The following is a 288,358-nucleotide window of genomic DNA, read 5'->3' as shown; positions in this document are numbered from 1 at the left end:
AGTTCAGTGGTAAAGACATTACGTTTACATACAGTAAATATTCTAGCTCAGCATTAAGAATGCTGAATCTCAGAAACTTTTGATTCTAGTTTAGATTACACATTTCCATAGCACCATCTAATATTATTAAACAAAGTGTTTGTGGAAAGGCCTTACATACAGAAACTATGGTTAATGTCGCCCTCTGCTGAGCAAAAGCAAAATTGCACAATGTTCCTCTGTGAAGTCCTTTATATTACAGTATGACCAACTAAATAATCTTCTATGCCAACAAATATTTGCTTTCATTGGAATGGATAACTGTGTGTGTGTGTGTGTATGCGTGTGTGTGTGTGTGTGTGTGTGTGTGTGTGTGTGTGTGTGTATCCCAGAATATTCTGTTTTTTATACAGAGTGATTTTTGACATCACAACGCAGCACACAATGCCACAAACTAATCACAACACTGCATCTCAGCTCTAACATTTTTTCACTTTTTTTTAAGAATCCTCTGCTTCTGAATGGAAATGACTGTGTCTGACATTGTTTATAATATATATTTATTATATATAATGTAATTCAGAAGTTTCTTAATTATAAATTTCTAATATTATAATTTTATAATATAATTATATATTACACTATAATCTAATCCAATGATTTTATCTATAGGCTGTGGTTGATGAAAGAGCCAGTGCAGAGTAAATACTTTTCTCTACCAGTAGAAATACATTGTGGTGACATTTCTTGTTACTAGCACACCAATACACATGAAGCCAAGAGTCGTTGTGTTGTTCGTTGTGGCAGCCAGCCTGTGGGAAAAACAGAATAGTCATGTGTTGGGTTGCGCTGTAAAGTCTCTCATCACTGCTGGAATATCCAGCTTGGTCTGACCTGCTACCAGCTGCCAAAACACAGACCAAGCTGTTGATCTTTGCCAGCTGGTAAGTCATTTTCCAGCTTCCTTATTACTAGATGAAATTGATTAATAAATGTCTGAGATTTTCTAATTATCTTGCTGTTTTGTACTGTTTTTGTGAAATATCTTGTATCATCAGTAGCAGTAATTCAGAAACTGTTTCCTTTCTACAAGCTGGCAAAAATGGTCTACCAGCTTGACCAGCTCAGCATGTGTTGAACCCTGAAAAGGCTGGGGGGTAGTAGTTTGTACCCAAGCAATGGGTTTGGGCCACTGATCTGATGTATGGCACATTACCAGCCCATACCCTTTCGGTACATGCTCAGGGGCCACTGTTTAGGGCCCTCCCTATGAGACAGACTTGGGGTACTCATACGCTTATCAGAAGCTGGATGGTGTGGCTGGGGCCTGACAATACTGGTGGAACTGAATGTAATGTTTCAGATGGTAGGTGATCATCAGGATGACTGGCCACTGGCCACTACCTAAGCTCCTGGAGCTATAAGGTGGCTATGCTGTGAACATGAATTACATGGCCTTAACTCCTGGATCTTTGAGTTCAGCTGAGCATTGTCTGCCACCAAGTCCTTTGTTAATCTAGAGAGAAACTCAGACTGCCTCCTGAGTGGCAGACCAGATTCAGCTCTAAGCCAGGATTTAAACCTGCCAGAGATTTTAGCATGTATCAGCACTGACATTACCATGCAGTCAACCCCAGCATGTTTAAGACGGTTAATGCCAAGGCAGTAAGAACATGGCTAATGCCCATCATTATATAAAAGCAATGGAGCAATCAAACTCAATTGTTTAAAAGCAGATGTTTATCTGGAGGGAATACCCATGATCCTTAAAACCAACATCTGCCAATTAGCAGGAATTCCAGCTAAGAATAGCAGACTTAGCAGTAGCCACTTAACTAGCAGAACCCCCAGAATGTGGACCACGTTAAGGAGAAAAACACAAAGGATCATCTTGGCAGGAAAAATAATCACTATTGTCCAGCTCACTACACAGGAAAACGCTCAGCTCACCTCTGACCATGCAAGGTGAATGAGGTATAACGACTTACTTACAAAAGAAGCAACTGAGTGAAATTAGACAGTAAATAGTATCCTTGTAGCACAGGCAAGGTCACATAACTCCCTAGAGCATGTTAGAATTAAATGTCCAAAATACAAACAACAGAGTGTGCAGAACTGACTCAAGGCTAATGAACACACCAATGTAGAATGTAAATAAGAGGGGGCTATTCACAGCTTTGTAGGGCAGGACATGTGCAGCTCCAACAACAGCCACAATATATTAAGCGGAGAGCTCAATATCGTGTTTGTGTAGTCTCGCATGCAGGCAGAGGGGAAAAGGGGCTGATTGTTGTATGACAGCAGTATTTATAATGACTACTCTCATTAATAGTAATAGTAATATCACTTTGTGACCTTGTTGGAGTATCTTAGCACACATGCACATTATTCAGGTGTTATACACAATCCCTGGCATTTAGGAGAGGTGAAGTACAACCAGCATTTCTCACCTCAATGGAGTCTTTATCAAGCGTCATTCAGCATTCATGCACAGATGCTCCAAACTGCCAAGAGATATAATAACACAAAGAAGCAATTTTCTAAAGACTTTTAAAGTTTTATTTTCATCAACAGTGCTTTGGGTTTGGTCTTCATTAACATTTTACAGGCCCTCTGTCAATTTGTTTTAATACACTGATCTAATGCAGAAATGCTGCCCCCACTGGAGCTCAGAGAAAAGTTCTAGGTGCCTTAATGATGAAGCTGAATTCATACGGAATAACTGAAGGTTTTATGTAATTACTTTTTTCTTGGCAGGTGGCTAAAATTTCCGAATCTGAAAAAAGCCACACTGTCCAATTAAAAAAGTGTGTAATGTGCAGGGTATTTTGGAATAGTATTTTGGAACAGATTTCATATAATCCTTGACAACTACTCATAGATTCTGTCTTTTGAACATGGGAGCCAAGCTCTGTCACTTGAATTACCACAGTGGCAACATTCACAGAAAGTGTGTGGGTGGCATGTCAATGAATATGTGATGTGAATAGTGTAAACCACCCCTTATCCCCATCATTCAGATGCCAACAATAACAAATACATATCTTGTATTTCTATAACTGCATAAATGCACTCTGTCTAGAAAATATTGACAGATATTTTACTATTTATGTATTCTATTTGTGTATATATATATATATATATATATATATATATATATATATATATATATATATATATATATATATATATATATATACATATATATATATGTACCTGAGGCAAACTGGCTAATAATGTGTTCACAGATCTCAGGGGAAATTACAATTTTACTCTGATATATGTGAGTGAGGATGGAGGCCTCTTAATCATTCATGGAAGAAACTCACTGGTTATATTTGGGTCTTGATGATCATGGAGAGGAGATGAAATCCTGGAGGGCTTTCTTCATTATGCATTGGTAGAGGAGCAGCATGTGCTCCTATTCTTAGAAAAGCTGCTTAATGGAAGTGTCTATTCACAATGCTTTGCTTATTCTGTGTTATGGGAGCCCAAATGTGTCTTGGTGTAACCTGCTTTTCTCTGATTATCATATGCAAGGTTTTTGTTTTCGTTATGCAACTATTACCCTGAAAAGGGAAAGTTGGTCTAGTATCTGTGGACAAGGACCACTCCAACCCAGATCCTATACAACCTCAGCACAGCTTCTGTGTTATGTAAAGCCTTGGCCAAAGTTGTGTTTATATGCCTGCTGTGGCAGTTGGCCACTGACTAAATCACCTAAGTACTCCACTGGAAAAAAAGAAAAAGAAAAGAAAGCTACAGGTTTACACTGTTTTCTTCTACCCTCTAGTGGTTGATCTCTATTGCCCTTGACAGTCAGACATTTTCTGAGAAGATATGTGGAACATTAAGTCTCTGGAGAGCTATTGAGCTTCTTCACTTTATCTGGGTTGAAGGCACTACTATACATGTGCCAGACTGAGAATGATTGTTCAGTCTACAATAACTTTTGTTATCATATTATTATACTGTATGCCTTTGTCAGTCTTTGTTCTATTGTGGAATACATTAACATTTACATTTACATTCTTATCCAGAGGGACTTACAAAACATGCAAACAGTTGAAGGCACACTGACACAATGAACCTAGTACCTCTGTAAGGATTCATAACCTGAAAGAGAGTCAGACTCTAGTTTGTACAAGTGCAAGTGTTGACTAGGTGGTAATAATGTCAATACATTAAAAACAAGAATTAAACCACTAAAGAGCCAGGACACCTAAGCAGCCCAATCTTGCATTAAGCATGCTTAGACCTTAAACGTACATGCCAGGCTCTGAGACGTTGAAGACTTGAGTTGGTACGAAAGTAGTTTTGAACAAGGATGCAGAGCCCTTCGACACCTGTATTCACCACTAAGAATTCTCCCAAGGGGCACTAAAAGATGGTAGCTAAGAACTTCTTCTTAAAACATACCCAGACTACCAGTCTCTGGTGGTACTGTTTTACTTAATAGGTGAGGAAACTGCCCTTACAAATCCACAACCAGGATACCTTTTTAAAGCCCAATGCCATTGGAATACCCCTACAGTAAATTTTCACATATATAGGGCCTACATTTTTCATTCCTTCATCTTCAGTAACTGCTTTATCCTGGTCAGGGTTATGTGAATCCCTATTCCAGGAACACTGGGCGTGAGGCAGGACAGCCTGGATGGGATGCTATTCCAACTCAGGACACCATGCATGCTCATTTTCACCACAGGGCAATTTAACATAGCCAATCCACTTACTTGCATGTTTCTGGGAGGTGAGAGGAAAATGGAGGACCTGCTGTACATGAGGTAAACATGCGAAACTCCATACAGACAGTAACCCAGGGACTGTGGATCTCTGAGGCAGCAACTCTACCCCCCTGTACCACCATGCCGCCCTTTGGACCTGCTGTTAGCTCTAAAAACCTTTGTTAATTACTCTTGGAAAAAAAATATATTCATTGTGAATATAGGTCCTAGAATACAAAGAATTTGATTTGTGCTGCAACAGAAAGCCAGTGGAGTGACCTCTGTGAGAGAAATTTGGGAGGTTATGATCCAACTCTGAAGTCTAGATATAACTAGTGTGTGTATAAGAAGTTGAGCAGATTCTGTATTCTGATGTTATGGAGAAGAAATTTACAGGATCCTTGTGCTCAATGGACTGTGACTGTGGTGACAGGGGGATGATACGTATAGCGGTTTTATCGGTTTTGTCAAAGTTGAGTTTCATAGTACTGACCCCTGAGGGACTCCAGTAGTAATGCTGTAAGGTGACGAAACTAAACCTTTCCAAGCTATGTGGTGGGTATAATGAGAATCATTTCACTCAGAGCACAGATCCTATCAATGGAAATGAGAATCTGGTGAATGATCAGTGTAATGACAACAGACTGCTCAAGAAGGATGAAAACAGAGTTCTCTCTGGCATTGTCTAAAGCCTCAGTGACTGTAAGGGACGGCCATTTCCGTAGAATGCATGGCCTTGTAACCAGACTGTTTGGCATCCGGGAGGGCATTTAGTGGAAGTTACGAAGATAGCTGTAGAAGCACTGCACATTCCAGGTCTGGGAAGGAATAGAAGGAGGGAAACAGGTCTAGCATTAGTAGGTTCAAATGTGAGTGAGATAAGCAGAGGTGTGACTTGACCAGACTTGAATATGGTAGAAACTGAATCATATATATTCTAATCACAGTGGTCACATATGGTGTGAGGTTGCTGGAGCTTGTCTGGAGAATGTGTATCTGAATAATTGGAATTAAATTCTCTTGATACTAATATCACACACATGCATGCTTGTTCATCTACTTTTAACTCACCTGTGAATAAAAATCCAGGGCTCATGCTTCATCAGCCTAATTCCTTCAAATGGGCAGGAAACAGGAACTAGCTATTAGTCATATACGGCTGCATGGAGGGTTTATTCTTTTTTTTTTTCAAATCTAGTTGTGTGATTTTTTTAAGCATTGCTTCAGAGCCTTAACACAGTAGTTACCATGGGATTTGCTGATGTCAGTGGGTAGAACCAGTTGATGTAGAGTTGCTTAAATTAGTCTCTAGTGATATCCACCTTTCTCTCTCTCTCTCTTTCTGTATGTGTCCACCACCTCACATATGCTAAATAATTATCTAATGTTTTTATTAGTTTATTTATTTTAATAAAGTAAATACACATAGTGTAGTGTACATGTATGGTTACTTATTTGTACAAATGGATACAAAGGACATTTGCTTAGTCTTACTGCAGTCTTAAGCAATATTAGGCAATAGGATGAATAAATGACCTTTCTTTTTTTTTTTTTTTTTGGAAGGTAACAAACCACTGCATAAAAAGAATTGGAGAAAAAAATGGGAGTTAAAGGAAATGAAACACCTTTTGGCTACAAAGGAAAAGAAAGCTGTATATTTTAGAAGACTCCCTGTAATGTCAGAGGTTTAGAGTCCAAACCTAGCTAGTGATGTTATGAGCAGCAACACAAGAAAATGTGAGTTATATTTTCAATATGAATTTACAACAGATACAACAGTTTTGGCTCTTTATTATGATTTGTGTTAATATGAATGTTGTGTGTATATCTTTAAAAAAAGTACTATTTATTCCTGTTTATATTTGTTATTGTTAGAGGTGGGGATATTAGAGGTTTTGCTTCTTTATCACTGCCATTATTCCTGTTCTATTTCCTTTTACTGTCTATACTGTAATGCTTAAAACATTACTTCTCAAAAATAAAACTCATTCTCATTCTTAAATAAGAATTTCCAGAGCACACAAAAATTGACTGACCATCTACAGGCTGCAGTTACTGCAGTTTCCTAAAGCTTTGGCTTAAAATATACCAAGTGTTACAGCATCTCTGTTTTTCCTAAATATATATTAGGGAACTCTACTGATGAAGTTCACCAAACTCACCCAATTTTTCATCACTGAGTAGACACCTGCAGCAAACACTTGATCTGAGATGATCTCTTTGCCATCTCTCTTTTTAGTTTTCAATGGATTGTTCTTTCTATTTACTAATATTGAAACAAAGCTGAGCACTCAGTTATTCTTAATAAATGCTTTGTAGGAGGATGCCAGACAATGGTCACTTGAACAAGGAATCCAAATAGGAAATTAACACTTCAGATGTTAACTATGGCTGGCACACAATGCCTACTAGATCTGGTCATTAGCAACCTAGTGCACATTGGTTACCAACAGACAGAAAGCATAGGCTAAGCTATAATGTAATCATGTCTGTGCCTCTGATTACGGTATTACATATTTGCCAAATGTGATCATGTTGAATGTTTAATTATTAATAATTATTTATCTTTTTAACCTGCAAAATATATCCCAAGACACATTTGTTAGTGGCTGACTTTGGTGTCTGCTCTGCATTTGATCAACCTCACATCCTTCATGCAGTGGCTTAGTTCAATAAAGCTAAAAACCCCTCTGCTGATTCTCTTTTGGTCTACATCAAGGGCCTTTAAGCTGCAGAGACCCAATCAGACAAAAACAGACCTGTTTGTGTTTGGCTGATGCGAAAGCTGTAATTATTATAATAACTTGCTCCCTGGGTACTTTTTTTTTTACATCTATAAAAAGAAGACCAGTAAGAGGTGTGAGGTCCTCTGCGAAAATTAGATCATTATCTCCATATGGTGAGAATGAATTGCCTGTTGAAACTCTTAACAGTGTAATGAGCAATTTTCTAATTCTGGGAACATGAAAGTTATCTCCATTCAGTTGAACTGAAACTTTAATTTAGGGCAAATCAAATATGACACTGCTTTCAAATAAGTATAAATCACAGTAACAGTTATTGCTGTGTTTGGGAGTGCTTTCTCTGAGGGCAAATCACACTATATCTTGCTGGCAAAAAAAAAAAAAACTGGTTCAAACTACATCAGTCTGAAGTTATTTGTTGAGGTGCAAAAGCATTTGCATGGAATGCAGTTGGATTTGCAGAAAGTAAACACACCTCACTTTTAATAGTAATGTAAATTTATCTAAATCTGGTGCCAAGTTTTTCCAAATTCAATCAAAGGTTCAAATAGAGTTGTATGTTACTAGAAACATCCATTGAAAAATTTTAAATAGAATCACATCTGTTCAACCACACACAATTAACACATCAGCAGACATACCAAAGCCACAAAGAGCTTTTAATATTACTTAATTCCATTTATTTGTGTCATTCTAAAATAAATTGTCTTAACTGAAGGTGTTTCGGCACTAAAGGTGTGCCTATTGAAAGAACAGTCAACGATGCTGTGCTGGTCATTCACTCACATTTATGCCATTGTTTCATTAGATATTCCACTTTTTTTGCACTGTCTCAGATCAGAAGGCCCTCCAGCGGGTGGTGAAAACTGCCCAATACATCACTGGTGTCCAGCTACCTTCCATCAAAGACAATCATCACAAACGCTGCTTACGGAGGGTGAGAAGTATAATCAAAGACACCTCTCACCCCAACCATGGTTTGTTTACTCCTCTACCATCTGGAAAACGCTACAGGAGTCTTCTCTGTCACACTAGCAGCCTCAGGAACAGTTTCTTCCCATCAGCTGTAAGCCTTCTGAATTCTGAACTTGGGTGCTGAAGAGTACACCCCCATTCTGACCCATGTTTAAAAAAAAACAACAAAAAAAAACTGTACTGTACGATACTGTCTCTTGTCATATGCACTACCATGGTAACTTGCCTTTACACATCATTCTGAACTTGCCTCCTTGCACATTACTAATTACACTACATTGTACACTTGTCTGTACAATGCACTTCTATATTTGCACTGAGCTGGTCTCTACTTTCTCTAACAGCTATATATACACCTCATTTCTCTATACAATGCACCTTCTATATTTGTACGCCTTGTCATTTGCACTGAGCTGGTCTCTACTTTCTCTACCTCATACCATGCATATGCATGTATGTATGTATGTGTGTATATATACATACATATATATATATATATATATAGACAAATTGCTATTTGCACTTTTGGTTAGATGCTAACTGCATTTCATTGGCTCTGTACTTGTACTCTGCTCAATAACAATATAGTTGAATCTAATCTAATCTAAAATGCTTTTATAACCACCGAATATCAGGCTGAATATCTAAAACTCAGTGACACAAGCCATGGCTTAAAGGAGCAGAAACCTTTAGAAAGAATCTGTTTCCTTTTCAATCAGCCATGTGGCATTTCATTTCAGACACAGCAGGTGCACAAATCAAGGGCAATTCAGAATGAAAAGACTACTGTTTTTGTTCTAGCTGCCTTTGCCACATATGTATAAAGACATATAAAAAGATATAGTTAATTTAAGTTATATATAAAATTATACAGACCTTTTTATGGTACTATATAGTGCTGATCTTGTGCTTTGGTATGCCTGGCTGCAATTTCCTACCTATTGATCTCATACAGCTGTAGTTATATTGAGGGGAGGTCATTATTTTGCTGAAAGCTGAAATGATTTAACAATTAGTAACTTCCCCAAAGATAACATGATTATTCAGAATCTATTTATTGTGCTCAGCAGTCATTATTCCCTTAATTCACACACCCAGGCATCAGGACAATTCACAAAAGCTCATATTTGGACTTTCTGCTTCTGGTTGTCATGCTTTAAGTGAACGGAAATGTCTTCTGCTTGGCCTTTCTATAAATGATGGCTTCTAGCCCTCCACTGTATGCAGTCTATCACTCCATCTCTCCATTTCTCTCTCTAAAATACACATGAAGACAGAATCTATTAACCATGTCCTTCAGTGAGCTCAATTTTACATGACCTTGCCAAACATACAGCATTAATAAAATGAAAAAATCCCTCGAATTCATTAAACATCTTACTTTGAGATATAACAAATGGATTTGAAGGATGTGTGGAACAGCTTCAAAGGAGAGGAAGCCGAAGGACACTGAATGAATGCACTTAGACAATAGCGTCCCTTATTTAGAATAATAGCTATTAAGTGACATTTGAGGGGCTTTACTAACAAACTCTCTGCACAATAAAATGAGTGTAGGGTCTTTTACCCAGTGGACAATTTTAGAATGTAGTGTTTGTTGTGTTTTTGTTCATTACATTTTTCATCCCATTCATGTGAACTCTGTATAGTATTAAACATTGTAAGTTGTCGCTTTGTCATTTTTTTTCTATTCACAAGGACTTTCCTCAGTGAGCCAGGAGAAGTCATTGGCAGTATTAGGAGCCCAATGAGGGAGGGAAAGGACAGGAGGGATGGCCTGATCTTCATGAAAAAGTCCAAATCAAGAAGAAATCTTCATGATTTAGCATTCTTATTATCACTCCAAAAGATTAGAGTATTATTATACTCTTAGGGCATCCATTAGGGCATCCATTAGGGCATCCATTAGGGCATCCATTAGGGCATCCATTAGGGCAGTCGTGGCCTAATGGATAGAGATTCGGATTTGCAACCCGAAGGTGAACCTGAAGGTTGTGGGTTCGAGTCTTGGGTCTAGCAGGGATTGTAGGTGGGGGGAGTGAATGACCAGCGCTCTCTCCCACCTTCAATACCACGACTGAGGTGAGACCCTTGAGCAAGGCACCGAACCCCCAACTGCTCCCTGGGCGCCGCAGCAAAAAAAAAGGCTGCCCACTGCTCCGGGTGTGTGTTCACTACTGTGTGTGTGTTCACTACTGTGTGTGTGCACTTGGATGGGTTAAATGCAGAGCACAAATTCCTAGTATGGGTCACCATACTTGGCCACAAGTCACTTCACTTCACTTCACTCTTGCCAGATGCTCCATTGGTTTACTCTGACCACTGTAAAGTGACGTTTTGTCATTTTGCTTCATTGTCTGTCATTTTGCTTCATTTCTTGGACAAACAAATGACGGGGGCTTTAGTATGCAGAATTCAGCTGGTTTCCTGTTATGCAAAAGCATCCTCCTCTGAGGTATAATGTACTGTTCCCAAAAATCAGACATAAACCATGTCTTACTTACATACTGTCAGAGGATATAATTGACTGATGTGTCAGGTTTGGCCACCAAATCGTATACATCATATTCATAGGAATTAAGGACATTTTTGTTTTTACTACACAATGAAGAAATGCCATGATAATATGATTTTGGCTGATAATCATCATATAAACAATTAAAGTAGCCACTTTAGCTGCCTTTTCAGTCATTCCTATAAGCATAAAAGTCTCATGCACCGTATGATAAACATTCGTTGACACTGATGTAATTAAATAATTAAATTCAACTTCTTTCTACCTTTTAGACTGTAAAACAATTTTTGCAAAAGGAGAACATGACCCAAATAATTAGATAAATGAATCAAATTAACATTGTCATATCCGTGTCATCTACAAGAAGTTTGAGCAAGGGTGGCTGATAATTACTGTTAAACAACAAAACATAATTACAAATAGTTCATAGATCAACAGGTATTACCCTAGAGTGCTACAGGTATTACCCTAGAATGGTTTAATGGTTGATTGATTGATTGATTGATTATTAGAAATATAAAGTCAACATAAACAGGTAAGTAAGTAATTAAGGAATTAAGTACTGTGAGGGGAACTAAGTATTTGACCACTTGTTTTTGCATATATTCACTTCATATTTATACACCATGTCTTTTGACTTTGTACTTATAAATATAAATATTACATTACAAACTGTATTCATAATCATAAAGATATGTTTAAAAACTGAACTGAACAAAAAAAAAAGTGTTCTGCAAATTGCACTTAATTAAATGTTGCCATTAGTTGGGAAGATTCCATGCAAAAGTAGCAATTGTGGTGAATGTGAATTAGGTTCCTAAGTTCTCAGGACAACACTATAAAAAAACACTCGAATGGAAAAAGGTACAGAGCCATAGCAAAGACCTTAAATATCACCTGTCAGTACAATTGGTTTGATAATATGTAGGTGGAAAGTTCATGCAACCACAACTAATCATCCCCAGTCAGGTGTGCCATGCGAGATTTCACAACGTGCTCTCAGACTAATGATAAGGGAGGTAAGAGAAAAGCCAGCAGTCACTCGAACATTGCAGGGCAACCTGAAAGCAGCAGGAACAACAGTTACACGGAGAATAAGCAACGAACTGCACCCCAATCATTGCCATTTCTACACACCATGCACAAACCTTTATACAAATCAGACTCCTTTTGGAAAGAAAAGACAAAACAAAAGCAGAACTATTTGGCAATAATTCAGCTTGTCAGGTCTGGAGAAAGAAGGGTTGCCTGTATGATCCCTAAAAACACCATACACACACTGAAGCACAGTGCAGGCAGCATTATGATATGGGGCTGCTTCTCTACAAATGGCACTAGGGCATTACATGTCATCAAAGGAAACATGAATGGAGTGAAGTACCAGCATATTTTAGAGGAGACTTTGATCTCATCAGTCAAAAACTGAACCTGGGGAGAAGCCAGACATTTCAACAACCCCAAACATACAGCCAAATTAGCACAACTGATTTCTAAAAAATGAAGGTGAAGGCTTGCATGGGTGTGACACGTGCACAGGTGAAGGTGCACTGATAGGAATACAGTGAATTATCTCAATGTTTATTGGCACTTCGCTTGTCCCGCCTGGATGCACGGCTTCTCTGTATGATTATTGGGAGATCTCTCCAAGGGGCGGAACGTCATAACCAACTGCCAATCATTGAAACAGTAATGAACATGACTGACATCTCTTAAACAAACATATCTGTGTCAGTCTGACAGAGGGCTCGGAGCTGCAGTAGTGGTCATTAGTCTAATTCATAACATTTTTTAACTTGTATAGCTTGTTATTTTATCTTTGTAATTGGTAGCTTTTGCAAATAAATTTGTTTGATTATTTGCAATTCTTTTTTTGCTGTTTGTTTATTTATAGGTCTAGCCAGTTGTCCCTACCTTTTTCAGTGAAATTTAGCTAGCTAGTTAGCAGCCTAGCTGCTTTTTAGAGCAACATGGCATACACTAATAATTTTGTTGACCTGATTTTGGAAAAGCCTTTTTATGCTCTTACTTATGAGGCGAGACTGAACATTAAACAGGATGCCAGACCAACAGAAGAAACAGAAAAAATAGAACACACACACAGATATATATAGATATATAATTCTATAACAGACACCTGTGTTTCCCCTATTTAAAAACCACCAGCCACCACTGGTCAGATAGACAGATCAGCAGACCAACCAACTGTGGGAGGATGTAAAAGAGAAGCCCAGTTGAACAATTCACGCTAAAGAACTTTTTGTTTTCTTGAGGATGTAGTTTTGAAGGTCCCTCTCCCATCTGACCTTCTTCCTGGCAGATATTCAAGGGTAGTTAATCATGAGACCACTTCAATACTATTCAATATCCTCCAACCGATGATAGAATCAGTTTTTAAGGTCATGTTGTGCTTTATTACATGGCGTAATTTAGGCTCTGGTATGTGCCAGTTAGGTTTTATGTATGTTTTAGTGAGCTTATTCAGGCTGACTAAAATTGTGGCACACATACATGTATGTATGTATGTATGTATGTATGTATGTATGTATGTACAAGATCATTGTATTCAGAGGTCATAAGGCCTTGCATTTTATAATTACCCAAACTAGTTCCACTGCAGTACTTCAGTTTAAAAAGATGCACCATTAGGATAGCAGTGAATTTTGAATGAACAAGAAGTGCCATGAAAGATAAAAATGGAACACAGGCAGTGGAAATACGCCAAACAAATATAACCACATTTATTTAGAAAGTATAAAATATCACACTGTAAAGGCCACTTTGCAAGGGTAGATTAACAACCTCAAATTTTTACACAAAACTGAATAGCTCCCTCTCAGTCTATTATCTACTCTGTAGCAAACAGAAATGTCACTGTCCCACTTGACCACAGAGTCTGCAAACATTTAAGCTATGTATCTGATGCCAGGAGTTTTGACGGTTCCTGACTGATTCACTCTAGTCCATCCTTCAGAGGTTGCAGGTATTCCAGGTGGTTCTCATTCATTTCAAAACCAGTGTACAGGCACAGCTTGACATCAAATTAAACAGGCACTGGATGCCCTAAAACTTGGAGACGCTAACTGAAAGAAAGATCAAAAAAAAAAAAAAAAAAAAAAAAAAAAGAAATTTGCAGTTCACATTCTATACATTGGCACCAATCAGGCCTGTGGAGCTTTTCCTTGCAGAGAAAAAGGCTCATACCCAAGACCCCGGCACTACAGGCAATTCTGGCTCACCTTGATCTTAGCAGGCTCCCTCTTTCTGATTCTATGTCAGCGAACATTAGTTCTTATTCGTTCTATACACAACCATTGACATTGTGTCAGATTGAGGTAGAACCGTTGTACCAAAATCTTAGCTTGAAGTTTATACCTATGAAGTAACAGTCACATCAACTGACTCCAGTGGAGCGGATGAAAAATAAACAGAAGCAAAATTCACATTCATCCCACATGTTTTATGTACAACTACAATGGAGATCACTGACACATTGGAATATCTGAAGTGTTCCCTAGAAATGCATTACTCCTGCTTTTCCCATCCCTTTCTGAAGTAATGTTTTCCTTTATTCACAGATACCAATATGCTGCCTCTACACATCAAGCCACCAGTCCTCTGTCTCACCAGGCATATCTGGGAGACAAAGTGTAATACACCCGAAAGGATTCAAAGCCGACAAACCCAAGTTAGATGAGGACGCACTGCCACACCAGTGACACGCTGATGCATGTGTATGTGAGGGCCATGTCAGTCTAGGTGCTAGGCTTGGCCATAGCTATGCTCTGTGTGTCCCCTGAAGGCTGAAATGAAGCAGGGGGCTTGCGCTGGGGTGCGCTCGAGTGCACTGGCATGAGATAATATGAGTGCCTGCTGTTTAGGCTCTGATTACCCAAAGCCCAGTCTCTGTGGACTAGGACAAGGTGCCAGAGCCCATATTGCTCATCCCCCTGGGGGCTTTGTGGTTGATGATGCTCTCTGTGGATTTCAGTAGTCTCTCCAGGCATGGGGCACTGATCTTTCCTGGAGGCGGATGACTAGGCACAGAGTCCATGTTAAGTTCAGGGGTGTCTATAGTGGAGGAAACTGAGTTGTCCTGTGTCACGTCCTCGTCCCTGCGTGCTGTTAGCAAGTTCCGGACTGTGCGCTGGCCCTGCTCAGCAGTGGGTGAGCAGATGGGAGATGTGTGGAGCCATTTCAGATTGGTGGCAGAGTAAGGTGCTGGGAGGATGAGGTTACTGACCCGTATGGCCTTAGCAGCCACAGGAGAAGCACCAGCAGTGCCAGAGTTGAAGAGACCAGCAGAAATGGGGACTGGAGCCGAGGACAACTGTGACAGAGACAGATAGAGAGAGAGACAGAGAAGGGGAAGATGACAGGGATTTTACTTCTCTATTTCAAATATATAGACTGTGCTCTGGAATTATTGCCACCCTTCATAAAAATGAGAGAGAGAGAGAGAGAGAGAGAGAGTGTGTGTGTGTGCATGCAATTTTTCAACATTGTTTCAAAATTATCTGCACCATTATAAATAATATTGTGTCACGAGAGAATAACTGGCAAATATCCAGCTGTTACATAACATTTTGTTATGGTTCACACTGTACTTGTTATTAAAACTGCTTATGTATTTTTATATCCATTACCTCATTTGTGCAGGTCAACAACCATTTGCCTCTGTGCTGTATGTTCTTTGATTTTTCCAATGGTAATAAATTACAAAGGCATTTTATATGCATGCAACCTCATATTTACACCCTGGGAACACAGAACTAGTTAAAGGCAACAACAGTGTTCCTGGGGAACAACAATTTGTTCACATTTATTTTAAAAATATTCCTTAAAGAGTGTCAGTATTTTTGACAATTGATTTTCGGTTGGAACAAAGATGATTAGTTTCTCCTATTGTTTGAGTGGAAATTTGAATTATTGTATATAAAGTAAAGTATAAAGTATATAAGTATACAATATTTTTATAAATATTACTGGCGGGTACGGTGGATGAGGATACACATGGGAACATGGGAACACACACCTGCACTAGAGACACTGCCTTGTCTTGTCACACTGTATGTTGATGTTCCCAAACTTGTGTTTCTTTCTGAAGAATTACTGAGACTGGAGTATTTTCTACATATAGTATTTTATTGACTCAGTCAGGCCCTATAATATTACAGAAGTTGTGCTGACTTAAAAATCATTGCCCCAACATTTAAGTCAATATATTTAATATTAGAAAATAAATACACTATATCTTTGGTAAAACCAAGCTGTGCTATAAATGAAGTTAGGCATAGACTCAACATATAAATCTGATACTCAACAATTTATAAGGTTGAGAGTCTAACAGCCAGAATTAGAAGTGGCTCCAGGAAATGTGTATACACTCTAAATAATGATACTGACGCTTGGTAAATAAACCATAAATTCTTCATATAAATTATGGTTTGTTACATTTATTTCAAATAGACAGTTCAACAAAATTGAAAGTGAAATCTGGATTTATCTGGATACATTTTCAAATCCTATTTGCACAATTTTGCATCCACTTAATCAGAGTCAAGTCAACTATAATATTTAGGCGCAACACCAAAAAAAAACAAAAAAAAACCTTCTATCATATTTTTTTGCTCGGCCGATCAGGCATTGTGAAATTGATCATGGAGATAAACATGTTAATTGGGTAACTAGCATTTTATTCCACTCCTACCTGCTGACACAAACTGAAAGCAGCTAGCAAATACACACAACTTCAACCCTACAAAATAAAAAATACTAATTCAAAAAGAGTGGACAATACGTAGACCCAAGCTACCAATTCCCTTTGGTGTTTTTGAGGGAAAATGAAAAGTAGTAGTTCTTGAGTTGGTGTGGTAGTACAGTGTTTTCCTTACAATCAGGAGATCAGGGTTTGAATCATGACAGTGTCTTTGTATTCCATTAGCCTTGTACGTTAAACTGGTTCAATATAATTTACCTTTCAAAGGCTGAAGCACAATATTACCACATAATCTAGTAGTGTTAGTCTGACAATAGCACAATTTAGCTGGGATTTCATTAAAAGATCTGTTCAAATTTTTGCCTCAATTTTTAAAATGGAGCCAACGTTTTTTTTTTTTTTTTTTTTTTTTTTGAGTGTAGAGTTTTTATGTAGAGTGTCGGGTGTAGCTGTTCACTGGGACCTTTTCTTCTCTAAATTACCTCTGTTCTTAGGGAACATGAGAAATATGTGTACTTTACAACTGTAGAAAGAGGTTTTAATCCCTGCCTGCCTGACCTGTTCCTCCCTAGGTCAGTGATTAAAGAATAATGGGTATTTTAGGCTGTCTTTTCTGTCTACCTTAGCCATGTTCGTGACTGGCCTGTCTTGGTGAGGAACGCTGGTATGAAATTACCTTTGGTTTCAAATGTGCATTAGTGTGGCACCCACTCTCTTAAATCACTAAATGCACACAGTTTACACATGGCACCCTCCTAGTCCAACATATCAATGCACATATGCATGTTCTGCCAAGAGTTCTGTTTCAAAACATACAGTACATGTGAGAGCCTCAATAGCAAAACACATTACCTTGGGTTTTTTCAGCAGTGCGGTCTCTTGTGTCAGCTCCACAGCAGTGGTTTGGTGGCTGGGTTTTACGTTAGGGAACCAGGTCTTCAACATTTCCTCCATTTTCAGGATGATGTCAATATACCGTCCACTGCACGACACAGGATGATTGAAATTTAGAAAGGACAACCCACATGTAACTAGAATTAAGAATGTGGCATGAGTTCTGACCACAGGCATGTTCTGAGGCAGCACAGCACGCTATCTGAGTAAGTGTGAAAGTCTGGTTTCTCTTGCTGAACTTAACTGGTAGCACTGGATGCAAAAGCATGTCTTGCTACAAATACAGCTCACACATGTTTATGCTTACACGTGGCACAGTGCACAATGTTTCTCTCGCTTCTAAAAATAGGTGCGTAAGCCTACAGCGAAACACTGGCAGCCACGCTGCATACAAAGAGGAACAGTTGCCCTGAGGAAAAATGACGCAGACTTGAATATCCTCCCACACACAAGCTACTGTTCATTGACTTCTAACAGGATTCAGCAGATGTTTAATGTAGATTAATGTAAATCATAGGACCAGATTCTACCTGTCCTAGCCCTATTAAATTTACATGATGCATTATCCAATATGACCCTTGCCAGGAAAGTTAATTTGATCATCTTGCCAGCATTGAGGCCTTGCTCTGAGTGGCTGCCAGCTGGCAAAATTGTTCAACCCAAGGGAGGGGCTCACAACGGCTTCTCTTTGCCACCCCATGCTGTGTGTGCCCACAGGGAGGTGGCCTCTCTTCCGTTTAGTCTCTCTCTCCAGCAGCTGCTGGGTCAACTGGGGCCATGTTGGCTCAATTCTCAACAGGGGGAGAGCTTTAAAATCACTCGCTATTCATTTCAAGTGACAGCCATGTCCCAATATTGTATTGGGCCGGTTGCATGCAACATGGACTGAAGCTTGCAAATTCTTAACAATTCAAGTGAAATCTGTATTTGTATGAAAAGTTACAAAGGTCAAGGTTAGCTTCGGGGTGGGTTGCGTTTATACGTTACCTTACCTTACGTTACCTTACGTATCTTCTTTGCACTTCCGTTGTGTAAAACTAAGTTAAATCCAACCACATCACCCTTTCTTAATCAAATTCATCAGAATTTTTCATGAGAGCAGGATCACTGTAGTATAACTGGATTTAACCCCGACTACACTCTCATACTAGATATTCTAAGAACTACAACGCAATTCAAGAAGAATAGGCTTTTTACAGTGCAGCACAATGCAACAAAGAAAAGAGCCAGGCTTTGTGCCAAATCCTGTTCTCAGAATTGAGAATGATGTGTCCATTTCCCACTCTGACTCATGCTAGGATGGCAAGTCATATAAAGCGACAAAAGACTTTCCACCTCCCAACAGCTACATTGCAGAACATTACATGGTCTCGCCACACGACAGCTAATCGATTGGTTGTAAGGTTATTTCCAGAATGGACCTCATAGTGACTGGTCTAACGGGGCTGAATGGCTCTCCCGTTGTGGTCATACAGCCTGAGTCACAGCTCTCCCTTTCTCAGTGTCACTTATAGAGTCCAGAGCACAAGAAGGCCTGCTGGGACACACCTACAACACCAACAGGAGCCTCCTAGTGCCTCAACACTGAGTGCAGTACTCAAAGTCCTGTGGCTTTTTCTGCACAGCACTCACAAATATTGCTAAAGTGCAGGGCAAGCAAACAAACAAACAAACAGATAAACAAACAAACTAACTTTAAACCTGAAGTGGGTGTGGTCTATACTTTTTTTTTCCCAGAACATTGAAGAAACACTGAAGAAACACTGAAAAGTACTGCTAGAAGAAGTCATCATTTTTCATTCATAAAATATAACAACAAATAGTAATTTGCAGAACATAAATTTATTCGACTCCTAAACTTGGACAGTTCCTCAGCTACATCACATTATTGTTGCTTCCCATGGGATCTAGTCTCAAGCTTTCTGGTAAACCTTCTAATGAAAAAATACAGCACCTGCTATTCTTATCTGTGTTTGTATTCATTTAGGACACATTATCTGTTCAATCCGAATCATGTTAATTTAATAATAATAATAATTTGTATTTGGTTACATCTCTAATATATAGACACTTGCGACACACATGGGTGAAACCCATCAAAGAGTATATGATGACTATAGGACAAGGAGGAAAGCTCTTACCCCATGCAAGGATTCTGAAGGACCCCCATTATTCTCTGGATCCGATCCATGGCTACACTCTCCTGGAAAGTGCTGAGCCCTGTGAAAGGAAACCACTTTATTTTTTTTGTTTTTAACACTAGTTCTAGAGCCTTGTCTCTGACAGGCTGGGCTGTGCCTGTGCAGCAGATGGGTTCTTGTGAAGTGAGTGGGAGGGCAGACTCTGTGTCTCTGTGGCCAGGAAGTCTGGGGTCACGCGGAGCTCCGGCTTTGACGGAGATCCCAGTACGACTGCTCGTGAATGCTCGTCTGGCTCACAGCCTGTCTACATGCCCACCAAACCATGCGGAGCTAAAACCTAGCCAACAAAATGTAACATTCAGCATCTACTGGGCTTAATACCATGTGGTAGTGTGCGTGTGTCTGACTTGTTGACGTTTCAGCAGTCCTCTAACCACTGCTTTTCACAAGCAAAAATGCTGAAGCCAATGTAATTTCACAGCTAATATGCAAACACACACAGTCCAGTTGAGTGTTTTATTCCACCTAGTGAGCATTAGAGAGAAAAACAATGATATACAGACAGGTGACAAATTAAAGGAAAGAATGGTGGTTCTCTTATGCTGTTGGGAGTGGCCTCTTTCAGCAGATCGTACGAGGGCTCACTGAATGGATTAACGAATATGAGAATTACATAAATCTTATGCTACGGCCTTCACAGTCATCAGATCTCAATCCAACAAAAAAAAAAAAAAACACCTATGGGAGCAACATTCTAAACAGAGCTCTCCATCACCACAATCAACACACCAATCAATATCTTTTGAAAGAACGGTGTTCAACAATCCAGTATAGTTTCAGGAACTTTTGAATTGGAGCTTAGCAAGGCTACACACCTTACTAAGACACTTTTGTTGGTTTTTCCTTTAACCTGTCACTTGCCTATACCTCTGAAATCTTCACTGCATCTTTAACATGTGAATTTTTTTTAGGAATTTCCAGATCAAAATATTTTATCACATACCATTGACCAATTGCATTAAGACAGCCCATAAAAGGCTTCATAGGCTTGCATCAAACAGTGTTCCGTGCACACATTACCCTAGCCATCTCAGTAACACAGATCATGCCTTGGAAATGTGCCCTAGCCTGCTGTTCTGAAGAAATTCACTGATCAACCTAATGGTCATGCTTTCAATAAAATCCACAAATCAGCTTTAAAGAGGCTCCTAAAGAGCAGATGCTCTCTGCAGAATTTGACACTTTCCCTACTACCAACACACCTGATCCACTAATTATAAATAATCATACATTAGCCGGTCTTCTAGACATCATTGGACAGTCAGGAGCTGTGTTAATTCCCTACTCCCCATATACTGCATTATTTTGGGTGTCATTTTTGGACTGTTGATGCATAAAAATCTTTTTATTTGAGGACACTGGACTGGCTAACCTCATATATAAATGCAAGCAAAATTAGTGTTTAACAACCACTAACCCTGACAGACAGCTGCTACCCAGCTAACAGAAAAGTTTATCGGAAAGTTATGGAAAGATTACTGCTAACGTTTTGACAACGAAAATTGTTGTCATTCATTGTAGGAGCATTTATAAACTTTAAGTAAAAAAATATTTTCAGGACACTGAAGTACACGTGACATTGAATGTTCGTAGAACCAAAAGGCTCCTAGAATTGTAAGAGTCAGAAACCTTTCTACCAACCTAAAATTGTTAGCTGGATAATAGAAATAATAGGTAAATAATATGCACATTTATTGCATGAAATCACATTTACCACTGTTTTCATGGTTTCAGTTTATCATGACATCTTGTGTCAATGTATAATACTTTTATTGATGTTCCACTTGTGTATACATTTGTATAATACATATATGTCATGTGTTTGTGAATTTGTACATCTATTAATTTGGTTCACTGTCTCCCTTTCTGATGCCCTATATAGTGCTCTATACAGAACAGTCTATATAGTAATTAACGAATAAGTGAGTGAGCGTGCACTTTCAGATAGAGCTTGGTAATTTTCATCAGTCAACATCAAATAACTTTTTGATTTCATAAAAAGAGGCCCTTGACTGACAATCATATAAAACACTTGAATAATTTGTATAGACAGGATCCTGAGAACCTCACAAACATTCTTTCCAATTCACTGACTACATCTTGTTTTGAAAAGGTTAGACAAATACAACAGGCTAGGCAAAAAGGCAAAGACAAGACAATAATCCAAGGCACAAACCAGAGAAGCACATCCAGAAAAATAAGGGCCAAGAAGAGCTATAGGAAACCAGGGTGCAAATGCTGGAGGTAAATATGGAAGTATGGGCTCCAGGTGAGAATTCACATGAACCAGAAGTGAGGCAGTATTTTGGCTACGGTGACCTCTGGTACTGTGGCATGGAATCGAATGAGACTGTCGTAAGGAAAAGTAGGGAAAGCCCTGGGTAGGGTTGTGTGAGCCCAGGACTGCAGCTGAAAACCCTCGCTAGAGAACAACGTAAGAAGAATTTTTAGAGAAAGCTGCTACTCACGTTCTCTGTATCTGCCAGAACGAAGGCCATTCAGGATTGAGGAGAGTGGGTGAATATAGCACTGCAACTCCACACACTGTCAAACAAAAACCATCATTCAACATCTTTTTGTAACACTAGTCATTATCTGATAGAGAATAACTCCACTGTTGTAAGTGTCCTGAGGACATGTTTTCAAAACAGTTTTTGTTTCTGAAGGGAATGCATTTTCAGTGTGCAACAGTGTGTATTTATTTTTTAAATCCAAATTTCTCTAAAAATCCATTTTTTTTATAATTAAATATGAAATTCATGTAGATTTTTTGCACCTCATATTTCGGACCCTGTATATATATATGTGTATACACACATTATATATATATATATATATATATATATATATATATATATATATATATATATATATATATATATATATATATATATATATATATACACACACATACACACACACACACACACACTATATATATATATATATATATATATATATATATATATATATATATATATATACACACACACACACACACACATATACAGGGTCAACAACAAGCTTACAAAGGCAGAACAAAATGAATTATTGACCTTTCACCATAGCACTATACAGCAGTACTGGTGTTTTATGGCATCCTATAAATGAAATAAGTACTGTTGACTCACAAAACTCAGACAGTTTCTTCAGCTTCTTCAACTAGACAGAAGGGAGAAGGCCTTCTTGAAATAGTTTCATAATGCTTATTTCTAACATTTGTTCTGCTTGGGTGTGAATCTAGATCATGTGGGTGATAAGGGCCCTTCTCTGTAAAACTGGCACTTTCCTTGCACTGAATATGCCTGAAAGTCAACATGCCTCACCTTGCATGCAAACAGCTTGTCCTTCTCTGTTGGGCTGGCTGTGAGCTGCTTTTCTTTTTGCTCTGGCACTGGCAGGCACCGCGCTCTCTTCTGCGCCTGTCTGCTTTTGCCTTTAGGGCTTCCCGGGGTGCAGCTGTGGCTAGACATGTCTTCCTGTCCCGATGGTGAAGGCTCCCTGTCTCCAGTGCTGAAAGAGCTGGTTGGGCTGGAGGGGGGGCTGCTCCTGCAGCTCCTGTCCTCCTTACCCTTCACTGAGATGTCACTGCTTTTCCTGCAGGTTTGAGGGCCACAGCTGTTCTGAGCTGCAGGAGCGGTGGGCAGTGTGTCCAGTTCTCGATCACATTCAGTCTCCAGCTCACTGTCATTGTCCTCGTCATCATCACTGGCCAGCCAGTCAATGGAATAGTCTGAATCTGATGACATCCTCGGCCGCTTCATTACTGGCCTGTGGAAAGGAGAAGAGGCCTAGTGTAAGTATAACAGAAAGACAATTAATACAATGAAAAACCTTGTATGAGGACATGTACAGGTAGAATATGGAGAATGAAACTCTAGTTCTTACAGTCTTTACCATTCTAATTCTTTTTTTTTCTGATTGTTTAAAATATAGTCAACTATCAGAAACAATCAGGGAGATTAACAGCCATGCAAGCATTTACAGTGAAAGATGCAAGGCTAAGCATGTGTGTAAGGCACAGACCAGTCAGTCATCCGGTCTCCACACTGCAGACAAGCAGTGTCCATATAGAAGACTTACTGCTGCTTCCCAAACACAGAAATCCACCACATGTCCCATTCCATTAAATAATTAAACAACATGCGGTCTGTGACTGACCCTTACCTGGTAATCTGACTATACATTGGGTATTTAAGGTGGTGTACTAATCGAACAAGAACTATGTTCAATCTACATGCAGGTATAGGTATATAGCCCGTTTTGGGTGTATAAATAATTTCTTATGGATAGATGTACTCATATTTGTAGATTACCACATTTACAGATTAAAAATAACTGGGATGTATTTTCTCCTCATTATAAAACCTTCATGGATGGAGCCTCTTGACTAACCAGGTGGCTGAAAACATGCACCAAGAGCCTCAACTGCTCATTCAGTAAGACTAGATCACAGCAGCCATGACAGCCACCATGAGATGGAAACAATAGTCCCTTGACGACAGCCATTTTAATGGAGCTGCAACGCTGACATTTATTACATGAAATATGGGTAGCAGAGTCCCACTTAGGAACAGAATTTTAAAAGCATTTGGAGCTGATGAGCACAAAAGCTGGTTTTGTAACAGGACAGAAAATAAATCAAGACAGACTTTTTTTTTTCAGTTTGATGCATTCAGCATTCACAGCATTATTATGCTTTTCACTAATGAGAATGCTGTAGAAGACATAATAATTAACTGGGGGATTTACTTGGAATTTTAAATGTCATTATTCCTGGTTATGCAACATAGGACAGAGAGTAAGCATGAAGTGTGCTATTCCCTATGTCAGCAGGGAAAAGCTTTTTCATAGTAATTCACACGAGGGTTTCACCATCAGACCACTTATCTAGTAGGTAGCAATGAGGACACAGGAGGAAGCTGTTCACTCTCTATAGGCAGCTTATTTATACAAACAGCTGAAACATTTGTTTCATAAAGAAAAACAGCTTTTTTTTGACTTCCTATGTCTAAAAGATGCATAAATAATAAGACAAAAACAGGACATATTAATCCAGATTCTGCACTTTCCTTCAAAAACAGTGAATAAAAAAGAGACTGCAGAAAACATGTTTTAGTTTCTTTATACATTTTATTTTAAAACTGGAAACATAACCTAGGAATCATGCACAATACTCCAATACTCTCTCCAACTTCTTGCTCTATAGTATTAGAATTGGGTCATGTGCAACTTTTATCTTATCACTTGGATATGTCTAGCCTTTCTTTTTTTTTTTTTTTTTTTAAACTGATTATGACTAGATCAGTGAGCACATGCTGTCGAATAATAAAGTGCACATTATGTAACCGAGCGCCAGAGACACAGCAGTAAAACGCCTCTGAAAGGAGATGAATTACTAATGGCTCCATTTCCATCTAGTGAATTTTGTTCAACTTTCAAACGTTTCAAAGCAGGAAAGTGGCGCACCACAGCCTAGAACCCCACAAAGCCCAGCCTTGGCAGTGCTATTACCAACAACCAGGACAAATAAATCCTTTCCAACATCACCTCAACATAACGGCATCGAAAACACTCGGGGAAAGTTCAGATTATAAACCTCAGATTACATCCAGCACAGCTATACTATTAAACAGTAGCCGCATGCTATACTATTAAACAGTAGCCTGTGTCAGAATAGTGCTCCACTAGTTTCATAGTGTTTAGTAAAGCCTGCGATGTAGGACGTGGCCACGGCAGTCAAAGATCATCCAAGGTGATGAAACGTGTTTAAAGCAAAGACAATTAAACGAAACCGCGAGAAGTATCCAGCATCAATAGCTTATTACCTGTAGGATTAAAGAGGGTGGGGCACTGGAGACAACACCTCACCTTAACGCAGCCTCGGCTCACTAACTCCCCAGACAGCATGTGATTCCAGGCTGCGTGTCAATCCCACATTACAGAAACATGTGTAGAAAATGCATCTGGGTTTGTTTTTAGTCTAGAGTTCCGCATTCCTTACAAGCCCAGAGTAAATATGTGCTCATATTCGAGCTTTCAGAAAGAAAAAGAAAGGCGCCATGTTTTGGTCTACAGAGTTATCAGAAGGGGCTGTGTAAGCTGGAAGACACTTCACATCTGTAAAACGCATGCAGGAGTGTGAACAACAATCAGCGCCAGGTTCACTGCATAGCTCCAGGCAACTCCTCTAAACTCCTCTCTTCACATCTCTTCACTTACAGCATTGTGTACATTCATGCGCTAAATATCTGCTTTCCAGAGTCACTGCAAATGTCAAAGGAGGTTTGTTTTATTATTATGAACGCTGTCGTACCTTTTTGAGGATATCAGGGAATGGTGCGCTTTCCTTTGTTTCAGAGGTAAATCCAGGACACGGCGAGCAGCGAGTCGCTGAGCTTCGTGCTTTTCCGTGATGCGGAGCTGCGACTGAGAGGCCCGTGTTACTGCTCCCCAGGCAACGTGTCTGCGGGGGCGGGCACAAACACGCCGGGCTCTCCCATTCGCGTCTCCACAGCCCGAGCTGACCAATAAGGTTCGTGTGTAGAGGCGGCCGTGGGCGATAGGCGAGTCGAGCTTCCATATGCAAATGACATGGAAATACAGAAAGCACGTGGACACGCGGATCAGTTTCACTCCAGCAACAGCCGGACGGACTGTCAACTCGGCGGCTCTGTTTTTGCTCCCAGTGGCAAACTTATTCACGCCTCATTAGATCAGTGAGGCTGATGCGAATGGCCTCTGAGAGAGAGCAGCTATCCGATCGCCATATTCAAACACAGCATAATCCGTCCATTCAACGACATCCACAACAAAATAGAAGGTTTACAAATGCATTAGTGTTCGCTATGAAAACAGTACACTGTGTCCTAGAGCACTGTTTCACGGGAATTACATTCTGATGCGTGTAGATTTGTTCGTTTCCAAGCCGCAAATAAACAGTCTATTACAAACTGACCGCAAATATTTACATGAAGAACCACAGCAAGACTTTCCCCGGTGATGTGTTTTGGCCACGCCCTCCACTTCCGCCTCCCCTTACCTGCACGTGCGATGCTGCTCGTAAACCGGACGAATTAACGTTAATGATTTTAGCAGTGAAGGAATGAATGAAACAGGATGAACGTGACGCACCACAGTGTGTGACTTTTTTTTTTTTTTTTTTTTTTGCGCTTTGGGTTAAACACGTGACGTATTACGCAGTCAGAGCGTAAACACTGCAGTGTGTGGGGGTGGACCGCCCCAAACCAGATCAAACCACACTTCTCCTAAGGCACACACATCTAGTTCCTAACATTATTTAACCTGCACTAGTGCCAGCCTCGGGAGTGAAAGCTGTCTGACAGTACTGCATACAGTCTACCTCCTGATGTCATCTAACGATTATTTCATGGTCCTTCACTGCTGGAAATGGCCTTTTCAATGTATAAGGTACATTTATGGCAACTTAACAGCTTGCATACTGATTATTATACCCATATAATCATACCCACATGATCAGTTAACCATTTTTATGGAAAAAAAAACAGCACACAGTGAAAACATACACCCAGTGGCCTTGTTATGAGGTACACCTACTACAGAGGTTTTATTTATAGCTTCACTCTTCCCTGTAGAGCTATTCTCAACCCAGCAGTAATGTGTTGTTTTTTAGAACCCTAGCAATACTACTGCACTCGATGCACTTGTACCAGTGGGGCACACACGACCATGCCAGTGCTGTGTATGTGTCAGGGCTGTGCTGAGAATGATGGTCGGTGGTGGTTTTACACTGGTCCATTTTCACTGATGAGTGGGGTACAGAGGTACTAACTAACTATATACACATATAAAAACTGAAAGTGAGTGAGAGAGTATATATTAGTTTTATATACTGGATGATATCTGATAAAATGGCTATAAATAGAAGAGTTTTCTCACCTAAATTAACATTAATGCTAGTAATGCTTAAGTAATGCTATTCAGTAATCTTCATGGTGCAGTGACTCGCATACTGAGACACAGAGACTCTATATATTGGAAATGTTTCACCCTGATTTTAGCAGCTGGACCTGTTTCTGAGATGTCACATTGACAAGTATCTCACTCATCAGATCCTCCAACAACCAGACCTCTGACAAAGAAAAAAACATGTGTGGGCATTTCAAGGTTGATTGCTGTTGTGTCAGAATAGACCAGTTTGAGTAAACTATGGCTATGACAAAATAATGTGACTGGTGACTCACATACACGTGCACATTCTCACTCTCTGTACCTCTCCCTCTCTCTCTCTCTCTCTCTCTCTCTGTCTCTGCTGTCCACAGAGGAGTTCTCTGAGGACAGACCAGGTGAAGCTTCAGGGCCTGGAGGCATGAGTCACAGTGTTTTTTCGTAGAAAAATCTGAACATGTGGGAGAGAGAGAGAGAGAGCAACCCATCCTCTCTCTCCTCTCCTCACAGAGAATGAAGGACAAAATGTTTCTTCCACTCACCCTCCCACATACTTTATCCACCATCATACACTGATGAAATACTGGAACATGAAAGATGTGAAGTTAAAAAGAAACCATTAGGCAGTGTAATCCCTTGAAGTCATGGGTTATCATTAGTTTTAATACATTAGTCAGAAAGTACTACCCATTATTCTGTATCTATAATGAGACTAATAGGAAAGGTATGTAGTTAAAAGGGTCTGGTCCAACTTATTAGCCCTTGTAGTTACAAAACTAACTGTGGACTGACTTTTAATGTAGCTGTTAATGCACAGGTCCTCTACTAACTGTTAACTGTTTAGTTTATTGCTAATCTGACAGCAAGCAACCATTAGCCTGCTTCACTGACTTCCATTATCACTTCACTGTTTTGTCTGTGTCTGTCAGTGCAGTGGACAGTAGCATAGAGTTTGGGATATGCTTTGTGAGTCTCCAAAGCACTGTGCAGTCTTACATTACATCGTTTAAAAAAAGTGAGAAAATGCATCCCTACTGGATTGTGTCTGCTGGGTGTTACTTTCCACTTGACAAGAAGAGAACAATAGGGACATTAAAACTTTTACAACTGATTGGATCACCCTCATAACCATACCCAGCCAAACCAGACTATTTCTTTTTTTTTTCCCCCTTGTAGTATTTGCAGAAAACAATTACAGTGCAATTATTACTTTTTTATAGATAATATTAAATATTATCAATAGTATATATTATAGATAATATGTAATATTTAATAATAATATTTTATATTTAATCTATAGTATATGTAGTTTAAATAGTATATACTACGTTTCTTGTGGAAAGTTACAGAGACAAAATAGATCATGGTGTATTTGAGATTATAGCGAAGCTCTGTGTATTTAATTATAGATTTACATGATGGTTTTTACTCAAGCCTTACTGCGACAAGCAGTTCAGAGAATTGAACTTTATTAACCTTAACACCCACCCACTCTGCCTTGGTCCTCAGTTAGGCTTGATCTGCGTTTCACTCAAATACACCACTACCTTTTCTCTTAATAAATCCAAAACTTTCACCTCAGCTGTGACTCTTTCACAAACCAGGGGTTAGAGCATGTGACATTTTCCAGCTCTCCACCTCCTCCACCTTCCTGACGCACATACACACACTCATGGTGTTACTGATCCTTGGGTCAGGTCTGAGTCAGAGATAGGAATTGGCTCTGTGATTTGCAGGTGCTGCTGGACAGGCTGTGTAATTCAGAGCCTAATAGGGATGGAGAGAAGGCTTGCAGCTGTGCTTTCCTTCTCATTTTCATTCACAGAGAACACTTTGGACATAGACACTGTAGAGGTCCAGAACATGAGGGGCTGTCCTTTCTAAGTATGCGAGTGTGATAGAGATTGTGCATTGATGCCAGGTTTGAACCCCTATAAAAGGTACAATTGCTCTTAAATATTCAGTATGTCACATAAAGGAATTCACTTTGCCATATTGGAAACAACTTAAAATAGTATTGTAATAACAGAGACGCACATACATTGACATTTCCGACTAAGTTTATTGAATAACTATACAAGACACAGGTGAAGAACACAACATAAATGACAGTATATACATTATACAGTATATACAGTATATACAGTATAATTGAGACACATTTAACAGTACATACATATCTGTGCAACACGCTTTTTAAACGGCCATATTATGATTTTAGTAAGTCCAGGTTTGCTGTGTGAGGCATACTGACAATTGTTAAAGTTCAGTGCCTTTGCCAGAAGGGAGCTTCTGAAATGAGTGATGGGTGGGATCTGCAACAATCCTGGTGGTCTGACACACTGGCGTTGCTTGGCAAATAAAGTAAAAATTGCAGCCAATGCCTTTCTCAGCTCACTTGATAATGATACATATACTGCAGTTGTTGTTTTTTTTTTTTTTGGACTGTGCAGCGAAGCTAAACTAAACTAAAATTTTGAAGATGTCTCTGGAGAAATGTATTAGAATAGGTTGTGCAATACTAATTTCCTTGAGCTGATGCAAGATACAGTATATGGGTGCTTCTATGCTTTCCTTTGATAGAAGTGTTGTTTTTATCCCAGGTGAGTGCTGAAAAAGCTAGTCCCCGAGAATTTGCAGGATTCCACAGAAGTGGAAAAGCAAAATGTCTTTCCTAATAGAGCTTTGAATTAGGAAAGCTGAAAAAGGTTGGAAGTACAGATGTGAGTACTTTAAAACCATGTGTTTAAAACCCTCCTCATTAGTTCAGTTGACACAGTGACAATGCCCCCATCTGCTCTAAGCCATGTTTTTTGTGAGGAGGAGTGTATATGTTTGTGTACCCATAGGAGGGTGAACACACATAAATCACACCCAAATAGCTGAGAATAATACAAATAATCAGCACTGAGATAACACATTAAGCAGACACACACATAGAGAGAGAGAGAGAGAGAGAGAGAAGGTGGCATCTGTATTTTACAATTATGACAATTAATCTCGTCCTTGTGGTGTCTTTTATATATGGCTGAAAAAGTCACACCTGAATAGTTGAGCACAGCATTACAAACAAACAGCTCTTACATAACTTACTCTTACATATTTTCCACATCGTACACAGAAAGACAAAGACAGACGAGGGTCACTGCTCTGTGCGGTTTTAACAAATAAGCTTCTCAAAGTGGTTTCATTTTGTGTAGGAGAAAAAGTGCTGTAGAAGCATAGGTCTTTAACACAATTGCACATTCTGCTGTGCTTTATGTCACTGTTGAGAAGCAGACTGATAAATTGAGACATTGTGCTGAGAGGCATGGGGAGGTGTGTGTTTATTGATTACGTAACCAGGTATGTTATGCGTGCATAAAAGGTTTTTAAATATTCAGCTCTGGCGCCCAACTCCACCACTCACACACCCACATTATAAACTCTTACTGAATTACCACTGCAGCCTGAGACAGTAAAATGGCTGACCATAGCTAGATGTCAAGCTGGTGTTTGAAGATCAGATGGTCAGATTGCTTCTCCTTAGAGCATGAAAGCCAGATGAAGCCCTTCCATTATGCAGGTTTTGATGCTCACTCAGCTCTTTTAGGGGATCAGTCTTTGCTGCTGATGAGCTGGCTGCATATGGAGTGTATTTATTGAGTACCAGCCATGTCTACCTTTTAGCTGAACTTTTGCAAGTACTTAGCTGGAAAAAAAGACCTGTGATATCAGTGGGCAGCCAGTGGCAGTAATGAATGTGTTTGTGTATGCGTGGTAATGTGTGTGAAAGGTTATGCAGTCTCACTAGAAATGAAACCCAACAGGCCTCCAGGAAGCTTGCACTGAGACTTAAATGGGCTGGGCGTTTTTTTTTTGTTGTTTTTTTTTTCCCTCTACTCGCCCACGTTCACTTCTTTTCCTGTACCCCTAAGAGAGAGAGAGAGAGAGAGAGAGAGAGAGAGAGAGTGCATGTCCTGTAGACCTTCTGAGTGAAGATTTCTATTAGTTACATGTGAATTGTGAAAGCTTGTTTTTCCATAGACAGTTCACATGGAGGAATGGCGCCAAAAGTTTGGCAGCGAACCACAATTCACTCTTTAATGACTGTGTGTGTGTATGTGTGTGTGTGTATGTGTGTGTCTGACTGGCTGCCAACACAACTCAAGCAGCAGTGGGATATCTCTCACTGTCCGGAGCTGAATGCTCCATGTGACTAGGGCATATTTTAACTGGATTATATAAGTGCACCAGCCCCACCTGTACTCCACTCATGAGGAGAGCTCCATATGATCCAAAGCAATCTGAACTCTCTCTTCCACCCTTCAGTCTCCCATTACCTAAACATTCTAGATTTAATTCTACATGTAAATTCATCCGCATTGAGGTATCATCTCTGTCTCTTAAGGTAATTGTGTTTTGGTTTCACCCATAACTAATCATTTGCTTTCTGTAGCATGGAAGATTTAATATTTAACCTTAATGAGGGCCAATCATGGCGTGATTTGTCTGCCTGACAGAGACAATCACATTGACTTACTAATCAACTTTTAACAAACTTCTCAAACTAAAAAAAGAAAATTGCTAAACATTAAAAATATAACATCTACAGTCAGGTTTTTTTAGCCTTCAATCAGAAGTATCTTAATAAGAGACCTTGAGTGAAAATTATAACATCTAACAGAGCCTCAGGTAATTAGCGCATTTTGTGCCTGACTGCACTTTGACTCCTGCTGTCTCAGTGGTGAAAAGCTGAATTAGTTAGAATCAGCGTGCCACACAGGGATCAGCTGCCACCCCACAATGCATCATCTAATTCAATCACAGTGACACCATCCCCAGCGGACTGGACCATTAGCCATTGCAGTGAAATGACATTAGTAACTGGTGCCTGCTGTCGTTGTAGGAGAAGATAAGGAATACTGGTATTAATGGTCTATGACAAACCATCCAACACTTCCTGGGCTAAATCATGCAAGGCAGATGTGTCAGTCCTCATGCAAAATCTCATTATCTCTTAGCACAAAAAGGACAGGCTCATGTTTTTTTGGCTGATATCAGGTGAAAGATTGAAAGAAAAACATCTTGTTTAATCAGCTGTATATTTGTCAGTCATGCTATAATCACTGTTGACCTGTGCAGCATGGATTGTACCATGTGTTTGTGAGAGAAAAGCAAAACAAGTGGCCACCTGTCGACCCAAAGGACTGATAGAAAGCAGCCAGCATCTCTTCTTACTTAAGGAGCATTCCCGATGTACTACAGATCAGGCATTTAAAGTGCACTCTGTATGCGATTATTTGATTTGATGGCAGAGTGAAAGACAAGAAAGTCACACAGACCTCTCTAGAATGTGTTTAAAAATGATTGATGAGCTACTAAAACCTGTCATGTCTGTTGGTAGTACAGGCCCTAGATGGACTGCCATCTCCAATAAATACAAGTTGTTGTTTTTTTTTTTTTTTTTTTTTTTTTTAAATAATTTACTCCTTTTCTTAGTAAGACCATTACATTCATACACTTATATAACATTGTAGCCCACATTAGGGCTACAAGTATTCAGTTTGGATCTGGCCCTGTTCTTCAGAAGTTAAACAGCACCTGGCCCAGTTCCAGCACTGGGTTCTGCAGAATAGCCTTGAGAGTCTGGGCTGCCTGGCCAACCAGCAGGCTTCTAGGATACATAACATTCCAAATGCTAAAGAAAAGTGCAGGCACTTCTATAAGCAGTACAGAACTTTAACCCTAATGGTGCCCTAAGGACTCTTCACACCTCAGACATTCTTAATTTATATGCAGCTCACATTGAGGCCATGAATATTCACATCATTCTGCATGCAAATGTAGCGTGAAGATACCTGGGTACAAACACTTGTCTAACCTCTGGCTATTTTTGTGATTCCTGTGGTGCTGATTAGATAAGGAGGAGAGGAAGGAGATACAGGTGGTAGTGCTATGTGAGCCTGCCCTGTATGTGGACGGAACGTGAAGGATCTGAGGGCCTCTGTTTCTCCTGCTAATTTGGACTGATGCTACTATATACACAGCTGGCCCTGCAGGGTTATGAGCTTATCTCTCTCTGTGTCACCCCGCTCTCTCTCTCTCTGTTTCCTGTCTAGCACACTCCTTCCTCTTCCTCACCATATAATTATTATTATTCCTTTCTTATCTTTCCTCCTGTAACTAACATGACTGCTAGCATACATGCAAATATATACACATGCAAACACTCAAATGTCTGACCATATGACTGTAATGAGAGCAAGTTGTGCTTTTGCAGCTAGGAATATGTTCAGTCTTATAATGTTCACCATATGTACATTACAAACTACAGTGCTGATCTTGGTTTTATCAATCTTGGAATTAGGTCACATAGGCCAATCAGCCATAACATTAAAACCACCTGCCTAATATTGTGTAGGTCCCCCTTGTGGCACCAAAACAGTTCTGATCCGTCAAGGCATGGACTCCACAAGACCTCTGAAGGTGTGCTGGCACCAAGATGTTAGCAGAAGATCCTTTAACTCCTGTAAGTTGCGAGGTGGGGCCTGCATGGATCAGACTTGTTTGTCCAGCACATCCCACAGATGCTTGGATAGATTGGATTGAGATCTGGGGAATTTGGAGGCCAAGTCAACATCTTGAACTCTTTGTCATGTTCCTCAATCCATTCTTGAACAATTTTTGCAGTGTGGCAGGGCGCATTAGACTGCTGAAAGAGGCCACTGCTGGGGTGTGCCTGAAGGGGTGTACTTGGTCTTAGGTAGGCGGTACATGTCAAAGTAACATCCACATGAATGCCAGGACCCAAGGCTTCCCAGCAGAAACTCCACTGCCTCCACCGGCTTGCCTTCTTAGTGCAGCCATAGTGTGTCCTGGTGCCATCACTTCCCGAGGTAAGTGATCCACACACACCCGGCCGTCCACATGATGTAAAAGAAAATGTGATTCATCAGACCAGGCCAGCTTCTTCCATTGCTCTATGGTCCAGTTCTGATGCTCACATGCCCATTGTAGGTGCTTTCGGCAGTGGACAGGGGTCAGCATGGGCACTCACCAGTCTGCGGCTACACAGCCCCATACACAGCAAGCTGCGATTCACTGTGTGTTGTGACACCTTTCTATGCATCACAGGGCATTGTAATACACTCAGAGGAAAGTGCTATCTGCCCTCTGATGCATACATGAGCTTACATAGGCCCACGATTGGCTAGTGTCGCTGTTACAAACAGTGAAGAGAAAGTAACGCCATCCTTCCCCTAAGGAAGTATGGCTAATTTTGCTAGTCAGGATTTGAATTTGCGATCCACAAATGATAGTTTCACAATAGGGTGAACGCTTTTCTGTTGTGCCACTTGGGAGCCCTTTTTGACATTAAGTCAATATTTTCATTCAAGTATTATTTATCTGTACTTTTCCAAAATTGCACATTCTCTTCCATTAGTTGCAGCAATTTGTACTTTGAAATGACTATTGATCTTCTTATGGCATTTTACAAAGTAATACAACATAAGAAATAGACTGAATTAATGCACTGAATACTAAACCCTAAAATAAAACAGTTGTTAAAAATCTGTCCTGGCTGAAAGAGAGAAACTTTTGTTGCTGGTTTTCAGACCCTGTGATATGCAACCGTCTGTCCTTGGCTTCTTTGGATTGGTCACCACTGTTTTGGGAAAAACACAGAAACGCTTCCACAAATCAACTTCATGTTTATATGTGAGGACAGACGCTGGGACACAAGCTGTGAGACGGTTTTATCTGTGGAAATTTCCAGATCCTATTTAAACACCAGAAGAACCTTGGGTATTTATTTATGTTTACAACAACCCCTGCTCATGAACTTACCAGGTCGAGCTCAAATGTGTTTGTGAGGATAATCATACGAGTGGGGCATAATGAGGCAGAGAGCACTGGAGGCTTTGGCTCACTGGTGTTTGAGCCTGGGTGTACAGGGTGGAAATGGAAAAAAAAAGTTTAATTAAGCAGCACTGAATAGTCTGAATATACTTACGTTATCTATATATGTCTACACCTTTCCCTTTCATTTGTATTAAATTGCTCCTAATCTGTACTTGAAATACAGTATACTGAAGTCATGTTAAGTACGCTTGCATAAGTTTTTTGACACTAATTTTATAATTAATAATTATAAATATAATTTTTTAACACTCCATTTGTAAATCAAAACCTTGTCATGGTGAAAGGGCTTGTGTACTTTGGTGAACCTCAGGGCTGTGTCACCAAGAGCTCCCAGTAGGGTCACTGTTTGTGAACAGATCTGAGGGTAGAGTAAGACAAGAAGCGATCCTAATGACCCTCCATGGAAGGTACCCTGGAGCCAGACCAGTCAGGACAAGGCTGAAATGGTGATGTAGAGATATCTTGTAGGCTCACCACCAAGATGAAAGGTGGGGGTAAGGTGCCATGCCAGTCAGGTGGCAGGGATGTGATGGGAAAATCTTAGACAGACTACACACTTGGAATGGAAACAAATATTCTTTCCCACTATTACATAAAAGATTACAATTCCAGCATAAATCAAGATCAGTTTAGCACAAACTGTAGTCTTTTTCAAATTAAAATATTAGCACATACCATTTGTGTTCAAACATATAGCTATTAAATAGCCCATATTAGTTTGTTATTATAGGTTGTTGTTATTTAAGTAAGCCCAAATGCAGTGTTACACATTGTCAACGAAATGAACATATTCCTTGTTTAAAAATGTCCATGTTTACCTGTGTGTTTCAACCTCAGTACAAACAGTTGCCATGTAGCTTTCCAAACCTACTATTTTATATTATTTGAACTACCTATGTCACAAGAACAGAATTAACTGAGCCCTGCTTTCAAGTGACTTAACACTGCCACTTAGCTACCCACAGACTGAAAGCTTAATTTACTTGAGGTAAGTGCACTAAACTACAAATTGCTTCAGTCTTCGGTCTTATGTCACAGTTTTATATCTGGTGCCTTAGTTATGTTTGTTATATATGTCTAATTGTGTTAGGATTTCCAGAAAAGGTAATGGCTGGGTTGCATTTAGATGGACTGCAAATTTGTGCAGCCTTAGTATGGCCATATGTGCAGAGAGGGTGAAGTGTTTACACAAAGTATGAGAGAAACTCTGTACTGTTTGAGCCTATGAGTTTCACAGAAATCTCATGTTCTTTCCTGCTTTCAAGTAGAACAGCTTGTTCTTAGTGAAGTCTGAATCATTTTGAGGCATGGCACATGACTGACACTCTCATCTCTCTCTCTCCCCTTCTTCTTCAACTACTAAAATAGAACAATGTAAAATGAGTATTTTTAAATTCAGTGGTAGGACATGCTACCAGAAAAAGCACACATTAAAGCTGGCAGTGAAAAAGAGATTATTCTAATAATTAATCAGAAATTAAAACAAATATACAAATTTTAAAGTTATTAATAATTTGAGTGCACTCTGCATTAAAAATATTTTTTGAAAAATCTTTTTAAAAAATGTGCAGATAGCTAAAGTTATAGATGATGCTGGAATAAGGGAGGCACAGGTTAGGTCAGGAGGTTGTCAAAATGCAAAGTCAAATAGCTGCAAAGTGTACCTGAAGTTGGCTTAATTTGCCATTTTGTCTCACTCTCTAGTAAATGGTGGGACTGGCCACTTTAAATTTATGAAGAGGCCTTCTCTCAGGCAGGGTCACTGGGTTCAGGCTGCCAAAGACCTGAGCACAAGAGTGTATCCTGGAGCTAACAGATCCAAGCTAGACGTGTGTGTGTGTGTGTGTGTGTGTGTGTGTGTGTGTTTCTGTGTCTGTGTGTCTGTATAGTGAATTCCTACAAGGATATAATGTTTCCATTTAAGTATTTTGAGCAGAACTGTATATGTGTGGCTTGCTTTGTAGCCAACCATGACAGAGTGCCAGAGTCCCTTCATAGAAGTCAACACTGTGTGTAGGAAATTCATCTGGGCATAGAATTTGTTTCAGGACCAATGAAATATTGCCATACTTCACATTTCTTGGTACATATTATTTGTTATCTGAAAAGGATAAATAGTAAGAAATTTAATCTTGTTTTTTGCATATCACACTTATTATATAAGAACTAATGGTTATACTAGTATTTCTTTTTTTTTTTTCCTCAGTCATTCTTTTAGTGGAATTCAGGAAGTTGAGTACTTTAGAAAAGTGTGTGCTGATAGTACTTCCCATAGCAGCTATTACATTTTAAGAACTAGATACAACTGCAGTGTAATGAAGGGAAAGAACTTGCGATATCCCTGCTTGTCATCTAAAGAAATGTACTGCAAAGAGGAGCTCATTTAAGTGGTCTAACTTTATGGCTTTTTTCTGCGTATTTTGGAAGGTTTGTGTGGATTCTGAGATAACGACATTACAATAGTAATTACTTTAGTATGAATGTACAAAGTGTCTGATCCACTGTATTTGCACAGTTATAATAACTATCTATTCACTCTTCCCATTCCTTCTTTTTTCTCCCTGTCTCTGCTCCTGCTCGAAGCTGGGCCTGTGAGTCTGCCGCATTATGTGAATGTGATTTTACAGCTGTGCGGTTTTATGCTTGTGCTCAGTAACAAAGCTTCTGAAAGCACTCTGCGTGTACAGTGGATATAAAAAGTCTACACAACTCTGTTAAAATGGCAGGTTTTTGTTTTATAAAAAAAATGAATCCAAGATAAATCATGTCAGAACATTTTCCACCCTCAATATGAAATTACAACATATAAAAATTAAGTGAAAAACAATCAGAAACATTTTAGGGAGAAATAGGAAAAAATAAAAAACTTACAATAACCTAGTTGCATAAGTGTGCACACCCATAAATTAAGACTGCTGAAGGTTTTGCACTAAAATCGACTGGTATTTGTAGCTATTCATGTTTCCCTCCACCTTGATAAAAGCCCCAGTTCTGGCTGAAGAAAAGCAGCCCTAAAGCCTGATGCTGACGCCACCATGCTTCACCATGGGTACAGTGTTCTTTTGGTGATGTGCCTTTTATTGCACCAAACATACCTCTTGGAATTATAGAATTACTTTTCCCTTTTGGAATTGGTCTCATCAGACCATAACACATTTTTCCACATGGCTTGGGGCCACTCTGCCTCATAACCCAGACATGACAAGAATACGAGGGATTGTTGTCACATGCAGAGAGTAATCAGTACTTGTCAGATATTTATGCAGCTCCTTTAATGTTGCTGTTGGTCTCTTGGCAGCCTCCCTGTTAAGTTTTTTCTTGTCCTTTTATAAATTTTGGAGGGACATCCTGTTCTTGGTAATGTCACTGTGGTGCTTCATTTTCTCCACTTGTTCATGATGGCCTCTATAGTGTTCGGTGGTACATCTAATGTTTTGGAAATTCTTTTATACCCCTCTCCTGATCGATACCTTTCACCAAGTGAGATACCATTCATGCTTTGTAAGCTCTTTGTGGACCATGGCTTCAGAAGTCGGATGAAACCAAGAAGATGTGAAGAAAATCCTACAGAAACAGATGATCTTTATTTGGGGTTAGGCAGAATAATTTCATTGATGACAGCTGTATGATAATTACTTTTGAAGATGATATTGAATGTGATTGATTCAATCTGAACACAACCACATCCCTAGTTATAAAAGGGTGTGCACACTGATGCAACCAGAATATTGTAACTTTTTTTATTTTTCCTAATTTTCCCTAAAATGTTTCTGAATGTTTTTCAATTTATATACACTGTAATTTCATATTGAGGGTGGAAAAAGACATGATTTTTTTGTATCACAAAAACCCGCCATTTTAACAGCTGTGTGTAGACTTTTTATATTCGCTGTATATACATACAGTATTCTGTCTAAATCATGACCATTTAATGTTCATGTTTTCTAAATGTCTGCCAAAGCTGCCTACACTGATTCCATGCAAGCTTTAATGTATTCCAGGTAAGCACTTCATAATTGTTCTTTCTTTCTTTCTTTCTTTCTTTCTTTTCTTCATGTATTTTCATACTTTTCTTAATTTAGTTGATCTAAATACTGCATTTTGTAAGAGCAAATGATCACCAACTGACCAGAGTCGGTTACTTGGCCATTCTAAATGTCTAAAGTCTTTTTTTTTTGTCCCATATTAAGTTTGACCTCTTGATTATGTCCACAATATTCATATTTTCTACCTCTTTAAAGGGACATATTAAAATCTTTTACCCTGGCACAAATGTAGACATCCCATTAACTTCAGCAAAGATATCTTTTAAACATCTGGTGAATGTCTTTGTACTCACAGAGCAACATTTCCTCCAAAAAACAGACTTATGTGTTACATAATCTTACAAAACTCTGTGAAACCTCTAGGACAAATTTAATCTTAAAAAAACAGACTTCATTCCTTTGTGTATTGCTCTTCTGGTGGCATGTAGTGGCTTCTGTTTTAAGTTGATTGTAGGAGTTTTTGGTCTAGCAGGGTCACTGAGTTTACACTAGTGTCTACAGCCACGTATGAGGAAGTCCCAAAGCCGAAGACATCATGTTTCTCTGTAAAGAATTCCCTAAATGCCTTTAGGGGGGTCGGGTTCGGAGGTCAATGAATTCATGACAAAAGCACACGTGTGTGTGTGTGCAGGTGGAGGGAGTATTTCAGGGAGTACCTCTGCACAAACAGCAAAACAGTAAAAAGACAATTTTCCTGACCAAAAGACAATCTCACCTGACAGCAAGTACTCAGATGCTGGAAAGCCGCAAGAAGTACTTGCTCTTATATAATATTGGTTGGTGAAGTTTTATAGAGAAAACACTAAAATGGTGTGGTGCTCACTGTAATTCTGTAACACTTAAAACAGTCTTGTTTTGCTGTATCAAGTCAGTGAAGAATATATGAGTTTCATCAAACTATGCCATCAGAAAAAAAGAAAAGCATCCACTGACTATAATTATAAGGTAAAGTGAATTACTCGCTTTTCTGTAAGACTTATGCACTCAAGTTGAACCAAATAATACTTATGAATAAATCTAAAAAAAAAAAGTGACATATGCTATGGTTCCTCCTATCATTAACTAAACTAGACAGACTGCAGGAAAAAGACGAGTTGAGGCAAAAATTCTTACTTAAATGCTTATTATTTGTATTTGCTATGAAATTAGGACCAAATCTATGAAATGATTCAAATATCACAGAGTTAAATTGAAAATGCTACATGATCTCTTTTGGGCCAATGGTCACAATACAAGGTTCAAGCTCTGACATGTGCAAGAAAATTTTGTTTCCTCTCTTTATTCCTCTGTTAAGAGGAACTTCTCTTTAATCTTCCTACTTGTAGTTACATTCAGGAAGGTAATGTTGCAAATTATTTTTAATTATTTGACTATCAGCAATAATAATGTTATTGGTATTTTAGTGTCGGTTTACTTGCTCTGAAACGAGGGAGATTAAGAGAAAATGTTCCATGTGTTAGATTATGCTTTTGGTTTACATAAGTTCACATCACCTCTCTTTCCCCTCTTTATATCAGTCTTGTTTAGTCTCTGTAATTAAGAACATTCCCATACTAGAGATTGTGCAGTTCTTAGCCAAGAGCTCTCAGTCCTGCTGGCAGGTCCAGTGTGATAAAGAGATTTGTCTTAGGTTCAGGTACTCCACTCTGGCTTCATCCTAACAAGCTTTAAAATATTTTTGAGGTGCTTAACATCTTTTCTGCGTGCCAAAGATAATTCTAACAAGTCCGTTTAATATCTATTTTAACTCCAACTGACTGAATTGACCTAACCTTTTTACATTTTTCTGTAAGATGTAACAAGAAACATTTAAAATGTAGCTGTGTCCCTGACCCCAAAAACCATCTCCTTTGAGAGAGTATTCACCACCATGTCAGCCTTCTGGGTAATGGCTCACAGATAAACCTGTTATTACTTAGGATCTAAGGCAACGGGGAGGTCGAAGTTTTCACAGTCCACTAGCACTCTCAGTCTGTGTGGGTGTGCTAGTCAGATGGTGATAAAGTCAGCCATGCACTTCCTCTGCCTCTTCACTTCCTTTCCTGTCATTACAGCCCTCTTATGGAAATAGTGAAGAGTCTACAACTGGAAAGTGACGTGCTTGTAGTTTAAAGATTCGTTCACTAACAAATGATTTACTACCACAACCTGTAGGGTCACAGGATCCTTCACAGCACAGTTACATTTGATTTGAACCAGATTAATTGGTGAGCAGCGTTTCTGAGTGCTGCCTCAAGCCCTTCCCCCAACATGAAGAGAGATCAGACATCACGAGCCCAGACCTCACACGTTCTCCCACACATCACATTGCAGCATGGCTGCATTTAAACAACAGGCTCTGATGGTTTTTAATAACTTGAACTTTTTTTTTAATTCTAAGCTGTTTTTAGGCTGTTTCTTCCAGTGATTCATTTACACATTTGTACTGAATCATTTACCACAGCAACAATCCACAGCAAGAAGCTGCTAAACCCAGTACTGATTTTTAGTTAAATGATTTATACAGTTAAATACTGTACAACTATGTAACACAACTGCACATACAGAGCAAAGAGACATACTTTCAGGGGTTTAGGAGGTGGGGATTCATGTCATTCTTTCATGGGTGCCAATAATGTGGGAGCAGTGTCAATCAATTTATGTGTTATTATGTAATACCTAGTGTCAATATAAAATTATATGAACAGGCCTTCAATAAATCTGTTTGTCTTTAGGGCTTAATTTAGTGACAATTGAGTGGCCAGACAGTGTTTTCAGTATTATTTATCTGTCAGAATTGGTATTGACATCAAATTATTTAATTAGTTTCTAGTCAAGATACATGACACAGTAAAGCAGAATTAATTTACAGAATTTACAGAATTAATTAATCCCATTTTACAATTTTGAAATTTTCCTATAAAGCAGTTTGAAATTACATAAACATTATTATACATTTTTCATCAAATTATAGTACCAGAGCTCAGATTTGATGCAAGCCTCTTCTTTGAGTATTGCTTGGATACAGTTGTTTTAACATGAATAACAAAAACATCTCCCAATTTTTCACAAGAAATTACTACTGACATGGGAATCAGCAATGAGCCACCCTCACTGCTCACTTTATTAGGAACACCTGTACACCTGCACATTCATGCTGTTCTCAGCAGAACAATACAAAAAAAACATACAGATACAGGTCAAGAGCTTCAGTTAATGTTCACATCAAACAGTGTGATCTCTGTGACATTTCACACAACAGTCTCTAGAGTTTACACAGAATGGTGCAAAAAAAAAACAACCCCAAAAACAGTGAGTGAGCAACAGTTCTTTGGAAACACCTTGTTGAAAAGAGAGTTCAGAGGAAAATGGCAAGAATGGTTTGAGCTGCCAGGAAGGATATCATAACTCAATGGTTAAAGCATTAAAGCATAAAGGATCTCAGCAGGCATTAAAACATCAAACCTTGAGGTGTATGGGCTACAAGTGCAGAAAACCACATCAGGTTCGACTCCTGTCAGCCAAGAACAGGAATCTAAGGCTATCATGGGCACGAACTCATCAAAACTGGACAGTTGTGTGGTTAAAGTCACAGAGATCACACTTTTCCCCCATTCTGATATTGGATGTGAATATTAACTGAAGTTCTTGACCTGTACCTGCCTGAATTTTTGCATTGCGCTGCTGCCACATGATTGGCTAATTAGATAAGTGCATGAATGTACAGGTGTTCCTAATAAAGTGGACAGTAAGTGTATGTGGGCCTGGGAAAAGAGCTTATGATGTGGAAAGAAAAGAGTCCTTAAAAATCCTTAGGCTTTAGCGCATATAGAGTGACTATATTTTAAGTCCGCATGTGACCTTCTCTGACTCAGTGTCTTCTGTCTTTAGACCAGACTTTTGAAGCTGCATGGTGCCGAAATGCCCTGATGATCAAAGCTTCTCATTACATTGGAACCCCCGTGTGTTTGTGTTGTCTCTGGCAGGCTTGGCTTTTACTCATCCTCCCACATAGTATTCTCATATGCTCTGTTTTCCTCTAGTCTGAGACATTGCAGACAAGGATGAGGAGCGGTCATGGAGTGCATACACTACCCCACCCACCCTGCTTCCAGCCCAGACTGAAAAAAACTCAGCGGCCCAGGAACACCACAGGTGACGCTCTGTTTAACTGACAGGCACTAAGCAAACATCTCAGAAGAACATCTCAGTGCCAACCCAGTACCCCGTTTTGGAATTTTCTGTCTTTCTTCAGAAATACTCACAAAATCATATATTGACTTTAAAAAAAAGCTGGATGATAAAAGTGTTAATTCTTCTCTCCCTGTGTTACTGCTCCAGTTACTCTCTCTCTCGTGTGCTTTTGAGGCTAAGCCTTGGCACGATCTATGACAAATGCAGTGACAGACGGAGAGAGAGAGAGAGAGAGAGAGAGAGCGAGAGAAAGAAACAGAGCCACAAATAGACCCGTCCCCCTGCCCACAGGAGAGCTACAGCTCCACTTCTGCACACACTCGCCTCTCATTTTGCATGTGCCCTGGGGCCAATAGAAGTTAGTGGAGAACCGCTGGGAAATTAAATTTGAAATTATTCGATTATCACACACAACAGAGCCCAAGGAAGAGACACATCCATAACACATTTTTTTAATAAACTGATTTCACTTAGAAATTTCCCTTTTCTAATACTGTCAATACTGTACTGCTTGACTGATCATTAATTTCATGTTCATTATGAAAAGTAAATATATTATGTATAAAATATTAGTATAAACCCCCACAAAATATTTCTGTTTTTATGTACTTGTTTTGTAACTAACAGGGTATCTAACAGGGCAATATAAAATGTTAGAGGTGCAAAAAAAAAGAAAAGATATCATGTGTTACTAATAGCTAAAATCCTGGCAGTGATAAGGAGGAGATGGAAGAATTCCTTCACTCCTCCTCATGTAGGACACAGACAGCATTGGGATTAAGGTATCTACCATCTGAGCCTTAGACTGATCCAGGATCAGCACATCAGCACATCTTCCAGGCTCCTCTATAAACGTGAAATAGAAAAGCTAATTTTAAATCCCCATAATGATATTTAGCTTGTTAGGCTCTTCCAGTTCAGCTGTGATTGCTGGCAGAAAAAAGCTCATAATAATTTTCTACTGATGATCAGAAGGAGCCCTGAGTGGTAAAGTCTTCAGTCATCTTGACTTACCATTCCTTACCATTCAGAGTGGCCTGACATTCACAGACATAATTTTGTCCTCCAAATTCACATTGCATTAGTTCTGTGCATAACACAGACAGGCTAACTTGCCAGTGTGTCACATTATATTGATGGACGAGAGTGTTTTTTTCTGCCTGACTCTTTGTTTCTGTTCTTGCTCTGATATTTTGGCAGGCAGGTTGTGTTCTTGTGGACAGGCAACCTCTTCCTAGACAACACAGCTACCCTGTCCTTGGGTTGGCTTCATGTTCACACACACACACATAAACAGCGTCGCTTCAGAGGTCCATGTGACCAGGCGAGCCAGGCAAGTTAACGTCTGGCTCCTATAAAGGCCGTCTTCTTCAGTCGAGAGGATAAGATCAGCCGAGGGTCGTGTCTCAGGTTTCCATGAAAGGATTAAAAAGTAAACAACTGAGAATTTGAGCCAATCCCTCTTTAAGGAGATACACGTTTCACCGAAAGCACGGTGTATACCTCTCTGAGGCCCTCGATAATGATACTATGGGAACAAAGTTGACTTCATTCATATGTAATGTGTCTGTGATTGTTCAGTCTTTCATGGACATGAGAGCAGGTTTTGTCCATAAGTTGTATATAAATATCCTCACATTTTTACAAAATAACATTTTAGCTAAAAACACTGCATCTGCTGTAATTTTCAGACAGGAATTTGATTGTGTTACCCTATAAGTGTTTGATAGGCAGATATGCTGATTACTGACTTGGCCTACAACTTGGCCTTAGGGTGGGAAACTGTCAGGGCAATCCAGAGGGAAAGGAGCAATATTCAGCAGCAAGTGCAAGCAGGTTCAAACCTGCCTTGCTGTGCATTATTAAAAGCCTCTACATCACCTGCACAATTACCAGAAATATAACACACTCACAAGGAGGGAAGAAAATGTGTACGCCTGTGCAAATGTATCATATAAGACATAAACTCCAGGTAATACAAAAACACAGTGTACACAATCTAAGAAAGCACCGAATTATAGACAAGATATAAGATATAAGACAATATACTAATAACATATTATAGATAAACATTTAATGCATTAACAGACTTATGCAAATCAAAGGATTCATACATTCACTTTCAGTAACTGCTTTATCCTGGTCAGGGTTGTGGCGGAGCTGGAGCCTATCCCAGGAATGCTGGGTGTAAGGTGGAAAAACACCATGGATGGAACACAAGTCCATCACAGAACACCATGCACACACATTCTCACCTGGGGACAAGAGTAGCCTAACCGGAGAACCTGAAAGAACCCTGTGCGGGCACTGTGAGAACATGCAAAATTCTGCACAAGGAGTAACCAGAGCTGAGGACTGAACCAGGAACCCTGAAACTAAGAGGTAACAACAGTCTATTAACTGTCTATAAGCAGTGGTTTACGATGACACTGCATGCTCTGTATCTCCCATAATGTCCTCTTCGCATCTTTGCTCTGAAAAAAGAGCTGGTATGATGAGCTTGTCCCTGTGGACATCTAAAATTACCATTTGGATCAGATGGAAGATTTACCTTGACTGTATCCTTAATTCTGAATATCTGTTGTCCCAACAACCCAACAACTCTCTCGCAGATTTCCCTCTATTTAGGGAAAAGAGAAGAGGGAATGAATTGCCTGTAACATGATATCATGAGATGAACAGTAAGAATATGTATTGTATCATTATATTTAGCTAGATTATACCATGTAAAGCCTACAGGGAGGTGCAAGTTTTATATTGGCTCTTTAATATCTTAAACTTCTCCTTTCCTCAAATATCTGGTGTTTCAAATTGAGAGGATTTCTTTCTGTGAGCCCGACTCTCTCTATCAAACACAGGGTTTTTACAACATACCCACACTGACAGATATATAATCACACACAAAGAAACTCTCTCTCTCCTTCCCTCATACATGAACAAAAATGGAAACACTTACAAAGGCCACATACAGCCATTTTGTGTAACTATTATGCCTTTCATTTCTCTCCTGGCAATTGAAAATGCAGCCTTAATGCTTTCGAGAGAACTTCACTAACAGCTTTAATCTCAGTGTGCAAGTTGTTCATCAGGAGCTCCACAGTCTACGCATTATTAATTAGCTGTTCTGTGAGATGATTAGTGATACTATGGCTTGTGCCTTTCCATTAATGCATCAGATAAAGAATGTACAACAATACTAATACTACTACTACTACTACTACTAATAATAATAATAATAATATGGTTTACACAAACTATACACACTTGTAAATATAGATACACTAAATGTGCTTATATTATAGTCAATTTTTATTTTATTTTGTATATTAAATTGTTTTTTTATTAATTTATTTTAGAGCTAAAATTAATGACGTATTGATGTATTAATATTTTGCAGTATTATTTGCAGTATTATTATGAGTAAACTCTGTTCTCTTCTGACTATCTATACTCTTATAACTCTTATAATCATCTGAGAGTCCATATGAAGACAGAAAAATTATCACATGGGTGAGAGTATCATAAAACAAAGCTAGTATTAGAGTTAGAGCAAGTGAGATTTATATAAAATGTTATCAGCTCTGCTAGGCAAACTGCTATCTTAAGCTCAGGCTTTGAATTTAAATCAGCATGCATTTCTACTGCACACTGCATAACAAGTGACTAAGACCGATTACACTGCTTATAATTTAACTTGAGGCTTGTGTCATCATAATTTGGTTTTCAAATGAAGACACAGATATGGAAAGATGTGAGTCCTTGAAAGTGAGCAGTGATGGGCATAACCACTGAACCTGAAGTGCCATTACACACAGTGAACATTCAAGAGTTAAAGACATACAGAGAAAAGTAAGAAAATGGGTTTGCTCCACAATAAGAGTAAACAATTAGAATAATGGTAGAGCTTGTTTGCTATAAATGAGTTTAAAACTGGCAAGTAATTATTACTTGGGTAATAATAAATACTTGGGTTAAACCAATCACTTCTATTGGTATAATATTCCCACAAATCAAATCTTTCTACACTGATGCTCTTGATGTCATTCTTCCAGTCTTGGCCATGTCTGTAAAAGAAAGCTACACAATAGCATGTTGTATTGTGTATATATGGGTATGTCAGTTAAACCTAAACAGAAAAGAAAGTAAAAGCTAAAGCAGAGTGGGGTGGGTGTGGGGTGGGGGTCATTAGATGACAGTGTTTAAGAATGTCTGAGTAAAAATGAGATTCATAGAAGTCTTGAGTCATCTGAAAACCCCGAAAACAATTTCACTTTGTACTTCACACACATTCCTCTAATAACTACTAAATTCTGCTATTGAGAATAGAGGCACTACATGAAACATGAGAATTGAAATCTGCTATGATGATACTATGGTGTTTTTATTTTACCAGTGAATACACTATTTTAAAAAAATCAAAATCTTCATCTATACAAAGCCATCTAATATTTGCTACTGAACTCACATGTCAGTAAAGACTGTATACATAGTGCCTTCTGACCTGTCCTGTAAAGTTTACTTCAGGTCAGCTTAAACACACAAGCACATACACACACCCCACTGGCACCATCTACACGACTTTTAATCCAGAATAGTACACAGGTACAACCAAGGCATGTTTATGTGTCTCACTAAAGTGGAGTAAATGCAGAGAGATGCACAAAGCCCTTGTGAAATATGCAGGAGGCTCAGTACATGGGAGATGCCAGAAGAATGAAGATAGCTGTAGGAGTGTAAAAAGGGGGAAAAAAATTGATTCCTATGTGACATAAATCAGCCTCCACACACACCCCTTCCACTCAGACTGCGAGGCTCTCTACAATATGACTTCCCGCCAACATTTCGGAAAAAAAAAAAAAAAAAAGCTTGTGACCTCAGCTGCCTTTGCATTCTTCCCCTAAGAACTATGGAGAGAGAGACGATGGGGGAGACTATTGTATATACACAGTATGTTGCCTGTAAGCAGAAATAAATGAGAATAGTTGCTGTGTAGTGCACTCTTTGTAAATGTACTCACTCATAAGCCTTTCTGTATGCAAAATTTATCTTACCAGATATGAAAACTGTGAATGGTGTTTTCTGATTTTAATCCATGCTGCATATGGATGCTATAATGCTATGTTTATACAGTGAAGACAGAGCCATTTCTCTGGACAGAAGCAATAAGAAAATTAATTTATGTAGAATGTAGTACTTTTTGAATGCATGTGGTTATCTCTTAAGCAAATGTATGGGTGGTGATATGCTGCCTACAGGGAAACTTTACATCATATACTAAAAAATGTGCAAGTACTCGCCCACATTTTCAGTCACGTGCCAGTTTAGTACTTAAAGAAACAGCACTTCCAAATCTATACCAGGAAGGCTGTATGAGGTGGAGCCAAGTGCATAGTCTCACATATTGGTACACTCAAATGCTCATGCCTGTGGTTAGGAATATAGGCAGCTAAGGACTATAGAAAAATAGAAAGTTTGACCCAAATGAAATTCAGAGTTCTGCTAGTGGAGAAAATGGAGTGACTTGCAATTTGCTTTACAACTTTCTTTTAAAATCCCCAATCCCCTAGACAGAATCCTATCTTTAAATAAGGTTAAATAGTCTAAACAGCTAGAGTGGAGGCCTTACAAGTCCTACCATGAATTATAAATACCCCAGTTGTTAATAATTCTTATCCATGAATAGTTGTATACACAATGCATTCCCATGAAGTTCTACATGCACATAAGCTCTAAGTATCCATGGATCCAGAAAAATTAAAACAATAATAAAGCAGTCCTTGTGGGAGAAGATCCACCACACCAGCATTTATCCCTATCATGTCTCCTGCCCCAAGGTCAAGGACTGCTGCCTCTGCCACTTTTAGCTTTCACTGTTCTGGGAAAGTGAAGGCATGTTGAGATATAGTAGAATTTAAAACAGGAAAAACAACATCTAAACTTGCAAAAACAGCTAGAATGTTGATTATGTAACTTCTAGACATGAACTGCCACCTACAACAAGAGAAATACCTGACTGGGAATTCAGGCAATTTAGCGTATATTAACTTCTGCGTCATGTTCCACTTGTTCTTTGAAATTCTTAGTAAATAATAAAAGCATCCAAGAAAGTGTTTAAACTTGTAAAACAACACTGGATACAAAGTGCCTGAGTATTACCACGGCTTGCTTGAAGCATTTATCGACAACTGTTACATAACCAAATCACAGTCCAACTATTGCTCAACAACAACGTTCGGAATTACTGTACATCAACATTAACTGATGTATCCTTCCACTGAGATCATGTGTATGATGTTTATTTACCTTTTTCTCTAAGAGAGTTTAAAAATGTTAATCCCTTTGTTATTTCAGTCTCATATCTCTTCTGCATAGCTGCATATTCCCTACAGAAAAGATCTGACTCCACGGAGAGAACATCCTGAGGATATTGGCTACAGAAGAAAGGACTTTTAAGGCTCTTGTCAAAACATTTGACAATAAAATGCAAAGAACGCAAACACTTAGACACATTGGGTAAGGTTGGGGTTGTTAAGGTTGGGGAATTTACTATGTCTTGTGACCATATGGAATTCATTTAAACATATCTTTAATTTGGCTAGTAGCTTTATCCTGTCCAAGGAGCTAAAATAACTCTGTTGGCACGCTGCTTTCTGAGTGATGTTTTTGTTACATTCAGGGTTGATCCAAGGTCAGGTTTCCCATAATGCATTCTTGATAGTGTTGCTGGTTCCAGATCTGTATGCATGACTCTCAATCTAATTTTTTAAAAAAGAGACACTGCAGAAATGTCAGATCAGCTCACATCTCTGCAAGGTTTATTACTCCTATGCAACTGCATAGACAAAATTACTCCTATCTAGCTCTTGTTGTAGGTATCGACCAAAATCCCTGAGGAACAATATCAATATATCAACTACGAAACAATACAGTAAACTTATAATGTGACTAATCATTTTGCACGAAGGAACAAATTAGATATTTTGTAATTACAACCTTGACAGGCCACTGTGTACACTGTGAATGTTAAAGTTGTATCATATAAAGATAAAATTTCTCACACAAATATCATTACACACCTGGCAACACTGGATTAGCCTCCATTTCCAAGGTCCATTGTTTAAACAGGTGGAGCCAAGAGCTATGTGTTTTAATGAAAGCAGTGTGTTCATCCTGGGAAACTCAACAAGCTGCAATATAATACTAATACCTTGATGATGTACTAGATCCAATGAAAAATAAAGTGTGAATTGCGCAACACTTTTTGCACTCGTGGTTCGCATCCTGCTCTACGGATGATAAGAGAAGAAGCCATCAGTCTCCATGAGGCTTGAAATCTTCTAAATGGACAATGTACCAAGTGAGAACACTGTTTCACCACTAACACAAACAAGGAGCAAAACATTTAGGATGAACATTTTGGATTTCGAAAGTAGTGGTGTCCTTGTGAAGGAGGCTGTCCTTGTGAAGTTCAGTGAGGTTAGATGTACATGATGTGCATATACATGATGTCCATAATGTGTGATTTGAGACATATTTCTCAATTTCTTTTAGTAGTATTAACCAGTTTGTATATTTTAATAGTGTTTCCATGATTGTGGTGCTATTTAACCCTTTAAAAATCATTTTTATAGTGAATATAAGAAAACTGTGGGGTTACCCATTCAGAAATGTGTTAATCCATCAGAGACAACCATTTTTACAAGGTTTCTTTTCTGATAATGCTGTTACATTTTGCTGTCAAATGTACAAAGTAAAAGGGTTGAGCTTTTAGCATAGAATTAGTATAAACGTGTTCTCTCTTTTTTTTAATTACTAACTTATTTTCATGTGTAATTTTGGTGACAGGTTGTATTTTCAAAGCTATCTCGTCAGTCAGTATAACAATATCAGTGAAAATAAAGAACAAATTATGAGAGAATGCACTTTTCTTCTGCCGCTGATTTTTCAGGGGAAATTCGGACTTTGCTACTTCCTGTTGAACATGTGACCTGTGGAATATTCCAAACATTTCATAGGGGTGAATGTGTTCAGCTAAACGTGTTGAATGACAGTTGTGGGACTGAAATGTGCCTATAATGGATAAAAAGGATGTTTCAAGCATAAGATGTCACACATTCATGCAAAAAAATAATGTTTTTTTATTAAATATTTTGATAATTAGTTGTAGTAGGATGGGAGAGGCAAAAATTCTGTTTTCTAAGTGTTGCAGTGTAGAAGGACACTTTGCCAATGCTTAATATGGCTTTTACTTTTGTTTTGGATAAATAATTGTAAATGTAATATCAGTGGGACGGATAACGCACCCCAGTCGTAGAATCACCCCATCATACATCTTATCTTCCTTGAAACCACAGACTGTATATAAGATACCGTATAGAAGACACGGTCTATAGGTGAAACACCGAGAGCGCCCCCTCACAGGAAACCGGTTTAGTCCTGTACAGCACTTTAAAATGTAGCGCGGTCACGTGGCGCGGCGCCTTCACAAACCAACCTACTGCTGTTCTGCCTCAAATTCCTTTACATAACGTTTCTAATCAGAGCTGTGGCGGAAAGCCAGCACAGCGCACCCTCAGTTAACCTCTGTGTGTGAAGCGACAGCTCTGCTTCTCTGTCTTATCCCTGAATTAAAAGCGACAGGAGACTCGCTCTCCTCTACTCTCCACCGGCTTTGTTTGAGCAAGCAGCCTGGCACTGGAACTCGGATCCTCTCCAGTATCTACAGACTCTATGGCTGAATGAATCATGTGGACCTGTGATCAAAACATGCCGTGCTATAAACAGCCATTCACTTATTTTTGTAAGGTGAAACAGCACACCAAATCCTCGAATGCCACTCTGGTAGCCTACATACTGCCTAGTGTGCAACTGTACTGCGATCAGGTTGCTTTAAACGAGAATCAGCTTCACATCTCTGCATTTCTGTAAGCTCAAGTAGTGTGGAGTGTTTCAGGGCAAAATAATGAGACTGCTACAAATAGTGAACGCACCATGGCAGAGCACATCCAAGTTTAGGAAGTTACATAAACAGGCCCACATTAAGGACAAAGTGAGCTAAGCCAGGCAGTCCTCATAAATCATAATAAAAAATGAAATAAGAAAAAATAATCTACGGGTATAAGCTTGAAATTTTATTCGAGATACTGTTTAGTATGTTTTGAGTAGAGGAAATGTAGTATTTGGAACATTCTCAACATTGTGGATTATATTAGGCCTATTTAAAGGAGTCGACTCTTCACTGCATGCTTCAAGTGAAAAAATAAGACACTTTTGTTTAAAAAAAAGTTTTAATTGAATTATATTAAATACAGATTTGTAGAAAAAAATTGTAGAAAATTCACACCATTTTTGAATGACTTGGATACCTCAGTAATAAAAATTCAAATAAAAACAAAAATGAAAAATAATAAGTAATTTGAACACAATGCCCCCTTTTCAACCTCAAAATAATAATAATAACAATAATAATAATAATGATAATAATAATAATAATAATAATAATAAATAGATCACTTTGCTATGATTTGTCAGGTCTCAGAAGACACCTCGTCTTCCCATCCCCATCCTTGGTTCTCAGGAAAAGATAAGGACTTTCTGCAGTGCCCTCCTGCTGTGCAGTTTTTCCCCAGGCGGAGTGTCAGGTATCATCCCTGCACTCCGCTCAGCAACTAGCCGAACTGCAGGCCTCTTCTCTCTGAAAGTCTGCAGGCCTGTGTGTGTTACATTCCTGCAGAAATCCAACCTCACTTCCTGCAGTCTGCCTCCGTGGGTTACTACTGCCTGCAGCACAGCGTCCGTCACACGGCAGCAGTTCTCTAGACACAGTCGCTGCAGTCGCCTGCAGCTGCACAGCACGTTGATCACGTCTCCATCTGTGATGTGTCCACAACCGGAAAGGGTTAGGGACAGCAAGTTTGGACACCTTAAGAGTGGGACAGAGGACAGTCATATTAGAAAGAAAGTGAGAATAGAAACATGGATGGGTGTAAAACAATGCACATTTCTTCTATGAGAAATGAGTATAGCTCTTATTCCCATCACATGTCAAATGTAGTGTCATGATAGTGATAGTGGCACTGGTATGAACATCATTGTTGTGGTTTTAAAACATTTTATTACACACCTACATTATAAATCCACCTTGTATGTGTACGGTAGCTCATTTTGTCCATGTACATTTTTAAATATTTGTCCGCCAGTATTCATTAATAACATTGTTACCTGGATATTTTTGATTGTTGGACTGTTCCTCAACACAGCAGTGACACAGAAGTGTTTAAAAACCCAAACTACACTACTTCACCTGATACACTCCTAACAGTGCCACATCCACTATAATGCTACTTACTACTTTGTCATTGTCACTGCTATACCTAGAACAGTGCCTCACCCAAATAATATATAGTCAGTGCACCTATATGGGTGGTGTTTCTGATAATGTGGCCAGCTCCATGTATTTGTAGCAATATAGCAAATATAACAGGGTGGCACAATGATGCAGCAGGGAGCATTGGCGCTTCATGGCTTCATGGTCTTTGGTTTAATCCTGATCCTGGATTACTATCTGTGCAAATTTTTGCATATTCGCCCCAGAGTTTCCTCCCAACTCCCAAAAACATGCCCATAGGTGGATTCGCTATGCTAAGTAGCCCCTAGGTGTGAATGTGTGTGCATTGTGCCTGCAATGGTGACCTATACTGCAGCTCTTACCCAGTGTCTCTGAGATAGCTTCAAGATTAACTGCAACCCTGTCCAGGATACAACTGTTACTGAAGATGAATAAATGAATGAATTAATATTATATAACAGAATATAATGCATATTATGGAGTTGAAGAATTATTGTATGAAAAAAGAGCAGCCTCCAGAGGAGCTTTGGCATAGATTCAGAATCTTTGATCATGATTTGTGGTTGTATAGGAATAGCTTTTTTGGTGTAAGACAACATTCACTTGATTGAATGCACACTGAAGCACTTAGTTCGTCAATGAAGGCATCAAAGTGGCAGATCTAAGCTACACAACTTCAATAGGACGGTGAATCACACTGTTAGTAAGATGTGAAATCCAGTCCAATTTCTCTGATGATAGAAACTAACTCGACAGTAACCTTTGTGGTTCACCAGAGATTTTTATATAAACAAAAAGCCCAACAAAAACTCAGACTGCTAGAAAATGTCCACAGAGCTTGTTTATAAAATTAGTGTGTTGTTTATCTAATGCTGTGTAACTTTTGTAAGCACTCAGTACTGGACTCAAGAAGTCTTAACGTCTTCCTGCCATATGGCTCCTCCTAGTGCATTCTCTTACTATAGTGGGAATGAAAGTGCTGCAGCCTGCTGATGGAATTGCACAGGGTTTGTGAGCACACACACAACTGATGTCTGGCTACAGTCACAGAGCTGGGATGTCATTCACGTGTACTGATGTGGATTACATAAAGGCTTACATAATCTTACCACTTATCCACATGTGAGGCCGACACATTTCAATAGTATCAGAGCATTATGGTCCTGTCCCAATAACCCTGGACAAGGGGCAGAGCACTTGAATCACATGCCACTCCTTTTCTTTCTTTCTCTTTCTTTCTTTCTTTCTTTCTTTCTGTCTCTGTCTGTCTGTCTGTCTGTCTGTCTTTCCTTCCTATACTGGAGCAAACTGAAAAAAGATCTGTTAGAGAGGAAGGAGGAATACAACTGAGAAGACTCCAGTTGCCATTCAAGTTGATTTCAGTCATTCTTCAGCAGAATACATGCTGATTTTATATGAATGAGAAACAAAGAAACTATATGTGTCTCCTTATTTCCCAGTTACATGCCCTCCTTTTCCATGGCACCGCCTTCCTTTTGTTCAGAAAAAAGGCGCAGGCATTTTTCCCATGGATCAGCCTGAATATCAGTATTTCACACCTCCTTCTTTCCCTCAATCTCATTTGCTTGCTCTCTATGTCTCTCTCTCTCTCGCTCTCTCAGTCACGCACACACACACACACACACAGACACACACCTATCTGATTTTCTGCTGAATTGTGAAAGAGGCTTCATTTCCAGGAACAGGCATGACTAATATTTTCCAAAGCGTAGATTCCTCTGTTCACATGGGGTTTTAGGAAAAACATGTTGTGTGACTGTATATATACTGAATGCGGTTCCAGGCTTACTGTAAACATAATGTTACAGCAACTAGGTAATGCCATAATAATGCACAGATTTACTAGAGAACTACCGTATGCTGACATATCATCATGGGTTTCACAGTCGTTTCTAATGTGCCACTAAACATGTTGCCATGGCCTCTGGGATAGTAACATACACAAGACATACACAAGCTGTTTAGATCCAGGCCATCATAATGACCAGTTCAGGCCAAGAGTATCACAACACAGAAATATGCAACAGATGACTGCAGTCAGACACTGCTATTCATTTTACTCTCTTATCAAATAGCCTGTTTAGAGGCATGTCATTATTCATTAGATACAGCAGGAAATATCACCCTTTTTTGTGACATCTACAATTCACTTATTTTGATTTAAAGGTCCACATTGTGCAACTAATAGTTGTAAATCAATAAATCAGGTCAAGCCACACTGTTAAACACAGAGGACTGTCTATGAGTGTAAACTGATTTGTCACACTGCAGTAAAGTCACCCTGTATTTCTCTATTGTACCCTCTTACAAGAAGAATGTTTCTTCAAGTGTTCATGGATAGTTAGATGGTTGTCTTAGACAGTTTGTAAGGTTCTCTTGATTTAACCCTTTTTCTAAGAGATGTGAGATAAGCGACATATAGCAATGAGCTGAAGTGAAAAGAACCTAGGGATTCTTATGAGGAATAAAGCTGGATTAATCTGTGAACTTAAACATAGGTAAGACTTCCCTGGTCCCCCACCAGAACAATCAAAGTTTTACAGATTTTTCCTTATAAAAGATCTTGTTATGATACTGACAGTCTGTGTGTGTCAGAGAGAGACATGTGCATTAAACAACAGCAACAAAGGGTTAATTGTAAGCTCCACCTGCCGGTGTAAATCTTGTGAGGAGAGCAGATGAGGAAAGACTAGACACTTCAGATCTTCTCTCTAATTATACTTGCTTCTTCCTTCAAGAGTCACCCCAGTTTTTGTTTGGCCAGCTTTCAGATAAAGAAAGACCTCCCCATCTCTCTGTGAAAATGCTGTTTGCCAAAATATCTTCTCTACAAATCACAAACTGCACAGTGGGAGGTTTTACAAGTCTCTGCAGCTTCAACACAGATATAAAGCCTCATAGCATGGCAAACAGCTTTAGCGTATCTAGTCATTATAGGCTGCTTGGGATAGCATGTGCAGCCCTCTCATTAAAAACTTTAGCCAGTAATTCCTCTCTGCAAAACACTTGCTTCTCAGACCTTGTGTCATTTATAACAGTGAGAGTCAGCATCCAGGTATTTTCATGTTCCTTTCAGTACACTGGACATCAGGATGTTTCTGATTAGATTGTGGGAGTGAAAAAAACATCTTTTCTACAGAACTGTTTCTACAGTTTTATTCATATTAAAAATCATTTTGTCTTCTTCTGCTTCAAAAGGCACCCTTTAGAAATGCAAACAGACACTTAAATGACTTACACATGCTGTTCACATTCAGATGTCTACATGAATGATTGTTGACTGCAATTATGAAATATTTTTTCCATGCCTACAGGCACAGTTAGTTGTTTGCCATTGCGCTTGTTTAAGACAGAAAAAGTGGCAGTCATTTGCATCTCTTGCTAGAAAACCCTCCTGGGAAAAAATAATTGCAGTATGTTATGGATCTTTTTTTTTCAGCTAGGAGGTGCAAGAATCAATCCCATGGTTTTCATTCTTACAAATTGAGCTATTATATATTCAGAAGGACAAATTCACTTTCACAAATTCACAAGTTCACTTAGAATATTCTTTGTTTAAACAGAATTTGAAAACTTAAAAGCATAGGAAGCAACACTGATCATCACTGCTACTGCCATTTTTGGCTCCTCCCCGTCTGCAAGATCAAAAACGTAACATGGACAATACTGGGATGGCTCTTAAACAAAACAAAAGCACTCACATGTGGCAGACACGCTCCAGGAAATGGCTGACCAAGCTCGCATGCTTGCTGCAAAGGTCCCTCTGGAACATCGTCTTCTTATAGTCTTCAATATTACACACTTTGACCCTGCTGGAATGCCAGTATATATTTAGGTACCTCAAAAAGGGGCCAAGGATGAAGTTGTTCCTCGTAAGTTCGCTAGGAGAGAAAAAGTTGAGCAGAGACCAGAGCTGAGGGTCCAGGAAGACTACACGGAGACGCTTGCAGGTCAGAGACAGGTTCTGCCGACTGTCTTTATCCAAGAATGAAAAAAGATGAAGCAGGCACTCCTGATTAAGATTTGTGAGATGCATTGCAAAGAGAGTGAAAGCATCAAACAGGCCTTTGTATGCTGGGCTGAGATCTAGTCTGTTGATACACACAGAGGAACAGCAGTTGCTGGGGATGCAGTCTGCTCTGCAAGGCCTGGATACATGATTCCTTTGCAGGCAGGCTCTTCTTCACACAGTAGCCGTGCACATATAAGGTCGTGAAGAATGGAAGTTATTTTGAGAGGACAACAGCAGGCTAAGTCAAAAATGGAAATGTGTAAAGTATGCACACACACACACACACACACACACACACACACACACACACACACAGAGTACTAGTCCATCTGTTGGGGCAGATGTTTGGACAGCAGTGGCTTGTGTTTATCATTCACAGCTGAAGGGAAAATCAAGGCAGGACTTTCACATTCACTCACTCAGGCTGTGGGTGGAAGTGAGAATTTGGTTTGAAAGATTCCCAGAGTTCGATACCAAGCTTGGTTTCACTTCCTGATATATGTTGATCTACACATCCATCTTCAAAAACATCACAAAAAGAACATGTGCTAGTGGCCAAACCTGAACATTGTGACCCAATTTTGCATTTATTTCCTGAGCACTGCACATGAAGTACATCAGATAGGAAAGTGTTCAGGGAATATCAATGGTGGAAACAAAACACTCAAAGGAACAACTAGAGAGCTTTTTGTTTGAAAAAAGAAAAAAAAAACATCTGCAGACAAGCATCTCTGACCTCTCAGGCTGGTATCTGGTATCTGGTATCATTAGGTACGCTGGTACGTGCCACTGGTGACATGACGAAGTGATGCCCTGCAGAAGTGAAATTACAGCTTGTTCCCTGTGACTCATTCGCACTGACTCATAACGTGCTGGCAACAAATGAAGCAGCAGTACAGGGCAACGTGAGCTTACCAGCAGCTGTGACCTGAGCTCCTGGGCAAGGGTGGTGGTTTGAGAGAGAGAGGAAAGCCTGTTATGACAGAGAGGACATTTGGAGGAGGCAGCTGCTCAATTTGTGTACTTAATGAGGATATTATTCCAGCCTTAGACTGGCACCTGTGCATGTGCAGGGGAGGGTCAAACAAGACTCAGTGAGCAGCTGTTCTTCCTCAGAACACAGGAGGCCCTGTTCCTTTGGCTCGGCAGAACTGCTGCCTCGCCTGCCAGTAGATAGAGAAGGCTCTGTATGTGCGCTGCCCTCACAGGCCGGGTACGTGGGCGAAAAGCGTTTGATATGGGGAAAAACTAAAGAAAAACAAGCAGGAAAAAAGAGAAAGCCTTGCAAGAGCACTTGCTAGCACAGTGGCTTTGAGTGGTTTACATCATCAAAGCTGGCCACCATTTAGATTTTACATTGATATTTAAATTAGTTCTGCGTTCAGGAAAAAAAAACAAAAAAACAAACCTGCTCTCTGATAAACAGGCATGAAACACTTGTGAAAGCACACTAAACAAATGCTGCTGCCTCACCCACATTTTCAATCATGAAGTACTTTGAGTCTGTAATTACACATCCCCCCTTACGACTGCACTTAAAATGTGCAATTTATCTTCTCTCAGAACAGATAATGTAAAACTACAAAACCATGTGACCAACAAGACTGCTGTAAAAGTGTAACTTGCTGGAAAAGTGTTTACTGATGCATCATTTTAAGCAGTGTTACAGCAGAAATTACGGTGCATGCCAAAATTAAATAAATCATTCCCATCATGAAAAAATGAACATTTGAAATGGGTGCTTTTCATGAGTAGGAAACAATTGGAGAAAACAAAGTACTCCATTCTCTTACCTATCACAAGATTCACATGAGACTGTGAAAGACTTCAACTTCACTCCAGTGTCATACTGAAGATCTGAGATTATTGTTGCACTTCAATGCAATGTTTTTAAAAACACTGACTACATTTTTATAACTCACATCTCTTTAGTGCTTCTATAAACATTCACATAAAATCATGAGTGCTCAAATGTCATGATGGTAGAATCAAGGTTTATAGCAAGAGGTATGACTACTCCCAGTAAAACAGTATAAATAATCAAAATGTAATGGACCCAACATTTCCCCTTTCTTCAAATGTCCTTTTCACATTTATGAGGTGATACTGTTTGTAAAAGTAAACTACCTGTGCAATACAAAGGGGAAAAGGAAACATCAAATTATGATTGTTCAAGTTTCAAGTTAGAAATGCCTCAAACCCAACAAACAGCAGTAAGAAAATACTCAAATTTAGTTCATTTACATAAAAACCTTTATATGAAACCGAAGTCATCTAATGTTAAAACAAGAGGTGGCCAAAATCTGATATACACATTATTAAACAATTACAACACTTTCTGTCATTTCATCTGATCCAGTTTCTGCAACACTGTCCACCAGTACACAAGATGGCCTTTGGACAAAAACAATGAAAGGCAACATTAGGAATGTTTTCTTAATATAATGAACACAGCAGCATTTAGTTTTTACTGAGGTGTGATGGTGGTGCTACGGGTGAAATAATAACTGAAGCTCAGCGTGGAACTGTGTGCAGGAAAGGTGGACTATCATTCTGAAGGCTTCATGGTACAGTAAGGCTGATTAAAGCTTCGGCTTGGTCACGGAGCCCATGTTGTCCTGCTCTGTCCGCTCTGTGTAGAAGAGAATGTAGGCCTTGGCTTTGGCTACTGTCTCCTCACTGACTACAGTCACAGTGCTGTCATTAAAGTGATACCAGCAGCCCTCATGAAGACCATACGCTGTGTAATGACCTGATCCCACCCTGGCAGAGACAGACCAACAGAAAAAGGTAAGTAACACAATGGTGTAGTCTTTCCTGTTTTGCATTTCATAAGTCAAAATAAACAGTAATAAAGAAAGAAAAAGACTCGTATACAAATGTACAAGTTAATGTGAGAACTGCAAAAAATCCTACATGGACAATTATTCATATCTTAAGTAATGTGACAACGGGAAAACTCCTGTGCTGCATCCAAAACTATGCATTATTGCCTATACGGTACACTATTATCTTGGTCCAGCATTTTGTAATTGTTTCTGAAAACATAGTGGAGAATATCCAGTGCACTGTTAATCCCACAATGCACTGCAAAAAGTGGTGTATTAACAATGTACCCCTGTAGATACTAACAATGCTTTGTGTGGTTCGGTTTTATTCACCTTCACTGAAAAAGTCTGTGAGATTGCAACATCTCTCCAAATGTCAAATATATGGAGCAGGCCATTTTTAATCACATATGTTTGGGTTTATAGTTAGCTCAATTCAAACCCGTGTAAAGTCCTGTATGAAAACATTACACAATTACGAATACTGTTTCCAATATGAGTGTATTAGGTAGTCTTTCTAATTTTCCAATGTAGGAAATGGCAAGTAGAGAATTTGAACTTGGAGTCATTCATTAATTAGATATCTTTCTAAAGAGATGGCATGTCAAGCAGCAATAGATAACCCCACAAAAGAAGAATGTGACTAAATTTTGCTGCCAGGTTTCTTTAGTTAATGGAATTGCTTTAATGTCAAATTTTTATATAGCAATTTTATGCATATAACAACCTCCTACTTAGAGCTTTCTCTATTTTTATCCTATTTAATTATGTTTGTGGACATGCACAGATGTAAGAAAAACACAATATATTAGATTAGCAGCGTACATGCACTATATATCCCAATTACTGGACTAAAATCCAAATGTCCATTGACTTTAATCCAACAGATGATGAGGTAGTTTGCTGTTTATACGAACACCTGAATAATGTGTATTATTAGCCTGCATGTAAATACACCCAGTGAGAAACAAACTGTGAGGAAGGCCTAATGGTGTAATATCACCACCTATAGGTGAGATTAGAGACAATACTGTAAAAAGCTTGTCTTGTGGCAGAGACGCAACTAAAGGAAAGCATATGAAATACTGATATATTTTTAACTTATTAAGGGATGAAAACCCAAACTTGGACACAAACATAGACATTCACTTACCCAGATCCATGGTGCACCACTACTGCAGCAAGGTCATACAGGCAACTCTCAGTGAGACTGGTTTCAGACTGAAAATACAAACACACATTGAAGTGAACACCACTGCACATTTAAGAGCTTAGACCTAAGTGATTAAAGGCAGACTACATGTCCTGCACTCACCTCCAGTAAATAGCAGTTCATGTCAAGGCCTCGCAATGGGAATTCCACATAGGTATCAACTTTATTTCTTAGAAAAGCTGTCCAGTGAAACCTCTTTAGATGCAAACACAAAACCTGCAATAGAGAGAGAGAGTAAGCCACACCATCAAAGCATAAGCACTAAAATACTAAAATATTAAAATATTATTGGGAAAATACATCCTACCTTAGGCAGTTTCTGGATCCAGAATTTCTTCGTGGACTTTTGTCGTTTTTTACACTTATGGCACATGTAGAGCTCCGTTTCATCGAGTTCCTCCAGGTCAGTGAAACTAGAAAGGCAGTCTAGATAGGAAAAAAAAAAATAACAGAGCACTTCAGCTACTTCACAAGTAACTGTTCCTCAGAAGTGTATTATGCTCTCAAAAAGAAGTACACTACAGTGCTGGAGGAGAGAAAGAAGAACAGTGTGAGAAGGGCATACAATGTCAGACATTATGCAACAATTAGTTCTGACCACACAGTCCAAATGGGTGAAACGGGTTTGAGCCTTACTGTTGTATCTGATAATGGCATATTTTTTCATCTGAATCGTTCCACTAACCACGGGTTAGTAAATAATACCAAAAGTTCTGTTACAAATTGTTAACGATAGTTTAACATGTAAAATCTTTTTTTAAAATGATATCAAACTTGTCATTTTAAACTTGTCACTTAGCAATGAAATTTAAAGTCAAGAAATAAGACTTGATTTCATTTCTAACTTCGGAGGTCTACTAAAAACAGGAAGCGAGGCAATATCTCAGCAAAGGCTTGATGTTTTGCTTTTAAATTTAGTATATGTCCTTGGGAGCAAGTGCAGATGGTCCCAATGGCTTCTGGTCTTCCTCTGTTGCTGAGGGGTGGGGACAGAAAGTGCTTGGCCCCCTTAATTGCTGCTTGCAGCTATATATTATTATTGTTACTTTGTTGCATAGCAACAAGCCACCTGTGGTGGAACTGCTTTTCTGTTGCAGAAGAAAAGGTCAATATTAAACATAGATATTTGAAACAGTGTTCATCATTTCTTTGCTTCACTTTTTTCCTGTTGTATAAAACAGGACACACAGGAGGACATTCAAAATTGTGTTATTGGGAATAACATCACAGCAGTAATGTTACTTAATGGAACCCAAAAACATTAGGCTCCATCATCCATAGTGTAAAAAAGACATCAGTCACAAAAAATGAACAGTATGAAGACAGATTCTCTTTTTAATAACCCCTCTGCAATTTTTAATACCTCATAATTCTGCTGAATGCCTTAATATGATTATGTACATGCAAGACTGAGTACACAAAGCCAAGAACAGAATAGCACAGAACAGCTACTTACCACTCAACGTGCAGGTTGGCCCTGGTTCCTGGTCCTTTGTCCTTTTTACTCTAAACTGGCTGGGAATGTCCAAGGAAAGGTCTGAAAGAGATAAATGTTACTCACCAAGAGCATTTAAAACTACAGATGGGAAATCCCGGAGGAAAATCTCACCTAAAAATGGGTCAAATTTCTTTGACTCTGTGCCACATATCAAGCAGTTTACTTCATTGTGAAGGACGCCACCAAATACAGCAGTGACCATAGTGGGAGTCCCATTACTGAAACAGAAGGGAATGAAATGCGATCATGTACATCATTATCTTTAACCAAATGTATGTACTATACACTAAACGCTACTCATCCCTGTTCTTAATAAGTATTACACTAGAACCCAGTATAAATTCAAACCAGTGGGGACACTTTCCCAGAACAGGCATTGTGTAAGGCATGTCTAGCCCAAATCCTTCATCCTCTTGACTGTAACAGGATTACACTGCCATATTGCTTCACACAAATCAATGACCACGCCATAACAGTGCCACTCTGGCAATACAATCACCAAACCCATTGATACCACTGCTGAGCATGCTTCATTTGTTCAGTGTATCTAACACAAGACTGATAATCTCATCACGACAGGATGGCTCCACTTCCAGCAGTGGGATTTGCCAGAACAGCAGTGGGCCTGTGTGTGTGCGCGTGTGTGGGCCAGAGTGCGCCGTCTGTGCAGTGTTAGCATTACTGTTATTATTTAGGAACAAACTGATTGACTATAATTACTGCTAGAATGTCAGAGCTTGAGATGAGTCTGCATTTTTTAATACTTGATATATTTGCAAATTTGAATACCAAATTATACGCACAAGATTTGGGTGCCTAGCAAGTGCGCCATCTGCAAGCAGGTGTGTGGCTGTCTGCAGGTTATCAGCGTTTGCTCTCACTGAGAACCAACTGCAAATCTAAAATGTATTTAGCAGTTTTGTAAAAACTTTGCATGTCAATTTAAGACCAAGTCATAGGGCCACTTTTATCAGCCCATAATAGATATCCGACTCACTGCTAACATGTCAATGTGCAGCGTAAATAATTTGTAGGTCAAATATTATTTTGTGTCAAATATTTGACATTTTGTGTCAAATTTTATTTAGATAATATAATCTGAGATTATGCACTATTATTCATTTCTTGAAAATTTTCCAAAATCAGTATGGATGGCTAGTTTGTATTAGGCACTATAAAGGTTAAAAAAAAAACAAAAAACACCAAGATAGTAGTGGTGCTGCTGCTGGTGGTGTGCAGTGTGTATAGGTCTTACATGCTGCAATTGCTTCCTGAGTTAAGGTTGTCTGGGAGCAGGCTCGACCCAGGCAAGCCGTTCTTACTGCCCTGCAGCTCTCTGTGGAGGTGATCCAGTAGGTAACGCAAGAACTCATGGGCATCCTGCTGCTGATAGCCCCTGCAGAAATCATAAAGCACAGCACAGAGAGCATAGTTGGGACTAGCTTCCAGTATATCACAAGACACAACTCCATAAAAATGACTTCCCTCCTATCTCAGTGAATCATAAATAGCTGGCCACATATATAAAATGATCACATCGTAGCACATTTTTAGTTATCTATCTTTTTTGGGGTGTTAAAACTAGCTAATAGAGTGCTAGTTTTGTTTTAGAATAAACATTTAAAGCTGGCTATCTTGCTAATATTGCTCTGGGATCTTTGATTCACTTTACTTTTCAAAATAAATCTGAGCTTCAGTTTGCTCTCTACCAATTTCCTGTTTCACGCCTCATGAAACTAACTGACAAACACGAGCAAGAGTAAATTATTAAACTAGCATAGCATGATATATTTTATTTCATATTTCCTTATCACGCTATACCAACACGATTTACTGTCACATCCCTGTTTGGGACCAAATTCAAATTTACTTCAACTAAGTCAGAATGTTAACTTAAATTTACTTGAATGACTAAAACCATTCAGAGTATTTCTTCACTGACTGAAATGAGCCTAAAGTAAGTCACTGACTCCTCTTTTATACATACATTAAAGCACCTTCATATTGAACGTAACTTACTGTCTTTGTCAGATATAACAGGTGGATATCTCTGATTACATTTAAGATTACAACAAGGTAAGAAGAGACAGCTTTTGTTTCTCAGTCCTCAGAAGGCAAAACCACAGAAGCAGCACAGCCAAAAAGGAGTCTGAGAAATGCTATTGCACTATAGCGTAACTCCTACAGTCACAGAGGCAGACAAAGGAGCCTAAAGTAGTGCAGGTCATGTACTTGGACAAGAGTCACATTACCTGAAACTTGGCATTATTTTCCAGATGACATAGAACAGAGCATCTGGACTAAAGGCAGTCTGACTTCCCTGCCAAAGGGAACAAAGGGTTTTCCTGAGCTCCTCTACCAGGGACCTAAAACACACAGGAAAACATTTATGGCGGTTTAGCATATAGTCACTGCATCCTGAGTCTCACACAGTCATAATCCCAAGAAGGCTCTACATTTTTTTCAACTTTAAAAAAAAAAAACAAAAAAAAAAAAAACATCTATGAAAGCAGGTTGTCTCCTTACTGAAACCTTACTAAAATATCCAAAATGTTAACATTTACCATTTTATTGTTTAATGATTACACAAAAATAAACAAGTAGACTAGACAAGATCCTGTTCTGCAATGTTGTCTGAGTAAGGCACAGTTCTGGTGTGAAATTAAAAAAGGTCCAGCATGCACCACTTGCAAAAGAAATTAAAGTAATATTCACTAGCAAATTAATATACTATTTTCATTTTAAGACTAACACCAGCTTTCAAGAAATAATTGCTCTTCATGGTTTATACAGACAACAGAAGAGGAGACCCATTCCCCCACTCCCCAGCTATTGAAGAGGACCTTACACACTGCTGTCCCCCTGGCTTCGGGTGTGGTACATTCTCCTTCCTGCAGTTTTTCCACTCCGCAGCGCCACTGCCGGCAAGTCTTTAAAATAGCAACTAAACTCAGGAATGTTACTGGAAGGAAAAAAAAACACAAAAAAAACCTTTGTTTCAAACATTAGCAGACAAAGCCTTTCAGCAGACTAAGAAAAATAATTTAAACAGGAACACAAATATTTAAAGCTCTAACAGCATTTATACACAAGCTTGTTTATGTATTCTGTTAATACAAGGGATTTATTTGTCTTTCCCTTAGAAGTTCACAACTTTGCTTAAACAAACCTTAACCTACAACAAAAATTTTTAGAATTGGTCCTTGAGTGTTACTAGTCTTGGTAGTTTTGAAAGATTTTCTTTGATTTATCTGTACAGATGTATGCGGCTTTATATTGTTCATGCTGCTGAATTACATAGTAGTGTTAAATTTATTGTCTGGCTGAGTTGGGTTTATTTTCATTGTTAGCAGGTATCTAGCACATTTGTCAGTTGTGTAGAGAAAAGTAGGGATTAGCACAAATTAAGGGTGGACGTACCCTTAAAGGCCGCTGGTGTGCTTCACACAAAAGAACTAAATAACAAAACCTCTGCCAAACAAACCGTTGTCAGTTTACTCAAGAACTCTGTGTCTCTCTCTAGGACACTCTGCACCACCAGTGAGCACAGAATATTTGGAAAAAGTTGGAGCTGAGCAGACAATCATAACCTCCAAGTGTAGACAGGCTGATTTTGCTACAGAAAACTGTCTTTTTAAACATTACTTTTAAACATTACAATGGATTTTGCAACAATAGCCATGCTGTTAAGACTTGCAGAGTGTATGAGGCTCATTTCGGCCTGCATTTTTTAAGCAGGCATGGCAGCCCAGTCAAACTGAATGGATAAACAAACAAACAAAAAAAAAAAAAACAGCAGCAGTAAATAAAGCATAAACATTTTAGGTTATGGTGTTGTTACATTGACACCAGACACCATGTGTCTGGAAGCTCAAACACACCACAGCGTTTAAACTAAAACCACTGTGTCTGCTCACTCAAACATCTTTTTGTGCCAAACATCCTTTTTCGTTTGAAGTAAAAGCTTTTAGGAGAGTTTTCCATCAATTAGAAATGGAAATTACTTATAATATATTCTTAAAGCAAACTATACCAGAAACACATTTTTTAAACTCTGCCACTGGAATATCTTTCACGTTCGTAATAATGATATGAGCTTAATGACTCATGTGTCTTATAGAACTGGTTGTGGTTTAACAGTCAGCTGGTCTGAGCAGTCAGCCGAGTGTTCTTGGCATCCATTAGTGCCAGCTGACTGGACAGAGTCCCTGCTTTCCTTCTACACAGTTCCACAAAGGCCTGGGCTGCATTCCAGCTCCAGTGAGCCAGGCTATGCTAAATCCTGCATCACCACAGATTCCAGAGAAGCCCATACCCAAGAGACTGGAGGATGGCGTTCATGAAGCACGTGTTGCCCAGGTTCCGGAGGCCAGTGGCACTCCGAGCTGGAGGGCCTTCCTGAAATGAGACAGGTATAAAAACGTTTTATGGCTAGGTCTGTTTACACTGTGTTTACACATCAGAACAAAGCAACTAATGATTAACAAATACCCTAAAAAAAAAAAAAAAAAAAAAAACTAATTTTTTTGCAGCTTACACTTACCCCATCTGCTGACAGCCTGAGGTCAGGGGAGGAACTCCCTGAGAGTTTTCTTTTCCTCTGTCTGTCAGAATTCATCACAGAGCTGAAACAGAGAAAATATGTCTGTGTTACACATTTATAAGCAGGCCCAATTTTCACAAACAACTTCAATATACAGTCCATTTACATCAATGCATCGTCTGCAAGATATATATCTATCAGCTCTTATAGAAACTGTAATTATACTATACCATTGAATCAGTCATTGTGCTTTTGTTTTGTGAATTATCTCAATTAACAGGGGAAGAGTTTTCAGAGAAATCTTATCGTTTGCTACCGATAAGCTTTTATCCTGCTATGTAATCATGATGTGTTCATGCAGTGTGTCTGCAGCGAGTACACCCAGTACTTACTTTTCCAAACTCTGAAGATGCTCCCTCACCCTCTGCACCTGGCCCAGTTTGGTGTCGTTCACCACAAAGTCATCACAGCGGTAACTGAAATCATTACACAATTATGAGGATATAAGCTATTTAAATAATAAGTGATATGTCTGCTTTAATATTTGTACAGCGCTCAGCTTTTAATGTTCAATTTGCGAACTGGACTTGAGATTATATATTGATATTTATATATTTTTGTAGAGCTGCTTTGTGACAATGTCCAGTGTTAAAAGCGCTATACTAATAAAATAAAACTGAATTGAATTATACATACCAGAATGTACTATAACTGCTGCAGTCCATGCACACAGAATGTTGTTGAAACTTCTCTGTTTTCTTCTGTCCAGTTGGTGAACAATGAACCTCCTCAAAATGCTTCTTAGCATGGCCATTGACATACCTTATGTACAGATACACATAAATGAACATGCCATGCACTACACTATCAACATTTAGTGAACCTTGAATACTTTCAATGCTCATCATAAGTGGAAAGTCACCACAGAGGCTGAATGAGTGAGTGAAAGCAAGCAGTTACCTTCCACAATGCACATTCAAACAGGTGAGGCAAACCCAAGGACTTTTATTTGACCGGCAAACTAGCCAAAAGGAAGAGAAACACAAGAAGTCATTAAAATTGTTCAACCCGAATTGTGAAAATAATCGTGATTTTTTAAATTCTGAGCAAAAATACTCCGGATTATCACTTATGCATTGTCATGCAGGCCCGCACAGAAACCCTGTCCTTTTACAGAGTTGTGTTTAAATGCTTTCCTGTCCTTTTTTTTTCTTTTTCAAGCCTTGTATGAAAGAAAATAACTTGTTTTTCATGTCTACAGGAAACCGCTGAGTGTTAGTAGTAAGTGCAATCACAAAACAAACAATAAAACAAACAAACAAACAAAAACAAACAAACAAAAAAACACAGTAACTGACTCAAGGCAACTTAAAACAAAACAAAAAAAACAACAAAAAAACCCCAAACAAAAACATACAAAAAAAAAAAAAAAAAAAAAAAGGTAACTGACTCAAGGCAACTTAAAACAAACAAAAAAACTAAAAACTTAAAAAATAAAAAAATAAAACACACACACACACACACACACACACACACACACACACACACACACCAATCACCCGCGGATCCTTCGAGAAGAGATCTTGTACCTTAAACACGTGGACCGGGTGTGTGCAGGACAGCACGCTTCTCAGCAGAATTTTAAACCAAATGCACCTCCATCACATTATTTAACCATTTTATTAAGTTAAAATACATACACAAATAATTTTACATACTCCTATTTAAAACTAATTATAGTAATAATCATTTACTAGTTAGGTTGACCAGCCTGGTGAATACTTTGGCTAGGTTAGCTTGGGAAAGTGTTTGCTAGCTAGCTTGGAGCATCTGCATCTTTTAACCTTAGCTCTTTAATGGAGGGTGTGATGATCAGGAGAGCTGAGCTGTTACTGAGCACCGCATTACTCACCACTGCAGCACCATGAAGAAGGTGAGCCGTGAGGGAAGCGGGAGGGATCCACCGCCACACACACCGTGGAGCTGAGATGAGGACACTCCATGACAAGAAGAGCTAGCTAGGAGACCAAGAAAATAAGAACTGAAGCTTTTCTGCTAGATATTGCACCCCCAGATTTAGATAAAGCTAGCTTGTCGAGTCAGGACAGATAATGAATCAACTCAGCAGAGAAAATGCCGTTAGCTGGCGGGGTGAGTGGACTAGCCAGCGCGCTAGCTCACAGCATAAAGGTCCGAACACAAGCTCAGCCCAACCGCTGCTAAATACACTAAACACACCAAATTACACTAAATCGGATTTAATTAAGCTAACTTGCTTGCCCGGACTGTTTGTTTCTTTTGTCACTGCAACCACCATAATAAAAGATAGACTGACCCACAGAAAGCGGTATCGAGCCGACGGGGAAGAGGCGCCATCTAATGACGTCACGGGTTCAGCAGGGTCGCAGAGTCCACAAGCGGGACAAATATGGTGCTTTAATGATACCGTATAAAACCGCCAAATGCTTTCCTATCGTTAGACTACACATAAACACAATGTTGGCTATTAAATGAATGATGAGTCTCCGCAAACCAGTGCTGGCGGAGAATAAGCTCTATGGAGCTTTTAAATGATTGAACCCGTCCCTTAATAAACCTATGCAGTGTGTCGAAACGCTTGAAACGCTGGTGACCCCTGCTGGTGATTGACTCTAAATGCTTCACTCTGGCGACCCCTGCTGGTGATTGACTCTAAATGCTTCACTCTGGCGACCCCTGCTGGTGGTTGACTCTAAATGCTTCACTCTGGCGACCCCTGCTGGTGGTTGACTCTAAATGCTTTGTGGAAAACAAAGATTCTAATGCTACTCTTACATATTTGAATTCATACGTAGTTGATATTCAGATATAAACAGACCCAAATGTTTCTAAAATGTGTTTAAATTGTTCCCCAAGCATCTGCAATCCGCTCCGAGAATGTCCTCCACGTTTCTTAAAGGTGCTTTTAGTTTTTGGTCCAGGCCCCTCGAGGCCCCACTCTGGCTCGCTCAGAAAATGAAATAAAAGTCTTTTTCGTTTGAAGTACACTGAAATAATATATTGCACTTAATTTGAGTCAGCATACTGGTGTGAAAACTGACAGTGCAGCGGTTTTACCACAGTGCACTTTTTTAAGAACAGGACCAAAAAATCTAATTTGAACATCTCTGCTAATGTTAAACACATGACAGGCTAGTGTTAGTGAGTCATAAAATATAAGAGCTTATAATGTCCAAATATGCAAATGCAGCCCATGCATACTGTTGCTTGATCTCTGGTGTTGCAAATCGCAGTTTCATATTAATCTGGAATTCTTGATGAGGAAAAAGTAAGGACATTTTTTCAAAGGCTACATCAAACAATTGACTATTCAGTATAAATAGTATGGGTTTCAGCATAAGTTATCAGTGACTATGCTTCTTTCTATTACAAAATGATGTTTTCCTCATTATAATTCTGTAATTATGTATAATTATGAAAGTGTAGAATGAACAAAGACATGCCCTTTTTTTTTGCCTGATTTTCCAAAGTGGCTGTAGTGAAAGTCAGTGAGGCCTCATTTTTCTGAACTTAAATTGGGATCAGAATTTGGAATTGTTTTTTTTTATTAAAATGTTTACCATCAACACCTTTTACAAAGCAAAGTTTAAGTCATTACCATGAGAAAACATTGTTTGCTTTTGTAATGTAGTTCAGTGCCAAAAATGAACAATATAAAATTTACACACCATCAAAATGACAACATTAATAATTGTACTCTCTTAATTCTTCAGCAAAAGTATATGCAGCTATCCTGAAACTCACTTTACATTATAAACACATTTCCAGCCTGACCAAATATTCAGCAGTGACTACCTACACTGTTAGAAAAAAAAAAGTTAACCTCAGAACCTAGTTCTATGGCCTGTCCATCTGGGGGCACCATTAAAGTTTATAAGTAGTAGTAATTCTACAATAATGTGGAAACCACTTTAGGAAGCTAAGAAACTAACCAAAGACCCCTTGATGAAGCCTTTTTCTAAAAATGTCTTGTTCTGATGTCCAAGATTTGATATGGAGTTATGAGAGGTATTAATGCTGCCGCTGGGTGTTTCTTTGTGGTCCATTACGCCGTGTCAGTAATATGAAGGGGTATTTCAGGTCCAGAAGTGTTTGGGTCTTCTTTCACTTTTAGTTCCTTTGCTTTGGTTTTTTTGCTTTTGCTAGGCCTATGGGGGGAAAAATTACATATTTGGTTATATCTATATAGGGAATAGAAATTAGAAAAGAAAACTTTTAAAAAAAAACAACACTAACTTCTTCTTCAACGCCAGAACAAGCACAATTATGAGAATGATGGCTCCAATAACACCTAAAACAGCTCCCAAAATGATGCCTGTGCACACCAAAAACAACATTATAATAACACTGGAAATGAGCAGCCCAATCAGAAGTTGGGCTCTTTCAAGATTTAAAAAAAAGAGGGTGTGGTGGGGGTTGTTCACCAATTGGTGTGTCTGATTCCACGTCACCATCATTATCGCCATTTTCATTTTTATCTATTCAAAGCAGACACACATAAATGGATTTAGGCATGCCGTTCACTGTTTACATAAACAAACAAAACTAAAATAAGTTTAATAAATACGCACCTAATATTCCAAAACATGTGGCATTGCAACGCTCTAATTCCAAGAAACGGTTTCCATTGCCCACACAGCCAGTCCAGTAGAATGTCACACACTTTCCATGAGCAGCATCATAGTAATATCGTAGATAATGACCAAAACAGTCACCTGGAGCTTTTGGCAAGTGGCAAGCTTTAGTTCCTGGGGAAAAAAGAAGGGGAAATACATTAGATATTAGATATTATACATATTATAATTTCCACTAGGTGGTTCATGTCAGATCCTGACAAATTAATTTCTACCATGATGCAGAAAGACAAAGGAATAGCAGTGGAATAAAAAAACCAAAACATCCACTTGGCAGCTGCTGTGTATTACAATGGATAAAGCTAAAAGAAACTCACGGTCTGTAGGATACAGTTTTTCGGCATTGGTGGAGCAGTTTCTCATGCAGTAAAACTCATAATTGAAGCGGTTCTGATTCCCACCCGCTCCCTGGTAGCGGAACGGATAGCACTTATCTTCAGTCTTGTCGTAGTACAAGTAGACTTGGATGTCTTTATCAGATTCTGTGCCTTCATCTTTTGGCATGCTACAGAAATCTATAGTTTGAAAAAAGAGCTTTGATGGATTGTGTCATTGCATCATGTCAGCAAGTCCCATCGAAAAAAAGCATTTGCAGTCAGCCCACACCTAGTTTTTATGGTGGCTATAAACTAACTAGGCTACAAGGAACATGGAATTCTGGTTTTGGTCATGGCAGCAGTAACAAAGATTGTGTTATAGTTGTGACTCACAAGCGACATATATTCAGTTAGTATTTATGTTGATCTTAAATAGTAATTCAGGTGTTTTATGTGTTTAGATAATCTGGCCCACACACTGTAAAGGATTATCTATGTGGCAGAATCTTGTATCAGAATGAACAGTCATACTTTAGGCGGGAATGCAACATTGTAAATTGTTCAGATAATAACCTTTGCTTTCATTGCTGATCCATCTGATATATTTTAATCTCCCTATACTTTTAAAATCAGTCTTTTTTTTTCCAGTAAATGGTATTCGAAGGCCAATTTTACTGAGGAAAAATTCTAGTGATAATATTGGTTGTTAAATAAGTAAGTAAATACATAAATACATATATATACACACACACACATACATCTGATATTTTCTTTTCATGTCTAATTGCCTCCCCCCACACAAGCGAATTGTCTCTGAATAATAAATAATTGGATAGAAACTGAAATTGAATAGAAAATAGATCCGAATAATGTAATAATACACAAAGTGCAAAATGAAAATACACTTTTAGGACAAAACTTTTCACAAGAACACACTCATAGTACAAAAGATTCAATGCAAACAAAGAGAAATGGTTTAGAGTATGTTCCGGACAATGGGTCAAGAATTTACCTGGTGTTGCGGCCTGTCCCTCAATACAATAAAATACAGCAAAAATGAGCAAAAACATGCTGTAGTTCCTCATGGTGGTGTGTTCTCTGTTGATGAAGCTGAAGTAAATGAGGGCTCATAAACTGCAGTTGAAGAGCAGAGAACATGCTGAACTTTGTACTTTTTCATGATAATAAAGCAGTCAGACAGTTGACAAAAGGGAAAATGGTTTATTCAGTTTCAACAAATGCATGCTGGAAAAAATAGAACTCTGAACCAGAGATGTCTCACTGTAAATTGTTTCTTTTTTTTAAAAAAAAAAAAAAATCAGAATAAAGACTTTCTTTCTAGCATATGCTTTTGAATTTTCATTATCATGACAGATTTTATCACGTAATACATGCTATTGCTTGACATAGTGGGTTTGTTAATGATTTGTTCAACTCCTCCCTGTCCCTACACCTGCCCATCTGGATGTTAACATTGAAGCCTTTGTCTTCGAAAACATGTCCAAGACATTTCCCATTTTTTATTTCACAAGCTATGTTCCATTTTCTTTATGATATTCTATATCGCAGTGGTTTTCAAAGTGTGGTACGGGCACCCCCAGGGGTTCATGAAGTATAACCGTGGTCTATGATGCAAATAAATAGATTGTTGCAAATAATCATAGATTATTGGACCTAATGTGTTTTGTCAGTGGAAAGTTCTTGAAAAAAATGTTCTATGGGATCAGTAAATAGCCAGAATAGTATTTTATGAATTCAGATAATGAGAATAATATTTGAATATTATGAGTTGGATTATGTTCATAAAATAAATCTGTGCTGATGGGGTCCATGGAATTGATTTTACAAGGGTCTCTGTGTGCTATGGTATTCAATAATATGGTCAATAATAGGAATAAAAATACTTACTTTGTTTTGAAACAAAACAAAGGAAGCAAACAAAGCTTTCTACATGCAGCCTATATTGCCTGAATGTGCACTTATAATTTGGATTATATAGTTGCAGCCTCACTGCTTCAGGGTCCCCAGTTTGATCCTGAGGTTACTGAAATGAATGAATGAATGAATATGCATAATATGGATGTAACCCAAATGGCAGCCATCATGTACACAAAAATGGTACTAAACTGTGCCTTTCCTTGTTGCTGATGTGGTACCCTTATCTTTTGTACCTATAAAATATAGCTTTCTCATAAAAACATGGATATAATGTACCTTAAAAATGTAAGGTACATAATTGTATGTTTTTGAGTCATCCTAATTATTTTTATCACTCTCTAACTCGTGCTCATTTTCAGTAACTGCTTTATCCTGGTTAGGGTGGTCATGGTGGATTCAGAGTCTATCCTGGATAGGATGGCAGTCCATAGCAGCACACCATATGCACACACATTCACACACTATTGGCATGTTTTTGGGAAGTAGGACGAAACCAGGGAACCTAGAGGAAACTCATGTGGACACAAGAAGAGCATGCACAGAAACCCCACAGAGACACAGATAGTCACCTAAGTCAGGATCGAATCCAGGACCCTGGTTCTTTCATGCATTTTCTTTCTTTCTTTCTTTCTATCTATCTATCTATCTATCTATCTATCTATCTATCTAATGTTACAGTGAGGGAAAGCACAACCCACTATTGTCAAAGCTATTATTAATATTGTACACATTGCCTCATTTTTGAATAGTTTTGTACATAGTTTTGTAAAAATAAATAAATAAATAAATCTGGACTGAGGGAGTCCAGGGAATTTTAGTTTTACAGTTAAAAAGATGCCTGAGTGCAAAGAGTTTGAGAACCCCTGCGCTTGAGGACAAGAAAAGGTAGTTTCATAGTTTTTCCTGAGAGTGTAATGTCCTGCTCTTTGTCGCCCCCTGCTGGCTGCGGCAGTCGCGCGCTCCAAACTTCCACTTGTCCTTCTCTACAGCACTGATGATTTTCTCCTGAGGGGACTCGACACGACGTAACTGGGTCCTGAGGTAAACTCTGAGGTAAAGATTTCGCCTAATTCGCTTTTCTGACATAATGCTTTGTTTTGCCTCAGTGTTGTTTGTCTGTCTGAACCTAATTAGTTGTGTATGAAGTCACACGCGCTCCTAAAAGCCGGCTGAAGTAACGCGGTGTGTTCCGACATGGCGGTGACGTCATGGTGAGACAGAATGCAGCAGCGTGCTTATAAAAGGCGCCTCTGGACACCTTTGTTATGAGTCCTCTCATGAGGCAACAAACAGAGGCGAGGGGGAGCAGATTTACTTCGTTATATGGGCATCATGTCATTTCCTCTGCTAATAATGATCCTAATAGCCTTTCCACTGTCCTCCAGTGGTAAGATTTTTAACAAATATTTTGCAAGGTTGAGATTTTCAGATATTCTGCATTGCATGCTTTTATACTGCTTGACTGTTTTGAATGATGTTCTGCAGATTTTAACCTAGGCTATATTCTGCTTTTTGACTGACATTGTCCACTTGTGCATGCATTTGTTTCAAACTACATTCTGTGCAAAAACACACAGTGAAGTGTTGTTGTGGATCTTGGAATGTGCTGGTGTAGAAGCAGTAACCATGGAAACAAGGATACAGCATGAAGTTGAGACTTTTGCATGAGGAAACTGCATGATTATGTGTAAACTATAATCAATTTCCTGGTTACACAAGTGCACTTTTTGACCTTATAGTATACAGTTAAAGTAGGGATTAATTTATAACTGCACTATCCAGTGTCACCCAGATGAGGATGGGTTCTCTTTTGAGTCTGGTTCCTCTCAAGGTTTCTTCCTCATATGGTCTCAGTCTGCAGCTTAATGAATGAAAAGGTTTGTGGTTTAAAGTGGTGGAGTTTTTTTTTAGCACACTATACTGTTAGGATCGTTGGTTGGGAAACTTATATTAGAAATATAATTGGAATGATAACAATTAAGAACATTGTTCAGCATAGCACTCAGAAAAACTCTCCCGGACTCAGTGATCATTGTTGTCTAGTGGAAGTGACTAGTGTCTTTCAAACCTTTTTTCCCTCACAGGCTTATAAGTATTATCTGAGGCAATTTTATATGCATTCAAACTTTATTGCTCTGATGTGGATACTTTGATTCACTTTTAACTTTATTACTAGCTATATTATTCCAGCATTATGCCTGCATTATGACTGTCATTGGTTTAGGTTTCTCAGTAGACATGCCTAAGTGTGGATCTCAGCCCTTACATTAACATTCTCCATCAATCTCCATGGTTATCTCAGTGAACTCAACTGGGTGTCAGAGTCTCAGCCGGAGAGCAGGATTGAGTGAAACATTTGGCACTAATCAGGCATTCATGCTGCGACCAGAGACACTGGTGTGGCACTGGAATGCATTCTTTTCACTGACTTAGGGGTCTCTGTATGCATCACCCAAGTAGATCAGGGACATGGACTCAGAAATAATGCCCCTTTTATTGAGTGTCATAATTCTTTCCCAGACTTCATTTCAGATTGTTTTTGGGTTCAGAATGTTTTATTGACCGTTTCTCTAACTCTCTCTCTCTCTCTCTCTCTCTCTCTCTCTCTCTTTTAGGTGGAAAATGGACATATGATGGTAAGTGAAATAGTACAGTATATCCAATGTGGACACATAGTGTTTTGGTTATGCCATTTCTGAGCCTGACACAAGTCTTGCACAGGCTGCCTTAAAAGCACCATTCTATGTAGTGCCTTTTTTACTGTTTGGCTTTTGCTAATCCCTCATTTATTAAGTAAATTCGGCAAAACCACCTTCAGGCGGTTCATGTGCTCCTAAATAAAATTACTTACCATTTCTTAAGCATGTTAAAAGCTCATTTGAGTAGTTAGCCTAGTTGAAGACAATTTTATTAACACTCTATACTGAGCTGTGAGATTGAGCTGCTATAATTGTTTTTTTTTTTTCTTTAATTGCATAACTGGTCTTTTTATAGTTTTAAATGAATATGTGCTGCCTTATTGCAATAAGGTCTGTCTGAGCACTGAAGGTGTGTCTAACCCTAACCCTAACCCAAGGTGTGTCCATATATGGGTATGTGGGTGTGGTGTTGGAGTCCATGTATGGAAATGACAGTGGCTTTTAGTGGTGTAAGTGCCTTAAACACCATAAATGAGATTGTGGGCATGTCTTTCAATGGGAGTCTTCGCAAGTCATAGATATTCATATGTAAGATCATCCTTTATTCGTCCCCCAATGGGGGAAAAAACCTAAACATGTTTCCGCCCGGTTTCGAACCGGGGACCTTTCGCGTGTTAGGCGAACGTGATAACCACTACACTACGGAAACCCTGTAGAGATACCCACATATATTTCCACAGCTAGCTAAAAGGAGATGCTCTTTACTTCTAAGGCCAGCAGGTTAAATAACATTAACACACCTGACAAAATTAGTGAGAGGATTTTAGCTGACATAGCTAACATGAGCTAACCATGACAGGATTTAGCCAACTAGCATTATCATCTGATAGAATTTTACATCATATTCATAAATGTCACTATTTTTCACAGCTAGCCAGACAGTTAAATGAGCTAAATTGGTAAGGGTTTATTCATAAATAAAATTCTTAATTTTCACTGCTAACGCTAACCACATAGTTAACATAAGCTACCATAACAGAATAGCTGAGAGCAGAGAATTGTATAACACAGCTGCACTGAAATGTTGCTTTTACAGTACTGGAACAAACCATTCCTAAAACTATCCCCTAATGGGCTATGCCATGATAGGATAGTCTGAGACTTGGCTTAAACACATATGAAGGGGATTTTCTCCTTTCTTATCAAGCTAAGCTTGGTTGAGTTGTCCTTCAGACCACTGGCTCTCAGGACCTGCTGAGTCCAGATGAGTAAAAAAAAAAAAAAAAAAAACTCTTCTCTTTCAAGCTCTGGGGATGAATACCATTTGACCTCTCAGAGACAACGTCCATAGGAAACTCACTAGTAGTTTGTGGCTTTATATATCTGAACTGCTCGTGACTGTAAGGTTGCATCATGTTATGTCATCTGACTTTTAGCTACAGCTCAAAATGCTAAGGCTTTAGTAAGAGCATTGTTGATTTTGCTATGTTGTCATAATTTGCGTCCTTTCAGATGTTTACTTCATTTAGTGTGTTGTATTGCTTCTAGGGATCTCAGAATTCATGCGTTCATGGTGCCATGCCATTATGGGTTAACCACAAGCACTTTGTGTGATTACAGTGCTCTAACTAGCCCAAATTAAATTGGCAAATGAAATGGATAGTGAGCAATTATGCCCAAAATAAAATATGTTGCCTTTAATAGTCCCGGTTGCCTGCCTTTAAGAGAACTTGTGTCAAGGATAATGATGTCAGCTGGGAGCTAATTATGTGTCTTTTGTTCTTATATCTGCATAGGCTTTATTTTCATGTTTTTACTATTTTGCAGCATATTTTGTTAGGAAATTACCAACTGAAACATTTACTGTATGTAGTTGGATTTAATACTTACTGTTGATCATGGCTCCACCACGGAAGCTGTGCTGTCCTAGGCTTTGGAGGGTTTAGTAGTCCATTGACATGCAGAATAAATCTGAAATGTGTCTATTTGATACAAATGATCATCATCTAGACCTGTGCAACTCATCAGATAAGGTAATATTTCTCCTGTTATGTAAATGTTTGCTCAGATGTCGCATACATTAGCTGCACAAAAACATAAAAGAAAAAAGACTGACTATGTGTGTATGCAATATTGAATATTACATCACAGCTTTTTACAGCTTTTTACATTATGTGGGTTTGTGTGTATGTGTGTTTTTCCTTGAGGGGACTTAAATGGTTTGTCCATATGCACCGCAAGCCTGGTTGATAATTACAAAATACATTTTATCATTATATATGTTGGTTGCAAAGGAAAAAAGAACACAAGTTATAAAATGTTATTTGAATGTCAAGCTACTGTTTTCCCCTGCCGGTGTTATGCTGTTATGTAATGTTATGTAATTTATCCAAAATCGTCTAATTTTTTATTAATGATGCTTGAGAAGAAAGAGATGGTAGTGACACCACCATTGGCACACTGTGGACAGCTATTCCTTTGTCACACTGACCTGACTGAGTCACAGTTTTCATGATGGTGAAAGATAAAACTGAATATCCTTTTTATTACTGTTTCATTATGTCTGTTTGCACATTTGTTTTTTCAGTTATTTATTAGCATTGCAATATAGTTGGCAGCTTATGGGCTTATGGTCTATTACATACACCAAAACCTTTTTGGTTTTGTGGTTAGGCATTTGTGGAGATGACCTCTTCTGGCAGAGAAAACAGTTTGTCATATGTTACCATGTTATGTTGTCATATCTCATTTTAGTAAACATCTTGGAAAAAACCAACAAATCATGGTTATATATATATATATATATATCATGGTTAATCCAAGACTGTGTATTTATTTTAGTGGCTTTATAACAAAAGACTTGATTTATAGAAAAGCAATTCCTAGAGCTTCTGTTCAAAATTCAAACAAAACCTTTTCAATTTGCAGGCTACATGTCTGCTCAGTTTTGAGTCAGTCTTGTGTACACAAGAGCATTTCAGAATCTTGATCTTAGTAGCCTGGGCATGTCTTTGTGGGCATCTTGTGAACTTTACACAAGCAACACATGCTTGTTTCAGACAAAAAAATGAATCTAAAATTTACAGCAGCAATGTATAATGCATTATGGCAAAAGATGTGCATAATTCTAGCTTACTGCTATTGGTTTTAGGGCCTGTTGGAGAACACCACTGGTCCAGGAATTACCCATACTGTGGAGGGGCATTCCAGTCTCCCATAAACTTCCAGCCTGAGCTGCTGAGATTTGATCCAGACCTGCAGCCCATTCAGCTGCAGGACTACAACCTGTCTAGCAAAGAGCAGCTCACCCTTAGCAACAATGGACACTCTGGTACGTGAGATCTCTGTTAAGCACTTAAGTTTTTAAGTGAATATTTATAGTAACATGTTGGTTAAACTTTAAGAAATGGGTTTAAATACTGTGGGATTAGAAAATCTAAGTAAGAAATTATTTTATTGGAAAAAAATCTATATATATGTTGTAGCATATAGCGCATGATTACAGTAATGTGTATAGGCCTATAACATACAATATATTTGACTTACAGCTGATATTAACAATCTAATCTAATTTCAAATGTAAGACAAATCTAGGCTTATTGTAACTTAGTGTTATAGTAACTGCTTTACCAAACAAGAGCACTTGCCTTTAATAAAGCAGTCATTTAGAGTCCCATTAAAATCTATGTGTGATCAAGTCCATAAATACAAAGATTTGATGGATCAACTGATAATTAGTTATTCATATTTAATTGCCAACAGTGGGTAAACTGTAAACGCTTCAGAAGCCTTTGACTGGCACTGTATGCTCAATTCATTATAACTTTCCAAGCTAACGCTTTCTCACTTTCATAATAAATGCATACACAGATAAGCGAAATGATGAACTGCTGTTAAACTAGTGAAGACGTGTCCATCAGCCACAATGCGGAAGATAGTCTTTCTTCTCAAGCCACGTTTCTAGTCCAGCATGGAGAAAATGACAACATGATTTTTTTTTTGTACGTCAAGCACAGCAATTTTCTGTAATCACCCTCTTATTATGATAACTGTCCATGTGTGCAAAAGCAACAATCAGCTCATATTTTAGGTAAGTAAAGTATGGAGTGCTCTTAGTCATGACTCACACAGTAGCTAATCTGTTAAACAGCAAAGCGTGTGCCATCTCTTAAATGCGTCAATCTCATTTTCAGGTGTATATCAAGTTTAAAGCATAATAATAGCCCTGGTAACCCTAGTTAAGAAAATAAATAGTACCACATAAGCAACAGGATCCTATTTTTATTCTCTATTGCATGCTTTGTGTGAGCATTTACTTTGCAAGTTGTTACTTTTGTGCATTCTCTTTGAACTTGGACATTTTCTAATCAGGCATCATATATGCCTATACAATTTTAACACACGCTCACAGACCTGCAGTCAATACCTTTCTGGTATTCAAGCTGTGACTATTAAAACTTTCTTTAACAGCTTAGAATAGACAGGTGTTTGTGGTGTGAATGAGGGATGCTGATCTCATAGCATCCTTGTGGTTTCAGTGGTGCTTGTGTTATGGCAGAGCGGAGACACATTGAGCTTTTGGCTATTAATGAGACAGACTGGATTTATATCTTTCTCTACCTTTAACCCATGATAGTGTATTGCTTTTGAGCTCTTTATTTTATGCATTGCCACATACCTATAATGACATCATTGCATATAACAGAAACACCTGAGTCAGGTGTGAAGTGTGTGTTTGTGTTTAATAACCACAGTGCAGCTGTCTCTGCCATCCCGGATGCACCTCTCTGGTCTGCCACATCGCTACTCAGCAGCTCAGCTTCACTTCCACTGGGGCTCCTCCAACACGCCGACCGGCTCTGAGCACACCATCAACGGCAAGCAGTTTGCTGCAGAGGTGAGACACTAATCGGTTTCTTTCTGTCTCATGGCATACACCCATTAGTAGAGGCAGAAAGAGCTTATGGCTCATTCTTACTTTATAATTCACAGCGCATTTGGTGTCTGGTCTTGCAGCTTGGATTTCATCACAACCCTTGCTTATATTTCACCCAACAGAATATGTAACATTCTGATTTTAGGCTTGGAGACATTTGCAATTTAGGGCTGAGAAAGCAGGTACATGCATGTCTTTACCTCTGAAAGAGTATAATGATACAAGGCACCACTGCTGTCTTATAAAATAGGTTAATTACAATGTTTATAATATTTGAGAATGCATTGGAGATAGCTTAGGATTAGGATGAGGAAGCTAATATTAGTGTTTGGAACAGCACCTGCACATTTAGTTGATTTAGTTGTTTTCGGTATGAATGAGAGTGTCCACGTCATCTTCAAGTACATCTTGAAGCAGGACCAGTGATGTCTGTCTTCTCAGGGAAAAGCATAGGCATCCAGTAATTTATGGTGGCTTTTTTACTGGATATGTTTGCCTCTGGCTAGTTCACCAAAAAGTTTCTCAGGGTGGTTCATGGAGAAACTCTGCTTTGAGCAGAGAGAATCGCTTTCAAATTAGCAACTTGCTAAATTAGTGGAATTCCCCACAGCCAGTCTATAAATACCAGAATATGGTTTAAAGTTTGCATTTTAGAAAACTGCCTTCAACAACACAATGCATGGTAAAAAAACAAAAAACAAAACCAGAAGTCTATTATTGCACCAATTGCTTATTGTTTCAAATGGTGTTTCATCAGGATTCATTCGTCTGTTCTCAGCTCTCTGTGGTACACTCTTAGAAAAAATGATTTTTCTTTAACAGTTCACTTGGCAATTAAGGCTTCTTAGCCTCCACAAAGGGTTCTACCTGGAACTCATTCTGACAGGGAAACACTCCTAGAATTGTAGGGATCTACATCGACATTTTTTAATGTTTAATTCTAAGAGTGTGCACAAATGAAAATTCCCAAATGTTTTTCTGCCAGTGACAGCATAGCACCCAACTTCAGATCAGTTATCACTAACACATCGGCATGCTGCAGATCACACGCACATTAAAACAGAGAAACCTTTCACAAGCAATGCAGTGCCACTAAATATACCATTGTGTTAGGCAGTATGAAGTGAACCAGGAAAAGATGACTTTGTTCAACATTTTCCTCTCTGGTTTTCTCAGATGCATTTGGTTCATTTCAATTCTGCCAAGTATCCCAACATCTCCGTAGCAGTGGACAAGTCTGATGGTCTTGCTGTGCTGGGCATTTTTATTGAGGTGAGCTGATATTTCAAGAACAATAGTTTAATGTAAAAGTGTAAAAGTGCTGCTTTTTAATGTTTTTTTTTTGTTTGTTTTTTTTTTTTTTAATAAAGGTGGGAGAGTTCAATCCTGCTTTCGACCAGTTCCTCAAATATGTCAACGGCATTAAATATAAAGGTTGATTTTTTTTTTCTTTTAAAAAGAGTTGCAGTAATAAGAGTTCATTAATGATATGATATATTATACCTAACTTCAGGCTGAAGCTTACATTTGTTCTGCATTTGTTCTTATTACATGTTACAGGTCAGAAAGTGCAGGTGGCAGGCTTTAACATCCGGGAGCTGCTTCCTGCTCGTCTGGATGAGTATTACCGTTACGATGGCTCTCTTACCACTCCCCCCTGCTACCCCAGCGTGCTCTGGACAGTGTTCAGGAATCCAGTCAGCATGTCTCTCAGACAGGTACAACTGCATAAACCAGACATACCCATACTCAACTATGCCTAAATGCAGAGGTTTTTAAACTTTTCCTACTTAATGCTATAATAACACAGCAGATGGAATTAAAAGAATAGGGCTAAGTTTCCCAGAAACATTGAAACAGAAGGATAATCTTTAAATGATTGTGAGCATCCCAAGGAATGCTTTGTCTTCCAATTAAGATGATTTACTAACTCAGGCTTTAAACAGAAAGCTCTTTATAGAATTATAGAAAGTTAATTATGAGATATTAATTTTCAGCTATAAAACCATTACACCCATCTCTGATTAATGCTATGTTTCTGTTCTTGCCGTGTGTTTTTACAGTACCTGGCTTTAGCCACCTCTCTGTTCTCTTCTCAAGCTCAAGAATCAGCCCCAATGCCTCTGTTTGGGAACTACCGTAAAACCCAGCTAATGGACAACAGAGTGGTTCTGGTCTCCTTCCAGCAGGGTGAGTACTGCATGGGATACTTACTGTGGGGAAACATAGGGTAAATTCACATACTCAGTGGCTGTATGATCAGTTGCTTGGTTTGTTATGGGGATGTGGCATAAAAATGAGCTGTTGAAATGGCCTTGGCTTGTGCAAAGGGCCCTCTTCTTACACTCTCTGCTTATTTGATACTATAAATCCTGCTGGCTGCATTCTTTCTTGTACTCTTTGTTAACATGCTTGTTCCCCAGTGGATTGAACTACTCTGCTTTGTGCTTCAAATTAGATGCTTCCATGAACATAAACCTGTCATTCAAACTCTGGTTTGAACCATGAGAACACTGTAAGTGCTGTATGCTGGGATGAGAGTATACATAGTAGTCTAGAGAAGACGCTTTATTATGAAAAGATAAAATCACTTCACAGCTACTGCATTCTTGGTGTCTTTCCCTGCAAATGGAGATATGATTTATAGGCATATCCCATTTTCACCCGGTGCTTGTGGTTCTTTCTGCATGGTGCACTCGCTTTCTTCTGAAGCTGAATTTTGTGATTATGTGAAAAGATGTTCAGTCTGCAGTACTACTGCTTTCCCAACCTGACATACATGGCTTGAAGAGAGCCTTTACAGCTGGTAATATGCTTGAACTTCTTTAAACCTGTGTGTGGTACAGGCTGGGGGCTGCATGGTGCCACTTCAGTGGCATCTCCCATGCAGAGGACGCTGGTCATCCAACAGCTGCTGAATGGAGACCTAGCAGATCTTGCAGATGGAGGACTGCACCATCTTTTGCCAAAGCTCCAAAGAAAGCCTTGGGCTGTTAAAAACTGGAGGAACAATCCAAAGCAACAGCGCTTGGGCCAAGCCACTGAGAAACATCAGAAGAACAAGGATCTTGACACCACTGGAAACAATCCATCGGTCTGGAAGAACACCCATGCAAGCTCCTATATGGGGATGTTTGGTATAAATGATGATGCCTTGTGTTTTGTATCCCTGGAAAAAAATGTGTCTGTTCGGCTCAGGAGACATCATGCAGATGCTCAGATGAGCCAAGCTCTGAGAAAAGCCGTGTTTCCAGAGCTGAACCTGAAGAGCTACTTAAACTGCAGATCTGATTTGGATCTGCAAACAATCAGACACCTTCTTCGTTCCAGACCCACTGATGAGGCAAATGAGCTGGATCAGGCCCTGACAAAAGTCAGTCAGGGGCATAAGCAGAGGTCCATGACACAGTACCAGGGCTCAGCACTGACCAAGCTAACAGGGCAGACCCAAGCTGCTGTCCTGAAGAATAGCCACAACATGGTGCCCACTAATCACAGACTGCAGCCTATGGAGTGGGAGGATTAAAACCCCACTGAGGCCATAAACACAGGCTGCAGAGTACATTATAATAGTCATCAAAGACCTTCTATCACGCAAGCCCTGAATATTGAACATTGAAACAAATTTTGTTTCAACTAGGAAGTAAGTGCAGACCACATAAAAAGATTTAAGGCAAAACATCAACAGTGTATATAAAATTCATACAATATGACTCTTTCCTGGCAAGAAGATATTTTTATATTTTATTGGGTTAGGTTCTGTTTTATTTGTGTCACAATAATTACATAGTAAAGCAATTACAGTCATTCAAAGTGGAATACAGTAGCAGAAGATGAAAAATAATGGTGCTTGGCTACATAAACATTCCTGTGTTTTATGTAAGTGTGTCAGGCGGCTTTTGATGTGTGTTTAGACCAAAGAGAAAGCACAAAGGAAGGAAGCCACCTTTTGTGGATTGCAAAACAATTTTGAATGGAGCATCTCGATCATGATGTGTAGAAGAAAATACAATAAAGCACTTTAACTGCACAAGTGTTGCTTTTCATTACATTTTCACTTCTCATGCTTTTTTTTAAATTTTTGCTTTACAAGATGGTGTCAGTATTTTCACATATGATGTACATGAGGTGCTGTGAGTGGTACATTAAGTCTTACATAATTAAAATGATTCTACATTGTAACCTGTTTTTTCTGCAACAAAACAGTGTAACTTCAGCATGCTCCTCTTTCATTCTTAAGGTGTTTTTCTTCTTTTTGTCTCACTAAGGTGACTTTACTTGGAGCTGGGGTATGTGATATGTTTTAACGTCAGAAATTGTTATATGTCTTCTCTCTCACCTCACTGACATCCTCATTTCTAATGACATGCAAAACCTATTGCACTGTGTGTATGAATGAGGTATGAGGCAACTGAGTGATACATGGCAAACTGTCCTTCTGATAATTTAACATTGATCATACTTCCAAGGCATTACGCATACAACCAAAATCATATTTTACTTTGGTTAAGTGTGTATATATATATATTACCATAGTGGCTTTAGGGTTTTGCATGGTTCACTCACATTTCAATGTTTACAAGTCATCAAAACATTTGCTTGTAACAAGTGGTGTTTATCTGGAATATGTGGCTGGCTCTGAAGGCATTACCATGACATTAATCATCACTAAATAACATTTTTTAGTTTATTCTAAGATTAAATTATAAATGGTTTGATGATTCTACAAACAATACACTTACCACAGTGAGGTCAGTAGCATAAGTTGCTAATCAACAAACGCTTTTTAAATCCATACAGTGATGTAAAAGTACATGCTGTTAATTATTTAATTATCTGAATAAATCTAATGTTTAGTGTGTTTCTTAAATTATTTTATACACATAAGGTTGATCCAAAACAAGATTCCACTGGGCCATGTCAAAGTAACCACATTGCCTTTTTTTTTTTTTTTTTGGTTCTTCAGAGCAACCCATGCAGAGGGAATATGTAGTGGTATAAGAAAACATTTATGCATAGAACATAATAAACTTTATTTATAGGTATGAACCTCATTTCAGTGCTGTCAATACATTAAGTGAACTTACACTGGTTTGCATAAATACTAAACCCCCTTGTGAATACTTATGCAAAGTTCCCTTGAATTTTTCCACATGTTGTAGAGTTACAAATTGGAACTGAATGGACTTAACTGGGATTAATTGGGAACAGTTGCCATCCGAAATCACATAATTAGTTTACTGGAATCCAAGTGTGTGCAGTTAAAGTGTCATGCGATCTCAATATAAATACACCTGTTCCTGGAAGGCCCCAGAGTTTGTTTGAGAACACAGGTCTGGGACAATGTTATGGAAAAGTATCAGGATTTAGTTATTTATAAAATCATCTCACGCACCACTGTTAAATCCGTTATTTAAAGAAATGAAAAGAATATGGCACAACTGCAATTCTGCCTAGAAAGTCAAAAGTCAGTGACTGGGTAAGGAGGGCATTAGTCAGAGACACAACCAAGAGGCCAAGAGTAACTAAGAGCTGGAGAGATCCATAGCTCAGATGGGAGGAGTTGTTCACAGGACAACCTTGGCCCGGACACTCCTCAGACCTGAGCTTTATGGGTGGTCAGCCATATGAAATCCCAATTGGAATTTGCCAAAAAACATGTTGGCCACTTATTAAACATGCATAAAAATGTTCTCTGAATTGATGATATGAAAATGTACATATTGCACATATTTATTCAAATTCCTACTTCACTTTCTATCAATTCGTTTATAATTTCTGCAGTTATCTCAGGGCTGGAAGACCTGTAGTGCATTTTGATTCCCCTTGTTGCTGTGATGGGTGATGCTGGCTAATCTTAAGCATCTGTAACATAACATGAACAATTTTTAAAAGTTAGTTTGTACTAATTTGTAATTTGTCAACTGTAAATATAAAGAAAAAAATGTATAACAAAATGTAAAAAGCTTATGGGTGAAATTTCTTTCTAAGACAAATGTAAACTGTTCAAAGGTAATGCCCATGTATACATTTATTTCTGAATCAAAATGAATTTAATCAGCATATTATAAAATATATTGTACAGACCGATATTTAGGCTAGTAATATATTGTCATACTTTCAGTAAGTTTCTTGTAGCTGTCTGTTTACATTGCCCGCTTGGTTTGAGAAGTATTTTTCTTTCAATTTTCGAATATTTTCTATGCCTTTCTTAATTTTATGTGTACAGTTCCTTTTAAGCTCCTCTGAAGTGTTTATATTTGTTTTCCACCACTGTCCTGTTGCAAGATTTTGGGGTCAGCTAAACCTTTTGTGATATGGTCCTGTTTTCATACAGAAGTGTTAGTCTCTAGTCTATAGTGCATTGAGACCTCTATAGCATCTAATTATTACTGATATGTGCCAAGTACATTTTGTAATTTGTTTATTCAGTCATCTTCATTTATCGTGGTGTGGAACACACCCTGGATGGGACACCAGTCTTTCATAGGGTATCATGCACACGCATTCACACCTAGATGCATTTTGGAGTTACCAATCCACTTACTGGCATGTTTTTGAGAGGTGGAAGGAAACTGGAGAACCTGGAGGAAATCTATATGGACAGTAGTTTTTCAGTTCATGGCCATGTAAATGCACACCATGTAACTTTTTGAAAATGTTAGTTCCATAATTTCAAGAGCTGAAAGAGTTTCTTTTCTGACCTCCCATGTAGACTACATTCGTGAAATCGTTTGCATGGCCTGGAAAATACTTGTCATTATTTTCCTTCTTTGGGCCTCATTTGATCTTGCATGATATATTACTCCAGTGTATAATTAAGAGCTAACTGTTCTGTCTGTTCTGTAGGCTTTAAAATAGACACACCTGTGAGAAGAACTAAACTATATTCCTATGCAAAACATTCCAAAAATTGCAATCAGAACTAAAAAAAAAAAAAAAAAAATGAAAGAAACAAAAAACATCCTTTGACTGTCCAAAAAATTGTATTTCATTCACTTCTATGAAATTTGAATATTGGTTACCTTAATCAAGCAAGCATAGCAATGATTGTCAGACACCACTGTTTCATTGAATATTTAATTGTCCAAAATATATTTTATTATATTTTTATATACAGTATAGGGTGATTGAACAATACATGAAGATTTTAAACATATACTACTAACTGGTAATAACATAAAGGTGATGAATTTGTGCATGCAAAATATCTCTAATATGTTTACTAAGCTATGTGTCAGGTGATCAAACCACTCTGTTCTAAATTACCATTCATTATTCGGATACTTTTATCCAAATTCACTTACAAGTGAGGCAGAATAAAATCTGTGACTAGCAACCTCTGTATATATTCCATAAAACACCTTTAAATGCATTATTCTGTAACCATTAATCATTGCTTCACACTTAAACACATCTCACTCACATGTCATAGTGTGTCTCACAACCATGTATCCTCATACACTCACACTCAGTACTCTTACAGGTGCTCTGATCTCTTTACTGGTGGCTTCTGGGTTGGGCATTCTGCTCATCATCACACTCATTTGGTGCTTTTTAAAGACAAGGTAAAGTAAAAACATTTTTAGTATATAGCTTATTGTGAAGTGACTAACTTATGACTTAAACCAAAGTCTGCCATGTTATGCAAGTGCCAAAATCCGTAAGTTTCACTATAATACAGTCAGACATTATTGAGACAGGGCCAGAAATATCAGTGACTCATGAAAAGTTATGTAAAGTTGTTCACTTTTATGTGGACAAAACCGTAAACACTGTTGTTATTGAAACACTAGCAGCATGTATATAATACATAAACATCTAGAATTATTCTATTTGTTCTTAATACAAAGATGATGAGGAAATAAAGCATCATGATTTTCTAGCATCAGAAAAGCTGTAACAGTAAAATGATATCAACCAAACACACCCCAAATATGAGTATGGGGTTAATATGAAGGATATTTTGTTATGGAACAAAAATTAACCTTCTGTCTAAAACTCCAGATTTAATAGAAAAGGGACAAAATGGATGGAAAGTGTAAACCTTTTTGACCAAAGTGCAATATTTAAACAAGAACAAAATCAAATTTTCATCTTTAACCCTGTTCTTACCTAATAACCTTAACAACCTAAAATATTTTATGTCTTTTACTTGAAAAGATGATTTGAATGATATCCACAGGCCTCCCCTGCTGAATCACTGAAAATAATGAAAACAAAAAAGTACTGACTAATTAAAAAATACTAATTGAAAATAATTTCAATTAATATTATTTTTGTAATAAACTGACTAGAAGGCATGAATTAGAGATCACTCACAAATTATGGCCTTAACAAGTGGAGTACACAGCAATGTCAATTTTATGCATGAAAATGTGTCTTCAGGTCAAAGGCTGACCAAGAGAACATAAAAGTTGATGGATGCAAGCCACTGGAAGGAAAAGAGAAGAGCACAGGCATGTAACTCAGTCTTTCCTACCCCACATCTGAAGACCTGGGCAATGAAGTATCTTCCAAAATAAACCTTTGAAAAGTATATCTCTGGGAAGAACACCATAAATCTTTTATATTTGTGTTTCTGACCTTGACTTAAGGGTTTGGGGCTGGGTGGTTGCATTCGAATATATATAGATGACTCTGCCTAAGCGTGCATGGATTGCTCTCACTAGGTCAAGTTTTCTTCTAGCCACATTCCAGCATGGACTTCTCCCTTTGATTCATTTTTGAATAAAGCTGCCAAAACCCAAAAAAATTCTGAGTGGGGAGACAATGGGAAACGTTTCACGCAATATAGCATATATATATATATATATATATATATATATATATATATATATATATATATAACTATAGGGTTAAAGGAGTTTTTCTTCTCATTTCCTGCATTTGCTCTCCACAGCAGTCACACACATAGACAGGAGTGCTTTCCCAGCAGACAATGCAGGCCAAGTGCAGATGTAAATGGTCTCAGGTTGGTTTATCCTTCATCGCTGTATGGTTCCCCCAGACTATGACATTTGTGTCTCCCCATCCATCCAGACGTAGGTAGTGGAAAAGCACAGCCACAGTCCGAGTACATTATGGTTCACTGTTAATCTGAGGTGGCATGAGATGGGAAGCTAGGTCGGTTCCACCCTGTGTTTAGTATTGTGCAGCTCCGTCGATTAGAATGATGAAAGGGCACTATGCTTCATGCAAATAGAGCACAATTCATTCCCACTGAATGTAACACAGAAATGCCTCATTGTTTCTTAGGCTGCACGTGGTTTCACCTTTGACCGCACTATCCCCAACCAATCACAAGACAAACTCCCATGCACTCCCATTGATCTTTCAAGTAGATGGCACTTCCAGTGCACTAAGTGAAAGCTGGTCATGACTTCCACGGAAAAGAAGCAATACAGACAACTGTGAAAAAAAGATGCTGCTGGAAGTATTACTTAAATTAATCCTGTAGTTTAAATGTTTAATTGCATTTTAGTGTTGATATTCTGAGTACTACACTAAATTCATCACACTTCACATGGTTTATATTATCATACTGGTCAAAATGAAGTATTTCACAGTATGTTATATACATAATGTAGCACTGACATGTTTGCCTCATGTTGGATTTGATGCAGATACCATCTGTGTTAACCCACTTCTCAAAATTCAATATGCATTCCCTTCATTTAAATCCTTCAATTCCAGAGATTAAGTCATGCATTCCCTGAAAGTTTGTACAATATCAAAGTTATGGAATTGACAGAAAGTATGTGTATTTTTGTGTGTGTAAATAATTTTACCAGCATTATAAATACATTGTTAAGAGTGCACTAAAATTGTTTCCATAATGGCTGCATTTGTTCTGCACTGTATGATGTTTAGGTCAAATATATGGTCGAACTGTTGTTATACTTTTTTCAATGAACATTTCAGGCCACTTTTGTTTGAAGAAAACTGGCATAGTGAAAAACTAGGGCAGCATACTTGGTTTATTTTTTCAAGCTACACAAATTTACAGCACTCAACTAGCAGGTTACAGTAGGCCTTGTTACAAAACCAGGAAATAGATTTTAACACAGGGTATAGCACACATTAAAGTTCTATTCAAAGCTGCATTTCAACTCATAAATTAATCTGTGAATAAGAGATGATGAGAATCTGATTTATAAAGACATGACACTGCAAAACAGTCCTTATATGGTATAAGACATTACCTGCTACCCAGTGGCAAATTTAAAGGAGATAAACAACTACAAAAATATCAGTCATGCATGTCACAGAACATATATAAGATGAGTTTAGAGCAGGACATCATGTCAGATTCTTAGACCCCAGCATGAGCGTCATAACACACTGATGTCACACTGTCTGTTAACTTCCATGTTGTTATGAATCACTGAACATGGGTTAGACTAATGAAAAGCTGTCCTGCTCTCAAGGACATCACTGGTGGCAGTCTGCCAACTTAAAGTATACTGTTGTGTTTGATATAATGTACTTCTGATGTCCTTGACTTTTAAAGGGTTGAAGTTGTTGAGCTGGTAATAGGGCAACCGCCATTCTATCACCTGTTTTATGTAGAAACTGAGAGGGTAAGTAACTTATACCAACTACAGGAACTGCCAAAATGAAAATGATGACAAAGAAATGTAAATGTTTGAAACATGAGTAAAATTTGTCATAATCCTTTCTAAAATTATAGTGATCTTCTCAGACCCACAAGGTTTACAAAGGTTTACAAAGTAGCAGAAGTATATATAATTTAAAATAACCTCCTCTGGGAAACCAAAATGATGCAATGTCCAAGATTACTGTGCCAGATGTGTGTGGTATTTTATAATAATAATAATAATAATAATACATATTGGGGGCACAGTGGCTTAGTGGTTAGCACGTTTGCCTTGTACTCCGGTTTCCTCCCACAGTCCAAAGGCATGCGTTGTAGGCTGATTGGCAAATTGTCCTGAGTGGGTGGGCAATTGTACCCTGTGATGGATTGGCACTGTGTCCAGGGTGTCCCCTGCTTGTGCCCCAAGTCCCCTAGGATAGGCTACAGGCTTGGTGTGACCCTGTGTAGGATAAGCAGTTCAGAAAATGGATGGATGGATGGATAATTCATATTTATCATAAATACTGGATATACTCAGTACAATGAAACACTGATACCTTAAAATGTTGTCATGTGTGGTAATTAGCAAATGTGCACAATAATTTCAATGTTTATATGATGTACATATGATCAATAGTTCTGAAAGTCCAAAAGGTTATGTAGTTTCCATCACAATATAATTTTCCAGAGAAAAGTCCATTAATAGTGGTTTGGGCTGAAACATGGTAAATTGGGGTTTGCAAAAGATACTTTTATGTTTAAGCCCTTGCAACACTGCCAAGAGTGCTCAGTGTCAGACATCCCCTCTACAGCCTATGGAAGTATTCTGACCCTTTTAATGCAAACTCCCAAATGGCTTCCTACTGATTATACAGAGCACTACATAGGGTGTAGATGGCATTATTTTAGATCCTATTAGATGACTTCAGGCTTAAAAATGATGATTTCACTGATTTCACGTTTTATGAACACAGAAAACTGTATGATTACTAAATCTAGCTCATGTAGTTGCTTTTGTGAGTCTTTGAATTAATTTTAAAAAAATTTAAATGTGTGCATTGTCTAAAGAAAAGTGACACGATTTGAAGAAGCATGTTACAAGCTTAGGTGAAATTCATAACTAGTATATCTATGTGTCTGTGAAGTTTCATTAAACGAGAGAACGTTACTTGGCTTTTACAGTTCACTGTCCCTTGCGTTTATTTTGAAACGCTCAGGCGCGGTTTGATGACGTCATCGCAGCTAGACGGTGCCTCAGTTCCTCGGTTTTTCATTGTTGTCAATGTTTAAACAAGCAAAACAAAACAAACAAACAAAAAAAACAACAACAACAAAAAAAAACGAACCTTAGAGTTCGTCACTTCGGAATGGAGTATCAGTGTCCCGTAGCCACATAATAACCTAAACCGCGCGTGTCTTACTACATTGTGCGCGAGAAAACAAAACGTGAAAAGGGCCTCTCCAGGCTTCCGTACCTTTCTAACAGCTAATCAGTGACTCATTGATCATGGTTTAGAGTCTCAAGTCTCTCAATGCTGCTATAGTAATAAAATTCTCAGGTGTTTTTGAAGAACCGATTTAACCCGTTTCTAATTATCACGATTAGTAAATCCGGTTTTTTCTTGGATTTGTTAAGTTTCGCACGGGATCTGTTCAGTGCTTTGAACCAGTTTGTTTTTAATCATGTTTCACCGGCCGGTGCTTAAAAACAGACGGACTCTTCTGGAGCGGGCAGAAAAATTCATTTCTGATGTGTACTTCACCGACTGCAATCTCAGGGGAAGGTGTGCTGAACTGTTATGTCTGGTTTTGGTTTGTTTTGGCTGCTGTGCTGTAACATTCAGCATGTTTCTGAATGACAGCAGTCTGTGGTCACATACAATGTCACATTTATGGATTATAAAATATATAAAATGAACATATACTTTTCAAATAAATAAGATAAAATAAGTTCTCTAGAGATTTTTTTGTAATAAATTCACAACAATGTTATTAATGATCCTCTTTGAGGGACTCTGCCTTTCTGATAACTCCTGTGAGTTTATACATTTACAGCAGTCACACCAGTAAAACTTTCTTACTTTCCTTTCAGACTTTATGGAGAAACCTGTCCGCTTGAGTCTCTCTCAGTGTTTCAGACTGCAAAACGTATCCCATACTCAGAGGCAGTTCAGCAAAACTTTGAGCCTTGCAAAGTTGGTGATGCATTTGGACCCACGTAAGGTTGCCCTGAACTTAAGTTTTTTTATGTGGCACCAAAATGAGAGAACCTTTAAAATGGTACTCATTATTATGGCAGGTGGTGGACTTGCTGGTTCAAAGTTGTCCTAAAAATTCCAGATGAATGGAAAGGGAAGGAGGTTCATCTGAGATGGGAGAGTGATGGAGAGGGAATGGTATGGCGAGACCAAGAACCAGTCCAGGTATAAGATTTTGGAATAACCATGACTAGCAATAGGAGTAGTCGTTACTCTGTCTAATTTTTTTTTTTTCCCAACATACAACTTTTGTTAGGGTTTGACCAAAGAAGGTGAAAAGACGAGTTACATCCTGACTGAGTGCCTGAAACAGAATGAACCCCACAGGTTAGTTATAATCCTATTCCCAGATTCTTTAATGAGGATTTTGGAGAGAGCAGACTGTTGAACGGCCAGCCTGCAACACCACCCTCCCTAGCCCCACCCATTTGTCTCACCTTGCATCTACCAGCCTAGATCACTAATGTCAGGCCTGATATCATGTTTTTTTTCCCCTCTTGCCCTCATCAGTCTGATTTTTCATGAATGTGTTACAGCATGACCCTGTATGTGGAATTAGCGTGTAATGGATTGTTTGGGGCTGGACAGGGTTCCATGATAGCTGCCCCTGACCCGAACAGGAAGTACACTCTTCATAAGGCTGAGCTTGTTGTTTTTAATCAAGATGTGCAGGAGCTTCTCACTGACTTTGAGATGCTTGTGGACATTGTTAAGGTAATTTATTGTTCAAATGTCATGTCATATTGACTGGATAACAATTCAAATATTTTAATTGAATTTAAAAAAAGCATTTGGCTTATATTCTTCCTCCTTTTTTTACTTCAACTCAGGTGCTAGGTGAAGGACACCAGCGTGGATATCAGGCTTTGTTTACAGCGAATGAGATGGTAAATCTGTGTGACCCAGCCAATCCCAGCTCTTTCTCTTCAGCCCGTAACCTGGCTCAAAAGTTCTTCAACCAGAGGAATGGACAAAGCCAACACATTGTGCATGCTATGGGCCACTGTCACATTGACACAGGTTTTAAACTTTACTTCATCATACCTTAATAAGTGGTGATTCTGGGTAGAGAAGAGGACTGCAGTTCACATTTGATGCTGCTGATGTTTTCTTTTCCCAGCCTGGCTGTGGCCATATGAAGAGACCATCAGAAAATGTGCACGCAGCTGGGTCACAGCAGTCCGCTTAATGGAGAAGAACCCACAGTTTATCTTTACTTGCTCCCAGGTAATTAAATATCTCCTCTGCTTCACAACTTATTACATAACATACTGTGTATATAGCACATCTAAATATGCAGTATACATACTCTTAGTAAAAAATTTCTTAATTATTCTTTGTATAAACTCCCCTTATACAAAAATACTTATATCCACCAATAGCAGCTCCTTACTGTACAAAGTCAGGAGATTGCACACATGGACAAAATTAATTAGCATCAGATCAGACCCAAGAGGCCCAGCACCAAAGACAATCCAGTTTTATGGTAAATTATATTTGTCCACATGTGTAACCTACTGACATTGTACTATAAGGCACTGCTGTTGGCAGATGTATCAGTTTTTTTTGTCAGTGGAGCTAGACTTTCTAAAGGGGTTCTGTTTTGAACATTTCTGTAAGAGAAATCCTCTGCTGTAGAGTTCTTTAAGGTTCCCTCAGAGGGACGGACTAAAGCTGAAGAACCCATTAGTCTGTGTTTTTTCATTCAGGCACAGCAGTTTCTGTGGGTGAAGAACTGGTATCCAGGCCTGTTCTCCCAGATCCAGCACTTTGTGCAGAAAGGACAGTTTATTCCAGTTGGAGGCACATGGGTGGAGATGGTGATCTTTTAACTTTATTCAGTTTGGAAAGCACAAAAGTGTTAATAAAATGCCAAAAAAATGCTAAACATGTCCTGCAAAAAAGAAAAAAAAAGCAACAACACGGATGTTTGGAAAGGAAATGGGATTCTTCTGAGGTAGAAGTGATAAGACTTCTACAGCTAAATTTAGCAGCATTCAAACTTATCCTTTGTTAAGAAAAACAATAAAACATGACAGGGTATGCTGTTGGCAGAAAATGATAAACAAAGAGGCGCCACAATGGTAAGCACATTTACTGTTTGTTGTGCATAAAAGTCCCTGTGTAAGTTAGTATAGAACTGATAACGCATTAGAACGAGTGCATTAATATAAACCTGTGATTTGCATTATGGTTGGCACAACTGTCAGAGCCACTGTGCTACAGAAAATTAGTCAGCGTCATCTGACAAATTAGGTTCAAGAATTCAACAGAGCTGTGGTATAATGGTTTTTCTCAAAATAAGAGACTGATGTTGCTTAAAATAGAACATGATGCAGTGTTTTTTTAATCAGGATGGCAATTTGCCTTCTGGAGAGTCTATGGTCAGGCAGTTTTTAGAAGGACAGAACTTCTTTAAAGCAGAACTTGGACAATACTGCAAAGAGGTAAGTTTAGAACAACAAATTGTGAAGCCGCTTTTTTCATTATAAGAGAATATTAGTTGCCATTTTATATCATGGCATCATGGCTTTGTCTTACAGACACTTTCATGTTGAATCCCTACTGCTATCTGTTTGAAAACTCTGAGGGAGCTATCTTCATCTCTCTGTATTTTTATTACCCCACAGTTCTGGTTACCTGATACATTTGGCTACTCTGCACAGCTGCCTCAGATAATGCAAGGCTGTGGTATCTCCCGCTTTCTCACTCAGAAGTTAAGCTGGAATCTTATCAACACGTTTCCAGTAAGAATCGGAAGTGTTCATACACTAGATGGCCAAACGTTTTTTGGACACCTGAACTTCACACCCCTATGTGTTTTTTTTTTTTTTTAACAGCCCATTCCAGATTTATTCCCTTCTTTGCTGTTATAATAACCTCCACTCTTCTGGGAAGGCTTTCCACTAGATTTTAGTACATGGCTGTGGGGATTTGCACATTCAGTCACAAGAGCATTAGTAGGCCGAGGAGCAGTCGGCATTCCAGTTCCTTCCAATGGTGTTCAGTGGGGTTGAGGTCAGGGTTCTGTACAGGCCACTTGAGTTCTTCCACTCCAACCTTGGCAAACCGTGTCTTCATGGACCTCAGTTTGCGCACAGGGGTGTTGTCATGCTGGAACAGGTTTGAGCCTTTTAGTTCCAGTGAAGGAAATTTGTAATGCTACAGCATACAAAGACATCCTGTACAGTTGTGTGCTTCCAACTTTGTGGCAACAGTTTGGGAAAAGCTCACATATGGTTGTGATGGTCAGCTGTCCACAAATCTATGACCATATAGTGTATTTTAGCAGTTATGTTACCTGTAAACAATGGCACAATTAACTTCACTTTTGATCATAATGCTGATAAATAATTAAACTCCCTTTCTATCAGCACAGCACTTTCTTTTGGGAGGGCATTGATGGATCCCAAGTGTTAACGCACTTCCCTCCTGGGAACTCCTATGAGATGAAGGGTAAAGTTGAGGATGTGAGTGAACGCTTACCATAAAACCATTGATACTATAAAGCAACTCCCTCTTGTGGTCAGTGTGATTTATTTTTCTCACTGTATTCCACAGCTAATCAACACCATCAGGAACAACAAAGACAAGGGGCGGGCAAATCACAGTGCAGTGCTGTTTGGTTTTGGCGATGGAGGTGGAGGACCTACCCAGGTCATGCTGGACCGCTTACAGCGTGTACAGGATACAGATAGTCTACCCAGGTCACTTTGTGCTCCATGAGTTTGAGTGAAAAACAAGACATCCTGTTTCGTCTAGCCTAGTCATAACAGAATGACAAAACTGACATGATTCATATAACACTATAACATATTAATATAACACTGAGCACTGCAAGTCTTGCTCTGATTAAAAATAAAATAGCTGAATGTTTGATTCATCAGGGTTCAAATGTCCAGTCCAGATCGTCTCTTCGCTGAACTACAGGCTGACTCTGGGCTCCTGTGTACCTGGTCTGGTGAGCTCTTCCTTGAGCTGCACAATGGCACTTATACTACTCAGGCAAAGGTATGTGGCTGTCTATCAGAAGAACACTAATGATCATTTTACTTCCCAGGCAGATGCTTGCTCTGTTCCTCAAGACCTAATCTGACCACAGTGCATGTTTGTCCCACAGATAAAGCTGGGGAATCGTCAATGTGAGGCCCTACTGCATGATATTGAGGTGGCCAGCTGCCTGGCACTGTGTAAAAGCTCAGGTTTCTCATACCCATCAAAAGAGCTTCAAAAATTATGGAGGTAAAGCCTTGACAGAAGAGTTTGAGTGACCTGGACTCATTCAGTTACTGGACTTATTGTCTTCTGATTTGCTTGTAGGCTTCTCCTGCTCAACCAATTTCATGATGTCATTCCTGGCAGTTGCATTGAGATGGTGGTAGAAGATGCATTACAATATTATGATGGTAAACTTCGACCCTTGTATAAGCTACTGTATAATCTATTATTGTACACTATTATTTTCTATAAATGGTATGCCCATTTTAACACTGCTAAAAAGATCAATGTGACTATTGGTTAATTTGTTAATGCAACCAAAATCAGCAAAGTGTTTTTTTTTTTTCTTCCCAAGAAATTCAAAAGACTGGCTCCAGACTCCTGCTTTCTGCCTGCGATGCGCTAAGATCTAGTCCCCATCTTGGAGCAGGTTCCGGGACAGCAGTTCTCAATACACTCTCTTGGGAGCGCACTGAAGTCATAGAACTGCCAGAAGAGGGCACTCAGAGAAAGCTAGGTACTCAAACCCGTGGTGTTTTCAACTTCTTTAGGGTGTTTTCACCTGTTTTAAGTAATGTTCAGGCATTTGATTTAGCCAACCTTTGTCACGTTCTTCTTCTTCTTTACTGACTTTTACCTTTCTTCCTGCTGTGCTAATGGTTTAAAGCGGTCACCATAACATGTGCCAGGCTTCTGTCACACATGAGTCCTTTAAACAAAAGACATCTTTTTTTTACACTATAATAATCACTATAGACCCAAATTGTCCATTCACTTAGAATGACAGGAGGCAGGGCTGAATAATGAAGCTTATCTGCTCTGCACCGCTTTTCCCCAGTCTTGGTGAAAGCCCCCAGTGTGGGAGTAGCTCCAGTCATAGAGTCTGCTGAGCCTGCATCTGTAGTCACTGTAACAGTGCAGGTAATGTGCTCTGTAATACATTTTTCATTACAGAAATTTGTTTACACCTACACACCATTGTTTTGATGCATGGCTCTCTCAATTACAGCCTGATGGTACTGTCAGAATGGAGAATAGTCTTTTGAAGGCTGTCTTGGACAAAATGGGTCGTTTGGTGTCCTTGCTTCATATGCAGACAAACAGGTGAGGCCAAACCAAGTAGACTCTCTCTGATAGGAGCAACTGTATAGAAATAATTTTCTACCAAAAAAAAAAAAAAAAAAGATTTTAAAGCATTGACGTATTATGTACATCATAGAGAGGCCATTTCCGAGGGCTGTTTTGGAAATCAGTTTGTGGTTTTTGATGACATTCCTTTATACTGGGATGCATGGGATGTGATGGACTACCATCTTCAGACCAGGTAATTTTAAGCACATATCATCCCATCAGATCTTATTAGTAGTGAAAGATCTAACAGAGTTGTTAACACATTTGCACAGTCTGCTGTGTGCCCTGTAATGTGTAGGTCACACACATTCTGTTTGCAGGAAGCCTGTAGTGGATGTGGCACGGCCTGCAAAAGTGCTGAGCTCTGGAGGGCTGCGAGGAAGTGTGACCTTCTCCCTGTGCATCAGCGGGAGGAGCAGCATCATACAGGAAGTCATACTGGATGCCAACTGTCCTTACATCAAGTTCAGCACAGAGGTGAAGAGAGCAGAACTCTTCATAATTATTTATTGCAAATCTTTCCATCCATCACGCCCATGCTTAGTGGTGAGAAATGTTTTTCAGGTGGATTGGGCAGAGGCACATAAGTTCCTCAAGGTGGAGTTTCCTGTGCAGGTTCGCAGTTCGAATGCCACCTATGAGATTCAGTTTGGTCACCTGCAGAGACCTACACACAGAAACACATCCTGGGACTGGGCTCGCTTTGAGGTGCTGAGTACACAATTGTTGTTATAATGTGTAACAGCCATTAAGCACATAGATAATATTTTCAAAACTGTTAACATATTCCATACATGATTTTTCTTTCATTCATACCTCTAGGTGTGGGGCCATAAATGGGCTGATCTCTCAGAACATGGCTTTGGCGTGGCTCTTCTGAATGACTGCAAATATGGCCACTCTGTTCACCAGAATATCATGACCTTATCATTGTAAGTTTGCTCACTTTATGAGGCTTATGTCTTGTTAAGAAACTCATTTAAATCTCCTCTTTCCCCTCAGACTGCGAGCACCGAAAGCACCTGATGCCAATGCAGATATGGGGCATCATCAGTTCACATACGCAATCATGCCACACGAAGGTGGGCCCATACAAATTCACTAATCAATATTAAAAATGAATCTCCAACCACAGTCATAACCCTCATGACACTCTGGCATTTCAGGCTCTTTTCAGGATGCATCAGTCATCCAACATGCCTACAACCTCAACTTTCCGCTTCGTCTGATTCCTGACGTCAACATCGTCAATCCTTGGAGGGCGTTCAGCATTAGCTCAGCAGCTGTCATCCTGGAAGTTATCAAACAGGTAGCCAGGCGTGTTTGTCTGAATCGTTTCCCTCCTGTTCTATCAGTGCTGAGTCTACTATCCTTTTCCGCAGGCTGAGGGAAGGAAGAATGTCCTTGTTGTCCGTCTGTATGAGTCTTACGGAAGCAGTGTCGCTGCAGTTCTGTCTACCTCCCTCCCAGTGCGAGAGGCTTGGCAGTAAGTTTGTGTACATGGGTATAATTCCAGCATCGTATTCACAAAAAAAATCTTGAAATCTAAAAGCTGCTATTAACTATTGCAATCTGTATGTCCAAGAGGCATTCACATAATATTTTAGCACTAAACGCCAGTCATAAATAAATAACTACCTAGGCATAAACAATTGTTTGAAAGATTTTATGGCAAACTTTTAAAAATGTACACTATATTACCAAAAGTATTCGGTCACCTACCTTGACTCACATATGAACTTAAGTGCCATCCCATTCCTAACCCATAGGGTTCAATATGATGTTGGTCCACCTTTTGCAGCTATTACAGCTTCAACTCTTCTGGGAAGGCTGTCCACAAGGTTGAGGAGTGTGTTTATAGGAATTTTTGACCATTCTTCCAAAAGCGCATTGGTGAGGTCAGGCACTGATGTTGGTCGAGAAGGCCTGGCTCTCAGTCTCCGCTCTAATTCATCCCAAAGGTGTTCTATCAGGTTCAGGTCAGGACTCTGTGCAGGCCAGTCAAGTTCATCCACACCAGACTCTGTCATCCATGTCTTTATGGACCTTGCTTTGTGCACTCGTGCACAGTCATGTTGGAAGAGGAAGGGGCCCGCTCCAAACTGTTCTCCTGGCAACCTCCAAACCCAGACTCGTCCATCAGATTGCCAGATGGAAAAGCGTGATTCATCACTCCAGAGAACGCGTCTCCACTGCTCTAGAGTCCAGTGGCGGCGTACTTTACACCACTGCATCCGACGCTTTGCATTGCACTTGGTGATGTGTGGCTTGGATGCAGCTGCTCGGCCATGGAAACCCATTCCATGAAGCTCTCTGCGTACTGTACTTGGGCTAATCTGAAGGTCACATGAAGTTTGGAGCTCTGTAGCAACTGACTGTGAAGAAAGTCGACGACCTCTTTGCACTATGCGCTTCAGCATCCGCTGACCCCTCTCCGTCAGTTTACGTGGCCTACCACTTCGTGGCTGAGTTGCTGTTGTTCCCAAACTCTTCCATTTTGTTATGATAAAGCTGACAGTTGACTGTGGAATATTTAGGAGCGAGGAAATTTCACGACTGGATTTGTTGCACAGGTGGCATCCTATGACAGTTCCACGCTGGAATTCACTGAGCTCCTGAGAGCGGCCCATTCTTTCACAAATGTTTGTAAAAACAGTCTGCATGCCTAAGTGCTTGATTTTATACACCTGTGGCCAGGCCATTTGGATGGGTGACCGAATACTTTTGGTAATATAGTGTATCATCTCAATCTCAAGGATTTTGCAGTGATTTGGATGCACTTGCCTCATTTACTAAAATAAGAGTAAGGTTCCAACTCTACTACAAGTACATCTGTGATTTTCAAATCCTTTTACACAACAAAAGGAAATGCCCTCTGTAGAATATGCATTGTTTAACAATTTATTTTTTCTCCCTTACCAGCTACAAAGCTGTATTACTCTAGAACAGGGGTTATCAAACATCTTACAGTAAGGGACCCCTTTAACTTTAAAAACAACAACAAAAAACATTATTTAAATGATATTTTAGCTATTTATTGGAGCCTTTTCACCCATCGAACCCATTTTTATTAAAAGTATCATTAGATTTCAGTTAACATTTTTATAGGCATAACAACTTTGATAATGGTAGGTTATGATTTCCCCGACTGTAGTAAATGATTTTTAAGGAAGCAAGGGACCCCCTGGATATACTTCGCAGACCCCTGGTTTTTCCGAACCCCACTTTAAGAACCCTGGGTCTAGAGTAGTCTGTTAATTAAGTATGTTGTTTAATCAGTACTGTTTAATAATTTCAAGTAAATACTCCTGTCTTCTAATTTACCATGTGCCAGGTTTAGAGTTAGCCACACAAGCATTATGATTTTTGCATTAGTGATATGTTGTTTTTAATGTGGCAACATAAAATTGCATTCTTGTCTTAAGAATTTAGTCCTTAGAAGATCTTATTAGCAATTTCTTATATAGGTTGTAATGACAAAATATGGCCCCCTGGTTTTTATTTTACTGCAACTAAAAGTTTTCTCCTCTTTTTAACCAGTTGTGACCTGCTGGAGCGGCCTGGGTGTCCTGCTGCAGTCACCGACAATGAGATTTCCCTCACTTTTAAACCGTTTCAGATCATCTCACTCCTGTTGCATCTACACTGAGCTAAACCCATCAGCACATAAGCCTTGATATTTACATATTTCATGCAAATAACTTTTTTTAATTTTATGATTTTCTTGTAATTTCTTGAAAGTTTATGTAACTTAGTAATAAAGTCATCTTTTTGAGTTATTGATATTTTGTGGTTGTTTTTAGCATCAGTTGTCAGGTTCACAAAAATACACTGCAAGTCAAAAGATTTTATATACAGTCATGTGAAAAAATTAGGACACCCCATTATTCAGTTCTTTTTTAAGAAATGTCAACATGTCAATTTCTGATCTTGTTTTAATTTGTACCTGTAGATAGAACTGATGTAAACATGTACACAACAAAAAATCACATCACTTTGTTTTCACTTATTAAACAAAAGAAATCAACAAAAATGAGTATTTCAACTGAGGAAAAAGTTAGGACACCCTATACCCTAATAGCTACTGTTTCTCCCTTTGGCTGAAGTAACATCAATGAGGTGTTTCTTGTAGCCATCTACCAGTTTCTGAGATCGACTGGAAGAAAGTTTCCCCCACTCCTCAATGCAGAATTCTTTCAGCTATGTGATGTTTGAGGCGTTTCTTGCATGCACAGTCCGTTTCAAATCACCCCACAGGATCTCAGTAGGATTTAGATCTGGGCTTTGACTTGGCCATTCCAGAACTCTGCATTTTTTACTTTTCAGCCAGTCCTTGGTGGATTTACTGGTATGTTTTCGGTCATTGTCATGTTGCAAGGTCCAGATTATAAAAAAAAATACACAAACACTTCTCAGCTCACATATACCTATTTCTTTCTTCAATCTAGAAAAATTAAGAATGAATTAAAAATGTTAACACAGGGTCTTCAGTGTATCACACCATCATGGAACAATCATTAACAATAACAGTCATGCCAGACAGAGGACAGAAACTTATATATAATATATTTATTTTTCAGATAAATGTGTTACAAATATAAAATGGTGATTATTCCAAGCAATAGCTGATGTGAACCAGATGTGCATGGCTAGATTTGCTTATTAACTGCCCCTCTACAGCTTAGTATTTACATACATACAGACAGTTGCCTCTTGATCCAGCAGTCATGAAATTATTATTTTTTTTTTTTACAAACTGCCCTTAAGCAGTTCTACTGCTCTTCCTGCGAGGTCTGCTGGTGGCCTTAGATTTAGTGTTAGCTTTCCGTACACTTGGGCTTCCTGTACTCTTAGCTCTGGTTTGCCTTAGACCTGAAAAGAACCAGTGATTTAATTACAAATAGTGGTGTGACCAAGCTAAAACGTATGACAAATAAAATGGTGGCAGTCACCTGTTGCGCTACTCTTTCTGCGTGTATTTGGTCTTCTGCTGTCATCAGCTGCTTCTGCTTCTAGTCCACTCTTGCTGGCTTTCTGCCGTCTGGTGCCACTCTGTTTCTTAGGCTCATCCTTCTCCCTTTTTCCAGCCCCTGGTTCCTTCTTTACAAGCTTTTCCTGTGAAATGCTTTTAGTTTGCTTTTCTGTTTCACCTTCATTAGATACAGTGTATATGTGCACTATTATTACTATTTCAGTTGATAAACATGGCTGGATCTCACCTTCTTTGTATCTGTATAGTCATCTTTCTTTATTTTTCTCTTTGCCTTGGGAGATTTGGAAGCTAAAATCCAACAGCCTTAATTATAGCAATGATTTGTCATGAACTACATCAATTTATGAATAAGCAAGCTTATTCATTAAATTACAGCTTAAACATCTTAAATTACCTTTAGGGGCCATTGGACCAGGAGCACCCTGAAAAGCATGCAAACAAAAAAAATATATTTATGAGATCTATTTAGCTGTTCAGCTGTGTTTATTTTATGAGCATTTTTGATTTCCTTACTTTAAACCACATAGTTCTTCCATTGTGGTCTCTTACTGAATTCATCCCATCAACGCTGTAACACTGCAGCCAGGAAACAAATTCTGTGTAATCTCCCTTCCCTGGGTCATATCCTTTTCCACCTAAATAATTTAAAAATAAACTGGCAGTAATTCCCAGATATCATTATCGATTTAGCATAGTTTCTATGTTAACAAGCCCTTTGTCCTTGCATAGAGAAGAAATATGCCATTTTTATCTGTATGTATAGCCACTGTCCCAAAGACCCCAATCTTTTCTTGGACTGAGGTTTAATATGAATTTTAAGAAAGCTTCCTATATGTGAGGCGGTCTCTGTGGTTCAATTTGATTTTTTTCTGCCAATAATATATTTTGATACCTCCAATTTAAGAAAACATAAATATATTATACCAAAGCAACCTGTGAATGTTTATATTGAGGTTAGTCTATGTCTAATGCCTTGTTAGTGAAGTATGCTTTTCTCTCAATTTGACCAAGCTTTTGAAAAATGACATTTCCTAGTGAAACTGACATATGCTTAATCAATTGAGTTTGTGATAAGATACTGACTGTCCAAATGTCTGTAATGCAACTGCACTGTCACATCATCATCAAAACAGAGAAGAGCAGGAGACAAAGTTTTAAAAATGCTTAAATGACCTAATAAAAAGACAGTAATAACAAGGAATTTAATCAAATGTACACAACAGAACAGACTAAATTAATCAGTGATCATTTCCCCAGCGATGTTAGCGTTATCAGTCACGTAAATAGAGAATGATGAGACGAGTTGTCTTTTACCACAGGTGATGAGACAGAGACGTGGATGATGCTGATCATCAAAGTGATCCTTCATTTCCCATTGTAAACATATTATTCTTTAAAATTAGGCAGTAATGTTTTTCCATAAATCTGTTGTAAATGTAGAGGTAGGTGGGGCACCCTTCAGTGGACTTGGAATGAAATCTTAAAGTACTACTTTCCCCCTTTTCCCTTTTTGAGTGGGTAAATAGACTTTATCAAACTGTATTTTTGTCTCAAATTTATTCTTATGTATGTATAGCACTTTAGGCAATTATTGTTGTTTTAAATGGACTTTATAAATAAAACTTACTTAATTACTAAGATTCTAAAATTTGACTTTGAGGTGTAAAAGTTTGTCCATGTGAATGGTTTTACCAGACTGCCACACATACTGTATACTTAATTATACAACATTCATAGATGGAATTTTTACCCAGATTAATCACTTCAAGTGGTACCGTGTGACAGAGAGAGAGGAGGTCTGGATTCTCAGTTTTCTCATCCACATCTGTTTTCTGGACATGAAAAAGAACAAAGCTATTATTGTAACTTGATGTATGACTGATTCATAACCAAGACCTTTATCAGCATCACCTCTGCCGCCTCTGTGCTGGGCTCCTCTTTAACGTTCATTGTTTCTTCATGTTTTAGTTTGAGTCCCTCTAACACAGCTCTCGCCTTCACAAAGGGAGGGATCTTTAATCTGAAATGACAGGCAAAAATGACACTGTGTTCTCTTCAACAGATTGCATGTCATCATATTCTGGTGAGTCAAGGGAAAAAAGAGGACAATGCAGGCATGCAATATTCAAGCTCAGCATCTAAGCTCTGAAAAACATCAAAGCTTTTTCTACTGGAAGAAATTCAGTATTTGGGGTACAGATTTCAGTGCATTTTTGGATCTTTACTAGGTAGCAAAATCAGAAATAACCTGTACAGAATCTCTGCTCGGAGGTAGTTGCCAATCCCGTTGAAGTATTTCTGATTTAAGAGAGCCTCACAGACTGGCCTGTCGAATGCCTTGTCTGACAAATTGGACAGAACATTCTCCCTGAAAAATAAAGAAAAAGAATACACTAGAGGCAAAGATAGTCTCAAACTTTATCACTTTGTTTATGGGTTTATTTTTAAAGACCCATGAAATGGTTTGAGGGCTGTGATTTGATTCTGTATGTTGACGTATTTCCTTTTGAAACTTTTTTTTCAACTATGGATGATTTCTGAATGCTGCCAGGCTTGTTGTCGAGCTTAACCCACGCCTGTCGACTTCAATGAAGACAGTATCCTAGATGATGAGAGGCGATGTGTTTTTGGAGTTATCAGACCTGTCTGAATGGTGATAATACTGTACGATATTATTTACTCTGATAGAAACATTGAATCACACCATCAATCAGTCTGAGGTAGAAAGACATTCTGGCATTGAAAAGGGGTGGGACTTATACGTCCTAGAGCGCATTTAATTGGATGAAAACAAGACTAGTACAGAATGAGTCACCGAAAAAATGTTAACTGTTTTCCCAGAAGTGACATAGTATAAAATTAAACTGAGAATATCTACAAAACTTTTTTGTATTTTTTTCCCCCCTTAGATTTACTGTCATATTGTTGTTCATAACACTTTCACCCAGATTTGTGGGACACTTTATTAGTTACCAGTAGATTAAGTGAGCAGCCCGCACCTGAAGCTCTTATACTCAGACATGACACAGGGGCCTCGGTCTTTTTGCCAGCTTCCATTAGGCTGCCAGCTGCCAAACCTGCGCGTATCGACGAAGCTCAGCACTCTCTGAGGAACCTCTTTGGTGTAAAAGCGCAGATGGGCATGTTTAGGGAGTTCTGCTAACGTAGTGAAGCGGAAATAACCTGACATCCCGAACCGGAAGACCACATCCATAGGCGCGTGGTTCAGTTCTGGTTTGCCTTTACTCCGTGTGTCAGGTTTGACTGGAGTGAGTGTGAGCCGCACTTCTTTTCCTCTGGATGTGGCGCTGATTCGGTACGCATCGCTGGCAAACGGCACCTCGGCTTCTTTACTCACCTCAGACTTCTCCACAGCGCCGGAGAAAATCAGCCCAGCACATGCTGTGTTCACAAACACACTGGCCAGGTGCAGCTCAGGGCCCTCGGGCATGGCGCTGTGGACGCTGTGCAGATAAACTGGATGCTAGTAGCGTACTCAGAAGAGGCCAAGAAACTCCAAAGAAACGGCAGGTGGAGTTTGGCTTTAAGGGCAGTTCCTTAACTCGTAATATAATGGTATAAAAAGATTCAAGATTCGATCCAAGTTGTTGCACAATGGTACAGTTTCTGTAATAGCTGTAGTCGGTATGAAGGAGCAGAAAGTTTTGTTTAGTGGCACGCTACTGTACTTTACTCACGCTGTTGTCCAAAACACCGCCATGTTTACAGAGCGGAAACTGTGGATTGATGGGAGGTGTAGTTCTTGCGCTCGACTCCACAGGCTCGTGTATCAGCAGTCAGACTCTGCCTGAGGCGATTGTTCCACAAGGCTGAGCTGGGGAAGCTAACGTGAAGTTACTCTCAGTTTAGTTCATCTGAAGTTGATCATTTTCCTCTAACATCACGCCGCGAAGTGATTTATTCCTCTTCTCCCATAGCGGTTTGCAAAGCATTACAATTTTTTTATTTATTATGAAACATCATGCTTTTTAACCATGTATAGTTAAATCTAATGTTAGTTCCTGGTATATCACTTACGTTATAGAAACTGTAAACAGTCATCCCATCAAGAGATCCTCTCTCTCTCTCTCTATCTGTTTCAAAATGTGGTTTGTCATGTCACTGAGGAATCACAAACCACATGCCCTTAATACCTCATGGGGGAAAAATTGAAATGAGAATTCAACAGCGCTGTGGTATTATACTATTTAATACATCATAGCTGTATGCGCTCATTAAGTATTCAAGACGGACTGAAGTTGTCCTGTTGACACACCATCCATCCATCCATCCATCTATCTTCAGTACCACTTATCCTACACAGGGTCACGGGGAGCCTGGAGCCTATCGGGGCACAAAGCGGGGGACACCCTAGACGGGGTGCCAACCCATCGGAGGGCACAATCGCGCACACATTCTCTCTCACACACACACACACACACACACACACACACACACACACACACTATGGACAATTTAGAGACAGTCAGCCTCCAGTCAGCCTCCAATGCATGTCTTTGCAGTTGGGCAGGAGACTGGAGTATTCAGAGGAAATCCCCAAAGCACAGGGAGAACATGCACACTCCGCACACACAGGTCAGAGGCAGGAATCGAACCCCTGGAGGTGCAAGGCAACCGTGCTAACCACTAAGCCACCATGCCCCCCTGTTGTCACACCACAATATTTGCAAAGCATGGTGAATCTACAGAAGTCAGCATAAAAAGAACTGTCATGGGCAATGCGTTATTGTCAAATTATTTATTTCATGAACATTCATCTAAAAATACAGAAGATTTTCAAGTTAAAAAAAAACAAAAAACTAATCAACATGACTGGGAAAAAAAAAAACAGTGGACCAAGCAATATATTATTTATATATTGGACCAAGCAAACTTATTATTTAAGTTCTTAGTCCAAGGACCGGTCTGTGCATAGCTCTGTACTGTACTGATATGCCTTATAATTAGTCTGTCACTAATCACTATCACTGTGGACCAACTAATGGAAATCGTTCTTAATTTGTTTTACGTTTAGTCCAAAAACCGATTTGAAACTGCTGCTGCACATTATAATAGAGAATTACACCACCATGTTCTCTGCTTCACATAATGATCCCATTAATTCCACTGGAATTGTAAGCCCAACCGTGTGACTTCCAACAGGCCAGTGTGTGAATGGTGACCAGAAAGTAACAAAGCTACTTACAGTTCAGAGAGATTCTGTAAGTGTATATGACACTCATATTTAGAATGAATTAACAAAAACATAATACAAGATGGATTCACTGCAGTGCATTCATCATAGCTTGTGCTTGTTTAAGTTCTAGAAAGCAGAGGGGGAAAAAAATGTACATTAATTTACACTTTACATATGAATGTTGTACTTAAAAATTGAAAACTGCAAATTTATTGGTTGCATACTTTTAATCATACCTGTTAAGAGCACTCTGAACTTGTCTGCAGTGACTGAAACGACAGTGGTCTCAGTGGAACCAGACTCTGGGTCCTGAGCCTGAAGCTTCAGCTGTACTGTGGGCTCATTCACCTCCTTCAGTTCGCTGGAGCTCAGTGTGTAGTCCACCCTCCAATTCACTGTTTCCAGACGCCCCACTGAATACACACAGTGATGCACTCTGCTTAGTTGTGGTATGTATGGTACTGAATATACCATATTCGGGATGCGCTCAGCAATACTACATAATTAGAAGCTCATATAAAGTCTGTTCCATGCCTTTTCATACTCACAGCGTAGACTGCTCTCCTTTAGCTTCTCCTGCAGAGCTGTGTGTTTGTCTTCATAAGATTTACACAGTCCTGTTGTGTGCTCTGAAAAGACATAGGTGCTATCACTGCCTGCGTAACTGCTATGCGAAGGTGTGTGCAAAAAATATCATGCCCAATGACTAAACACACTGGTAATGTAGGTGTATTAGAGGATCACATTGCATATCATCAGTTTTTGTGTAGTAAATGTTCCAGATCATTCTCACCTTTAGGCAAGCCCAGCTGCTGAAGTTCACTGGATAGAGATTCACTATCAACATCATGCTTTGCTGCACTGGAAAGGATAAAACTCAGTACGGCGACACTGGCTTTAATATCTCCACTCTCTGGAACAAATACACTGATCATTACGATTGTAGGTCACCACCGCTTGCAACAAATAAATGAGAACTGTTGGTGAGAGTAGGATACACAGAAAAGCCTTTTGACCTTTTCTGATAATAAACCAACTTCTTTGGTAATAAGTATTTTTGATACTGTTAAACTTTTAGTTTTAAAACAATATACATACAATTGAATGTATAATACTTATACGTTTTTATTAATACTTAAAAATGTCTTTAAATATGTAAAACAGGCTTAAATACTGTCATTTCTGCATTTAGTGGAAAACAATTGGGAAGTTCAATTCAGTTCTTTGGATAGTACTAATAATAGATATTGTCACACAGCAGCTTTACAAAAATCCTGATGTAGATTTATATTTTGATCCTTAATGAGCAAGTCACAGGTGACAGCAGCCAAAAAAAGCTCCATGAGACGACAAGAGGAAGAAACCTTGAGAGGAACCACACTCAAAAGGGAACCTATTCAAACAGTACTATTTCTGTTTAAGCATAAGTTGCATGTGAGCATGTAGACAGTCAGCTGAACTATAAATAAAGAGGGGTTTTTTTTGCTCATTTTACAGTTTTGCTAGAGTCACTGAAATGTTCTGGTAGCAGACCAAAACAATAAAATATTACAAAGCTTACTCAGAATTTAGCTTTACATTTGTTTTGTGAGTGAAGCCTTTTTGTGTGATTTTTTTGTAATAAGTGCTTATATTTTGTACGGTATGGTGATATTGTTTTGGGGCGCTGTATGGAAAATTGTATGAAGGGCTGTGACAAAAACATCACTGTGCAGTTCAAACCCAACTAAGCAAAACCAAGAACAGCTGTAAGTTATGGCTTATTTGGGTACAGGATGTCAGTAAGGTCTTTGACCCACATTTAACATTGAAATAAATAAGGCTTTAACTCACCAAATTTTGCATCAGAGGTTAGTTTTGCCACCTTGTCATACTGAAAAGATAAGCTAGTATTAATGATGTCTCCAGATCTACTCGGGCATACATTATAGCAGCACCATAAATGTGCTGAAACTTACATCAATGCCTTCATCGAGGATGTCTTTTATGACTTGCACACACAGAAGTTTCATCTTGACGCTTGACTGTGGTGTAAATAACAAGAAAAAGCACATCAGTGTTCCTTTGCTTTACTAATACACTGGCGTTACTGAGATCACGTGATACAGTATGTCTGTATTTTGTTATAAATGAAAGCTGTTACTCAACTATTCGTGCTAAAGTGCTGATTTCTGCTAAGACCCAGTCCGGGCAGTCCAAATCACCACAAAATCGGAACCGCTGGAAAAAAAATGAATGAACAGATTTTTAAAAATGACAGCATAATAACCGGTTAGCACTGCTAAATTAGCCAGCTAGCTAACACAATATTTAACCCTGACAAACAATGGCTACAAGAAAAGTTTGCTTTTATTTGTTATTGGTTTTCAAATACAGCATTAACTGGTAGTTGCGAGCTAGAATAAATCTTTTATAAAGCAAAAATAACGTTATAGCACCATATTATCTTGCAGTCCGCTGCGTAGGCGCTCTTCTTCGTCTGTTAGCCCCGGCTCGTAGCCACCATGTTCCCTACACCGCCCCCTAAAGGCTGAACCAGGAAGTGCGCTCAACCCATTCACACAGCCAGTGTACTTACAGTTTATTATGATTATGATTAAAATTTTTTAAATTTATTTAGATATCTTACTTTTTTCCTTCTAACGGGATCCCAGTGAACACGCTCATACCGGCTACATTTTTGAAAATCCAGAATAATTTGAAAATTATCATCGATTACTACAGACAGACTTGATTTAGCAGGAACGGCTAGTCCACAAAGTGAGCTTAAAAAAAAAAAAAAAAAAATCCAGGCTTGTTTGAGAAAGCCTCATTTAAACTAGGCAGGCAGGTGACAACAGGCTCACACCAGGTGCGACCTGTCCCTGCTGATTCAAACCTAGCTGTAGTAATCGTATAATGTAGGACATAATATAATATAATATAATATAATATAATATAATATAATATAATATAAGCAGACCCAATAACTGAGTGAAATGTCAGTGACAGATCTAATCCCATCTACCAAAAACTTGACAAATTGCCTCTGTGTGTGTGTGTGTGTGTGTGTGTGTCTGTGTGTGCGCGCGCGCGCGCACCAAGTTTCATAACCGATCCGGTTCAATTAAGCGTGTGTTGACAGAGCAAAACCCTGTTCTTCGCGATCTTTGACGGATATTTTGCTAACTGCTAAAGTCAGATAAATAGCTTTTACTTGGAGACTTGAATCAGCAGGAACGAGGAGTCACACTGGCGTATCTGGCTGATTTAGGAGAGGTTTTTTTGGACTGGATACAGTAGACATACACTCTGGGATGGGGATTGGAGAGTGCATTTGCTTTGTGCACTGAGTGTGAGTTTGGGAAGAGAAGAGTGATCGACAGCGCGTTCTCCATTACAGAGGCACCTGAGTGATACAGAAATGAAATTCCTCTGCAAGTCGCTTCTTTTTGGCTCGTGCTTTCTGTCCGTTTTTTGTTCATGGGCAATTCCCAGATTAATGCTGCGACAAGGTATGTTTATTAATCAATAAACCATCACCAGCTTCATCTAGTAAGTGCAGCTTAAACGCTCTTCTTCGACTAGACAAGCACATGATTTGCGTTATTTTGTTTGTTTGTAACAGATAATTCAAGTCAGCCGCTAATCTATAGTAAAAATGTGAGCCATACTGTCTTCTGCCTTCAACATGGATCTGAGAACTTGCTCTTGGGGCAACTAAACTCTGTGCTGGAGCTGAACGATGGTGGTGTAGTAGAGGTAATTATTTATAAAGATGTTGGGCAGTTCAGGGCAGTCAAACCCAGGCTTTTGTTACCAATACACCTGTTATAAGAGCCACAACTGATAGTATTAACTCACATTTATCAGCTGAGTTTATGAAATCAAACCTAAATACAGAAATTTGTGCTGCAAGTCTATCATTCCATCAGGAGCACATCAATAAATTCATTTTTTCTTCATTAATCATTGTGCAAGGAATTGGCAAGGGATTGTGTGTTGTGTGTGTTGAGTGAATTGATAACATATTTGTACAGATTCTGTATTATTAAGGTAAGGACTGAAAGTTTCATTATAAAAGTGATACAATAGAAATGATGTTATGTTAGAAAAATGATTTTACATTTTTGTTGTAGAACTTCACCCTGACAGATAACGGAGATGACTTTTGCGATGGGGTATGTATGCCGATCATGTTCCAGTAACATTTAGGAACCATCATAGAAATGATGTACTTGCTGTAATGTAAAAAAAGTCCAAATTTGAGCTGGGTTTTGTTGAGTCTTTTTGATTTATTTTAGTATTATATGTGTCTTCTTTGGTTACTGTTTGAGTATAATTATAAATAAATAAGTATAAATAAGTGCCAGACACCATAATTACAATTTTACAGGCTTGTGTGGGTTTATTTAACAGGTCTGGCTTGGAAATGTGTAAACCAAAAGTTTATTACATGGTCTAATGAGCCAGTGTTTGGTTCCAATTAAGTGCATATTTCCCCTATATTTCAGAGCTCTTGTGAAATCGTCATAACAGTAATCGAAGAATTCCAGGATTGGCTTTTTATCTGTGGGACAAATGGAAGACAACCAACGTGCTGGAAGCTGGTAGGTTGAATATATAACATCCATCAGCATTTTCTTTGTGCTGTTGAAATGGTATGTGCAATGCAGCTGGAATCAGCTGATCCTCACTGATCCGATTAGCTGTTCTTTTTCTGTCTCATAGGATCCCAGAAAAAACAATCGCTCCCTTGTGGTTGTGGAAAGTATTGATGGCAGTGGCATCTCACCTTACAAATACTCACAAAACTCTCTGTCACTTGTAGTAGGTATGCGACATGCGTTGCTACTTAGATATACTGTAGAGGCTGTATAAAAAGTATTCTATGTAGAATGGCTAAAGTATTAAAGTAGATAAACAGTTAAATACTAGGTATGCACAATTAATTATGGCATATGTTCATTAATTATGAACTTAATTAAAATCTAAAGCATGCAAGTATCATTTCCTCACATAGATTGGGTGCTATGACAAAAATATCATAATCACAATACCTGACGACATTTTTACAATTTTACAATGCACAATATGTATTATGAAATATTAGGTTTACTAAAAAACTGCAAGCAAAACAGTAGTGTTACATTTTAAAAAGCGTGTGAAAAGTATTAGCTTTTTTTTCCCCTCGCCCCCAGATGGAGACCTTTATGCTGCAGCGCCACTTTACTTGGATGGAACATCACTACATTTCCGAAGGCAAGCTGGCAGCCAAAACAAATTATGGATGTATGATCCATGGATTACAGGTAGATCAAAGAAATTGCACACATACCCCTGAATACACATAAATACTATATATTAAATGTGAAAATCGATGGTGACTCCATTGGTATTGCACAAAATATGCTACATTTTACCACTTAATGGATGTTTTTGCATAAGTTTTTATAAATCACTGCTCTATTTAATTAAAACCAAATATTTGTGATAGCAAGGTTTATATATACAATTTACTCTAAATCGGTTTGCTATAATAGTCATTTCTCTCTTGGCCTATTCCCTTCCAGAACCAACATTTATATCAGCTTTTGTGGCCAGCAGACCTGAAGACCCATTGAATGAGAAAATTTATGTTCTCTTTCGAGAGAAAAACTCAGACAGCAGTCCAGAAGCTGACCCCTGGATCTCTAGGGTGGCCAGAGTATGCAAGGTGCAGTATTATATACAGTATATGTACAGTATACCATATATTACCATTTACTGTGAAGCACACTTAAATAGGAGGGACACAACACAGATAATATGCCAAGTTACATAGTGTCAGTAGACAAAGAAACATGCCCTAAAGTATTATGTGTTTTTTTCCCATGACATGTCGTGAGCTCTACTGTCAGAATCCTCATTTTATAAGCATTTTCCAGGAAAATGAAAGTTTTCCCTTGAAACTGTACTGGGGAGAAAGCACTGATGCTATGTTATTTTATAATACCGTTAGATGATACTTTCAGGATGTTTAGATTGAGCTTGGTTTGTAATATAAGAACACTGAACTTTTTTTTTTTTGCAGCTGTAGCAAGCTGATTCTTTTCTTTTATATTATTATTATTATTCCTGGCATCTCATTGCAGATTGACAAAGGAGGGCCTAAGAGATTTTTCCAAAACATTTGGACATCTTTTCTGAAGGCACGCCTTGTGTGTGCGATTCCTGGAGAGTCGCTATATTTTAATCGTCTGCAAGACATCTTTGTGCTACACTCTGATAACTGGAAGGAATCTCTTGTCTATGCTCTTTTCTCAAGCAGCTGGTAAACATCCTCCTCTGTCACTGTATAGCTTATCCAGCAGATATTCTGCTCTGTCTGTGTACAGCTTTGTCAATAAACATCCTCCTCTATTAGTGGAGAGGAACAACATGTACAGCATGTATTAACACACCTATTTGTTAACCCATGGCACAGGAATGCCACGGCTGTTTGCATATACTCCTTAGCTGAGCTTGATGACATTTTTGAGAAGTCCAGCTTCAAAGGATACAATGAAGATATTCCCAACCCAAGGCCAGGAACCGTAAGAATTTGCTTATCTTATTACCTCTCTTTTTATTTGAGGCTATACTCAGTTAAGTTTATACTGTTATCTGTCCATTGCAAATGGAGATAATCAAGGGAACAAAATCAAGCAAGCTCATGGAAATTTCATGTATCATTTGGTTTAGCATGGTACCTATTAACATGTGCTTTTAAATCATTTGACTAGGAATGTTTAATTATATCCCAAATCATGCCCAAAACACACTATTTCCATGTGTATGGTGCAGTCTGTGTGTCACGATCTAGGGTTTCCAGCTGTGTCATTTTGTTGCCACTTTGTCCTACCCTATGAGTAGCTGTGTTAAGTATATTTAATAATGGTAATTATGACTGGTGTTGTTATTAGTATTTATACCAGTCCTCGAATCTAAATCAGAGTGGTCCAATTAAAATATTCCACCAAGTTTGTTTTTGTTCCAACAATTTCCTCAATCTCTTTATCTTTTGATCTTGCAGGATCTCTAAAAGCATCTCTCAACAATGTCTATTATATTAGCATCAATGGTCAGGATGTACTGAGGAAGCCCCCCAACCCCCAAATACAGACACGCCTTGCTGTGGAATTTGTAATTTCTTACATACTTACCTTAGCTTAACTTCACAAGCCAGTACATCACTAAAACCCACATAGTTGCAGCTACAAATGTTTGTGCACTGCGTAAATATTTTAAAGAATGATGCATTTTTGTTCCCTCAACAAAAATGAAATTTTCATGTTTGCGAAGAACGTTCTGCCTAGTATTTCTAAAGATTTTTAGGTTGCCGCCCATTTCTATAGTTTGCTTTCCAGGGCATCCAAAACAACGTAGGAGAAATCCAGGGGCTGTATATCATATTTCTCAGTTTTTGGAGGGATTTCATAACTAATTTTGACTGTCTTTTGTATTTTCCAGTGTGTGGGGGACAGTAGGTCTCTGCCCACCCCTACTATCCGTATTGTTAGAAACCATCCAGAGATGACTGACTGGGTCCATCCCATACAGAAACATGCTCCTTTCTACATCAGCAATAACAATTACACCAAAATTGCAGTGGATAGGGTGCAGGCCTCAGATGAAAAAATGTACAATGTGTTGCTGCTTGCCACAGGTATGCACTAATATTTTTATTTTCAATTATTTTGGGTTTACCCAATGTTGCCATGCTTCAAAATTATGTTCAACTTTCTGCAACTTGAGCTCTATAGTTTAGCTCATGTAACAAAGGACTCACTGAGGCTGAGTAAGAGTCCATTTGCAAGAGGTTTATTAACAGGAGTGGCAGGGTCAAACCAATAAAGGTTGGTGCCAGAAAGACACCAAAACACAATCCAAATCGTAATCAGTGAACAGGGCAAGGTCACAATACCAGAAGTCAGAGGCAGCATTCAGAACAAAAGGGCAAGGCAAAGGCAGAGATGAGATAAACATGGCAGTGAGAACCATCCAGTGTAACAGAATGATCATCCAATAAAGGCTCAGCACTTGTGCAATTGATGGGGCAAACTGTAAGGCTTCATAATGTTGGTTTGGGTCCATGTGCTTTCCACATGCTTTCCATGTGCTTTTTGATTATACTGTATAAATATTTTGTAAAGTCATATTGTGTTTATTCTTCGTTGTTTACTGGACTGCTGTCTTTCCTGTAGACTGTTGTCTGACTCATGTGCTATGATGCATTATTTAGTGAGGCATTAAGGGCCACATGTACATGAATAAAACATTTTTGGTACAGATTTCAGGCTTCTTCACAAGCCTAACAACTTCACCAAATTTGATCTCAACATCAATCACATGATACATGTTTTTTTTTTTAAAAAAAAAAAAAAAAAAAAAAAAAAAAAGCATTCGCCCTATTGTTGGGAGATCTCGAGTTCAGATGTCTGGGAGCCATTGGAGCAAAATTGGCCATGCTCTCTAGGTGGGGAGGGAGGCCATGCTCTCTTTATCATGTTGATCAGAGTAACACTAGCCAATCATAGGTGTCTGTGATCTCATGTAGCGCTTTCCTCTGAGTGTGTGCTGCCCTATGCTGCAGCATGACGCTAGTTGTTTGATTGCAAATTTTAATCACGAGTAATCAGGGAAGGTATCAGTTGTTGTTAATACACTAGTTGTCCTGATTATTTGTTTTCCATGCCTTAAAAGACATGCAAAATAGGCTAGCATTTTAGTAACAAGCTTGTAAGAGCTGTGTAAATACAATTATCTGTATAACTTTAGTGGTTCAAAGGAAAATCTAATTTGCACACATTCTTTGGAGCTCTGAGGCTTCCGTCATTACCGGGTAAAGGAGTTCTGGGTTGAATGACTGTTGCAACAGTTTTCAGCTTTGTAATCTACTTCAGACAGGTTTGTCAGACAACTGTGTGTAATGACTTCTGCATGCAGTTTACATGATGCCAGTTAATGGTTATAAACCATTAACTCTTAGTGTCACAGCAAAAGTGAAATTTGGACACCAGAAATGTCTTGGATGGTTAACTGCATTTCAGATTGTCTCCTCTTTAGTCATCAAATGCTTCTGTATTTGTGTGTAAACTGCAGACACTGGAACGATCCATAAGATATTGGAGCATGATTCCAAAGCCTTTATAATTTCTGAGACAAGTCTTTGCAGTGGCGCTGCTCCTGTTCTGTCTATGAAACTACACTCTGAAAAGGTATAGCCTGATTCTGCTTTAAATTTTGGTTTGATCTTGGAATTGTTGCTCTCTAGAATACTTGAAATACTCTTAATCTATGTATCTTTATGAATGCAGTCTCTGTATAGTACATGTTAAATCACACAATGTTTTCTCTCTTTCTGTTGACACTTTACTTGCTCAGAGAAAGTTGTTTGTTGGATATCCTGGGCAAATGTCTGTCTTAGATCTGCAGGCGTGCCAGGACTATAATACATCCTGTGAAGACTGTGTTCTTGCCAGGGACCCATACTGTGCTTGGACTGAAAATGGATGCACCTCACAAATTAAGTATGTTTTCTAAACCTTTTCATGAACTTTGCATATTTGATAGCCTGTCAAATTAAAACAGTGTCCTCAAAAAATGTAAACAAGCTAAATAAGCCTATGAGCCAAAGAGTATTGTATTGTAATTTAATTGCAGAGGGGGGATTCAAAATATTGCCACTGGTGAGCCACACATATGTTCCATAAATTCAGGTAAGATTTTGCATTAATTCCCTATTGACATTATTTTTCCCAGTGTGGCTCTTGTTTCAGTTACGTGGTGCTAAAATCATTAAAATAACATTTTTCCTATCCAGCTCTAAAAAGACTCAAGCGAGATGTACCATCTTCAGTTTCAACCCCTCCAATAGTGCACACTGTGCCCAAGGGTTTCCCTTTCTACCTTTCCTGCCCAATTGACTCCCATCATGCCACCTACAGCTGGGAGCACAGAGGTGAAAGTGAACCATGCCAGAGGACTCAGTCTGACTGCCTCTATCTAATAAAATCTGTCAGTGCACATGATTATGGAATGTACAGCTGTGTGTCAAGGGAGCGTAACTACAGCAAAATGGTTAAAGTATATCAACTGAATGGTCCCTCTGAGCCACGGACCCTAAACAGAGCCTTCAAACTCACAGCTGAGAAAGAATGGCTGTTGGCTGTATTCACTGCACTTCTTTTCAGAGAACACTAATCTGTCTAAAGAGCAGTATATCTGCTTCTGTCCTTAAGCTTCTTTCCCTCTTGGTCTTAGTCAGTAATGCAATAATATCAAAGGTTGCCAGGGAAAGCAAGTGCGTGTGCATGAAGTGCACGTAAAAAGAAACTAGACAAAAGTGTAGGTCAGTGGATGTGATGGGAGAGGGTGATACCACTCCCAAGAATTTCCTTCCATTACTGCTGGGTCTTCATCCTGTATAAAGTCTAGCCACTGAGCCATGTTCAAATACAGTTAGGTCTGGAAGTATTTGGACAATGACAGAGTTTTTGTGATTTTGCCTTTATACACCACCACAATGGATATGAAATAAAACAATCAAAATGTGATCGAAGTGTAGACTTTCAGCTTTATTTTAAGAGGTTCCACAAAAATATGGCATTTACCATTTAGGAATTACAGCCATTTTAGTAGCAAAGTACTTCCATTTTCAGGGGCTTAAAGGTATTTGGACAATTGACTGACAAGAAGTTAATTGACCAGATGCGGTCCATTCCCTTGTTACTTCAAGACAAATGAAGCAGATAAAAGCTCTGGAGTTGATATCAGGTATTGAGTTGGCATTTGGCAGCTGTTCGACTGGAGCTACCAATATGAAGTCCAAGGAGATCTCAATGCAAGTGAAAGAGGCCATCATTAGGCTGAAAAAACAACATAAATCTATAAGAGAGATAGCAAAAACCTTAGGTGTGGCCCAATCAACAGTTGGGTACATTCTTGAAAAGAAAGAAAGCACTGGTGAGCTCAACAACATCGAAAGGCCTGGAAGACCATGGAAGACAACTAAAGTGGATGATCGTAGGATCCTTTCCTTGGTGAAGAAAAACCCCTTCACAACATCAACAGAAGTCAAGAATACTCTGGAAAAGGTAGGCGTATCATTGTCAAAATCTACAATCAAGAGACGCCCTCATGAATGTAAATACCGATGGTTTACAACAAGGTGCAAACCTTGGTAACATTCAAGAACAGGAAAGCCAGATTAGACTTTGCCAGAAACACCTAAAAAAGCCCCCTATGTTCTGGAATAAGATTCTTTGGACTGATGAAACCAAGATTAACTTGTACCAGAATGATGGGAAGAGAAAAGTATGGCGAAAGAAAGAAACAGCTCATGATCCAAAGTATACCACATCATGTCAAACATAGTGGAGGAAGTGTTTTGGCATGGGCATGTATGGCTGCCAATGGAATGGGCTCACTGGTGTTTATTGATGTGACTGCTGACGGAAGTAGCAAGATGAATTCTGAGGTGTATAGGGCTATACTCTCTGCTCACATTCAGCCAAATGCTACAAAACTGATAGTACGCCACTTCACAGTGCAGGTGGATAATGACCCTAAACATACTGTGAAAGCAACTCAAGACTTTTTGAAGGCAAAAAAATGGAATATTCTTCAATGGCCAAGTCACCTGATCTCAACCCAATAGAGCATGCTTTTCACTTACCAAAGACAAGACTGAAGGCAGAAAGACCCACAAACAAGCAGCAACTGAAGGCTGTGAAGGCCTCGCAAAGCATCTCCAGGGTGGAAACTCAGAGCTTGAGGTTTAAGAACATGGGCTCTAGACTTCAGGCAGTCATTGACTGCAAATGATTTTCATCCAAGTATTAAAATTATGGTTATATTTACAATTATGTCACTTTGTCCAAATACCTTTGAGCCCCTGAAAATGGAGGTACTTTGTTGAAAATGGCTGTAATTCCTAAATGGTAAATGCCATATTTTTGTGGAACCTCTGGACCTAACTGTATAAGCAATGAAATGGCTCATAATTAGGTGTGGTCTAAAGTAATTTAACAGGGAGGTTAGAGCACAGTGAGATCATTTAGTCAGTGAGATCATGTAAAAGTGAGGCTCCCTCAAACATTTAATGAAGAGAGGATAATAATTATAAACCAGGGATTTACACCGATCAGCCATAACATTATGACCACCTGCCTAATATTGTGTTGGTCCCCCTTTTGCTGCCAAAACAGCCCTGACCCGTCAAGGCATGGACTCCACTAGATCCCTGAAGGTACTTGTGTTGTGTTGTGGTATCTGGCACAAAGACATTAACAGCAGATCCTTTAAGTCCTGTAAGTTGCGAGGTGGGGCCTCCATGGATCGGACTTGATGGCCAGCACACCCCACAGATGTTCGATTGGATTGAGATCTGGGGAATTTGGAGGCCAAGTCAACACCTTGAACTCTTTGTCATGTTCCTCGAACCATTCCTGAACAATTTTTACAGTGTGGCAGGGCGCATTATCCTGCCGAAAGAGGTCACTTCCATTAGGGAATACCGTTAGCATGAAGGGGTGAACCTGGTCTGCAACAATGTTTAGGTAGGTGGTATGCATCAAAATAGCATCCACATAAATGCCAGGACCCAAGGTTTCCCAGCAGAATGTTGCCCAGAGAATCACACTGCCTCCGCCAGCTAGCGTTTTTCCCATAGTGCGTGCTGGTGCCATCTCTTCCCCAGGTAAACGATGCACATGCACCTGGCCTTCCACATGATGTAAAAGAAAATGTGATTTATCGGACCAGGCCACCTTCTTACATTGCTCCGTGGTCCAGGTCTGATGCTCACCTGTCCATTGTAGGCACTTTTGGCAGTGGACAGAGGTCAGCACGGGCACTCTGAGAGGTCTGTGGCTACACAGCCCTGTGTGTTCCATGCACAGGGCCATGCACTGTGTGTTCTGACACCTTTCTATCATAGCCAGCTTTAACTTTTCAGCAATTTGTGCTACAATAGCTCTTCTGTGGGACCAGACGGACTAGCCTTCACCCTCCTCACGCATCAGTGTGCCTTGGGCGCCCATGACCCTGTCGCTAGTTCACCGGTTGTCCTTCCTTGGACCACTTTTGGTAGGTACTAACCGCTGTATACCGGGAACACCCCACAAGGCCTGCCGTTTTAAAGATGCTCTGACCCAGTCATCTAGCCATCACAATTTGGCCGTTGTCAAAGTCTCTCTAATCCCTACGCTTGCCAATTTTTCCTGTTTCCAACACATCAACTTCGAGAACCGACTGGTATTGAGATAATCAATATTATTCACTTCACCTGTCAGTGGTCATAATGTTATGGCTGATCGGTGTATAATTTCTGTCATGTTGGAACAGATATAAAGCTTTCTGCATTTAAACAGCCAACTTTAGACAAGACATACAGAGAAACCACAACACTAAGGCTCATGTACTTTATTCTTAGACCATGCCATATGTGCTGGGTTTTGTAGGTGTTTAATGTCTCATACTAAACACTTATGCTTTGCAATAAACAGAAATAAGAAGGACATGCACTTCATATGCACCTTTGACCCCAGTAGGATTTTTGGATCCCATAACGCTGGAATGCACTTTTATTTTGTCCCTTGGAGTTTTTCTTCTCCTGGACAATTTTCATTTCCTTGACTTCCCTTTGGGCCCAAGTCTATTACAGACTCATGGACTCATGCTTATCTTTCCCTTAGCCCTGCTGAAGGCACCCCTGAGTGCCTCTAATACATATGTTGCATTCTTGCTTGGTGCAATGTTTTAGCACATCATCAGGTTTGTAATAGTACACTGCATCTTTTTGAATTTCCCTGTGTGGATATGACACCAGCATTAAAATCCAGTGATTATGGTAATAAAGAACACAGTGTAGCAGAGGGGGTGGGGGTTAAACAACAAAGACGTCTGGAGATACATTACCTTCTGCTTGTGATAAGAAGTAGAACGTTAGATGTATGTAATGTGATGTGATTTGGGCTGTAACTGATAAGAGATAATGTGCAGGCATTATGAACACTCTGTTAACTTGCTGTTTTTTTTAATTTATTATTTTTTTAAATGGGCCAAATTGCAAAGGACTGCATGACTTATCTTTGACTGGAAAGGGAGTATAAAGGATAGGATCTGGTGGCTAGAATAGAATTATACAATCTGTATAGCCCCACTGCTAGTAAACCCTATCCTTTATGCCCAATTACCATTCTGGCCTGGCAACAGAGCCCCTGAGTCTATGCCCGGATGGGTGACACCTACTTCCTTTCCAGATAAAGATGTAAAAAAGGGCTGTACATATTAACAGTAATCAACTGGGGACTGAATGATGCTTGTGAGTTTCGGTTTGTCAGTTTATAAGACAGAAGTTGCATTTATTTATTTATTTATTTTACAAAAGTCATTTATTATAACTATCACAAGTAAATTTAATATATTATTATATATTTTAATATATTATATATTTTAGAACAAGCGTTGCCTATTAAAGATATACTCTGAAACTTGTGTCCTCGTCACTGAAAGAATGAAAGACTGAATTATTTTTATGCCTGAGGTGTATGGGATCATAGTGACTGTGGGCTGTTTTTATTTTTTTAAACGTGTGCTATTAAATTATGGAAAAACATGTGGTTAAGCTATTATTTATTGATGGAGGACTGGAACAGCAGGTGGTGATACAGGATACATGACAAAAAAAAAACAAAAAACCTTTGTCTTGTTTCCAGAATATTTGTCCTATTACTGTAGCCACAATGGTGTGTACTCTACTCTACACCCTAGTTCTTGTTCTGACCACAGGATATCTTCCTGTGAAAAATGTATTTTACTTGCTCTAGGGTGATACCCTGGGCTAGAAAAATATTTTATTGCAGTGATTCAGACATGTGGAGCCTATTTTTCCAGATATGTCATTGTTAAACTGATCAGTGCTCCAAGCAACTGTGGAAACAGTTTACTTAGTGATGTCAAATGAGCAAACACATCATGGAAATGGAAAGAGACACCATAGTAATGGCCAAAGGTCTTTTTACATTCACACAGGACTACATGTTTGCTAATGGGGAAATACTGTACTGTATTTATAATGAGGAACAAGTTGTTGGATTTAAAAGATACAGGCATGGTACCAGACCAGTGTAAATTTGGTTTACAGGGAGTTTGAAGTTTGCCGGCCTTATGTGCACAGAGCATCTTAGTTGAGACAGTATAAACCTGATTAAGGTCATGTCAGGATCTCCTGAGTAATCCGGTAATCTAAGTCCTGAATAGAAAGCCAAATAAGATATTTCCTTAACCTTGTCTAATAGCTGCTGAACACTGATTGGCCGATGGCGGCCATGTTTTTCAAGATTCACAACTGTCCTCATAGACACTGATGGGACCTTGGACAAAGACACTTCGTGCGTGTTTTCAAGTCGATTGGCCCATTGGTTCCATATTTAACGCCAGTTTCATGTTGTGTCCTGTTACAGCACCACCACGTGGCCAAGTTCCGCCATTTTGTGCTTGTGACCTGAGATTGAGCCCATACATAAGTGTGACAAGTTTGGTGAAAATATCTCATTCCATTCAAGAGTTATATCCCTTTATCTTGAAAGCGGAAGTCTCGCCTGGCTCGAACCGGAAACCTGTTTTACATTTCCGGTGTCCGGCGTTTATAGTCAAATTAGCGTATGTTCCTAGCTGATGATGTGACGTTAAACTTGTGAAAATGGCTAAAATAAATAAATAAATAGCATATGGCTCCATAGGGCTGACACTTTTTTTTATAGCTGAAATGAAATCATATACGTTTTGGGATTCCAGTGATATAAGACACTGAGTCTGGGAGAAACGGTTCAAATGTTACGGCCATTTTTATATATATATATATATATATATATATATATATATTTTTTTTTTTTTTTGGATAACTGTAGCGCCACCATGTGGCTGTAGACTGGACTGATGGAGTACTACCATCCCTCAAAGTTTCTTGTCTCTAGGCTTTACGGGTTTGTGCACTTTGTGCTTGAACTCCTAAAAAGACTCAACGTGCTGTCACTTCCGGCCACTGCGTCAGAGCTAAGAGCTGGGCGGTTTGGTGGATGAGTCTGTGAGGTGAAAAACAAGAAACCAGTCAATCGCCTACGTTAATACTCCTTTCTTTATAGCACTGAGACTCCTCAAATATTCACAATGGTTGAGTAATGCAGTAATGTATACATTTTATTTGCATGTGTTAGGTTGTGGGACAGGGCAGTCAGGGCTCTGTGCATTGGTTCATGGTGGGAGTGGGATGGGGTGGGGATGGAGTTCCTGCCAAGTGGCCTAGGATTTATTAATTTGTCCCTGCCTGCACTTAAGCTATTTTGAATAAATAACCTCGATTACATGGCTTATTCCTGTATATAATTGCAAAAGTACATACCCATAGCCAGGTACCAGCATATAGTCCCATCATATACACGTTTGTGAAAAAGATCAGTGATTTGGTGCAGACTTTTCCTAGAAACATGTCTCAGTGCTGCCCTCTGCTGGACAAACTGTTTCCTGTGTAACACACAAATAATGTTTTAATAAGCATGCGCGCTGCTGCTACTCCCCACAGTTTGATCACAGTTTATTGACGAAGTTTAAAGTTGCCCTTCAGACGTTTGTTGGATATTTACCCGCTTAGTGGTTTATTTTATTGTGTATGCAGCTAATTGTGAGTATTATTTTATGTTCTTTACATAAGTGAGTTAAGGTAAAGGTTTTAACTGATGTCCAGTACATGTTCATAGGCGATTGTTCTGATTGGTGTAGTCAGTATTTTATGATCTGCTGCATGATCCTGCTAAAGATGTTAGCTCGTGCCTCAGGCTGCTGGTGAGTGTGTGGAGTCTGTGCACATGCACTCATGATATCACGTGAAACCTGCGTGACTATAGCATTTAGTAGTACCTAATTGTATGCCACTGCTGTACTGATTATAATGTATTGTATTTGTTCAGTCACAGAATCACAACTAATTTATAAACAACTCTGGATTTCAAACGGGCGTTTCTGGGAAGTCGAAACATCCGGAGCTTTGCACAGGAAAAAAGGGGAAATCTGCACTATTTCTAGGTCCCTATTTAAATGTAGGAAGTTTGTGATATTGACCATGTTAACTGCTGTTTACAAAAAGTCACATTTTCCTTATGTCTAATCTCTTCTATTGAAGCATGTGTTCAGACAACACTCTGATGGATTTGATCTAAAATGCATCATAATGTTTTGCACAAACTTCTGGAGTCCATGCCAGCTCGAGTACACAGTCATTAAAGCAAAAAGAGCACATATCAACTACTAAGAAACTCTGATATACATAAATACTTCAAAGATTCTAGTTCTCACTCAAGTTCTCGTCAATACTATAATTTGTAATAAAAAAAAAGTTGCATTAAATTAGAAAAGAATTTAAAATAGGAGCATTTTCACTAGTGCACTCAGACTTTTTGACCCCACTGTATAGTTGTGTGTATATACATTCACAGAGCACTTTATTAGGAACACTGTACTAATACTGGATAGGGCCTCCCCTTGCTCTCAGAACAGCCTCAGTTCTTCCTGGCATGGATTCCACAAGATGACCATGATGCAGAGACCATGCTCAGGAAACAAAACAAACAGGAACTAGAGCTGCATGGCCACAGCAGATACTAAGTGACATGGACCAACAACAAAAGCTGGACAATAAGACAGACACACTCCAGTACTTAAACAGTGATACTGATTAGGTGAAACAGGATACCGATGTGGGTGATCAGTGAAGCATGTGATTTTAGCATGTGATGTGCAGGGGCTGATGGGTAGTGTAGTTCTGTACTGTATTCAACGCTACCATTATATAGAGACTATATAATGGTGTTTAAGGATTTGTAGAAAATGTGAATTTTTTTTAACAAATGTATATTAAGATTGTAAGTTGAAAAAAAAAATACAATAAATTGAAAAAATAACTGGGATATTATTTCTGTGGGACAAGAACAGGTAGCTGCAATGGGACAGGATAGTTTTTGTTGTTTGTTTTGGGGAGAGGAAATGACGTGAGGATTATCCACTATTCGATTTCATGGAGAAGCAGGGAGATGACCTTTAAAAATAATTTAAAGTACATAATTAGGTCTTAAGGACCACTGATGTACCTGTAAATCTTTACTCTAAAAGCTAATTAAAGGTACACCATATGCACCTTCCTGGTTAAAAGACAGACCAGGCAACAAGGCATTATATATCACAAGAAGGGGTTTTATTTTACTAATTTATGTGCTATTGATTGCACTCATCAGTGATGCATGTACTGTACATGCGTAGTCTAAACTCTATAGATGTTGACATCGTGCCCTTTGACACAAGGTCTTTCCTAGAAGTCTAAGACCTTGATTGTCATTTATAGTTATTTTGCTCATAAATCTTCAAAAGATTCTGAGTAAAAAAACAAACAAACATCATGCATCAGGTGTCATTTTTATGCAATGGTGCAGGAGCACAGGTACTGTAATACATTATGAATCTTTGTAAAATCTAACGTGCTCAGTGTGTAGTCTGTTTCGGATACCTTTTGAATCACTCCTCTGTCATCTATTTCCGTATAATAAAAACAAAAAAAGAACTTCTTGTTGTGTTGTTCCAAAAATAAGTCACACCGTATGAAGTAGACATTAATTTAGATTTGAGTAGCTTTTTCCAGGGATCGCAAGTTTAAATTATAGAATGGAATCCATTCTCATGATAACCATACATGTGACGCAGTTTGGTGTCATATTTTCAGTGATACCAGGAATAATATTTGTTGAAGTGTCTTTCCACTGTAAATATCATAGTGTGGCCTGTATATTAGGTTTCCACCCTCTATACACAGTAGTGCTGAAAGAGCACAATACCCTGTCCTATGTCTAGTTTTTATGAAATTTCTTTTCGTGAAAAGAAAGACCTCTAAGCATCACTTGACAGTGAGGGGCTTTGTTTTCACAGTGCCAAATACTGCCCCAATATGGCGGATCTAGCTCAGTCATTGACGTGTCTTATAAGCAGCAATCAGTAGTGAATGCGGCATTTAGGTATTTATATCTGTGATTTTAGCAATCAATAAAAGTACTGATTCAAACTAACGAGCAGTACAGGTTGATGTCTAGCAATTTAGATGTAAACCACCATCAAGAAATAATTTACAAGAACCAAATTTACTTAAGACATGTAAAAAACTTTTCATGGTAAAGAAAACAGGAGTCTTATATTCAGTGTATGCATTTTTTTCATAGAGTATATGAGACATAACCTACTTTCTGGAGGTCTCTGGAGGATTAACATTAATTATATCATTAGACAGACCCAGGCACCTTATCCTCAAGGAGTCGCACAGTATGGTATGAAGGCTGGTCTTCTATGGTGGACATAGTCCTAGCACCAATTCCTTATTTTCCTTGTCTGAGGAACACTGAGGGGTTCCAGGTTCTGACTACACACATTGACTAGCATTTTACTGGTTTATTGAATGTGCATTTTATAAAAGTTGTACAGTATCTTATAAGCTTCAAAAATGTGTCCACATATTGTGCAGTCATTTCTTTATATCCTTTCCCTTCAGGAGACATGGTATGGCAAGTGTTTGTGTATCTAGTGGAGAGACCCCTGAGTAAATGTCTGAGAGGCACATACACACAACCTTGAAAAAGTTAATAACCACGGTAACAGTGAGATTAATCTAAAATTGCTTTGTTGTATACCTTGATGATTTCTTGATATTCTCATTATCCTTCGACCAACAGCTGAAGGATTTTTCCAAGGTTCTCTTTCATCTGTTAGATGCACAGTTCTCATTGAAGTTGGAAAAATAGCTGCAGTCTGGTTCCAGATGTGCTCTCACAGAACCACTTTACTGCTTAAATGAGGAAAATGAATTTATTACCTTACCATCACACGCATATGTGGTTTTTGAACTTCCCATTCCAGATTTAGTTTCCCCTTTGCTATTATAATTACCTTCACTCTTCTGGGAAGGCTTTCCACTCGATTTTGGAGCATGGCTATGGGGATTTGCCCATTCAGCCACAAGAGCATTAGTGAGGTCAGGCACTGATATTGGGCAAGGAGGCCTGGGACACAGTCAACATTCCAGTTCATCCCAATGGTGTCCAGTTGGATTTAAGTACAGGCCACTCGTTCTTCCACACCAACCTTGGCAAACCATGTCTTGGACTTTGCTTTTTGCACAGAGGCATTGTCATACTAGAACAGGTTTAGGCCTCTTAGTTCCAGTGAAGGGCAATCTTAATGCCACAGAATACAAAGACATCCTATTCAACTGTGTGCTTCCAACTTTGTTGCAACAGTTTGGGGAAGTCCAACATATGGGTGTGATGGTCAAGTATCCACAAACTTTTGGCCATATATTGTATCTACATATGTTGCATGTATCTATGTTGGGTAAATATTTGCCCGGTTCATGAAGCCACGGCTCAAGTACCAGCTCAGAAATTCAGAGAATTGCTTCATATTTTACAGCCCTAAAACATATTTTGCCACACAGAGGTGTCCAGTTTATCACTGATCACTTAGAGACTGTTGTGGCACAGTTCCAAACACTAGCTACAGCCTGCCACCCCCGGTTGATTCAAACCCCAGTTGAGCACAATGTGAGAGACCAGCATCTGGCTCTAATGTCCACTGCATTGAACATATTGCCACATGACGATACAGGTAACATACCTGCATTTCGGTTATATGGTAGAGATCTCAATATGCCCTTGTATCTGTTGATCATGCTTCAGGCCAAATATGCGCCAGATTCAGTGGACAACTACAAATTTGAGATCACCTCTTCCGTCAGACATGCCTATGATCACGTACAGCATTCTCTGAGCCATGCTGTACAAAAGAGAAACTGCAGCTGAGGCCACTGAGGTCACTACCAGGCTTCTGGTAACCTTGTGCGTCTGACAGCTCACCCAAGGACGAGTGCCACGGCAGGGTTTGTGTCAAAGTCATATAGAGTTGTGGAGGTGCTATCTGAGATGAACTGCAGACTGAGTAGGGTCTCTGATGGTGCTTTTGCTGGCAACCTCCTTGCCTTCTTCACTTGGGATGAGGGTGCGTTAGGTATGCATGAAACTCTTTGCAGACTGGTGAGTAAAGAACTCGAGGCCCCATATGATGGACAGGGTGCAGGGATAGAGTATGCCTTATCTCATCTGCTTATCTTAATGACTCACAAACACGCCAGGTTATCAAACACCACAAGTGTCAGGGTTGACGACAGCCACCCACCTAGTGCCCCCATTGTGTATTGAAGTCCCACCCTGACACTTCACACTGTAATCTTAGACCTAGATGTGCACCAAGCATTAAGACTGATTGGTCACTCAGGAAATATTTTCACCTTTACATTACATTCAAACTAGAGGTCCACACACAAATTAGTGTCAGGTTTAGGCATTTTCAGTGCTATTTCTAACGGAAATGTTTTTGAATATATACTAGTTAAAAAAGTGTTATGTCACATAACACAAATGATATGTGTTCTTTCATAGATGGGAAGTAAATCTTCTGTTTGATGTTACCCATAGTTTTAATTGCATGAGCTTAAGTGTTTTATTTATTTGAACCTCAACATCCTCTGCTTATTCTAAAATGTAAGGCCTGTGTAAGCACTTATAAATTTAGCTATTTTTTTTTTTTAATTACTTTGTACTATTTGTTTTGTACTGTCTTACTCTCACCAAAGTAGTATTTCGGATGGCTATTTTAATACTCTAATGCTGAGGAAGAACATTTAGCTTTTAAACAACAAACAATGTAAACAACAAACTACATTTTACTTTGTTTTTGTATATTATAGGCTACATTAAAAGCTATACATTTGTAAATCTTCAATAATATGGGGTGTCCCAAAAGTCTCCATACATAGGGGAAATTTAAACACACTTAGCAAAATGTCTTCCAAAAATTTTCATACTCAGTTTATTACATATATACATATATAATGTAATATATACATACCCATTTTTTTTTCAGATAGCCTTTAAGAATGTCTTTAAAAAAGAAAAAACGTATTGAAATCATTCTCATGGCTGGATCAGGAAGCTGTTGCAAGGTTGTGATGGACTTTAACAGGAAACATGGAAAGCAGAACAGGAAACATGGCAAGCACAACACTGTTGCCAAACTTATTAACAAATTCAAAAAGACATGAGACAGTGTTGCGGACTAACCAAGAAGTGGACGTCCACGAAGATCCACTGACGAAGGCACAACCGACGTGGAACTAGCATACACAGACCCCCTATGTATGGAGACTTTCAGGACAGCCTGTAGACACTGCTGTACTGAAGGACATCCTTGCACATGCGCACACTAGACGCGAGGTGGCAGCGCGCGTAAAGTAATGAGACGCTGCACGAGCTCGAGCTTTCTGAAGCAACAGGGTGTGTTGTGAAGTCGGCGGGGTTTCTGTCTCTTATTAAAGCAGGACTGCACATAGTGACCTACACATTAACATGTTTGCAAGGGTCTACTTTTATTTCTATTTTAATCTTCTGTTTTCATTTCAAGGGAATGAGTGTATTTTGAAAATGCAGCCTGTAGACTGAATCAGTAATAGGTGTTTATACACTGATTACCATTTAACTCATGTCAGGTTCCAAAGAAATGTAAGAAAATGCATTATTGCAACGTGTAAATCCATGTCCTGTTAGGCCAGCTGGTTGTTCTGGTTAAAGTGTGGATACTGGTATTGTGTTGGCTGTAGACTAGCTACCCGTACAAGTACTAACAAAGTCTGGACCTTCAGTAGGTTTATGATATGAAAAAAGTAAACCTAAAATATTAATGCAGTGGTGCATTGGTGCATGCAACAAAATGCACTGGGTGTGGCGCAGAAAAGTAGAAATCCAATTAATGAATCAAAAGTCAAAAATGACTGAACTGGAGACCCACTCATCATTTCTAATAGTGGTTTATCTAAATAAAAATCATTCTGCGACTCCTAAAACACAACGTTCAATCTTAAAAGATCTTAAAAAGCTCAAACTCTGCGTTTCACGAAACAATCATTTCAATGTACTTGAATCATTATCAGTTTGATGATACAGTTCAATGCTGTTACTAGATTAGGCTGTTGATTAATATCCATTAAGTGTATCATGGCGTGGATATAGTATCTAGCTCTAATAATATAATGATATAATTGTATATAGCCTAAATGTAGAAAGTAGAAAAAGATGTTGCGGATGTTGCTTTCGCATTTTATTAGTCTAAAATAAAAGAGCAATGTGATGTTTTTTTAGGCGTAAACTAATCACTTATATCTAAATCGAAATATTGTGCGTGGCGCAGCAAGTCCCATAGCTTTAATGTATAGAAAGGGAGAGGCTGCGCGTGCACGAGCCTTCCCTTTGCTCTGTGGAGGCGGGAGCGCGCACTGGCTTCTGCTCCCACTCGAGCGCATGCAGAGAACTACCTCCGGATTGCTAAGCATCACAGTGAGACGAAAATGTCTCATCTGCTGTCCATCAACAAATATTGCTTCGTTTTCCAGAGTAACATAGGAGTATTAATTATGTTTTGGAATAATTCTCCTTACCACCTCTAGATAAATCGCATCATATTTCATCGAGTGTTGTTTTGATTTATTTCCGTCCGAGGAGTCGGAGTACTCGCGCACAGGTAAGACAGTTTAAAGACTTCCTGCTAAGATGGGATTAAATTCAAAATCGTGAAACCAAATGCAATATAAAGTTGCATTTGGAAGTATTGTTTTTTTTTTGGCACAAAACTAGTCCGCATATCAGTGCTGCCCGGACTCCATCGTGCTGAAATTAGTTAAATGATGTGATATATCTTGTCAAGTACTAGTACGACTCATATTTCACGTTTATTCGCAAAAAAAGAGATGCAAGTAAAGGTTCTGCAAGATTTTCAGCACCACGGATAGCGTGAATGCAGAGCGCGCGCGCTTTCTCCCTTTTGCGCGCACTGTGAAACGCGCGCGGGCTCCACCTGCACACACCTTTGCTGTGTTTTTTTTTTTTTTTTTTTTTAAGCCTTTACATGGTATATAGTATAAGATCTTATGACAGAAATATCTCCTAGTATTTTATTTATATTACACATAATATTGAAGTAAGTGGTTTTGCTTACTTTTTCAAAAGTGCATTTACTCAAATGATTCTAGCCAGTGAGTTTGTGCTTAGACACAGTTATGAAGAGTATACTCATCCGCTTCTTTGTAAATGTGTTCAATGCAGGAGTGGAAAATGGCGACCAGATACTTGGTGCTCCTTGCCTTGGGGACTGCAGTGATTACCCTTGCAGTGACTGTGCAGTGCTGTCCTAAGCAGTGTACTTGCTCCGACAAAAACCCCCATCACTTTGTGGACTGTGCTTACAAAGAACTTCAGATGGTACCTGGGGGCTTGCCATCCAATGTGACCACTCTTAGCCTTTCAGCAAACAAAATCAAAGAGTTGAAATCCCAAAATTTTGTGAATGTGACCCAGGTTACATCTCTTTGGCTGGCCCACAATGAAATTGTCACCATTGAGAGAAACACGCTGGCACCAATGTACCAGTTAAGGAATCTGGACCTAAGCAATAATAAAATCGTAAATTTCCCATGGGAGGACCTTGCTAATCTCACTGCTCTGCAGCTGCTGAAAATGAACAACAATGAGATGGTCAGTTTGCCTAAGGACGTTTTCGCCAACTTGAAAGATCTGCGTTCAGTTCGCATCAACAATAACAAGTTTACTACCATTGCAGAAGGAACTTTTGATGCTCTTATCTTCATGTCGCACCTACAGATTTACAACAATCCTTTCACCTGTTCTTGCAAACTGGAGTGGATGAGGGATTGGATCATTAAGTCTAAAATTTCCATTCCTGAGCAGAACAACATCATATGTGCGGCGCCCGTCCATTTAAAAGGTTTACAGGTCACTCAAATGCCAAAACTGGTATGTCAGGCTCCAACTGTAACCATAACCTATCAGCCCAACATTGAAAACACAGAAATTCATGAGGGGTACAGGGTCATCTTAAACTGTGAAACTAAAGGGAGCCCCAAACCTGATGTTGAGTGGGAAGTATTTGCAGGAAACCAGCTATTAAAATTCCCATTGCCCTCAGTTGTTGAAAATAGTGAGGTCCCTATTAACGGTGCACCCTCTAATACAAGATTCCTCATTTTTCAAAATGGAACTCTAATCATTCCTCGTATGAGCAAAAAAGAAGATGGAAACTATAGCTGTTCTGCTACTAATAGCATGGGCACAGCTGAAAACACAGTGAAACTTGCAATGGCTGTTACTAAAAAAGAAACCATCAACTCTGTGCTGGACACAAAAGAACGTATAGGTCCAACTGACAATAAGCCTGGCCCAAAGAACCCCAAAAACAATGTATGGCCCATACATGAGAAGCCCAAAATTCTTCCAACTGGAGCATCATCCATTAATATTAAACCTGAACAGGTTCATCCTGATACTTTACCATCTACCAGTAAGTGTGGAATAAGTGATGGTACACAGTATATATCCAATCATGCATTTAACCTGAGCTTGGATGACCTTAAACAGTATACCTTTGACTTTGGGGTGATTGCTTTGGAGGTGTCAGAAACTGAGGCTAAAGTCCAGCTTAATCCTCTACAGATGGCAAATGCCAAATCAAACCTTCACCTCAACCAACCCCAAGACCTGGAAACTGTGAATAAGGAACCGTTCACTCTTTACCAGACACCATCCAAAAAATCTCCCATGGACATGCTGTATGTTTGTGTGAGCACTGGCAACGGACATTCAGTTGTTCAGTGGTCCAAGATCGAGGACGGTGTCAATACATATCGTTTCCAAGGTTTACGGCCAGGCACTAATTACACTCTGTGCCTCACCTATGGAGGCCAGGACTGCCAGGTCCAAGTTGTCTTTACGACAAGGAAGAAAATCCCATCATTGCTTATCATAGTGGTGGTCAGCATTTTCTTGCTGGCTCTAGCCACAGTGCCCTTGCTAGGAGCCACCTGCTGTCACTTGTTGTACAAGTATCAAGGGAAGACCTACAAACTGATTATGAAGACGCAGAATGCAGATCAGATGGAGAAGCACATAGCAACAGATTTTGATCTGAGAGCCTCTTTTGTGGGATCGGAGAAAAACTTCAACGCGAGTGAGCTTGGTGAGGGAGACGCTGAAGCTGATGTGGAGGAAGGAGAAGGGGAAGGTGAGGAAGTCGAGGGCAGTGTGGTGACTGAGTCCATTCCTGAGTCGCAATCCAAAACTCAGGAGGAGTTTGAAGTGGGGTCTGAGTATAGTGACAGGTTACCTTTAGGGGCTGAGGCAGTGAATATATCTGAGGAAATAAATGGCAATTATAAAGACCCGCGCTAAAACCAACAGTGTGAAAAATATTTACCTTTCGAACGCATTCCAAACCAGGTAAATACCGATGAGCACATCACCTTGCTATTGTAATACTCTGCAGAAGGTGCATTAATTGTATTTTACCTCAGTTATTTAGCAGTAAATGTATATATTTCATATTGGTTCTTGGGTTTTTATAAATAGCCTATCTCTATGAACAAAAGGAATTTATTCCAACACACCTCACACTGAGTTGTACATTCAGCTCAACGTTAAAACCATCACCTGGAAAGTCTTAGCATCCCTGCATACATGTAAGAGAGTGTGGAATTCATAGTAACAATCAGTCACTAATAAATGTCCTTTAACTGAGGGCTTTGGTAAACGTAATGCTGCGTTCACACTGCGCGCCTGGAGAGTACAACATGTTCATCAGTGATCGTGCACAGATTGTTACTTCTGAAAGGGAATCCTTTCACTTCATGGCATGTGCGGAAAAAAGTAGGCTAAAAAAACCCAGGTCACCTTCAAGTGACTTCAAGTTTTGTGTAATGTGTGACTTCAGATCTCCTTTAAGGAGCGGGTGCTTAAGAAGATCCTCTCGCCTTTTTGGATTGATTGAACGTCTCCTTTCTCTAGTTTAAGGTAACTTGTTCGTGGCATGTCACACAAGAAGTATTTCCGAGTGTGTTTTATTAGAGTATATAGGACGGTAGATATTCTCAGTGTCGATATGTGGTGTAAAGTGTAAAGATGTCCTCTTTTTTTATATCTCAACCGTCACATTTCACCATCAGCCTGTACGCACGTCCCGCTTAGTGCTTTGTGTCGAGCTGTCCAACTGATGTTGTGAACCATCTTTTCACAGATTTTGATATGATTTTATGTACGTGAACTTAATAAAAATACTTATGAATACCTTTGGTTTAGTTCTTGCAGTGGTAAAAATGCTTTCTGTCTAATTTTAAATGTATTCTGTTATTGCATATCAGACTATGCGCACTGGGTATTTTATATATTTGATATGATAAGCAGAAGGCTACATGGTTTAGAAATGGTTTAGGAAAACAATTTATTTGACAGAATAAATATGACACATGATCACATAGAGAAAATATTACCGCACATCATGGTTGTTGTTAACAAAAATCAAAGAATGGAGAAAAAAATCCAAACAACTTGCGAAAGGAATTTTTTTTTAATATGCGTAAAGATTCAGAGTAAGAATTTAAAGGTGTTCTTCGGGACATAACGCGGACATTCGCTCTGTTCTCCTCTCTCTCCACGCGTAAAATGCGCACGAAAGTCTATTTTCTGGAGCGGCTTAGACGTGCCACAGTTTCTTTAAGCGTTAATTAAATCGCTGTATATTTTGTGAGGGATCTTAGTGTCGTTTTGGTGCTAAGAAACCTTTGGAAGAACAAAGAAACGAAGTCCAAGTGGTCGCAGGTTGCAGTGCGCAAACTGTGGCTCGGATCCGCGACGCGCCAGCTGCTGTGATTGTCATAGCACCAGATCTATCCACATCACATCTGCTCAATTAAAAAGAAAAAGAAAAACAGTCGCAATTTGTTTGTAATTAAAAAAAGAACAAGAAGGAAAAAAAAAACTCAAAGTAAAGCCTGCGTTATATTTCGTGTGCCTTAAGTTAGAGCAGAAATGTAATCATAATGTTAGAATATTTGAGTTTATCAATATTGTTTATTTATTTAAAATAGCAATGTCTTTCAGGAATAATTACACATTACATTGGGAATGAATTTTTTTCATCTTTACAGCATTCTTCTATGCCTCAATGCGGTATGGTTTCCTTTGTTTAACACAGACACCGCCACAGAATTGCTTTTATTACTGCTTTTATTTAGTTATATATTTATTTATTTTCACAAAATCGTTTAAATCACAGCAAAATCCGCTTATTATTTTTCTTCAAAACTGACATGAGACATTTTCTTAAACTAAATGACTGTAAACTTATTAACTAAAAAAATAGATTATACTATATGTATTAAAATTGTATTAAAAGGTAGTATTTTCAAACAAATTAATCTTTAATCTCTCCTCAAAGGTGGCAAGGACAGTAATGAATGCACAGGAAACATAGCATGGAAATGAAAAAAAAAACCACTCAGAAAGAAATACATAACATATCATCATACATAAATAGCCAGTATAACCGTGCACAAGTATTCATGTGGGAGTTCAGTGCCAATGTAAATTTTCTGATAATCCTGCACTAGAAACCACCAAATGAAAAAAAACAAACATTTAATCACAAAAGAAAGAGTGAATCCATCCAGTCAAAAAAGGAAACAGTCTATACTTCTTCCTGAGGCACTATAAGGTATAAGGGCATTTATTCAAGACAAAGTTCATTTCTACACAGACACTAACAGTACTATTATTATTATAATCTGTCCAATAACTAATATAATTTAATAAAGGCAGAGAGAGAATGTGTTGTCTCTTAGTCTGTGTTATCAGTCTCAGTCCTCAGATGCAGGTCTCTCTCCCTCTTTGCTGGCTGCTGTGGTGCCTCCCTCCTTTTTGCTGCCTTCTTTGGAGCTCCGTTTGAGGGTCCCGTTCAGGACACTCTCTGAGCTCTGTCGCTGAAAGTGCTTCCTGGACCCCACCAAGGATGGATTATTCACTAGTGTGTAGAGCAGATGCCAGTGTCCACGTGCTTGCTTAGCATCGGGCACCTTGTTCTGTTTCTTGTCCTGTGAAACCAGTTGAATTCCTGCAACAAAACAGCCAGTTTTGCATGTCATATATGTGCATATGCAGATGTGGTGCAAAAAGGAGTTAAAAGCAATCCTAAGGCTATTCTGTTTATGAAAAAAAAAAAACATTAATGTGCATAAATATTACATGACATCATTCCATTTTTTTTCCCTCTGATGTTTCACAAAGGTGTTTACACAAAAAAAAGCATGCGCTAGGGAATTTTGGTTAACAGTACTTCAAATATTAATATAGACTACATAGTGAACGAGGATCATCAGCATACTGCTGCATCTGAAGGCAGCTATAATGGAATCTTTTGAGCGCAGTTGGGCCATATTGAGCCTGCCATTACCATGCTAAAAACGCAAGCCCTCTGGGTTGCATAAATATGAAACAGTCAATTAGAATGGTCCATCTGTGTAATCCGCCAACCTAATGCTAATCTCTACTACACAATAGAACCTTGTTCAACAGGAGTTATGGGAATTTTGACTGTATCTAAATACAAAGACATCCCATAAATGTTTCCAATTTGGGATGCTAAAGCAATTTGTAGATGTCTAGGAATTCAAAGAGAGGCATAGAGATTAATCAGAGCTGTGTTTTTCAGAGATGGTGCACTCACCATCTGCTTTCACTGACAATTTGTTAACTTCTTTGGAAGCGAACAGCTGTGATCATACTCTGTGACTTTGACTTCCATACAGGGGAAAACGGCAAGGATATTTCTACCTTGCCTGATGCAAACAGTATAAAGAGGGAGGAAAAAGAATAAACGAAAGTCCTGTTCATCTGGATGAGGCCCTGTTCAGTAGAGGTCGGATGTTTGCTTGGCCTATGACAGGTCTGATTGAGAGCAACAGTGAGGCCAGAGAGACTCATTGCACATTATGACCCAATTTATACTCACAAATTTAATCAGGATAGATATGCTCGCCTGCTGCGTGCAAGACAGTGTGATGAATCAATTATGTTTTAAACAAAGCTGGCCAACCGCCTGGAAATACAGCCTGGATGGCCCAGGAGAAATCAAATGCACAGACACACTGCTTCACTTGTGCACAGGGCTAAAATTTAACCACCATGGATCAATTCACCACTGTCTAACAGCAGAGAAACAGTGGATTTTTTCATAAAACCCATTGGATTTAAAAAAAAAAAAAAAAAAAAAGCTGATGTGATCAGATTTTTACCTGTGTACTGAATTTCATCACTGCACAGTAAACAACAAAACTGATTCAGAAGCATTCCATAGTGTCTGTGTTAATAATTCATTACTTTTTTTTTGTCGATGATAATAAGCACAAGTTAATTTAGTCGCATAGAGCCATGTTGGATGTACTGCATTATGCAAGGAGCACATAGAAATTGTATCACTGGTATCACCAACCTTCCTCCGCATTACGTGCTGCATCTCCAGTGCCTTTGTCCTGGCTTGGAGACCGTAACAGCAGCCCACAGAAGGCCTTCATGACTGGGTGGGACTGACTGACCTCAATCTTTAAATAATGAGCATAGCAGCGATACCCTGCAGAGCAACAGAACAGGGCATGAGCTGAACTGGGGAAAATGCAATCTACAAACTATCATACACTATTGTGTCTAGTGGCAATTCTGTCTGCCCTGTCGATATGTCTGCTCCCCAACTGTGCAGAGCATTCATTTCAAGTAAGACTTACAGATTACATAGCAATCACTGTCTGGGGAAGATTGAGCTGTCATACAGTTTTACAGCCTATATATTTAAGGAGCCTATCAGTATGCTGCCGTTTTTGCAGAAGAATTATACACCGTATATACAGCACAGTGACAAATTAAAGGAAAAACCAACATACAGAGTCATAGTAAGGTGTTGAGCCACCACAAGCATAACAGCCACGGATTTTTCATTTAATTTGTCAGTGGTCTGGATGTGTCACTCTTATATGACCAAAAACAGGCAAAAGAAAATAAGGCACTTAAATTAAGTCAAGCTGGTCTTTAGCTGAGCCAGGCTACTAATGCAATCTGATGTACCTGTGTCAAAAGCTTCCACACTGCGGTTGAGGAGGCTGATGTCCATGCGGCCCAGATGAACAATGTTAAAAAGAGCTGTGATGACCAACCTCCAAATTCCCAACAATGCACCAACCAGTACATTGACTGGAAAGAGCAGGTAGGTCAGAAGGAACAGACCCCCCCTACAGACACCAGCAAAGACATTTACTTTTTAAGGTAAACAGAACTGACCTGCTCCCAATATAGGGTGTCTGCAAATAGTGTCCAATCAAATGTAATACTTCTGATGACTTTTACAAAGTCAGTTTTGTTTAAAAAAAAAGACAAAAAAACGAATTACACTTAATTTTATCCCATATATAGAAAAATGTCGAAATAAATAGTATGTACAATTATTATGCAGCAACAAAAATACAAAATTACAACATATTCCCCAAAGTGTGTTTAAAAAGTATATCTGTGGCAGAATATGGAGTGATTCATATGCTCGTTCAACAGCTGGTAGCTAAAAGCGTTGGTTTAATGCACGTTCCTGCCTCATGCAAATAACCTATATTACCCAAAACAAATTCAATTTTATATAAAAACACATAAAATGACACCAGGTTAAGAATGTTCTTAGCTTAAAATCTAAGACAATGTACATTCGAATTTAAAGACAAGTTAACACTTATTAAGATACTTATTAATTGTGTTTTCAGATAAATTTTAGAGAAAATATAATAGTTCAATAGTTATGAAAAGACCATACTTCTAACTGAAAGCTACATTACTTCATGCTGGTCATGGAAAGCCCTACCTGTTAGTTAGGTCTTGTGTTCCAGCTTCCTTTTTAATGAAGAAGAATCTGGATGTAAGGTGCTGGATAAGCACAGTCAATGACAACGTCAACCAGAAGGGCCTGGAAATGGAGACACAGCACATAACAGAGGATTTGTTTTAAGCAGCACTTCTTTAAGTGCTGGAGTTTATGGATTAGGATTTGAGAATGTGTAGTGCACTTGGGGATAGTGCCATGACCCTGGACACAGTGAGGAGGCAGAAGAGACTAACAGCTCAAGGTCACTGACCTGTAACATGATGATGTATTATAATCATCCTCATTGGCAGTGATGTCAAACTGTACTTACCACATTCTGCCAATGATGTGGAAGACCACAAGATTCTTTCCATATAAGATGGGAATGATGACGAGGAAGACAGCGAATAGAAAGCAAATGAAGAACACCAGAGTCTGGATGACCATACCTTAATGAGAACAGACACAGAGAGTTACTCTGTTGTACTTGACTCTAAAAAATACATCCACATTATTTGGTAGATGTAATAAAAAGTGGTTACTTTAGAGGATGAAACTGAAATTCAGGCTTAAAGCCCAGTTCCAGGCTTACTTTTCTCAATCTAGTAAACACATATCTTTCAAACTATCTCTACAATAGTTACTGAATAATTCATAGTAAATGCAGAAAATTATGCTCTAAGATAAATAATAAATGATAAGTTGGGGCTCAAAGAGTTAACATGAAATTTTGGAAAAAAATTATTTTATTAATACAAAACCGTTCAAATGCTTACAAAAAATATCTAGAGTTAAATTTACCCAGACAAATAAATGCAGCTTGGTAGCTGGTGTAGCCCATCCAGCACACCAGGGCAGGACGTGACGGCCTTATGCTCCTCTGGCAGTTATACACATTGTAGATATCTCCTCGGTACAGCCCCCTCAGATTGGACCTGAATTCACGAATATGTAATTTTGGGAGTTAAAAGAGTCCTAATGTATGAGGAGTATAATGAGGATGTGTGAAGCAATTTGAATGAAAATTGCAGTGACAATTAAAACAGACTCAATTTGAGAACCCATTATTTTCAGCTTGTAGTTTGTAAATTAGGGTCAAACAAAGCCTGCTCCCATTGGCAGTAATTGTTAACACTGAGAATACAATACCTTCCACTATTAGTTTCATTTTTTCCTTTCTCTCTCTCTCTCTCTCCCTCTCTCCCTCCCTCTATCTCTCTCTCTCTGTGTGTGTGTGTGTATGTGTGTGTGTGAGAGAGAGAGAGAGAGAGATAGAGAGTGAGGGAGGGAGGGAGGGACATATAGAAAGACATACAAAATGCATTTCTGTGAAAGGTTAAACATTATGTGCATTTTAGCCTTACCTGTGCAGGACCATGGACCTCATAAACATGACCAAATTAACCAAGCAGGTCAGGGTTACTGCTGAGACATAGCACACTGAAAGAACAAAAAACACACACATAGACCACACTCTCAGCACTTTTCACCACTGGCTGATTAGCAAGTAAGCTCTGCTATGGTCCATCAGTCTGCTCTGCTGACTCCATCACTATTCTCCAATCGTAATTTGTGTATGTGGGCTCATGCATGTTTTTGTGCACATAGTATAGATTTACACAGGTGTGTATAAGGAGGAGAGTAACAGTGGATCTATACGCTCAGCAATGGATCCATTACAGGCCTCTGGGCAATATTTCTTGTAGTTGGCAGGAAGCTTAATATAATTAGATTGCAGGCAGCTTCCTTTACTGAGCACAGAAGCCTCAGAGTCTATGAGAGTGTATCCTGAATGACTTCTCAGTTACACTGTGGAGTTAACATACTCAACAATACCAAATATCAGAAATGAAAAGGAATTAAAGCAGCAGCGAGGAACTGGTGAAAATGTATGCGACAGCTCTGATTTTACGAACGTTCTGCATGCAAAACCAGTCTGCTAAATGTTGTTTATTTCATGAAAAATTCTGAATGATTCTGAACTCACCCTCAACACACCACATGTAGTATGCTACTATCTTAACCACCTCTTTCCGATCATCTGACAGAATAATGTTAAAGCCAGCCAGGAGAAATGCAATGTCTTCGTTCACTCCTTTTCGGACAATCTGGAGAGTGGGCACGACTCCAATGACCAGCAAGAGGGCCATCTGATAGAACATGGGCAAACAGCATATAATTAGGCACATAGTAATCCTGCAGTAAACAATTTGAATGTCTTTATTAGGGAGTTACAAAGATACACACCTGATAAAGAGCAATAGATGCCACAACCAGAGAGATGGCTAACTTCAGAGGGAACCTAAAAACTGAAAAAAAAAAAAAAATCACAAAATTATAACAAAGCAGACATTACCATCTAACACTAGCATACCAAGTGGTAGTTACCCTCTTTAGGCGTGTATATGTAAGACTTGAGTGCGTAAGTGATTCTTTCAGTCAGCTTGGGTTTAGAGCTGCTTGAACTGAAAAAGAAGAAACACAAATAAGGATATTCATGCAATTATTTTGTTGAGAATTATCACATCCATCCCTTTTCTAGCAGTTACATAAAGCATATTAGGCTCCTAGTATATATATTTAATATAGTGTTTAACAGGATTTATGCAGAACAGGAAACTTCTGCTCAACTGACTGAATGGCTCTCTCTCGCTTTTTTTTTTGTAAGTTCCCACTCATCAAATCAGACTGCTTTTTTTTTTTTTTACTGTGGTTATGTTCACAGTGACAAACCTTTGTCAATGGCTTTTTTCCCACTCAGATCCAATCTTTCTGAATTAACACATTACATTTGTGCTTGTAAGTGACCAATACTGATCATTATTGCAAACAGACCTGCCATGAAATGCACATTTTCGTTATGTATAAGGCTACATTCAGATGGCATGACTGCTGATTTACACTTTTCTGCTCATTCTTTTGTATTTATTAGGGTGTTTATATTATTTTATTAATACGGCTTTAACACTGTTAATCTTCATGCTCAAAAGAACTCTGCTTCATCTGAAATGAACTGACACAATCCTAAAATTATGACATTAAGTTATGTTGTTGTATAATTTGATTTCACATTTTGTCCCAAGCTGATTAACAGAACAGCTGATTTACTGTAGAGAAGCTGTGCTCTGGACAAAAATAAATTGTTGTTTTGGTAGCTATCACTCCACTGAAAGATGTGGGGGTGGAAGAGAGGAGCCAACAGTTATATGTGCAATGAAGTGTAAAAAAACACACACATGAATCATGATACAGATATGAAAATGACTCCAATTTGATTCACATAGATCAGATAAATCGATTTTTGCATTCACACAGCTCTGACAAAAAATAAGATCTAGGTCGCATCAGCCAAAAAATAAGTTTCGAGCACTTTCAAATTGCATTGTGAATGTAATCATTATTTGATTAGCTACTGTATCTCAGCAAAGATGGTCAATTTGGATTCATTTTATAAAAAACATCTGAACAATCCTCAGTAAGTCAGGTTCCTTACTTTTATTTACATACTATTTGTGATATATAGACACAAGTTGGTTAACAGAAAATATTACACAACCCACACCATCTAACCTGGCTTGAGATGGTTTCTTCTTTTTGAGGATGTTCTTTACATAGTCTGTGTAGTAGCTGCTCTTTAGGTCCTGTGAGACAAAATTAAAGTAAATGGAAACTAATTTAACATGACATTTGTTAACAAGGTGCCGATTGTAATCCAAATTTATCTAATCAAAAAAGTCATGAGTTCTAATTTAAAAGGTGATCAAGAGAAGATCCTTGCCCTTCCTACCCCACACATTTTTACAGAGTATAGCCAAATAAGAGCACCATTGTTCCATCTCTGTGGGAAAATAACACAATGCCTGTGTAATCTATTCTGCCACAGACCTGAACCCAATCCCAGAAAGCTGCTTATTATGATTAGGCAGTGGAATGACATTCTGGTGATTACACACAGGTTTACACTTTGCATTGTGTTTGATAATTAAGCTTTATTATTATTTTTGATTTAAAAACTTCTCACGTGTGCATGGGCAGCGAAAACAGGAAGCCACAGATCTTACACATTTACTTGTTCCAGAGAGCTCAAATGCCACCATGACAAATTCTAGGCCTCAAATATGCATAACAAGTTTATTAATCCCACAAAAACATTCAGTCTAGTCCCAGCCCATTTACACATCAGTGGCACTGCACACACTCACCTCAAAGGGATCGCTTTTCTCTGTTCCTTTAAAGCCCTTGAACAGGAGAAGAGGATACTGGAAACTGAGAAATGCCAAACAGGCAATCTCTGGCAGGCTGCTCAACAGGGAATGGTACTTGTATATCTGCAGAGGACAAGTAGAAGTAATAACTTCAACAAATGTCCTACTTTTATATACCTTGGGCTAAGAATAGTTTGAGCTTCTCAAATGCATTATCATTTGTATTAATCAAATTGCTTATTGCAAATCTTGCTTATTGCATGTCTTACTTAATCTAGCTCTTCAAAAACAATAAAACTGACAAGGACAACATGCCTATTTACATGATCATCCCTTTAGATATTGTTTACAGCTTTTACTTTATTTTTACCTCTTTGATTATCTTTGACTTTCAGAAGATACCATTCACTCTGACAGAAACTACAGTGATTATCTCTGGCAAATGCACTGTGGCTGACTTGAGGGGAGAACAAATAATTTTATGTCTTGAACATTCATTAAGAAGGCAAAAAACAATAGAGGTAAGAGTAAAGAAATGATAGCCTGTCTGGTACACTACAAGAAGGAGATCTGAATCTGACATTATTCAGATTCACCAAAAACAAGCGTTGGAAAAGATATCTGACCCCAAGTCCCACCATAATGTACTTTTAGCTAACCTGAGATTCAGTAGATTCTGTCAGATGAACATAATTTGGTAAAGATTACAATAGCAATCCAACCATTAATGATGCCAATACAAACTGAGAACACCAACCTGTGGTGTTTTTGGGCAGTCAACTTTATGCCAGATGAGGATGCCAAAATGTGTCCATGACAAAAGGCTGCCCAGCACATAGCCGACCGTGATGTGGAGCGTGCCACAGGCCAGCAAGGGGTAGTACAAAGCAGGGTAGTAGAACAGAGCAAGGATCAGCCAATACTCTGGGAAAATCAATAATAAATAACGACAAATGAATAACATTATTCACAAAAATGGTGGTAGATTTGTCATCTTTAATGCAAGTTACACTATTAGTAACATAGATAATAAACCCTGGAATATGTTCAGAAACATAACTATGAGCTTCAGTGCAATAGTTCAAACAGTCAGGTAAGGAGCTATTATTCATCCTCCTGTGTGAATAGAGCCTGTTTTTGGATAGGGGCCATTTTGTGAGTAAGTAAAGTTCATTTGATAGTTCCAGTGCAGGAATGACTCACTTTGCCTTTGGTTCATCTCATCTTTACCAGTTACATTTCCCAACTACCTTGGTGGTCTCAAATATTAACAGAAAGTTCATCCAACTGTGACTGTTTCCAATCTCATAAACATTACATTGTATTAATGTCAAAATATGAAGAAAGCTGACAGCTATTTTGTTCAGCATAGAAGAATCCCCATACCTTTGTTTTGAGGGTCCTTGGTAAAGGGCAGTGGGTTTGGGGATAGAATCACTCCAACAAGCCTACAGAAAAGGACCCCAAACACAGCCACAGACAAGGCTTTGTGCTGTGTATGGTCTAAAAAATTCACAGGGCTTGTAAAAGAAAAGAAATATTGAGTCATACATACAATAATAAAGAAATGAACCAATAGTTCAGTTGGACTTAAATAACAGTTTGCTTATTTAAGTTCAGTGTAAAGTAAGCATGATGTAGAAGAAGCTCATTGCTTTAACATTGGCTATGATTGAAGATGTCGAGGTGAAAATCACGCTTGGCTCACCTGAGTAAGGCTGGAACTCCTTTTAGACTACCTACAACTTTCTGCTGCCTTGCCAACACCACCAGGATCAGCATGACCACCAACTTCACACATAGATAGAAGAGGAAAACCTTGAGCAATCTACACCACCAAAATAACCCATAACCCACCTTTTGAACCCAGTGTTCTATTGCTTCCCAGTTCAAACTAAAATAACAGACCCTCATCAGAGGGAAAGGAAACAGACTCTTCTTCAAAATAAGGTCATGCTGTGATGTGGCCCTGTCCTCCATTAATCGAGTTCAATGAACAGAGGACTGGGATCAGTGACCTGCTATGACCTATCGCAGCTTTAGGACTATCCAGGGCCTCAAAAGCAGAAGCTGGGGGTTGGCCTGACCCTACCACATGGGCAATCACATTTACAAACATCAAATATGCTAGAATGATGGCTGTGACCTGGAGTCAGTGGGAAGCCCAGGAGCTATGCATTAGAAGTGATAACCACTTCTAATGTTTCCTATTAGATTTTACATGATTTGCCCACCCACACAACAACATGCTAAATATTTGCTAAACTTGGAAACCAAAATGTGTTATTTTAATTGTTGTCCTATAATCAGGATCCATTTACATGTTTATTTTATAGAAGAAAGACATCAGACACAAGCATGAAGATGGTATATTTAAATAACATTATAGGTGTGTGAATGTGAAGGATCAGAGAGTTTATCTCAGAGAAGACTCACGGATATGGCTGTGATGCATATGTGGTAGAGACTTTCATCAGCTTTTGAGTCACATGGTGGGATAACTCTGGAAATTTCACAAAAACAGAGTATTTATCATAAGCTGTTGTGGTCCAAGCTGCTTACGCAGAACACTGGAGAGTAAACCTCCCTTTTCTCATAGAAGTCTTAAACTTTAACTGCTCGGCCATTTTAAGCCTGAACTATGCAATTGTGCTTTATACACAAGGCAATCGAGGTTAAACTATATCTTACATTTCCAAATTGTTGGGATGAACAAAGAATGAATTAAACCAAAACAAAGACAAAAGCAGCTATGTGCAAATACTCAGACTATTTATATGATGAATTATATTGTGAATGTTCAAGATGCAACTAATGTACAACAGTATTATTAAATACACCACCAATATTTGGAGTCTCCTACTGGGAATGCAAATCAAACAGAATATTCCATTAAGTGGTAACAGGAAGTTAGGTGATAGGTCTGATACTGAAATGCAAATTGCAGTGGCAGAATGTTATTAGTATGAATTACATTTTCCAACAGGATTCATTGTATACTGCTGTAACTGAGAGTACAATTCAGACAGTAATAATGAAGTAGGTCAAATAGGAAAAGATACTGTTTTCTATTAAACTAGTCCTTCTCCATTATGATTCATATAAACTTACAACATTCATTAAGTGTTTATATGTACATGTTCAGTTTGAAACCTTGTATGTATTAATAAAATGTACAAGATTTTTTTTTTACAGAAAATTTACAAAAAAATTACCGAAAAAACACTGGTATGTAGATGAAAAGGAACTACTTACTCTGCAGGAGGCTTGGTGGGTACTGCATTATCATACAAATCTGGATAATCATAGTAGTCTTCCTTTGCAAGTTCTGCACTCATTATCCTGGTTTAAGGACCAAAACAGATCTATCAGTGTATCAAAGAAATCCAGGAATTCAGGCAGAGTGGACTTCTCTTCTCTCTTCCCTCTTCCCGTGGGACACACAACACTTTTCTCCTGTTCACTTACGTTGTGCAAGGAAAAAAAAAAAGCTCCTTTCAAAGTTTGGTATTGTGAAGTCCTGTGTTCCCTGTGGTCTCTCCCTCCTTCACTTTATATATCTCACTCACTCTGCTCAGGTGCTCCAATCCTGCTGTAGCAGAGACTTGTGAAAAATAGTGTAAGCAGGCCTCCGTTTTCAGATTTAGCTTACCACCACACTGGACGAGTGGAGAGAAGCAACCAAAGATAAAGCAAGAAGAGAAATAACAAAGATATGAAAATAAAGAGAACAACAATGCAAATAAGGGGCAGCCAGTCTATCCTGCCACCTGTGGCTTACTGAGATTAGGTGACCTTCCAGGGGCGGGCTGCTGTCTGAGCAGCCAGCATGAAGAGTATCAGAAACACAGGAATTTTATAAATCACTGAGCTGTAGGTGTGTGGGATGGCTATGGCTGAGGAGGTGTGGTACATTCATTCATTTCCATTTTCCATTGAGATAACTGGGAAATACATATGAGTGGGGCTATCTTGCTGTGAAGATTCCTAATGATGAGTCAAAAGAAAGTAATGAAAGGCAATAGTGCTACTGTCCACGCATAGCCACTTACTACATACACATGGTGGATGTGGTAATTTGGTCTTCACTGTGTTAACTCTTTACTCTTTCTGTTCTAGTTTTGCTATCTATAGTATTGCCCTGAATGCCCGTAACCCTTTTGATGAATGACACAAGCATAAATATTTTGGTACTTTAAAAAGTACTACTGAACTCACAAACAGGATTTTTGGATTAGCTTCTCCTGTTGGGTTGCTGATTATGATGATCTAGATTGCTATATGGAACAAATTTGTTAACACAGAGCAAAGGTCACTTTTTCCTGCTTTCTTAGGTCGCTTGCTTAGTACTTCAGTAAAAAAAACCCTGAACCTGGGAGCATTGTGCACGAACGCAGTCTGTGTTCTCACAAAACAAGCTCAAGTGTTAATTATTAATTAAAGGATGACCTGGTACCTGCAAACTTTTAGCTGAAACTAAGAAACTAAGAAACTAAGTTAGCTGCCTATATTAATTAATTAATGTTAGTAGTAAATAAAATAAAATAGTTTTGATTGTTTTTGTATGTTTTGACAGGTCTGGCTAGTCTTAAATTATTTGCTGAGAATATAACAAAGCAAAGTGAAACCTAGATTACTAACAATCGACTAGTTATGTATCTGTTAGGGATTGAAGGATGACATGGGGATGTTCCAGATGTCATATTCACAAAATCCTGAAATTTTTGTTGAATATGAAGGTATGAAGATGTTCCTAGGCCATGCCACTTGTTTCTTTGACATTAAAAAAGAAACAATTTATTATTCCACACAAATTATTATACATTCAGTGGTAAATACACACATATGATCTAAGATTACACTACAGTAGTAATGATAGCATTACATGAAAGAAAATGATTTCTATACAGGTACATGGTTTGTCACAAACAGTGAAACTATCAGCTATTTGATCTGATCAACTATTAATTCTAAAATAAATTATTACAAGCTGTTAATATCAATCATTTAACAGCATTTGACCTTGCACCAGAAGTGTCTTCTCCACCAAGTGTGCTAGGTATCAGGCTTTTAGCTTTGAGATTATATAACTTTAGATACACATAACTTTATATAACTTTATATAGATTTCATGCAACTCATTACATCTGAAATTAGAAATGCCTCTTCTGCCCCAGCATCAGCACAGAGGCAGAGCCATGTGAATAGACTGAAAACAGGATGAGGGGTAATTGTTACTTCTCCCTCACACATAGCACTTCATCTCCAATTACACACATTTAATTAGCATAATTGAATAATGCCAAGATTCTGTCTAAATTCTATATTGTGCATTTGACAGTAAACAACAGTGTTGTTCCACAGAGTTGGAAATACAACAAAGCTCTGTAGCCGGTCTCCCTCCCTCTCTGTTCTCTTCTAGCTGTCGCTGTGTATGTGTTGGCATCACTGAGGTTTTGTAATCTGAGTCACAGTGTCAAGGTTGGTTTGCTGCTCTCATTATGCAGGGATTACAGTCAAAGAGAGTTAAAGAAAATTTCAAAACCATCACTAAAACTCCTGAGGGGAACTAAAAACCTCACAAATCAGTTTCATCCTTCTGTGAGAAAAAAAGGCTGGACAAACAGAGGCTGCTGAACAAAGAATGCTTTGAAGACTTACATCACCAAGGTGGTGGTGGAATTGGGCCAGAGACTTTGTTTGGTCCAGGCTGAGAAATAGCTGGTGCTTGGTTGTGGTCTGGGAAGTGAACAGAAAATGTCTTTCATAAATCAGAACACAAAAAGAGGTATACTGTTCCTCAGGTCCAGTGAAAACATTATTGCTATTCTATAGCACTAGAAACAGAAAAATTCCAACAGGTATTAATTATAAAATGACACACTGTTTATTTTTCTGTGAGCAAATAATTTAAAAATGCTATGTTTGGTGATAAATATAACCATCACTGTATCTTAAATCACTCAAGCCACTGAGTACCAAAAAATAAATTTCACTATTAAACCATTTTTAGTGCGTCACTGTCCATCAGTGTGGCTTTTAAGGCTGTGTGCAGCTTTCATGTGGCCTCCTCTGGCACGGTTAACTAGAAAAGGGGGTCTGTGTAAGGCCAAAACCCACTGAATGACCAAATTTAATTAAAGACACAGCAGCAAGGACTTGGAACAAGATGGATGTTCTCTTCAGTGATTTCATATCCACCATCATCACTCATGGTCTCTTGGGAGCACTAACATCAACCAGTTAAAGGAAAAGTAGTCTTGATGGTGCTAACCTGGCTATGCCAATAATAGATTGAGATATGTAATACTGGGGGAGAAAAACAGCCATTAGCCACTCACAGAGCATGTGACAACTTAATCTCCTGTCCTCAGCAGCCTTATGACAATAAGGACACCCATAATAGACAACTGCTCTTGATATTTAGACTGTATGAATAAAGGCTATTATAAGCTATGCATATTTAATGACAATTATAAGCTATCTATATTTAATGACATGTCACTCGCTCCATAAGTGATGCTCAAGTCTTATATAGGAACAGCTGATTTCTTAAATATAGGAATAAAATTTGCCTTTTTTTTTAGCAAGCATTTATATAAACCCAAGATGTGACCATCTGTTGCTGGCACTTTCTGAAGAGCATAACACCCCAGCATGTATTACGAATTTCAGCAGGCCAACATCATACCGTCCCTTAAGACCCATCATCCAGGGTTGCCAGGTCAGAGGAACTGGGCTACATTTAATCCCTTTCCTCGAGGTGATTTTTTTTATCTGCAGATTAGGGATTGGCTGTTTTGCATACGTTATCTTAGTTATATCTGATGTTTTTTTCAAGTAGTTTTTATGCAAACGGTAAATGCATAATTGCATATGTAAATGCTATAATAATAACCTTGACATTCAGCCAGAATACCATTAGTGAAGTGAAGCATTCAAATTCATCCTAAAGGTGTTCAGTGGGATTGAGGTCAGGTTTCTGTCTAGGCCATTCAAGTTCTTCCACACTTGACTTGGCAAACCATGTCTTTACCCACCTTGTTTTGTGCACAGGGGCATTGTCATGCTGAAAGAAGTTTGGACTAGGCCCCATAATATCAGCGAAGGGAAATCTTAATGTTACAGCATACGAAGATATCTTGTACAATTCTCTGCTTCCAACATTGTGGCAACAGTTTGGGAAGATCCACATATGGCTGTGATGGTCAGGTGTCCACATTTTTGCCATATAGTGTATGTGGCAGTGGTTACAGGTAAATTAGGGAATTAGCATGTGAAGTCATGTAGTGGAAATAAGGTATTGTAACTATGGTAAAAGGGGCAGCACGTTGGAGCAGTGGCTAGTGGCATCCAGTCGGGGGTCTATTCCCAACTTATATCAAGTTTTCCTGGAATAGGCTCTGGATCCACCACTACTCTGAACAGGATAAAACAGTTACTTAAGATGAATGAATGAATGATGAATGCATAGGAAATACAAGTTGTTTTTACCAAAGGCAATTATGATTTTGCAGAATATAAGTCAGAATTTGGGAAGGTTGAAGTCTGCTCTTTGTAATTGGACTGGTTATATTCACCACTGGTTAGTTTTGAATGACTTTTTTTTCCCTGTAAAGCTGCTTTGTGACAATGTCCATTGTTAAAAGGGCTATATAAATAAAACTGAACTGAATTGAATTAAACAGTTATGCAGATCTGGCAACCCCATTAGCTCTGCTCATATTGGGCAGTGTTGAGGCTTCATTTAGCCGAGTGTGAAATCACACCTAGTAAATTCAGTAATGAAATGCCTCCTTCTCAGAGGCTTATCCATCACATTATGTACTGTAATTTACACACTCATTTGATTGCATATGGTGGATGTACAGCATGATATTGTGATAGTGGCCCAAAACTGCTTTAACAGCTGGTACACTGTTTACCCCCTTGATATTTTTACCTCGTTGCTAATACAGTTAAGGTTATGGATGCATCACACAGTGTATCACAGGAACTTAATTCCACTGGTTTGGAAAACAAATGTTAATATAAGTAAGAGAAAATTTTCATCCTTTTTGAAATGTTTTGGAAAATATCTCCAATCTGGCAACCCTGCTTGAGGAGAATCACAATGTCGCTCTCATGCTGAATGTGCAGATCTCAAGTAAATATATCCATAAATAATGACAGACTAATGAGTCATTATAATGACTCTCATCGTATCTCTCACAGCATCCCAGAGGAGTGGCGTAAATAGCATATCTGTATGTTTTCCACGCTTCTTGTCACTTATGTCCATGTCATGAACTAGTAAAATTTTGGACGCATGGGCTTTTTATTATTATTTTTAAATCTTGGCATTGCGTATTATCTTATTTATTAATAAGATGTACAGAAACCCATTGCAGTGCATGCTCTTACCTTCCAGGAGATCCTGATTCTCATTTACATTGCTCCCACATGCAGAAAAAGTTCATGGCAAAACAAAACTGAAGATAAAACTTGCCTGTAGGTTTAACTAAGTTTTGCCATGCAGCTTAAAATTATCCTGTGCAGAGGAAAAAGAAGTGCTGCAGTGCATACAAGCTTATGGGAATTTGTCCCTGATTTTGCAGTGTCCAGACCTGAAGAAGGTTTTTTAAAACAGGAAGGAATTGCATAGGTAGCCATAGAGCATATCTTGGCCAAATATGTGTGTTCATATCTTAATATTAACAAGATTATTTTATTTTATAACATGAGAGAAATGTTGTTTCTCTTTATCACACTATAAGCACGGCCATGAAGACACATGGCACTGATTAGAGCAGTGTTTTACAGTGCCTTTAATTATCACAGGCAGCCAACGGCCTTACATTATCTATTTACTTTCAAGTGAAGGGATATGGTGTTTGACCTGTATCTCCAGCAACAGAACAAAACTTTGATGGTAACATAAATACTAGGTGACCAAAAGACAAAGCCCTGAGTGAAAATAACATTGTAAGGGGATTAGTAATGCTAAGGAACCGTATTAAGATTGAAGAGAAGAAGCTGGAGTTTGTTTTTGAGATAGTGAATGTCCAGTTTAATCAGCTGGGGCAGTACAGGCTTATGCTGACAGTGGAGAATCCACTTATGGCAGGATCTGGCTCTGGAGTCCAGCTCAGAGTGAAGGATGAAGAGATCATTCAGGCAAACTCAGTTTCCACTGATACTGTTGAGCAGGCTTGTTTGGAAGAAGTCTATGCTTTTTCGAGCAACAAGTTTGTCTTCACACTGCCCGAAGGTAGGACACATTACCTCATTTTTGGTTCACTGTTGCAGGACAGTCACCATCTGCATGAGATCAAGTCAGTTTTTCCTGGGTAGCATGGTGGTGCACCATGACCCTGAACAGGTTAAACTGCTCAGTGAAAATCAGTGAATGGATGATGATTTTTTCCCTTTGTTAGGCTTTTGCAAGAATGACAGAAACCATGATGTTCGACTAAAAGTGGAGGCCATTCGTGTGACAGACTCAGAGGTGAAAGCTGGTGAGGGGTTCTTCGCAATTTATCCCAGAACCAATGCCCCACAGATTAACCTCTATGCAGAACCAGGGGAGGAACTCTATCAGTACAGTGGCATCATGGCACTGCTCCGTGTGCAGAATGATTACCTGGCCATGCATTGTGGGCGCTTGCTCTACTCAGTGGCTCTACATGAGGCCAAGCCCATTAGTCTGCATGAAAATAACTCTTCTTGCTTACCTTTAGTAAAGAAGGAGAAACTGTATAATAGAGATCATGTTCCATGGCCTTGCTCTGCCCATGTGGACAGTCTGGTATCTCTTGAACAGCAGCGTGGAACATTAGATTTACAGAAATCCCAAGACACTGAGTACACATTACCCAGCCTGTGGCTTCAAGTGGTAGGAAATTTTATTTTTTCATTAGGATGCCATTTTGAATGGCTATAATCCTACTGCTTTTATGTTCCTTTAAACACATACATGCTTGTATTTTCTTTCTGTAGCCCATTTTGAATACAGAGCCTGATGCTAAAATAGACAGCTCCAGAGAGAGGCTTCCATCCTCTCCAAGGAGTGCTACAGACACGGCGCAGCTCAAGACCAAGACTGAGCCTGATTTGAGTGGCCTGGCCTTATTTCCCCATGAACACACCCCATCACAAAGTCCTGAGCCCTTCCCATATATTTACGTAAGTAAAGCTATCATACTTATTTGTCATTTATTTGTCTGTTGCCTTTTTGTTTCTAAGATGAGTAAGATTAAGAAAAGGTCATTTTCTTGTGTCACTGAATGATGAATGTATCTGACCCTTTTCTGACCTGATAGGTTGCACTGAAGCCCCACATCAGATTCACCCCAGTTAGCCCCAAAATTATGTCCTGACACCTCGAAAACTCCCAGGTCACATGCTTAATTTCTGAGGTTGTGGTTTTAAGACTTATTCTATTAGTAAGCAGCAATTGTAATCAGTGAGCCTTGCTGTACTCAATTACGATGTAATTGGATTGGTGTGTGCTCCTGAAATTCTCTGTGCTGTGTTCAACAGAGAAGGCGGACATGCTTATCACTGGTGACAATTATGTTGTCACTGAACTGAAGCACCGTCTGTGCCTTTCAGGATAACTACCACCAGTCTGGACCATCTGCTTCTGAGCATGCACACAACCCAAGCACATGGGAAGGCCAGACATACATCAAAGTGTTAATGGTTTTTATATGCTTATTTGTTACTGCAACAGTGGAAAAATGCTGGCTTGATTGCATGCTAAAATATTAAGGGCAAAGGTGTTCAAACTCACTTTAATCATTGCTAAACCTTTATTTTATGTACTTCATGTTCAGCTGGAGACCAAATACAGAGCTAATGAATGCTTTTTGCTGCCTTAAGCCACTGGATTTAAGTCACGTAAAGTTTGATTATTACCCGACTTCCCAGTACTCACATTGAAAACTGCTTGTATAGATGTACATTAGGCTTTCAGCCTTAACATCCATGGTTGATTACATTTTTCATATTGCCCAGAGGCTATCAAAAAAGGAAAACTATGTTGTGTCATTGGTGGCAATTTAAAAGTGACAAAGCAGTGCTGAAAAGAGGCCTCAAGTGCATGAAGGTTCAGTAAGAGAGGATTGTGGAACCAGACTGCCCGTGACAAGTACAAATATATTTGATGGTTAGTAAACCAGGAACATTCATCATAAAGACACACACACACACACACACACACACACAGACATGATAGTCTGTCTTCTCGCTTGTCACATTTGCCAGTAGCTGACAGCTGCTTTAATATAGAGAGGAGAAACGGCACCGTCTGCACATTGCTCCAGTTGATTTCCTGGAATTCTTAACTAATCGAGGGATCAGACACCCATCATATGTTTGCACAGTGAATTTTATTGCCGTATAAAAAGAAAATTTAAAAACATGACCCTAGAATATGAAAACATTACCAATTTGTAAACTGGACAAGCACAACAGATGAAGGCCTAATCTAAAGATGTAATTTACTGTATATGTAAAGGATTGCAGTGTTTTTGGTCATGTGACTGAGTTTGTGTATGTCCTTAGTTAAGAATTTTAAAGTAAGGGACAAGTGATTGATGGTTTTAGGTGCTTGTTCATTAATGAAATAGGTGCAGGTACTTCTGGGTATCTTAGTAACACATAGGTAATGGGAAATTCAGTACAGTTACATGAGAATAGAGCCTGCGTCTTGATTGAACTGTTTTGGTTATCCTATTAGTAGAGAGGAAGACAGGGAAAATGACAGAATAATTTGAATACACAGTGCCTTACATAAATATTTAGGCGCCTTGAACTTGTCCACATTTTGTAGTGTAGTTGGAGAAATGGGAAACTCTAAACTCTAATCACTACAACTAATTATGTGACTTCTGATGGCACCAGAACTTATTTAGGGGATTTTACAGCAGCAGGGGGGTGAATACTTATACAATCATATCTTTTAAATCTTTTATTTGTAAATAGTTTTGCAATTTATATGAGTTCCCACATTTTTCTGTATTCTGGGTTATTTTGTGTAGATTCATGGCATATTATCTTAATTACATCAATTTCTGGTCCAATATAAAATACGGAAAGGTCAAGGGGGTGAATACTTATGCAGAGCACTGTAGATATGTAGTACAAACTGAGAAAGAAAGAATGGATGTGTGATTAGAGTATAGAATTACACAAAACATTGGATGCTTCTTTTTTTGTCTCTGAAGGAGCTTCATTTGGCAGTGAAATGTAAAATGTTGCTGCAAGTGATTTCTGAGGAGAGAAAAAATAAGTATACTGTCTGTTGTTCATGTTCAGTATAGATATTTTGAATTGATTATATCTACATTTGAGCTGTAGATGGAAACTGCTCAATCATTTGCATGTAAAGTACAGATGGAATAACGCACAGAGCTATCAGGTCGCTTTTGTTCAGACTGAATATAAGCAAACAGGAATATAACTAAACAGCACTGAAACACAGTGAGACTGAAGCTCCATATTGAAAGTAAAGAACATTGAGATTGACTATGCCTTTAATTACTGTTTGTTCCTGACTGCTTTGTTAGCACCCTGCTCGGCTCCTCCGCCTCTGCCTGGAGCGCATTAGTGAGCCGTGTGTGCCACATCACACCAACTGCACTGCCAAGGCTTATCAGCAGTAATCATCACAACATGGTGATACTGTGACAGGAACAAGCCTGCTTTAATGAAATACTGTGGCACCCAGCAAAGATCACCACTCACTACAACTAGTGCAGTAATATACAGAATCCTTATTAACTGCAGATGTCCTATTTTTTTAATTCTATTATATGTTTTTCAGTACATGGAGGATTTCTTCTTTAGCATATCTGTGTGTTCTCTGAGAGCCTTTTGAGTCTTTTGAGAGTCTTTTTTTCTTTTCCTAACCCCTTTAGAAATATTCATAATTCTTAATAAATCCTCATGAGAAATCTTCATGATATCCTTGATATCTTAACTATATCCTTGGGAGTCTCTCGCCAAAGCATTTCCCTCCCGCATCTTTCCCTTTCTAGGGCATAGTGGTGGTTTGGTGTTGTAAGGTGTTGCTCCCTCGTGTGTGTCCATCTCTGTCCTGCTGTGTTTTCATGGTCAGGACTGACCTCAGCATCTGTTCTTCTCTTCATGCTATGCCACACACTATATAGCCATTTTAATAAGGCCTGTGCAGCTTTTCATTATGAGCTATACTCAGTGGCTGAGGATAAACAAGCTGTAAAAATGTACTCTTGCAAATTAGTGCTGTAATTAATAGCTGAATTTTATTGTGGTCTAGGGACTGTTTGGGCTAAAGGCTGAGCAGAGGCCTAATTGTGTGCATGGGCTGCTGTCACGGGACAGATCTTTACATTAGTGATATATGATGTTTTTCAGTGTGCGTGTGTGTGTGTGAGTGTGTGCATGGTCAGTGGAAGATCAACCTAGCGTATTTTTAGTTTTTGTGGTTTGTCTCATTAACTACACCTGTTTATCGAAGACATTAAAAACGTCATTTCTCTTCTTGGATTCAGTGAGTCTGATTTTAGTTTGGACTAATATTTCTTTATTGTATTTGATCATTATTTAAAGTTATCTGCAGGGAATAATGCACAAAAGAAAAAAAATCACCAAGTCTCAAGTTGGATTTCTTATGTATTAAAACAGTTAATATATGCCTACACGTTTATTTGTTGAAATCATGTAAAGTGTATACTGTATATACGTGCTGTTACGCAGAGAAATTCTGATGCCTAAATGCAGAATTATGCATGAATATTGAGAAAAGAATTCAGATTGTGGATTTTATCTTGCTGTTTCATTCATGGTGCTTTGAATGATACTTGTATAATGCAATGTGGCATTTAAGAATGTGCTGAATTTATAAGGCGTGTGAGGTAAAATGGAATATTTCACTTTATTTAGCAGGCTGTAGACATACACCGGTAGCATATGTTCCTTTCTTCAGATATAACTTTATTTGTAAAGGAGGTGTGTGTGTGTGTGTGTGTGTGTGTGTGTGTGTGTGTGTGTGTGCGCGTGTGTTCTCACAGTGATAGGATAGTTCAAATGTCCTCGTGCAACTGCTGAAAATGAAAAGAGGCAAAAATATGACATGGTTACAGATGTTAAGGTTTGTGTTTGGTTTAGATGTAAGCATAGCATTCATTCACTACAGAAATCATCTTCTCCATAGAAAGTCCTCACAAAAAACTTTGGAGAACAAAGAGAACAAAATGAAGAGAATACCATAGTTACCACCTGTCTTTGTCTCTGAAAGTACTATTGGTGGTGGTGTTTGTACTATTTAGGTATCTGATCAAATAACACACGTAGAGCATTTTTAAGCTTTACATTTGAAGGTTGCAGTTGCTAAGGACTGTACAGACAGGACACTCTTTATCACATTGTGTTCCTGTGTACATTTGGCTGAGTCATGTTTATTCTGCATATATAATTGTTCAGTGTCCTCATGAGACAATTGCTGTTTTAAAGGCCCTAAAAAGATTATTTATTCATTTTCCCTTGATGTTCCTCCTCGCTGTGGACTGTGAGAGCAGTTATTGCAGGTATTGATATGAAGCATGAAATTGCTATCTGGAGCAATTTCAGCAGGCTTACACTAGACTCATCCACTTTGCCCTTATCTTCTATTTTTATTTGATTAAAGAAGGCTGACAGATCCAAGTTGTGGAATTTCATTGACTGACCAGGCAGCAGAGATGAGACATGTGAGAGTGTAATAACCTTAATTCTAATATGTGATCAAGTTCTTTCAAACTGAATAGAGACTCATATCTATATTAGATCTCCACTACACGTCATAAAACTGTGTTATCTCTTAGTAGATGTTGTGCAAGTATTGGAGTTATCTATTACAGTAATCTATGTTAAAATGTTAAAGGAACACGACACCTTTTATCTACTTAGCATTTTAGGTGCCAAGCACTTCAATCCAGTAATTAGTTCTTACGTTCTTACATAATTAAGCAAAAAGCACATAAAAGGTGCACATGCAGGTGAAATTATAATGGTAAGAGATCCTGTTAATTATGATCTCTATCATATTTTTTAGTTTCAGCACATCATGGTATCAGCTATTCCAAATGGACCACATGAATGGAAATGTTATTCATTCAGAGCCCCTTTAGAGAACCTAACACTTCTGCTTTCATCCTCACAAATGGAGCATTTACCGGCTGTGTAAGTGGTCTCGGGCCAATGCTTTGAAGGCACACTGATGGTCAGTGTGATGTTTGTGGAAGTCAACCATGTACAAATGATCAGGAAAGCCCTGATGTTTTATCAAGGGAGCCCCACTGTGTGAGAGGAGCCTCCCAACAAGTCAGGTCCCTACAGAGATCACCGTGATGCTCTATTCACACACACACACACACACACACACACAGAAGCATAAAAGCCAAGCCTGTCACACTGGATTGTAAATGGCTGCTATTATTAAAGAAAGTGTGTGATAATTCAATAGGCAGGAACATTATGTGAATTGAGTAATCTTGCACTATTATGGCGGACATGTGGACAACTGCCTTGTATTATTCTTTCTCTTCTAAATCATGGGATCATGCAAAATATGCCTGGCAGCACATCCAGAATAGGTAGGGAGTGGATTTGTAGGAAATATAAGTAGTTTGTAAAAAAAAATTTCTCTTGGTTATCAGAGCATTTTTACCCCATTTTTCACCAATTTGGTCAATTCCCACTCACCAGCTAGCTCTCCCCTATCACATGACATCTACAAACCAGGGATGGTGAAGGCTAGCACATGCTTCCTCCAAGACGTGTGAAGACGTGTCTTCTCTTGGCCACGTGAAGGCATCTTTTCAAACTGCGGCTCAGGCTATGTCAAATGGCAGCTGCACACACTTGGAGGAAAGTGCTAACTGCACTCTTCCGCATACGTAAGCTCACAGATGCCCCTGATTGGTTAGTGTCTCTCTGATTGACAGAGGAGAGATTAATGCTATCCCTCCCTTGCCGAGAGCATGGTCAATTACTGTATGTTCCCGTAGATGGCTGTCACTTGTTGGCATTTGAACTTACAATCTGTTGCGCTATTTGGTTGCTCCACTCAAGAGCCCAGCATACAATGATTTAAAAATACCTCAACCAAGCTGGTACTATACTAATACTACACAGACATTTTTGTGATCTCCAAGCTTAGAGTAAATCATCTGCTATGACTAATTTTGCTAAGACAGCTTGGCTGATAAATGTTTAAATGCTGATTAATGAACGCCTAGATAGTAGTATGGTAGTATGTAGACTTTGCTACTTCACTTATTTAAGGATATGTGCAGGTGCAGTTGTTAATAGAAGTAGACCTATGGCAGCGGTTGTATGAGATCTGTAATAAATCACCTAAGATTAAATGATGATCTCACTCCCCTTGACTCTGACTGATACACAGTAATCTCTGAGTCATCCGACTTCCAGGATATGAGCTCCCAGGAGGAGTATGCTGGACAGATGTACTCATGGATGCTTGGGTTTGATGGGGGTAGACTAACAATGAAATGACTTAATGCAGCATATCCTGTGAATTCATGCAGTCACTGGATACTCTTGTTAAGGGCACCTCAAGTGCTTGCTAATATTAAAGTATGGAAATCACACAAGATACTCTCAAGTCTTCATGTGATATCAGACATATGATAAATTGTATATGGCTAGTTTAATGTATAATGGAGTATTGAATAGGACAACCAGTTATAAGCCACCTTCTATTAACAACACATTCAATGCAACACTCCAGGGCAGTTTGCCAAGCTCCGCACCTCCTCCCCTCTCCATAGGGATGCTGGGAATACCACACCTTTATGAGCTGCTCTTGTGACATGTCTCAGAACCTTCATTATTAAGGTAACAGATTGTAATTTGCATGTGCATAACCTTAAGGTGTGTGTGTGTGCGTGTGTTGGTGGGTAGGTGTACATATTTTTATATCTTAGTGGGGGCCAAATGTCCCCTAAAATATGTGACAGGTTTGACATTGTGGGGACATTTGGTTTAGTTAATTTAAATACATTAAAACAGCCAAAAAGGTTTTATTTTGGTTACTGAGGTTAGGGTCCTCACAAGGATAATAAGATACATGTGTGTGTGTGTGTGTGTGTGTGTGTGTGTGTGTGTGTGTGTGTGTGTGTGTGAGTGATGAGTAGGGAGGATGACACTTAATGCTAATCCCTCAGCAGACTCTTCAGCTGAGAGAAAATCAGCACTCTCATTTTGCTAATGATGAGAGTGGGCCGATGATTGCCTTTGAGCATTTGAATGGTCTGTCCTAATGGAGAAAAGGTCACCTGTGTTTTGTTTGTGAGTTAGATGCTGCCTCATCTGCTATTTTTGCTCTCACACTGAATGCTACCACGTAATGATTTGTTTGATTGGTATTAACTATATCTTCTCTCAATCTTGCTGAGAATCAAGATTGATCTAATGAAAACTTCCAGGTAGATCGCTGTTAGAGAGAGGGATACAACCTTGTTAAGCCAATCAAACACGCAATTTCCTCAGAGACAAGGTGTGTAGTTACAGTCCCTGCAGTACTCATTTGTGGAGCAGTGAAAGGTTGCTCCTTTCCACAAGTCTCTTATTTACTCAAATAGCATGTTCCATGCTGTGCCATTAATGTATTTGCCTCAGAATACTGTCCGGTACCATGTGCTTAGGCGCAGCACTGTCATTTTTATTGAGACTTATTTATTTTTAACTAAATCGCAGCCTTTATACTGAGAAACAACCCAATGAGTCAGTAGTGCTTTGCCACCAAGAGTCTATGAATATGAATCTTGCTATTCTAGTTTTCTGATGTATCTCTGATTGTGGCTGTGTGTAATTTGTATCTTATCTAATTCTGGGGATAGAAATGTTCCCTTCCTTTAAAAGCCCTATTTCACAAACCCACTCTATCTCCCTGTGAGAAATCCGCTCAGCTCCATGTGGTGACATTTCAAATTTGACACTTAGCACAGAGATTTTAACAAACGAGCATCGTTAGTTTTAGTTTTCAAAGGAGAAGCCCTGAGCGGTGGCTGATAAAGGGGAGGATTTTCAATCCTGCTGGGAGATTTTTTCATCTGGAGACATGAGGCACAGAGCTTTACTCTGCCTTTCTTTTATTTCATCTCTCACATTTTGCTGCCCTTGGCTATATGCATGAGTTTTCAAAAGCACTGCAGAGTGTGTGTAACATTATCGTGTTTTGTTTTATCCGATGATTGTGTGTCTAAGTTGAGATTTTTTTTTACCTCTTTCTTTAGTCAGTCTGAGTTTTGTTGTTTGTTTTATCACCACAGGTCCTGCTGACTGATTTGTTATTATCAAAGAACAGTTTAGCATGAAGTGAGCAAAATGGGTGTGTGCTACATGTTGAGGTGGCACTTCATACTGTTCACACCCAGTTCTGATTCTCTGAATGAATGTATCTGACAATACCACTTAAATATGTTTAATATTATTTCCTCTTTATTTGAATTCAATCAGTGGCAAATGTAATTTAACGTAACATTCATTTACTTTTTTTAATCAAGATATTTGTTTAGCTTTTGTTCTTATGAATTTCTGTGTTAAATGATAGTGTTCCATCTTCAAAGATGTGTTTCAAATCAAGAAATGTTTCCTCTGGTTGTATTTTTCATTAAAGTTATTACAACTCTGCCAAGGTGGAGCTGTTTTTTAGTGTATGGGTGCAAAATGAAATCATATAGGCCTCCCAACCCTCATGGAATCTAGGTGAAATTTTAAATACAAAGTATGACAATACAAAATCATGGCTCTCATGAGAGAGAAAAAAAACACTGATAGAAGAAAAGCTGCTAATTTCTCAGCAAATATTTTAAACAAAATGAAGAGTAGTGACCTGTGTAGCTCCTCACTAAACATTTGAGCATGCATTCACTGGCCACTTTAATAGAAACACCTGTACACCTGCTCATTCATGCAATAATCCAATCAGCCAAACATGTGCCAGCAGCGCAATGCATAAATACAGATGCAGAACTTCAGTTAATGTTCACATTAAACATCAGAATGGGGAAAATGTAATCTCAGTGACTTTGACCATGGCATGGGAGCGTAAAATGGAGCAGGATGCACTATGTACTCAGTAAATGCCAAAAATCGTGACTGAAAATTTTGTTTAACAGTATTTTACTGTTTTCTGAGCAAAACTAGGGGAGTGTCCTCTTTGTCGATGTTGGTTGGTCATGACCATATGCCTTAAAGCGCAGTAAGTATTATAGTTTGTTAGTTTCTTTACAATTGCTTGTTACCAACTAGTTAGCAACCAAACTCACATGGTAATTATTGTTTAAGCATTAATAGGAAAGGAGAATGTTTTACCAGCTATATCTATCTGTTCTCCATCATTCTTTCTCCCTTCCTCCCTGTCTATCTTTTTCTCTCTTTGTGTGTCTCTCTCTTCCTCTGACCCTAAGCTGCATTTATGTCACAGCCAAAATTAGAAACAAGGATGATTTCTTGGAACGGATTAATAAATAAAATAATTTTTTTCAAAAAAAGGTGCTTGTTAATATAACTATTTGTGGAAACACTAAAGAGATGTGGCTAACTATGATATCTAATAGAGAGACAAAACCTCCATCACACCTGTTCTTTTGATACCCTTACACTGAACTGAACTGTAGTTAAATACTAACACAATTGCTCTAAGTTGTATGCAGTTTGTATAATATAATTAAAGCACTACAGATATATTATCCAGTTAAATACCAATTAGCAATTATGTAGGCAATCAACAATCATTTTGTTAGAAAAAAATGGTAAGATGACTAGGATTAGCCATTTGATCATTTACAGAGATTAAGAAGAGCATAAATAGTATGTGCAATTAAGGTAAATTAAGTTTGTCTAGTGTGCATTGCTGCAGCATCTTACTGTAGCGTCAGTGATTTGGCATAAAGCCTAATAATCAGAGGTCTTATTACTTGGCCTGCAGCTGGAATAAAAATTAGCTGAATGACATTAAAAGATTCAGGATATTTATTGATTGAGCAGGAGCTTTGATTTAATTCTGAGAGCAATTGATATTTATTTGGGAAGAAATGTTTTTCCATCCAAAAACTCTTACAAAAAAGATACAAAAAAGATGTTTTAAAATGGCAACAAATCAAAACTCCATTAATATTCCACTAGTGCCTTTCACTACTACAAAGCTAGAATGACTGCGTAGTTAGTGTTGTGTTTACACTCTGACATTTCCCATGCTTTTTGACTGTGGGTGTCTTTCATCTGGTCATCTTACTTAGTCTTCTGCTATGCACTGTCCATATCTCTCCCCTGGCTCATTTTTGGTGACCCTTTAGTCAGCCCATCCTTCATTTCCACTTCTCCCCCAACAAATACCCCTCCTCCACCTCCTGCCCCACTCACTGATGTCTGTACCAGCTTATAACATTTCTTCCACCAACACTGAATTATTGACAAGTCTGGAGTCTCAAGAGATTGAGCATGCGGAAGGCAGTTTTATCTGGGAAATATGAACATGACTTTTATATTACACTTAATGGCCACTTTATTAGGAACACTGTACTAATACTGGGTAGGACCCCCGCTTGTCTTGTGACATGTTCATTATCATGCTGGAAGTAGCCATTATAATGGGAAAATCGTGGACATACTATATAGGCATGCACATGGTCAGCAACAATTCTCAGATTTGCTTATTAAGGGGCCAAATGTGTGCCAAGAAAACATTTCCCACATCATTATACCACTACCACCACCAGCCTGATGACACAAGATAGGTTGGGTCTAGGATTCATTCTGTTGATGCCAAATTGAGAAACAGAAATTGAGATTCATCAGATGTTTGAGATTCATAAAATGTCAGGTGATGTTTTTTCCAATCTTCAGCTGTCCAGTTTCGGTGAGCCTGTGATGCCTGTTGTTGGCTAACAGGAGTGGTCGTCTGCTGTTGTAACCCATCCGCCCCAAGCTTCGACATGTTGTGCATTCTGAGATGCTTTTCTGATCAGTGCTGTTGTAAAGAATGGTTATTTGAGTTATTGTAACCTTCCATAGCCTCTGATCTCTCTCATCAACAAGCTGTTTCCTCCCACAGAACTGCTGCTGATTGGATTATCTTTCCACACCATTCTCTGTAAACTCTCTGTTTTGCAAGAAAATCCCAGGAGATCAGTGGTTTCTGAAATACTCAAACCAGCCCATCTGGCACCAACCAAGTCTCTGAGATTAAATTTTTCTCCCTTTTTTCCATTTTTGTAAATATTTGATGTTTGATATCTGATGTGAACTCTTGACCTGTATCTGCATGTTATCATAGATATCATTGTGCTGCTGCCACATGATAATTGCATGAGCATGCAGGGGTACAGGCATCACTATTGAAGTGGCTGGTGAGTGTATATACATACAGGAAGAAGGTATGTATATAATATAGTGGGTGGTATTTTAGTGCATGTAACAAACATTAAGCAGACTTCAGGATATTTGTTTGTACAAAGTATATTTACAGGATTTATTAAAAGTCACTCATGAAATGAATTAATAATGAAGTAATTTTTCCATTTTTAACCTGATGCTGATATCAGAACTGTAGATATCAGAGATATCTGAGGCCTTTCAGCCAATATCCAAATATAGATTCAGTACAGAAACATCAGAAGTGCAATGGCAATGAGCTGTAGGAGAAGTAGTGTCCTATTTTCATATAGATAGGGCTTAAGTATGGTGGTGATTTATGTACAAATATGAATTCACTGGTTTTAAAATACATCTTGTGATGCATCTTGGATACATCATCAGTGATGTTTTCTGGAGTCATCAGGTGTTTTGGGTCTTTTGTACATCAGACACCCTCGCCCAGGTGACCAAGCCTGGGGTGATCAGGCCGTGTCCAAATAGCTTATTTTCTACCCCCCTCATCCTTCAGCCTTGACACCATGCCTAATGCTACTCAAAACATGCAGACCTCCCAAGGCTGTCGTGAGCCCCACTGACACCATTAAAGCATGCTCAGTGCCACTGGTTCTGTATGAATTTCTCATTACGCTGAACACCACACAGACATGTCTGCCTAACACAATCAGAGCCAAACTGGCCTCCCCAGTGAATGAGGTTGTAGCAAGCCCCACTGGCACAGTTAATGCATGATCAGCGCTCTGGTTCCATGTGGAACCTGTTACATTCCTCCTGTTACACCTAATACCACTCAGACAAGAGTGAGTCCATCCATAAGGAAAATATAAAACAGTAGATTTGTCTTAAAGTGATCATATTTTTCAAACACATGTTGGATAACATTGAAAGAATCCTTTATCCCATTGAAAACTTTGCCAAACTGCCTTTGTCAGCCAGTTTTCTTTTCTCCCCCTTAAGAATAAGAAGCTTATTTTATAAGACGATAACAAATTGAAGCTCTGAGAAAATCCTTCATTCGAACAAACCACAGCTTTGTTGAGAAAGCCGACAGTCTGTGGGAGAATGCTTATTAGGCTGCACATGTGAAGGGACCTTGAGTCGTAGATAGATGCAGCCTCATTGTTTTCTGGTGATTATTTTTCACGCCTTTCATTTCAGTTGAATAGAAACAGCACTCACCCCTGTGCTTTGAATGGTAAAGAGTATCTCAAGGTTGCTACTGAGGTAGTGTTGCACAAGATTGACTTCCAGAAGCTCCCAACTGCTACTGTGAAAAGCCATTTCTGTTACAGCTGCACAGCTGTTGTATGATTACCTGTTGCTTAGGAACCACAGTGACTTCATGAGTTGGTTTCCATTTTAACCAAGGTTATTACAGAGAATCAACATGTTCATTGTTATGTGTTTGTTATGTGTGATTTAATATACCAAATGTCTAATGCATTCAAATCATTTTTTTTTTTAAATATTGAGATAAGTGCAGTTTGCCCCTCATGTCATCCAGTGCTCATGTTCTTAGGGACATTCCAACAGTGTTTAATCCATTTGTTGAAAGCTGAGTAGAGATTTAGTGCATAGTTTGTGTTAAGATTGCTTTGTAAATGTGCATACTTTAAGGCACTTAATTAGCCTATCCCTGTTTGCTTTAAAATATTTTTGAGGTCAGATTGCTAAACATCTCACTGCTACTTCTCGCTATTCTGAAAAGTACCCCTACTTCAGAGATAAGTATGCTACGTGTAAAACACAAAGTGTGTGCTGTTTAGGAAAATAATTAATAATGAAGTGGTATGATGTGTATTAACACCCCAAATTTGATTATTTTCCAAAAACAGTATGGCAGTTTGCTAATGATTGCAATTTTATTTTATTAATGAACAACATATCATACTTTTTATCCATTTATAGCTACATTTAATTTGTAACTTACTGACTGTTACAAAGCACTGACACTAAAGACTCCTTCCATAAATGCTAAATAAATGTCTCCTTACAGAAACCATTACCGTATTACTGACATTTTAAATAGCCTAGTTTATTGTTAGCCTTAAAGTTTACAAGTCTCTGTGTTACTATAGAAATTATAACATAATAGGACAAGCATATTTATAATAACCTGTCATACAGCCAGCACTACTGTCAGAGCCATGTCAGAATTTCTGACCAGTCACATTTGATCATTTCAGATGAGCATGTGTGTATGAGCATCAGTGAGCATGTGTGTATGGTTATAGGAAAATATTATATTATTTTTTTTCCTATAACCATACACACATGCTCACTGAATGCAACTTTGAATATGTCTTTTGAGCATGCTTATCTGCATTTGTCTACTAAACCGTTATTGTGTGTTTTTTTTGTGTGTTTTTTTTTTTTTTTGGGGGCCAGGTGACAGAGTCTCCCCTGAGGAAAGAAAGTGCCTTTCTGTCCCCACTCTGTCCCCCTCATGTGTCCCAGCAAGGGCACGAGATCATCAGCGTCACTCTGCATGGTGCCACCAGTCTTCCTCTGCTGATAGATGGAGGAGTTCCACTGCCATTTGCTATTGTGTGAGTAACTGTTACATCTCTGCTAGTGGTAGACCTGGTACAAAAGACAAATTGGGTTCATTCTGAAGATTATAAAGAAATCTTAAAACCAGTTGGGTGTAAGATTCATAATGGTTGTGGTTAGAAAGCCTTCCTGTTAGAAAAATGCTAGAACATTATATAATGTGGGTTTTTTCTTAACCTTTTTCTGTGTGCTGATTAACCCGATGGATGTAAAAGGCAAGTCATTGGACATTGAAGCAGAATTAAAGGCTGCATCCCAAACTGCATAGTGCACACTAAATGGTATGCCTTAATGGTAATGATGCCACTGGTGTACTGACATACTATTTAGTATAGTAGTATACTTTTTGAGCCTACATTAGATTGTCCCAAAGTGTGACTGTGTGTGACTGTGTATGCACATGGTGCCCTGGAATGACCTGGTGTCCCATGCAGGCTAGGCGAAAAAGTAAAACCTGAGTAACAAGCTAGAGACCTAACATGAATTGGCTCTGCTGGCTATATGTGCTCTGTTCTAATGTACTGGTCATCGGTTCACCAATGCCACCATGTAACTGTGCTCCTTCTACAAATCAAAGCACAGAGCCACAATGTTAGCTAGATAGCTTTTTCCCTTTCCTACCTTTTCTATTTTTTTAAAAAAAAAAATCTGATAGACATCAGCATTTAATATTATAGTGAAAAAACTCAAAGCAGTTTTTCATATTCAACAATAAATAATAAGGTATTTCCACTTAGATCTTAGTTCAGCTGTCTTCTTAAATATCATCAACGATACTGAAGATAAATTATTATGATATCCATTTACTTTGCAGGAACCACTTCGTGGTAAGTCTAACAGTCTGTAAGCTGAGAGTGACCACTACCTCACCATTTCCTGTGTTTTTGCTAATGAGTTTTGCTCTGCTGGAGATGCCATCTGCTTAAGCCTCAGTAGAGCTGCATGTATGGAATTATTAATAAGCTGGATATAAATAAGCTTGCACACACACCACAATACATTAACACATGCATATCTTTACTACTTAATGAACATTTCTTTCCTTGCTTTTATTGATTGTTTGATTGGCACATCATCTACACCCCCACAAAGTTTAATTTTTTTTTTTTTTTGGGTCATGAATGTTATACATCATGAATATTGAATGATTTTGTATATATATATATATATATATATATATATATATATATATATATATATATATATATATATATATATATATATATATTATATAACACACACACACATATATTATATGTGTGTATATATATATCTGTAGTATAGTAGTATAGCATTGTAGAGTCTGATGGCTGATGGCATGAAAGAGTCCCCCCAGGTGTTTTGAAGCACGTGGTTGGATGAATCTGTCACTGAATATGCTCCTGACCCTCTTCAGCTCAGCATAGAGAGGATGAGAAAGATTGTCCATGATAGTTTTCAGCTCACCTCTCATCCTCTTCTCAGTCACTGTCCACCTCACTGTCCAGTTCCATCCCCACCACAGAGCTGGCCTTCCTCACCAGCTTGTTCAGTTTGTTGTCACCACATGTCCCTATGCCACCTCCCCAGCACACCACAGCAAAAAAGATAACACTGGCCACCATAGACTGGTAAAACATCCATAGAAGCCTAGTGCACACATTAAAGGATCTGAGCCTCCTCAGAAAGAACATCCTGCTCTGTCCTTTCCTATGGAGGATCTCTGTGTTGTCTGACCAGTCCAGTTTGTTGCTGAGTTGCACCCCTAGGAACTTGTAGGTGTCCATTATCTCCACTCCCTCCCCCTTTATGGCAACAGTGGTGGGGGGCCTCTTGCTGCACCGGAAGTCCACCACCAGCTCCTTGGTTTTCTTGATGTTGAACTGAAGGTGGTTGTTGTTGTATCCTATTAAGCTTTCAATAAGGTCTCTGTACTCCTCCTCCTTATCATCTTTGATGCAATCAACAATGGAGGAGTGATCTGAGAACTTCTGTAGGTGGCATGTTCCCAAATCGAAGCAGAAGTCAGAGGTGTAGAGGGTGAACAAGAACAAGTGACAGTACGGTTCCCTGGGGTGCACCAGTGTTGCTAGTCACCATGTCTGAAAAGCAGCCTTGCAGCCTGGCGTACAGTGGCCTGTCAGTGAGGTAGTCTGTAATCCAGGCTATGAGGGCTTGGTCCTGGTCCTGGTCCACCCGCATCACTTTTCAGTTTTAACTTTTTAATAAACTTGCAAAGTTATCACAAATCTTGTTTTTAGTTTGTCATTATGGGGTGTGGAGTGTAGATTGATGTGAGAAAATAATTTAAAAAAATGAAGGGGTCTGAATGTATTATGTATATTATATATATATATATATATATATATATATATATATATATATATATATATATATATATATATATATATATATACGTAAGTATTTGGAAAGTGACACAATTTTCCTAATTTTGCCTCTGTACACCACCACAGTGGATTTGAAATGAAGCAATCATGATGTGATTAAAGTGTAGACTTTCAGATTTAATTCAAGGGGCTTAACAAAAATATTGCATTAACTGTTTAGAAATTACAGCCGTTTTTTTTTTTTTTACATAGGACCATCATTTTCACAGGCTCAAAAGTACAATTGACACAATTGACTGATAAGCAGTTTCATGCAGTTTCAAGAAGGTGTGGCCTGTTTCTTCATTATTTCATGACAAATTAAGGATATAAATAGTCTGGAGTTGATTCCAAGCATTGAATTTGCATTTGGTAGTTGTTAATGGGAACTCTCCATATGCAGTCCAAGTAAGTGTCAATGCAAGTGAAGGAGGCCATCAATAGGCTGGAAAAACAAAACAGAACTATCAGATAGATAGCAGAAACTTTAAAAGTGGCCAAATCAACAATTTGGTACATTCTTAAAGAGAAGAAATGCACTGGTGAACTCAGCAACACCAAAAGGCCTGGAAGACCACAGAAGACAACTAAAGTGGAGGAGTGCAGAATTCTTTCCTTGTTGAAGAAAAACCCCCTTGCAACATTTAGCCAAGTCAGGAACACTCTGGTAGATGTGGGTATATCATTGTCAAAGTCTACAATCGAGAGACACCTTCTTGAACGTAAATGCAGTGATGGGAAGAGAAGAGTAAGGAGAAGGAAAGGAAAGGCTCATGTTCCAAAGCATGCCACATCGTCTGTCAAGCATGTGGAGGAAGTGTTATGGCATGGGCATGTATGGCTGCCAATGGAACTGGGTCACTGGTGTTTATTGATGATGTGACTGTTGATAGAAGCTGTTGTTCTTCTTTTTTCAGCTGCTCCCATGAGGAGTTACCACAGCGGATCATTGGTCCGCATATTTGATTTGACAGTTTGTTTTTTACACTGGATGCCCTTCCTGACGCAACCCTCCCCAAATTTGTCTGAGTTTGGGATCGGTACTGGGAGTGCACTGACTGCTGATAGAAGTAGCAGGGTGAATTCTGAAATGTATAGAGCTATACTTTCTGCTCAGATTCAGTAAAATACTGAAAAACTGATAGGATGGAGCTTCATAGTACAGATGGATAATGACCCAAAACATAGTGTGGAAGCAACCCAAGGGCTTCTTAAGGCAAAGAAATTAAATGTTCTTAAATGTCCAATGACCTCAACCCAAATGAGCATGCTTTTAACTTACTGAAGACAATACTGAAGGCATAAGACCCACAAACAAGCAGCAACTGAAGGCAGCTGCCATAAAGGCCTGGCAAAACAACTCAAGGGAGGAAACTCAGCATTTGGTAATGTCCATAGGCAGTCATTGACTGCAAAGGATTTGCATCCAAGTATTAAAAATTATCCTAGTATTTATGATTGTTAGTTTGTCCAATTAGTTTTGAGCCTGTGAAAATTCTCCATGCAAAAAAAATGGCTGTAATTCCTAAACGGTTAATGCAATATTTTTGCAAAACCCCTTGAATTAAACCTGAAAGTCAACACTTCAATCACATCTTTACTGCTTCATTTCAATCATTCATTGTGGTGGTGTACAGAGGCAAAATTAGGAAAGTTGTGTCACTGTTCAAATACTTATGGACCTGACTGTATATACAGTATATACTATAAGTACTGTGTGTGTGTGTGTGTGTGTGTGTGTGAAAAATTCTCCCTGTATGTTTTTTAAAAAGTGTCAGGTTTTTAGTGAACAGAATGTCAAGGCTGCATAGGTTCAGTCTTGTATGATTCTGCTTTATTATTCTGTCACATCTTCACCCCCTGGACTCAACCTCAATACAGACCTGGAGCAATCTGTGTAATGGTGCTTTTAGTGTCTTGTGTGAGAAAAGGTTCATGCTACATTTGGCAATTTCTACAAAGCCAGCTAGGCGTATGATTTCTGGAAAGAAATTCTGGAAGAATGCATTAGCTTCCTGGTGCGCCTGTGTGTATGCCTTTGTATATACAGTACATGCATGTATGTGTGTGCGTGTAAGTGTACTTCTTACTTGTTGCTACACTTATTGTGTGTTTGCTACTACTAAACATACTAATTTTGTTTGGTACTTCTAAAAAATTTTTTGTCTTATGGGCTACAACCATCTTTACCATGTTTGTTGATTTCTAATGCAAATTATTCTCTATAACATTATCATTCATATGAATTATTGAAAAATAATGAACATTTATTTTATGTTATCAGGGAACAGTATATAACCCCTAATAACCCCTAATTATCATAGAGCTCTATGATAACATATGTGTGTCAAACTACTACCCCCCAAAACAAAACAAAACAAAACAAAACAAAAACAACAAAAAACAGCCGCATTACCAATTTTCACATGGCTTCCTGTGAATACAAGCTTGTACCAGCTAATAGTCTGTAATGATTACAAAGCTGCCTTAAAAAATTATTTAAGCTGAGGTGTTTTAGGTGATCATTAGTAATTACTAGCTTTAACAGTCATGTTTCATTACAAACATACAGTACCGCATTTAGGTGGTAAACATGATGTCTAATCTCAAATAGTTACAAATAATAGTACAACTCCCATGATCCTCAGCCTGTGACCTCACCACATGACCTCAAGCTGCTATCACCTGATTACTAATGACATTCACCTGCTTACAATCACAGTACTCCCTTTAAATAATCTGGACTCTCAGCATTACTTTGTGAAGTCTTGCCCAAGCATTGCATTGTCTATTTGTCTTTTTGTCTATTTGTCTATCAGTCTATCACCTATCCATTTGTCTGCTTCTTGTTTCTGAGTATTGCTTAGCCCTTTGATTTGTCTGCTACATTGGTTAAAGACAGTGAAAGACAGAAAACCTGCATTTGTGTCCAATCTGTCTACTTCGTGACAACTTGCTGCTAAATTTTGTTGTAGGTGACCAATTTTTTGATTGGTACATAACAGTTTGTATTCATGACATATAGTACATTGTTTATTGTCAGTAATCTATTTGTGTCTTTCAGTAATAGGTTTAATATATTTAGGTTATTAATTGTGCTATCTATTTTTTAATTTACTAATGTTCCATGTATATGGAATACACCACTTATTACAAAACTGATATGCTTATTGGCAGGTCCAGGTTTATTAATGAAAATGGTGAAGCAGACAAATCAAAGGGACAAAGATAAAGTCGAGAGTTAAAGTCATAAACTTGTATCATAAAAGTATTTGCACACAGAAAAGACAACAAAGCAATCATATGTACTACAGTTAACCATCAGCCAAAATTTCTTAATCATGACATGTTCTTAATTATTTACTAGAGTGCTATAAAAAATAAAATAAATTTTTTGCTTGCATAATTTCCATAATATTACAACAAAGAGCTGTTCTGAATCCATCATATTAAATTGCATGCCATTACATAGAGAAATGCACACTTGATGTTTTGGTGGAAGAATCAATCCTCTCAATGCTTCTCCTTTTTTCTTGGTGAAATGGAATGAAGAATTGGAAAAAAAATAAACCTCTTGTGGTCTTGCTGCAGGCTTTTCCCACTGAGAGTGAGCTACTGTGCTAATGTTTCACTACCTTTTGATCTGTTAGCCAAATAATGAGTCCCTTATAAATAATACATTCTAATCGTTCAGTGTGACCTTGCAGGGAAATGCAAGCCACAAACAGACATCAGCTATAATGTACACCAATGTAAATTGGATTGTAGGCTCTCTTCCCTTCCCTTGGAAGAAGGGAAGAGTCTATAATCAGAATTCACAGCTCCAGTGCTGAAGGGTCAGAGTCCAGCACAGACTGGTGATTTCTTGCTCTAACACACATACTAAACCCAGTAATTAACTGGTCAGTTGAACAAGGAGGCTTTGAACCTGGAAATCACTAATCAGTGCTGGACTCCTGTTCTCCAGGACTGGAGATGTGCATCCCTGGTCTACACCCATCACTAATTATCACTGTCCAGACTATTGGTCCTGCTGAAAGCCTCCTGAGTTAATAGTGGACTCAATCAATCCTTGATTGCACCAGCTAGCCAGTTCAGATGAGCTTTAATCAGCAAAGGTCTGACACGCAGTGTGTCCGAGTGCTAAGATGACCACCATCAGAGAGGTTAGCTTCAGAGAAAGAGCTTCAAATGGAATGGAAGAGTGTATTTTTTCCAAGCCACATTGTCATAAATTTTTCATCTGCAGCTGGCTTTGAGGCAGACAGAAGAGGGGGCAGCCCAGGCAAGGGGCAAATCGAAGGCTTCAAACCAACCTGGGCTTTCAGTGCGAGGGGGAGGGTTGCTGTACAAAAAGAAAGAAAACATTGTGATTATTTACTGAAGAAGAACAAAGACTGTCTCATGCTGTATCTTTGTTCAAATGTTATGAACCAACTTCAGTTTATATGTGTCAATCAAAGATCGTTGGAGCCTTGTCTTTAGCTTGGTATTTATGATACTACATTTAGGGTACTGTACACCATTTTTTAAACATATACATTATATTAGAACAATTGTCCTTCAGATGTCCAGTAGCTTTTTAGTTACAGCCCTTATGGTACACTGTTTTATAGTAGTGTTGACCTTAGATACCTATTTGAAAAGCTGAAACACAGAAGCCAAAAAAAAAAAAAAAAACAGTCCACTGGGTGTTCAGTAATGGTTCTCTTGTAGTTTGTGATAACTCTTAAGGGTATCTGTTAAGTTAATGATAAATGTTTGATTATTACCTGACCTTACTAGATAATAAGTAAAGTTTTTCTTCTGTTCAAATTTGATGATTAATGGCGTTGATGTTTAAGGTTTTAAACAATTCTTAATTGTTAATCATAGTTAACTTTGGCTCTTTGGCGAGAAGTGGCTTAGGTGTAATCCTAATTTCCTTAATTTTGTCAAATGTCTTTGAGATACAGCTTCGGTCATAGAGACAAAGGCTTACATTACTGCCTTTTTTTAGTCTGTGGATCTTCTCCAATTGCCTGCATGATTAATGAGAGATTTCATGGAATTGTTGCATCCTCTGGGTACTGCTTCTGTACAGAAGCTAATGTGATCTGACTGCCCTGGCCTTATTATTACTGGCAACTGTGCAAGTTTCTTATTAGGTTATGTTTTTAAATCATATTTTAAAATACTGTCGTATGTTGCCACCAATTGTTTTTTTTTATTTGAAGATTCTTATTGTGAATAATGGTTCACTCAGTTGTATCTAATAGTTTTTCATGACACTGATGGTTGCAAGTCTTTAATGTTGTGCTTTTACTGATGCTCCAGTGTTTTACAATATGTATTATGACTTAAATCAAAGATTTATGCCCCATCTTCTAAACTGATATGACTCATGCATTCTGCACAAAGACAAGACTCCATTGAGTTTTAATAACGTTATCAAAACTCTTTCCTTGTAGTGGAACAAACTGGAGCATGAAAAGTGAACCTCTGTTGATTGCATAACAAAAGCTGCTTGTTATTGTGGCTCTGGGTCAGAATTAGGATTGTTATGCCTTCTGATTCCAGTCATAATAGTTTTTTTGTTTTTGCCTCCACCATTTTAAATGATAGCAAAAAGCTCCAGTCAGTAGATAATGTCTCCTGAGAGATAAAAGGCTTTTGTTGTGTTTTTGTGTGCAGTACATGAAAGAATGTTTCCCTAATGAACCATTACCCTCTTTTCCACTGTCTTTCACACATGTCTATGACTGTCTCTTGTCTAACAAATATCATGCTCATTAGATTCTTCTGCTGTCTCTCAGATTGCCTGTTTCCTAATCCTGCATTTTGCACTCAGCTCATACTCGGTGCAGATCTGGGGTTCAGATGAGAGAAGAAGGGGGGTGGTGTTGGATTGGCAAAGCTCTCTATGCATTGAGCTGCCAGATTACCAGTAAAAGATCCCCCAAGATGTGTACAACCCCAAGAAAGGTCAAAGGGGATGTGGCGTGTTTTGCTCCTTTGTCTGGTGGCCTTTTTAAGATTCATAATAGTTACACCTAAAAATATGATATTTTATAGCAGACACAGCACATTTGTGATTTTGCTCCCAACTGTCAATCTATAGCACTTAATCTATAACACTTTCACTATATATATATATATATATATATATATATATATATATATATATACACAAATGTTTATAACTCATAAAAATTTGTTATAAAATTACCACTCTCTATGAGCCATGTCATTAAGCTACATTTATTAATAATTTTGCAAACTGGTTCATGGGACTTTGATATACATCCTTCTTTTTATATTAAGTAGTCCCACAATTTATACATAAAACTATGCAAAATTTGCACTTTCATGAAAATTTCACAAAACAACATTTTATAAGCTGTTATATGTAAGTCTGAATATTGTGTCACTCAAATCCAGTTGTTGAAATCAATGTTTATCAATTATTGCATATTAAAATATTTATTTATAAATATTTTATTTATAAATTTAAAAAAGAAAATTCTACTACAGAAATTCCTCTGTTGATGTATACGCTAAGCAGGTTATGGTTAATTCTAATGTGAGTAAGAGGGGGGAAAGCATATTAGGTTATACCTGGGCTCAAACTGTTTAAAGATTTGTGTGTGGAAGAAAAGCATTTAAATGATATTTGAGTATACAGTATGCATGCTAAAATTTGTTTTGGGTGCATTATATATTTTATCGTTTGTTTATTTGGTGTGGTTAAATACCAATGGTATAGAGAATGCAAGAATAGTAGTCCAATAGATTGTATTTTGTGGTTACAGTTGTAAGGGGATTAAAAACTAGAAACATACTAGTAAAACATGTTCTACAATACCTTTGCAATGTATTATTAAAGAGTAAAATTTACCACAATCAGCTAAATGTTTAAGTCGGATACTGTTTGTGTGTATTTATATGAACACTTTCAGGAGTACTATAGAGGATGGGACTGGTAGGTGGAGGAGCCAGGCAGTAACACACTGTGCTCTGGAATCCACTCACAACCCCTGCTGGGAGGAGAACCTATCAGTGGAGCTTGTGCATGTTGAAGGCCACAGGGAGGGTAAGCTGTTTCGTAGCTAATGCAAATAAGTAAAATCGTCAGTAATGTTCTGTGGGCTGGGAGCAGTCAGTAAATTATACAGGCCATAGCCAGACATCCTGGTGGATTTGACATTTCTGCAGAAATGTACAACTGACTTGACCCTTATTCGTGTTCTTTCTTCTTCTGGCTGTACTCCAGTACCGCACATTTCAAGTAAACCATTAGTTCATAGTTTTAAAAAAGTGATATAAAAACTGCTTTGCATTATATCTTTGGTTCTGTCTAAAATGGCATACTTGTATACTGCATACCATTCCTTATTGAGTATTTTAACAATTATTGTGATGCAAAATGTGTTAATTTGTAGTGGTTCAACTTAAAATAGTGCAAAGATATGGTTGGGTAATGCCCTTAGACAGGAACCTTTCAACCTAACGTTCAATGTAAATAAAATAATGGTATAAATAGCTGATTTTCTCTTCTGTATCAACCACTAAGTTGTCAACTGTAAGAATAATGTAGCATATTTCTAATAAATTCCAAAAATTGTTTTATATGTACAATAAAAATTAATTTAAAAAATACAAACAAATTAATTATATTAAAAAAATTAAACACAATGAAACGTCTTGGCGTTTATAATGACTACAGATGAACTGGATGAGATTCAGCTGGATGTTTTTCAAACTGGTCTTCAGTGGACAAACACTGTCCATATCATTATTCACAATATGTTTTAATTTTTTCCACAGTGGACAAAAGAAAGAAAAAAATTATTATTATTTCCAAGCTATGGTTGCACATGACAGCTCTGTACTGAATGTTAATTGAGCAAGTATTGTTCTCTCCACTGTGAGCTTAGAAAGACTGACAGAGGAAGGGAGATTGAGAAAGAAAGTGTGTGACAGGAAAATCTATTTGTGTGAAATTGGTTTGTCTTGATCTGCAAGTCCGCACTGTGAATGGGCTCCTGTGTTGATGATAATTGCAGTGCGTGGGTCTGATTATTCCAGCCTCATGGTTTCTGCCTGTTAAGTGACAGAATAATTACCCACTGGGCTTAATGGCTCTCACAAAATGAGTGGAGGGAATGATTGCTCTGGATTTGCTCTTGATGTGTCAGGAATGCTGATCGAATCAGGAGACAATGGTGCTAAAGCATCTCAAACATGTGCAACCTTCCAAGTATCTGCTCATGCTCCCTTTTCAGCTTTATGTGTTTCCTCCAGGCTAAGAAGTAAACTCATTGGCTGAAGGTAAAGTCAAGGGGCTGGCCTTGTGTCCTTCACAAGCTGTATAAAGATGTGTTGCTGAGCAGCCTAGAAACACATTGCTAAACATGACTGGATCCAGGCGTTGGCTGTTGACTCGTAGGGACGAAAGTCACAGAAATCCTTCTAGTGCTAGGGCATACCTTATATCTTGTTAGTCAGAGCAATCTGGGCCATGAGCGACTTACAAAATTTCATTCAAATTATTCTTCTTACAAGTTTGCATGTTGCAGTTTAGATAAAATTCCTCAATTTGTTTTCTCACTCAGCACCCTTTGAACAGTTTGGACTGAGCCTGTGGCCGAATGAAGAACATCAGAAGGAGTCAGTGAGAGCAGTTAATAGTAACAATCATAGATGTCTCATGTCCAGTTCTCTTTGGTTGGTTGTTACCTTTGGTGCAGCCTAAGTACTAAAACAAGCAGAGCAAATAATAGAATATTATTTCTAGTCAGTTTTCACCAAGTCAAAGACTGCCTAAGCTGATCAGTTAGACCCAGTTATTGAAATGTTTGAAACCATTGAGTAACTTAAGACATTCTTCACTGTGCAAGCAAACTACAGCAAAGACAGTAAAACATATTTTCTGTCATGTAACTTTTGTTTTATTTTTCATATAAAATTAGCATTCATTCATCTACAGTAAATGCTTTATCCTAGTCAGGGTTACAGTGGATCCAAAGTCTATCCTGGGAACACTGGGTGCAAAGCAGACTGGTTCCTGGATGGAATGCCAGTCTGTAACAGGGGACTACACACACACACACACACACACACACATTCACTTTTTGGAGATGAGTTGAAACACAGCCATGGAGAACGTGCAGAGAAACTCCACACAAACAGTAACCCAAATTCAGGGTCAAACTGCATATCCTGGAGCTGTGAGGTGGCAACTCTATGCATTGCACCACTGTGCTACCCTTTAAAGTATTGGTGTTTGTAAAATTAGTGCAATGTTGAATGTTGGCATGGAATGAGGATTATGAATTTGGAAATTGGACCATCTCGGATCGCAAAACCCTGCAGTGGATAGTGAGGACAGCTGAGAAGATCATTGCAGTTTCTCTTCCCTCCATCATAGGCATTTACACCACACGCTGCATCGCCACCAGCATTGTGGATGACGACACACACCCCTTGCATAAACTCTTCACCCTCCTGCTGTCTGGCAAAAGGTACTGAAGCACGCTAGACTGTGTAACAGTTTCTTCCCCCAAGCCATGAGACTCCTCAATACTCAGAGACTGGACTGACACCAACCCACACACACACACACACACACACACAACCAACTGAACACCACTCCCTTTGCAATTTTTGCACATTTCTTTCTTAAATTGCTGCTAAAACACCGTACTGTGTTGACTAAAACTGCATTTTAGTATTATATTATTATATCTTTTTGCACAAACTGTTACATATGGCACTCTGTCCACTTTATCCACACTGGAACTGTGTACTAGTCGGCATTGCACTGTCCTTTACTGTGCCTATTGTCCTATTTTAGGAAAGTTGTACTTGCGCTGTTTGCACATTTGCACTCATGCACTTAATGTAGTCCTGTGTAGGTCTTCGTAGTCTTTAGTTAGTTCTGTGTAGTCTCATGAAGTTTTGTGTTGTTTTATGTAGCACCAACGTTGTTTTGTTTCACTGTGTACTGTACCAGCTGTATATGATTGAAATGACAATACAAACCACTTGACTTGAATAGTTATTATGAATAGTGCTTAGTGATTATGACTAGTGAGCTAATGGTTTATCCAACCAGTCACAAGTGAATATCCACATGTTTGCATCTCCTGTGAGGATTATATAAATGTGGCAGTACATTCTTATTAAAATAATCAAGACCTTTTAACAATTATATTTAACAATCCTTGATTTGTAGATGCATGTTTTTTTTTAACTTTCTTTTATAGAGCTCAGATCCAGGTATCTTCTATTTCAGGTGCATGATTGAAGTAAATGGCTCTGGCTGTATGACCATTTAAACCATTCAAATGAAATGTTCATATAATTTCTACAAACTCTTTAAAAAAATGCAGACAAACTTAAAATAATTGGGGGGGGGGGGGGGGGGGGGATTAAATAGGTTAACCTTCCCATGTTGATAATTTCTGTATTCTAATTATGAGTCTCTTTGCTGTGTCTTACTGGCTTGCAGATGTTGTTATAAATATAGCAGATGGTCCATCAAAAGAGCTTCTGGCCCATTTCCGGATGCCTTCATCTCATCTTGAGCCTTTTCAACACTACCACCTGGAGCTGGTACAGGTAAGTACAGGTAAGCATGTATAATAGTTATAACTGTGAAAATCTCTTACACTAACCTCTACACATCTACACTGTACCTTAGATGATTACATCTGCCCCCTACCCAAAACTTCTAAAAATTCAGTGCAGGATGTCTGGTTTCCTCCCACTTCCCAAAAACATTTCAGTAGGCGGACTGGCTACTTTAAATTGCCCCTAGTTATGAATGAGTGTGTGAATATGTGTGTGTGTGTGTGTGTGTGTGTGAATATGTGTGTGTGTGTGTGTGGTGCCTTGTAATGGACTGACATCCCATTCAGGATGTATTCCGGCCTCACGCCCAGTGTTCCTGGAGTAGGCTTTGGCTCCACCATAACCTCATTCAGGATAAAGCAGTTACTGAAAATTAATTATGGCCAGGATTGGCTGTATAATGCTGCATGATTAGTCTGAGTCCGTAAAAATTGCCCACTCTTGTATAGCCCCATAAGCTTGATCAGATCCTGCTTACAGTCAGCATTAACAGAGCATTCTGTGATACAGTTCACCCTCCCTATTCCTGACATCAGTTTTAGGTCTTAAGTCACTATGGTTAGACAGGTCTAATATATCATTAGTTTAAGGGGGCCTACAGGCTGCTGGAGTCAGTGTGTTCATCATTGGCACAGAGGGGCTTTGTCAGGGAGATTGAGCAAGAGGAGCTGCCTCAGGGGCAATCCATCAAACAGGACTTGTGCAGGGTTTATAGAAGGAAATGAATAAACTATGCTCTCTAGAACCCTCTGAGGTTGGTTACTACAGGGGCAGTAGTTTAATGGCATCTTGAACAGTGGTGAGCTGTAAGAAAACAAATGTAATTTTTATATATACTGTAGGAGCATCTTTGAAACAAAGATCAAGTGGGGTTGTATAGATAGAGCTTGCCTGTCTTTATGCTTTCAAACTGATTCTTTGACCTATACTATTAATTAGATTTTCAGAAGGCAATAGACAAGGTTTCTAAGTTGTAAAAGGTTTTCTTCCACACCATAGCAAAACATGACAGAGGTTCCCTGGTATGCTTTTTGAGATTGTAATCTGTGACCCTAAGCAGCCTGTGACTGAGTTTAGCGTCTCTTTTTGTTAGTGATAAATACTCAGTCCCTTCTCCAGACCATTCCAGCATCAGCTGACTCAGTATCGGCTCTCAGCAGATTGACAGTAAACATGCAGATGATATTAAGGCTTTACTGTGACTCACTGTGACTTACTGGTATAGCAGATGGCTGCTTTTGGCTGGAGGACATTTTAAGAGCAAAGTATGGATCTACTATATAAACAAGAGAGAGAGAATAAGAGTGAGGGGTATTTCTGTTTTTCTTCTTCTCCCTGTTATGTCCTTTAGCTGTCAGTCACTAGCCAAAGCCCACAGACCAGAGTAGATGTGAGTTTACACATGACTGGGCTTCTCTACTCCAATCTGCACAGCTTCCCTGCACCAGGGCTAGCAGACTCCGCAACATAAATTATTCATCAATCACTCTGTGGCCATAGCGCCGTCGGCACTGTAATTTCACTCTCTGCTCTGAATTATAATGGTCATAATTAGCTATGGCAATTTCATATTTTTCTTTTACTCGGAAGAACAATTTTTCTCTTGTACCTTAGCAGCAAGGTAATTGGAGGATTAAAAACGATTACAATGATTGCAGTTACATTTGTCAATAGGGATTATACAAGAGACATTGATGAAATGATTGCAGACTGACTGTAACTAGTTATTCATCAAACCCCTAACAAGCAGCATGCCCTGTTCTGATGAAGCCATACTCAGGGGTCATTGGGACCCTAGCTGGCTCTACTTTATGGCCCCCATAAAAATTGATCAGTTCAGTGTTGTGTTATTGAAGCACACTCTGGAGAACACAGATCTGTAATCAAACATGTTGCATAGCCTTGTGAAACCTCGCTCCATCACCCTGCAATTGCAATAACCACACAGACAGATGGCCACATTTAAACACCACCTATTACTATTATAAAGGGTGGTAATATTTAGAGACTTTATTTATTTACTTACTCCCTGTGGATGCAATGGCTATAACTAGTGTAGTATTTAATCTGAAATTTATATGTAATCTTATTTCTGTCTGGTCCCAGGGTCTTCCTGAATAGAACTATATAAACATATTTGCTTCAAACATCCATATGTTTGGTTTGATTGTGCCTAACATTAATCTTGCTCTTTGTGTGTGTGTGTGTGTATATATGTGTGTGTGTGCACTTCAGCCCCACAGGGCAGTACCCTCAGGAGTGCGCGTCTATGTTACCATGGTGCGGAAACTCAGCCTCCTCCCCAGACTCCCTTGCTTCTCCTTCACTGGCTTTGAGGTTTGCACTTCCTGCTTCCAGCCACATCATGTCTGTCTCCTCTACACAATAGCTTAGATTAGAAACACTTTTATGATCACATGAAGCGCTTTGGCATGCTTAGGCTGCATACTACGTTGCCAGCTAATGGTGCTTTTTGGCACTGTGCGTGTACTGTAAATGGATTGCACTTTGTCAGAGCATCAATGCACCATGAACCCTGCGTTTACAAGAATTATAAATAAATTACCTGTTTAATCTATTTGTATATCAGGAGTGTTTTTCACTGATTGGATACCTGGTCTCATTTTCTGTCTGGTAGTCTTTCGTTATTGCAATAAAAGAGCTAATGTAATATATGCCGTCTTGCAGTTTCCCATTTACTTGGGTAAGTCATTGATCTGCTGCACACCAGGAAGTATTGAATGTCAGATGAGCCTAAATTTTACCTTTTTTCTATCGCTGTCTGCCCCTTTGTCTCTCTGTCTCTAAAAATCTGCTTCCTTTTTAGTTCCACAGTCAGTTTCTCTTCCAAGCTCTTTATTTCTTTTTTTTCTCTGTCACTCTAATTTCTCTGTCAGTCACTCTGACTCTATTTGTCACTCACAAATACCGTGTTTTTTCTGCCCTTTTCATTAACAGGTGCTGTTGCAGTCCATTGACAGTCCGTTGAAAGATCCAGTGGGACCCTTATTAGCTGTTGCCAGTATTGTTGCTGATTATGATTCATACAGGTATACACCCTCTCTCTGACGAGCTTTAACTAAATCCATCACAAATAATATATATTTTAGGTGAATGTGCTGTTCTGCAAGAGCTTATAGCTCAGAGCGGCATTAAAACATCATATCATACTTCAGGCTAATGCACTTAAGGTCCATGACATCACTTAACAGAGAAAATGTATAATGATCCATGGCTGCAGACACTTAAATGAGCTGCCTGAAAGCTTGGAGGTAGCAGTGGGAGGGGTCTATGAGCCAAGTGAAGAGCATTTTCTCTGAGGGCTTAGAACTGGACTTCATTTATGCTATAAGTGTGTACTTGTGGCACAGATAGTGGACTAGAACATAGAGATTTTGGAGGATTTTGATCTCCATTGCTCTTTGCAAATCTATTTACCATCATGAGGTATTGACTGGAGTAATAATTGAAGTCAGTGTGCATTGTCTGTTTATTTCATTGTTTTCCCACTGTGAGTTGACTCACATTCTTTCATGCAGAATAATGGTCAGATTTATTATATGTTAAAATAGATTCAGTAGCTGTCATTAAATTAATGCTATTTTTATGAAAACTACTACTTGCTCCCCTTTACATTTTAATTAGCCATCTTGCATTTGTCAAAGATATATGGATCCAGTGTAATTTTTTACTGTATGATTAACCAGAACAAATTGCAACCTACATGAAGGCAAGAAAATACACTTGATAGATTGTAGGAAATCCATTCTGTTCTTGTCTTTTATGCTTAGACTAAAAAAAAGACTGATTTGATTGAAACAGGTCCAGTCCAGTGTAAGAGTGTGGAGGAGATGTGGATTATGCTGCTACTGTATTTTTGTGTGTATGCATTTACACATGTGAGAATGTGTGTTTGTATATGTGTGCACATATGTGTGCATGTGAATCAAGGATGGGCGGAAATACACTATATGGCCAAAAGTTTGCAGATACCTGACTATCACATTCATATTTGCTTTTTGAACTTCCCATTTCAGATTTAGTCTCCCTTTGCTATTGTAATAACCTCCACTCTTCTGGGAAGGCTTTCCACTAGATTTTGGAGCGTGGCTGTGGGGATTTGTGTTCATTCAGCCACTAGAGCATTAGTGAGGTCAGGCACTGATGTCAGGTGAGAAGGCCTGGGGCACATTCAGCATTCCAACTCATCCCAAAGGTGTTCAGTGGGGTTGAGGTAAAGGCTCTGTACAGGCCACTGGAGTTCCTCCACACCAACCTTGGCAAACCATGTCTTCATGGAGCTCGGTTTGTGCACAGGGGGATTGTCATGCTGGAACAGGTTTGGGCCTCTTAATTCCAGTGAAGGTAAAATTGTAATGCTACAGCATACAGAGACATTCTATATAATTGTGTGCTTCCAACTTTGTGGCAACAGTTTGGAGAAGACCCAGATATGAGAGTGATGGTCAGCTGTCCACAAACTTTTGGCCATATAGTGTAGCTCAAAATGTATTTTGAAACATAATACAAATTACAACAAATATAGTTGTATGAAAATCAACTCCAATACAGAAATATACAGAACTATATTATGTAACAGGGAAATGAGATCAGTAGTAACAATGTTCTGGTAGATAATGGCTAAGGCTACATACTTTCCAGAAACCACACTGAGTGGATTTTAATAGTTGATGGAAGACTAATTATTGTAGTGCAGGTTAGCTGCATAGCATATTAATTGATTTTATCAAATACCGGCATTTTATCAAATGTGGTCTTATTGCCTATAGATGCCTATAGACAAAGTGCCAGTTGTTTACATTGGCCTACTCTTTGTCATTTTGTTCAAGCTAACATCATTTGTAAATCCCAAATAATAATTACCTAAATGCCCTTTTCACGCCATATTGTGTTTGCAGAGTACTGTTCTGATATTCCACTCCAGACTGCTGTTCTGTCATTGGCATCTACCATATAAGTCCACTTTGTTTTCTTTGTCTCTCAGTTTTCCACAAATCCCAAAGATATAACCTAAAGTGGAAAACAGAAAAATGAGTCTTGAGATTTTTCAGCATTTGGTGATCATTTGCCAAATGCTTTTGATTTTTTTCACACCACATCAGTGAATTAGACTCATGAAAGAATTTACATACTGTTTCTTTCTAAAAGTAAGTATTTTGTGTTTCATATACATGTTCTGGAAATGCTGCTTGTGTATAGCTGCTTGTAGCAGTATAGCTGCTTGTGTGTGTTTGTGCATGCAAACTGGAAATGCTGCTTGTGTATAGCTGCTTGTAGCAGTATAGCTGCTTGTGTGTGTTTGTGCATGCATAGGATTATGCAGGTAGACACTGCACCCTTCAGATGTCTTTCACTATCCTTTCAGCAGGTCCTGACACACACTGTGCTGCTAATAATAGTGAGGCTTGCCAAGCTGCACTTTTGGAAGCGTGAATTCATGTTTTATTTATTTTTCTGATTCATTCCCAAATGGGTTTCCTGTGCCAGTGTTGTAACTGTAATCTCAGAATGACTTCTTGGCTGTCACCTTCACGTTTTCATTTTCTGGCTGTGTGCTGTGGAATAGGTGTGTGTGTGTGTGTGTATGTGTGTCTGTGTGTGCATGCGCTCACCATCTCATCATTCAGCCACTCTCTAGAACACAGATCTGTTCTTATGGTGAGTGTGTCTCTGTCAGTCACAGTCAAATATAAAACAGGATCAGTTCTTTTCTCCTTCCTATTCTTTCTCTCTATACAGTACCTGTCTCCTGTTTGCAGTTTATCTGTCCATCTCAGCCTTTCTGTGTGTGTATGTGATTATAGAGAGACTATGCTGCTGCATGTGCCCAGGGCAGCATGCGTCGGTGTGATGTCTGTTCCATTCCCACAGCCTCCTGAATCTGTCTTCACTCTTCCGGTGCTCACAGCTCAGGGCCAGCCTCAGGTCAGACACATTTCTGATTCACTCATGCGTCAGCTTTTTCACACTTTTCTTCATTTTGCCTTGCATTTACTTAAAGTTATACATTGCATATTTTATCTGGCTGAATGTGAGGCTAGTAAAGTGAATTTACTGTATATTGAGGTACACTATACATTGCTTAACTATCTGTGTTTCTGTAATAGAAATATGATTATGCAGCTAGGCGAACAAACATAGTGAACAAAGTTTAACTTAACTCTTATTCTCATTTTCAGAACAGTCTATAAAACAATTGATTGATTAAGGAATATTATCAAAACCGGCACACAGCATCATGCGCAATGTGGTGTTATTAGAGACCTGACATCCATTACACAAAAAAAGAAATTGAATATTATTATTGTGTTTATTTCATTTTATAGCAGTTATTGTCAGTAGCAGTATTTCAGCTTAGCTATACTCTCTTGCTCTCTTTTTTACGTTGCATTTTGTATTATTTTCTATACTCCTCTGTCAGTGCCCTGCTTACAAAAACATACACTCATGCACACACAGAGAACATTCTGACTGGCCTTGCTAGGTGACATGTCATCTCCTACTCTCTCACTTGAGGCTAATGTGAATCCCACAGACACAGAGCCATCATCACTGATCTATCTGCTGAACTGCTTTTTTTCAGCCACTGATTTTTATGTGTTCTGTGCATTTTGTGCACTCATTTGATCTTTCATGTTAACATGTTCAGATATTCAGCACAATAAAGAACACAGTGCAACAGTGTCCTTGCTGTGGGTTACATGTAAACATCCCTATGTATTGCATAAGTAGCAATGACCACCACCTGCCCTGGAATGTGTGTTCTGGCATGTTAGTGTGTGCATGAGTGTGTGTGGAGACAACAGGAATGGCCTGGCATGCTGGTCCTGTACCATCTGTGCCCAGGATGTGCTGTGGCATGTCTCCATGTGCAGGACGTTCTATAGCCAGTCATATAGTAGTCACATAGTATGAGCTGCAAAATAAAGAAAATTCTGTTTTTTTAAAAACACTTTTTAACTATATGAGACTATAATGTCTGACATTAACAGACTAAATTAATGTTTGTATGTAAATATACAATGTACTTATATTTGGCTATGATTAATGTACATACTCTTATCTAAACCCTTTATGAACGTTTTGCCCTTCACAAAACACAATTAAATCTAGTTTTGCTGTTCAAAAATTTGTGTCAATTTCACATGAAGCACTTTTCTTACATCAGAGCTTGCTTTTTACTGCTGCATTTTATTTTAATTTTTAAGTGAAAAATCCTTAAAATCTGTATTCGTTTGCATGATTAGTATGTCAGTGTGCTGTGTAATTGCCCCATGCGATTAAGCTGAAGAGAGAATCGATGCTGACTGGAAAAGTCACTGTCACTATTGACCTTCGTGTGAGCTCTGGGTTGCCAGTGTTAGTGACATTTCGGCAGCGGAGCTCTCAGGGGAGAGGCACTCATCTGTAGCAGCCCATCTTTCACTCCTGATGTCTGCCGACTTCAGCTGCACACACTTGGCATGCAAAACTCAGGATAACTATTTAGTATTCACAGACCTACACAGGATACATTCAGACAGCAAGTAAAGTGTGCTTCAGAAATTATTAGTCCTTATTATTTTATTTTATTTTAGTTTATTGATGTAACAGGATTTTAAACAGGTGTAGTTAAAGTAGTAGAGTCATTAATTCAGAGTCATTGTGGAGTTTATTATGAGAGTCATAACTGCCAACATCTGTCTCTCTCCAGCTTGGCTTGACCACTGTCCCCCCACACTTTGAACTTAGGACCCCATGCCCTCCACCTCTTAACCAGTTCTTTGCTGTGCACCATTTCCTCCAGTATTTCTCTCTCGCACCATACATAGGCCAGCCTCAGGGTGCTGTGCCAAGCAGCAGGCCAAAGCCCAGTGCCCGCAGGGAATAGGCCATCTGCTAGCCATGCCAGCCCTGCTGGTCTCCCCACCCATGCAGAGCCAGGCAGGCGCCATACACACTCACACCTCATCTCTGAACAACAGCATTACCCTCAGGGCCCAACAAGTACTATGCCAGCTAGCCAAGTCCAGAGCCGCTCTACTCACAGAGCCAGCGATACAGACTGTAATTTAGACATAGAAACAGACTTGGAATCCTTTCTTGTTTTTCCTGCTAGTCACATTGTACTGCATTGTCCTGGCAGACTGGCAGTCACATGGCTTCCTGATCAATTGCTCCTATTTTCCTAGCTCTTAGTCATGATCATTTGTTATTCATTTCAATCCATGTTTGATATATATTCTTTGCATACTGATAACCATACATACTGAAAAAACTCATATATTTAGCTTTTCTTCCTTCATATTTTGCTAAGCACTTATGTCACAATCAAGACTGCTGTTTAAATAATACCTCAGGTTTATGTAGTCCATAGCTCAATGCTATAAAGACCAAAATTAGCAATATTTGTTCTGACTGTGTGCAGGACTCCATTAGGAAACTTAAAATAACTTTCAAAAATAAACGTAATCTACTAAGCCTGTAACTGAGATTTGGATTCATATGATTAAATGATACAAAAACAAATTGTGACTTTATTCTTTCAAACACAAGACATACAAACAGTGTTAAAAAGGTAATTTTATGGAGCATGATATACATAGGTTGCTGAGGATATCACTCCCAAATGACCTTTAATTACTGTTTCTGGTAAATCAATATGTCCTGTGGGAAATGTGCAGATTTCACAGCCAGGATCACCTGAGGAGCAGCCAGTGTGGAACCACTGCTTCCTGTTCCTGGGTCGGGACTGTGCCACTGCCTTCACTCCGGGAGCAGCTTTGGTACTTGAGTACTATCCTAAAGCTACAGGTACAGACTACACTCTGTTATTAAGACCAATGGGATGTGTTCTGTAATACTACTGACATTTAGTGAGAGAAACAATACTACCTCTGTCCTTATATCTCTAATATTCCTTATGGAAAGAAATTACCAGCTGCAAAAATAATTAAATGTTATTGTGAAGCTGCAGTGGGTCAGTTTGGATGTCTTCTCATCTACAGTTTATTACAAAATGTAAATACACTTAGGGCAAAACAAGGAAGACAAACAAATGTCATTTATACCAAGAAAACATTCAGTGTGTTAGGTTTCACAGATGTTGCTTCATTAATACAACAAAGATTAAACAAGATGAACAAATAGTGCATGTTAACATCAGGTAAAAAGTTTGCACATTTTGTCAATGTGATATGAATGTGTGGTGGAATGGGAAAACCCTATACATGGTGAAATTTTAACATTTTCTACCATATATGGTCCTGAGCCTTAATATCTTTCTCTTTTGCCTGTATCACAGCCAGAAGTAGTTATAACACTTTAGGCCAGTTAGTACCAAAAGTGAATAGGGAGAAAACTGCATTAAAAAAATTCCATTCTTATTGCTGTGCATGATCATTGCAGACATTCTGACAGTCTGTATCTGATGTTCATTTCACTACAGCATGTAGCTATCCAGCAACCTGAAAGCCTGACATGGAAATCACACAAGGTTTTCAAAGACAGCTTTAGACAGACTGCCTGTTTTTAGCATTGCGTTAAACTGGCTCCTTACTCAAAGGAGTAGGAAGATAACCTAAGCAAGATTCAAAATTTAAAAAAAAAAGTGAAACATGTTTATGATTTCTTAAAGTCATTCTTTCAAATTATGTTTTGGCAGAAAATCCCAATTTTTGACCAAAACCTGATTTTGTTTTGTCAGTTTGCCAGAATTTAGCAACAGCAACATCCAAAGTTTTTTCCAGCCCACCAAGCAAATAATCTCTGATATATGTATTCCCTTCCTTTGCCTATATAACTGCCTCAAACATTTTGTTCATCCTCTCAGTGCCTTTTTCTCTACTTCCTGTCCCTCTTCTTTTTGATTTATTGATCATAAATCTGCCAGATGTCATATTGCTTTCTTCATATCAGGTCTGGACACCAAGACGATCAAACTTGTTTTTCTCAAAGAACTTTTCTGTTGGGTTTATTTGTTTTAGGTTGTCATCTTGTTGCAGAATGCACTTACATTTTACTTCATTTTTGTTTTATATAATATATAATATATAATATAATGTATTGTGCCATATTGTGAATAATTTATTGTCATATTTCTATAATAGTTAGAATTTAGAATACATTTAACCAGATATTAATGAGACTCAATGCAAGATATTTCTTTTCTAGTGATGAATACCATGAGCTGGCACCTGAGGAACCCTGTAGCATTTTCAGCCCTGAGTCTAAACCAGCAGCTCTACAGCAGCCTAATGTCTGAGAGAGGCCAGAAAGGCTTGAGACTGCAGTGCCTACCTCTACAGGTGAGCAAAGAAGATTTTTATTTGATTCTTGTCCAATACTATTGCTAGGATTTTTACTATATTGGACTATATCGGTCCATGTATGTATATCAGTCTTATTGCTACCAATGAGAGATTCTTGGACTTTTCCCACTTTAAAGCTGTCCTCTCCAAAGTTCTCCCCTTTTTGATCCTATACTCTTTAAAACAAATAGATGATTTAGTATTAATGGTGTCATATATATGCTATGTTGCACAGGGCGGCTCACTGCAGACCATTTCAGACACGTCTCCCTCCGTCAGTCTTGTGCTGCGTCTCATTGGCTCAGAGGTTTGTAAACAAGAGCAGTCTCCACCAATCAAATTATACCTGTCACCCGTGTCTCTATCTATGTGTTCACAAGTAATTTTTATATTCACGTGACAATTTCATGTGCCATTTTTTTTTTGCTAGTAGCCAAAAGTACATTTTAGAAATATAGTAAAGGCTTAAATATGTGGCATAGGGTAATGTTTCACATTATGGTTATAGTAATAAAGTAATAGCAATAATATGCATGGCAGAATAATGCCTAATGCAGGAAATTCATTTTCCTAATACACCGATTTACAAGAGCATCATCTTCATTTGCAGGATAACAGGATCTCTTAGCTGCGTTATGTGATTACAAAATGACCTGATGCTCACAAATCCATCTATATGCAAGTCTGGTACAATAAGAAACCTGAATGTGACAAGCTGCATACACCACACACACACACACACACACACACACACACACACACACACACACACACACACACCACACACACAGAGACACACAGAGCCCACAGTGTGAAGAGGGTAGTAAAGCTGTTTTATTGCCCTTTAATAATTTCTATACAGCATTATTATCTTAATGCAGCCATTTTTACGGGCTGCAGGGGACAGGGAGCAGTTTACTGGCTCTCTCTGGAGCACTCTTAGTCACAGTATCCATCTCCATCTGTCTCTCCTTCTCTCCCTCCCTTTCCTAACCTCTCATTCCTCCTCAAAAGCTGCTTCATAACAAGCTGGGATTGTTCTAGTGACTTAGATTGAATGGCACTGTGATTATTAAATTAATTAGATTATTAAATTATTACTCTTTTCCCATAACATTTGAATATTTAGTTTTAACTGTTTTTATTGTTGTGAGTCTTTAATTTCTTGCATTACCTTCTTTTAGACAATATTTAATAATCATTTCTATTATTATAATATATAATATATTGTCTTGTTTTCTTCTGAGAGTATTTTCCACATTTGTAACCTCACAGTGTTGATTACATCAGCTATTTTGTTTACTCTGTCTAACACAACGGTTAGAATTACTTTGATTGTAACAATTACACAATTATTATGCCCTTAAGGAAAATATTTTCAGCACTGTTTTAACATTGATAATCAGCTCTAAATTTTAAAGTAAGATTTTTCTGTGTGGTGCCCACAAGCATGCAGTGTAAAGCTCCAGCTCTGTTTGTCAGCCCCAGAGGAGGGTGAGGATGGGCATCTGTGAATGTGGGTTTGGGTGCTGGAGTGTTAATTGTGTGTGAGAGTTGGATCTGAGATCATGCAGACATGATGGTGTGAAGTGAACAGAGACAACAGATGAGGAAAGACACTAAAGAGTGGAGGAGGAACAGGAGGAGAGAAACAGGCCTGAGTTCTCTACAGGCTATTGTGTGGGCGTCAGGACATAACAGCTCATACGGCAGGGAGAACAGGTAGCTGAAGGATCATACACAAGGAAAATGTTTTTTTGAACAGCTTGACAGACTGGCAATTTGGCTTTTCTAAGGCACTTTAGCATCCACATGTTAAAATGGAAGGAGTAAAGAGGTCATGTTAAGCCACAATGTAAACTGAAGCTTCTGAAGGAAGTCATAGTCAAAGGGATGAGCGAAATGAATTGTTTGTTTTTTTTTATGATCCTATTTTTCCAGTTATAGATGAGTGGTCCCAATTGTGCTATAAATGTAGACGAAATCACTCGGACAAGTGTTATTGCAGCACTGAAGCATTAATGGGTTTTTTTTGCTCCTGTTCTTGGGTACCAGTGGCTGCTGCTGTACAGACTCTATGTAATTATCTTTCTGGCTACTGCCATGGTTATGATTGCAGCTGTAAAACGAGAGACCAGGAAGGGGCAGAGCAGGTGTGTGTGAATAAGTGCATGTGTGTGCATAAGTGTGTGAGGGGGTGGGTGAGTGGGTGGGTGCACATGCACTGCCTTGTAGATTAATTCACACTCTTGCCAGCCTCATGCAAGTTGAGACGTGCTTTTCATTAAAACAGAATCGTCTTAGATTGATTCATTGCCTGATGTGTTATTTAGTCTTACCAGCATGAGACATCTATATGGCTCAGATATTGTACATCACCCTGCTGATTTTCATTAACACATCCTTAAATTCACATTTGTCAAGGCCACTATTTTAGGGGCAGTAATGTAATCTCAGATTGTTTTTCAAATTCATATGTGCAGTAGTAGCACATTTTACAAAGGTATTTACTTTTTTGTGTGTGTCAGTAGAACCTGGTGGGCAATGATGTACGGTGCCAGGCAAACAGGTGCTCCCATTCTTCCCAATGTCAAATTACACATTAGCTTCCAAAATGATTCCGACAACCTGACAAATACAGAAATACACACATCTGTTGTGTGTAAAAAGACTGGCAATACAGGGTTTGAATTCAAATGCGAAACTGTTGTCATCCAGCCTGCAATCCCTATCCCTTTCATCCATTCTAGGACCTACCCTGTCATAAAATGCATCATTTTATATATTAAACCAGGTGTGTTACTCAGAGTCAGATAGATGAAAGTCTAAGGTTTTGGGTTATCTGGTATTAAAAGCTGAGACATGGAACCGAGTAAGAGGAAGGAGGAAGAGAAGGCTGAAGATGGATGCTGGTTGGGAGATATGACAGTGTTACAGTATAATGCTGTCCAGAACTTATAGCATGGCTAAGTTGATATGTCAGAGGAGTATATAGGAAAAAAGACTTTTTCTGCAGTGACTTACTCATTCAGTGCTTAAACAAGACAAACTGGTGTTGCTAGAGGTTTGTGTGCTGGAGTGAAATGCATGTGCACATATTGTGTCTAAGCACATGCTTGCCTCCATGTGTGTGCCCGTGTTTTTGAGGCACACTCACTTGCTTGACTAATGAGGTGGACTGAGCTGGGGCATGGGGGGTTGAGCCATGTCTTTGTCAGACTGCACACACTTATGCTTCCCCCTCATGCTGTGCTCCCTTCTCCCAGGGGAGGCCTCTGAAACCTGTTAATTGAATCAAGTGCACATGGTGCCTCCCTAGCCCTGAGCCTCAAAAGAAGCCAGATCCGGGCTTTGATGCTTTGGCTCAGCACTATGGGCAGAGCCCAGAGACTCGCTGCTGCAACTGGTTGCTGCTCCTGGAGTGAAGAGGCATTCTGGGTGTGTGTTATGTGGTCCTGAGGGCTGTTAATAAAGCTCCTGAATTTGCTTACAGTCTGTGCAGTGTGCTGAGGATGGATGTATAGAATTAAAAACAACATGTACAGCACAATACAACTGTCGCCTCTGCTCATTACCTTTTGGGAGAAGTATAAGGAATACGGATGAGCAGCAGCTCAATGAGACTGTGATAAATGATTCTGCACTGTTGCCATTTGTTTTTGACACGGCTGGTGCAGGAGGTCAATCGTGGGTGTCTGGGGAGAAGCACTCAGGTGGGAAAGGAATGACAGAAGAATGTTAAACAGGACAAAAGTATTGTGTGTATGTGTGTGTGTGTCTGTGCATAGCTTATGCTTTAATCTCAGCTGCCTTTTTACCCCAGTAACCAGAAAGACACGTTGTTCACAAAATTAGTGTTGCTGTACTCATGCTATCTTCAACCCATATAATTAGTTCGTTTGTGTTCAAATTATATATTGAGATTTCTTTTTTATTTATTTTTTAATTTACATTTTTTTTTACAAATTTTATTTTTATGTATTGTATTTCTTCCTTTACATAGTTTTCTTTTATATATTTTATTTATTTATTTATTTATTTTACATACAATTGTAATGGCATCAGGAAAATGTGTTTAGTATTTAGTGTCAAAAAACTTAAAAGGATTTTTGAAGTAAAAGGAATGAAATGAAATTCAGTGCACGTCGTTTTTTTATGTATTTATTATTGTAAATATTTATTCATAATTATTGTTAATATTGCACTGGCATTTTATCCTTGTTTGTCAGGAGACAACAGGACATTTAGTTTGACAGTGAAGGGGGATATTATATAGACACTATATATAGTTATGTGAAATTATTTTTATATAAACATATTTTATGCTTTTTAATTAGATTTTTTTTTCTAGTTTTAGGGACTTCTTGTAGGATACATACATTTATTTTATTTTTTTTACTACAGTTACATCAGTGAAATATAACCTTATTTACTTCCTGTCCAAAGGGATGAGTAAAGTAGACCTGGATAAGAGACTAAAATGTGATGTAATTATGTACAACAGCTGGATCAGTTCTGCTGATGTGCATCCGCTTATAATTACATTAGTTTGGAGTCTGGAAGCCCATTTCCAGCATACAGCGCCCATTTAGGGAAGAGTGCTGGTTGATGGAGCTTGGGTTTTAGTCTGGCAGCCTCTGCTCTCCTGGGCCGTAATTCTTTGCCCAACCCTCAGTGTCAATTATAGCTGCATGACCCACCTCTGAAAGGCTTTTATTTCAAGGTTATCTAGGGTGTCTCTTTCTGCATTAGCTCTTTCTTGGCTCTTTCTGTGTGGTCAGCCATGCAATTCAACAGTGCAGATTAAAAAGACATTGTGCCATAACTGTTTGTATTGAATAGCAGTACAGAGCTATCTTGTTTCCTGTACAGATAATTCAGTGTGTGTGTGTGTGTGTGTGTGTGTGTGTGTGTGTGTGTGTGGTTATGTGTGTGTCCATTTGCCTGCTTATCTCTTTGTTTTATAGCGTCCAGTCTCCACCCTGAGCCAGGTGGACTGCAGTCTGCTTCCCTGTGTGCAACTGGCGCTCCAGGATGAGCTCTTCTCTGCTCTTGTTGAAGGAGAGCTAGAAGTTCCTCATACAGTGCTGGAGTTGGAGCAGTCAGACAGTGGAGACAATTCTTCCCGTATAGAAAACCACACCCTACACAAGTCCACTGTGCGTCTCCACCACTCTGCACTGCACTCCTTTTCTCCTCCCTTCTCAGACCACCACACCCTCCTGCAGGCTGCTGTGAGTCACATCCATGCAGCTCTCTTCACTTCTCGGCTACCTCTCCCTCTTGTCCTCTCCACTCCTTCCTTCTCTCAGTGTCTTTTGTCCCCTTTCAGAAAACCACACCCTGTTGCAAGACTCCCCTCCCCCCGTCCCCATTTGCTCTACTCCGCCCATTGTGGTTTGTGCATATCAATTATATTGATTGAGTATAGTGATGATGATACCATGTAACAGAACCAATCTCTGTAATTAATATGCGATTGTGTAGGCGATGTTTGTTTTTAAAAAAAATTGGTTAAAGAGTTCTTTATCTTGTCTCTTATATTTATGCATAGCCCTACAGCAAATGGTTTCCCTTTCAGAGAGAGTTCCAACTAGAAAAGTCAGGAACACTTAACTATCCAAATAACCCTCGAGGAACCCTTTTTCTAAGGATTTACTTCGAAATGTTATTTAGGGTTTAATGGTATATCGAGCTACTATGTCTGTATTCTTTCAGCACTAATTAGAGTGACATTAATTGCATGCACATGCATAACCATGCTCCTTTTAAATTTTGCTTGATATTCTTACAATACTTCATCCTCAGACAGATTGAACATTCAATATTTGGCATTAGCCCTGTATTGATTGGGAACACAGTGGCTGTCGATGACTGCAAGTATGAAGCTGGTCAATATTCACCCTGAGTACACATTTCGAATTCATCAAGTCACCTTATATTGTATTGATTCTATTCAGATTGAATGCCTTGAAAGGAATCTTCCCGAGCTTTTTCCTAGCAGTCTAAAACAATGGCAGCCATCAAAGATAGAGGCGATCAAGGAAAATTATTTCTTTGTCCATCCTTAAAGAACAGACAGTAGGAAAAAGCAAAGCAGAGGTTTTCTGCTTCTGTCTAACCACTGACAAGAAAACAGTTGATTTTTATAAACCATTTTCCTCAAATAAAATGCTTCTGAAAGATTAAAGCATTTGTAAAGCATTAGTTACCAAACTCCTTAATATAAGCTTATATTGGACCTCGGTCTTGCTTGTGATAAATCATTTATGTATTTTTTATTGGCGGGCGTGTGGTTTTCCCAGCAGGAATGGCCTGGGTTTCAGATGTGGAATAATGTATGCAGTCTTTGCCAACTAGCACATAAATGTACTGTTATTTACACACACATGAACATGCACACAAACATATAGATATAGGTATCTGTGCTGTGCTCCTATGGGACAGGGCACTGCAGCAGTGTGAGGGTGTCTGCTTTGCTGTCTGTCTGTCTGTCTGTTCTACTGGCTCACTGGCCTCAGGGTGGAGTGTCACAGCTGGACATGCCCACAGTGACATCTAGTGGTTGGTTGGAGTTTAAATGATTTTGTCGATTTATTGCTTTTTACAGAGAAGTCTTGATTCAGCTTCTTTCTTGTGTTGATGTTTCTAAGAGAACTGCTGATTTTAAACAAAACATGAGCCCTTTTTTCCTGGCACTTTTTCATCTGAGCTCTCAAAATTTCATCATTCTTTCATGGATGCTGTCAGGAAAGCTGTATGCTGGAGTACACCTTTTAGTAGTGCCATGCAAACCTCTACTACAACTTTAAGCAAAATCTCTGTTTTTGGAGCTTGATAGTTTTTAGGTCAATGATTCTCAACTATTCACGTTAGTTTCTGGATGTCAACCCAGTCAACTATCCTCTGCTCGTTACACAAGTCCATATTTTTCATGGTTTTCAGCCAGGATTATAACAAAGTCAGTAAGTACAGGTTCAGATGAGTCCAGCAAAATCAAACTGCTGGATGTACCATGTGCAAAACCAACACATTGCTGGCCTTGAGAGACAATGGCAATCAAGCTGTAATGTGTGTGTGTGTGTGTGTGTGTGTGTGTGTGTGTGTGGGTATGTGTGTGAAGGCGCAGCGTGGGAGGATGCTGGAGGTAGGAGGCAAGGTTAAAGCTATAGATTTGTGTGAAAGAGGAGAACACAGTCACAGACTCAAGGCTGATCTTTGTTGAGAATCCCTGCAGGTGCTTTCATCAGCCAGGGCTGTTTCACCATGTAACCTTCATGCAAAGATTCTCTAGTGATGGCTTTAAATGCATTTATAAACTCATCCAATTCTGTTGTTAATCTTAAATTTTGGCTTACAATTTAAATAGGATTTTAAAATTTGAATTTCCAATTTGATTTTGAAATAGAAATGCGCTTGTCTGTTTGAAATATATTTTGAATTTAAAGTCTCAGTAGCTATCCTGAGACAGTTTCATTAGCACCTGTGTTATCACTTGTGTTATTTACTGCTGTTTGCAGAGCAGTGCTGGTAATGCAGAGCTCCTGCTCCTGTCTGATAACAGTCTCTTGTGACTCACAGAGGAGAGCCGAGAGAAACTGGTTTGCCTCTTTGGACTTGCTTTGAAGCACCAGGGATGCTGCGGTATCCATTTACAGCAGCTGTATAGTCGAGAGAGAGAGAGAGAGAGAGAGAGGCGGGGGGTGGGTGGTGGATATTGAGACATTGAACAGGACACCCTTCTATTATTATCAATTATGCGTATGTTCTCTTCCTCATTTCAAGCTCATAGATGAACTCCTTCACAGTCATACTGTCCTACGTTTCACTTGTATTGTCTGTCCTCCTGCACTATCTCCTTCATCTTAACACACTCTGAGCAGACTGTAAATCAGAAGAAAGACATCAGCAGGATAAAGGAAGGGTCAAAGTTTATGAAAAGATGCAGATTATTGTGGAATTTATATTATCCTGGTCTTTTGTGTGTGTTTTTGTATGTGCTTGTATGTGTTTTATGGTTATTCTGTACTCCATCCTGAGCAGTGAAAATGTCTTTCTGCTCTCTACTGATATGCACACTAGAGCCCAAGCAATTTATCAGGCAATTATTTGTTCCATTGGCTTTGTCTTTTGGGGTATGATTGCATTACTGAATGTTTTTATCCCTCCACAGTTATAGCTCTAGGCAGGTTTGCATTAGTTTTATGATCTGCATCTATTATCTCTGAAAGACTTGGATGTGCAGTGATGTTTTCAGTCAATGCCTATATGGAGTTTTATGGAGTTCCTCACTAACCTCTACATTTATAAACTAAAGTAGTGCATCAGAAAAGGAGTCACAGAATAAATCACTGCTGCCAGTAAACATTCTCTGATCAGATTTCAATCTCACTCACACACCCCCAACCCCCTAACACTATCAGTTTCCCAAACAAGATGGAGTCTGTGTCCTGGCCTGGCCTGAGCTGCCCTTACTGTCTGTGTGTGTGTGTGTGTGTATGTATATTGTATATGCACTAATAGACATGCTTCCCAAGCTGCCAGATGTCTTTATTTTTATATCCATTGTATCACTTTTTAAAACTTAGTTTCAGGTAAACAGGTAAATCCAATGCAGACACATTTTCAGGCATATCTAGCTAGGGGAACCATATGCCTGTTGGGCATAAAGAACATTAAGTGTTTTTCTGCTCAGGTTGGCGTGTGTAAATGTCACTCTCAGTGTAGGCCATTATGCCATGCTTGTACTATACTTTGAAAAGGTCACAGAAGCCCTGTGGGAAGAAATGGGTGCAAACAGTGAATGTGTTCCAGCAGCGTAAATTGTGGCTTGCATGGTACACCAGCGTGGTGTCACACTTGTAAATTCACAAGAATTCATATAACTCAATTTGTATAAAAAGAAACATGGTTTAAGTTTAGGATTAATGGCTATGTCAGTGTTCAAACATTGCCTTAACAACTTAAGAAATTCAACCACATCATCTCTTGTTTGAATTTCTAAGCAATGAATGATTTAGTGAGATTCATATCTGATACTTGATTGCATGTGGTGTGGCACGGGCATGGGTGTGTGGGCTTGTCTCAAAGTATATAGAGTCACTGTGCTATCTTCAATAACAGTAGCAGTGATTTGTATGAAGATATTAATGCATATGTTTTAGGCACCACTGTGGTGAAGTGGGTAGCGTTGCCACCTCACAGCTCCATGATATCTGATTCAGTCCTGTGTGTGCCTGCCTGCCTGGTGCCCTGTGATGAACTGACATCCCATCCAGGTTGTATTTGGCATCGCACCCACTGCATGTTCCTGGGATAGGCTCTTGATCCTCCACAACCATGATTAGTATAAAGGGGTTACTGAAAATGAGTCAGTAAGTAGGTATATTTTTTGATTGTGATGTGCCAATATATCAAACACTTCCCAAATTATGTAATCACCTACAATGGGTTTGTAGTAGTGTAGCATGGCAAAAAATATCCACACTGCAAAAACTGACATCTTACCAAGTGAAATATCTTGACTATAGTCAAACTGATCTAGTATTTACCATTACTATTTTACATTTTTACTCATTTTAAGCTTTGCATTTTCTTATTCTATTGGCAGATAATTTTACTTATTTCTAAAAAAAAATTACTCAAAATTTTTCTAGACTATTTCTAGCTTGAATTTATTAAAATAAAGTCTAGAAACAGGCTTAATAATCTTAGATTTGGTTTATGGTAATCTTACAATAGCAAAATACTAGATAAATATGACTATATTCAAGATATTTTCACTTGCTTAGATGTCATTTTTTGCAATTGCAACTATTTTGTTGATGAAGAGGAGATAAATACCCAGATTCATTCCTCTGCTATGGATTCATTTTTATAATATATTTTGTTATATTTTTGTAATGCAAATATTAAACCTTTCTTGGCGTTTACACGTTTAATTCAGGATAAATATAAACAGTGGTTGGGGTTTTGCACTACAAATGTCTTTTGCATCTTAGCCAGCCACATGTCCTTCACCAAGGCTGCTGTCCTTGACACGCACATACCATTCACACGTACAAGCAGCCACACACACAAATCCCACTGATGTGTTTCCATAAGTGCTGACCAGGCAGTTTACTGACGGGCCTTGGCCTAAACTAATAATCTAAACCAAACAATAGAGTGTAGATTGATTTAAGTCATGGTAATGTTGTTTCAGATTATTAAAGATAAATTAGGAGCAGTCATTGGACCTCACAAGTTCATGCTCCCAGTTCAGTCAGGTCATTTTATATGATAAATTCAATTACAGAAGCTGTCTCATGCAAGTAAAGTTAGTTATTTGAGACCAGTGCCTCTCCAGTCAAATCCACATTGTATTTCTGGTGTAGATTCAGAGCAGAGGGATCATTTCTACATCCTGATGAGGGAAGATGCTATCTCAAAGCTTTTAAAAATTAATGTAGTATAGGATGATGCCTGATATTTATATGAAATTCATATTAAAATACCAGTTATAATAAAAATAGTTTAAAAGTGAGTATAATTCAATATGTTTGCATATTTTGTAAATTGTAAATATTTGGCAAAACAGAAAAAACAATTGTAAGGATTATTTTTTCAAAATAAATATAAGTTTTATGGTTTTTACTGGTTTTAAATAGTTTAAAAATGCAGTGATATATATTTTTCTTCTGTGTAGTAACTGCAGGGCAACTTTTGAAACTATAAAGCACTCTGCTTTAGGGCTTTGGGGAGACCTCTGTTTAAGACGTGATGGGGCAGCAGCTCTGTTTCCCTGGTTTGATGTATATCTTTATTTGTAATTTAACATATCTCAGATAATAAAATAAGCCTGACATAAATGCTATAGGTGACAATAAATGCAACTATGTGTGTCACAGATGAGAAACAGAAATGGGCTAAAAATCAGAAAGGATTATTGCCAAGCAGAAATGGAACAAATAAATATGAGTACTGGAAAAGGTAAAAAGGATGACTTGAGGAGGAGAAGGGAAGAGAAGGTGCAGACAGAGCCCAGGAGCAGCAGTGAGGGAGCCTCTGGGGACATAACCCTGTTCTGACAGGCTAATTGAGCTCTGTGTGGCAGCGACAGACTCGAGCCTGTCAGTCTTCTGAAGGCCCATTTGCTGCATTTAGCAGGCTGTGTCCTGAATACTGATGTAGCGATGACAGAGGCAAGCCTCCGAGCATAGACCTCACAGAGCACAGCAATCAGCTCACCAGCTGGTGTCATAGCACTCATATGCTCTCTCTCTCTCTCTCTCTCTCTCTCTCTGTCTGTCTTTTTCTCTGTCTGTTTGTAATTGAACCACTAAATGTGACATGAACACAATGTTCTCTTAAATAATAACATCTCTATGTGATTTAATGGATAATAAGGAACATTTAATTCTATATTTATTTCATGGGTTTGCCTAACTATTGCCCATCTTTCCTTCCAGTGTTCTCAGATTTCCTCCCTCCTTCCCTTGTTCTTCTCTCTATCTCAGATGCAGGGAGGATGGAATTAATTATTAATCATGGAGTAAATCAGAAAAATACTGTATAAACTGTCTAATTATCATGTCCACTTCAAAAGGAATCCTTTACTAAACATAAAGTCTAATACATATAGTATGGTTACTGTGTTGTTCACATGGTTCTTCTTTCACTACTGACAGATTGGGTTGTTAAGTATTTGCATCTATGAAAATGTGCCATTTGTGACTAGGTGTCTCAGAGGTCGCTATTGGCTGTGTTCTCATTGCAAGTGAAGGACTATAGGGTCCATTTCTTCACTGTCGCTATGCAACCTACCAGCCCTTGGGGAACTGTGGTCATGTGGTTTCACTCACATTAATCTGATTGGTGGCTGCCATTCACTTGAAGAAACATAACACTGCTCTGGGTGTGCTTATGACTAAACTGAGGCAAAAAATATGAGAGACAAAGTGATCAGCATTCCAGGAATTGACATTTTAACAGGAATAGTACTCATGGTTTTCATTCTAAATAATCATAAGTCAGAATTGCAGGACTAAAATGTAAAATCTATATCTACAGACAGTTGAATTAATGGATTATTGATTTGTGTCATGGGGAGAAGAACATCTTGTATTCAGAAGCTAACATTTGTCTTGCTGTGCTGCCAGCCAGAGTCAGAATAAGGAACAAGGCCTTCACAGCATGATCACAGAACTCGCTCATCAATCTTCTTCTTCTGCACAAACGGACCATTCATTAGCAAATGATGAAGGCGGGGCAGGGCCTTTCATTGGGCTTTAATGATTTAACCTGGACTTTCAAAAGCCTCTTTAATTAAAAAAAAACTATTCTGTTATGTTTCTTTACTGGAAGAAAAATATCTTCTTTACAGCATATAGCTCCTGACAAGTAGTTCATTGAAATTAAATCTGAACAACGATGATAGCTGGAAGTCACTGTAGTTATGGGAGTTGCTAAGCAAGGCCTGTGTTGTAGAAACAGCCTCGTTTCAGCGGCTGTACTTTCATGTCTGGTGCTCTTTCTCTTTCCCAATCTTGCCACTCATAATATTTAGAAATCCCAAATATAATGCAGAGCTCTAAGGAACCACAGGTCGTTCCTGCCAATACACAGGTATGCTGTCAGTAGAGAGTGTGTACAGTAGGCTGGTGTTGGTAGAAGCTGACTTGTTTTGAGAATTTTCTGTTAATTCTTTAAGATAGTCGGATTGTAAATTTGTTCCTAGATCAGTAGTTAATTTCTACATGGAGAAGGCAAACACACTGGTGTTTGTTTGCAAGGGCTGGGCTGTTTTTAGTTACAGAGATTTGTCTCTGTCGCCATATAACATCATAAAACAGAAGTGAATTTGGTTACTTGCAACTAAGACTGAATTTGACAGCAGGTTTGAAACTTACTAAAAGAGGAGTAAATATATAACTGGATTTGCTATAAAGGTGGACTATATTTGAGTAGTCACTAAAAATGTTTTACAGACCCTTCACGAGAGCTGTAAGTATGAGTGAAGCTGGGAAAAAATACTTTTATTCAAAATGTAAAATGGTTACATGGTTAGTTCAATTATTGTTAAGAAAGCAGTATACAAGTGATTATATTTGTATGGTCACACTCTATAAATGCATTTCTTTCCAGATTTCCTTCAAGACAATTACACAATGTATTTACATTTGTACATCAATTATATCTTCCTACTAAGTGGTGATGTTTGAGGATCTGCTTGCTGTCTGTGGTTCTGTCCAGCTCCAGAGGGATGGATATGATTTGCCAGCCTATGATGCCCTTGCCCAGATCCTCCCAGAATATCAGCACATCTTCAAAACACCCAAAGCTCCTCAACAGAGCAAAGGAGAACCAAAAGAACAGAAGAAGTCCAAGAGGTCGTTAGAGCTCAACCAAACATTTGAAATCCATTCTCCACACGAGAGGTGAACCGCATTGATATTAACTTTAGCCATCTTCATTTATATTGTAATTTCGTCCTGAAGCTGTTTTTGTTTGCAATTTTGATATTTTTTATGATATTGTTTTTGGGAATATTTCAGACTTCCAGTGCCTACTGTTCAGGCTGATGATCCACATGTTGCAGAGATTACTGAACACCAGACCAAAGTGAGTTTTTCACATTGCACCCATTGAGTGATTTAATACCCTATATGATTCCATTTCCCTTATGCTGAACTCAGCTTCTAAGCATTAACTGCCAACCTCCACCTAACAACTAAACATTAGCATTAGACACTATACCATACTGTATTGTACACTACTATTATCTGCAATTATTTGCAAGTACTTGCATTTTACTGTATTATCTGTCATTACTTCAGTTATTTATATCAGACTGTCATTTGTGCATTATTGCTATTTGTACATCTGCATTTTATCCACTGTATGTATCCACTGCATCACATTGCATGCATCATGCTGCTTACCTCTACCTGTATACTGTTTATCTACTACAGTTTTAACTAAGTGCAACCATAATTCTTATTTATTTAATTTAACTTAATTGCTATTTGCATTACTGGTATGCATCAGATTGTTTACCTTTACCTGTACACTGTTAACTTACTGCCCCATAACCTTGTTACCTCATTTAACTTATTAGCTATTTGCACTACTGGTTGGATGCTAACTGCATTTTGTTGTCTCTTTACTGGTACTCTGACAATGACACTAAAGTTGAACCTAACCTAACCTATACAGATCCTACAGTTCCATCTGAAAAGCTTTTTCAGCTGAGTACATTGACTTCTATCTGACAAATCGTGGTGCCTAGGATTTGTAATATCTCTAAAAAAAACCTCAACATTTCTGCAAACCTCCAGTATGTTCTCTAAAGAGATTTATTCTTTCATAGAAGAAATGTCTGTCTCATTTTTCTCTGTCACCAGGGACATACAGCCACTGCTCGAATAGATTAACATTTACACACATTCCATTATGCAGCAGCATGAATAAGAATATTGATCGAATTTAGACCATTTCTATATGTGCATGGGTTTATTATTATTCTTGTGTTTTGGGGAAATAAAAGAAATGGCCACAAGCAGGCAGGATGTTTAAACCACCAGACACCAGAGGTACAAATTAAATGGAGAGAATATATTGGCATGACTTCATCAGCATGCAATCATCACTGAACCCGCAGAGAGAGAGAGAGAGAGAGAGAGAGAGAGAAAGAGAGACCTCCCCATGTATTTGTTCTGGAGCTACAGTAGGTGTTCTTCCCTCTGAACTCTCTCAGTAGGTGCTCACTATTTCTTTCTGTCCTCCTGTTCCTCTCCTCCTTCTTTATCCTGCTTACTATTCACTCTTTTATTTTACCAAAATAATATAGCTTTGCACAGGCACCTCATTAGATGCCACCCCTCCAATTCTCTCCCCTCTCCCAGTGAGTCCCTAGTCTCCCATCTCATCACAAGTCATGATTCTCACCTTGCTTGTGCGCCCTTTCAATTAGGCGCTCGATTTCATCCAGAGGACCCAAGGGAGCTGCCTTCACACTGGCCCAGATTGGAATCTCCTAATCACATGTGTTCTCTCCTCCCATCCCTGGCCTCTCATTGTTACTATCATCCTCTCTATACCCCCCTTTACCAGACCTGAATGATGAAACGAGGCTAAGAACTCGTAAATGATACAGAGATTCACAATATGATAACTGCAGGCCTGACCATACAATGCTTCAATCCATGCTATATTTTATTCAGTGTAATGTAAAGGCTATGCTGCTATTGTTCAGTGTGTTATAATGAAGCAGAAGATTTTCAGACACGGGATGGACCAAATGTGTTATATCTACTTAAAACTTATAGAAACTCTGTGCTAAACACTTTTCTTTGTTTTTTTTTTATTTTGTATTTTGAAATGTAAAAGATAGAGACTAAATAATTTTTGTTTACAATTTAAATATACAGTATGTCTGCAGTATAGGAACTTTCAGCATGACAACCTACATAACAACCCTGCTATTAAAAAAAAAAATCACAGACCTCAGCACAGATTTAATTTACAGACAAAAAAAAGGTACATTTCTGAATTTTCCATTTTTATTAAACGTGTCATTAGATTCTAATTGACATTATTTAAAGGCATAATAACTTTAATAATGCTGGCTTGTGGTTTCCACCACTGTAACAAAATTAGAAAAGAATTTGTTACATGGACCCTATATGGACCTATAGGAATTAATTCACCTGGATTTTGGTTGTTTTTCGGGCTACTACTTATTATGTTTACACCCCTACAGGGTCCCATTCTTGCCGATTTGTAAAAATAACTCAATTTTGTAAGGAAAGCTAAGACAATTAAAGTTAGGGTTGGGGAGGTTTAGCAGTTTTTAAAACCAAATGAAATCCACCTGCAGTCATTTGAATTTCTCTGAATTTTGCTTGAGATCAGTTTCTTTCATCCTCAGGACATAGTATAGTATAATATTTGTATCACAGAATATCCAAACAGATTGACTTTTTAGAGAGGAGGCAAATGTACATGTATTTACATGAAAAAAAGATTAATTTCCCCTTGAAGTCCCTTTGATGGTGTGGAATATGAAGCTTTGTTTAGAGGTGGTGTATTCACTATGTCGACATATCACATTGAGCCATTGTTTTATATAAAAGGGATTTTTTAAAATTATTTTATATAAAAGGGATTTTGAAATACCTAGTGCATCTTTACCTTTACTTCACCAACAAAAGCTCAGACAGTCTTTCTTTTTTTTTTTTTGTCGGTAGACTGGATTATAGTCAGACATTAGCTTCTCCTCGACATGTCCCACTTTTGCCTTAACATGATTATAATGATAATACATGAATGATAATTAAGCAGACATGAAGCCAGCTCAGACAAACACAGCATAAAGAGTGACTGGTGTTAATCCTGTTATGCCAGCATGAAACATGTTCCACTCTAAACACTCTGTTTGTATATGAGACAAAAAGGCTGTGAGGACACCTAGTGAATAGGGTTTGTAACTACAATCTGGTGGTCATAAAGTAGTTTTAAGCATGACTAATGCCTGAACTGTATGTCAGATTTGCAGTGAGAAGCTTTTTTGATGTACAAACCTTCTAGTATGAATAATTCAGCAAGTCATATGGCAAACTTATGACATTTAGAGAACTTCTCAAATACAACACTGTGGTTACCGTATAGAAGATGCTTGTTTCAACTTTATTAAAATTCTCAGTATCAAATCAGATTTGAGTTTGTGTCTTAATGGTAATATCGCTATGGATCCTAGGAGCACTGCAGTTGTGCCCCTGAGTAATGCACCTACATTGGTTCAGATATTCTGTGACATAACATTCATCTTTCTGCAGTGGCTTCCAAATCATCCACGCAAATGCTCATTTCTCTGTCTCTGTCAGGAGCTAGAAAACTATCGTACTGCCATGTGTAAGATGGCAGAGGACATCCTCGCTCTGCGCTCTCAGGTGGCCAGTCTGGAGGAGCAGAACAGCCAGCTTCGCAGTGAACTCTCAATGAACCAGGATCTGGGGCGCACACTACTGGATGACACTGACATTGACGTCATGACCAAGGCTGAGATTGCAGACAGAATAGGTAGAACCTTTTCTTCCATAAGTCTTCTTCTGTCAGTGTCTACCACCTAACAGTTTTTACTCTTAGTTTTCCCCTTTGGTGTTTATATAGTCAACTGTTTCTACATATATTTATTCAAACACAGTAAAGTCAAGTCAAGTTTATTTATGATATGATTATGACAGTATCTCAAGATATATGAACATTGAAATGCTTACGATGAGGCTAAGGTAAATTGCTTGTGTGTAACACACAACACGATAGCTTAAACAAATGATCAGAACAGTATAAAACACGTACAGTAAGAATACAATAAACTAAGTAAAATATACAATATACGTAAGTGGAGAAAGAGAGAAGAGGGGAAAAATTTGCGTACACAAGACAAAGTATTGCACTAAAGTAAGGAGTAAAGTAACCAATTAGGATTGGAAAAAGTGTGTAAAGTGACTCAGTGACAGTGTACGTGGAAATGAACTGGCCTACATTCTGTGTAGGAACCTAGTAACTGTTCTTCAGTATGCTTGTCCATGACTGGATGCCCTGATATCGTTTGCCAGATGGCAGTCTGGAGAACAGTTTGTGTGCTAGGTGACCATATTAATGAAATCATGATTTCGAAAAAAATTAAAAATGGTGTAAAATAAGTTTTCCCCACAGTAGGAAGCTGTCCTGTGAGCTGGTGAAGTTGAAGGTAAGTCTGGGTAAAGTTGAAGGTGCTGTCTTTCCCTCTGTGGATTGTGCCATAGTTTGATAAGAAGGCTCATTTAGCACTGAGAGTCCGATAAGCAGTCAGGGCCTTATCTCTTGAAGGACAGTGTGACACACACACACACACACACACACACACACACACAGATATTCACAAGGCTTCATAGACTTTTTAAGGCCATCAAAGCAAGTTAGGATTTAGTCCTGACGCAAATGGAGAAATCAGCAGTGTGTTTCAATGCTAGAGATGGTCTTGAATTCTTTTTGGCTCATTTGCTATTAAACATTCCAAAACACTCTTTTAATGCTGACTAAATGACACAAAACAATTTCTTTTTACAGCAATACATATCAAGTATTTCCATACATTTTAATTATTTGTTGAGGGGTTTTCAAATGTTTTTTTCACCCAGGGAGTCCTTTACCTGTAAAATAAATTCCATAGACCCCCTCAACACAGAATATTTCTATGTACATAATGAAACTATTCAAATATTAGGACTGTCATTTATATACGTGCAATAATATTTTGGCTATTTATTGGAACCATACAGCTTTTAATTCCTGACTAAACACATTAGGTCCAAGTTTACCTTATTTAAAAGCCTACTTGTTTTTGAGTTATTGAGGACTGGAAAAACCCATTCAAGTGACCAGATTATCTATAAGAACTTGCTCATAAATATAATAACTCTGAGAATAGCCTTTTGGTCGTACATTCTTTGCTGCTCCTCCCTTCTATCACTGATCAACACTTTTTGTTCAAGTTTCTCTGAAGTGCAAGCTGGCTAGTGAGAGTAGTAAGGCAGCAGATCAGAGGGATAAGATCCAGCAGCTTCAGAATGAGCTCATCAGGGTGAGTTACAGGCCTCTCTCTCTCACCTTTCAGTCAGATGTTGCTTTAACAAAGAGCCAGTAGGCTATGACCATTTACATGGATGGCTTCATGCAATCTCAAATACATTATCCATTGACTGCCTGCCATGCCTTGGTTATACTTACTGAAATGATGGGAATGCTTAATGAATAATACATCAATAATCTCTGCCCAAGGCCATTGACTGAAGATGGTCATAAGAGTTGTTGTGTTTCTGTTGTACTTTCTAAAGCACATCTAACCTTCCTTTATATTCCATTAACTGCTTTTACATAAAAGATCCCCTGTTGTTCTCTGTAGAAAAATGACAATGAGAAGGAGTTGGTGCGACTACAGCGAGCGCATCAACAGCAACAGGCTGTGCTGCAGCGCTACCAAGGACAGATCAAGAAAGTCTCAAATCTGGAGGCTACCATACGCCAACAAGAGAAGGTACTGCCCTGCTTGGTTCTAAGGCAACTACATTCATATACACATTATACTTGTATATAATCTTACATCCTCTGTTTGCTGTATTATATTTGGAGATTCATCTTAGAGGTTTCATTGGGGATGTGTTTCCTTCATCACTAATACTTATTTTTCGCATCATTTCCTAATGAGGTTATTGAAAGGATGGAGAAGGTGCTAACCACAAAGCTGGGAGAGAGAAATAAAGAAAATGCAGAGAGAAAGAAGAAGGTCTTAAAAGAAAAAGGTGTGTCTATATAGCGTGCATATCCATTCCATATCATGTGGTCTTCTTTTAATTCACAATGATAGTGGATGCACTTACATTTTAAATGAGCACAGAGATGGCACTGAAGTTCATTCCATGTCTAATGGAATAATTATTGATTTGAGATTGATCTGCCGCTATAGAGTCAGTTCCTCAGAGAGGTAATGCTAAGGCCTGGATGTACAGCTCCAGTAAGAAAGTAGTGAGAAAATAAAGCTGACAAAGCAGTCCTTTAATATGTATGTATGTGTAGTTTCAGAGGAGAGCAGAATGAAGGAGATTGAGACTATACTGGCTGCAGAAAACTCTCGCCTCAGAGCAGAGCTGGAAAGACTTCGCCAACAGCCACAGCCTATTATTATACAACAACCTGCACAGGTGCACCTCACAACACACACTCAGTTTTCACTCTCTCAGACACTCCAACACACTTTAGGGTGTGACAATACCAGAACATTGACTGTGATACCATTTGGCCAAAAATGATTTAATAAATTGAACACAAAAACCTACACACTGAAGTCACTGAACAGTGTTCAGATTGTCCATTCACATTGTTAGTGCTAATGCCAAAAGGCTATATATATAGCAGGTATGGTGAATTCATAACCTTTGATCATACTCTTTTAAAATTAGGCTATATAAAGTTAACGAGATTACAAGCATAGTGTCACAATTCTTGAGTCATTACACAGGAAAAGCAGTTAGTAAACTCCATGAAGTAAAAATAATTGATCTCTCAATAAAACATTTTCATAATTACAGTGTCCGACAGATGTCTTGGGCAACTCAACTAATTGCAATTATTGCAAAATACCTCAAAATTTCTCATAAAATAAGTGTTAACCCCCTAAGTCAATTAATAAGTGAATATGCTGTATGTGTTGTTCTATTAAAATCCAGCAGCCTTTTGCAGACAGTGAGAAGCTCAGACTGTTAGAGCAGCTAGAGAGAGCAGAGGTCTGCATCCATACTTTGGGCAAACAGGTGCGTTTCTAAAAAGAGTAGCTAACTTTAACGAGGATACAAATGTCGAAATTCCATCTTCTGAGAGCTGGGTCGGTTTTGTGTTGTAGCTGGAGGAGAACGCCAGGCAGTGGGGGAAAGAAAAGCAGGACATGTTGACCAGACTCAGTGAATACAATCATGGATTTGCACGTACATCCACCTTGCATCACTTGCCACTGGTCAGTACACAAGAATTAATACTTAAAAATTCAATAAATATATAAAAAGACATGTATTTTGTAAATAGTACTTGCTATATGATGATGGTATTGAAGTGAGTAACATCGTGTAACATTGTTTTTTCCTCTTTGATTATTTAAAGAAAACTGTTTCAGACTCCATTTTGGGACACATACGTCATAAGCAGCTGGACACCCTTAAATAACCTGATTCAACATCACAGTATTTAAAATGTTGTTTTATGCAGTATAAACAAGAAAAGACAGCAAAGAAATACATTAGGAGCAAACTTACAATAAAATTAAATGCAAATGTCTTACAATAAAATTAAATGCATTTACGTACAGTATTTGTCGTCCGTGTTTATTTTTTAACTCTTGATGTGTTTCCAATGTTAGAAATAGTTCGTAGTAATTAATTAATGGTTAAAACATTACCTTCTGGAAGGAGTTTATCATTTACTGCTTTATAGTAGGGGCTTTATAGTTAACAAAATGGGTTTCTCAGGGATCAGTATAAGCTCAAACGTGCTCCTCACTTCCAGCTGTCTCTGCTTCTCAATCTTGAAGTTCTCCAACATCTGTAAAAGCAAAGTACGAGTTACAGATTTCACACGCACAGAGGCATATACAATGAGTGGTTTTTTAAAATGTGGAGCAAATTAATTATGATTATTAAAATAATCAACATATACACATCTAATATATTTTAGCTAGCCATTGTTAATAAAATGTTATAGAACAGACATGGATGAGGAAGAGCTGCATCTCTGTCTCTGCAATTCTGCGCCCAAGGCATTGACGAGGCCCAAAGCCGAAGCCCAAACTCCTGAAGTAGTGGCTCTCATTCCTCAGCCAGCGAGAGGGCAGATACTGCTCTGGTCGGGGGAAGATGCGATAGTCTCTGCCCATGGCATACAGTCCCAGCTGCACTAATGTCTGATCAAAACACACTCAAGGTTACTTGCATAAATTGACATACTGATAGATTTTTCCTAGCTCAGATTCAGGTTATTGAAGTTGTGGCTCACCCCAGATGGAATATGGTAATTTTGGATCACTACATCTTGAGTGATGTATCTTTGCAGGCTTACTGCTACAGGGTGTAGCCTTTAAAGAAAAAGGGTTACAGTTAGTAAAGACAACAAGCATATTTTACAGAATGGATTAATTTTGTTTAACTGTTAAATGTACTCGTGATTGTACAATTTTTAAGGGCTAGAATTCATTGAAAATTGTCAGAAAATGAACATCATTTAATGGTATTTGTTCTTAGTGCAATTATTGCTCTGGTACATGGTTTTCTGTTAAGCACTCTACTTTGGTAACAGCATGAATAGAGTTCTAGCTTAAGCTGTCCACACCTGAGTGTCTCTTTCAGAGCACCTTTGAGCAGTGGCACCATTTTGAGCATCTGCACTGTGTCTCCCTTTGAGGCAGTGCGAGCTGCAATGACCTCTGCCCTCAGCTCCTCCTGGAGGTCGGGGTGCCGTGCCAATTCATAGAGAGTCCAGAGGAGGGTGATAGACGTCTGAAACACAGAACATACTACATCAGTAATGGGGTCACTGCTAAATAATAGCATATTTTAGGCATCTGATTGGTAAGAATTTTTTATAAATGGTTTCTTTTTTTACATCTTATATAAGTTGTCTTACAGTGTCCACCCCTCCAGCCATCAGTTCAGTCACACTGGCCTTGATTTCCTCAATGGACAGCCGGTCAAGCATAAGAAGGCTGGCTAGCACTCCGGGATATTTGTTCTGAGCTCCAGATTCCTTCCTTAGTTTCCTGTAGATGTTCTGAATACAGTAGTCCGCTATTGAGCCCCGGAGTGCAATGGGTAAAATACAAAGACATGATCACAAAGTCACACAAAGTTTCCATGTTTAGTAATATCTGATTTTGATCCACTCTCATATGTAGTGCGATATTAATTTTTTATATCATTTTTGACTGCTAGGAAAACCTCCTACCCTGGTTGAAAATACCATCCCACGCTTCCACATGGTCTTTCCAGACTTTGGCTCCAAGTCGCCGTAACAATGAAGGGGGGATGTACAGCATGGGACAGGTTGTCTTGAACATGAGAGTGATGCAGTCAATAAAGCGCTGAGCCTCTGGATCAATGTAATCCAACAGCAGCCCCAGACGTTCACCATATAATACTGCACTCACAGCTGAGGCACAGACACAGATCATGTCAGCATTCAAACAGTAAACTATGTATTCCTTTTGAAAACATTTGATTAGCAACAATAAGAGTTTTAGCGTAACAGTGTTTTATTCCAAATGATTCGGTGCTGATCTGTTGTATAGTGCATTAAAACTTACATTCCAGTGCATACTTGAAGAGTTCATGGGACAGATCTGTGGTCCATTTGTTCTGTCCACTTCTTTCAATCTTTTTATGAACCCGAGCCACAAAGTCCTGGCCCACCTCATCCAGCAATGGCACAAAATTCACCTGCACCTTCGGCGAGATTACCTCCCGGTTCAGAATGACTCTGTTGGATCGCCAGTCCTCTCCATCTCTGAACAGAAAGATAGACTGAAGTTTACACTCAAGCATATTTAATTCATAACCACAAAAAACCTAATATGAGGAATCGTACTTCAGAAGAACACCGTATTTGCGGTTCCTAAAATCCCGATAGGAGGTCCAAGGTTCCACTCTGAGCCTTTTAGGGTAGTGACCTTCTGCTTTGAACAAGATGGCAGCATCCTCAGGGTTGATAATATTCACACTTTCATAGTACCCGATTTTCTCCCTGCAAGAATGAAATATGCATAATTTAAGACCATTTTATTACATTAAAGACATTACATAAAATAAACTTAATATTCCTGTTGTCATAAAAAATATTGGTTTAAAAGGAAGGAAAAAGGGGGAAAAACACCTTCAGCTTGTTCTGCACATAATGTCCTAGGAAAATAATGGCTACCTTTCGAATAGCTGATACTAATGCCTGTTTTGACTATAATTTCTCTCATCACAGGGCACGTGGGAGAAGTTTATTCTAGGATAGGTTGTATAGGGACTAAAATATAAAGTGATATTATCCTAGCCCGCTGCTCTCCTATGACCAAGGAGGGAAGTAGGTGCAGCCAAAGGTTAAATGCATGTTTTAACTTTATGAATTAAATATCTGACTCCAGTTTATAATAACTGTTAATTGTCTGACTCCGATTTACTATGTTTATGTAACCTATTCCAAAGAATAATCTTTTAGTTAGTGAAAATAATAAATGGTTTTATTGTGCAAAAGACAAATGCACAATATACAGAAGGTAAAATAGAGAACGCAGGCATAGGATGCTTGATGGTAAAGACATCTCTCTACATTGTACAATGCATACCTTTTTATACCCTTGAGCATCTTTGAAGTGTATCATGAACAGAATACCAAATGGAAGAGACATGATGTATTTTATGGCAGGATGGACCCCCAGCCAGGTAGCTGTATAATAATTAGGTTCCTAAGAATTTATTCCTAAGAATACGTTCCTAAAGTCTGTGGAAACAAAGGCAAAGGTCTCCCGTGTAGATCAGGTGGTCTCAGTATGTGTATGTCTGGGTGTAGGTGTGTGTGTGAGAAGAACAAACACACACATTGAAAGATATAAAACCGTAAAACCGTATACTGTAAATGTTATTTCCTAAACTTGTATGATAGCTATGGTGTTACCACATTGCTTACCATGAAATATGGATTAGATTGATACTGAAGAATATTTTAGTTAAGCATAGTTTAGATGACTAGGTTCAGTTCACATGATCTCTCTGTCCCACATTCCTGATCATTTCAATCTGACCAGTCCAGCATCATCTTACTGCCACAATTTATAAATCTACTACAAATCCAGATCTATCCAGACAGATGTTGAAGATATGTTGCTCCTGTACAAACTGAACTTAGATTTCTCATAAAGAGAGTGAATTTATCTTATAATAGACCATTTTAATCTTAGCGAGCCTATGCATGTGGTTCAGCAGTTAAAGTGGAAGCAAACTTAAAAGATTTAACACAGTAGGACTATGTATGGCTCAAAATAAAATCTCAAAAATGTGAAAAATAAAAGTATGTGATATTGGATCACAAATAAAGCTGATTTGTACATATCTAGCATGTAGTTATGACAATTGTTAAACTATATAAATTAATTTTTCCCAGTGTTGACTAGACTATACTGACACCCTCCTCAGGTACTGAGAAGTAGCCTAATATAGTCTAGTTGTAAATTAAAACAAACAGAAATGAGAGACAAATGTGAAGATGTTGCTGTAAATTTATCAGAGAATTTTTCTACTGTAAATTTAGACATCTCACTATAGAAATACAACAAAAATGAACATGTTAATGTGAATGACATTAATTTTTTTTCTTTAACTGATATAAAGTTCTCAGTGGATCCAGGGTTTCCTCTGGAAACACTGGGCACAGTGTTTAAACATTGAATGGGATGCTAGCCCATTACAAAGGCATGACACAATCTCACACTCACACTCACACACACACACATTCACACCTAGGTTCAACATATGGTGGCTAAAACGCTTTACTGGCAGGTTTCCTAATACATCCTACTATGTATATTAAGACTGTATTAAGACTCCTAGTCTGTGTTTTCCCTGTGTGTGTTTGTTACTATGTGTGTGACTATGTGTTTTACTTATGCGTAAGCAATAGATTATGGCAGGGCGTGCTGTAATAGAAAATTAATCAGTGATCTAAATGCTACAATTTCATCCAAATCATGTCTTATGTGACAATTTTAACTACTTTAGTCTAAATGTACTACAGTACATTAACAACTATAGGGCAGCTGTATGTGCGTTAGTCTAAATGTATATTCAATACATAAACAGCTGTAACAACTTTAGCTACATTAGCCTAAATGCACTATAATGCATTAACAGATATTCAACATCAGCTAAAGCCACAGTAGTCTAAATGTATATTCAATACATAAACAACTAATAGCATAGGTCTCCCTAAGAACAACTGTGTTTGCATTTGATGTAAGAAACTGTAATTTTAACAATGTAAGCTTAGATTAGATGTCAAAGAAATTCATAAACCAGCCAGTTACAACAGACTGCTGTTTGGACATATCAGAAATCTTTGTCAGAACAGAAGTGCATAAAGTGCGGAAGGTCATTTACCAAGGCATCATCAAAAACATTGTTTAAAATTAGGGGACAGCTAACACCTTTGCTACAAAACTTTATTAAGCACAGCTGTGTGCTCACACAGAGTTTCTTTAACAGGCGCATTTATCTGCTTTGGGTTATCAGAATGCATGGCCAATTTTGTGACAGAAAGAACAGAATTTGCCTTGCTCATTACATGGGTGGGATCTCACACTTTGGTCTGAGCACACTTTTGTTTTGCATTTAATTGCTGAAATTTGAAAATCTGTTTTCTCACACAGAGCTGTCAGTGGTGGCTGTGTGGATAGTTGGCCTGTAGTCTGTACATGTGACTGCTCCAGCTGACTGCAGAATCATAGCTGGATGCTGATGGGCAGCACCATTACTATACACAGACGATATTACTGGATCAGATCTGAGTGACAGAGTTAGTGTGGGCAGAACCTCACATTTCGTCTCATTAGCCTGATCCAGTCTGAGACTAGAACTACTCAGTGATGTATTCTCCGTATGTGACATCATCCTCCTAGTGCAAATTTGAGGGTTTGATGGTGAAACAGTGGTCTCAGAATTGGCACAGAATTCATCTAATACACTTACTATGCTGCAGACTACAGGCCACTTAGATACGTCTGGATATTTATATCAGATGGGTTTTAACTTAAACAGATTCTTACAATGATCACGTCGGGGTCACCAAAACTGTAGGAATGAACCCCTGACAGTATAGGTTATCCAGCTTATTAATATTAAAGGATTAAATCATGTGAAACCTTCAGTTAATTGATTTCAGATCACATGATAGTTATGATGTCAACACAATGCTTACCATGAAATATGGATTAGACTGATACCAAACCAAAGAATATTTTAGTTAAGCATAGTTTAGATGACTAGGTTTAGTTCACATGATCTCTCTTACCAACATTTATGATCAGTTTACTCTGACCAGTCCAGCATCATCTTACTGCCACAATTTATAAATCTACTACAGTTGTCTATGAACTAGACAGCAATGAATCATTATGTCTGATATTTTTCATTCAAACGCAATTCTTTTTACCAGATGAAATGCTGCTGTTTAGTGAGTATTTATTTAATCTTTTTTCTCATGCCAGAAGACTCAAAATTTGGAGTAGGAGGACTAAAAGAAAAATCCATCAAAATGAAATAAATTGTGCAAAATGCCTGAAACATTCCAAATGATTAATTGTACAGTGAGCATCCTGGAGCATGCTCCTATGGTGAAGTCATATTTAGATCACTATTTTATCTTAAATGTTTACCTGTAGATGGGCCCAAATGTGTTGAAGTTATGCACCATTATGTGATGGATGTTCTTGAATCCATCTAGTTTCCAGAAGGTGTAGAGGTTCCCCATGCTGTTCTTCCACATTCCAGGAATCTCACTGAAGGGCCTGACAGTGGAGCTGCTTGCTGGAAATAGTGTATCTCTTGCAACAGGCATGCTCCCGCTGTGGCAGGCTCTTACCTGGCCTGGTCCTTCCATTATGGCTAGAGATCGAGCCAAAGAACCGCTCCAAGCTGTGTACCTCACCGCCATCACACACATACCCACTCACTCAGTCACACTTCTCTTTTCTATCTCTCACTGTGGCAGCGGAGGCGGGGCCGAGGGTTGGCTAGGGACGGAGAGGAGGTGGAGGATTCTCACCTGTGCCTTATTACAGATAGGCTACTTACATGTGTTTCTCTGTGCCTTCAGGAACTGCTGGAAGCAGACAGAGAGAGAGAGAGAGAGAGAGAGAGAGAGAGAGAGAGAATGACTGGCATAGGGGTGAAAATAAACACGAGCATGAAGCTTTGTCTAAAGTCGTCTGTCTGCAGAGTTTTCTTTCCCACCCACACTCTCAGAGTGAGTTCTACACTCACTCTTTCTATCTCTCCTCACTCCATCACTCTCAGGGACAGAGAGTTCGCCTGCTCAAGGTTTAATATGCACATCCTTTCAGTGCTTCAAGGTTAAAATATCAATTCACATGTAACAAAACGCATAAGTAGAATTTAAGCTTTAAAAAACTTTTACTTTAACTGGCATTGAGCTGCATACAAAACTTTATGCTTGATTTTAGTTGACTGCATGGTGTCAAAATGGAAGGGCTGAGAAGGATGCAAATGCAATATCAACAGTTTAATGTTCCAAGCAAACAATTCCAAAATGAGAGACAGGTTTGAGGTCAAAAGACAGGCAAGGGTTCGGGCGATTGGAAAAACAGTATAAAGGGGTCCTGACAAAACTGGCATCTATGCTGGACCATGAGTCCCACCCCCTGCGGGACGTCCTGTCAGCTCTGGAGAGCAGCTTCAGTGACAGACTGCTCCACCCTCAGTGTGTAAAGGAGTGATTTCGTCGGTCTTTCCTTCCTGCTGCTGTAAGACTTTATAATCAACACTGCTGATTTATTTATTTATAAACTCTCATTGCAGTATTTACACTCACATTTATGTGCAATATCAGTGTGCAGTATTTTAATGTGCAATACCGTCACACTACTGGCAAGCTACACTATTCTCAACCAACCTGTACTTATGTGTATACACCCCTCTCCCTTTTTTTTTTTTGTTTTGTGTTAGGATTTTTGCTTTAGCACTATTTAAGCCATTTATGTACAGAATAGTTTTTAATCTATCTTGTTCTTGTGTGCATACTCTTTCTGTACTGTACCCCTGCTGTTTCTAAATGCTGTAACAACTTGTACAGTGAGTGTCCTGGGGAGATCACTTGCACCATGCCTCTATGGTAAAGTCACATTTAGCTCATTACTACCCTACTGTCTGTGCAGAATGCCTATGCATGTTCTCCATGTGTCTACGTGGGTTTCTTCTGAGGTCTCCAGTTTCCTCCCACCTTCAAAAACATGCGAGTTGGTGGATTGTATGCTAAATTGCTCCTAGGTATCAGTCAGTGCGTGAATCATCCAGGGTGTATTCCCGTCTCACAGTCAGTGTTCCTGGGATAGACTCCGGATCCAGTGTCACCCTGACCCAAATAAAGCAATTAATGAATATGAAGATAATATCCAAAAAAATGAACAGATCAGTTCTATAATATACTTGATAAAATAAATGATTTGTTAATGGTAAGAACTCTACTCAATATCCTACGGGCATGATAAAGTTCATGACTATGCATTGATGGCATATTGTATTGATGACATAGTATCATATAATTTAATTCAGAAATGAACATGTACCTGAGGCTGTTTTGTAAACCAAAATATGTAACTCAATAAAAGTAAATTAACATTAAATAATCAACATTCCAACTGGAGTCAGAGCAGTTTACAGAATAACTGAAGGATAACATTAAGCGAGATTAGAAATTAGCAATTGATGTAGTACACATTCAGCATTGTGATATATTAACTACTGACACATTTCTGTAATGTGGACTTCACTGAAATGTTGATCCTGCTTAGGTCCTGGTGGCTGTATTGATTTAATATCTATAGTCATTGTTTGAGCATTCAAGCCACTAGCACTGCATACACTGGTGCAACATATAAACAGACTGCTAAAAACCTTCAGTGATCAGGTAGTTATGATCAAGTGTCCTTCTCCAACTCAGTAACTGGGACACTGCACAACTACTGCTCTTGCAGGAAACCATAAGTTTAGTAATGGTGCAGAGTAGCCTTGTGGGAGTTTTCTCCATAAACATTTATGTATAGGCAGAGAAGGCCATAGAGGTGAGGATCAGAGCCAGCCACACACCAATGCACACATGACCTTCAAGAGCAGTACTACAAAAAACAAAACAAACCAAGTCTCGAACTTCATCATTTTTATTGTAAAGAACATATATTAACATATATGAAAAGTGATCATGCACCCAAAACATATATACGACAAACTGATATAAAAATAATTAAAAACCTAAAACATGAAATTTAAATAAACATTTAATTACAAATATACACACAGTAGTACTTTCAAACAGTGCATTTTAGGTTCACAGATACAGAGATTTTTTTTCCAATTTTTTTGAGATTTACTTGAAAGAATGCTTGTATTAAGGTCTGTCCTAATTATTAATCCAGATGCCCAATTTTTATACTATTTTTACAGCAACCCTATTATATTTATTATTATATCATTTAGCTATGATAAATGATTAGGTCACAACACCAAATGATATAAACAGTTCTGTTTACATTTGAAATGGTAACACAAGTTTGTGGGTTGTGAAGGCACAAAATATACCTTTTAAATTCATGTGTAACTAGACATCATAGAGGTTTGATGAGTTTAACAAGTGCGTCTAGTTTCATGGCAGTGTTCAAGTCTCCCTGAACTCTCAATCTTCCACTGCTGTATGCTGTGATTGGCCGCAGCCTGCCCTGGAACATGGCCATCATATCCTGCTCACTCATACTCAGAGACACATCTGGCTGCGTCGCCTCACCTACACCACATGTTCCACTATCTGGAGATTGAGAGACATTGAAATTGAGAGATGAGAGAGAATTTCTATAACATTATACAACATTAAATGGTACATCACCTGTTTTACCAAGTAAAATAAAAAGACATTTAAAAAGTCAGTAAGATAAATGGTTAAATATATGTGGTCAAATTAGGGCTACACAGTATATTGCTTGTTGCTTACTATCACAATATTGGCCTATGTAATACTCATATAACAAAATTACACAATATATTATGACAATGTTACTAAATATGCATATGACATTTTTAAAATACTAAAATCTACAGTACTTTAATTCATATTATTTTGTATTAGTTCTTATTAGTTTTGCATGTATTATTAGCTGTTAAAATGACATGCCAAGCATGCACTTCGTTTTCCACACGTCTGCTGTGACCACCATTGTAGAAAGAAAACGATGGACTATCTGTCAAGATGATGGTCACAGCTGAACATGCAAAAAAATTGTCATCAGCAGTGAGGAAAATAAATAATCATGACCAGATTTAACAATCTGATTAATAATCTACAGATTTTTAATTTAGTCTACAGATCTAATAATCTAGAAAACTCATCAAACCCATCTTTACAAAAAAGGTGATTTAGCACATTAGGTTAGTTGGCCTTTTAAGGATTTTACAGCTGACAGTTCTACACAAACAAGCAGAAAGCAATGTTGCTGTAAGCAGTTGTGACCTTCCAGACTACACAAGCCTGGTGAGCATTTCGACCAACATGAAATTATGAGTCTGTGGGTAATTTGATGAATTAAGACATTCATATTGTATTATAAATGTAAATACCTAAATGCCTTTCAGGCTACACAAATGTGTTGCTACTGTACTTACTTTGAGTTAGATCCACATAGTACCTTCTGGTTTGGCCAGTGCTGGTACTGATGTGAAACTGGAAACAGGCTCCCACTTGCCTAACCAAGCTCTCAGACAGCACCAGTCTCACTGCTGCTAGGAGCTCCTCTACCACACTGCTGCTTTCAGTTACTGGAGCCTCTGTGCTCAACTCATCAGTGAAGAGCACTGTATCTGCATGGACATACATACAAGCCCATATGACAATGCTGATGTGAGAACACTGTAAATGAATTGACCTGGATACACAGTGTCTAAATGCACCTTTAGCAGGTGGAGATGCTGCTGCACTTTGCCCCAGAAAGTGCATGGCGAGCTGCTGTATTGGCTCAGTGAGACCCTCTAGGCCAGGGACAGAGGGAGGCATGATGAGCGGCCCTGAGTGAGACTCATCTGGGGCACGGAGCACACTTTCCAGGGTCAGCTCGACCCGGTCCACCTCCAAACCCCAAGGCTTTGTCAGATCATTTACGTCCATCTGCAAGACATGCCACGATTGTAATGCTCTACGATCCTGGGGTCTGTCCATCTGTTTGCTCCTCAGAGCCCAGATCATATATGTTTATTAATGCATAACATTCTTCATGCACAGTAAAGCCTGCAAAACCTACACTGAACTTGCATATAAATACTAAAGAAATCTGATCTGATTTGGCCTCTTACCCCAAGGTACTCGCCCAGTTTGACTTTCTCTGTCTGTATCTCTCTCACAGTCCTCTTGCCCAGGGTCTGAGTCATAGCGTTCTGTGCAGTAAGACGTGTGGAAGCATTTAAATCCTGCACCGCCACCACAGACATGACTGGATTCCAGATCCGGAACTGGATATCCGCTCCGACAGAGACCAGGCCACCGTCTTTCGTGGTCACCTGGTACAAGAAAGTGGAATCTGAAAATCCATTGTTGATTCAAATAATGAGGAAAGCCTGAGCTGCTTTTATAGCATCAGTGAAAATGTTGTTTATCAGACTATGTGATCTTCTTGAGGGATTGCAGAGGGGAAACTGGTTCAATGGCAGCCAGAAATGGGCAGCACAAGTCAGTTGCAGTGTTTATTAGTACCTTGCATGGTGGGATGTTGAAAGCCCTGGTCCTTAGGTCCACCCTTTGCCACTGGTCAATGAGCGGAAGCACTAAAACCACTCCTGGACCCTTAGGAGGCCGGATGCGACCCAGGCGGAATACAACAATTCTCTCATAGTTGGGCACTGTCTTTAAAAAAATAAAAAAATAAAAAATCACACATTACAAACTGAATTACACTTTGCATAGTGCACACTACTCACCTCAAAAATAAAGTTTTCCCAGTGAGTGTTTCTCTTACACCTTTTATATGTTTCCTGCACAGTATTCCACCTCTTCATAACCTTAATTTACTCTACGCATTCCATACTGGTCTCATTATTACTCTATTGTACATGCTTCACTACGTTCAACCATGTCTCCTGCTCAGCTCAAGACTATACACAATATGCTCATCCTTAACATCCTATATATTTCGACATATTCTGTACTTTTCTGTATTTTCATTGTATGACTTTATACTGTAGGCTAATTATTAAAAGCCCACTATCCTGTATCATCAAGAAAAGAATGGGTTTAAGTCTGGCTCCTTTGAAAGTTTCATCCCTATTCCTTCTCAGCATGATTTCCTTACTAGTGTCACTTCTGGCTTGCTCATCAGGGATCTTGATCACAATCTGGATTCCTGTGGCTACTTAGTGACAATGTTTATTAAGAAATTCACTATATAAATAAAATGTAATTGTATAGAATGTTTACATTTGTACTTTCTACATATTGGCTGTTTTTTTTTAACCATGCCATATTTCCCTGTATCACTGTGAATCTTTAAAATAACTTTATATTTCTTATTATGTTGTGTTACACTGTGTGTAGAACTGTTGTACATACAGGAGTATGCTGCTATAGCATAAGAATTTCACTGCACTTGAACGCTCACATTTTACGTCACACATAACAGTAACCTTGAACGCTGCATCCTGAGACTGTTATATACAAATGTATAGTGTTTAAGATGTAAGAAAGACTTACTTTTAGAACAAACCATGCAGATATGGGAAATGTGATGAGCACACAAAGAAAAACTAGGAATATAACAACCAAGTTGCATAGTCGTGATATTATTCCTTGACTTTCATCTGTAAAATCGTTGTTTTGGATTTTAGGGACGTAGTCAAAGGAGAAGCCGCTGCTATACTGAGACTGACCGGATGTAAACAGGCCTGGAGTATTTCTATTTCCGTCATCTCTCTGTGGCAGAATCTCATAGTTAAAACCTGAAGACCTGCCAAACATTTTCGGTCAATAATTACAAAAAAGTAGATCTTCTTTAACGTGTTAACGGTAGTAACTACTTTTCCATCGTTCCCGCTAACATAAACACTACTTCCGTGTTTGGAAACATACCGAATCCCATTACACTACTGATTGGATATGTAGTGCACTAGGTAGCGTGAAGCCTGGAGTGGGCTTGAGAGTCATAAACCCTTATCCGACTGTTCCCTCTAGTGGGCTGGAGGTGAATTTTCTATACTGAAAAACTCTAGTTTGAATACATGAGTTTACCCGCCATCTAAATATAGTTGGAATTTAAGGTGTTTGGGTGACACCATGTAACTGTACATGATTTTGCAGAATATCATTAGTTTCTCTAATGCACAAGTTCCCCACACTGATCCTGGATAACCTACAGTCCTACACAGTTTAATATTTTCCCTCATCAATTTAAACGGGTGTGTTAGAGCAGGGAAAACACTAAAATATGAAGGACAGGGAGTACTCCTGGAAATTTGTGCTGTGTTGCAACACTCATGGGATTTGGCCAAAATATTTAAAAACACTACAATTTAGTAAGAACTGTCTTTGGATTTCAGACAAAAAACAAGGTTTGTTTTGTGGTTGAAAGATTTTATCAAAATATATATTTGCATTATGAAAAGCTCAAAAGGCAATACTGCAGTTTACTTACATAGACACATTAAACAACAATAGGCTAGGTGCTCTACCTAATACAATTTCATATATTAACAAAAGCATAGTGTGAGCAGTAACAAAAGTACAAACTATAATATAAATATTTAAGAATAAACCTGCTAAAACAGATTAGTCTGGAATGAATTTGATGCTGGTCCAAGCTGGTATATTATGATTACTGTTGGTCTGGTGGTGATGTAGCTGGTTAACCTGCAAGACCATGCAGGTAAAACTGATCCTGCTGGTGCAGCTTGAATTGTCATGGTGGTGAGCAGTTCTGGCATTAATGAGGAACAATATGTATAACATTCTCCCATTTCAAATGTAATTGCTTTGACAGGCATCTTATTACTACAGTAAAAACACCTGAATCATGCTTAAGTGTGGATAATATTGTGCCTCAGTTCTTAAACATGTCGCAGAGCAACTTCTCCATGGGTGTGTTTCCAATAGTTCTGTGGAAGAAGAGCAATTCGATCCTCTCTGAACTTATAAAGTGTAAAGAGGGAAGGAGCAACAACAGCCGCCCAAACCTGAGGAACACAAATAGTTTGATTATATTTTCTATTTCTATGTGTATTCATATTTATATAAGTATATTTGGGTTTTGTTTGTGTGTGTGTGTGTTCACCTTGCTGCTTGACTGGAGTAGAGTGTGTGAATATGCTGAGCAAGCATTACTTGAGATTGGTCTTGTAGATTCTCAACCTGTTCTGGGTCTTTGAGGCCACTTGTCTCTGTTTTAATGTAAGAGCCAGTCTGTATCAATTTCAGCAATACATTGTACTTATACACAGACAATAAATTTATTCCTCCTTCATCCACCACAGATCAGAAAACTCACCAGGCTTGAAGAGAACTATTGCTTTCAGGCAGGCGAACTCCGTAGGGTCCACCTGCAGAGCCTTGAAGCGGCTGAAGAGCTCCTGCAGGAGGCGCAGGTCAGAGGCACAGGGACTGCTTTTACCCTGTGAGGGAGGAGACAGCTCGGGTAGAGAAAGCAGGGGGCAACTTTCCAGCGGCAAGGACCACTGGATGGCACAGAGGAGGAATAGCTCACTCCATGCCTCCTCTAGCAATATCACCTATATAAACAAGGAGACAGAAAGATGGTGAAATGGTTATGAGTTGCAAGCTTTAACCATAACCATAAATTGCAAGCTTTCAGATAAATCCTACTATATGTGTAACGATTACAATTGTAAATACAGAGTAATATGTAAGTGCTGTTGTCATTTATGGGTTTCCATACAGCAATTTACAGCAAAAGAAGAAAAATATTGTACCTGGTCCCTAAATGGCAGGTGGGAGAAGACCGGCAAATTCTTTGCCCATTTGACAGACATGAAGAGTAGGCGGGCGGAGGTCTCATATATGCTCTCAGGGCCAGAATAGGGATAAAGAGACGTGTTGCTCTCTGGAGAGCTCGTCTCCGGCTCATTACTTGTTACATCAATATTCTCATCCACTGCAGAGACAGAGAAAGAGAATGCAATAGTGCTGTGAATTATAGATGAGATACTCTAGTCATTGGGAATCATTACCTGAGTAGAATTGTAGGCCCAAATTCTACCCTAACATCATCATATAACAACTTTAAGAATACCAAAAAATGCCGTGCTTTTCATGATTGGTTTGTTACTCTTTGTGTCCCTACCATCCTCAGGCTCCAGCTTGGCGCACGTCTCAGCTGTCATCAGGCTGGCCATGAAGCGGTGGCTGTTCTTGGGGCTGCTGCGCTGGCTAGGGCCACTGGAGTTGATGCTGGAGCTAATGGAGGAGCCCAGTAAAGGTCTGCTTATCACAGAACAAATGGATGAGGAGGATGTGGGCTCCCTGGTGGTGGCTAGGTGTTCCTTCTCTGTATCTATATCCAAGGTGTCTAACCTGACCTGAGCTGTGCTTCGTGGCTGCCTCTCATTCTGCACAGCTAATGTTAGAAAGAGAGTGACAGGTCAGGAGAATATGGAAAAGTAATCCATTAAGAGGGACATATGGAAATCAAACTCACCATCTTTGTTCATGCCTGCTTGAAGGCATTTCTTTAGGCGACATGCCTGGCACTGGTTACGATGGGCTTTATCTACTGGACACATACCTGTACCAGCTTGGCACCTGCAAGTTTATCATAATAGTATGACATATAGGCAATGTAAAGCTGTCCCATGGTTTGTAGAGCTGTTTGTTGTTCTCCTCACCTGTAGATTAATCTACGCCTCACACTGCGCTTGAAGAAGCCACTGCAGCCATTGCAGGCATAGATCCCATAGTGTTTTCCACTGCTAGTGTCTGCACACACCTTACACAGCAGGCCTTGACTCAGGCTCTTACCAGGAGCTGGACTTTTACCTGTGCACATGAAACAACTTAATTATTTTATGCAGAGTACAATGAACTATTTAGGAAATTTAAATTTTAGAGAAACAAGACTTTTTATTTTTAGAATTCTTGGCTTAATGGATATTTGGGAAACAAAGAATTTCTGGAAGTTTTGATTTTGTCCAGTTGTTCCAAGAAGGCAAAAAGATGGAACTGTTGCATGCACAGAACTCTGAGAAATGCACAGTGTAAACCAAACCTGACTAAATAAAGTGTACATGTTGCTGAATAAAGTCTGGTGAAAAAACAGTGGGAAGCTTTTTAACTCACCTCCCTGGCTCTCCTCTGTGGAGCTGCTCCTAGAGGAGTCTGTGGGGGATGTAGATGGCATCATGGAGATCTTCAAAATGGGATCCTCCATTAAGCTAAATAAAGGGTAGAGGAGAAGTTTGGCGTGACTTGAAAATTGCTGGAAAATGTATTCTGTCTGGTAATATATGATCTCAAGTGGACTCCTGAAGGTTGGCTTTCCAATGGATTTACTTTTCCAGTGTGTCTTTTAATCCTGATGAAATTCTCACTTCACTCTGATTTGTTCTCCAGAACCTGTTGCCTGTTGCTGAAGTAATGTCCAGTGAGGCCTGTCACCTGCTCATCCTGCCTCTGGTGATGCTGAAGTGTGTATGAGTCTCTGTCCAGGCCGAGCTCCCTAAAGGAAGACTAGGGGATTAGCAGCAAGCGCTGTGTAAGCAAATGCCCATTTGTCATCCTCTTAATCTTTACTGTCCATCTAGGGGTGGATCAATCAGTCACACGGTTTGGCATTAGGTTCATCCAAAAAGTGGAGAATAAAAGACTTTGGTTTAGTTTGCTTACGCACTGTTTGTTTTCCTGTCCTGCTGTTTTGTGCTAACGAGTTTTGAGCTTCAACATGTGAGCATCCAGTATCATTCTTTAGAAATATGATATGTAACACACTGCCAAAAAAATCTTAGCAAGTGAAGATATTTTGAATAAAGGAAAGGTTATCTAATATTTCATATTTTGAGGTTATTGTATAATAAATGTAAGAAAATTACACCTATTTCTTCTCACATTTAATAATTCTAAGCTTAAAATTGTCTCATTCTATTAGTAGATAGTTTGGTTATTTCTAGAAATAAAATAAGCTAAATTGAAACAAGCAAAATTATCTGCCAATAGAATAAAACCATTTCTTTTGAAATAGCTTGAAATTAGTAAAATATCTAGAAGTAGGCTTAATAACCTTTGAGAGGAAGGTTGAATTTTTCTATATTCAAGATATTTTACCTGCTAAGATATCATTTTTGCAATGCATTAGAGGATAGAGAATTTGATGTTTTAAAAGTTTCATTGTTAACTTTCTGTGCCAAGAGTAAACAGATACAGATGCTAATTTTTGTTAGTAATTAGCTAAAATGACTGATATGTACTGAATGGTTGAATTAAAAAACTGTTGTTGGAGGTGGAGGTGCTAAGAAAGAAATTTGTAAAAATGTGTCAGCCTATGGATAAGTTTCATGCCATTTCATTATTTTTTAATCCTTAGCATTTTCCACCATTAACAGCGAATAATTTCTGGGACAGCTCCAAAGCTCAATCCAACTGGCCATGACCCTGAATACCTATCCTAATGTTTCTATTTGTCTATTTGGTATTCTTACATATTATCATTTGTCCTCAAGTGCAGATTTTTAACAACACAACCTAAAAGGAATTAGCTAGCAAGCAGACATCCATCTCTAGTCTGCTAAGCAGCTTAGCCTACCACAAAACGTGTTCTCCTAAGTCAAACAAAGACCCCATAAGGAAGGGGTGGAAACGGAGGGCAATTAAGTCACTGTGAGGCTGAAAGAGCAGTGAGGGCCCCGAGCACAAGTCCAGCACAGTGCCATATGGTGGCTGCTCTCTGGATCTCAGTCTGCCTAATTAGTGACCTCTGCCTGATTTACCAGTAATTAGAGGGCTGAAGTCAGTGATTTGCTTTTTTCTTTGAATTGCCTTATTAAGGACTTACATAGAGGTAGGTCACACACAATAGACAGACAATCACACTCTGTTCATCTGTGGGATGTTCCCATGATAGTGTGATTACAGCAGGATCATAAACACAACATGTAGGAAAACTCCCCATAAACCTAATAAACCCCATATAGTATATATTCTAATCCCAGCATGTTTACTACCAATCAGTAAATCCACATCTGCATTTCTGCAACTTTGACAAGCAAAGAATAGGGTGTTTCCAGTTCAAAAGACAAATAGCTTAGAGGGTAAATGCAGACTGACCAGGATGATCTCTGCAAGGAAAAATCCCATGTAATGCTCAATTTGTTTAGGCTGATGTCTCTGTTTCTACAACAGACTCCTCTCTGTTGGGTTAAACTAGTGTGTAAAAAGATTAGAGATCCAGATTAGCACAAGGAGCTTGTTTAGGAGCCCTATCTAAACTCTTAACTGGACAGCGTGTTTTAGTTCTTGGTTCCCAAGACTGGGTTGATTTGATTCCCAAAACCATTCACACGACTATGCATTGTCATGCAATAATACAGTACAAGAGTGGACAAATAATAAATCCATTAGCTAGCCCGAGTGAAAACTCTAATGTGCTACCTAGACCAATGTTTTCATTGCCCAGAAACCTAAGTGAATAGACTAAAAACGGTAGCCAACATAATGTAATGTTTAGCTAGTTAGCTGGGTATGTGCATTAATACAGACATAAATGAATTTAAATTCCTGCCTAGGGGACGACTTAGCCATAGCCATCATCCTTTTGTAAGGAACTGAGAGGTAGGACTTTGTGTTTCTGTCAGGGTGTTTCCACATACCTGCATGTTCCTGGTTCTGAAAATGTTGTCATCCATGCATGCTAATTAATCCACCTAGTACAAGCAGATGTGTGTAGGGCAGCAGGTGGTACGATTCAGAATGAGTAGCACATAGTGCAGTTACAGCATTGTGGTGTGTTGTACCACTATACAGCACATTTTATTTAAATATGCACTAAATACCAAATAAAAACGTGGTATTTAATTTGCTTCATGAAAGTCAGTATTGAGTAGGGTTTTTTTCTTTCTTATTGTTGAATTGGAAGAAAATGCTGTTGACCATTTGCCTACTGAGCCTCCTTGATCATTGGGCAACTAGGAATAAAAGACACATAATCTTCTTGTCCCAGGCTAGTGACTCTGCGAATGTACTGTATGTTGGAGTATTACAAAAACTGGCAACATTTTACAAGACAGAAATACAATGTATAAAGTTACATAGTCAACTAATGTTTTTCACAAAGAGTGCATAACATTGTAATGTCAAAAAAATCAAAAGTTGGTTTAAAAAGTGACGGTTTTCATATAGTTTTTTTGTTTGTTTGTTTTTTTTGCAATGGGAGCAGTTAATGAAATTGTGGTCTGGGGGGAAAGCTCCAGTAGGACCACTATAATGGATTCTCATTTACCTTGGGCATGGTGTTTTCTTTGCACTATGTTTTTTGAAAAGACACGTGTACAAACATGTGAGCTGCCATACAAAGGCTCAACAGAGGTGTTGTTTCTGTTGATGTCATGTGTGAGTGACACAACTGGGCGCTTTACTCAGTCTGCTGTGTGTGCAGGTGGGGGAGTGGCCGTCACAACATCCTGGTATTAGATGAGTTTATGTAACAGGCAGGTGGATGTCATGCGTAATGTTCTCTAGTAGCTTTTCAGGACAAGACTTGCTTATATGAGCAGAGCAGAGATTTTGAGAAAGCAAAGTGATTAGAAACTGTGTCTCAAAATAGTCACACGATAAACTGTGATAATTGATAGTGTAAAACATATCTGTTTATATCCTACTTTTAACCTTTTTAATTTACTTTCAGAATACTACATATCTATGCTTTCCATCATAATTATAACACAACCTTATCTATTTCAACTGCATTCTTGTATGGCACACACCCCAACCACTGATTAAACACTTTCATGGAAAATCATTTAGTGGGAATGCCATTTCATTTGAGTGACTAACTCTCCTCCGGCAGAGATTGGTCTGCTAAGGTGTTTAGGATCTGATCTGGGCAGTGCTGACAGTGTAACTCTACAGCCTGTACTACATAACCTCATGGCCTGTACCAGAGCCATGAGTTGTGGAGATTAGCTTCTTACACTCCCTACACGTCAGGATAAAGCTGTTTATGTCAGCCATTCCTAATGGAAAAATAAAAGATCCTAAGTGATGAATGTTTTTTACATTGTGATATTGCCATTGCATGTGCAAGTTATATTCTGTGTATGTGTGCAGCATGCAAGCGTGACCCTTTTTTAATTATTATTATTCACAGATTATTATTCAGAATTGAATGATAAAAACATTAAAATAAATAAGGTTATATAAAGTATTAAGATGGACACAAAGTTAGACTTTTGTCAGTCAATTCTGGAGTTTCCAGAATGTTCAAGAGGACTCCACCTGCCAAACAGAAGAGGCCTATACTGTGTGAGGAGCCATAACCCTTCCCCAAGCATTGCCTGACCTAGATCTCTGACAGTAAACAGCTGCTGCTGGCCCGTGTTGCTGCTGCCATCAGCAAAATGCTGCGTTAGGGCCCGGCCTGAGAGCGGATCAGTGTCAGATTGCTCCTCTCCTGAGCCTTCTGATGGGGCTCAGCGACTCTCAGACTGTTTAGGAGATCCAACAGCACTTAAAAGCCACCCGCCAATGAGATTAGCACTAACTGCTAACTGTTGGGCAAATATTTTCTTTGGCAGATGACTTGCCTGCACACCAGCCACGTGCTGTCATTTTTACATAAATTATTAACTGCACAAACTCTTACTTTATTAAACGGCAGTCAAAACCTGTGAGGTAACAGGCTTTATGTGATTTCATCTTTAAATGAAAGATAAAAGGGAGAAGACAACAACACACAATTATTATTAGGTGTCAACTGTTTGAACTGAATTTTTCAGATTTACCGTAATATTTTATCCCTATCTGAGTTATTAGTTTGTTGTTACTAACAGCACATTCATGACATACTGAATATAGAAGATACATAGAATGTTTCATAACAATGTAAATTGATTACCACATTCATTTGGTGCACATTAGAATCATTTGTTTGGCTGACTTGACTTCGTAATTAAGTGAAGCTCTATTGGTATTGTTCTTCATAGCAGTTTTGAAAGCAAATGGACCATCAATACATTAGTTAAAGAGCATTTTAATAACTCCATGCATGTAGATAAAATAACTATACTTACCAAAAGGTAAAATGACAGCTGAAACTTCCAAAAAAACAAAAAAAAAAACAAAAGAAAAGGAATACAGTCTCAAACAGTTGAACCATAATGGTATGGTTTCATGAAAAGGCAAAGGAATATGCTTCATTGCTTTATAAGATACTTGTGCAATGCTTATTAATGTATTATGAAGGCCCAAAGTAGGTACCAGTATAGTGCTACCCAAAATATATGATAAACACCAATGAATGTTGTTAATTAATATACAATACAGTACAATAATTTACAATTGATAATGTACTATAACAGCCCTGTAAGATGCCCTTGAAAGTATATTTCTGTAAGTTCACATCTCCATGCATCACTCTAAGCAGCTTTGGATATAAATTCTTTGAATGTCAGACACTGTCAGAGAGTGAGTTTAACTTTTTTCTTTTTGTGTGTGTGTGTATGTGTGTGAACCCTTTGTTTGTATAATCAAAGAGATACATTTATGGACAAAAATATCTAATGGAAAAAGATATCTAAAAAAACATTTAAATATTTTAAACTTAAACTTGGATATTTGTCACCTGTAGCTTTTAGTATGATTAATCATTTTCACATAAAAAATCTAGCAGCAGAAATATTTAAATTTTTGTACACTCATTTTGTCAAAACCTCCACAATTTGCATACAGTTGGCTGACTAATGGAAATATAATTAAAAATCAATCAGAACTTCATCTTCCAATTTGATTACAGGCTATCTTTAAACTTTTTCATTTCTTTTGTAATGTATATTTGAGATGAAGCACTGCATAAAAGCAACAGTTTCTCTTTGTCCTTTTATATGAAGCATTATCCATATAAAACACATAATTTGTATTATTCGAAGCATTAACTCCAGCATCTAACTAAGCCTATTCATAATATTCAGTGGAAAAAAACAAACCTAAAGATAAGCCAAAGGTTTATAGTTCTGTATGAGTCATCATGATTTCTGGCCAAGTTTGGGATTACACACATTAAAACACTCATAATGACATGTGTTGTCCTCAAACGACATTAATGAAGATTATTTAAAAATGCTACACTGCAGAAACTAGGCTTAAGCACAAATTAAATCATTTAAATAAATGCATATTTTATACTGATCAGCAGAAAAAAATTGCATCACTTATGAGATTTAAGATTAGTTCTGTACAATTATTATGCTGCATATGTTTATGTTGTATTTTTTTATTATATAATATTGTTATTAAAGCGATTGTGTTAAAACAGGAGCAAAATTTTTCCACAGTTTCATAAAGAAAAAACAGAACAGGTTTTATCCAGCAGGTAGACAATTCCTGGCAGTTGTTGAGGCACAGGACTGACTGCGGCTCTGAAGTGTGGAACCCCTTAAGCTGAGGTTACGAGTGGCCAGCAGGAGGTGGTGTAAGGAGGGTCCAGGGAACGTTAGGCCTTGCAGGATTAGTCAATCCCTACCATCTGCTGTCAGCATCATAATCCCAGCAATGAGAAAATCAATCGTCTAAGTAAATATCAATACCATGTAAGCTCATTTAGCAAGTAAATTAAATATTAGGGGGAATTACGTTAAACAACTACATTACTGCTGAACAGGGCATAGGGAGGCTTATTGTGTGCAATGAGGAACTGTTGCTGAATTGTCACAAATAAGGGTCAGGCCATTAGGCCATAGAACATACAGAGACTGGATGGAGGGGAAAAAAGAAAACAGGGAACTAGAAGTTTGAATAACATATTTACTGTGAACCCTAGTTGTATTTTTTTACATGCATGACTTTTGTGTCCTGGACTTTTCCCAAAATGTATTGCCATATTGTGGTCTGCACAGCAGAACGTACTGTGATTCTGATATTTCAGGACACTCACATCTCACTATGTCCTAATTAAGCTCAGGTGTAAACTCCATCAGCCTTAATAGGATCTGCTACTGTGCTGCTAGTGAGATGAGACCAGTGTAATGGAAGAAGGAAATTTCATTAAAGGTGTACATGCTTTACTTCAGCAATTTATTTACAGTCCCATAAATAACCATAATAAAAAGTCTTCATTCTACAAAATAGTGATGAGTTCAAATTAAGATAAATGAACTTAATAGTAAAATGAAATTAAGGCTATTTCCATTGCTGTTTTATAAAGCTATGATACATTTTTTTCTCCTCAGTTAAATTCTTTTAGAATGAATTCATTGCAATATAGGATAAACAGTATATTCATGTATTAGTAATAAATAATAATAAAATGTCCTGATCCATGTATTCTATAGACCAATATACTCATGTTTGCAGTGGCCTATAAACAGAGGTTCTGCTTGAATGCCACGTCTAAAGATAAAGAAAAAGAAGAATAGACAGTAAATAATGTCATTCTTTCATGTCACCTTAGCATTGAACAGACTGCAACAAAATAGCAAGGCTAAAGTTAATTCAGCTGAAAAGAATATATGTAAATATACCACTTTGCATTGGTGAATGCCTTATCAGTACCTTATCATTTTACAGCGGAAGTCCTCTAGGCGAGGAAAGGCCTCATCCACACTAGACGTCTGCTCTTCATTACTCCATAACCTCTCAGCAGCTGCACTCGCTCTGGGCCTGTATACATGCAAACATAGCATAAAATAAAAATAAATGAATGTGTGGGTTATGTATGCTTCTTTGAGGCAATTATTGGGTAGTATATTCATTGTTTAACGTCATTTCTCTCACCACAGGCGTGGACTGAGATTGGTTGCGTCCACATATTCTCCCCACATGCAGACCTCACCACCAATCACCAGCTTCTTCTGCTGCTCTGTGCCTGAACACAATAACATGCACAATAATACTAATAACACTGCAAACTGAAATAGTCAGCAGTAAATTAGACTTTCAGACAGGCTGTGGTGTTACACCGAAATCCTTGGCAGAACAGCTAAGTATTATGGGCCAGGAAGCAATATTTGCCTTTTGAGTTGCAATTTTAATCTGCCTTTTCAAAATTTGCATCAAAGTCTCGTTGGAAAACCGTATAATGTTTGTAAAAGAGTAATTACAGTTGCAAATTACATACGCAAGTTACATATATATATATATATATATATATATATATATATATATATATATATATATGTTCACCAAGCCCACTACCTTCACTACACATTGCCTATTCGCCAGTAATTTCCGTTCTCATCTACAATTAGTAAAGCTTCTTCTGAGCTTAATCAGACTGGGACTTGGGAAAGACTGTGATAATGAAGAAGTGCTGATATCCACCAAGACCTGAGTAATCATGGGACATGGTTCAAACACTTAAACACAAAGCAGACCGTTTAAAGAGAAGGTGAAAACCACTACACTGCAAGCCATCACACAGCACACCACTACGCTAAGCTAACTGTGCACTTAATGCCTGACCCTTAAAGGAGAGAGGGCGCACAGTGTAGTAGCGAGCCCAGTTGTGAGTGGGTCCAGGCAGGTCCAGATAGAATGGCGCAGCCAGGATGACCTTCAGTCCGGCCTTAGCCACCTGGCGCACCTTACACAGGTAGCATCCTCTTTTCCACACCTCCACCACATATTGAGCCTTGCTCTAGAACATATACAGTGTACATATACGCTCATTCATTTTAGACTGTATGTTCACGAGGAGGAGATCAAAATACTTTGCATGCATGACCTGTAAGAAATTGCGAGATACTTTACAGTAGAAAGCAGGCACTGGGGTACTTACTCGCTTGTGGTAATCGAAAACGTCCTGCCAAACAATGGAGGTCTTGTTAAAGGCAGCAGTGATGTTCATAATACTAAAATCAAAAAAGGTGATTTATGTTTTGCTTCACTCAAAAACGTGATAGTTTATAAATAATGAAAAATTCAGTTAATTGCATATAAATACTGAGTCTAACTCTTGTGCATGTATAATGTCAGGAAGTTTGATAACGAGACAAGAAAGTCTATTTTCTTTTTTTTATTAGCCGTGAGATCTACTTTTTACTAACAAACTTTCTATATCTTATTAGGGAAAGAAGCTTAACCACTTATGGTATCTTGTTTCAGCAGCTGCATCTGGAAAAAGTTAGTATTGTTCTCTCTCATCACTTACCTTTCCATGTAGAAAGACTCCAGTTTGAAGTAATCATGCCCAAAGCCCATCTTTGCCATAAATGCCTGCACATTAGGATTTGATTTCCTATTAAAGGCCACAATGATATGCAAAGACACCTCTACTTTAGCAGTTTAAAACCAATCACTCAAAGAACTGATAACCACACAAACTAAAAGCAGTGCAATTTTTGCAGGTTCTCACCAGCATGTGAAGTCAACCTCATCTCCCCCAAGGTGAACAAACGAGTCAGGAAATACAGAGGTTACCTCTTTAAAGAGGCTGTTCATGAACTGGTAACTGGAGCTCAGAGTTGGGTTGATGGGGCCAAATGTTCCAGAGGGAACAGTTCTCTTGTAGCAGGGCGTCAGCAGGTCTGGCTGCCCTGAAAGGAAGCAAGGGACAAAAAAAAAGCAATGACAATTAAACTTTTATTTCCACACTGGAAGCCATTCTTAAATAAAAGTGTTTTTTTTATTAGAATTTGCTTACAGTTGTGCAAACTCATGCTTAGACTGTGAACAGAAATTCACACTGCCTGCATGAATGAATGTCTCATACCTTTACCCCATGACTGAGTATGCCCAGGAGAATCAAACTCTGGCACCACCCTGATTCCTCGGAATCTCGCATGAGCGATCACCCTCCTCACGTCTGACTGTGTGTACACGTGAGTCACAGGGTGAAAGGCTCCCTACATCAAAAGCAAGGCTAAAGATCAGTCAGGTACACGCAACTAAGGTGCCAATAATTCTGAGCACAGTATCAAATCCAAAACACAAAGTTATAGAATTAAAATTCAAATTCAATCTTGAGGATCACTGCAGATTTGTCAGTTGAAAAAAAAAAGCACAGATTAGTTATCTCAGTTATCTCATCCCCAGATAAGCTGTGCGTGTTCCCAGCAAACTTCAAACGCATTCCTCACTCGAGCCCTGAAAATATGATCAGTTATGGCTTGCAGTGAAGAAACATCACATGTAAACTTTTTTCAGCAGCAGAAGAGGTTTTGTGATTTCTTACAAAGACTACCAATATAGTAAAGACTAAAGAAATGTCATAAAATGTTTATAATTTGGGCTAGAGTTTTTCATTTCCAAAATTTTTGCTAATCTCTGTTGACACAGAGTTAACCCTGGTGGTATGAAGTGCACCTTGCAGCTAATTAGGTAGCTACTAGCATATTTAAAAACATAATTTAAAGCTAGAATGTTGCATAATGGATTACTTTACTTTCATTTGGTAGCCAGCAGGAACAAAGATGAAGCATGGAAACATGGTAGTGGTTCCTTTTTGCCACATTTTGCCTCACAAAAACAGAATAAAGAACAGCTGTTTAAGGGGGCTCGCCCTTATCACCCGTTAGCATAGCCCTCCAGGGCACAGCTGCATATATATTTGACAAATAATAGCTAATAATGGTTAATTAATAGCTGATTTATCTCCTGGAAAAACAACAAAAAATAAGAGAAAAGACCAGCCAATTGTAAGAATTTTCCTATAAAAATACAACAAAAAAATTATAATAATAACTGTATAATATATACATAGTATATATTATATAGTATATTTCAGTCCAGCAGTTTTCCACTTTGTTAATGATATTCTAATGATATTCATCTGTACATTAAACTTTAGTCCAATTTCACCTATAGATTATAAGCACATTAAACAATAAACAAAGAAAACCAGATCAATTGTGTTAAATTTACAGCTCTGTGAAAAAAAACTATTTATTTATTTTTTTTTACACTGCAAAGCATAAAGTCTATATGCACTGAATACGTGGACAAAAGCAGTATAATATTCAAACTTCACCCAGTTTAGGGTTTGACTTAGTTTTCTTTCCTTTCATGCTTGAATTTCTGCTTCTTGAATGCTGTAGTCAGGCCCAGGTTTAAGTCTTTTAAACTTGCCATTGTGCTTGTTACTTTCAGCGTAAATTGTCAATTGTCAAGGTAATTGATTCTGATTATGTCTAATCTTTGTACTAAATACAGAAAACTCTGTATTTTGATGAAGCTAACATCATCAGGCTAAATTGCAAATACTGCTTTCTGAAATGGACTCCCCATCTGTTTAAAGCTTTTGTACTGAAGAGAGATACCTTGTTGCTCAAATCAGGAAAAGTGTGGCTCTGGTAAGGGAAAGAAGGATCATCCACAATGTGCCAGTGAAATACATTGAATTTATTATAAGCCATGGCATCCTACAAAGGAAAAAAAAAAAGACTTATATTGACTCATTTATAAATTTTACATGCCAATTGTTACTGGCAAATAAGATCACATAGGAAAATAATGATGTACTTACCAGAGTCTTCAGTATAGCATGTACTGGTAAATAGTGCCTTGATGTGTCTAGCAAAAGCCCTCTAAACGGAAATCGTGGGAAGTCCACAATTTCTGTTTTATTGACAAAATACTGCATAAAAGAATAAAGATAAACTAGGCATCACCACATATAATGAGGGCCTAAACACTGGTACTGTTTTTTATATATATTCCTTAAATTTGATCGTCAAGGTGGCACCCTGACTATATGTATTTGTACTTCCATTGACTACTTACTGAGTTATGATCATCTTGGTACACCAGCTGACTAAAGGACTCCAGACCTGTTTTTAAAACAGGGTTCACTTTAAAGGTGCACTCTGTAATGTTTCCAGAAATTATATAATAATGTCATTTAAACAAATTATGACTTGCAATGAATCTGGATAGTTTTCACCCCAGCTGGTTCAGTTCTGCCTCTTTTTCATAGAAGGCAGGTTTAAACAAAAGGGGTGGGATTGGTTGGGACGAGGGGTTAGACTTCTCCGTGTTTTCATTGCAACAGCAATCCCCTTTGCATGTAGCAAAATTACAACATGCTCCTTTAAGTGTTTTATGCTAAATTACCATTCAGAAGGAAAAAATAAGCAGATAAGGACATGGATTCAGCACTGAAAATGGCAACAGGCACACTTTACCTCTCAGGGCTCCCCACACTGACTCTGCTCTTAACACAGCTTGACCTGCTGACACACTCAGGTTATCTGGAGAGGGAAAAAACACACATGTATGGTCATCTGAAAGGGTATGTTAGATAATTTTGGATGAAAATGTGCACGTTAGAAGCACTAGGCAAAGGTAAAACTGGATATATGAAAATAATCTATTTTATGCTTTCTTGAGAAACAAAACCAGCTAGAGAGGAAGAGTGAAGTGTGAGGTTGTATGGATTGAAGTGGAAAAATCATCTGGTGAACTTTAGGTCATTATATAAAGGCTAGACAGGGGAGATGGGACAAGATGTTGTTGAAGATCCATTTTATGCCTTAATCCTAAGCATTTAGCAATGGTTACCTCTGTTATTACCTCTGTTAATGATGTCTGTTAAAAACTGCATATCAGTTTTTGTGTTTATTATTTTTGGCTTCCTGTGGGTCATGAGGTTAGACTTGTAGGTATGCTAACTGGCAGAAGACTAATTTAGACTAGATTTATTTATTTATTTTTTATTCTGGACAAAAGCAGTACATCTTGAAACGTCTCACAATTTGGTGTTTGACTTAGTTTTGTTTTCTTTCATGCTCAACCTAAATGCCTAATTATTTGATATCGGCCTTGTGTAAGGAAAAAAATAGCTGTATAGTTGGAATTTGTTTGTATGTTGTTGTTCTTGTTTTTGTGAACTGAACCTTAGGTTTATTGAGAAATTGGCTTTTAATCTTATTGGCAAAATATTATATATATAAAAAAACACTCAATAATTTAAATCTTTGCCTTTGCTTTATTTTGAAAATGGCTATTCTTGTGTATGGCTTCATTCTAGCATATGTAAATCCTTAGCTCCTAAATATATTTTATGGATTTTTTTTTCCCAATAATTTACATACTCACAACTTTCATCTGAATCTTCATCAGGGTATTCATCACATCCACCACTTCTGACACTCACTGACACTGTGAAGGGTTTGGGCTCAGACCAAGTGTTAGTGAATCCTGATCATGGACAAAAATAATAATAAAGGGTCCACATAAAAAAAATCAAAAAGGCCTTTCCATACAAGTGGTTTGCAGCATGCCAAATATCTGCCTTTAGTCTAACTATGAGATGTAATAAACAGACTAATACCTCTCAGGTAGTATGTCTACAGGGAAAAGAGTGTGTTTGATGGTAAGTCATTGACCTGTTCCATATGCAAAGTCGGGGAAAATGATCCTGAAGTATCTTTTGAAGGCAGCATCCAGGACAGAGCATCCGCCTCGCGCAGCTGAGTCGTTCGCGTGCTCATAAGTGAGCAGGTGAGGATTTAGCACATACCGCTCATTAGACTGAGTGATGCTCTGCGGCAGGGGCCACACTCCATAAACCTGCTGCAGTTTACCTGAAAGACACAGCAACAAGATAAAACGCAAACGGCCCATCTTAGTCTAGGGCTTCAGCTGCATTCAGGTCACAAAACCAGGTGCTGGGTTCGAACAGAGCGAGAGGTACACCAGCAAAGGCTGTGCAAAATGGAAAACCGCTGAAAGCGTGAAAACGCAGTCACGTGACCCTGCTGTTTACCAGCAGTCAGCAGCGCCATTCATTCTCCACTGGATTTTAGTTTCAAAGTCAAACGAGGAGCTACTTCCGGTCCAGTGCCACTATACTGTAAATAAGCAGTATGTCGAAACAAGAACTATTCTGACATTGTATGGTCGTGTGTGGTTTTGAGAGAAAGGTGTGTGTATTTTCTGCATTTCAGCATCTATAATTGTATATATATATATATATATATATATATATATATATATATATATGTGTGTGTGTGTATATATATATATATATATATATATATATATATATTTTTTTTTTTTTTTTTTTTTTTTTCCTGCATTTCTGCATCTATATTTCTTATTTCTTGTGTGACTGCTTTCAGAAAGTCATTAGTTGATGTGCACTGCTTGGGTTGCCTACTCTGCAACTGCAGTTAGGACAGAAGCACCTTGAGGATTTCAGAAATACGTCAAGTGTTAGGGATTTTGTTTTATTAATTGGAAGAAAGGGGAGATTCAAAAACTCTTCCAATATGCAGTACATGAATTTACCCTGTGTAAAGCTGTGTATATATAAGCTGTTTTGTCAATGTACATTTTCTTTTTTCTCCCTAAAGTCAGCTTCATCTGATATCCCTTCATTTATAGTTTTAGTGGGGCTCTCTAGTTTGAGGTCACTATAGTCTGGGCCTCCCTCTAATAATGGACAGACCCTCTGTGTGGCTTGTCAGTTAAGGGTGGCTAAGCCTACCGCCCTCACGTGGTTACATAAGTGTCAGTTTTCCCTTGCTCATTTAAATTGACTTCTTATTCTCATTCAACACATGATCTACCCAGATCACATCACCACTGTGCTGCAGTAACCTGTAGCATTATCTCACTTTTGCGAATATCTGCACTCTGAACTGCCAAGATCTTTAAACTAAAATCTTTCAAATCTCTTCTTAAAAAGAGGTTAAATTAAAGCACTGTCTGAAAATGTAAATGTGTATAGATTATCAAAACAACACCACTAGGTGGCATTTGAAACCAGACTATAGGGTGAATGCTGGTATATGGGACATCAGGTAAATTGGGGTCATTTAACTTAGCAACATTTATTTTCTGGCCTGATAAATGAAAGTCAAAACCTATGCTGCTAATCCCTTGCAATGGAACTGGTTGATAGAAATAATATGGCTTAATTTATATGACATCATATAAGGAGGTGTGGCCTTGGTGGTGCTGTCAGGAAGCTGAACCCAAAAAATTACCTATGCTAGGTCTAGTTTTACTCATGGTAATAAAATTGCCATGACTAATATAATCCACATATTTATGCTGCATATAACATAAGCTGTACTACTGTAACAAAATAAACTTAAAGTTCAAATCATCTACAAGTGTTTATAATGTAATCATTTTGAAGAAAATGACCAAACATGATTTGGTAATTTAGGACAGCATGGTTCAGGTTAATTGGTACAGTCTTAAAATACAATAAGTTGAGTGAAGAAAAGTGAAGGGATATAATGGACATGTTAATGGATGCATGAAACACCCCACAACTGGTTAAATTACACATTGATGGGTTTTCTGTGCATTAAATGGTGTTTAGGAACTATCTAAAGAAGGAAGAGAATAACAAACGGTAAGCCATGCTTCTTTAGAATATTATATGATATAAACATTTTTAATCAGCACCTTGAGGATTTCAGAAATATGTCAAGTGTTAGGGATTTTGTTTTATTAATTGGAAGAAAAGGGAGATACAAAAACTCTTCCAATATGCAGGTATCTGAATTTACCCTATTACAAACCAACTCAAGCACATCCTAATACCTATAGCTAGGTATGTGTATTAGGAAGTCAGTATTATGAGTCAGTATTTATAGTCATAATAATTATGTAAGTGTAATTGTCATTTTCGACATAATTTTCACACTTTTCTGTTGTAGTTAAAAGTGTTGTAAAAAACAGACCCTTAATTCTTTGTAATGAAAGCCAAAAAAGGAACAGCATTGTTATAGAGATGTCACATACCTAGCATTTAAATAAGGAAGTAAATAGTTAGGCCCAGCCACAAAGTTAGATCATTACATCTAAGAAATTCTCTATTGCTATTTGGTTACACAGCCTGCAGTGTCTTCTTTAAATATTTCATTTTAGACATACTTCATAAATCACAATTGAGCCTCTGCAGAAGAAAGATAAAGAATGTCACTTCAGTCACTGCTGCTAGCTAACCCTTTACATCACTATATGCCAGTGACTTAAGGGACTGGGATTACAAAAATGTTACAGTGTTAGGATAGGTTAGAGAATTTTGAAAACAGTATTTATAAGACCACAAATGTTCTTGTGCACTGTACCTGAGCAAGGCTGCCAGAAGGCTATAGAAACATGATGTTCCTTCTGCCCACCACATGGTGGCAACGGCCAAGAATTGGAATTGTTTAGTGGATAAATAAAGCGTTGTAATAAATTTCCTAAGGTTTCCCTTTATGTTTCCCTAGGTTCAGTTCACAATAGATCACAAATATTTGACCCTTTTTTCAGTGTAGACCACTGCCCACTGATGACAAAACCCACACAAATAATTATGCTGAAACAGTTTCATTCCACACACCCTCACCTCACCTCATCTCAACCTTTCAAAAAGCTCATCCCTTCAAAAGGCTTGCCACTGCCAGAGGGAAAATGGCATCAGATAATTCGTAAATGCTGTTCTTTCTAACTCACTAGGCTTGCCATCTGGTCCTGTGAAGTCCTCATCACTGTCTTGCCAAAAAAGTTGGCATGACTCATGACTCATCATGTCATTATATGCAAAAAGCATTCTTTTCTATCATAACAATGACACAGGAAGGGAGCGTTTCCTTTAAATTGAAGTAACTCAGTTTTTGATGTCATGTGTATTCTGTGTCAGATGGCTCTCATGTCACAAGTTTAATGAAGCAATTAATGCTGCCCAAGTGCAAGTGATTGTAAGTTTGGTCATGTGCCAAGTTTGCCAAGTTTGGTCATGAAGTGATGCAAATTAATTTACATCAAAACAAAGTATGTTGAAAGATATCAGTTTTTCCTGCTCCCAAACATGTGTTGATTTGCTTCTCTGATCATGAAAAAGTCTTTGGCAATTTTCACTTGCATGACTATGAGTCATGGTTCATTTCTCCATTCCATAATTACTTTGTCATTTTGCAAACTTAACAAACTTCTTTTTCACCTCAATTCATGGTACCACTTTTTCTTAGAATTAATCTCTCTTGCCCTGCTTATATTCTCTATTTGTTACTTTATTTCCAAAACCACAGACGACCATCAAACATAGGTCTGACGACCATCAAACATAGGTCTGACCATTGCTGTGTTCCAGGACACGAATTGAGCCCAAAGATCGTGTGGGCATCTCTATTTATCTTACTGTTCTCTTTCAAGTTTTTTTTCTGTTCCAACTCTTGGAAACCAGAGCTAGCTTACAAATATGTCCATTCTACCTCCTAGCTGTAAACCTGAAACACTGATCACTACCATAAACATAATGTTGTGACCAAAGACTGAAGTTCTTCCCACAGCATGAGAAATGCTGGTGAGCAGTCAGCATGCTGGTTGTCCCCATAATGAACTAGTGTGGTATAAATACTGCATACTTGTCAGAAACAAATTGCGGCTCATTAGCCATGGTGATTGCCACTGGAAATTATTCTGGGAATACTCGGTGTGAGACAGGAATACACCCTGGAAAGAACACCAGTTCATTGCAGGGCATCATGCACTCACAGTCACATTCATTCACACCTCAGCCACAATTTTTAGTGTAGTCAGTCCATCTGCCAGTATATTTTTGGGTACTGGAGAACCCAGAGGAAAGCCACATGGACACCACCATAGACAGGATCGTCTCAGGATCGTCTCAAACCGGGGACCCTGGAGATGTGAAGTGGCAACACTACTTGCCCCACCACAGTGCTGCCCTTTTTTCATTCATAATAAACATATTTTTTGAAAACATAGCTAATCCTATCCTATCCTATGTCAAGTGCAAAAGTTTAGTAATTCTTCAATTACTAGGGTACATTTTACATGTGAGAACCAAAGAGGAACAGCCAGGTTAAGGAAGAAGATTGCTGATGGACAGTAGAATTGTGCATCAAGGTATTATGTGTGATTAACAATATTTGAAAGTTTGTCTAAGGGTCACAATTAGCTGCTGATGTGTCTCGGAGGGACGATTGAAAGACAAGTCTAAGGAGACACCACTTTTCAGTTTATGTTTCTGAAGAGTCTTTCCACTGAGTGGAAAATGTGAAAACTATAGATACATTTATTGTAGCGGGTGGGGGCATGGGTTAGCAGGAGTCTGCAGTAGGGTGGGGATGAGCTAATTAATGTGGCACACTTGACACCTATCTGCGCTGTCATAGTAACAAGCTTGTGTTTTTCTCTCTCTCTCTCAAAATCTCTCTCTCGAGCAGTGTATGTGTTTATAAGCCCAAATGAAGTGGAGAGAGTTGAGCAAGCTGAAACCTGCAGACTTTTCTGTTCTCTTTAAAAATGCTCATCTTCCTTTTTACTACTGTGCTGTCGCACAAGCTTAAGATGAAAATAATATGCTCACAAGTAATTTCACCCTGGGTCAGCTGCTTTCTTCAGTAGCGTGCCACTGAAATTGTTATAAATATTAAGATCTAAGACGTCTAATTGATGTCTGATTACGACAGTCAGTGATGACAAAAACTAATAAGATTTCATTAATTTCATCTACAGTAACCACCTTATCCTGGTGGAGTAATAGTTGATTTAGGCAGGAATACACCCTGGGTGTCAGTCCACACCTAGATAGAATTTAGGGGAAAAAAAGAAGTCTGAAAAGCTTCATTTATATAGCTGTAAAATTGAGTGTGAAAAGAATGAAAAGAATAAAAACAGAGTAAGACGAAACTTCTACTTTGTAGAGGTTTGTGAGCGTGGTAGGGAACTGGTGAGTTTTATTAGTAAAGTTAGACTTTGTCTGTTGAGAAGGTGTCACGCTTTTTCCTAGATATCTGTCATAGCATAATTAATTCTTGACTTGTCAGGGCCCAGACCAGTAAGCAGAAAAACTGGCTAAACCAACCCTCTGCCTTGAGATGTCACACTTGTTCCCACAAACAGACACTGTCTCTCTCCTGCAGTAGCAAACATATTAGTGGTGTAAAAGAATACAAATGAACATAAAACTAGGGCTGTCAATCGTTTACAAAAATTAACTAATTAATCACACAATTTGTTGTGATTAATTGCTTTTTTCTTCTTAAGACTGAAGCTTGTCATAATGGATATGTAAATGTAAAATCACAGAATTAATGTAGAGTCAACACGAAGGAAGTATATTTAAATTCGAATACTACTGTTTAATAGCATCTTTTTTTTTTTTTTAACTTGGAACACAGATTCTCTCCTGTGAACAACAGATTTCCAATAAAACCATCAAGGCCCTTAAAGTTGACTGTCGGCTTGAAAGGCATATTGCGTATATGCACTAACAGAAATAATAATAATAATAATAATAATACTAATAACAATAATAATAATAATAATAATAATAATAATAATAATAATGATAACAGGCCTAGACATTAAAGTGCCAGTTGAATTGCAAAACTATCAAGGCAATTAAAATTAGCTTAGAAGGCAATAGTTTCTTATATGCACTAATGTAATTGAAAATTAACAACAGAAAAGTGTGTTCCATGTTCAAGTGCCTGTTGAATTTCAAAAAGGTTCACAATAGTCCATGCAAATATGAAAAAAGAGCAAGAAAAGATTCAATTTTGAGATTGAGTCTTTTTCACTCCATAGACACATTTCGGCTTAGTCCTTCTTTACATTCAACAAGTTACTGAGACAGACCAGTCTGTTTACATCATCAGCAGTTAACATTCTACCATGCTAACTGGGCGACAGTTTTTAACTATCCAATTAGCCAAAGCATTAGTTACCTTCTCACTTACAGGTTTCATTATTCGCCCATGAGTACCACACTCCTGTAATAGCTATAGACTGGCGAGGCCCATTAGAGATAGTTTCGGCAGGGTGTTTTGCTTTGTGGTGATATGTCAAAGACAAATTACTTCTGTGGTAATAAAATTCAGCTTTGCAAACTATGCAGATTACTTTTGTTTTCTCCAAAGATCCTTCCGGTAAATTTTTCAAGTGAAACTTTCCACCTAAAACTTCTTCCTTGTCCTTATCTTTAGCCAGCATGGTTCTGTTTGGTGGCGCACATATCTTCCCAAGTCATAAGTCATGGGTCAGCTGCCACAGGAAGCAACAAAACCCAGTTGCCTAAATTTTTTTTAACGTGTTAAATATTTCAAATTAATTGCAAAAATTAATACGTTAATTTTGATAGCACTACATAAAACATTAACAATTAACATTAAAATGAACCAAGTTGTTGCTAGGAAAAAGCAGGTGTGATTTATATTTACATTTATTGATTTGCCTAATCAATTGAGGATTGGTAATTAAGGATTGAGATAGTTGCCAACATTGCCTCCTGACCTAAAACTAGAACTTCTGAATGCTAGCTCTTTAACACCAAAAAGCAAGCAATGTAAATAAAATCAAAAATCAATGTTTTGATACACTTTGCCTGATAGAAACAGTGCCCAAAGCAGTGTACAGCAAACTAAAAGAGTCAACTCCTTTCAAAAATTTTAATAAACACCACCCTCGCCTGAGGGGATTGGGTGGAGGTGTTGTCACAGTCTATCACCACATGCTAGACATTGCGCAAAGTCGAGGTTTAATTCGTTTTAAGCATTTGTTCATAGTGTTGCAATCAGTTTCATTATACCAGTATCTGCTATAAAATCTAGTATCAGTTAAAATATTACTGGCAGATCGTACTATATCAAAGGACCTCACCTTACTATAGTCACGATATTGTAATAACACAGTAAAACATATAGTATTATAACTTGAATGTAAAATAGGCACCAACAACATTTACCGGAAGCATTAAAGTTTGGCTAATCTCTTTATTTGCAATCCTTGGTTTTAATTAAACATTTTAAGTAAACCCATAGCTTTAATTATTTTAGCATAGCAGGGAAAGTGCCAAAAGTTTAAAGCAGATGTAATGCTAAGCATCACGAGGTAAAAATAGTTTGCATAATATTTGCTAGCTAGCCTGATATTATAAATAGATAACCCTTTATGTATTTCTTTCTTCTTCTTCTTCTTCTTCTTTTGTGGTAATGATGACTCTGACTCACTGAGTCTGTTTCTGTTGTTCTCACTTTTCATTTTAGCAGTTTTTTTTTTATTATTCTGGTATCTTTCACTTTATAATTTTTTTTATTGTGTAATTTGATATCTCATTTGTTCACATTTTGTAGTCTGGTAAAAATACAGCTTTGAAAGCTTTAAATATTAATCTGAGTAATTTGTCTGAGTTATTATACATGAAGTTGTGATTTTTGGGGACTCTAAAATTCATGTGCAGAATGAAAATGATTCATTAACTCAGAAAGGGTTAGTCATAATGTCACAGGGACCATTCAAGTCTGTAGTCATACCATAGATTAGGTTTTCTGTCTGGAACTGATGATAGTGATATATCTGTTTTGCCGCTCTGTGATACTAGATCATTCAAAGATACTACAGTACGCCATCCTAACGCCATCTCAATGCCATCTCTACGTATCTAGCCAGAGATGTTTGTTTCTCAGCTTAATTGACAACCTCTCAGATTTGTGCTCACTATCTATTCAGGAGTTTAGATCCTTTAGAATCACATAAGCTGTCTGAGCACCAGGGTAATATTCTTTTCACTACACTGCATATTACTGCACCTCTGTAAAAGAAAACGTTTTGGACCACAGTGAGCATGGACGGAAATAAATCTGGAAGTATTTATTGCAAATTTCATACATAGTGTGTCAGAGAGGGTCGGCACAAATATTGCCAAATATTGATGTCATACTGGCTCGCCCTAACTGGGAACCTAAGAATAAAACCTGCAAATGGCAATCTCAGATGAAAGAAATGACAGCTAAATTCTTTCTCTAGCATTTTGGTGATTTAAAAAAAACAAAACAAACATATAGCAATGTCAAATCAAGCAACATGTATTCTTAAACCATTGAGCTCATAGCTCCTGAGATAGTCCATGCAATTTCAGAATAGCTATCAGAACAGTATCTCATGGACTCTTCACCCTCCTGCCATCTGGCAGAAGGTACAAGAGCATCTGTGCCACCATCAGCAGACCCCGCAACAGTTTCTTCCCTGAGGCAGTCAGATTACTCAACACTCTGATGCCTCCCAGTGCTCATCTGGGTTAGTCAAACACCTAACCCAGTATGACTCAGTACCACTGCACACCGCACTTTACAAAGCTGTATCAGACACTTTTATATTATGGAACTCGTTTTTGCTGCCAATATTGCTTATACACTTGTGCTGCTACATCTGTATATACATCTGTGTATATATTGTCCTGTGTATTTATTGTCTTGCACTTGTCTGACACTGCTGCGTATTTGCACTTTATGTAGTCTTGCTTACTGTTCTGTGCTGCACCTTGGTCCTGAAGAAACAACATTTTGTTCCAGTGTATACAAGCTATATAAAGAAGTAACAATAAAAACTCACTTGACTTCACTTGACTTGACTTGAAATATAATTAATTCATTTCTGTACATAGAATGTATACCTATGGCATTCAGTCAACTCAACAAGAAACCTAGTCTTGATCCATGTAAACTATAGAGCAATTCTGAACTGTCCAATTTATTTTTAAAATAAGTAAGTAATGATTAACATCTTTTGACCATGGACATATCCCTGTACTCATATAAATGCAACTTTTAACATTATAAATCATAAAATTCTTTGATAGACTTAAGAACTCGTATCTGTATGTACTAAGAGGTGCTCTCCTGGTTTAGGTCTTATCCGACAGGCCATCATCAGTGTCAATCATGATCACACGATCACAACTTTTTAAGTATAAACAGGGAATTCTCTGGCCTACAAGTAAACAGGTAAATCATGGAGTACTGCAAGACTCTACTCGAGGTCTCTAAGGAACTAAATTTCATTGCTATACTGATGAAACACATTTATATACAGTATATATGACAGAACAGATGAATCCCAGTTGTATTAGGGATATCAAAGTGAGCAACTTTCTCGTTGGATCAAGACTATCATAAATTCTGCATAAACATAGTACTGGCCTAAACGGTTTTATGACTGGGTCATTCCATGTCTGAGGTGTCATAACTGCTGTCGTATGTCTGAGGTGTCATCTTGCTGTCAACATCAGTATTGTTAGTGAATACTGTCAAGATAAGGAACATGTCTATATATGATGCAGAGAAAGTGTATGATAGTCTCATCTTGTGTAAGATACTATTTTTTTACCTGTGCAGTTTCTTGTCTTCAACGTACAATGCTCTAAACACCTTAGCCCTAAAGTAATTAAGTAATCTTCAAGCAGCTTATGATCCACCTGTACTGTCCAGAAATGATGGTCTCTTATCAACACCAAGAACAGCAAAACTGCAGTTAATGGTGGATCATTTTCATTGATTCTGAGGTGGTCAAGCATAGTGGAAGTGTGTGACCTGAGCAAAATACTCAAGCACTACTATCAATTTTACTGATTATAAATTGGCTTAAAACTCATCCAAAATAAAATATACTACCTTGTATAGGTATAGATTCTCAACTTCAAATGCAGAATTTTGCACACACACACACACACACACACACACACACACACACACACATATGTCATAGGTCATTCACAGAATTATCCCTAAATACAATGCACTTTGATTGACCAGTTGATTTGGGTTCTTTTCAATAGATAATATGAAAAAGGTGTAACCCTGTTTGTTTCCCCCCATCTCTTTCCTTTTTACTCTGCATCCTCAGCATATAATGAATTAAGCAACTTGCAGTTAAATTAATGATATCAGCAATTGATCACAATTATTGAGTGGAACATACTGAGTGGAAGAAGGTGGTACAACATTCTTTAAGATACATTCATAGCTGCCCTCCTTTCCCTGGAAGCATGACGTGTGCTGACTCAGGTGTATAGACAGATCTAAATTCGTGTCAAGTGTCTTCTTTAGCTGCACGTATTAGATTAACAGAATCCTATCATTCAGAGAACTTTTAGCAGGGCAAAATGGCATGACTTTCATTTATGCTCCCTTTAATTTTCACCTTGTTCAAGTTCCTTTTACTGATGACTACTTTTAACACCTGTATGGTTTATGATGTTGATTGAGTCAAATAAGGCTGTAGACGATGATGGGTGCTGCAGTGGATGAGTGATCTGTGAAGCTGAGGTAAAGGTGGCTCCAGTTCATTCTACCACACCCCAAACTGCTGCTCCTTCACACCTACATTGAGTCATCTCTTTCTTCTCACCTGTTTGTCACTCTCTCACTCTCTTTCTTGAGTAATTAAAGTGAATGCTTGCTTTCACTAGGGAGTTGCCTATATATATATATACATATTCTGTGCACTCCCAGAATCATAGTCAGATCAAGTAACGTTTAGAAGAGGACTGTTTCTCTCAGGGCAGAAACACTGCGACAGAACCTGTGTTATCTAACTGGATTTTATCTCTTGCCAGACAATATTGTGTCTTAATGGTGAGTAGAAGAACTTGGTCATATATTGTGAATTTTCAGTCGTTTGTTGAATTGTATTGTGCTTGCATTGCTTTTGTGCCATTACAAGTCAGTGTGATAGAATAGCATGCTTTATGGATGTATTAAGCATGTTTATTCATTCTACTGCCAATCAAATACAAAGAAAGTACTGGATTCTAAAATTATGAGCAAAGTATTTTTCAAATATGAGTGACAGTGTCTGATAAGACTCTCTTGGATTAATTCTCTAAATCTGATATAGCTGGTCAATGTTAATTCTTTATATATTCAAAAATATCTATGTATATATCAAAACCACAGAGATCATGAGGAAGTGCCCATGTGATTTTTGTATTGTTTAGATTTGTTTAGTTTCCATGAAAGTTGAAAAAAACAGACAACAGTTGTTTTAAAAGATATACTTGATACAGGAACAAAAACAGCTACTTCTGTTGCTAGGCACAGGAGGGACAACAGCCATAAATGGAGACGAAAATGCAACCAACCAGCCAATGTGCCACGCCTATCAATACCACAAGAACCATTCCCGCTCCCCGTCATTCTGTTGCTTTATCTCTGTATGCACTTAGATTGCAAAGATTGTCAAAATATGTAAACACTGTTTAGTTATGAGTCATTCATCATTTATTTGTCCTAAACTGAGTTTCACTTCTAAAACATCCAAAAACTGGGTTCAATAATCATGTGCTTTGTAATGTTGTTGGGTAGACCAAGTACAACAGTAGCACGTTTTGTATCGGGCTACCACACAAACGCTGTAGATGGAAAACCAAAGACTACTACTACTACTACTACCTAGTGTTTCTATCTGTTTACCAACAAAATCCAGGTTAAAAACATATGCATGTGGTTCATATTTTCCACAACAGGTGTATAAATACAAGGTGTACATTTATTACAGTTGTCCTTGTGCCTGGAACAGTTATAACAGGCTGTAGTGAAATAATTGATGAGGAAGAAGAGAGAATCAAGCTATTTATGCCATATTTATATATTCTTTTATTTTGTAGTGGTCCTAGATTGCTTCTGAAATCAATAGTGTAAGATTCTTATACTTTCAAAGAAATATAATGCAAAATCTTTTGTGTTTAAGTGCATTATTTATGTGGCTAATAACAACTGATCTTATCTTTTAGATTTATATAGAGGTTGAAATAATTTTCTTATGACTATATGAATATATGCCAATGTTGGTTAATTGAGTAAGAGATAGTGAAAGTCATGAATTTTTTTGACTACCACTAGTACAATTTTAAAACTTTCTCACTCCAGCAAACATCCTGACAAGTTACAAAATATTTTAGGAGACACACAAATGATCATAATATACAGTACGCTTAATTTCGTGTTCAGGTAGACACAAAGAGCTATCCAAAATGAGAATAAGATATAAATGTGAAAAAAACAGATTTAAAAAAACAGCTTTTTGCTGATATCTTTAGAGCAGAGATTTGCATGTGACATAGTTTAGTTACCTGTCCATATAGAGGATGATGTCAAGCATGTGCACAGTGAATATTACCATTCAAGCTTGTATCACAAATATATTTTATATTTAGTAAATCAGGAGGGAATGTACACACACACACACACATTTGTCTTACTATCCTTGTGACGATCTTCCTTTGGCATAATTATTAACCCAGATATTTCTACAGGATCAAACTTGTCAGATATTCCTGTCTTTGTAGGGGGACATGTTTTCCACACACACACAGGCTATAGATGTTTTATTGTCTATGCACCGATTACACTAATTGCACTATTGCTAAATTATTATTCGAGGAATCCTGGTGATGCTGCTAAGTCTTATTAGATCCCACTTCTCCCAGTTGCTCTAATTCCAGTAGGCACAGGCAGAAACAGGTCCCTGCTTTACACTTTAACCTGGATCAGGTAACGTGTGAGTCAGCCACAGACTCCGCCCATTCTTCCTTTCTACCTGCGAAATGCACACGTCTCTATATATCTGATCTGTTAGAACAAAGTTCACTTCGGCTGTTCTGTCGTCGGTTTCGCTGGCATTAGCATAGTCCCGGAAAGTCTCCCAAATGCTGAATTAACACGCTACGACATAGCATTAGGACTCGTCGCGTTTTGCTTGTAGTTTTTTTTTTTGTCTCTACACTTCGCTCTCGGGACGGTTAGTGAGTTGGACGGGTTCGCCATGAGCGTGGTGTCTGAGGGTGTGTTTTTGTCGGCTCTCCAGCCAAACAGCTCCACCGTGAGCACGTACGCCGTGCCGCCGGAGACTCACCTCCCGCACGGCGGCGCGTACTTGGACGAGGCAGCGCGAGCCAAGCGCGTCCAGCAGCAGGTGGCCCAGAGACTAGCCGAGAAATCCACCCTGCCCCGGCGGAACCCCTCCACCTCCACCTCCGCCTCCGCGCACTACGCCACCTCAGGTGTGTCACCGTCTACCTGCTCCCAGCCCTGAAACGCCCTTTCTTTATACACTTTTAATTCACTATTCTATCTCTATGTAGCTATATTAACCGAATTCTGCTAACTTTAACTAGCTATATTACTTGAACTTCTTCTTGGTAGGCTCTCAGGTCTGTGAGCCGTCGTTTGGACTGGCAGTAATTTTGCTAACTGATATATTCTACCTTATATGTTGTATTGTATTGTGTTTTGTAATTCAGAATAAACAGTCGTGAGATAAACAAAAGCCACAGTCAGGTAGTAAATTATGTACAGGTCTGTGACAGCAGCGACTTATCGCGGAAATTTGCAGCAGGTTGCTTTTTCAACTAACCCGGATGTTTGCGAGACACACAAATCAAGAAGGCATTTAAAACCACTACAGTGTGCATTATACTGTGCCATAGGCGACTATACAGCCTACAGTCTACACGAAGCTGGCGTTCATTCTAATAACCTCGGCTTCTTGGTTCTCTGATTTCTCTTTTTCTTCTTGTACTAACATCTTAATCGTTAAACGTGCTGTGTTGATTCATGAATGTGTTACTTGTGCATTATATGTGCTGTTCTTTTATCCTTGAATTTCACAGCTATACATGCTCTTATGATTATTTTGTCTATGTGGCCTTTTTTCATAGTACATAAACTTTTAAAATAAGAAAAAAAAAAAGTCTCTTTGGGATAAATATATGTGGCCTTTTATCATAGTACATAAACTTTCAAAATAAGAAAAAAAAAGTCTCTTTGGGATAAATATATGTGGCCTTATATCATAGTACATACACTTTTAAAATAAGAAAAAAAGTCTCTTTGGGATAAATATGGCTTATTTTTAGTTCTGGTTACTGTTCAATAAAGGACAATGGCACTAACAAATAAACTAGTAAAAGATTGTGTGTAAAGTTTGGAATTACCCCATGTGAACACCAGTAGCCCCAGCAAGTAGGTCTAAATTTGCTCTGGCATCTGTAATACGCAAACATTTCCCAAGCTCTAAGTATGTGACACAAGTATGAAAAATAGCACTGTGCTCAGAATAAATGGTTTGTAGTGATACGAAACAACTTGCTTTGAAAGTTAATTTCAATGTCTCACTGTGGAATATAAGGATAAGTTTTTGATAGCTTTTAGGGTTGAGTTTTTCCATACGCAAAGTTTTATTTTGTATGACAATGGCGAATATTTTTATTGAAACTTGCTATGAAACTACAAACTTCATATCAGTTTTTTAGTTGAACTGAAAGCTTTAGTGGTGTCTTTTTTACTAGGCACTTATGTGAGTGCAACCTTCCTGCCTGTCTGCCTGCTGAACACACATACGCGCACACACACACACACACACACACACTGCATTAATGGTGAACAGGCTGATACAGGCTCTGTAGCCTTTTCTTTGGTATTTTCAAACTTAGGGGTGAAACTGAGTGGGGGAGTGAGTTAAAGTTCTTGTACCTTGTGACTGGGTTACTTTACTTTACTTTGTCAGCTCTGAAATCACCCAAATTGAACAAAATGTAAGCTGGACAAAGTGCAACAAGTGTGCTTTCATCTGTACATTTTCAGTGCAACAAATCAGACCTCGTAGTGTTATCTTTTATTTAGATTCTTTTTTAATTTTGAGAATGAATTGAACATGAATGAACATTCTGGCAGGCAAAATACTGCTGTGAGTTATTATATGTGTATTTGCAACAGGTATCACTAAGGGAGACATACTGAACATGCATGCCATTATAGTATTTAGAATTCCATGGTTAATGTCGTACGAACGGCAGATATGTTTAGCTGTGGAATTTTGTTCTTGTGAAAGGATACTGTAATTGTTCAAGGGTTAAACTTTCACTCTTAGTAGGTAAAGACAGTGGCTGCCATGACCTAGTACAAAACTCAGGAGCTTAGGTTGAGCCTTGACAAGTCAGAACAGTCTCACATTTCTGGGCCCTTAGCCAAAATCAAGAGACACATACTTCGAATGGGGAAATGTTTTTGTTGTCTAAAAGGTACATGGTCTCATAAGTGAAATACCAAGAGTATGTTTCAGGTGAACGAGACATTATTTTGTTTAGCTGGGCTTTTGCAGGTCAAAATTGATTTAAAAAAATCCACAGAGACACTGGGGCTTAAGAAGAAGTAGCTATTTGTCTATTTATAAAAGTCTTTATGCTCAATTCTATGTACTTTCAAGGATATGGAAAATTAGGGTGTGGCAAGGGGCGGGATGTCGTTAGTGAATGTGTGTGCGTGTGTGTGCGTGTGCGTGTATGTGTGTATGTGTGTGTTGTAGCTATGTGTTTTGGGCAGGGATAGAAGGAGTGGCTCACAGCTATCAGACCGGTTTTCTGCCTCTTCTCCCCTTGCCTGCCAGCTTGTTATTAGCAGCCCCACCTTTACCTCGCCCTACAGAAAGCATTTATTCTCACACTCACAGAAACACACACACACATAGTGGATGATAAGGTGGTTTGAGCTTTAGATATTTGACTCATGTTAAAGAGTCTGCATGGCCTGAATGGCATTAAGTTATTTTTTTCTCAAAGGACAGGACACATGCCAGTATACTAACTGCTGTATTCTGTATGAATGCTTGTGCTAAGCACTTTGTCCAGCTTTCATTTTATGCGATTTGTGAGCTGACAAAGGGAAGTAACTTAGTCACAGGTTTAAGCATTTTAACCACAGCCATTCTCATACTGACACCACAGCCATACTCATACAGGAACAGGCAGGACAAGTCCATATAACTTTTTCATTTATTTATGTCATGATTTAACAAAGAGATGCTAATTTGCCTACAGCAGGCAACTGGTTTCTTGAAGGCATCAGTAATAATAAATCTTTCTGAATCTCTCTCCATGTTAGAGTACGGTGGTTCTGCTACAATGATGAAGTACCAGACCTACAATCCTAGCTTCAGCTCAAAGTCCTATATGTACTCCACCACCAGACCAGTAATGGTGAGAATTCCATGCTTGTTACCTTGTTTTCTTCAAACTACCTTTGATTTGATAAAATGTGTTTTCAAACCCCTGTATGGCACTTATTCAGAGTGGAATAAGGCACACAGTGGGGTGAGTGTAGATCTGCAGGAGTTAACAGGAGTAGTAGTAATAGTGTATAGTGAGTGTGATATTTCACAAGTTCTCTCTAAGCAAACTTACACACTTGTGTTCCCTTGAATGAGTCATTTAATAAGCATTTAATTAATGATACAGCTGTAATTGTAAAATTATCATGCATCGGTCAGGCTTCAGTCTCAGCCTAATGTGTTTTTTTTTTTAAATATTTTTGCCCATGATAGATTGATTATTTATACCGTATACAACTGTAATGGTTCTCACATTTGATCTCCACCAGGCCCACCGTGCACCTCAGCATTCCACCATTGGCTACTCGTCTCGCTCAGCCATGGACTTTGGCACAAGATCTCAGATGAGTCGAGGGGCTATTGGAGGACTGATCCAGAACCATGAGGACATGGGTGTTATGGCAGGAATGGGTACCATGGGGGGTGGCTACCAAGGCAGCCAGTCTCAGCAGTATCAGATGAGCACAATGATGCGCTCCATGAACCGTGGGGTTGCTGACCCCGAGACCGCATCATTACACTCACTACGCCTGCAGTCCCTGCCTCAGCAGCAGGTTGCCACTTGGATGGCACGAAATGGCAGTGAGGGAAGCCTAGGATCAGACCAGGATGCCACCTACTCACGGCAGGAGGCAGGTTATAACATGAGCAATGGCTACGCAGCCACGTATTCACTCCCGTACACTGCCACAGTCAGTGAGTTCAGTTCTGGAGCCAGGCAGGCTTCAGCGACTCTGCCGAGCATGAAACATTCCCTTAGCGGAACCCTGCCCCGCAACGGAGGCACTGGAGTCAACATGGAGGAGGAGGCCTATGTACGCCAATCTTTCAAAGGCCCCTCGCAGCGCACCATCAGCAGGATCACCCAGAATCGTCAGAATCGCTACTCTATGTCAGCGGGGAGTATGCAGGGAGGCAGCAGTACAGGGGGCTTTGTAATTGGTGGAAATGGTTCCCAGGGTAACCTGAGTATGATGAAGCAGGGAAGGATATCTCGTGCTCCCTCCGTGAGGAGTATGATCAGTGTGGGCAAAGGCAAGGATGTTTTTGATGGCATGGATATGACGGGCAGCATGGGCAATCTGTGCGGGTGAGACACACACACACACACACACACACACACACACACACACACACACACACACGCACATCACTCTCTCTCTCCCACACACACACAAGTGCAAACTCTGTTAAATTTTGCCTATGATTGAATTATTTTAGAAAGATGGTCTTTATTTAAGGTTCTTATTTGTACTCAGTCACTCTAAGAGTCATGAAAACCATTTTTTCATGATGTGATTCATGACATGCTAGTCACCTATGTAACTGTGGTTCTATGAATGCCAGATAACCAACAAGGGCCTTCTTCTGAGTGCGTGCAAGCATTATAAGATCTTTACCTTCCACAGTGATGTGGGACCTTCCACATAGATAGAGACGTTCCACTGAGTGTCTCTTGGACTGCAGGGTTGCAGTTCTCAACCTGCTTTTCACTACGAGGGGGTCACCCACAGGCACGTCTAACCATTTGGCACAACAGATCAATTCAGGGAGGAAGCTGCTGTGGAATTCCATCAACTCTCCTCGGCATATTCATAATTGTACAAGCGTGTTGCTCTCAGTCCTGCCCTCGGGTCCTGTTGGTTGATGTGTTCTACTCTCACAATGAGATTCCATACACCTCATGTGCCTCTATGGCAACACAGTGCCCCCAGCCAGTGAGAAAGGCATCAGTGGTGATTGTCTTTCTCCAGTGGTGTACTGCTCCAAGGCATACCCCTTTAATGATAAAAGGCTCACATCTACAGCAAGTTAGAGCTGTTACACAGATGGTGCATATAAGGTCCAACGTGTATAGAATGAGAAGAAAAAAGGGAACAATGGCAAAAGGAAAGTAGAATTTATATTAAATTCTAGAATTCAGAAACAAAATGAATCAAAAACAACTGTCTCAGTGTAATTTTCTACCACTCAAAGTAGTGTCTACTACTCTGTAGTGACATGCTTCCATGAGAGCAAGCAGAAAATAGGTACAGCTTCCTCTTATACAAACCCAATAAAAGATATTCCAATAAAATAAAAAGTCTCAAAGAATGTATCATTTACAGAGAAAACACTAGGAAAAAAACAAAGACTCTCTTTTTTAGGGGATATGGACAAAAATGCAATGAGGACATATGGCCTTTGAACCTGTCTAACAGGTTGTTTACCAGGTCATAGACTGTGCAAATTCACTTTCACTCACCTAGCTGGTCTGTGTGTGTCTGTGTGTTGATGTCACCCTGTGCAGTGTATATATATGTGTGTGTGTGTGTGTGTGTGTGTGTGTGTGTGTGTGTGTGTGTGTATGTGAAGAGGGAGGCACACCCAAACCAGTCCAACCGATTCACAGTCAACACACCCTGAGAAAAACATACTTTCCACTATGCCACACACATGCTCAGACATACACACAAATGTTCACTGGTACAAAAAATACAAAAAATATAGAGGAAAATACTCCATACCCTACTTCATAGCTTACCGTTGCTTGTAAATGTTACAAAAATTCACCTCTCTATATATGTACATCACACAGACTGGATGCTCTGGACATGCAAACTGCCGTGAACTACATTGAGTCACCTGACAAAGACCAGCAGGCACTTGGTGCTGCTTACATCCAGCATGAGTGCTACCACAACAAAGAGTCCAGGAAACAAGTAAGAGCTGGTGAAATTTACTACCAGCCTAATGAAGTAGCAAGAGTAATATAATTTGCTGAATAAGCATTTTTAATGTCTCTCTCTCTCTCTCTCTCTCTCTCTCTCTCTCTCTCTCTTTCTCTCTCTCTCTCTCTCAGGTGAACCAGCTGAAAGGCATACTCCCACTGGTTCAATTGTTTAACAGTGAGGCTCAGAGAGTGCAACAATATGCCACTGGAGCAGCCAGGAACCTCATCTATGAGAACATGGAAAACAAAGTGGCTCTCATTGAAGCTGGAGGAATCCCTAAGCTTATGCAAGCCCTGAAAGAACCAGATGATGAACTCCAAAAGAACATCACTGGTAAGCCCTTGTTATCTTAGGGATTAACCATCACTGTAACTAATAATAATTATCTCTTATATTGCTCAGTAATAGAGTATGAATTATTTGCAAGATCACTGATCTTGAACATCATAACGCATCTTGAACATGTGGTTGTATTTGGGAAATGGGAATTTGGGATAGCTTATCTTGGATCAGAAAACTAGTAAAAAAAAATCAATTATCTACTGTGTGAACCTGTGTTTAGCTGTTTGCCATTGTGCACTGCTATCATAAAGTTGTCCTTGGGCAGTGTTGGTAAAGGCTGGACTTTACTATGGGTGTGGTGAGATAGAAACAGTGAAAACAGTCCTCAAATGAGTGGCACTAGGTATTATAGGCTAATTTGTAAATCCATGACTTTCTTTTTATGCACTTTATTTTATGCATGCATGAAGTGGCGAAACTTTTGAATAATATTTTTTTACATACTGCTATATGACTAAGTGTGCGGTGTCTGAAGTGCTTTTTTAATGGAATAAATCAGTTGGTGCAGGTGCGTGTGTGTGTGTCTGTGTGTGTGTGTGTGTGTTTTCTGGGGCGTTGGCTGTACTCTCACAGTGAAAGGGTGTTGACTGTTAAGCAGCTTTGTCTTGACTTGTTTGTGTGAATCTAAGCAAGCAGAGTAGTCAGGCACTTGCTAGTCCTTGGTACAGTGCGAATATGATTCACAGTTGGCAGTGGTTCTTTTACAAGTTGTTAAGTTTCTTCAAATTAACTATTTTCATGCACTGTGCACATGACTGCCTCATCTCCCGTTTCTCTACAAAGTAATTATGGTCAAAGGTCTTGCAATTATGGTCAAAGCAAACAACTCAATAAAATTTTCATCTTCTGTTGCAGTAGATAACCCTGTATGTTTCTGAAAGCGTTCAAGTTAAACCTCTGTGTAATCCAGAATCCCTTGTATATGTTCATGAAACAGAAATCCTTCCACTGTGTTACAGGGTTTTTTTTGTACAGAAACTTTAGACAAGCTTTGATCTCTATCATTACAGATAATTATGTGCTGTAAAGTGAAAAGCTCAGTCTTGTGAATACAAGGTTGCATATTACGGTATTTGTGTGGTTTTATTTGGTTTTTGTATGTTTGCACTCCTTATTAAGGTGATACATTACTATCCCTAACATCTTTACTCATATGTCTCCCACCTTTCTCTCTCTCTCTCTCTCTCTCTCTCTCTCTCTCTCTCTCTCTTTCTGTAGGAATTCTGTGGAATCTTTCCTCTAAAGACAACCTGAAAGAGAAGTTGGCGAGGGAGACACTTCCAAAGCTGACTGAAGATATACTGATTCCTCTCTCAGGCACTGGAGAAAGAGACATAATTGAGCACAATGATTCAGAGGCAGACATCTTCTACAATACTACTGGATGCCTCAGGTCATCCACACTCACACATATCTAACACAATCCTTAACCCTGTAGTCTTATAAAATTACAAGTAATTGCATATAATTGTAATGTAATGTACCAAGGTGCTATTCTCATCCTGTCTGATTTTCCTGTCTGTATTCTTTTCTCTGTGTTTACATACCCATCTAATAACAATGACTGCAAAAGATACACACCCCTTATCACTAACTGTCCTGTCCTATTTCACTGCAGGAACCTAAGTTCGATAAACACAGCAACCCGTCAGCACATGAGGGAGACTTCTGGACTAATTGAGGCCCTGGTGGGCTACCTTCAGAAAGCAGTGGATGACACCAGAATAGATGGCAAGGTCAGCTCAGAGTAGAGGACAAGCATGTCACTATAACTTATTATGTCCTACCTGTTTTATTGAAATGCATTCCAAAAAATGCTTTATGTGTGTATTTTTATGTAAAGACATTATATTAATGAACACACATTGTGTGGCAGGGAGTGGAGAATGCTGTGTGTGTGCTGAGGAACTTGTCCTATCAGCTGTATGATGAGATTCCCCCCTCAGTCTTGATGCGCTTGGAGGGCCCCAGTCGAAATCAGGCCTCCTCTCGAGGAGAGCCTATTGGCTGCTTCACTCCTCAGAGCAAGAAAGCAAAAGACGTAAGGGACATTTCCAGATTTCCCCTTAGAGATCAATAAAGTACCTTTATATAACTATTTGTCTCCATTTTATTTCTACTGGATGTGGAAGGCTTTGTAAAATTCTCTTTTACAATGTTTGATTATTACTTTCCATTTCCAGGTTATATGTGTGTATTGTAATCAGTAGCTCTGTCACTTGCAGTTTGGTGTATATTTTTTTTGACAACTTTCTTTCTTTCTTTCCTGACACTCAGAGTCAGAATCAGGACCTGACTACGTTTACCGAGGTGGCCCGGGTGCCTAAGGGATGTGAGTGGCTGTGGCACCCTAAGGTGGTAGCCCTGTATCACACTATCCTTGCGCGTTGTGAATCAAATACTACCACACGAGAGGCTGCTGCTGGAGCTCTGCAGAACATTACTGCTGGAGAGAGAAGGGTAAGACAGAAACCTGCATACTGTCTTTTCAAGGATTTGAGAACAGTTTCACTGATCTGAAAATGGAGTTCCAAATAAACAAAATTATATGGAATTGTGACCAGTTTTCTTAACATAGGACTTAATAGAAAGTCCCTAAAAGAAATATGTTGCCACATAATATTTTGTCTGGGTATGATCAGTGATCCAGTTAGCAGCCTTCAACTGTGCAAACAGAAAGTAATCTTCAGCAGGTTCGCATTTTGAAATAGCTTCTCATGGCAGATTGTATTTCAGCTTGTATTTTTTCCACAATAGCTTATAGTTTTGCTATCTCTATTGCATATCAATGACATCCTAAATGTCTAAGGATATGTTAGTTTATCATTCTTAAAGTACCATATTGCACATGAGCTTCTTTAGCAATACCAGCAATAACTAAAATAGACAATAAAATTGGTCTGTTATTGTATTTTAAACATTCCTGATCAATGACCTTTGTAAATATTTAGCTCATATGCAGGGCTACATAATGCAGGTTTAGGTAATGTTTTTACTCCATTTTGTCATGTAACAGTACTATTTTGTTGTGCATATGTTTTGTTGTGCGTAGTAACCACTTATGCTACAACTAAGCTTAGACACACCTGACCCTCAAGCATTTTTGGTTTGGTTCTGTAGTAAGTGTACATCATGTCAAATTAACTAAACATTAAACCAAAACAATAAAACCATAAAAAAAATTCATTCTCAGTCATGCAGAACCACAACAACTATTAGAACACATAGGATTTTCTTGAAATAGTATTACACGTATTAATAATGTGAAATATTTACTACAAGATATGTAATCTTGTAATTTCTTATGTTTTGTTGTTAGCATTATTAGGTATTTCTTCCATCTTGTATAATCCAGACATCCTCTCCTCTTTTTTTAATGCAATTAGTGGCCATCCATCCTGAGTCGTGTTGCCTTAGAGCAGGAGCGTATGTTGCCTACGATTCTGGATAATCTGAAGACAACCAGCGATCTAGAACTGCGTTCTCTTACTGGCTTCCTCAGGAACCTGTCCCGTCACTCCAGGGACAAAAACAGCTTGGGTGAGTACAGGTCTCATTCTTATCTAATGAGAAGTAGAAAACGTCTGTTATAGAAATGCTGAACTTTATTGTTTTGCCTTCATAAAAGAGCTTTTCGCTTTTGTCCTATTTTAGCCCCTAAGGTGGTGTCACACTTGCTGGCGAAATTACCAGATGATGGCACTCAGAAGCTCCCTTCCCCTGATGTGGTTATAAACATCTGCGGCGCACTTAACAACCTTGTAAGCTGTAGTGAGGTGGCTACACGAGACATAGCCTACTTTGATGGACTGCCCAAGCTGGTGGGCATCAGGAACTCTCACGATAACAGGTACGAGGCCCACACTGACTTGTAACAGAGAGCGTCTGCTATTGTGTAATGAGAACAGCATGCTTGAAAGCTGTCCATATTTGAGACATTCTTGAGCCATTCAATTCCCATCACTGTTTTTTAAATTAATGCTTCCTTTTTCATTTCAGTCAAAGCAAACAGAAGCAAGCCAAAGCAGCAGCTACAGTCCTTTGCAACATGTTCCAATATAAAAAATTACACAAAGATTACAGAAAGGTAATTCAACATTGGTTATATTAGATTCATTCATTTTTAACCCACATGCAGAATTGAATATGTCATATTGAAGGCTACCTTTGGTTGTGACTGGTACTTTTACTAATATTTAAATTATTAGTGCAGTTTTCTGTGAAGTTTGAACATACCAATTTTTTTTTGTTTTTACTATTTTCTACATTCTTGAATACTACTACTATTACTAATACTGCTACTATGACTACTACGACTTCTACTAATCTTTACCTACATTGCAATTTAAAGGAACATTCATTAAATTATGTCAAAAATTGTAAGGCGCATTAAGGAAATAATCTACAAGTGTTAATAAAGTAACTATAAATCAATAAAAATACAAAAAAATCATGAAAAATGTAAGTGAATAAAATGATCATGGATAAGTATTATCTGGATTTAAAAACAGCTGGCATTTTTTGTTTGCTCAAACATTATTCCAGAGTGAAATAAGAAAAATCCACCAGTCAGTTTAGCTAGCATAAGATAAGCATAATATGATCCAACTTTCTTGTGCTCCTAAGGATCCAGGCTTCTTCTTTCTGAACAAGCTGAAGCTTAGTTAAAGAGCCTGCAGGGCTGGCAGCCAGAAATGCCTTGCAGTAGTAAAATAATAGTAGACAACCAGACTATGATCCAACATGTGGAATGAGGAAGTGCACAAAAAGGTGTTAAACAATAATATATTTTAGATTCTTCAAAGTAGCTTTGTTGACATCTTTGTATGGAAAAAATGGAAAAATATTTTAAGCAAAATTTTAAGCTTTTAATGGTCTTAACAACAAATTATTGGTCAGGAAATTAGCAAGAATTAAACAAATAGATAAAGGAAGTTAGTATGGGAGAGCATTTCCCTTTGGTTTCTTTAAATGTTTAGGCCTTGTGGCCCTTGATGGGCTGCATCAGGTGTGGCAGATCACCAAATAATGACTAATCTTTTAAGAAAAAAAAACATCCCAGAAAATATTTTTGGGAAATGTTTTACACCCAGACATGTGTTAATTTGAATTTTACATAAAACTTTTAATCATTATCATAACTTTACCTTTGTGGACAAGAAGACTATATAAGTCTTTATGATAATGGAAAACCAATTTCCATACCGTTACTATATAAACAAGTGTTGGTATAATGAAAAACACATTACTAAAACAATGCAATAGTGAGCCTCTGGTTTCTGTAGCAGAGAGCATAGTAAATATGCATATTGGTGGGTGTGGATTTCTCACTGCAGTTGTTCAAAATTCTAGTCTGCTTTCACAGAACTATGCCGTAGTACCAACCTGTCACATTGCCCTGTTAGTAACATGGGGCTTCTAGCAAGTTGCCAGAATGTAACTATCAACTGGGAAAGCTCCTCCCTGAGACATTAGCATGTTTGAGGAAAGACTGTGTGTCAGGGTTTACTATGCAACATATTTTAGACATGTTTCCCCACCCTGCCCTGTAGCCATTTTCCAGTTTTACAAAGACTGGTTGGGAGCAGGACGCACACACACACATACATACACACCCACACCAAAAGCACAGGGCGTGTGCGAATGTGGTTGTGCTTTATCAAATATAGGTGGAGCCATAACCCAGACCTGTCAGGTGATTTCCTCAGGAGCGTGTCCCAACACACCTTAGAATGCCTCCATTTCACAAACCTGCCTTTGTCAGTACCAAACAAAAATCTCAAAACTGGGTAACTATGTAGGGTCTAAGCAGTAAGACTAAGTCACTACTAGGTAATACTGGGTAATAATAATAAAGTAATGGTTTGGTAGCTCATTATGAAGTAAGCAGTAATTACCCAGTCCTATATATTTTATGATGTTAAAGTGATACACAAAAGTGAAATGATTAACTTTCCATATAAGACCTTTTACTTTGACACTGTGCTTTTGTGTCTTCAGGGTACTTTGTGCCTATCTTTGTATATGGTTGCTTAAGAGTTACCATTTGTACAGCAACACTCTAGTTGTAATGTCAACTAATCAGTACACTGGCTTTCATTTACTTATGAGCCTTTTTCTTTTTTGTTCTTTACAGAAAGGATTCCAGAAAGAGGATTTTACAGAGTTGAGCTTCTAAATAAAGACTGGAACTGTGTGGATGTAACTGCAAGTATGTAAATAAGGAATAGAAATTAAAAAGAACAATAAATCAGAGCAGAATATATCAGCCGTGACCTTTGGCTAGTGCAACACAGCTTGCCCTAGAATACAAGAAGAGCACATCTGGAAACCAACAGTACAATTAAACAAAATACGTTGTTCATGATACTGGACTTGATTAATGGAGGATGCACCTTAAATTCCTGTAGACCTCAATTTTTTTTTATCTTCAGGGATTTTTGACCACTGTCTTTTGTGGCCACTCTCAGCAGTGTGCAGCAGAATTATTGACTGTTGTGTGTGTGTTTTCCCAATAACATGGGCATTGCCCTATCTTATCATATGGTCGTCCATGGGATTAATTTCTTTTTATATTTTTGAAATTTAAACTACTGTGACAGGATTTTCCCCCCTTAAATATCAGGACTGATATCTGGGGGAGATAGTTGCGGGATTTAACAAAAATGTGAGCAGGATGCTAAATATTTCTAGACAGTACCATATACATGTTATAACTGTTATGCTTTTCAGAAGTTCCATGTTGTTTTTTTAATGGGTCTGTATTGTTATATTCAGCCTAATAAGTAAAAGGCTATGTCTCAATTCTCGCACTGTGCATAATGGTTAAAACTATACACAATTTACTTTACTATCTAATACTGCGATTTTTGTGGAATAGTTTGGGTAGCCTCAAATCAAGCACTTATGTCTAGCACTAAATGGCTTTTTACTTGGTATGGTAGCCATTTAGAGAATAATTAAATGACAGGTGCAAAAAAATTTGTCAGCATTACATGTTCTTTTGCCATTCTAGTACATCATGAGGACATTTATTTTACCCTGCATCTCATTGAATTTCCAAGTGTGAATGCACTGCTTGCAGTAAAGACATTGAGATATAGATACTAAGTAGGCTAAACTTAGCAAAATGTAAGTCCTGTAACAGCACCTGGTAACAGATGTATTTTCCCGGTGTTGTATATATAGTAAACCTACTATAGTAAAAACTCATATGAATGTAAATTGTTTCCTATTGTTTCCATGCAAAGCAGCTTGTGATGCTTGGGTCGACATTATGTATGTTTTTTTTTTTAATTAGCAGTATAAATATCTATAAATCTATTTACCTAATTCTGGGCAAACTGGAAAATTCTTGGCAATGGTACATTAGTTGTTATGTTGGATCACACAGTAAAGATGATAATGCGTCATAATAAATAACTGTAAATGCTATAGCAAGTTTGAGCAATAGTACCGTGACTGGAACTTTTCTAGGAAATTATCTTTCATTTAAAGAATTTTTCTGTTATAAAACATGAATGTTTAGGGTATATTGGTTGGAGTTGGTGTGTATATTTAGATTGGTGCCTATGAAGCAACTCTACACATTTTTATTACTTTCTTAAATCTATATGTTGTAATTTTCTTTTTTATTTGGGGGTATTTAGTATTAGTAAAATGGATGTGTTAAATTTTCCAAATTCTGTAGTGAGATTTGTCATGGCTATAGTGCCTGTTTTATAAAGTTCTTCAGTAATTGCTTTATTCATGCTCTGTATGGTTTCACTTTGAAAGCACATTGTTTTTTGTCATAGGTTGCCTTGTTGAAAACAAATAAAATATGCTCAGATGGATTTTCCAGTGTACTGAACTTTTGTTCTATTTAATTTTTAATGATTCATCTATCTTTTTCTCTCCTTTCTCTTGCTCTCTTCTTGCCTTCCCACACCTCCTTCTCTCTGTTGGGTGGGCTTGATGAGCCTCATGGCGTGCTCTCTGCTCAGACATAAATATTCTGCCTTCTCTATCGTTTTGCCCTGTAGGAGCATAGTGCATGCGCTCTCTAAAACTAGGCAAATAGTTTTGATAATGTTGCTGCTGAGATTGAATTTAGAATGTAGAATAGTCCTAGATGTGAAACAGAGGTATGCTTGAGATTTAGGGTGGGTGGGGAGTATTGTTGTCTATTGCGTTTATTGTGGTCTGTGAGGTTCTTTTCTGTCTTTCTCTCTATCCCTTCTTAGTATTTTCAGTTGCTGTGAGGTGCACCGGTCATTGACGTACACAGTAATTTGTTCAGCAGTAGAAGTGACAACAATAAAAGTGTTCTGACGTTAGTCAAGGTTTTAACCCAGTCACCAACCACCAGCCTGACAGAGAACACGTGCCATATCCAAAATCACACATTACTCTTCTAAAACATATGTTAAAGCAGTAAGCCATATTAATAAAAAGTAATGTGAATGTATATTGTATATGAATATAGTAATAATTTATGAGGCTACAATAGATTTCACCCTTTTTAGCAAAAGCTATTTTGATTGATTTTACTTGTGGTTATGGAGAAGTTATTGAGAACATTTCAGATTCCACGGAAAATTCAGTAAAGAAACACATACTGTATGTTTGCTAATATTTTGTTATCTTGTATATCATCCTGTTGTAGACACAAAGACAGGTTTATGTGCAACCCATCTGGTGGGATAATAGTATCAATGTTTTTTGATGTGGCAACATCTTACATACCAGTCACACTACTTTTGCCTACCCCACCTTGTCTGACACACCTCTGTATGTATGACCAAATTTCCCAGCAGTTGAGCTAAAGTTTCTTATGCACATGCCATTTATCTCGTTTTTGACAGCCGTGTCTACTGTGCAAATTCTTCAGCGAAGCATAGTGATCTATCTGTTTCATGCACGCTTGCACAAAAGAATTTTGCCAGTTGATAACTACCGTTAAATATGACTCAGTATTACAATAGTTGTTTTATTGAAAATATCTATAACATAAACTACTATTGTATCTGTACTATTGCACCTATGTGTCGACCCTTGTAACACTTTAATACCATTTTTTTTTGCAAACTTACATTAAATAGTAAACCTTTGCATCAATCAGAATTTTTAAAGAAAACAGTATGTTCATGTTTTAGCTGTTATAGTACCTTGGCTGGCATCTTCTAAGCAATCCTATTAATTACTCAAGGCTACAGTATACAGTATCCTACAAGCAATAATTTTTAATATGATGAGCTGGGGAAAATTCATGAAGCATATGTGGCTTCATCTAATCACAGAACAGCAAACAACTAGACACTTGAACACTAGACATTCTTTTGCAATTTAAATACATGTTTTCAATGTAAGTATAAGAATGTTCAATGCATTGCTAATGCGACATGTTAAAGGAATCTGTTTTTCAACCTGTATCTGTAGTGTATGCTGATTACTGTAGATAAGAATTAGTTTAGAAAGGTTTGTAAAATGTATTTACCTGAAATGAAAGCCCAAGGGCAGCTGTTGGGGTAGTCAGTAAACATTTATGTGAAACACATAAATGAAAACTTTTTTATAATTTGCGTGTATGTGTGTGTGACGTACACATCCCCCTGCACATAGATCCTAGTGTTGTAATCAATTATGTAATTTGGTGTGTGCAGTATTGAACCACATCTATCTGCCTCAGCATCTCTCCAACTGTAGTGGTGCAAAATGCAGAGAGGGATAAACTGGAAATCAAATTTAATGTCACAGTCAGTGCTTGTAATTGCAACAAAATAAAGCACAATTAAATGTAAGATCAAATCTGATTTAAAAATTCCATAACGTTACTAGCATTAATCTTAGCCTCAGATTTTACAGTTACAATCCTAAATTGCTAAGGGACTTCACCTGGCTAATTAATGAACAAATCTTGGGTTGTCAGGAGGCAAGAAATTAAATCTGTACATGAAAAACATGAAAAGTAAAACTAAACTAAATAAAACCATGCCCCATAGTTGTGAATGTTTAAGTGCATGAACTGGCGTCCCATCCAGGGTATATTCCTGCCCTATACCTAGTGTTCCAGGAAAAGGCTCCAGACTGACCAGGATCCTGACCAGGATAAAGCAGTTACTAAAGATAAGTGATTTTTTTTCATTGAACAATTCCTGTAAATTTCATATTGGAAACATTAAAATTAGTGGAATGTCAACAACAATAAACACAGTATATTGTAATTAATCTTTATGTCCTGTTTGAATATCTGTCTCAAAGATGAAACTAATTTGGGAAAACATTTTTTTTTGTATTTAATTTTTAATAATGAAAAAAGTATGAATGAAAAAAGTAGCTACAGCCACACTACAAAAAACATTCATGACCCCTAGCATTCCATCTTCACATTCCTCAATCCATTACAATCATTCTTCTCAGACTGTACTATTCCTATACTATAGCTCAACAGATACATAACATTAAGTATGTCTGTAGGCATAATCAGCATGCATATATCTAGAAATTTCACAAAAAAATGTGTGATAGTCATAAAGCCAACATCACCCTAGGTATTCTTTTGGATTTGTTAATAAGCAGAAGCTTTACTGGATTTGTCTGTTAATGTAAGATTATATTTGTATGTATATAGGTTTTCGTATATGCTTTGTTGTTTGTTTGTTAAATGCAAAGATAGAAATATTTTAATTAGCAAACTAAATGGCAACTTGTTTGTTTGCAACCACTGTACATCTGGTGAAAACAGGACGTAGTTTTAATTACATACATCTCCAGAACTGGTACAGTGCAAGGGCTGCCATACCAGTCGAATATATTATTTTTTTTACTATTTATAATTTTTTTTAGCATCAGGGGTACACTGAAACATGCTGATCCATGACAGCTATGCCCCATGCCCCACGTATGGTTATTGTACAGCTTTACTGAAAATGGCCTTGGAATGCTGATTATGTTTTTTTTTAATCTTGCTACATCTCTAGGCCAAATCCTGTGAGTATTTACAGCACAGGATGGAGCAATGTGGATCACAGAGCTGTCTAACCATTGCATGACAGTGATCTTTTCTGTACTGCTGACAACAGAGCAAACACTTCTTCCATTTCCTTACTTCTCCTTTTCACCCCATATACCATATTCAGTGAGGGGAAAAAAGTATTCAGACATTTTTGTGTTTGTTATTTAATATACTTCCAGTGCATATATCCACTTCAAATTTGCACACATAATGTCTTTTGACTTTGTACTTATAGATATGAACAAAAAGTATGTATTTGTAAGCATTAACAAAGTTGGCAGTTACATCTTCATCCGTCTATGGTAAGAAGTAATTAGCTTTTTGCAGCATTGTCGTTCAATTTTGGACCATTAATCTTGGCTAATCATCTTAAATTCTTGAAGATTAGGAGGGTCCCTCTGATGGACTCAAAATTTCAAAATCCTCCATGACTTTTCATTGGGATTTAAAGTCAGATTTCTTTTTTAGAAACCAGTCTTGAGTTATTTTGGCTGAATGTTTAGGATCAATTCAATGTCTTGGCCAATGAGATTAAATTCTCCTCCTCGTAAATGTCCTGGTACTCCGTTTCATTTAGGTTTCCTTCAGTGACGTGTAATGCTCCAGTACCATTTGCAGAGAAGTAGCCCCACATAATGATGTGCTCTGCTGCATACTTTATAGTCCATACTTCACTGTGAAATCTTCCCAAACAATAGCAACGTGTTTTATAATGACTCCAGCTTGTGATTCTTGATAGTTGATCCATGAAGAGAATAACCAGCTAATGTAATTCTTTAGGATCTACTGCTGAAGTAGTTTCTCAAGGTTTTCTCAAGTATGTCTAACACTGGTCTGATTTTAAAGAGCATATCTGTATTTCCTAACACCTGACAGTAATAATCTTCAATGTCACGATATCAATAAATTTGATCAGTCTGTTTGTATCTGTTCAAACATTTGTTATGAAATTGAGATATAGACTTTCCTCTGATGACCAGTACGTTCTTGATCTTGTGTATCTGAGATATGACATGACCTTATTTATTCCCAGAAAAGACACAGACTTTCATTTTTCAGAGCCAGATTATCTTTCCTGGAATCCATACAAAATTGTGTTGTGAACATTTATTAGGTCATTAGGAAACAGATGCATAAAGAAATCTACTATGTTCTGTTCCTTCAATATTCACTTTCCACCCTCCATAAAAAGACAGCACGTCTCCCTCAAACTGGCTGTCTTTGAGTTTCCAAACGATGCGCATTTTTGTTGTTATTGCAGTAAATGCATTGGAAATGTTAAAATAGAATGGGATGGACCAAGTGCTGAGAAATTATACTTAAGTGAAAGTGTAAATAATGTGTCAAAACCTTAAAAGTGGAATTATTATGCCAAAAAAGGTGAAAGTAAAGTAAAAGTGAAAGTAAAGTTGGTATTTTTAAATGTATTCAAGTATTAAATCGTTTTAACTGATTAAATTAAGTTTATGTCATGTTTTCATTTGAAAAGTAACTTTTAGAACTTATCTAAAACTGTTAGAAGATGATTTTTGTTTTAAAGCAACTACTACACCATGCTGCCTGAAAACAACATTCAGTATCTGCAAGTGCGCAATATTTACCATTAGCTAGAATTTGACTTGCTGCCCAGTCAAGTATGTTAGCTACTGGAACCTTTGCTAGTCTAACCTGGAAGTAGCAAAGAAAACAGGCCAGCTTGGTTAAATAAAGCCAGTTTATGTTACCAAATTTGAAACATACCTCATCATGTTTTTTCAAATTAGATGTTTATGCCATCTAGTGAGGCAAAGAAGACACTTCATTTTATACAAGTCTTTGCTTACTCTTACTAATGATACACTTTAATGAGGTTGGACCAATTCTTGATAGTTTTTCTATATTGATGAACTTGACTTGATGCTTTAAACTAAAATGTTTGGACACTAAACTGAGCCCATTTGACTGAAATAAAGCAACAGCCATTGGCTAAGAGAATTGGATGAGAGAAGAACAAACCTTTTATCTTTGTAATGAGGACATTGAAGGTCGAAATAAAAATGTAAGGAGTAAAAACTAGTAAATATTTTCTTGTAAACGTAATTAAGCAAGAGTATAAGTATTCAGTAATACATTAAGTAAATTAATTTTTCAGAACTATATATATTAAAAAGTATTCAAATGTTCTGCTATTTTTTCCAACTGTAGTAGTGAAATATTAGGGAATATTGTGCTGATGTTTCAATGTTGGCTGTATGATAAGCACCTGTCAGCCATATCACAAAGGCAGGTGTCACTAGTATTGTGCACGCAACCTGAGGCAGTGGTCCAGCGCATGTTTTCAGAGGGAAACTGTAACAACAGATGCCTCCCAGTAAAGCTGGAAGTGTACGTAGAAAAAATTTAATGTAAAAGAAAGGTGCAAAAACAGGTCTTGAATTCAGCATATTAACATCCTCCAAAACAAAAAGAGGATAGTGCTGCCATATTTTTTATAAACTCTTAAGAAGATCACACATAATAGTGCACCAGACAACACAGTATCTAGACAACACGTTGTGGCTGAACCAAACATTCCTGCCATAGATATTAGTGAGAATGTGCCCAGACCAGCCCTGTGTCCAGTGAGGGCCCTCAAGTGCTAATGTGGACATGACTTCCAGCTGGTAGGTCACTGAACAGCTGTTTGTGTGCTTTGGGAAGTACTAAAAAGGGACTCTGCTGTGTAAACACAAGTTGGCCTGCAGGTCAAGAGATACCTTCTTCCATTAAACACCATTTGATGTGTGCTCTATGATGAGTTTGTGTGATACACACTACAAGGCATTGTATGCACTATACATCACACACTGTAACTGGTGCAGAGTGTGGCATACAGTATACAAAAGCCATTTTACACACAGTCATAGTAATATGCTAAAATAGCATGGACATAGCAATTTTCTGACCATGGCTGTATTATGACAGTGGGAAGTTTGCTTTCAACAAACCCACTTTGGTATTCTAAATTCATTTCAGCATTATACTGAAGTGAATTCTATTGATATTAGTAATGGTATAAATATTGGTGATATTCTTCAAGTCCAAAATTCATTTCCAGTGCTTTCCAGTGCTGCCATCTTCAGGTTGACACTTGGACATGTGTGAAAGAAGTGAAAGTGTCTATTCATCATTTGCATCATCAGCTGGGGCAGAAAATGTGTGTACATTTGCAAGTTGGACAAATGAATTGAACAGTGATCCAGTAGTCAGTATACTTCAAAAAGATTTAGCTGTTCATGCACAGCACATGACTATACACAGGCACACACAGGCTTTGCAGTGTCAAATATGTAAATACAATTCAAATGAAGCCTGGCACACACTTCTACAATTGGTTCTTAAAATTGAATATGTAAATCATTGTGGCTGTGGTTGACCTTTTAGGATTTGGTGTCTTGCTATAGTGTGCCACGCAGGCTAACACAAGCAGACCCTGAAATGCCCTTTCACAACAAATGGCCCACAAAATGAATTTATTTGGAAACACTGAATTGAAGTATATACAAATATAAAAGCTATATACATCAACTAATACGAAATGTTAGCAATATGATGCACTTCAATGCTTTTGCAGTAACTTGTGTGCTGAAAGTACAAGAAAGGGAAAGGCAAAAGAAAAGAAAAAATTTATACAGAATTTTTACTTTACTTGATCTAAAGGCATAACCTCTCAGAACTAACAGCCTAACCGGCTAGCAAACATAATTTTAAATATAGGACTTTTTATATAGAAAAATTAAAAATCTCAGATTAAAGGGTAGTGGCTTGGATGTTGTGTGCTGAGTTTACCTAAACTCAAGCCCTTGTAAATGACTTGTGCTCCTCTAATCTGGTCAAATCTAGTTTCCTAAAACACAGAAATTTTTTGAAACACAAACAAAGAGTGACCACTGAAATAGGCTAGAGCTTCTGTTTTGCTCTGTACTCATTGGAGTGAAAGAGGAACAAGGTGTAGTGCTCCAGGTTCAAATGTCATCAGTAACCAGACAGTAAAAATCTCTTCGGGCAGCGTAGCTCCTGGAGCCCAGGTCAGACACATCAATCTCAGGGGTTTTGGCTTCAGTCACTGGATCAGAAGCTGGAGGGAGAACTTGGTCCCTGGACATTGCTTTATAGGTGGGGAACCGTATGCCTACAGATCAGAGTAGTGGATAGACATTATATATGATTCCGAAACATAGAGAAACATTTCAAAATGCTTTTTAAGCCTAGTTATATGTAGCATATCTGGAAGGTATAGTACCAAGATAAACTGGAAGATTGTGAGCAAGCAGCAGATGAACCAGCACTCATGTTCTTACCCAGATCTCCTTCAGGGTCTGGATCAGGTCTGCAATCCAGATAGTCTGGCTGCATGGTGAGCATGGGGTCCCTATCCCCCTCGAGCAGAGTCTGAGGGTCTCCAGGCAACTCACTCTGGAACACCACTTTACGGGGCATGGCCAAAGCTAGTGCCTTCCAAAATGATGATGATGGGGTCTGAAATTGAGAAATTGTGTGTGTGTATGTATGCATATTTGTAAGCATGACAGATCGGAAGCACTCTGAGCAACCCAATGTTTTAGACCAGAGGGCCTCAAACCTGGTGCTGTTCTGATCTTATTACAACTAACACATTAATGGCGCAGGATGGCCATGAACTGTGTACATATCAATAACAATAAGATCAACTATTTTTTAAACATGTACCAATCTTTTAGAATAAAAATTAAAAAGTAGAGATACATGTTCTGAGATGTTTATTTGGCCCCTATATTGGCTCCCAGTTTGAGAACCACTGCTTTAGGTAAATGATTAGATTAGTTAGATAATTGAATAGGAATAAATAGCAAAAAAGTTAAAAATGGCACATGTGTGTAATGTGGGAGGACTCACAATGGAATGTGCTCCCCAGATGAGAGTCGTGATGCGTGCCTGGTGATCTCGTAGCTGCTGGATGATGTCCACACTCACATGCTTCTGCTGAGACTGAAAGACGATGAAGATGGGCTTCCGAGACAGCTCCAGCAGGTGAAATAAGCCCTGTCTAAAAGCAGACCAAAACGCCTTCGAATTGGATAGCTAACTGAAACAAATCAGCAAGATCTCTCTTCCACAGTTAAAATAATACAAATAAGTCAAATCCTCTATTTGATTCTTTCTTAACAACCATAACTGAAATCTTATATAAGAACCAAAATAATTTTTTAAATTGTTAGCTATTAGCCACTTGTCCCAGCAAAAGGCATTCATTTGTACCTGAAGTTGGTAGTGCACCACTCCTGCTGTACATAGGCCTGTGACAGCACGACGATGAGCCGCCGGCAGCGACTGATGTTCATAATCAACTCTGCAGATGGCTCTGAGGACACAACCCACACACACTAGCTTTCAGGAGCTGAGCAGAATGAAAAAGTATAAGAAAAAAACAACTTTGAAGTAATCTACATAGGCATGGGACTATTAAAAAAGTATAAAATTCCTTGAAAAAGAATGTAACTACATTCTAACATAAATAAATATTGACAGGATTATGTACTGTATAACCTGTGATTACATGCACAATGTAAGTTATATCCTGCTACTGTCATATCACAAAATTGCATGGAAAAATAAACCAAAACATACAAATGCAACATATTGTAAATTTAAATCAATTTGGCTGACTGACACGGACAGTAAGGCATTCTGTTATTACATGCCTGAGGGATATACCTGCTCCAGGGAGGATGTTTGTGTTGTTAAGGAGTAACTTGTGCCCATACTTATTCTCCAGTTGAGGTTTCAGAATAAAATTTACAAACTTCTGGTCATTCTCATCGTTTATGTATGAAATGTAGGCATCATAAATTTTGCCATCTGAGTGGGAATAAATATGGATCATGATCAATGACGTGCTGAAGATTATGCAAGAAATGTATCCTTTGGCCTGAGAAACACATAATCTATCACGGTATATATTTATAAACACATACAGTGCAGTCTTACCACTGATTTCATAATCTCCATATGAGTTTTTATACCAGAGTTTGAAGTTGAGGTGGCATTTTGAATACACTAGAACAGCCAAGAACAACATTACGAACAAAACCAGGGATGCGATCACTGCCCCTGTGTGACTGGGGAAGACTGGGATAAAAGAAAAAAAAATGTCATCATTATTATTACATATTTGCATATATACCAGTCACTTGGAAATCAGTTAAATGCTGCATAGACTGTGATAAGATGAATTTAAAAAAGATCCAATGATGAATTAAAAACAGTTCTTTGTAGTACATGCAGACATTTGAACCACACTGTGTGTATCCTTCACAACATATATAATAATAATGACCTTCACAGCAGTCATTATCAGCATCTGTCTTGGTCCATCATGATTGATATGAATGAGTAGGTCTTACTGGTGTTTTTAAGCCTGAAGATGGTTGTACTGTTCCATATTTCACATGAGTAGAGACCATAATCTGACTCTTCCTTCAGACTCACAGTCAGAACACTGCTCACCATCAGCTGGTCTTCGTCTGTGAACCTGTAAAGGTCATGATAAAGGTCACTTTCAAGATGCACCTTGCATCTATTCCATTCATGAGTGCATTTCATAAGAGCATATGTTAAACATGTATGTGGTGAATACTTAAAAAAAGAAAAAAAATTAAGTACTTTCTATTAATTTCTTGGACAGTACTGCTCACATGTGGCACTCACCACTGGGAGGTGTTCTTGGTGAAGGAACCAGGGCTGCGGAGAGGTTCTCCATCTTTGCTCCAACGCAGATGGGCCTTACATTCAGACTCACTGTTGTTGCTGTAGTGTATCAGAACTGTGCAGTTCAGTTCAACATTGGAGCCTTGGCTTGCCCACACATCAGTCTCAGCGCTGCTGGGCACAAATTGCACGGTTCTGCTACAAAGTGGCTCTGTACGTGAGGAACCGTATATACGTAGTAAGAACACATAGTAAGTAAAGAAGTAGAATATACTACCATAGAAACTGACAAGCATAAAATAAATGACAGAAATTCCTCACATGAGCAGAAATGTGTGTTGACAGGTATTGACAGAAATATGTGGCACTACTTTCAAATAAAAATCTTTTTTACTTAGCATTCCCAAGTAGCGCAAGGGAAGTGTGCTTGTCCTATCATTTGGGGGTAGCAAGTTTGAATCCCAGTGATGCCATAGCTATCTGTGGCCGGGAGCCAAGGGGTCAAAATTGGCCATGCTCTCTGGGTGAGGGAGATGACATACTAGCGACACTAGCCAATTGTGGATGTCTATGAGATCATGTATGTGGAAGAGAGAAGGTAGTTACTTCCTCTGTGTATATTATGCTGCCCAGCAGTTTGAAAAAACATGGCAGGCTGGCTTCATTTGTGTCAGAGAGGACGCATGTGTTACGCTTCACCCTCCCTAGTTGGTAGTTGACAGGGGAGAGCTGGCTGGCTGCTGGGTAGAATTCGCCAGATGACCAATTGGAGGGATGGGAGTGCTGGCGGTATCTTTTTATTTCACTTAGACTACGGGCAGATTCCAATTCCATACGGCAAAAAATAAATCTTGTATGCCTGAATTTAAATCTTACAGAGGATATATTTATCAGGCAATTTCTTATGGTTAAGTCTAGTCATGAGTTGTAGAATTTGCTTTAAATAATTATTAATTAAATTATTATTAAATCTTTCACTCAGTGGTAGGTGTATATGGTACAGGAGGTCTTTATTAGTCAGGTATGACTGGGAGTGGGTTATCTCAGCAGAACAAAGTGAAACCTTATTCTCTTAAACAGGTGAGGCTGATAATCATCACCTCTCTCCCAGATCTCCCTTCAGTTTCAGTACTGCGCCCTTATTCTAACCCAAGTTACACTGTGAACTATTTATACTATTCTATACTATACTATAATTACTAATAGTATTACTAATTATTACTAGTACTAAATAGTATTTAGGTATTTATTAAAATATAGAGAAATGTATTAGAAAATAAGTGTTGCACACAAGGTTTCCAGAAAAACAAGGCATTATGAACAAAAGTTCTTCATCAGTTCAAGTGCTTCTGAAGCTGTAGGAGGTACAAAAACATGATTCATTACATATATTTTAATATATACAAACCATATCTTTAATGGTTTCACTACTTAGAGATGAAGGCTTTTGTCCAAAATGTCCTGTTTCTCTGGATACTTTCTGTACTACATTTATTACTGCATCCAACATATATATATATACATACATATACATATAAACAGTGAAGTAAGCATCAGTATAAGAATGACATGATCAGGTTGGTGGGGGTTTGCATACATTCAGATACGTATTTTCTCACAGTCTTTCCATAAGCATCAAAGTATCTGGCTACTTTTAAAATAGGAAGTAAGGTGTAAAACTCCATTGCAAGCTCTTCCTCACCTCTGTAGGTTATCATTCTGGGTTTTTTTCTGCTCAGGTAAGATATTTTATTTGTCCTCTGATTGTGTAGCTAGATATCAAATTCTTACCCTTGGTGATGAATTCGTGTCTGTTGGGTTCATTTTCAAAATATTGTGATTTTCTGACCAACAAAATGTTCAAATGTTCAAAAAACTGTTTTCAAATTCAAAGGATTATGTCAGATGTGTATTAACATTCTTTTTGAATGAATATCTAATATTCTTGGTCTTTGGTGTCATTACTTTAAGTCACTGGACTTACACCACTGACAGTAACACCAGTGACAAATTTCCATTAAAGATGTATTTTATTTTATTAAATCCTTTTTTTCACTAAATATTATTTTGCAACAAGATTGAAAACTGTAAATCCAACCTAATTTATCCACAAGAAAAAAGATAACTTAAAATAACTTAAAAGAGTGTACAAGGAAACTCAACTGGTGCTGGCTGAAATGGCCACTCATTCTTCTGACCTTTGACCTTGGAAGAACTTACCAACAACTTTTGTGATTTCAAGATACAAGTTTTTAAAACAGCTAACACCAACGACATGAAAGGCAGGGATGAATGTACTTTTAAATTATGTATAGTATTCAAAATTTATTTTATTCTGCTAATTTCCATGTTTGATAGACCTCATACGTATGTTCAGCCTCTGACTTTTTAGATCTCAGCGAAAGCCTCTAAAATAGTACAACTGGCTTGCGGGACAACCTATTTTTCTAGCCTTTAGCAGTTTCAAAGAAGATTCGGGGGAAAAAATGTACACAATAATAAAAAGTCAAACTGTTTTTTTTTATTGTTTATGAATGTTATACGGCAATGTCTATTACGTGGGACTCTTTGAAAACTAATAAGTGAAGCGACAAGTTTGTCACCATATTCTGAGAATGACTCATCTTCAGTCACCCAGTGAACTTGTTGGAGCTATCAAGCTGGTTAACCCTGTATGTTTGCATCTGCTTGCACTCTATTCACTACTCTGACTGTTATTTTATCCTTGGCTCTGTATTTTATTTAAAAAACTATACTGTAATTTTGCACACCAATCTTGGTTACAGTGAGTGAGAGCAAGCCTGACCAGCCAGTCTTTAGCTTATATTAGCCTAAATCTTTCACCTACTGCTGGGTAACTCACTGATGCACAATAAAGTTTGTATTTTCATAACTGTAATACTGTGGAATTTACAATAATGGCAGCAGATAACTGCATCCTGATAGTCTTGAACACTTTGGCTGCGTCCCAAACCACATGCTACCTTAGTAAATACCCAGATATGGTGGCAAGTCAGCCACTATTTAAATGAAACTGCGGGCAACTTGGCATAACATTGTATGTCATTTTTGTAAGACAGAGTCAACTACTGATCTGTGATCTTTGTCTAAAGTGTATTAAATCTCCACACTCTCGACATATGATAACTTCCCTTCATGCAACGCTCCTCCCATGATTACAGTAACATAAACTAGAATACAGGTATACTGGGAGTTTTTGAATTTCCACTTGTCTTAGCCTTCTTGCCATTAATGAATCAAAATAGCCAACACATGATAGTTGACACATGATATTTCTGAAATCCTCAAGGTGTTGATTACATGTTAAGAAATATGTTTATATCATATTTTAAAGAAGCATGGCTTACCATTTTGAAAAATTTGAGTGAAAACCATTTTAATTACATATTTGGTAATTTGGGATAGCATGTTTGGGAAGTTGGTACACAGCTTTTCATTGGTTTATTCTTTTACTTTCATCTTCAATGACATTTAAAACATTTATACAGAAAATCTTCAATATTTTTCCAAATTCAAAACCAATCTTTTCTAAACATTTTTATATGAACAGCTTAAGTATAAATCACAGTAGAAAACATCTTGAAATTTACCTCTTGAAAATGATTACAATATAAACATATCTAGATTATATGAACTAACTATGTTACAGTAATACATCTTATGTATATATGCATCAGTGGTCATGACAATTTTATAAACTTCTTTTTTAAAAAAAACATCCTACCTCAAGGTTTTTGGAGCCAGCTTCTTGTTTCAGGCTGGCCACACCCCTTATACGAAGTCACATGAACTAAGTCATGTTATTTCTTTCATGCACTTCCGCTGCAAAGGCTCAGTAACAAAAGTTTTGACTTTCACTTATCAGGCCAGAAAATCAATACTGCTAAGTTTACCGGTCCCATGTTACCTGAAGCCCCACTATACCTGAATTCTCCCTACTTATTGTTATCATAAACCATGTAACACAGCGCCATGACCTACTACACTGATTATAAGTAAAAATATTCTGAATAAAATATTTTAACTTGTCTAAAGCTATAAAAAAGCAGACTGTTAAGAACATGCGTTAACAGTGATCAAAATGATTTCGTCTTTGCCAATGTCTTTACAATTAGCTAACAAGCTGTTTAAGACCTTTTATGATTTGTAATTTTGCACAAATTGTGCCAGGGCTGGCTGGATGTGTGTTTATGCTGGGTTACGTGTCAAATGGTGTTGCTACTGTCTAGTAGATAATACACAATCACTTTAAAATATATAATATATAATCACTTGAAAGCAAAAAAAGAAAGGTGACATAATCTAAGATAGTTTTTTGAGTCAAATCTACAATTGGACCTACGAAAAGCCTAAACAGTACTGTACAGTGTTGACTGTATTGTGCAGTATGGTAACACAGCAGTTACAAATTGTACGTATAAGAGAACTGGCACTCTTAGAGCAAACTCATTAAGTGGGCACAGGATGGGTGTGAACTGGGGGTGCATATTTAATTAAAAAAAAAACACTATTTTTAAACATGCTCCCCTTTTTACATTTTATCAAAGCAGATTTAATAAACTAAATTAAAAATTACTAAGTAGACATACAACTTCTGACATTTTTCTGCGGCCCCCTTGATGTCTCCCAGTGTGAGAGGCGCTGCTGTATCATATGCGTGCAGATGCAGCACAGACCAGCGGAACGGGAGTAGGAAGGTGTGTTTGCACTGCTAACATGCTCAGAGCATGCTTCAGTGACTTTCTAATGGTTTTCTTTTCTATGTTTCTGAATGAGGGCTCAGGTCACTGTTCAAACAGTGATGAGTTTTAAAGCTTGCTAAATGGACGTCGTGACAGGTGTCCGTGGTCATGATGACTTCACATTCAACAAGAGATCTGTTAGCTATTTGTCTCTAAACACACGTCATTTACATATCATAGGCATTCATGGTCTCTTACATGTTTCGAAGTTTAAACCAGGAACTAAACACTGAAAAAATGAGAAGCATGTACACTAACAATGCAAGCGCCACTAGGCCTGTGTGCATTTGCATTTATTCAAAAAAGGGCTGGATGGCAAAGGGGAATAAAAAGGAAAAAATACAATCAATCAGTTAATGCTTATGCCTTTTAAATTTTAATTAGCACAGAAACATGAATAGTAAAGCATTTAGTGACTAAAGCTGGTTCAGACTAGCCTGTTGACTTTCTTACCTACGTCACCTTTTGAGAGTTTAACCTGTGCTAATAATAATATGTCAGAAGGTGACAACAGGTTTGACCTAACAATCTAGTTGTTCAGGTACCCTGGAGTATTCAGCATGCTCATGATCTGTGCAATAAATAGACAGTATAGCAGTGTGTCTAGTGTGATGTACAAAAAATCACACCTGCAATAAGGTCAAAACTGAATAAAATATACTGGGTGTTGTTAATTATAGGTTAAGGTTATGATCACAGGCTTGCTGTTGTGCAGACACTGATAAACTCCATCACTCATTAACCATTTCCAGTTGTGTTAACTAGTCATTCTCCAGATACAAGGGTCCAAAGTTCATGTAATGTGTGTTTTTTTTGTTTTGTTTTGTTTTGTTTTTTTAGACCTACACATTACTTAATTCTTACACCTGGAAAACTAGATAGTGTTCTGACTCTTCAGCTGAGTCCATTTGAGTTGTCAGAGTAATCCTATTATATAAAAACTAAACAAAATAACAACAAAATAACGCACTACTTGCTTTCCTTCACGCATCTGGTTTATTTGCACTTCAGGAAGAGTGTGCACATGTGAAGCAGCAGGCGAGAAAAGAAAGAAAGAAAGAAAGAAAGAAAGAAATGCATTCAAACGCTACAGAAGGAAAAGGTCAGTCTCACCTCCAATCATGAGTGCAACCTGGATCCATATTAAACACATGAAGAGTGTGTGTCCCATCGTGCTCTTACACCTGCAGAAGACAGCCACAGCCTCCTGCTCAGTCGCAGCTGAGTCCAGTGTGTGAAACAGGAGGATACAGATATCCGACGACTGAAGCGCTAATTTAATGGCAAATAACAACTGACACCAAGAGACGAGGAGCGCACAGGTTGCGCAGTGAAGCTGAAAAAAAAAAAAGTGGAACCGCTTGTCACGTGATACTCTACAGTATGTGTGGTGGAAAAAACCCTTCACATGGTCAAACTGTTGACATTTACTTTATATATTCTGATTTTACACACACACACACACAAACACACACACACACACACACACACACACACACACACACACACATATATATATATATATATATATATATATATATATATATATATATATATATATTTATATATATATCTTGAAGAAGATATATAGAATAAAGTCTTAGGCACATGCAAAGAAATGCTGTAGAGCAAAGATGCCTTCAAAAATAATGAAACTAAATGTTTCTACATTAAAAAAATACTATAAAGAGCAGTAAACTGTAATTAATGAAACAAAGTCAATATTTGGTGTGACAATCCTTCACTTTTAGAAAAAAAAAGAGTAGTCTCAGGTACAGCGTGTGCAGTGTTATAAGGAAATGAGCTGTAAGTGTTACTGAGCATCTTGCAGAAGCAGACACAGTTCTTCTGGAGACTTTGACTGTCACACTTGCTTCTTATTTTTGCAGCAAAATTTTTCCAGCAGCCTTCATTATGTTTTTTCATTATGTTTTTTGTCTGAAAAGTGTCTCTTATGTAATATGCTTACTG

General features: G+C 38.4%; 18 protein-coding genes, 1 long non-coding RNA gene and 1 other non-coding gene across 30 annotated transcripts; 7 read left to right on the top strand and 13 right to left on the bottom strand.

Annotated features, from left to right (window-relative positions):
• Window positions 1–13,654: 13,654 nt before the first annotated feature.
• LOC113529940 (circadian-associated transcriptional repressor) lies at window positions 13,655–26,665 on the bottom strand. The gene is made up of 6 exons (XM_026919553.3): window positions 26,068–26,665; window positions 23,078–23,522; window positions 22,220–22,295; window positions 19,692–19,770; window positions 17,509–17,638; window positions 13,655–15,267 (listed from the first exon to the last, which is right to left on the bottom strand). Exons 2-6 carry the CDS (start codon window positions 23,513–23,515, stop codon window positions 14,851–14,853), a joined length of 1,140 nt encoding a protein of 379 aa, XP_026775354.3. The 5' UTR covers window positions 23,516–23,522; window positions 26,068–26,665; the 3' UTR covers window positions 13,655–14,850.
• Window positions 26,666–26,897: 232 nt separating this feature from the next.
• On the top strand, window positions 26,898–52,976 carry LOC113529609 (uncharacterized). Its single transcript, XR_008302218.1, has 3 exons — window positions 26,898–27,182; window positions 43,654–46,186; window positions 50,156–52,976. It is a non-coding gene; the product is annotated as an uncharacterized LOC113529609 (long non-coding RNA).
• Window positions 52,977–53,171: 195 nt separating this feature from the next.
• fbxl22 (F-box and leucine-rich repeat protein 22) lies at window positions 53,172–59,650 on the bottom strand. Its single transcript, XM_026918890.3, has 2 exons — window positions 57,875–59,650; window positions 53,172–53,726 (listed from the first exon to the last, which is right to left on the bottom strand). The coding sequence occupies exons 1-2, from the start codon at window positions 58,207–58,209 to the stop codon at window positions 53,378–53,380; spliced, it is 684 nt and encodes a 227-aa protein (XP_026774691.1). The 5' UTR covers window positions 58,210–59,650; the 3' UTR covers window positions 53,172–53,377.
• Window positions 59,651–59,795: 145 nt separating this feature from the next.
• Window positions 59,796–70,900, bottom strand: usp3 (ubiquitin specific peptidase 3). Of its 2 annotated transcripts, XM_026919968.3 has the most exons (16): window positions 70,603–70,900; window positions 70,180–70,285; window positions 69,228–69,288; window positions 68,964–69,089; window positions 68,660–68,743; window positions 68,268–68,349; window positions 68,040–68,122; window positions 66,573–66,686; window positions 65,977–66,090; window positions 64,980–65,120; window positions 63,836–63,942; window positions 63,683–63,763; window positions 62,534–62,652; window positions 62,329–62,442; window positions 62,167–62,234; window positions 59,796–60,948 (listed from the first exon to the last, which is right to left on the bottom strand). In XM_026919968.3, the coding sequence occupies exons 2-16, from the start codon at window positions 70,268–70,270 to the stop codon at window positions 60,768–60,770; spliced, it is 1,566 nt and encodes a 521-aa protein (XP_026775769.1). In that variant the 5' UTR covers window positions 70,271–70,285; window positions 70,603–70,900; the 3' UTR covers window positions 59,796–60,767. The 2 variants fall into 2 exon arrangements, with proteins under 2 accessions (XP_026775769.1, XP_026775770.1); XM_026919969.3 differs by lacking the exon at window positions 70,603–70,900 and having other exon boundaries at window positions 70,180–70,596.
• A 905-nt stretch (window positions 70,901–71,805) lies between these two features.
• Window positions 71,806–74,411, bottom strand: si:dkeyp-73b11.8 (BPTI/Kunitz domain-containing protein). The gene is made up of 6 exons (XM_026918866.3): window positions 74,270–74,411; window positions 73,258–73,455; window positions 72,878–73,054; window positions 72,731–72,784; window positions 72,543–72,621; window positions 71,806–72,454 (listed from the first exon to the last, which is right to left on the bottom strand). Exons 1-6 carry the CDS (start codon window positions 74,340–74,342, stop codon window positions 72,352–72,354), a joined length of 684 nt encoding a protein of 227 aa, XP_026774667.1. The 5' UTR covers window positions 74,343–74,411; the 3' UTR covers window positions 71,806–72,351.
• A 1,718-nt stretch (window positions 74,412–76,129) lies between these two features.
• ca12 (carbonic anhydrase XII) lies at window positions 76,130–91,545 on the top strand. Of its 4 annotated transcripts, XM_026918767.3 has the most exons (11): window positions 76,282–76,582; window positions 77,811–77,831; window positions 80,986–81,165; window positions 82,589–82,731; window positions 83,947–84,042; window positions 84,141–84,204; window positions 84,331–84,488; window positions 84,834–84,960; window positions 87,039–87,059; window positions 90,257–90,338; window positions 91,159–91,545. In XM_026918767.3, exons 1-11 carry the CDS (start codon window positions 76,519–76,521, stop codon window positions 91,235–91,237), a joined length of 1,035 nt encoding a protein of 344 aa, XP_026774568.1. In that variant the 5' UTR covers window positions 76,282–76,518; the 3' UTR covers window positions 91,238–91,545. The 4 variants fall into 4 exon arrangements, with proteins under 4 accessions (XP_034163034.1, XP_026774568.1, XP_026774567.1 ...); XM_026918768.3 differs by lacking the exons at window positions 87,039–87,059; window positions 90,257–90,338; window positions 91,159–91,545 and adding exons at window positions 85,229–85,285; window positions 85,617–85,700 and having other exon boundaries at window positions 76,285–76,582; XM_034307143.2 differs by lacking the exons at window positions 76,282–76,582; window positions 87,039–87,059; window positions 90,257–90,338; window positions 91,159–91,545 and adding exons at window positions 76,130–76,248; window positions 85,617–86,803.
• trnav-aac (transfer RNA valine (anticodon AAC)) lies at window positions 78,471–78,543 on the bottom strand. Its single transcript has one exon. It is a non-coding gene; the product is annotated as a tRNA-Val (tRNA).
• Window positions 91,546–94,827: 3,282 nt separating the features above from the next.
• man2c1 (mannosidase, alpha, class 2C, member 1) lies at window positions 94,828–104,760 on the top strand. 2 transcript variants are annotated; one of them, XM_053236771.1, is made up of 26 exons: window positions 94,828–95,154; window positions 95,463–95,588; window positions 95,711–95,793; window positions 95,885–95,955; window positions 96,165–96,342; window positions 96,459–96,648; window positions 96,749–96,855; window positions 97,338–97,448; window positions 97,983–98,075; window positions 98,259–98,375; window positions 99,003–99,098; window positions 99,190–99,335; window positions 99,516–99,639; window positions 99,749–99,870; window positions 99,949–100,034; window positions 100,202–100,363; window positions 100,685–100,767; window positions 100,856–100,950; window positions 101,066–101,170; window positions 101,298–101,454; window positions 101,542–101,685; window positions 101,800–101,909; window positions 101,980–102,059; window positions 102,144–102,286; window positions 102,360–102,463; window positions 104,518–104,760. In XM_053236771.1, the coding sequence occupies exons 1-26, from the start codon at window positions 95,121–95,123 to the stop codon at window positions 104,624–104,626; spliced, it is 2,976 nt and encodes a 991-aa protein (XP_053092746.1). In that variant the 5' UTR covers window positions 94,828–95,120; the 3' UTR covers window positions 104,627–104,760. The 2 variants fall into 2 exon arrangements, with proteins under 2 accessions (XP_053092746.1, XP_026775865.1); XM_026920064.3 differs by having other exon boundaries at window positions 95,670–95,793.
• Window positions 104,761–104,894: 134 nt separating this feature from the next.
• On the bottom strand, window positions 104,895–109,762 carry neil1 (nei-like DNA glycosylase 1). Its single transcript, XM_026919794.3, has 9 exons — window positions 108,970–109,762; window positions 108,219–108,338; window positions 107,882–107,990; window positions 107,721–107,802; window positions 106,484–106,605; window positions 106,365–106,392; window positions 106,197–106,258; window positions 105,930–106,092; window positions 104,895–105,849 (listed from the first exon to the last, which is right to left on the bottom strand). The coding sequence occupies exons 1-9, from the start codon at window positions 109,419–109,421 to the stop codon at window positions 105,740–105,742; spliced, it is 1,248 nt and encodes a 415-aa protein (XP_026775595.3). The 5' UTR covers window positions 109,422–109,762; the 3' UTR covers window positions 104,895–105,739.
• Window positions 109,763–110,714: 952 nt separating this feature from the next.
• Window positions 110,715–113,928, bottom strand: commd4 (COMM domain containing 4). Its single transcript, XM_026919523.3, has 9 exons — window positions 113,797–113,928; window positions 113,606–113,697; window positions 113,316–113,387; window positions 113,126–113,191; window positions 113,001–113,040; window positions 111,961–112,080; window positions 111,716–111,796; window positions 111,404–111,580; window positions 110,715–111,293 (listed from the first exon to the last, which is right to left on the bottom strand). The coding sequence occupies exons 2-9, from the start codon at window positions 113,606–113,608 to the stop codon at window positions 111,253–111,255; spliced, it is 600 nt and encodes a 199-aa protein (XP_026775324.1). The 5' UTR covers window positions 113,609–113,697; window positions 113,797–113,928; the 3' UTR covers window positions 110,715–111,252.
• A 322-nt stretch (window positions 113,929–114,250) lies between these two features.
• On the top strand, window positions 114,251–125,787 carry sema7a (semaphorin 7A). The gene is made up of 14 exons (XM_026919790.3): window positions 114,251–114,661; window positions 114,775–114,908; window positions 115,286–115,327; window positions 115,661–115,756; window positions 115,878–115,980; window positions 116,348–116,458; window positions 116,720–116,862; window positions 117,281–117,459; window positions 117,613–117,721; window positions 118,638–118,833; window positions 120,270–120,385; window positions 120,552–120,697; window positions 120,831–120,886; window positions 120,991–125,787. Exons 1-14 carry the CDS (start codon window positions 114,571–114,573, stop codon window positions 121,368–121,370), a joined length of 1,902 nt encoding a protein of 633 aa, XP_026775591.3. The 5' UTR covers window positions 114,251–114,570; the 3' UTR covers window positions 121,371–125,787.
• A 1,790-nt stretch (window positions 125,788–127,577) lies between these two features.
• islr2 (immunoglobulin superfamily containing leucine-rich repeat 2) lies at window positions 127,578–138,442 on the top strand. 2 transcript variants are annotated; one of them, XM_026919999.3, is made up of 2 exons: window positions 127,578–127,851; window positions 135,413–138,442. In XM_026919999.3, the coding sequence occupies exons 1-2, from the start codon at window positions 127,840–127,842 to the stop codon at window positions 137,549–137,551; spliced, it is 2,151 nt and encodes a 716-aa protein (XP_026775800.1). In that variant the 5' UTR covers window positions 127,578–127,839; the 3' UTR covers window positions 137,552–138,442. The 2 variants fall into 2 exon arrangements, with proteins under 2 accessions (XP_026775800.1, XP_026775801.1); XM_026920000.3 differs by lacking the exon at window positions 127,578–127,851 and adding an exon at window positions 134,537–134,831.
• Window positions 138,443–138,586: 144 nt separating this feature from the next.
• On the bottom strand, window positions 138,587–151,134 carry stra6 (signaling receptor and transporter of retinol STRA6). Its single transcript, XM_026919989.3, has 17 exons — window positions 150,509–151,134; window positions 149,690–149,756; window positions 148,962–149,044; window positions 148,640–148,773; window positions 148,011–148,177; window positions 147,251–147,376; window positions 146,619–146,689; window positions 145,437–145,513; window positions 145,296–145,357; window positions 145,036–145,198; window positions 144,413–144,488; window positions 143,850–143,983; window positions 143,380–143,497; window positions 143,049–143,150; window positions 142,268–142,431; window positions 141,642–141,779; window positions 138,587–140,264 (listed from the first exon to the last, which is right to left on the bottom strand). Exons 1-17 carry the CDS (start codon window positions 150,589–150,591, stop codon window positions 140,011–140,013), a joined length of 2,019 nt encoding a protein of 672 aa, XP_026775790.2. The 5' UTR covers window positions 150,592–151,134; the 3' UTR covers window positions 138,587–140,010.
• Window positions 151,135–156,192: 5,058 nt separating this feature from the next.
• On the top strand, window positions 156,193–215,312 carry ccdc33 (coiled-coil domain containing 33). Of its 2 annotated transcripts, none has more exons than XM_053236950.1 (22): window positions 156,193–157,127; window positions 157,232–157,417; window positions 171,047–171,207; window positions 180,516–180,649; window positions 184,070–184,179; window positions 186,427–186,528; window positions 187,150–187,241; window positions 190,017–190,137; window positions 192,876–193,005; window positions 194,365–194,498; window positions 194,737–194,808; window positions 199,469–199,660; window positions 207,735–207,919; window positions 208,037–208,103; window positions 211,367–211,562; window positions 213,020–213,108; window positions 213,430–213,561; window positions 213,733–213,826; window positions 214,101–214,225; window positions 214,751–214,834; window positions 214,924–215,034; window positions 215,178–215,312. In XM_053236950.1, exons 1-22 carry the CDS (start codon window positions 156,642–156,644, stop codon window positions 215,238–215,240), a joined length of 3,066 nt encoding a protein of 1,021 aa, XP_053092925.1. In that variant the 5' UTR covers window positions 156,193–156,641; the 3' UTR covers window positions 215,241–215,312. The 2 variants fall into 2 exon arrangements, with proteins under 2 accessions (XP_053092925.1, XP_053092924.1); XM_053236949.1 differs by having other exon boundaries at window positions 199,469–199,735.
• LOC113530122 (cholesterol side-chain cleavage enzyme, mitochondrial) lies at window positions 214,256–221,956 on the bottom strand. Its single transcript, XM_026919885.3, has 9 exons — window positions 221,476–221,956; window positions 217,650–217,805; window positions 217,369–217,568; window positions 217,011–217,214; window positions 216,693–216,853; window positions 216,399–216,565; window positions 216,066–216,144; window positions 215,782–215,973; window positions 214,256–215,615 (listed from the first exon to the last, which is right to left on the bottom strand). The coding sequence occupies exons 1-9, from the start codon at window positions 221,760–221,762 to the stop codon at window positions 215,502–215,504; spliced, it is 1,560 nt and encodes a 519-aa protein (XP_026775686.1). The 5' UTR covers window positions 221,763–221,956; the 3' UTR covers window positions 214,256–215,501.
• A 2,021-nt stretch (window positions 221,957–223,977) lies between these two features.
• On the bottom strand, window positions 223,978–227,982 carry stoml1 (stomatin (EPB72)-like 1). The gene is made up of 6 exons (XM_026918758.3): window positions 227,562–227,982; window positions 226,569–226,718; window positions 226,172–226,375; window positions 225,773–225,986; window positions 225,488–225,682; window positions 223,978–224,636 (listed from the first exon to the last, which is right to left on the bottom strand). The coding sequence occupies exons 1-6, from the start codon at window positions 227,823–227,825 to the stop codon at window positions 224,440–224,442; spliced, it is 1,224 nt and encodes a 407-aa protein (XP_026774559.1). The 5' UTR covers window positions 227,826–227,982; the 3' UTR covers window positions 223,978–224,439.
• Window positions 227,983–228,165: 183 nt separating this feature from the next.
• On the bottom strand, window positions 228,166–231,512 carry nr2e3 (nuclear receptor subfamily 2, group E, member 3). Of its 2 annotated transcripts, XM_026919786.3 has the most exons (9): window positions 231,366–231,512; window positions 231,153–231,247; window positions 230,702–230,852; window positions 230,515–230,618; window positions 230,161–230,433; window positions 229,790–229,971; window positions 229,348–229,588; window positions 229,135–229,240; window positions 228,166–229,036 (listed from the first exon to the last, which is right to left on the bottom strand). In XM_026919786.3, the coding sequence occupies exons 2-9, from the start codon at window positions 231,241–231,243 to the stop codon at window positions 228,904–228,906; spliced, it is 1,281 nt and encodes a 426-aa protein (XP_026775587.1). In that variant the 5' UTR covers window positions 231,244–231,247; window positions 231,366–231,512; the 3' UTR covers window positions 228,166–228,903. The 2 variants fall into 2 exon arrangements, with proteins under 2 accessions (XP_026775587.1, XP_034163406.1); XM_034307515.2 differs by having other exon boundaries at window positions 231,153–231,512.
• A 5,689-nt stretch (window positions 231,513–237,201) lies between these two features.
• On the bottom strand, window positions 237,202–244,674 carry hexa (hexosaminidase A (alpha polypeptide)). Its single transcript, XM_026919672.3, has 14 exons — window positions 244,340–244,674; window positions 244,050–244,151; window positions 243,137–243,202; window positions 242,736–242,782; window positions 242,479–242,589; window positions 242,273–242,374; window positions 240,727–240,859; window positions 240,370–240,550; window positions 240,166–240,252; window positions 239,794–239,866; window positions 239,478–239,652; window positions 238,791–238,881; window positions 238,569–238,676; window positions 237,202–238,406 (listed from the first exon to the last, which is right to left on the bottom strand). The coding sequence occupies exons 1-14, from the start codon at window positions 244,575–244,577 to the stop codon at window positions 238,343–238,345; spliced, it is 1,578 nt and encodes a 525-aa protein (XP_026775473.3). The 5' UTR covers window positions 244,578–244,674; the 3' UTR covers window positions 237,202–238,342.
• A 10,502-nt stretch (window positions 244,675–255,176) lies between these two features.
• Window positions 255,177–271,758, top strand: pkp3a (plakophilin 3a). Of its 3 annotated transcripts, XM_026919305.3 has the most exons (14): window positions 255,179–255,337; window positions 257,568–257,763; window positions 260,642–260,736; window positions 261,137–261,957; window positions 263,446–263,569; window positions 263,710–263,914; window positions 265,142–265,316; window positions 265,542–265,659; window positions 265,800–265,964; window positions 266,201–266,383; window positions 267,310–267,463; window positions 267,578–267,773; window positions 267,923–268,010; window positions 270,060–271,758. In XM_026919305.3, the coding sequence occupies exons 1-14, from the start codon at window positions 255,335–255,337 to the stop codon at window positions 270,099–270,101; spliced, it is 2,565 nt and encodes an 854-aa protein (XP_026775106.2). In that variant the 5' UTR covers window positions 255,179–255,334; the 3' UTR covers window positions 270,102–271,758. The 3 variants fall into 3 exon arrangements, with proteins under 3 accessions (XP_034163260.2, XP_026775106.2, XP_026775105.2); XM_034307369.2 differs by lacking the exon at window positions 257,568–257,763 and having other exon boundaries at window positions 255,177–255,337; XM_026919304.3 differs by lacking the exon at window positions 255,179–255,337 and having other exon boundaries at window positions 257,305–257,763.
• Window positions 271,759–278,393: 6,635 nt separating this feature from the next.
• Window positions 278,394–287,727, bottom strand: sigirr (single immunoglobulin and toll-interleukin 1 receptor (TIR) domain). Its single transcript, XM_026919874.3, has 9 exons — window positions 287,501–287,727; window positions 281,625–281,835; window positions 281,321–281,448; window positions 280,905–281,045; window positions 280,632–280,775; window positions 280,176–280,278; window positions 279,813–279,963; window positions 279,239–279,416; window positions 278,394–279,069 (listed from the first exon to the last, which is right to left on the bottom strand). Exons 1-9 carry the CDS (start codon window positions 287,556–287,558, stop codon window positions 278,903–278,905), a joined length of 1,281 nt encoding a protein of 426 aa, XP_026775675.3. The 5' UTR covers window positions 287,559–287,727; the 3' UTR covers window positions 278,394–278,902.
• Window positions 287,728–288,358: the final 631 nt, after the last annotated feature.

This window comes from Pangasianodon hypophthalmus, chromosome 9 (assembly GCF_027358585.1).
Source record: "Pangasianodon hypophthalmus isolate fPanHyp1 chromosome 9, fPanHyp1.pri, whole genome shotgun sequence".
In the NCBI taxonomy this organism is placed as follows: Eukaryota; Metazoa; Chordata; class Actinopteri; order Siluriformes; family Pangasiidae; genus Pangasianodon; species Pangasianodon hypophthalmus.
This window is presented reverse-complemented; position numbering and strand designations above follow the sequence as displayed.

Bases quoted from the DNA above. Each gene is read 5' to 3' on its own strand.
- LOC113529940 (XM_026919553.3), bottom strand. From the start codon at position 23,515: ATGAAGCGGCCGAGGATGTCATCAGATTCAGACTATTCCATTGACTGG. The intron at 22,296-23,077 runs GTGAGGCATGTT...TTTGTTTGACAG, and splicing joins ACAAGCTGTTTGCATGCAAG to TGTGTGGAGTTGCAGTGCTA. The intron at 17,639-19,691 runs GTAAGAGCTTTC...TGTGTCGTGCAG, and splicing joins CTTCAGAATCCTTGCATGGG to TGGACGGTATATTGACATCA.
- fbxl22 (XM_026918890.3), bottom strand. From the start codon at position 58,209: ATGCATCTCACAAATCTTAATCAGGAGTGCCTGCTTCATCTTTTTTCA. The intron at 53,727-57,874 runs GTGAGTGCTTTT...CCCACTCTTAAG, and splicing joins CTGGAGCGTGTCTGCCACAT to GTGTCCAAACTTGCTGTCCC.
- usp3 (XM_026919968.3), bottom strand. From the start codon at position 70,270: ATGGAGTGTCCTCATCTCAGCTCCACGGTGTGTGTGGCGGTGGATCCC. The intron at 65,121-65,976 runs GTAATGTGACTC...TGATTTCTGCAG, and splicing joins AAAATAATGCCAAGTTTCAG to GGGCTATCAGCAGCAGGATG. The intron at 63,764-63,835 runs GTGAGATTTTCC...TATCTCTTTCAG, and splicing joins GAAATTTGACCCATTTTTAG to ACCTTTCCTTGGACATTCCC.
- si:dkeyp-73b11.8 (XM_026918866.3), bottom strand. From the start codon at position 74,342: ATGAGGAACTACAGCATGTTTTTGCTCATTTTTGCTGTATTTTATTGT. The intron at 72,785-72,877 runs GTGCGTATTTAT...TGCTTTGAATAG, and splicing joins CACATGTTTTGGAATATTAG to ATAAAAATGAAAATGGCGAT. The intron at 72,455-72,542 runs GTTAGTGTTGTT...TTCCCCCCATAG, and splicing joins GTTCTGGCGTTGAAGAAGAA to GCCTAGCAAAAGCAAAAAAA.
- ca12 (XM_026918766.3), top strand. From the start codon at position 76,519: ATGGGCATCATGTCATTTCCTCTGCTAATAATGATCCTAATAGCCTTT. The intron at 76,583-77,810 runs GTAAGATTTTTA...TCTCTCTTTTAG, and splicing joins CTTTCCACTGTCCTCCAGTG to GTGGAAAATGGACATATGAT. The intron at 82,732-83,946 runs GTGAGACACTAA...TGGTTTTCTCAG, and splicing joins GCAAGCAGTTTGCTGCAGAG to ATGCATTTGGTTCATTTCAA.
- man2c1 (XM_026920064.3), top strand. From the start codon at position 95,054: ATGTTTCACCGGCCGGTGCTTAAAAACAGACGGACTCTTCTGGAGCGG. The intron at 99,640-99,748 runs GTATGTGGCTGT...TTTGTCCCACAG, and splicing joins CTTATACTACTCAGGCAAAG to ATAAAGCTGGGGAATCGTCA. The intron at 100,768-100,855 runs GTAATGTGCTCT...TCTCAATTACAG, and splicing joins TAGTCACTGTAACAGTGCAG to CCTGATGGTACTGTCAGAAT.
- neil1 (XM_026919794.3), bottom strand. From the start codon at position 109,421: ATGCCCGAGGGCCCTGAGCTGCACCTGGCCAGTGTGTTTGTGAACACA. The intron at 108,339-108,969 runs GTGCGGGCTGCT...TTTATTTTTCAG, and splicing joins TCTGAGTATAAGAGCTTCAG to GGAGAATGTTCTGTCCAATT. The intron at 106,093-106,196 runs GTGAGATCCAGC...AGCATTTCACAG, and splicing joins ACTATACAGATACAAAGAAG to GAAAAGCTTGTAAAGAAGGA.
- commd4 (XM_026919523.3), bottom strand. The intron at 113,192-113,315 runs GTTGAGTAACAG...TTTACACCACAG, and splicing joins TCAGCACTTTAGCACGAATA to TCAAGCGTCAAGATGAAACT. The intron at 112,081-113,000 runs GTGAGTTAAAGC...TATTTGTTCCAG, and splicing joins AACCTCTGATGCAAAATTTG to AGAGTGGAGATATTAAAGCC.
- sema7a (XM_026919790.3), top strand. From the start codon at position 114,571: ATGAAATTCCTCTGCAAGTCGCTTCTTTTTGGCTCGTGCTTTCTGTCC. The intron at 115,757-115,877 runs GTAGGTTGAATA...TCTGTCTCATAG, and splicing joins AACCAACGTGCTGGAAGCTG to GATCCCAGAAAAAACAATCG. The intron at 116,459-116,719 runs GTAGATCAAAGA...ATTCCCTTCCAG, and splicing joins GTATGATCCATGGATTACAG to AACCAACATTTATATCAGCT.
- stra6 (XM_026919989.3), bottom strand. From the start codon at position 150,591: ATGAGTGCAGAACTTGCAAAGGAAGACTACTATGATTATCCAGATTTG. The intron at 145,199-145,295 runs GTGTGTATCTTT...ATGTTCTATCAG, and splicing joins CATCTATTGCTCTTTATCAG to ATGGCCCTCTTGCTGGTCAT. The intron at 141,780-142,267 runs GTACATCAGATT...GTTGCTCTGCAG, and splicing joins TGTGGAAGCTTTTGACACAG to GGTATCGCTGCTATGCTCAT.
- ccdc33 (XM_053236949.1), top strand. From the start codon at position 156,642: ATGGATGATGATTTTTTCCCTTTGTTAGGCTTTTGCAAGAATGACAGA. The intron at 207,920-208,036 runs GTGAACCGCATT...GGAATATTTCAG, and splicing joins ATCCATTCTCCACACGAGAG to ACTTCCAGTGCCTACTGTTC. The intron at 213,109-213,429 runs GTGAGTTACAGG...TGTTCTCTGTAG, and splicing joins TTCAGAATGAGCTCATCAGG to AAAAATGACAATGAGAAGGA.
- LOC113530122 (XM_026919885.3), bottom strand. From the start codon at position 221,762: ATGTGTGTGATGGCGGTGAGGTACACAGCTTGGAGCGGTTCTTTGGCT. The intron at 217,806-221,475 runs GTAAACATTTAA...TCATTCTTGCAG, and splicing joins ACATTTGGGCCCATCTACAG to GGAGAAAATCGGGTACTATG. The intron at 215,616-215,781 runs GTCTGTTCTATA...TTGCTTTTACAG, and splicing joins TGCAGCTCTTCCTCATCCAT to ATGTTGGAGAACTTCAAGAT.
- stoml1 (XM_026918758.3), bottom strand. From the start codon at position 227,825: ATGTTTGGCAGGTCTTCAGGTTTTAACTATGAGATTCTGCCACAGAGA. The intron at 226,376-226,568 runs GTACTAATAAAC...TTCTTGTACCAG, and splicing joins TCAACATCCCACCATGCAAG to GTGACCACGAAAGACGGTGG. The intron at 225,683-225,772 runs GTGCATTTAGAC...ATGTCCATGCAG, and splicing joins AGCATCTCCACCTGCTAAAG to ATACAGTGCTCTTCACTGAT.
- nr2e3 (XM_034307515.2), bottom strand. From the start codon at position 231,243: ATGGAGGATCCCATTTTGAAGATCTCCATGATGCCATCTACATCCCCC. The intron at 229,972-230,160 runs GTAGGGACACAA...CTGTCTCTGCAG, and splicing joins CAAGCTGGAGCCTGAGGATG to TGGATGAGAATATTGATGTA. The intron at 229,037-229,134 runs GTGAACACACAC...TGTGTTCCTCAG, and splicing joins TACTCCAGTCAAGCAGCAAG to GTTTGGGCGGCTGTTGTTGC.
- hexa (XM_026919672.3), bottom strand. From the start codon at position 244,577: ATGGGCCGTTTGCGTTTTATCTTGTTGCTGTGTCTTTCAGGTAAACTG. The intron at 239,867-240,165 runs GTAAGTGATGAG...TTTTGATTTTAG, and splicing joins GAGTCTTTCTACATGGAAAG to TATTATGAACATCACTGCTG. The intron at 238,882-239,477 runs GTCAGGCATTAA...TATTGTGTTCAG, and splicing joins GCGCCCTCTCTCCTTTAAGG to GCACAGAGCAGCAGAAGAAG.
- pkp3a (XM_026919304.3), top strand. From the start codon at position 257,526: ATGAGCGTGGTGTCTGAGGGTGTGTTTTTGTCGGCTCTCCAGCCAAAC. The intron at 265,317-265,541 runs GTCATCCACACT...ATTTCACTGCAG, and splicing joins AATACTACTGGATGCCTCAG to GAACCTAAGTTCGATAAACA. The intron at 265,660-265,799 runs GTCAGCTCAGAG...ATTGTGTGGCAG, and splicing joins ACACCAGAATAGATGGCAAG to GGAGTGGAGAATGCTGTGTG.
- sigirr (XM_026919874.3), bottom strand. From the start codon at position 287,558: ATGGGACACACACTCTTCATGTGTTTAATATGGATCCAGGTTGCACTC. The intron at 281,836-287,500 runs GTGAGACTGACC...CCTCACGTACAG, and splicing joins GGTTGCACTCATGATTGGAG to AGCCACTTTGTAGCAGAACC. The intron at 280,279-280,631 runs GTATATCCCTCA...TTGTGTCCTCAG, and splicing joins AAACATCCTCCCTGGAGCAG to AGCCATCTGCAGAGTTGATT.